General features: G+C 43.6%; 10 protein-coding genes and 1 long non-coding RNA gene across 21 annotated transcripts; 5 read left to right on the forward strand and 6 right to left on the reverse strand.

Annotated features, from left to right (window-relative positions):
* Nucleotides 1–1,751: 1,751 nt before the first annotated feature.
* On the reverse strand, nt 1,752–64,724 carry LOC118287936 (ras-related protein Rab-26). Of its 6 annotated transcripts, none has more exons than XM_035613590.2 (10): nt 63,630–64,724; nt 60,580–60,771; nt 59,057–59,167; nt 35,862–35,903; nt 34,189–34,255; nt 26,894–26,946; nt 8,105–8,170; nt 7,079–7,135; nt 6,479–6,555; nt 1,752–3,692 (listed from the first exon to the last, which is right to left on the reverse strand). In XM_035613590.2, the coding sequence occupies exons 2-10, from the start codon at nt 60,757–60,759 to the stop codon at nt 3,590–3,592; spliced, it is 756 nt and encodes a 251-aa protein (XP_035469483.1). In that variant the 5' UTR covers nt 60,760–60,771; nt 63,630–64,724; the 3' UTR covers nt 1,752–3,589. The 6 variants fall into 6 exon arrangements, 4 of the variants coding, with proteins under 4 accessions (XP_035469483.1, XP_047183674.1, XP_035469479.2 ...); XM_047327718.1 differs by lacking the exon at nt 63,630–64,724 and having other exon boundaries at nt 1,752–3,208; nt 3,585–3,692; nt 60,580–61,179; XM_035613589.2 differs by lacking the exon at nt 63,630–64,724 and adding an exon at nt 4,014–4,087 and having other exon boundaries at nt 3,569–3,692; nt 60,580–61,252.
* On the forward strand, nt 13,460–17,174 carry LOC118287934 (putative protein TPRXL). Its single transcript, XM_035613585.2, has 3 exons — nt 13,460–13,597; nt 14,467–15,566; nt 16,535–17,174. Exons 2-3 carry the CDS (start codon nt 14,486–14,488, stop codon nt 16,588–16,590), a joined length of 1,137 nt encoding a protein of 378 aa, XP_035469478.2. The 5' UTR covers nt 13,460–13,597; nt 14,467–14,485; the 3' UTR covers nt 16,591–17,174.
* Nucleotides 64,725–64,863: 139 nt separating the features above from the next.
* Nucleotides 64,864–83,503, reverse strand: lmf1 (lipase maturation factor 1). Its single transcript, XM_035613580.2, has 11 exons — nt 83,252–83,503; nt 81,885–82,194; nt 81,143–81,153; nt 79,534–79,682; nt 73,224–73,289; nt 70,035–70,202; nt 69,444–69,624; nt 67,217–67,370; nt 66,788–66,971; nt 66,283–66,395; nt 64,864–65,732 (listed from the first exon to the last, which is right to left on the reverse strand). Exons 1-11 carry the CDS (start codon nt 83,466–83,468, stop codon nt 65,546–65,548), a joined length of 1,740 nt encoding a protein of 579 aa, XP_035469473.1. The 5' UTR covers nt 83,469–83,503; the 3' UTR covers nt 64,864–65,545.
* Nucleotides 83,504–84,421: 918 nt separating this feature from the next.
* Nucleotides 84,422–87,927, forward strand: sox8a (SRY-box transcription factor 8a). The gene is made up of 3 exons (XM_035613581.2): nt 84,422–85,032; nt 86,005–86,255; nt 86,336–87,927. Exons 1-3 carry the CDS (start codon nt 84,629–84,631, stop codon nt 87,124–87,126), a joined length of 1,446 nt encoding a protein of 481 aa, XP_035469474.1. The 5' UTR covers nt 84,422–84,628; the 3' UTR covers nt 87,127–87,927.
* A 2,243-nt stretch (nt 87,928–90,170) lies between these two features.
* On the reverse strand, nt 90,171–112,602 carry LOC118287933 (arf-GAP with dual PH domain-containing protein 1). Of its 4 annotated transcripts, none has more exons than XM_035613582.2 (11): nt 112,316–112,601; nt 103,672–103,799; nt 100,224–100,315; nt 98,931–99,013; nt 95,169–95,290; nt 94,907–95,053; nt 93,113–93,196; nt 92,836–92,898; nt 91,930–92,001; nt 91,609–91,837; nt 90,171–91,152 (listed from the first exon to the last, which is right to left on the reverse strand). In XM_035613582.2, exons 1-11 carry the CDS (start codon nt 112,404–112,406, stop codon nt 91,124–91,126), a joined length of 1,140 nt encoding a protein of 379 aa, XP_035469475.1. In that variant the 5' UTR covers nt 112,407–112,601; the 3' UTR covers nt 90,171–91,123. The 4 variants fall into 4 exon arrangements, with proteins under 4 accessions (XP_035469475.1, XP_035469476.1, XP_035469477.1 ...); XM_035613583.2 differs by having other exon boundaries at nt 95,178–95,290; nt 112,316–112,600; XM_035613584.2 differs by lacking the exon at nt 103,672–103,799 and having other exon boundaries at nt 112,316–112,602.
* An 854-nt stretch (nt 112,603–113,456) lies between these two features.
* LOC118287937 (cytochrome c oxidase assembly protein COX19) lies at nt 113,457–114,887 on the forward strand. Its single transcript, XM_035613591.2, has 3 exons — nt 113,457–113,608; nt 114,249–114,360; nt 114,519–114,887. Exons 1-3 carry the CDS (start codon nt 113,527–113,529, stop codon nt 114,610–114,612), a joined length of 288 nt encoding a protein of 95 aa, XP_035469484.2. The 5' UTR covers nt 113,457–113,526; the 3' UTR covers nt 114,613–114,887.
* Nucleotides 114,888–116,096: 1,209 nt separating this feature from the next.
* LOC118287938 (RNA-binding protein with serine-rich domain 1-like) lies at nt 116,097–119,265 on the reverse strand. 2 transcript variants are annotated; one of them, XM_047327720.1, is made up of 7 exons: nt 119,134–119,265; nt 118,076–118,222; nt 117,800–117,979; nt 117,508–117,610; nt 117,188–117,341; nt 116,903–117,044; nt 116,097–116,802 (listed from the first exon to the last, which is right to left on the reverse strand). In XM_047327720.1, coding segments are annotated over exons 1-7 (828 nt in total). In that variant the 5' UTR covers nt 119,136–119,265; the 3' UTR covers nt 116,097–116,702. The 2 variants fall into 2 exon arrangements, with proteins under 2 accessions (XP_047183676.1, XP_047183675.1); XM_047327719.1 differs by lacking the exon at nt 119,134–119,265 and adding an exon at nt 118,854–119,011.
* Nucleotides 119,198–123,283, forward strand: LOC118287930 (solute carrier family 2, facilitated glucose transporter member 11-like). Of its 2 annotated transcripts, none has more exons than XM_035613578.2 (2): nt 119,198–119,263; nt 119,600–123,283. In XM_035613578.2, the coding sequence occupies exon 2, from the start codon at nt 119,694–119,696 to the stop codon at nt 121,350–121,352; it is 1,659 nt and encodes a 552-aa protein (XP_035469471.1). In that variant the 5' UTR covers nt 119,198–119,263; nt 119,600–119,693; the 3' UTR covers nt 121,353–123,283. The 2 variants fall into 2 exon arrangements, with proteins under 2 accessions (XP_035469471.1, XP_035469472.1); XM_035613579.2 differs by lacking the exon at nt 119,198–119,263 and adding an exon at nt 119,392–119,522.
* A 21,269-nt stretch (nt 123,284–144,552) lies between these two features.
* Nucleotides 144,553–148,066, reverse strand: LOC118288070 (transmembrane protein 100-like). Its single transcript, XM_035613851.2, has 2 exons — nt 147,974–148,066; nt 144,553–147,768 (listed from the first exon to the last, which is right to left on the reverse strand). Exon 2 carries the CDS (start codon nt 147,581–147,583, stop codon nt 147,125–147,127), a length of 459 nt encoding a protein of 152 aa, XP_035469744.1. The 5' UTR covers nt 147,584–147,768; nt 147,974–148,066; the 3' UTR covers nt 144,553–147,124.
* Nucleotides 148,067–250,405: 102,339 nt separating this feature from the next.
* On the forward strand, nt 250,406–251,751 carry LOC118287821. The gene is made up of 2 exons (XR_004785731.2): nt 250,406–250,554; nt 251,274–251,751. It is a non-coding gene; the product is annotated as an uncharacterized LOC118287821 (long non-coding RNA).
* Nucleotides 251,752–269,199: 17,448 nt separating this feature from the next.
* Nucleotides 269,200–273,217, reverse strand: LOC118287819 (transcription factor Sox-9-A). The gene is made up of 3 exons (XM_035613389.2): nt 272,371–273,217; nt 271,914–272,164; nt 269,200–271,679 (listed from the first exon to the last, which is right to left on the reverse strand). Exons 1-3 carry the CDS (start codon nt 272,805–272,807, stop codon nt 270,868–270,870), a joined length of 1,500 nt encoding a protein of 499 aa, XP_035469282.1. The 5' UTR covers nt 272,808–273,217; the 3' UTR covers nt 269,200–270,867.
* Nucleotides 273,218–288,358: the final 15,141 nt, after the last annotated feature.

Raw genomic sequence — 288,358 nt, forward strand, 5'->3', positions numbered from 1 at the left:
TGTCCCCCGCCCACACGCCCACACACACACACACACGCCCACACACACACACACACACACACACACACACACACACACACACACACACACACACACACACACACACACACACACACACACACACACACACACACACACACACACACACACACACACACACACACACACCAGTCTTGCAGGTTAATCCGGCCTGGATATAGTAATGGAAAATTGATGCGGCTGAATCGGGAACAAGGAGATCGTGGACGTCTTCAGCAGAAGTACTTATTACGTGAGGAGATTTCTGGTTGGTTGCACAGATCAACGAGTGGTCAGTGCATGCTGCCCACCTGCGGTCACCGTGGGTGTATCTAGCTCTCTCAGATTAATGTCGCCATCGCACAGACAGAATGGCTCCATAGCATCTCCACAGCAATCCTCTGGCTCAAGACGTCTTTCCAACTGCTGTACAGGATGAAGTAAGACTTAAACGGCAAAAGACTGAATAGTTACCCCGGGGCCCTCTGTTTAGTCTTTGTTTTTTGTACCTGCAGGAGTCGTCCTCCGTTTGATTTTATATTTGAAAATGTTCTACTCGCAAAATGAAGCACATCTTTTCACGAGCCGTTGCGATATTTACTCCTTTCTTTTTTACCAGGAGGTGAAAACCATCATATCATGGCGCAAACCCAAAAGAGCGATTACTTCTCTGCGAAGACCGGCACCCACGGATGTAGAGGAAGGTTTATTACGGTACTTTGATGTTGCAAAAGACCGGGCTGCTAAAACTAGTTCAGGAAAAAAAACATGGATGGTCTCATTTGTTTCTGTTTTGAATGAAATATACTGATCCGTCGTCAGTGTAGGGGCCTATGTTTAGCTGGAGGATGGCTTTCCAGGATATAATGGAAACCTTAAGACTATGACAGAAGTAAAACCTCACTGTAAAAGCTTCACATCGCATTTACAGTGTGTTGTGGAAAAGAGGTTGTTGAGTGTTTTTAAGCGTGTTGTACCTTTCTGCTAATTAACCCTTGACCCCCAAGAGCCCTGAGCCATTTTTGGCTGTTATTGAATGTGCTTTTGTATACCACCTTAAAATGTTTTGGTATCTTTTTTCAACAATTTCCTATATGACCAGACTTTGACACGGTATATAAACAGAAATTGGACCCCAAAACACACATCATGCAGGGCCCAAATGCAGGCGAAGGGGCGCGGCAGGTAGAGAATGAATAGGAATAGGAAGGCTTACCGTCTTTGTCAGCAGGGAGGCGGGCAGGAGTAGTGAAAAAAATCCAAACTTGACTCAAAATAGGCAAAAAACACAAAACTAAAAAAAGCAGGTACACAAGTTACAAAAATGAGGAACAAAAACCCGAAACACTGGGAGAACAAGTCAGCAGCACAAGACCAAGGACGAGAACAGACAAACTGACAGAGACACAGGTAAACGCAATTGGACATAGGTGTGACACATTAGGGAAGGTGCAGGCAATCACAGGAGCGGGAAACTGGACAAAGACAGGAAGTCAAGTGGTGAAATGACACGAGGGAATCTGACAGATCAGGTGAGAGCAGTAAAAAGCAGTGATGGTGTGCGAGCTCCGTTTTGCCCAGGGATCTTTAGAGAGATGAAGCCTTACCAGATAATTCAATTGTGTTGAATGGCGAAAGTTCACGTTGTAATAGCGAGTGACAGCCACACGGTGGTGCTGCAGGTCCACGCCTGCGCTTCACGACTTGTTCATCCAGAGGCACGGACGACCTCATTCGTCGCTAATTCTTTAATGAGAACACTTGAGATTCATACAATACAAACAGCTTCCATTAAGATACAGATTACAAGTCAACAGGAAATTAATGACATCAGAATTTTGAATCGGATGTGAGCATTCCGAACGTGTATTTACAGCATTTTGAAACAGAATGTATAGCATTTTTGAACACTCGCATAACCAGCTTTGACAGAACAGCTGACAAAAATCAATATGTTGGCATTCCTGCCACATGAATCCTCCATCTTTACACACTGGCAACTTTAAAATGAGCTTTCCCCCTCGAACCCTCGTCTTGCGGATGGATATAAGCCAAAACGGGAACTTTACCACCTCAGGGGAAGGAAACAAGTTACACTCAACCAAACCTTCTTCCAGGTAAAACAAATTCTCGACGCGTCTTCTACATGTTGTGATCTCGGTTGGAAACCACAAGAATTTCAGACTGAATATCTGCTGTGCTCATGTTTGCTCAAACAATAGTGTATTTTTTTGTGTTGTTTCTAAGATATGCACAAAAACAAAACCTGTCAAAACGGTGGGAAAAAAGTCAAGAGGTTCGGTGCACCTGATTGAAATATTTACACACATTCCACTGAGAAGTTTAAAATTCACTGCAATACTTACAAAAAGTGGAGATACATCACTAATTTCTCTCTAGACAAAAAAGTATCTTAACTCAACGTCCCTTTACTGATCTTATCCGGAGCTTTCCACCACATCTCATGGGCCTCGTCAGTGGATGGAGGAGTTGCACATGGAGTTGACCCATTGAATATTAAATGGATGAATGTTGCTGATATCGTTGTAGAAGACCACGATTACGAGATGTAATGGAAAGATCCAGCGAGAGACCTTGAGTTAAAGCGTTTGTTTTTTGTTCAATTTAGTTTTTGGAAACTGATAATTCCATGGGTCAAAAATCCCAAACTCAATTTCCAAGTGTGTACTTACTTCAGAAGAATCATGTTGCTTTGTCAAAAAAACGTTTGTTTGTCTATCTGCCTCTTGCACTCAACATTCTGGAACTGACGAGCATCCTTTTCCTTTTATTTTCCACAATACAACAGAACTGATGTCTCCTAAAATAAGTAAAATAAAAATCATATTAAATCATATTTCACCTTAGTATGATGATAGTCACGATCACCGGGACAGTATTAAAATCAACAACCATATTTCATCCTGATCATAAACAGCACACAGTGCCATTCGTCAGCTCACGCGTCAGGCGCAGAACTGTATCCGTAGAAATGTGGTCATCAGATCTATATCTATTACATTAAGAAGATTGATTGATACAATATTTAACATATTTGTGTCTATATACTTGAGTTTCAACAAAGACAAAGATTTCAGAAGACTTCCATTACAATTACGTTTGAAATATGTACATCACACTTATGAAAAACTGCACAGGATGGATTCAACATTGCTCTGTGTGTGTGTGTGTGTGTGTGTGTGTGTGTGTGTGTGTGTGTGTGTGTGTGTGTGCGCGCGCGCGTGTAGATAGGAATTATATTACATTCACAGTTGCAGAGGAGAGGTGGGTTGGGAGAGAGAAGATATTGGCCGCATAACCACATAAAGAAATATTACACACGCTGAGATTATCCCCAGACACACCAACACAGGCTGATTACATACTCCAACAGAACGTACCTGATCTCTCTCTCTCAGTCACACACACTCTCTCTCTCACACACACACACACACACACACACACACACACACACACACACACACACACACACACACACACACACACACACACACACACACACACACACACACACACACACACACACACACACACACAGATAGGATGTGGTCTACGAGCGGCAGCAGCCGGCAGTCCTTATTTCTTTGTCGACAAACTCCTGAAGCTGAAACTTTGGCTGGTCGGGCTCCTTCATGGTCCTGTGCTTCAGTTCTCTGAGACAGAGACAGAGAGACGGTAACGTGAGGCTAGGTGGCAACATTCAAAACTGCACCGCTTACAGTTTGGCATCTTTTCTAGCATCTTTAAATCTGTAAAAATCCAATTTATTTTGATGTAATCTTTCATAGGGCCCCATTTTTTTATATTTTAAAAATGTGACCAATCAATAATGTTATATCTATATGGGTTCCTCCTCTCAAGTGAGCCCTCGTATTGCACAGCCTTATATTCTTTCGCAATTTGCGTCACTTGGTTTGCGGTGAATGCCATTGTCATTGTTTCTATGTGAATCATGTTCTTTGTGTTGCTTTTACCTTCTGCATTTGTATGATTTGCGCGAATGAAGCACTACAGCAAAGAAATGAACTGAAACATGGGCGGAAGTAGGCTGGAAGAGATGAGAATATGACAAGATGTCAGTGATGACAGAGATGAAAAAACAGACAGTAGAAAGCAAGAGATGTAAAAAAAAAGAAAGAAGAAGAAAGGAAAGAATATTTTGTGTAATACACTGTATCTGCTGGTTGTTATGTGCCAGACTGTCATGCTATTTCTTGGCAACACCCAAGCAGCCTGTTACCATCGGATATAAATGTGAAACAGCTCCCACACAGACTGTCCAACACTCAACATTTGATTAAAATAGTACTCTCATTTTTATTTGTATTGTTTAAGACAAATAAGACATGACATTTGTGGGTTTGCTGGTGGTGTATTGTCCTGTAATTTGTGTCCCTGTGAATTTTAATGTTTGACATTTTCTATCATCATTGCCATGGCTTGCAGGGAACAAATGCAAGTCTACATCATGTCAAAAAAGGACTTTAAATAATGCTGCTCTCCCCCAACATTACCAGACTGCTGAGCACTGGCAGTCCTCCTCTCTGCTTGTTCATACACTGGCCGCCTTCACCTGTCCTTCATTCAGAACAAGATTTGTAATTTGTCTCAGGATTAGATAGATACCGCAGCAGCAGTTCAAGTGACTGTGCAACACAATCTGGGACCACCACCGAAGAGATTCCTCTAAACATGCCACAGTACACACTGCTGATATCTGACATGGAATCTTATGGCCCTGTCTTTATTGCACCTTGATAAAAAAAAAAAAAAAGATCTTACTTCAGCTTATCATTCCACTGTTCCTTTAAAATCAGCTTTCTTTTAGCTGTGAGTCACAATGGCTGTGTGAGTCTCGTTCTATGGCAAGACTGAAAGTAGCTCCTGGAAAAACTGCAACACATTAAATCAACACACGAGGTCTGCACAAATAACCTTTATCTTCCCATACAAAACTGTCAGAATTAACCATGCATCATTTCAAACTACTCTACGATTTTCACCTATTCCTCTGACAGGTTTTCACACACTCATTTTTAAACCATGATAATAATAATAATAATAATAATAATAATGATAATAATAATAAAAACAAGTTTGATTTATATAGCACTTCTAACAATGCTCTGTAGAGAAGTACTGATAAGACTGAAGCAAATGACAAAAGGAAGACTGAAGGTGAATATGCATATTTATGTGTGAAAAAAAAATTCAAGACTAAAATCCATTTAAGGTGACATATTATGCAATAATCACTTTACACATAAATGTGTGCATCTGTGGAGCCTGCCGGCCCACGAACTTTGAAAAAAGGCCACCCTGTTGTTGTTTTGTGAGCTGGCTAAACCCCACTGTGATGTCACAGTTTTGGGGTAATCCTGCCTGCAATCTGAGAGTCACCACTTCTCTGGGGCGAAGGGGGTGTGACATTTCCGACACATTTTTAAATCAGTTGACCAGTCACAACAGACTGGCCCACCTGGCCAATCAGAGCAGACTGGGGTTTATCGGGAGGCGGGGCTAGAATAAATCCAGGGGTGAGGTCGAATTGTCCTCCGAATTTCCGAAGATGAACTACAAAAAACGCAGCGGCTCCATCGGCATGTTTCCAGTGTGTTTTACCACCGTGTGACATCAGATGTAAGTGATTCATATGTAACAGTGACTGACATGATGACGTGCGTCTCTTCTGGGTCATATTCAGACTCTACTACTTCTTCTTCTTCTTCGGATTGAATTCTAACGTCCGTGCATGGCACGTCACGTCAAATATATTGCTGCCGCAATGAATTGTGGGGCGTCTATATATCTCCTTACTCTCACAAAGGACGCTCCAGTGCACCCTGTGCTAAAGGAGATCATGGCTGCCGATCAAATACTTCCGGGTCACGTCAAGGTTTGGGCAACTTCCTAAGCCAGTTGGACAATTCGACCTCGCCCCCTCAGTGTCATTATATACACCTGTGCTTATTTGGCTCTGACAGGTAGAAACGTCCCATTCAGTGACTTGACAGCATGAGGGGCGCACGAGCAGGAAGCAACAGACAGTTGTACCTGTGTGATGGCTAAACAAAACCAACAATCAGTCAGTAACGTTGGTTTTTGATGTCCAACATGAAGACGGAAGACATGGCAGCTGTCAAGTGTGAAGCCAAAACACATTGATCGCCCCCCGGTGGCAGGCTGCGGTGAGAACAATAAACCCCGCCTCCTCCATGTTAGCAGATGGGACCAAACTAAGTTAAAGCACAATTTTCTGTAATTTTTCAATTTGATGTCCCAGTTCTGATCACTTTACAGGCACAGCACGCGGTCTCTCAGCATCTCTCCGAGCTCCTTCACAGTAAAGTTTTCTTTTCTTTTAGAGGACACGCGGACCTTTGCCGTGCTCTCCTTCGTACGCCGCTGTTCCCCGTGTGCTCGTGGGTGTGTGACTCACTTGGCTACAGCAGTGAAGGCCAGCTCCACATTCAGTCCAGTTTTGGCGCTCGTCTCCATGAAGGGCACTCCGAACTCCTGCACGGAGAAACAGGGGAACATCTGTTGTCATTACGTGTGTGGACCGTTCCTTACGAGATGAACTTGCCTTGACGCGGATAGAAAGATTAGGCTCATGGGGGATTCGCGATTACCGTTGCACTTTGGGTTCACAGCTATGCTTTCAAGTACGTATAGAGGCGTGAGAGCAGTGCCGATTTATAACAATAATTCAAAAATAGTTCTTGGTGCATGACATTTCTCTTTGTTTTGATTCATAAGGAAGAGAGAGCACAGCATGTGGCCGACGGAAGATGCTCGCGGGCATCAGATGATGTTAGTAACCCCTTCGAATAATATATTCCAAACAACAATAGCATTATGTGTGCATGAATACATAATTACACAGACTAATTGAGACACAGGTGCTGCACGGGGGGGGGGGGGGGGGGGGGGGGGGGGGGTTAGGCCCACGTGAATGTGTGGGCAGATTAAGTACAGTACATCTTTTACCCTGGATACACGTGACAAATTGCATGTGTGTGTGTGTCATGACGCTCACCTTTGCCAGTTTCTCTCCCTCCTCTCGCTTCACCAGCCTGTCATGTGTGGAGTCGGCCTGTGACACAATGGACACACAGAGTAAACCCGAGTTCTGTCACACAGCGCTCTGGACAGTGGTCAAGGCTGCGGCGGTCCATGTGTGACCCGTCCATGTACGTCTTTATCAAAACGGTCCTCTTTTATGTCACATGTTTCATTACGTGTGAGTTGTTTTTCATACGTTAACCAGCTGCTTAGACAGTATTTGTAATGCTTTAATTTCAAGTTAAGTAAAGAAGATTTGAAAAAAAAACCTGTCACAGATATAAGGCGTTTCTCCAAGATGTCTTGTCATGAAACAAATTGTGACACTAAAGCTGCAATACCTGCTTTTTAGTAGCTCTAGAAGAATCTCCAAAGCTGCTTTGGCCAATATGTTAATAAAAGACTTGGACATGGAGTGACACTAGCATTAATCTGGTGTGTAAGAGCAACATTGAGACTTCTTTTAGCTCTGTTTTGGTCTGCACCAACCCCAGCGAACAAATTGTAGCTTTCGACTTCCTTGACCAGCCTGTGGCTTCTGTCTGGCTGTCATTTGATGCCAGGCAAGTAGAGCATCCACCCCCCCCCCCCCCCCCCCCGACTAAAAACAGCTGCCTGCTTCAACAGAGTGGATGAGAACGGCAAGAGTGAACTAAAAAAATTAAAGTTGTAAGCGAAACGATGCGGAACGGCTTGATAGACCTGAACAGATCTGCAGAGATGGGTCGTGATTCTCTGTGGATCCTTGAAGACTGAATGTTCATCTACACATTTAATATAAAATGCCTGTTACTTTCCCAACAGTCTTTTACCATTCAGGTGATCTAAAATGTGACATTTGAAAATGCTATAATGGAGAGTTTCTCTCTCCCTGCTTCCTGGCACATCCATCCATCCGACCGTACACTCTGGCTCCCAGCAGACCTCCCTCCACGTCCCTCCCGCTATGGGTCCATCTGTGCATCCATCTCCCAGGGTTTGTGGAGTTGCAAAGTCTCACCTTGTTGCCCAGCAGCATGATGACCACATCCTGCTGAGCGTACTCATGGATCTCTGTCAGCCACGCCTGGACACCGCAGCAGAGAGCAACAGAGGGGTTGTAGAATCGAAGAGGGGAGTGGGGAGAGAAAGATGAGGAGAGAGTAGAGAGAAGGTGGATTGCAGATAAAGAGTGGCAGCAGAGGAGATGGATGAATCCGCGCAGAAGGAGAGAGGGAGAACGACAAAAGATTAATTCATTGGTCATTGGCTCAGTACAATCTTGCCTTCCCCTTCTCCATCATCTTCCAATCACAAGACGACTGCTGCTGATGTTCTGATTCCACGATGCATCAGCTAGGCCAGGTTCAGGCCCAGTGCCAGGCTTGTTGGTGAAGAGTGAATGCTGGACATACTTTGTAGGATTTTTATTATGGCTGATTTAATGAAATACATAATGAAACACATATTTCTAACAATATTTCAAGGATCCCCTGCAATACCAACACCAACCCGTGGGGAAAACCTTAAAAAATTGGATGATGCTATGAAGGGTTGAACAAAACAAGAAGGTCGTCTTTCAGTGAGACAGGTAGTGTTCTTTTTTTTAATGTGTTTGGCTCCAACCCCTAATAATATATGTATGTGGCCGAGCAGTGTGCTTGTGCATTGAGAGTAAAGTAGGACTTTTAATAAAGGCTAAAATAATTCACATTTTCGTCTGAGCAGCTGCACTACATTCGTGTTTCTAATTATGGAAATAATATCAGCTCTGCTAATCACCGCCCCCTTAACATTCGCTGAGCAGATACTGTACAGTACGTGCGTGTGATTAAATCTAAGTCCAGTCTTACCTTGAACCACCCTGAGAAGTTGCAATTCATTTTTTTTTTGTAGCAAAATGAATTTTGAGACAGTAAAGACACAAAGTAATGAGCCACAGAGGATGGCGAGATTTGTATTAAATTTCCAGCCTGCTTCATTTTTCTGTTCCCAGGATTTCGTGAAGGACGGGTGGATATTTTGATCGGCGATTAAGCATGGATGTGAATGAGAAGAAGATGGCGGTATAGGTGGAATGGGACCGAGAGCTTATGCAACAGCAAGTCAGCGTTTGAGAGCGGTTCAAGGAGGACAGGAAGATTAGGGCTGTCATGACGTAAGAGGAGAATAGACATTTCATCAGTACAAAGGCGAAAGATAAGCTGTCCTCCACCAAAACGTCTACAGATTAAAAGTACATATATACTGTACATATGACATCATTCTGTGTTAACCTGTATATGCTTCCCTTACACAAGGACACATCTGACACACAATCGAAGTGAAGTGGTCAATGTCCTGAACTGTTATCGTTCTTAAATTTGGATTTCATTCATAACAGTATTAGACATTCATTTTTTTAATATAACTTATTTGTGACAAATACAATCATAAAGAAATGTAATTGCAGCCAGATTTTGTTAGACTTAGCGAAATATGTAATTTCAAGGAGGCAGGGCTGCAGTATTAGCATTATCGCCCCCAGATTTACCTAATGTATTATTAGATGTTCATTTAAAATGTGAAAATGATTGAATACATTTGATGTAATAATTCCAACAAGTATAAAATGTTACAATGCAATGTTTATCATGCTGATACCAGTTAGAAACCGTTGTATTCTATAGGAATATAGAAGCAATGGACATCTCAACTATTTGGTAAAAATATATTTGTATCGTCACAAAGTATTAATTGAACATTTTCTGCCCAATAAGTCCAGATTGAAAGACTATCGCCAACCAGTCAAGCTGCAGGAAATATTGTCAAAATCTCCTTCCTGTGTATCCTGTGATAAATAATGGCCAGAAAACTAATCGCACAACATTATAATGTCACAGTGAAGTTGACCTTTGACATTTTACCATCATTGGTTCATCTTGTGTTCCAATTATACAGTGTTAAAATGTGTCATTAGTAGCCCCTTTGTTCTTGAGTTATGGCCAATGCGACGTGTCTTTTGTGACATCACAGTGACCTCGACCTTTGACGGGCGAAATGGCATCACTTTGTCTTTGGGTGCTCATGAATATTTGAGGCACATTGTCTTCAAGGCGTTCCTGAGGCGTCGCATCCACACTGAGGTCACACTGACCATGACCACGGCTGTCGCCGACGTGGAGCAGCGACAAAAGACAAAGAAAGGCCAGCGATAAATGCTAAGAGCGATTACTGCAGTGCACCATGGGAAAAACCTGAGGGGATCGGCCTTCAAATCTCTCTATTTTGAGCCTTCCTGTGCTCAAGTATCCTGAGAAATCGCTCCGCCGACTTCAGACAAAGAAAATAAGGAAACACTATGAAATATTCCTCCTGCTCTTTAGGACATTATGCTCACTCCTGATTTCAGAATGTTTTTCGCATCCATTCCCTGCAGCTTCAAACCACAGCACTATTTCAAACTTTGTCGGGGGGAAAAAGAAGAGGTAACTTTGTCAGATTTTTAAAATGGAACATTGTGTGGTACACAAAAGAAATATATAGTAGAGACGTCCAGCGGAGCAGAGGGCTGGTGTTGACCACGTCTGACGGGCAGGCTGCCGAGGCAAAAATATTTCATTGCAATCTGATTAAAAACGGCGAGAGCAAGGTCAGGTCTCTCACACACACACACACACACACATAACTCACTGTACAGCAGTACACACACACACATTTCCTTCTCCTGCAACTCATCCCAAATTTCCCCTCTCTCTGTATCATCTGACGAAAACCACAGATCAGAGCTGATCCGTCCCCCTCGTGTGCAGGTTTACAGTATTCGGCACTGCCTCCCCGGGGGTTTACATCGCTTCATTACACAGAGATTAATGTACCGAGCCTTCACCTTGCAGCCCCCCCCCCCCCACAACATGCAAACCTGCCAATTACTCACACAGCCTAGAAAGATCTCTGCGGTCTGTGGGTGGATTAGGAGGGAGTGAGAGAAGCAGCGCAGCTTCTGAGCTGATCAAACTTCAAAGGGCCCGCTGTCAGCGCCGAGCGTTGGAGTTCATACAGTGTGTCACGAGCATGGGAGGGGGTGTCGGTCTACATGTGATGGCCTGTGACACGCTGTCGAATTTACTGCCTTGGTTTTAGCTCGTGTACAGCCGCTGCAGGGTCTACACTGAGGCCACCGCAAATGATGCAAAGATGCAAACCTTAAAATGTGACTTAAGTTTATCCAATTAGAGACAATGTTTTGCCACAGCCACCAGATGATGTCAAATCCTGACTTGCGTGTTGCTACAGCTTCCTGAACTCTGTGGATCTCTTTGGAAATAGACAAGCAAATCACTAATTACAAATCACTAATATCAGTTTATATCTAAATTCTCTTGGAGTCGGAACGCTGACATTGCTCTTACTGGTTGAAATCGCTTGCCAGATTTATCGCTGAAGAAATATTGTCAACAGACATGCTTATGGCTCTATTTTACCATGTGTGCTAAAGCACAGCGTGCAAAATAATTCAGCTTGTGTCCAGATTCACATTTGATAGTTTAATAGCAGGAAAAAAGGTCAGAAGAGTCGTACTTAGTCTCTTGATTAATCTTTGGTGTGATTTGGGCGTAACATGCAATTAGCCAATCAGGGCGCCATCACCCATTCCCTTTAAAAGCCAAATGCCTGGTGGATGGCTGTTATCGCAGCAGATTTGCGAGTGCAGAGAGAGAGAACATATCTCTGAAGCGGGATCTGCTCATGTGGTTTCACTTCTGTGTGAACCAAGCAGACGCGTGCACCTGCCTGTGTACAGTAGGCACATGCCATCTTGATAACGTGCCCTTAAAATAACAGTGAAACTCTGCGGGTCTGACCACAGCTGATTTATGACAAACACGCCCATGTGGGCCCAGTTGCAGGACGTTAAAAATGCAAACTGCATCAGTCTGAAAACATTTGGGAACATAAACGATCGTGTCGCCCTAAATGCCACTTTGCGATGGGTGAGAGATTTTCAAAAACCTATTTGGTTTGGATTTTTGGTATATTTTTGACAAGTAATCCAAAAGTACATCATGTAGAATTCTGATGTTTTATTTCATCTTTCACATCATCATATATATTTATAGGATATCCCACACATGGGGGCTTTAAGGCCCTAAATCTTTGAGCACAAATAATAGTCATGCACATTTCCAGATTGAAAATGCTTTTAAATGACATGAAATGACATTAATTTTGCTGACGCTTTTCACCAAAGCCATTTACAATCATTGAGGCCTGTAGTATTAAGGGCGGTGCTTAAGGGACCACACTGGGGTGACCCGGGATCGGACACCAACGTTCTGTACCAAAGTCAGCCGTGTAACCCGCTAAGCTGCTCCAGCTGCAATTCAACAGGTTTCTGTGTCGTCATGAGACTTACAGTCTGTAGGCACAGTTTTGCTGTGCACTTGATGTTACCAGTAGCATCCAAAAATGCTCTCAATGACAATCCGGGAGCCGTGAATGTCCGTGCAAACCGCTTTTCTGGCACTTATAGTTCCAGGCTGGAACACAGAGCTGCACTCGCTGGCTAAAAATGTTCTTTCCTGCCGCTGCAGCCGAGATTGTGGAGCAGAAAGTGGTTAATTGTGATGCCTGAATACAAACGCCAGCTAATGGTCAATGTCCGTCAGTGAATGAGGAGCACTGGATGTGAAGCACCATGCAGAGACAGGCAATCTCAATGCAAAGCATCAGAATTGCAACCCAAACCATGACACTCGATGCGATCCAGGAAATATAAAAGCAATGAACTCAAGGCGTCAACAAGTTACTTTTTAGAGGTTCAGACTTCAAATTGTTCCAGGAAATGATATACTGTATATGCACACAGCTTTTGAAAATAGTTTGTTCCTGTATCTTTAATTGTATTTTTGCTACCCTGTGTGATACTGTGCTGCTGTGATAAGTGAATTTCCCCTAAGCGGGATGAATAAAGTTTTCTTTTCTATTCTATTCTGTTCTATGTTCTGGTTACTCCGACATCATCGGGACAGTTTCTTCTAGTAATAGTTATCTTCGATTCAAAAACGGGGCAATGAAACAGAATATGTTCTTTCATGATTTGGATTAACAGACCCTTTGATATCGCGTTTTATCACGATAGGAAAAGAAAAACGTGCATGTACTTAAATGGAGGAAGCTGTGGGTTATTGCATAAAATAGTGAAATGGTAGGTGAGTCATGGTTGGTGTGAAATGTGTTTAATATTGACTTTCTCACACTGTTCTTCTTCAAGCTATTATGAAAACAGATGTTGAGCAACCCTGACTGGTTCGGTGTGTTCGGTGTGTTCGGGGTGTGTGTGTGTGCGTGTGTGTGTGTGCGTGTGCGTGTGCGTGTGTGTGTGTGTGTGCGTGTACTGGGCGTTGAGGAAGCTGTGGCCACTTTCAGGGAGGGCAGCTGGGTGCATGGTATTAAGAAAGAGGGGAACAGAAGTAAGAAGTTAGCGACTAATCTAACTTTGGAGAGGACTGAGATCAACACAGCAGCACTACAGGTAAACCATTTTATTTTACAGTCACATACACAAAGTAAACACACCAATGTTCATTACCAAGGTTTGGGGTTTAAAGGTGTGAGTTTGTGTGTTTTTAAGTGATACATTTTATTCTCTGAAATGTTTTAGGGGAGTTTTATGTTTAATAATATATGGTTGTATTGTTTACCCAAACCAACTACTTTATTTCACATAATATATACTCATTATATGAAGCAGATTTAAAGAAACTTTTAAGAGGAGAAATAACACAATCTTCCTCCAACAGGTTGAACTCATAAGTAGAAAATTCCATACACTCACCTGTGAGAGCATTATTCATCTGGTGTGTTCCGCTTTTGTTGGCTATTGCTGACTGTTGTTAACAAAATTTAAGGCTATTTTATTGCTTCATAAAGGAGAGGCCTACTACTTGAGTCAGACCCTTACCATAGCTTAGCACTGTAGCTAAATGCTAAACAGTAGTTAAACATTCATCTGGGTATATATATACTATATAAATGTCCAAAATTGCCTTATCAAATGAAAACGTGCCGTTATTAGTTTTACCCACACATCTGGGCATCTGGCGTCGTTGCGAAATGGCACCGGTTGCAAAAACATGTAAGTGTATTTGAGAAATCTAGATGGGTGTTTCTTCTTCCTCTTTTCAAAATGTACACACACACACACACACACACACACACACACACACACACACACACACACACACACACACACACACACACACACACACACACACACACACACACACACACACACACACACACACACACACACACACACACACACACACACACACACACACACACACACACACACACACACACACACACCCCCTCACTTTCTCTCCATGTTTCTCTACACAGGGTTCCTGTACCAGACAAGATGAATAAAGGCTCTACTGTTTCTAATGGCGCTGTTAGCCCGGCGCGTGTCAGTGGCAGCCATGCTGCGTGTGGCCAGATGAGCGAGGAAGTGTCTAATGCGAATCATGCGAGCCACAGAACAGAGAACGGAGACTGCGAGGCCACACAAAGGCCGAGACCAGCCATAAGACACAGCAGCCAGGAGACCAGAGAGGGCCCTTCGTCACCGGTCTCCATCTCCAGTGTGACCCCCAGTGCTCCTCAGCGACGGTGGTCAGCGGACTTCAGTAAGTCAGGGACCCCGCCTGTCATCATTGTGAGGAAGAAGAAGAAGGAGCCACAGCCTCCTCAGCGGGGAGTGTCTCTTCTCGCACCTCACACAGCATCCGAAAGGTCATTCAAACGTTACTCCTGCCCCCCCGTCGGAATCTTTAGCTCACCGAGCCGGTCCTCATCGTCGTCCTCCTCCTCCTCCACCTCCTCCTCCTGCTCCTCTCCTCCTACCATGCAGACTTCTGTAATCACCGGCCGTGACCCTCTTGGCTGGAGGTTGCGCCCCAAGTCCCGCTCCACCTCGCCCTGGGCTCGAACCAACAGGCTGTCTCTGCAGATTCCACTCCCTGTCGTCTTTCCCGACCCCAAATCCGGTCCTGGCTCGACCTCTAAATCAGATAACACTTTCAATCAAGACCCTTGCCCTAAAACCAAACCCCCTGTCAGACCCAAACCATCCCGTCGGCACTCAGACTCCTCAGCCTTCCTCGGGTCTCTGGTGAGCCCTCTGCCCGCGATGACACTCCAGGAGCTCTGTGCCGTGAATCTCCGCCCAGCTACCGGGTCAGACGAATCCGATGACGTCTTCGGTGAGGCGAACGGAGAACAGGCGGAGGTCGCCGCACAGAGAAGCAAAAATCGACCACCACCCGTTCCAGAAAAAACCTCCATGGCCCGAGCGATTGCACAACTGATTGCTCACTCACCTCAACGCTGTACGTCTGTCACCACTAAATCTACAGAAGGCGACACTAGCACCAGAGTGATGAAGCCGAAACATTCACATCAGGCCGAGGACTACAGCGACCAGCGTGCTCCAAAATCGAGTAGGTCAAATACATCAACATAACATTTTCACACAAAGGCTCTGCCCTCCAGTGATACTGTCCTGGACCAAAACACAAACACGTCGTGTGAGGGAATGTGGTTTAGAGGCAAAGGTGAACATGCAGACGGGACTTATGGGTGATTTCAATTGAGGAAACCCATTAGGGTTGAACGCAAACAATGGAAAATAATTTGATTATATCAGTATATAGGGGAAATGTAATTTGTACAAACAAATGACAAGTATAAGACAAACCACCAGGGGTTCTAATAAACTGAATGTATCAATTTGTTCTCCAACGATAATTACAATGAAGAATAAAGATATTTGTCCTCCACTGATGGAGAGCGGACGTGAGGAAGAAAAAACAACCTTCGAGAGACAGATTTTTAAAAAAGAATGATTCCTATCCTCCTGTCGGTGGAACTACAGTAACTCATGGGGTCAAATCTCTTCATTTACCTTGCTATTCATATACCAATCCATTAAAATATGATACCAATATGATACTTGACGAAGCGGAAGCTGTGATATCCTCACCTATAGTCCCTAGGATGAGTCAAGCAACAAATACACTGGATCCTACATTTCCCATGATGCAACTTCATTGCATCTTTAGTTAAGACCCTCCCTGACATGCTGACATGCTGACATGCTTCAAACATCCTTGATTAAATGTCAGAAAATATGGCGACAGATAACATTTCTATTACTTTTTTATATATGTTTTAACAACCTGGTCGTAAAATAAAAAATAATTGCTTGGTCTTCCCCTTTACACAAATGGCTTGAACTAGTTTGTTGTACGTGAAGAAGATGCACAACACTGCAGATCTAATTGCAGGCGCCCGAGAGCCTTTCGCCCTGATTGGCTTTTGATCGATTCCCTACTGCGCGCTGCGCTGAGAGGAGGGGGAGGGGCTCTACAGTGTCAGTCAATGGTAACAGCGTTTTCTTGCGTTCCAGCGGGGCTGCGTCTGGATACCAGGACCTCTCCGCGCTTCCCCCGCCGAGAAATCTGAGAGAGGGTTTCTCAGATCCTTCGGCCTCCAACACTGGCAGGCTGTGTGGGGGATATCACAGATGCCGTGCATGTTCATCCCTGAGGATGGGACGCCAGGGACCACCACCCCCCCCACCAAGCAAAAGAGTGTTGTTGAGTGTTTTGGTGTTGTGTTGTTTCCACGCTGTAAATGTGTGCCGACTCCTCCCTGTTGTGCAAATGTGACTTAGCTCTTCCTGTCCATCACAAACAAGAAGTGCAGCTGTAAGTGGACGTGGGCTACAAAACCCCACAGGTGGAGTAATTCCCGCTGACTGCTGATGGAGCACGAAATCATGAAACACGAAATTTCCCTTTAAGTTACTGGCACATATTTTGCCCGCAGCGTGTATGAAATGTGCCTCGTTTGTCTTGACGACAGCCCGTTACTTACTGTAGAAGACATGGTATTTTTTGTAGAAAAATATAAATAGGAGCTATCATTCAAGAAATGTGAACCTATTAAGTAAATTTATAGTTGATAAGTTATCAACCGGAAATAAACTAGTGATCACTCTTTTTTGGGGGGTTCATTATTAAATAAATACAAAATTATTGGAGCCATGTAAGTGTTGGAATATGTTTCTTACTACAAAATTCTGGCTCTTTTGTTTTTGTTTTTTTGTGTTGTCTCAGCCTCCAGACAACGTCCAGTTCAGGCCTTTGTGATATACACACCTCACACATGCTTGGGTACATTCGGTGTGTTTGCCCGACGCGTGCACGCTCTCACGACGTGCCGCAGCAACATCTAACTTGCTCGTGGCTGCAGTGCGACTTGAATAGCGCATAGGTGCAAGGGGCTGAGAATCTTTTTACATCTCCAGACCCTTGAAGTACCAGAAAAATGGGATTGGACGGCAAAATGTGCAGGGACAGCTGCTTTCTGGAGCTATGGAAAAAAAGAAAAAAAGGATAACAGTGTCGTCAGCGTGTATTCGCAATCACTGGCCTTAAAGGTGACGAGTGATTCTCAGAGTGTTCTCATGTTATTATTAGATATTATATTATATAAGAGCAGAAACACTTTTTTTTAAATAATGGTGGTAAAAGAGGATCATAAAGAAGGTGGGAGTGGTTCACCCTCTGTTACCGCTGTATTCACTTTATCGTCTTGCGACACGCTTGGCAGGGAGTGCTCAGACAGAAATCAAAGTGTTGAGGCAGAATTAACCAATCGGCGGGACTCCGATTTTGATTAGCGCCGTGTAATTTGGTCCTTATACAGGCAAGACCCTGAGGGGTGGTTAAAAGCTGGGTGGACCCCGGGTGAGACTGTTTTGTCTCTATTTATTCATTTATTGATTGTTCTTTCTAGCCTGAAAAAAAAAAATGGGGTTGTGATTGCGTGTACTGTCCCAGAACTGGCATATCAAAGATGTTGATTCCAGCCAGATTCACTTCTGCCTCAAAAGTAAAAAAAAGAAAAAGTGCTACAAGCTGACAACACCTACATCTGTCTAAATGTCCCGAGGGATCTGTCTCTTTATCATGTGATCGATGCCAAGCTTAAAAGTAATTTTCTTTCCTCTGAACACTTCTGATTAATGCAACCCAATTATACCTCACCTGCCATCTATAGTAACCCAGTAGGAAATATATTTTACGGAGAAATATTTCATCAGAATAGAGTGTCAAAAAAACATTTTAGCATACAAATGTAAGCTAGAGGTAAAAAAAGAAAGATGAAGAAAGAGAAGTTTGGAGGGAGCGCGCTTTGTGAGTCTGGCTTTGGTCTGCTGAGACGAGCTGCTGGGTGTCGAGCAGAGCGGAGGGAGATCTGCAGTGGAGGCTGGAAGCAACGCTGCAGGCAGGTGAGCGGTGGGACTACAGACTGTCACGCGCACGCGCGCACGCACGCACGCACGCACTCTGTTTCACACTATGTTCATGCAAAACGAGAACATTTGAGACACTTATAAAATCCATTCCATCTAGTACTGTACCGCTTGACTGGCTGGAGGCAATCGCAGCTGACATTGAGCGGGAGGCGAGACTTCACCCTGGACAGGTCTCCAACAACCAATCACTCTCACGTTCCCACCTAAGGTCAATTTAGAGTCTCCAATCCACTTGACCCCACTCTGCATGTCTTTGGACCGTGGGAGGAAGTGGGAGTACCTGAACAGAACCCACCAGCCACACCAGGATTTGAACTAAGAACCTTCTTGCTGTGGGGCGACACAATGCAAGAACAATGATGAAACCAACTGGTGGGATATGATTTAATCTATAAGACTCCAGTGGTTATATTATAGATAACACTCTGCACTGATATTGACCTCATTAAATGCAACAACACAATTTGATGAACTTAGAAAGTCGAAAAGTCAGTCAGGAAGTGATGTCACTCCCTATTGTTACTTGACACGTGATTGAACGAGCCCAAGGAGTCGTTTCACACAGCCAGTTTTCCTGGGTTATATCAAAATTGGTCTTAGTGGTTACCTGAGTTCAAATGACCTTGTTCTTGTTCGGTATAAATTAAAAAAGAGCTGAAGGATCAAGCTGAGGGGTTTGCAAAAAAAGATGCTCCAATCACGCTCGGTGCGAACGAAGCCGCGAGATGTAAGTTTTCACCCAAACTGAGAGTGACTGCTGAGTGAAACTTCAAGGGTAAAAAGAAACAAAAGTCTCAGGAGTCTAAATGGGGAAGATGGATAGAGTCCACTTCTGAGGAGGAACGAGAGGAGAGAGATGAAAAGGCTCAGAGCGAGGAGAGCAGCAGACGCAGCACAACGAGTGTGTGTGTGTGTGTGTGTGTGTGTGTGTGTGTGTGGTCAGGTTGTACGTGTGTGTGTCTGAGTGTGTGTGTGTGTGTGTGGTCAGGTTGTACGTGTGTGTGTCTGTGTGTGTGTGTGTGGTCAGGTTGTACGTGTGTGTGTGTCTGAGTGTGTGTGTGTGTGTGTGTGTGTGTGTGTGTGTGTGGTCAGGTTGTACGTGTGTGTGTCTGTGTGTGTGTGTGTGGTCAGGTTGTACGTGTGTGTGTGTCTGAGTGTGTGTGTGTGTGTGTGTGTGTGTGTGTGTGTGTGTGTGTGTGTGTGTGTGTGTGTGGTCAGGTTGTACGTGTGTGTCTGAGTGTGTGTGTGATTGTGTGTCCTTCAGTGTCAAAAGTACCACAGCAATAAAGAGGAAATTCAACACAAAAAAATAGTCAGCTGAGGTTCATCAGCAACCGGGACACACAGAGCTCACTTTGTCTTCCAGACTGCAATTGATTATCATTTCAGATCTAGTGCTCAACATATTCTTTATCTTATTATCGTCGTGTATTCGTCTCTGTTTCAGTCCATCATAGTGAAACCCGAAAGGCCCATTACACTTAGAACAAGAGCTGCTTCTCTTTGTTTTCATCCATCCATCCATCTCAGTTCCCCCCCCTGCCCTCAAGGACAAAGTTGGTTTTATATAGTCGTCTAATAACACAGGGCTAGTCAAACAGAAAAAACAAATCTAGCAATCCTGTGTAAATCACTATATTATCATTGCATTATTAAGTCTATTCATACAATGTGTTACATCTCTAGGGGAGCCCTTTATTCCCTAAAGTGTGACTGATGTCTCACCGTTTCAGGAGAATATTGACTCTTCTGAAGTCCAAATTCACTTTAGCTGAACTTGATGTCATTTAGCGTGAGGACTGGGGGTTTTGCCCCTGATCTTTTACGGCGCAGTCACGCGAAAGAGGGGGTCACTTCACGTGATCATGGTGAAAACAACAAGCTATCCTTTACAGCAAGAACATAACATCGAGTGGTAACCGCAACAGATTGCGCGAAAAGAAAGAAAGACACGCTCCCCTTCGTGGCGTTCTTGCGAACGCTCCTGTAATCCTGCTGCCCCGCGCTCTGCTCCGCGTCTCCCTGAACATGTCTCTGGCTGCGTGCCAGCTGACACCGCGTGGACGTCATTGATTTTTACTTTACCGCTGTGGGAATCTTTTTGAACAACAACGCCTCGCCGCTGCGAGGAGGCTTTCAGGGATTTAATGATTAAATGGGTTTTTTCTTCGAGGCTTCTGTGCACCTGCATGCTGATCAATACCAATAAAATCAGACTGTGTGCGCGTGCTTGTGTATATTCATATTTGTGTGTGTATGTGCGTGTGTGTGTGTGTTTAGCGAGTGGGTGGGAATCGGCAACCGTGCAGAGTGTTTTCAGACTCCACCGCAAAGCCCTGATAAGAGGCTGGAGAGGATTCAGTTGTTTAAAGGCATCGGGCTCCTGAAAGGCCACAACCCTATTTACATGCATAAAATGATGTTAATATGTTATATAATAACATTAGTACGCCAGAAGATGTTTCAACATTTAACAGGTAGTGCGGACAGGTCGTGATTTAATTTTTTACTAGTGTCAGAATGTGATTTTTTACATTATTATTTCACATGTTGAAATTTATTTCAAGTAGAAAATATTTGTTTTAGAGATATATCTTCAATTTACTGGGTGAATTAATTAATTTTTCACTTGTAATAATTCAGATTACATATATCTACAATCTGAATTTGCCCATGTTTAAAAAGGACTGTGACTTGTGAAGAACTAATTTCCCCATTTCCGATATCAACAAGGGCAATTTCCAATATATTTGACAAATCTGCCAAAATGTGGATGTGTCGCCCTAATTTGAATATTCTTTGACATGCAAAAATCATATTTTGACACGTGAAAATTACAAACCATCTTGGATGTCGCCAAATACAGATTAGGATTCGTCACCCTAATTTGCGTATTTTTGACTTACTGTAGATACAGCATTCAGACGCACAGGCGACCTCAGTCTTCTCTGTTATGACAGGACCACATCAAACCGTCACATGAAAAGGGGGCAGAGACGACGACCTTGTCACACAAAGACCTTTGTGTATCGCAGATATGGCCCAGTGTCAGCTGCACAGAGCGTCATGAAGGTTGGTTCTCTTCACTCGTAGCAACTGTGCAAATTGTGCAGGATGTAATTGGAGCAGCGGGAGAGAGGGGGCGAAGACAGAGCAGCGGGATGAGGAGGAGAAAAACATGAAGGACAGTCGGAATGGAATAGAATAGATCTCTATTGTCAATTGTATTAAGCCAACGAAACAACAGTTGAGTTGAGTTGCAGCGTGTGGCTCATTCAGAGATACGCCTTTCTGAGAAATAGCATTTTTTCACAATTGTGAAAATTTCAGTATTTAATCCGAGGTCAATAAATGCACCTTGCTTTTAAAATCCCCCAAATGCAGCTTTACTTGGTAAAAACACAATTATAATCATGTGGATAACATTTAGTAGCTGACACTGCAAGGGGTAGCAGTTGGAAAATAATGATATCAAGGCAAAGATTAAACGAGATTTCTATTTTATCGTACGGAAAGATGCATCAGTGGTGGATTTTAAAACTGAAGCCTCAATTCATGATCATTGTGAGAAATAGACCCTTGGACACACTATGCTGGCTCCTCCTCTGCCCGGAGAAAACTGAGATTTTGCAACACATTCCCATAGGCTCCCCAGCGTGGGTCGGGGTCTGTGAGGATCAGGACAACATTAATTTGCCGCTAACTTCCCTTGTAATTTTTAAACTGTCAATATAACTTAATACGCAACACTCCACTGTTTTAAGTTAACCTGGATTCATGTGCGACTCCGTCAGACGACATCCTGGTTCTGAGGTGGCGATTCTATCCCCCCACAGCGCAGCAGCTTGGAAACGACTGCTGATGAACAGCGTGTAGTTATGGGCTGAAATTTATATGATTATTTCATAGCAATTCAGCTGTCTGATGACAGAAAGAGAAAAAATCATACATAAAGTTGTAAATTAAGCATTCTGCGATTAGGGAGACTGTAGGTCTTATCAGCGTTAGACTTAAACTTTGATGCATTTAAAACAGAAATGTTACTTGCTCCGACCTTGTTGGTTACGTGCCTGAGTAAATACGACGAGCAGCTTATTCAGACATTGGACTGAGTAATTAAACTGCATTAGTAACATAATGAGGTGAGCGTCTGAGAGTGGCTTAAGAGGGCCAAATGTAAAAACACAATGATTTTTTTGTTTGCTTCTTTATTTTTTACGAGGACGATGACGCTCAATCACCACAAATGTGAAGGGGGAAAAGAACTAATGTTGTGGCAAATGGAAAACTAAATTCAGAACCTCACACCACTGAAATGGAAAGAGAGAGGAAACTACAAGACGTATGGACTCATGTTTACAGATGGGGAGAGGAATAGAGGAGTGAAAGCCCAAAGAAAGTCAGAATAACAGAGGCTGAGAGATGGAGAGCGCGAGTCTCTGTCTCTTTGTGGTCCCGATGCTCTGCAGCCTTCACCCTGAGGCCCTGCTACTAATGGATCCGCACTATTGTTGTGTGCTGATACAGTGGGCAGCAGTGGCCTTGGATGTTCATGGATGTGGTCACAGTGAGCCGCCACCTGAGCGAAATCCGACTACGAATCCGTAGCCTTTTATATATACAGTTTATATATGTATATAAATATATGCTTTTGCTTTTTCACTGCCTTCTGTGTATTTAAATGCTCCTGCTGGTTGAAGACACATAGAATCAGCCACGGAAGAAGAACAAACTGTTGTTTGTGTACCAGTATAAAAAAATGCTTCATAAATTTTGCTTTCAAATTTGTACTTAATTAAAAGTACCAAAGTATTAACAGGAAAAGCCATAAAAGTATAAGTAAACATAGAGTTGTGTTTAGCGCAGAGCAGATTTAGAATTCCAAATTTCTGCTCTGTTGGGTACAGTACAGTAGGGGAATAGTTTGACATTCTTGGGAAATAGACTTATAAGCTTCCTGCTAAAAGATGGATTCGATGACCAATACTACTCTTAAGTTTTTACGCTAAATATGAAGCTGCCATGAGCACCATTAGAAAACTGTAAAGTCACAAATTCACATTTTGGTTTGAAAACAGCGAGCTCTAGAGGCTTTGTTAATATCTGACAGACAGGTAGATTCTGCCTCACAGTCTTTGTGCTAAGCTAGACTAAGCAGCAGTGACAGCTCCCTATCTACCGTACACACATACTGTACGAGTGGCATCTATCATCTCAATTCACTGCCGTTAAGAAAGTGAAGGAGTGTGTTTTGGCAAACTTTTTTACACATAAATGCACAGCGGAGGCCTTTAGCAACCCAGGGTCGTATTACATTATATTATGAAGGCATACAGAAAGTATGAAATGCATAATGCAAATACACACAGGAGTGACAAAAAGGGCAAACATGGCCGGGCCAGAGTTTCAATGCGCCGCTGCACTGCCAGCGACACTGTAATTCTCTACGGCACCGAGTGTTACTTGAATATATCAAACAGGTGAGAGTGGAGAAAACCACAGCCCAGGAAAATCACCACTTCACTGGGGTGTGTGGGTGTGTGTGACCAAATTAGGCCTGCACAATCTGTACTTAAAGTGCTGTAGTTAGAATTGATGTGTGTGTGTGTGTGTGTGTGTGTGTGTGTGTGTGTGTCAGGATGAAGTTCTGTTCTGAGCTGAACAGGTGTGCCCCTTCATCTCTCCGCAGGGATTACAGCCCATAGAGCATATTCTCCAGCTCCCCACGACACACCCACACACACTGTCCACTAACCTCCCACTGCGTTTGCATCTAGGAGCATTAGAGCTGTTGTTGTGCTTGCATGCATGTCATGGCATTTAACTTGTAGCACAAACTGACTAACACCGTCCCACGTGGTGACGTCTCTGTAGGATAGCTGCTCCATACATGTCAAAGGTGTGACATGTGGTGACGTATTTGCGCGGCTCCTTCTGGCGTGAGGTGATCGTTCAGATGATACGCAGCGGGCAACTCATTCATAATTTCAATTCAAGCTGAACATAAATCCAGTCCAGGCGATCACATGTGAAAGCATTGTACCAACTTTGTATACACCCCATCTAATAGTACAGTCCACATTTTCTATTTTGACAAAAACGCCTTCTGATTTCAAATACCTCTTCGTACTCTCTTCCTGTTCTTCTAACAGAATAGGATCAGTCAAGGCGGAGCCGTGACACGAAGTATGTTTTTTCGTTGATAATGTTTTTAGTGTAACAATGATTGATAAAATGATGTCACTGGCATATTCCGCTGCAACAGAAAAGAAAAGCCACACTATAATATTGTCGCCACGAGAGAACGCACTTCTCTTGACACACTTGACAAACACTGACAGTAATTACACTGTACGCACGTCAATGTTCTCGACAATGCAGCTTTAACACATGAGTGGAGTGTTTAGCTTTTTTTCCTCATCGAGTAATCAAATATTTATGTTTGAAATTTAAGCAATAAAGTAGGATGGCACAGCAGCCATGCTATGTCCCTTTTATGTCGATGAGAACAAAGTGATTTCCAATCGTAACCTGGCTCCCTGCCACTATCTGTGGCCAACTCAATCTCGTGGGATGAGAGCAAGAGAGGAAGGAGTAACAATAGTCCTGTCGACTGGTAACAGGAACAACATGATTCTTTTCCTAAAGCAGAATATGTAGCTACACCCTGACAGTTATTCTGTCAGAATAATAACCTAAATGTGTGTGGAGTCTAAAAGAAAGGAGAGCAGATTAACAGAAAGTGGCATGCACTTTACTAACTTACAATTTGGAATTTTTGAGATCAGTTTTCTTTCCCCGGTCTGTCCTCTATTTCCCATCTGAGGCTTCCGAAACCAGATGATTAGTGATTTAATAGAAACTGTTACAAGCATACAGATGCTAACCAGTAACACCCTAACAACGCCACCAACACACAAAGGCGGACTCCAGATGTAAATGCATCAGGACTGCCAGATGGCTCCGCAGCCATTCCCCTCCTTCATGTGAAAGACACAAACTTTAATGACACAATATTCTGCTCTTATCTCCGCGCAGTGTTGATCAAAGTACTGCACCTACGGGGCCGAGGGCAGTGGGCCTGAATTAGGACGGGCGATGGCTGGATAATCACAGAGGGAGCGGAGTTCAGGTGACAGACAGGCTGCCACTACAAAGAGACAGGTCCATTTGGGGGCGGGGGGTAGTCAGTTCTAATAGGCACCCCCGATGTGTTTCAGTTCCATCAGCTCCTTTCATTTGTTGCCACTGTAATCAGCATCGTTCACTGTCCCTGTCGTTCATTATCTGATCCATGCTGTGAGCATGGGCCAGTGTGTGCACCTTACTTAAAAAAACTTTTGCATTCAGCTGCACACTTTCTGTAAAGCACTGTACTAACTAATGTGGAACCCATATTATATATCTGATATGTTTACAATGAGGTTCAGCAAATACAGGATTTGACATTACACACACACACACTGTCAGGGTGTTGAAGAGAGTATGTCAGCCATACAGACTACCAGACAGACTACGGAATCTACAGAACCGTCAAACACGCAACACTACTCACAAACCACCTCATCTAAATGTTCAAGAGTTGAATGTTACCTCCGTGATATCGCCAAGATCAGACCCTCACTCGCCCCACCCCGCCACTGAACGACTCATCCACGCCTTCATTTCCTCCCGTCTCGACTACTGCAACTCAAGCCTCTATGGCGTCAGCTCCGGCTCCATCATTAAACTCCAACTGGTCCCGAACGCAGCCGCCAGACTCATCACTCACACCACATCCTGGCAACACATTACCCTAGTTCTAAAAGAACTCCACTGGCTTCCTGTCTCCTAACGGATCACCTTCAAGGTCCTGGTCCTCACCTTCAAAGCCCTCCACCATCTTGCTCCCCCATATCTCACTGATCTCCTCTCCCCCTACCAAGCCCCCAAAGTCCCTCAGGTCCACCACTGCCGGTCTCCTGCACCCACAAAACCAACCTCCACAGTTCTGGGACAGAGCCTTCTCCAGGGCAGCTCCCAGGCTCTGGAACTCCCTCCCCCAAGAGATCCGCGACTATGACTCCCTCACCACCTTCCAGTCGCGCCTCAAAACCCATCTCCTCTCCTCTGCCTATCCCCCTGAAGTTCCTCTGAACAACTGAGCCGTGTCTCTACGGCTGAGTCCAGTCAACATTTGGAGGGATTCCATTGCTGTTTGTACCGGTGAGCTCCACCCAAAGCTAATGATCGTAACTTAGGGTTCGAAAATAGGTCGACACTTCACTAGTCCATTAGCCTCAACCCAAGACACTTGGTAATGGAGACACCAAGATGCTTGGACTGCTTTTCTCACCTGCAACCTGGAGGAATTCATTCATGTCCCAGAACAATTATTAAAAACCGAGCTGCATTGAGTCATATAAGTCAGAGATGTGAAGAAAGAAGTGCGGTTGTTCTTACCCGGATGTTGTCAAAGGATGCTTTGTTCGTGACATCATACAGAAGGAGAAGAGCTGAAGAGAGAGAGAAGAAAACAAGACACATTTGGAACTTGACTGCATTTGTGTGGGAGACATAAAGGAAACAGACAACCAACTAAAGAGAATGCAGTGGGAATGAACTGGTGATTATCAAGCCATAGTTTTCAATGATACAACATATTTCAGCACAAGACCCGTAACCATCCACTAATGAGGTGGTACCACAGAGTTGCTGCAACCGGCAACTTACTAAATCAGCTCCACACATGACCAGCAGGTTCAGAAAAAGGCAGGGGGCTGTGGGCAATGATGTACAGCTTTAAAAACAGTGATTGGAAGGTGGGATATGTGTGCAATATGAGGTCATCACGGGTCAAGTTGGTCAGAGCAGTGTCACAGTCCAGGAACTCCGACATGACTGGTCGACCAATCAAATTTACAGATTGCAGTACCCAGGAGCATCCTTTTTTGCAAAGTATAGTTTCCCGCAAGTGAAATCTAATTACCTCCGAGTGCACCGTGCTGCCGTACAGGAGAGCATCACCTCAGGTATTTTGCATCACAAACTGGAGGGGGTGCATAATAAAGCTGCGTCAGACAGAAGAAAGACTCATTACACGTTTGAGCGCAACTGTAGCTCATTTTCTCAGCCGGATCAACCTTCACGTGGAACAATCAGCCAAAGCTAATTACCCCCAGAGCACCTCTCCTCCCACTATACTGCATCTGGTCCCTCCAGCCATCTTCTCCTTTACTTACATCTCACTCCATCCTCATTCCAACAGTGTTCCATCACTCAGCCACGGCCGCCTTGTCACCAATCTACTTTAGATTAGCTCCTCTGTTTATTTATTCCAGCCAGACAAGTCCGTGAAGAGTGTTTAATGACTTGTAATCACTGTGCGCGTGGTCTGTCTCTGTCAAACCGAGAAAACACAGAGAGGGGGGGGAGACAAAAATGAGAAGGAGGCAACCTGCCGATTCACCAAAGCGCCACAGTTTCTTTCCCTTCACCCTCCCTTGATCCAATTACATCTTGCCTGGGGCACAGAACAAACGAAGCTAGAGAACTTTCTCACAGCAGCAGAGGAGCTTTTGTCACATGCATATACGCTGGGGCTGCAAAGTAGAAGGCATGAGACAGAAATAACAACTTTGAAAGACGGGGGAGGCTAAAGGGTACGGGAAGTGTGCAATAGTGAGAAAAGACTGACAAGAATTACAGACAGTCAAAGACAAAAGGTGAGACAATTTTTTTTTTTTTTAAATCGAAGATATGCTCAGGTAAACAGAAGACAGACGCAGGTATGTTTACGGGGAGAGAAGCTGTCAGAGTATTAAGTGCTTTCCTGTTGCCTTTAATTATAGTAGAAAAATTATGGGAAAAAAAAAAGATCAAATATTTCAATCAAATCTATTTATTTCTACAAGCCTGGCAAGGACGTACTAAAACTGCACTGTCTGACACACAGCAACCAAGAAAAATTGACAGAAGTGTTAATTTGTGTCCATTTTCTGACAGACAGCACAATTTTCAACCACAGCAGGTGGCTGTTTGCAGAGAAAAAAGAGGAGAAGACCAAAAATGGAGCTAAAATGAGAGTAAATACTGGACTTACATTTAACTGGTGGCCAGAGGCGTGACACCAAATAAATGATACCGGGGCTCTGCAACTGATGGTTATGGACAAAGGCAAAAAACACGATTTCCATCTGTAAAATTTACTACATCTCGGTACAGATAAATAAAAGAAAATGCTCAGATGAATAGTTTTGGTATAGTTCATATTATTTCTGGAAGCTGATGAGGTTTTGGTTTTTTTTTTTGATTTTCAATTAAAAAGAAACCAATTAGCTTTTAAATATGCGATTCCCATTAAATGTGAAAACTGCAAGCTCACCAATATCACATACCATATGACCTTTTAACTGATTTGACTTCATGAGACAGTGTCAGTCTTGACTACCGTAGTTCCTGCCGGACAGCCTGAGCAGGAAGAGATGGAGTTTGATGGAGTGAAGTGATCCATAAAGAGCAAAGCAATCCATCACCTCTTGGATGATAATCTTGCGTCAATAATCGCTGGCTGACCTTGGCTGCTCTCCTTCCCCTCAAAGTATATTACATAAACAATTGACGCACACTGAAATTTGCATACAAATGCAAATAGAGATAAGCCTGCAATTCACCGAGGGGTTTCATTAATGTTGAATTGTAGGCTTCGCACAATAATGATGAAAAAAAACCCAACATATTTTCCAAAGGTACTTGACTACAGTCCGCAACATTAACTAGTGGCTGCAAGAGGCATAGACATATACAGCACATTGCTAAAAAACACCTTAAACAGTATGTATGGCATATTTTTTCAGAGGTTTTCTTTCATGGTATTTTTGGCCTTAATTTGATTGCATGCGATTTCGGTTTCTGAGAGGGTTGTGGTTCCAACAGACAGTACTTCCTTTGTGCCCTGCGCCACTTGATGACCACGATGACCCAGCGCCTTTTAAAAAGCAGCACTGCAGGCAAAGAAATTTATGTCATCTAAACAACAGATTCTACATTTTGTCAAGTTAAATGTTATTTCCAGTTTATATACCAATTACACTTGTACAACAACTACAATTCAGGGGGAAAGTACTGTTCTCTCTACTCAATTTATTTGAGAGCTCCGGCAGTAGCTGTTATTATAAGGAATAAACACTCACAAGAGGCCATTCTTCACAAGTACTTTTATATTTGATAGTTTTTCCATTAAGGAATAGGAGAGGAATTGTTTATATTTTGTGGAAATATGCTTGCTTGCTTTACTGCAAAAAAAATGAGATGAGCAGACTGATAGTCCTCTCATGACTGTACATTGGATATGACAGGCCAGTACTTGTACTTGTTTTTACATATGTTATGCTTATGTGATAGTATTTCCTACTGAAGTAAAGCATCTAAAAGCTTCTTCTGCCACTGGGTATAAATGAGTATTTCAGAGGTATGACAGGCATCAAGTTAGAAATGTGGTTTCAGAAGTGACTTTTATAGACTGAACTGATTTACGTGCACACTAAGAGCACTGCCAGGATATATCCATCAGCTTGCAAATTGCGACAATTCTGCTGCCAAGAGTATCTCTTCTGGTCCGTGACTGACTTGAAAATTAAAAGCGCACCGACGATCACTGCCCACTGAGGACACCTGAAAAAAGAATTGTGTTTTATCTGACTGATGAGTTTCCCTAGGTCCCTTCAAGAAAGTTGCTGCCCCAGCACTAATGTTACGGTTTGAACAAATGAGAGAGCGCGTGTGAAATTGCTACCAGCGTCCCCTCCTTCCCTCGCCTTCGTTAGTCCACCGACGGTTACAGTAGCAGTTGTCATTTCTAGCTCATTTCTCCTGTCTAAGCACAGCACGGGGGGGGGGGGGGATTCCTTTCCACGCCATCCATTTTAGAAAGGGGTGGACATCTAAAGTCTCCAGGCGCACAGTTTGGCTGAACTCGTTCGCATTTCAGGCGGCCTTTTCAGGTAAATGTTAAATAGGAAAGGAACAGGTGAAGTATGACATCTCGAAGAAACTAAAGTCCGCAAAGAGGTATTACAGTGTATAGACAAGTTCAGTGGAGAGAATAAGCACGCACGCACGCACGCACACGCACACGCACACACACACACACACACACACACACACACACACACACACACACACACACACACACACACACACTCCATTTGAGCTCCATTTCAACTCACTTCACACAGATGCCAAAGAATAAAGTCTGAGAAATGGCTTTGAATTTGACCTTGCAGGGCTGTTTTAAAATACAAGAAGCTGGTGTGTGTGTGTGTGTGCGTGTGCGTGTGCGTGTGTGTGTGTGTGAGCGTGTGTGTGTGAGCGTGTCAAAGAGAAATCTTGATGATGGATCGTACAGCTCACGGCTTTTCCCTATGATGGAGCAATATCCTCAGTATTTTGTTTCCAATTGCTCTTTCCCTCTTCTTCATCCACTCCCCTCTCTTTTTCTCCTCTCTTCTCTCTTTTTCCATCGATTTTACTTTTCCTTTCTCATACTTTGTACGCATCAAACTCTTGATGGTCGTTGATTGACGTTCCCTCCCGCCGTCCATCGTCTTGTCTTCATTGCGATGTGCCTCGTCCCCTCATGCCACAGTCGCTCATTAGCGATGAAAGTAGTAACTCAAGGAGATGGAATAAGAGGGAATAAAAGATGATGCAGGCAGGATGGAATGAGGCAGAGCAGGGCAAAGACATAATGAGGTAATGACACTGATGTATCACTGCATCCATTTCGTTGTGGGTTTTTTTTTTTCTTCTAGCAACGACAGAAAGTAAAAGACACTACAACAGGTTTGGGAGAGTCCAGCCCATTGGATGTGAAACTATTGAATAGCTCCTGGTCATACTAGACAAATTAAAGCTGCAAAACAACTAAGTGTATTAAACCAAGCAAGAGCGTGTTCTATTTCCTATGAATCCAACTTCTCATTTGTTATTTCTTAAAATGTCACATGGGGTCACTCTAAAGTCTTGTAATTGCCTCTGTGAGCTGCGTGTTACTGCCTCTGCTGCAGCTTAAACTATTGATGCTGCTGGTGAGCAGGCCAGATTAAAAAAAAAACAACTATTTGAGCAAATACGGTAGTGAAGTTTGGCGAGCAGCCATTGCTTAAGGAAAGCTGTGTGTGTGTGAGTGCGTGTGTGTTCTATTTACAATCTATTTCACAGCCGTAACCCCCTCCTCAACCCACTAATAATTCTTAGTTCTGTCATTTCACTTCTACATTCAGTACTGTACATGTCTGCACATTATTAAAGGGGCTGGAGTGAAACCACTCACTTGTCTTCCGCTGCCTGAGCACTCCAGACAACCTTGGGCTCCATTCTTCTTTAATTCCTCTGCGCTCACTTTCCTGTGCAGCCACTTCTTTACAGGGCGCGCTTCTATTGAAAAGGTCTACAATGAGTCCACTTGTACTTTTAATTCACCCTCCACTCCCTCTGCATTAGTTGATTTGTGTCAGTTGCCTTTATTGTGCGCAGTGGTTTCCTGCCTCAGCAAACCTGGAGGGTCTGACTTCTCTCTTCTCGGGAACCTACTGCTTTCCTTTAGTGATTTAATGAATTCATGTCTCTTACCTGACCTTCTTTCCATCTTTCACCTCCTCCCTGCCATGCTTGCGTCAGCTTTGAATCTCTTCCTTAACATCTCTGCCCCTCCCTGTCCTGTCTACCCCACTCCGAGCCTGACTTTCTCTCCCCGTGGTTTCGCTCCATGCTGTGGGGATGACAAACTGTCCCTCTACCTCTGGTTTCTGGACCCAGCTGGACTTTTCGCGGCTGGGCCAGATGGGCCTGGCAGATTGCACAGAGCGCACAGCAACCATCAGTTCATTTTCACTGAGTGTCTGGATCTTCTCGCTTTCTCATTGATTACTTAAAAACAGTCCAGATCGAGGGCCAAAGCTGAATAAAACAAACTGACATTGGCAATGTCAGTCTCTCTGTCCGCGCTCTCTGTCCAGACTGAATCATGCAGTAAAAAGTGGTGAAATATTTCCATGCTCTCCAACAAATGTAACCTACAGACTTGGTTGATACCCTGATTCTTCATCAAGTGTCATCTGCAGGTCATAGTTTTAACTTATTCAGTGTAAATGTCAAACGTAATTGACAGATTGCCACAAAAATTTGGTACAAACATTGATGATTCTCAGACAATAAACCCCAATGACTTTGGCGGTCACCGAATTTCCCCCATGGCACAATTGTGAGGTAGATTGATTTATGGCTTCGTGTAAGCAGACACATACAGTATATGCATCGCTGTAGAAAGACATGGCCAGCAGAAGCAGTGGGTATGGACACACACACACACACACACGTGCAAACCACAGCCCTGCTGTTCAGTGAGGTTGCCGTCAAGTACAGGGGAAGGTTGCAGTGTGGACGAGGCGGTTATGATATCAATATAATCACCAAAATAATTGAAAAGGTCAAGCAACACAGTGATGTGACATCGCCGTGTCCCAATTCAAGGGCCGCCTCCTTCAGAGGATACATTTGAGGACCGATTGCGTTACAGTGGGGCGACTTGGCTTCCAGGACTCCTTCAAATGCGACCGACAAATGCATCCTTACATCCGGAGCAACAAAGGATCCAACTGGCGGATCCTTCCCGGCCCAACTGGACTTCTTTACAGTGATGTCACTGTCCTTAGACAAAATATAGATAGACTTCTCACCCTCTTCCCTGCAATACATGTAACTGAGAGGGCAGAGAATATGTGCCCAGTAAATGATTCATGTTTCATGTGGTGATGAATAAGAAACACTAGAAATATAAATGTAAGTGTACGTAATTCATCAGCTTTATGAATGCTCAGTGTAAACTGATGGATTTCTGAATTTCTGGCAACGTTTTTCCTCCAAACTGGATGTGCCATGCTTTGAATTATAAATAAAAAGTGGAGGCACTATAATTGACGAGTCTTTTTATAGACTTAGGACATATTCCATCCTACCCAGCAACGAGGCAGAGACCCCTTAACCGTTCTATCTTTACATTTCAAAGCATGACTCACGAAAAAACTGCCCATTAGTTTCCACGAAATCGACAGCTTTCATGACAGCTGCGTTCGGGCTGCACCCTCTCCCCTGATCCTGCGTGTCAGACTGAATGAGCTTTGTTTAAAAGTCAGTAGCATGTAGACTCCCTGGACGTCTTGTTAAAGATCAGCGAAGGTTAACTGTTACACTGACGGAGCAGAATACCACTGGGCAGCTGGCCAACCCTACACACACACGCACACACACTCACATTTAATGATACAGAAAGGAAAAGCACAGTGGTAGTTTCAGATAGCAAGAACACGTGCAATTCCACACAACCATTAGGAACACGTTTTCACACTTCACAAACTTGTACAGTACTCATTAATATACAATAAAAACACATACAGTTTCACAACAACCATCAATTAAGATGCTATTTTGTATGTCGCTGAACACATTTGTGGTCAAGATAACTCCTGTGTGTGTTCCCCAATGACTGCTCGTTCAGGTCGTTCACGCACGCACACACACACACACGTCTATAAAATCAGCTGCAACCATGCAGTGTTTTTTACTATCCCAACAGAAGAGCGCGAGCAATAGCGACACTGCTGGTGTCAATCGTCCATTTGAAGACAACAAAGGCATGAGACATCAGATGACGGTCACGCTCGAACCGATTCATATGAACGAACACCGAAGCATCTTACCGTGAGCGTCGCGGTAGTAAGCATGTGTGACACTCCGGAAACGCTCCTGACCAGCGGTGTCCCAAATCTAAAAAGGAAAAACAAGAGGACATTTCCGTCATCATCATCCCCAACTGATAACAAAATGTTGAGTAACTCTCTGTGAACCCACTTTCATTTGATTTTTTTTCTTTAGAATTTACAGAGCCGGGACTGGACAGAGTGTAGCAGACCGTGAGGAAATATTCGCAGATTTTTAACAAAAAGTGCATTGGATTAAAAATCGCTTACTGCCACCGTAGACATTTACAAAGGAATGGTGAGGGTTATGTCGTTGGGTGCAATATGTAATATCACCACAAAATGCAAATAAATCCCACACATTGGACCTTTAAGACCAACAAGCTTAATTGGCAAGCTAGCCAGTTGCAGTTGATAAAAATCGGGCAATGACTAGCTAGAAATGAGAAACCGCATATCTTAAAAAATGATTACAAATTGTAATGGTACATTTGCCAATGTTATCACTGTGAGCTGCATACAGTAGGTGTCATTGGAGAACAGAAAGGTTGAACGGCCCTTAGCACAGAAAACAAAAGAGACAACAGGCCACTGATAAGCCACATTTTGATATGTGACCCAGAGTCAGTTCAACCTGCAACAGACGTGTTCACCTGTGCTTTGTATTGCAGGATATTACTGTGGCCGAGTCTTTAGAATGATAATGACAGAGACAATGGTGAGTCTGGATGTTATAAAGGGCATTTACATATTAATCTTACCCCATGTTATTCCAATTGCTGCTATACGCTGACGTAACTTTTGTTAATTTCTCCAGCACAATGTTCTTCAGTGAATCCCCAGCACGTGCTTCCCTGCTCCTGCTCCCATTTGCACAACCCTCATGATTTCTAAAATGATCCTGCCGATGCTGACAATGACAATGCTCGATCCTGAGAGTGTACCTGGAAGCATGTGGAGCAAGTAAAAAATTGCCTCCCATGAAAGTTCATCCCTACTGGGGTCGGCAAACAGTGAGGAGGTTTTTTATATCTTTATAAACCACTTCTGTAGCTGCATATGTATCTGTAAGTATGCTCAGTCAGTCGCCAGAGGTATGAAAAAAGCTGAAAGTACTATGATAAAATCCACAACGACATCATGACACATCCAACTTTAATATCCCGACCCTTCTGTGCTACCTTTTTGAAGTTAAACTTTCTAATTGCCTGCAAGTTTCATTAAAGTTGTTACCGTGATATCACCGGAAATATCACATTTCACAGATAAAACTGACGGATAAGCGCAGAGCCATTAAAATGGTTGGGGGGCGGGGGGGCTGAGCCGACAATTCACGAGGTGGAAAACTCATCAGCCATTGTTTAATGCTGTTTTTGTACAACAAGGGTTCAGCAGCATCTCTGCCTGTCTCTTGATGATAACTTCCATCATCAAGAGACAATAATCTGATGGCAAGTCAGCTATTCCCTCTCGTGTCTTCAGTCAGGCAGAGCAGCAGGCTAATTGACTGATTTAACCGAGGCCTCATTAAGTCATCATTTGAGCTCCGTCACACTCCCACAGTAAACAACGAAGATGTATGGGAGGTATTTACACACAGGAGACGGTTGCTGGTGATAATTCGTTATTTAAAACAGAAAACACACATTCATAGAGATACATCTTGTTCTTACCTGCAGTTTGACCTTCACAGCATCAATGCTCATAACTTTATTCTGAAAGACATAAGAAGAAAAAACAAAAATATTGTCAATGTAATTGAAAATCTGCAGAGAGAGAGAAAGAAATGCCACAGGAACAGAGGACAAAACTCAAAAAGTGATGAAGACACTTTCACACAGTCAGTGAAAACAGCAATTCCAACGATACGGAGGCATGCATGAGGGGAAGGCTCCTTTGTAGAAAGAAATAGAGTGTGGAAAGTAAAGTGAGTGGTTTATGGCCACGCTGATGTATTACAGTTAGCTTTTTGTTACCACAGTTGGTGTAATAAGGTCTTGGCTTCTGCCAAGGCTCTCTTTTATCACTGCGATGTTGAAAGGGCGCTGTACTATATATGGTTCTATACACATACACACACACCTTTTGTTTCAGGGAGTTGCATCATTTACCAATAACGTGACTGCTAGGTAGTTTAGCATATTGCAACACACACACACACACACACACACACACACACACACACACACACACACACACACACACACACACACACACAGACACAGACAGAGATATATCAAAGCACGTGGAAACTAAATGGATTCAGGCATCTTTTCAAATTGACACTTATGGTTAATGGTCACCAGTTGCAGCAGCAGCTCCTGAATGATTTTCAACTATTCCACTAGATTGTGAGCAGATCTACCTCTGTCATCTGTCATTACACAGGGAATGTAATTATACTGGCAAACAAGACGGATGAGCACGCTGCCTTGGTCGGGACCCAGTGGGAATATCTGCAACTCCATCTAACATGTTTCACAGGGGTATGGGCAAATATGTGTCTCGGAGGCAGGACTCCAACTGCGCGAGTGCAAAATAATGTTGTTTTTCTCCAAAGGATTTTTAATATGACTTGTTAACCCTTTAACACACGATGATCCTAAGGGCAATGCACCAATCCCAACATCCTGCCTTCAGAGACAGAGGGGAACATGGTGGTGGTATTCCTGCATGCAAATGCGGAAAGGAAGCGCACACTCCAATGTTCCTTTGTTGATGAGACCGCAGAATTAGGTATTCAGCCGTGTGTTTGAGGTCTCCTTGGGGCGAAAGATGAAGACCTTGGGGGATCTCACCGACTGCATAAGCAGATTCAGTTGCTGCCTTGAGAACTGGGAGAAGAAAACTCAGAAATTTCACAATTAATGCTGAAACTTAAAAAAGTTTTTTTTTTTTTAAACCAACAAGATTTTTTGGAGTGGTAAATTGGCCACCACTGTCTCTTGCCCCCTTTTCCACCAGCATAGATCAGGTGCTGTTTGGAGCATTTCGACCAACAATATATTGGTTCAGAACCAGAAAAGTCAACCACGACGACCGACCATGCAAGAGAGTATGCTGCATGTCCTCTCGGGGACTGCAAACATAATGGTTCGTCAGAAAGCTGCACCACAATCTTACATGAAGACCGAAACGACAGATCATTCAAGTCAAGAGAAACAGGAAAGGAGTTGGCGGCAGAAAACATCTGATCTACTGCTCCAGTCTAAACAGTAGAGAACAGGAAGACAAAGTTATGACTGCTTTTCACTTGCAGATCAAAGAAAACCCTCTTTTTAATTGAGGCGGCTACCCAAAAGGAGACCTCACCTGCATCGAAAGTTCTTTTTACATTCACATTTTTCTGCTTTGGTGTTGGCAGCTTTGAAGCCCCATGCAATTGGCCCATTCACCAACAGCACAATTTCCCTCATTCTCAATGCATTTCATCCATATTGCATGGGGATATTGTGGGTTATTGTTAATTCACCTTACAAATGGCGAGCACTTAACTGCTCGTAAGGCTCATTCCGACTGCAATACACTGCATTAATGTCCAGAAAGAGTAACTGCTCAGGGGGAGCCTCTGGAAACAAAGAGGTTTTGCAGTGCAGAGGAGTTTTAGCCAACAGAACCATGGGAGAAGTCTCCTAAGAATGACTTCTGCTGGCAGAGAGTTACAGATTGCAACTTAAATTGGCAATCTAACAAGCCCTCAATGTTTGCTCACTTATCCCTGAAGAGCAGCACAGTGATTTTTTTTCTTTTCTTTTGCCAGCAAAGCAGTAACAATCAGTCGCTGCTGGTTTCAGCAATGTAAAAGGCTGCTGTTGCTTTTCCATTTCCAAAGGACAGTATTTTAACCCAAACCTAACAAAGTCAATATTGTGGCTTCGCCTAACCAAACCTTAAACTGAGTGTTGTCCAGTAATTCTTATTCAAAGCCACTGGAGATTTGCTGCAAAATGCAGCTTAGTTGGTCATTCCATGCAACAACCACAGCTGAGTGACTCTGTTAATGTCTCATGGCTTGCAGCGCTAACATGGATTGAAGCCAGAGTGTTACAGTGTAACAGTGCTACTAATGTTTTACTTTACACCTGCGCAATGGTGTTAGCAGCACTGTGTGTAGGCAGGGTGTTTACATAACTGTGAGTCCACAACATCATCCTGCAGAATGTTGCTGCTCTGACGTGAAATCTATCAGCTATCAGTGGTGAGCAGATGGAGACGAGTGAAGCAGTTTCCTTGGAGAAATTAAAGAATGGTGGAAAATTCACAATATTCGAAATGTAGTTTTGTACTTTGCTCATCAGCAGTTTTTGTCCAAGTGACAATAGCATTTCCAGTGGTATGAATGATGACGTTGCTGTAGCACAGACCAGATCGCAAAATGGCTACTGCTCTTAGCCTGGTCTACGGTCCAAAGCAAGAAACAACTTTAAAAATTCCAATTTGAATTAGAAACCCTGTTGTCAGAGATGTGATAAAGTCACTGCAGCATCATGAAGTTGTGATTTCGTGACACTGCAGAGGGCTATTAATTTGAACATGATAGATACGGGAAGTGGAGATGAGTGGCACCCAATCTAGGCAATAGAGAGTGAGTCAAAGAAGAGGAAAAAGAAGAGAGGAAGGTAGATTTCACAAACATTACATTTGATAGATTATTTTTACCTCTTTACCTCTGCCGTAGTACATGCGTGCATCACCTGGGTACGACGAAAGCCTCTCTGTATTGTTAGACAGGCAGAGTGAAACACCTGGTTGCATTCATGACTAGGCAGGTTGTTACTTACTGACCTAGTAGAAATAATGCCAACTGAATGTTGGTCTTGAACCTTTTCAAGTCCTGCAGCTCTCTCTATCGTCGGACTGGCCAACGGGATTACCGAGACAAATCCTGGTGGGACACCGCATTGGTGGGCCGGGGGACCCTTAAAAAAAATGAAAATTTCGGTCTTTATGTACCTGCCATTCTAGGAGAGTTGCTTCCACTGTCTGTAAAAAAAACAAAAAGGGCAATGCTCCATCTGCTTTGGTTGTGCTGTGGCAGATGCATGTCATCTCTGCCGTAAATTGAGTCTTAATTTTTCGGCAAAGTTTGTGCCCGGTGGCAGACAGAATTGCATAGTGAAGGCAAAACATAGAGTTAACCAGTCTAAACAGCAATAGTGTTAGCCAGTATGTTGCGCAATCCTCATTCACTTCATAATGAGAAGTTAAGGCAAAGGATTTGTCTTTTGCCACTTTCAACAATCTTTTACATCATGTCTATTGTAAGAATCATATAATTATAATTGATTTGAATTCACCTCGTCAAGACATCATCATTCCATAAGACAGTTTGCACTGAACAATGAGGCTGATGGGAATGTCTTGTGCTTTGCACTAAAAGTTTGACTCGATGATGAAGTGCCAGATGGAAAGTTAGGGGAACATTAAAGTAATTACGATTCATCCCAAGGGTACTCTGAATGTCCGTAACAAATGTCACGGCAATCAATCAAAAAGCTGTTCTGACGTTTCACTAGAAAACCAAAAAACAACAACCTGAAAGTCAAAGAATCATCAAAGTCTGTCTGAAGCATCCTCGAGGGATAACGGATATCTGTACAGATTTCTCTGGTAATCCATCCAGAGCTTGCTGAGGTAGTTCAGTCCGGATCAAAGTGGTAGAACTTAAAGTTCAATATTACCATTCCTGAAGGCTAAAATAATAATAATCTGTAGCTTCATTTCATCCACATGCATCTGAGGTCTCACCGACTGAGACCTGACCTCGAAAAACAAACAGAAACTGGGCATCTGTTTTTCCGACACACACATACAGAAACACGCACGCACGCACACACGCGCACACACACACACACACACACACACACACACACACACACACACAAGCACATGTGAATCACACACCTGTACTCATGTAGACACAATCCCCTACTCGCACACAAAACAAGGACTTTGTCCCACCTCTGGAATTGTTATTGCTTTTTAAAAAAAAAGATCACTTTTGCCAAGAAACATTGAGAAGTTTCTCAGATCTTGTTTTGATCACAACAACATTATGAATGCACATACAGCAGAGTTAAAGTTAGGGTTGGTCCAGATATAATTCCACACAAACACCACATGTGCCGAGTGTGCTACAAACACTAAATGTTGCTAGTGTTGCTTCTCTAGTATCATATCTCTGCCAGCACAAACACTAAACCAATAAAATAAGGTTTTAAGTATATTTTAACATAATAAGTGTATGAATTTTAGAATTATATGGCCAAAAATGTTCCCTGAGGTCAGTGACCTTGAGCTTTGACAACCAAAATCTAACCAGTGTAACAAGTGAATGTTGAGCCAAATCGAAGAGATGAACTCGAGGCGACCTACAGATATCATGTTCACGAGTGGGACGCACTGTTCAATCCAAAAACAGTAAACCTTCTACCGTGGCCGTCACCGGCACAGGGGCACAGAAATGCCCACACTCTGAAGATGTAAAGGTCCAACTGAAAGTATGACACACACACACACACACACACACACACACACACACACACACACACACACACACACACACACACACACACACACACACACACACACACACACACACACACACACACACACTCCCCCACCCCCACCCCCCCACTTACACATAAGCAATAATCTGCATGGCCACCCTCATAATTATTTTTCAATAACCAGAGGCTCTGATTCCATCTCGTCTAAACCTCTCATTCTGTCATTGTCCCCGTCGACCTCTTCACACTCTCTCTCTCTCTCTCTCTCTCTCTCACTGTCTTCTTTCCCCATTCTCTTGTTTGGATCCCCTCATATTGTGATGAGGTTCCCCGGAGCTGCTCAATAAGCAAAATGATGGGATTAGAGACCGGGGGAGCAAAAGGAAGTCCGGGAAACTGAAAAGGAGTTAGAATCATTTCCAAAAAGGTGAAATACGAGTTCAGGGGATCTATATTGTCAGACTCCTGCTCCTTCACAGCCATCTGTTCCACTAGAAGACTACAGTCTCCGAGGGTCATTTTTTGGAGGAACATCCACGTACAACTCGACGAGAACGGAAAGTCTTCCTGTCAGATAGGAAAAACTTAAATATGTTAAATGAGAGCTGATGGGTGACTGTAGCCCAGTATATGCAGTGCATATACTGTAGACACCTGGAATTCATTATCCACTAAAATAAAACAAAAACTTTACAACTGTATCCAATCAGGACAGTGAGGGCGTAACTGATGGGAGATAATTTTTCGTCTAGTGCTTCATCCCTAAAATTAACGAAGCAAGTTCACTTGGGACCTTTGGACTCGTTAAAAGTAACCCCACAAAAAAAGTAATGTTTCTAAAGGTGTGTGCGTGTGTTAGTTGATAAGCATGGCAGCACTGACGTAGAAGATTTTGAAATGGGCTTCGGCAGACTGACAACTTTTTAGTGTGCTGTTCACTGTACACACATGCGTGTGTGCGCGTGCACATGCATACAAACACACAAATAGTAAGGACGACTAAAACATTCATAACAGACGACAGCTGGACCAAACATCTATTAAAACACAAAAACTATTAAAGTCACAATAAGGGTTACACACACACACACACACACACACACACACACACACACACACACACACACACACACACACACACACACACACACACACACACACACACACACACACACACACACACACACACACACACACACACACACACACACACACACACACGTTAAACACAAATACCGGCACACAATGCTGGGCTATTGACAAATGACCATTAATATTCAACGGCAGCCATATGAATCAGACAGCTCTAAGCTATCTGCCAATCAACCAAATGAGTCATCATGACTCACAAGAAGTGCTCCAACTGAAATAAGAAAAAAGAATAACTCTGAAAACCACCAACAGACTGATGGGTAGGAGCATGGTACAAATAGACATAAATAAAGTACGCTGCGTGACTTGGTTGTGTTTCTACTATGAATGGAAGGTAAGAGGAAGGAAATACTCAAAAGACGGAGGTGTGGATGGGTGGAGGACGGAGACAGTATGGCCTGTCAAGACACAACAGTTACAGTATACTGTAAAATACTTCAATAATATTAAAACACCACAGTCCATAACAGATCTTTCGACAGCTGCCATGTGAGAAATTGGACTGTCCATTTATGAGTTTTCCTCCACTTACGCAGCATCATGCCTTGTAAACTGAAGCAGCACTCACAGCCCAAGTTAATAAGAACTGTTACTATGAATTTTTCTGGGGATTATTTTTTTATTTGTATATTAGATAGTGCTCATTACCCAGAACATAATTTGACCTCGTCACTAAAAGCATAACAGCATCTTCACATTTGAGAAGCTGGAACCAATAACATATTTTCCTTCTTGCATGATTAACAGATTGTTGCTGTCGTTTGATTTCCTGCTGATTAACTTACAGGTTAATCGACTAATCCTTTTTAGCTCCAGCGGTCACAGTGTGGACAGCTGTACTGATTCACACTGAGGCATATTTGTTTGGTCTCATGTGCATGAGATGGATGAAAGCACACGCACACACGCACACACACGCACACACACGCGCACACACACGCACACACGCACACACGCACACACGCACACACGCACACACGCACACACACACACACACACACACACACACACACACACACACACACACACACACACACACACACACACACACACACACACACACACACACACACACACACACACAACGAGGCAGACCAACGAGAAGACAAACTGTACTCATGTTGAAACACATGAGGGAGAAGAAGGTCGTCGAAGGTGAGGGAGGATCTGAAATAAGACAAGGTGACTTTTCCAAAATAAAACAAGAAATAATGACTGAAAAAAGTCAGAATAAACAATCATGACCTCAGACAGCAGGACAGGATGTGATATATGGTTTCCTTTTTTTTCTCTTCTAAATTTAACCTAGGGGGCTTTGCAGACAATCTGCATTTTCAGGTTTCTGCAACGTCAGTGTGCTTCAACATCTCAGCAAATTACTTATGATGTCTTTGGAACTAATGGAGAGGGTTGTGCAAAAGTAAGACCTAATATGGATTTAATCAGAATTTAAGATTAACCAGTCGAAAAACCAGTCAGGTGCTTTCTCCCGCGGTGGGAGACGAGACAATCTCGACACGCAAACAAAACAACCATCATTTCCGAAATGAAGTTAATTTGCTCTTGCTGGGCCGAGGTTCATATAAAGCACTGTTGCATGAACATCCATTTGGCTTCCCTGTCCAAGAAAACTGGTCCAGAAAAAAAATGAGAGGCAAAAAATAATCAACAAGTATCTAGTAGCTCACACTATGATGAGCATAATATGCCCCATTAACTTTGTTTGAAAACAGATCTTCCATAAAGGGTCTTTTTTTTTCCCTCTTTGTGGCATCAGTGTTCATAAAAGTATAATCTTACTGATGCGGCAGATGGTTTGTTACAAGCATCCGGGATTGTCTCCGTTGGAAAATGTTTGGACAGGGACAGGCGCATTCAAAAAAAAATACTTGGAACGTGATCGAAAAAATATAGTTTCAGGAAAACTGTATATCAGGAAAAGATTTCACACTATCATGACTGACTGGGACATCAAAAATGTAAAGAGCAATCATTAATATTATCAGTATCACATATCCTCTGTGGAAAAAGCCCAATTTATAAAGAGTCAACGGTAGAAAGGAGTATGAGTTGATCAAATGTTTCATCCTCCCTGTCTGAATACATTATTTTACTACACCGTTGCTCTTTCGTCTATCCGACTGTACTTCCTCACCGTGTACGACTGGCCAAACACACACACATACACACACATCTGATGTGAACTCGTCAAACAGAAGGAGCACCCGGCCATGTTGGCTTAGCAGCCTGGAGGAAATGGACATTTGATCTAGATAAAAAGCCAACACGGTCAGAGATTAAATGACGAGGCACATTCAGACCAAAGGCACCACGTGAAAGACAAAGCTCTACAGGCATTTAAACGGAGACGCATGTTTATTTGTTTCCTGGTTTATCATTAACTTCAAGATTGGATATGGCAGTACAACAAAAGGGCAGGGATTTAAAGGAGTTTTTTTTTCCATTCTGCTGGCACTTTTGATGCTTTGCTGCTCTGATGGGATCATCCCAGAGATCACCCGTCTATAAAACACCCTGCTTTTCCCTTGGACTGTGAGTCTGTGGGTGGTATTTCATGCTTTATCCCTCTACCCAAAGTGAACGTCACTGCTCATGCTGAACATTCACTTCTTTCCATGTGAAATTAGTTTTTAGCTGTGCAAGACACAAGGTTGTATGATGGGAAAAGTTGTTTGGTTGGTCGTTCGGTCCAGACTAAAGATGTTGAATAGATAGAAGACCCTTCTGGTGAACCTAGGCCCAGCAAGAGGACCCTGCAAGTCCGAAGTTGCAACTCGAACGGCTTCTCAAGTCGGAATTCCGACTAAGGGGGTCGGAGGAACCCCACCAACACCGACTCTGCACTTCTGAGCTTCAAGTTCCGAGATGTAACGGAACGCCATCCTCTTGTTCCTATCAAGTTTGAATGGCTTTAGTCACCTTGGACGAGCGTGTCTTACAGTAGTTGAATGAACAAATTCAAATGGAAAACCTGGGCCTTTTGCCTTGGGTTTGTTGAAGCCACGCCAGGTAAATTCACATATAGCTCAGCAAGTGTTTCTTAATTGGTTCATTCTCTCTCATCCTCTCCTCTCCCCCTCGTGCGGATTGCCATAGAATGGTTCACACCCATAACTGGCAATACGACGAGCTAATCCTGGATTTGTCACCCTCTGTGACTCTCTTTCTCTCCCACTTCCTCTGCATGTGCCTTTTGACTTCTCCCATTATAAAAGTACCTCACGGCCAGCTTCCCTTTCAGACCTTCATCTCTTCCTCCCTCTCCCACGCTCCTCAGATTCTTGTTCCCCCGTGTCGTGCTCCGGCCTGACCTCTGTGATTACTGTGCAACGTCTCTCCCCTTCTTTGCCCTGTCACAATTTTTTTGTAAAGATTTAGATTTGGGAGCAGACAGCCACAGTAAGTTTTGACTTGTCCACTTGGGAACTTGTCGGTTCCACTTGTCTTCTCTTTCCATCTCAGGAGAAAGCTCGGGCCCCCCACCCCATCCCCCGAAACCTGTACTATTACACAAGCTCCTAGGGGAAATCACTTGACGCTGCGGTGAAAGAATCTGAATGGAGATTCATATCTGAATATTCCTTTCCATGCTAATTTTAATGAGGGCGCAGTTGCGTTCAATGGTACTCCATTGCAATTATGGTAAATCGCAAAAAAAAAGTATTCTTTCTTTTACTTGTTTTTGTTCTCCCTTGCCCTAATCCATGCAGTGTGTCTTGAGCATTTAGTCGCAAAGGGAGGTTTTGTTTTCCATGAATACAGATATAATCACAGAGCATTACCATTATCCTGATGATTACACTCTTCTACATATTATTCTCTGTACTGGAAGCAAGACCTTCCACTGTAGCAGCTTTCATGCACATTTGGACACTTAAAGGCAGTGCAACAAGCTTTATGCACAACAATGCCATGCCATTACCTTATTAAAGTTGATATGGCAAACATGTCAGCAAAATTTTTGACACAGCAATGTTAGCATTCATTTAGAGACAGAGTATATAAATATGGATGTAGTCACAGGGTCTGGTAACTTAAGCCAATGCGGGAGTGCCTGAAACCTCTATTCTCACAAATGACCAGCAGAGGGCGACTCCACTGGTTGCAAATAGAAGTCGGTTTTAATAGAAGTCTATTCGAAAAGGACTACACTTTTCAATGGATTTACAATGTCAGTAAACATTTTCCTGAGGAGTTTATTGTCTTCAAATGTCTGGAGCAACATTTGCGGAAGTCCTCACACGCAGCTCTTCTGCAAACGTTTAGGAAAATCTGAGAACTTTAGCGCATGTCAGAAAGCAGCTTTACACTCATCTCATCAGAGCATTCTTGCTTAAAGCAGCTGCCTGCTGTGATCGGAAACCAGACTGATCCAAAGCAGTGAAGCTGCGGGCCCTTGGCTGAAAGATAATGCAATCTTTGGGAGAGTACGGGAAGGTATCGATGATTTTAATCTTTTTTTTAAATTTCTTATCCTATTTTTTCTTTTGTGAATATGAAAATATTGATTAATGCAACTTTAATTCTATGGTGTACTCGGACAAACACAGCTGAATGAGGGTGTTGTTCAAACCGTATGCTGTACTTGTCCTCAGAGGAGAACAATATCGAGCATATTTTCCTTTACAAGTTAAGATAAAGTGCTCACTGCCTCTGTCTGGGCATTGGAATAGACTCAGCAGACCTCTTTGTTTTAAGCATGCAGCCTGTAATGCCCGGATAAACCACTCAATCCTTGCCCAGACAAGATAGTATTATCCAAACAAAAGGCTGGAAATCCTATTAGGGCATGTCGCTTTCCCCCAATAAGTCATACAGGGCTTCAAAACTTCTGCTTAAGCCCAAAGTGTTATCGCTCTGTATTTAAAAGGAGACTCTCTTTTAGGGAGAGTACTCAAGGAGCACTCTGTGATACTGCAGCATTTTCTTGTGGTAAGTAAAGAAAGCTGAAAGGCTGAAAGCTTGATGAATAGTCACTGTACTGTATATCTTTGGTTTTGACGAAGACGAGGGAACTTACTAAAGGCTGCTGTTTCACAGATGCAGTCCCGTAATGATAGCAATCAAAAGCTGGAGAGTAAATTAATTTCACATCTTGTTGCCGTACTTCATGCTCACCAACTTAATTCTCTCTAGAAACTAGAGTTTGATTATTATTATTACTGAGCGGTGCTGACATTTGTTATTGCAATTTTGGCGGATGGAACAAGGGAGAGTGAGAGGATGGGGGAAAGTAAAGATAGATAGATGGATGTGTGTGTGTGTGTGTGTGTGTGTGTGTGTGTGTGTATGTGCGTGCGTGCGTTTGTAGAAGCAAAACGTGGTCCTGAGCAGTTTTGTGAGTGCAGTCATGCAGTCCATTGCTTTCTTGGGTGCATATATGGCAAGTTTCTATGTGTGTGTGTGTGTGTGTGTGTGTGTGTGTGTGTGTGTAAGGCAATCCCCCCCCACACACACACACACCCCTCTGCAAATCCTTCAGTCTCCCGGGGTAAGTAGTGAGAGGCAGTGGTATGCTGAGATAAAGGAGGAGCCAGAAAAGAATTACATACAACGCCTGTGCTCGTGCATGTTTCCTGAATTCAGGGCAGCATTATTACACATATGACGTTGCTACAGGCAGAGAGAGCACAGAAACCCGGGGTTCTCAGAGCACCGGGAGAACTGCGTGTTGTTTTGGCCTTGAAATAGCTACAACACAAAGCAAACTATTTCCAGCTATTGTTGACGCGCATGACAGATGCTTTCACCTCCATTCCTCATTATTCAATTCAAATACTCTCATTTATTTATTTCACATGTCCTTGACTTCCACTCATCCACAGCAGTGAAAATTCCCTTGCCTTCGTTGCCATGTGGGGTTTGTAAATCATTGTTTTACAAGGGGCTGCGCAGGCATATTATCAAAAAGATTTAAGGTCACTGTTGTCACTTTCTTTTCCCCCCCTGACAATATCATAGTTGATATTGTCAGGGGGAGTGCTGTGGGAGTCTGGTTCGATCATGACATGGAATAACTAGTGTTTACAGACTGCAGGATGTCTTACTGTATGACAGAGGAAGAGGCAATAATGTTAAAACATTGAATTATCTTGTTGTCCTTCTGCCTTGTTGGTGTTCTCGTCAGTAATAAATGTAAACTACTCTTCAAAGAGTCTGTGAGAGGCCATTTCTTGCTACCTGATCCATTTGTTTCACAGTCTTAGAGGACGTCACGTCCTGACGTGGAGGTCTTAGAGGTAATAAAAAACTAATTCACTTGGTGGGCAGCAGCTTCAAATTCAATCAAAAGCTGAAAGTCATAAACAGAGAGTCAGTTTCAACAGAATGCTACAACAACAGTGTTAAACCTGCTGTTTACTCAGTGTATGAAAACAGAGACAATAGAACGGCAGTGGACACGTTGTGTCTTTCTTGTCTACTTCAGTAAAAGAAATAGAAATAACATGCACAGACTCAAGGGTGTGAACACATATAGCAAATTCTAAGAAGTGCAATCCAAACACACCGTTAGATAAGTGAAAACTATCAGAAAAAATATCACCATACATGTCTAAGGGCTTTCAAAAGAGTACTAAATATGATGAAGGGTGTGAGGTTTTCATCTACAATAAAAAGAACAAAAAATGCTAATATAAAAAAAACAAATGGACTTATGTCATTACAATTTCAATGCATTTTAATTCAACAACATCCAAAAATGTCTCTTTTGTGTCATCCTTTAATTTTCTTGCTTCTCACAGGTGTAAACGTAGCATGAAGCTTCAGAATGCTTGAAAGACGGAATGACTTGTAACTTGATTAAAATAACTTCGCTTTTTTTGTCTGATTAAATCTCAAATGCGAATAGTGAATGAATTCATTATGAATTTTGTATTTGTGTGGTTGTGTCCAAGGGTATGCACTCTTTCCTGAATTTCTTGGAAAGAAATTGAAAATCGATTCTGTGCCAACTTCAGAATTACCCTTGCATTAAAAAAAAAGAATCACAACCCTGCTGTCATCTTCAGCAGTGCTTACACACAGCTATTATTTGTGAATCTGATTATTATGGATATAGAATTGATTCATACCGTTGGGACAACCAAGCGGAGAGGGGAACCCCAGTACATTATTTCCACAGAAGACACCTGGCGGGTACATTAATGGATCACCAAGGTACCGCCTTTCCCTTCCAGCACTTTTAAGATAAGGATTAAATATGGGGGGGGGGGGGGGACGACTGAGTAAGACATCACAAATGCTCACTTGTTTTTACACTGTATTTAAGTTTGTGTTTATTTAGTGTGTCCTGGTAGGCCAGCGCCTTATATTTTTTTGCATAATTAAATCAATGGGTCCTCTGAATGTGTAACAGTGCAGGAATGCAGAAAGAAAAAAGTCCAAGCAGGAGTTGAGTTGATCGATGATACAGCAAATGTCTTTTTAAAGCATGCAACATCTGCCTTCGCAAGTCTATGAATATGCATGATTGGCATCTGCGTGTTGTAGGCACTTTACAGCATTACTTGAATTAATTTAGGTCTGGAGACGTGTTCTCCAAAGAAGTGTTCCCTCTGAATTTGCTCCCTGGAGGTACCTTGTTCCATTACGCCATCGGGCCAATGGCTATGTGAATGATATGCTCTGTGACTCTTGTAATTGTTTGTGGACTGTGATTAACTTAGTTTTTCCTATTTAAGGCCAGTAGGGTTGTTTCTCTCAGCTCTGTATGCATACATCGGCAAAGTGGATGAATACTTAGTGGGGTTGGGGTATTTTTCTCTTCTAATTTGCAACTAAGGCTTGCAACAGGGTTGCATTAAAAAAAATTGCCTCTAGCAGCAATTACGGTGCAGAGAAACAAAGAACCTTTGCCCAACAAGTGCTGCAAAATGCTCAACATGCAGCACTGGCACAATCACCTTGACTTGCCTTTTCACAAGCGGAACGTTTCTGCACAATATGGGCTTGTAACTAAAGTATCCACTATTCCGTATTCATTTCTATTCCGGTCTATTTCATAGGACAAGGTTGAAACATTCAGAAATGTGCCCAAATCAAAGAGTACAGTCGATACTTGAATAGAATGTTAGATAGTAACTAGCGTTGAAAGTTGTTGTGTACTTCTACTCTTTGGTCATATTTTTTTAGTAGTTTCCCTTTCGAGTATTTTTAACTCACATATTTTGTCAAAATCATTACAGAGCACAAAACAACAGTCACATGATGAAGTTATGATCAACTGTGTGAGAGCGCCAAAAAAATCAAAGAGTCAAAGCTGCAGCGGAGGAGCTGCTTGATTTGTTGCACAACCCCCAGCGACCACGTCAAGTGTCCCAAATCAATGACACCCGCCAATGGTGCGTGACCAACAGGTGCACGCCGAGTCTGGAGAAAAACACCAAATGCCAAAGTACTGATGGCGGGTCCTTCGGCTGGGATTTCTGTGTCTCACTTTGAACCGTCGGCGAGTGCGACCGCAGAGCTTTTTCTGCTCAGTGGGACGAGAGAGGCTGAGTGGGAGGGAGAGTGAGAGTGAACGAGCAGAGAAGTTGGACCTGCAGACCGTGGACGACTTCACGGTGCCCAGGACTCACAGGGTGACGTCCGGACAGGCGTGTGCAGCGAATGACTGATTGCTGTTCGCTCACTGGACAGAGGAGAGCATCGACATGTCGCCTATACGTTTGCCGACTGCAGCCGCTGTGGAGTTGCGTCTCCGCATTTGCCCCTCCTTTATTCTGCTGTGTATTTCTGTTCAGGCTGATTTATGTGGCCTGATCTTGCTACATAAATTCCACGGGCAACTGCAGTGGTGTCCGGTTATCAGCTGTATGCACAGGGTGCAGAGCGTCTGATTGAAATTCACTGGTTGCTTTTGGTTCAGTTCTCGGCTGGAACAGTGTGTATGCATTGAAATACCAACGCATGTAGGTCTGGCCATGTGTTCTTCAATTCAATAGTTTTATCTGGCATCATTATTACAATCACAATATAGCGTTGTACCCCTCCACCTCCTCCTATTAAATGTAATGTTATAACGTTTACTCAGAGTACGTTTACTTCTATTTGAGTATGTTAGTTAAAAGTAACTTTTCCAGTATTCTTTCCACTCTTGAATTGCAAAAATATATATAACAGCTAACAAACTTAATAAACAATTCCTGATTTACTCTTTGCCCTGAATCTGCTGCACGTGTTATATCACTGAACTGTTCCAATGTTATGTATAGTTGAGATTTCCATTCCTCTAAATAAGGTGGTGCATATGCAGAGAGATACATCAACTTACATTCCCATTGCTCACTACGGCATACCTGTAAAGAAGTAGGAGCAACCCTGATTGGCAGTAATGTGAGAAGAAAATTAAAAGCATTTTGTTAGAGCAGTGTGTGTGTGTGTGTGTGTGTGTCTTTGATAAAATAATCTGATGTCTCCATGATGCTTGCATAAAAAGCCATCAAGTTACTTACTGAGTGAAATTGCCTCCAATCCCATTTAAAAGATAAGTGAACGCCTTCCCTTCCAGACAAACGTTAGGGATTTCTTTGTTTGGATGAGAGGAAAATATGAACATATGATAAAATTTGCCTCTCGTGATCCTAAAAGTCTGTAGGTGTATTCAGTTTGCTGGGATCAAATCAAAGTAGTGTAGAGGCAAATGCCTCTGTGGTGTGATTTCTCATAACGGTGACGGACAGAGACCAGTGTTGTCCTCGCACTGTTTTGAAATTTTGAAATGGGGGGAGTTCTGTCCATCCATCTTGCACCAACACGCGCGCGCGCGCACACGCACGCACGCGCGCACGGCTTTCACTTTTCAAATTCCTCCCACAGTAACATCATCTGTCAGTTTTGAGCAGAGCAAGAGCCAGATAACGCTGCACAATGACACTTTTAAACTAAAAAGCAATTCATTTGATTTATTTCATGACAGTAGCTCTGTACTGGAAAATAAAACAAGCATCTAACTATAAACCCCATCTTCAGCAGGGACGACAATAACCTGCGGGTTAAGCAGCAGACCTTTGATCTATTTATAAAAAAGACATTTGAACAACTTGATTGATCAAAGATGGTACGAAGCCAGTACAAACATAAACTCACGGAGGGGGTGGGTAAAACAAACGCCAGCCGCCTTTGCAGAGCCCTGGAGAAAAGGTGAATGCAGAAAGGGAACAGTGCTACTTGTACTTGGTTTCAACATATACTATATACATATACACATACTGTCATCTGCTCCAGCTGAGACTAGGAAAGTGTCATTTAACTGGGCAGCCATCGGACGTGCATTTTTTAAAAACTCGGATACAGGCAGAAAATCCTGTCCGGTTGTTAAAATCCTTACATTTTTAGCAGCATTGCTGAGAATACTGTGCCAACACTTATATTGCGTTACACGTGGGCAGCATTTAGCTCCTCGCGGAAAGAAATCAGGCCTCCGCGCAAATTCTTGTGTGGTGTCCAGATCAAAAATGTAAAAATCGACTTGCTCCAGTGGAGCTCTTCAGCAGGCCGTCAGCGGAGGACTGTGATTGAACTGGAAAGTTTCCAAAATCGGAGCGCACTGAGCTGGAGAGTGGGAAGCAAGGCGTTTTTTTTGTTTTTTTTTATGCCAGCCCAGAATGAATATCGTCCACAAACCCATCTGTAAATGTGTCACCACATGCAGATATTGGTCACGGCTCAAAGTGCGACCGCGACAGCAACAACGAATAAAAGCCCGCCCCCTCCTCCAGCTGATGACCTCGGTCAACCCTGAAGCTCGACGAAGCCTGAAATCCATCCTCCCGCCGAACAAGCGGGAGTCAGTGGAAGCATTTTCCGCACGTTCGTTGCCTTGCTTCGGGTTGTCACGGTTACTGGTCCATGACAACAGTCTCCTGGGAACCCAACGAGCACTTGAGGAGTCATGTGACGCAAAGGGAAAAAAAAGGTGAGACCGGGCAGACCGGCAGGTCTTTGTCAAATATGGACCCGTCTGCATGTTCACCGGACCACTTCACTATGTGGTCATGTTATATAACAACAGTAGTTTACCGGACTGAAAAAATAGGAGCAGAGTTAATTCTAATGAAAACCTAGGGCAGAGACGATTAAGAACTAAAGGACAAGGAGTAGAGACGATGGGTTATGTAAGAGAGCAGAACATGCGGCCTTGACTTTCTACTGTTCCTGGTGTTGTTTTCATCCCGTGGCGGCTTATTAACATGAATGCGCTTCATCGTTTTGCTTATTCATGAACACTGACGCGCATCTGCATGAGTTTTATTTACAGCCGACACTGCAGGAGAAGAAGATCCCTGATGATCCATTCTGTAATTGTTGTTGTTGTTGGTTGGCTGGTTGTTAAGTTGGGCTTGATTGTAATTTGATCTTATTTTCTGCTTATATTATGGTTTGTGCAAAGTTTGAGGTTTTTAATCGCAAAACTCAACTGACCACTCAAATCCGAATTGAATCCACAACCAAGAATCTGTGAATTGCTTTTCAAAGTTTGTCCGTCCACCACAATTAATGGCAATGTGTTCATCACATTGACCCGCTGAGTGTAAGTGCCTGAAAACAACCACACAAACTGCACATTAAACAATGTACGTTGTGCGCATGTCATGCAGTCACATCCAAAAATGGCTGTACAAATATAAGGTGGAACATCTGTGTTTCATGTTCAACAGCACGCTGGTGTACGTGTGACAGATGTGCTCACGGCGTTAGTTTACTCTGAAAGCAGGGGTCACACCTGGTTGTCTACTTCACAATATCTTCATACAGAAAAGTGCTGTTGGTTGCTTTTCAAAATATATATATATATATATATATATATATATATATATATATATATATATATATATATATATATAAAATCTTGCATAACCTTTCAATAATGTGCAGGCGGAGTGTCTTACCCACAGCCAAGAAGTGATGCGAGTCTACACGGTGTGACGTAAACTTACAACGTCATCGCGTCTGGATGCTTGTGAGGAGAGACTGTGGATGAATCCAGTCATAATGCCTGAGATACTGTGTACACATAATAAACCATGGATGTAGAGTGAGGCCCTACAGATATGAATGATTCCCCAACAATAAAGAGCTGATGAGACTGTGTGCGCGTCTGTGCGTGTGTGCGTGTGTGTGTGTGTGCGCGTAAAATTACGATTGAATGTGTGTGAATCATCTGTGAATCGGTTCCCGCAAATGTGCGTGTCTGTGTGCCAGTGCATGCATAATGCACACCAACCTTTCACCCCCTCCACATTGTGGACAGAAATTTGCCTTTGGTGTACCTGTGCATTGTTACCATGACGACCAATGTTGTCCAGTATGTCCAGTGGCGCATTTCAAAGCAGACGGATTTTTTATGTATTTCATAAAATCATAAGGTTCGCCTGCAGTCTGAGGTCCGCCGCAGTCTAATTAAGATTCAGTGCGCCGAAAAATAGAAATCTCAGGATCGATGGACGACGTCTGGGGAGCCTGAAGAGCCACTGAGGGACCACAATCATCATCAGTCTTCGGCTGACTGATTATAGTCTGTCCATCTGTATGCCAAGTTAGAAAAGGCTCATACAGCACAGGAGCCTTTATACTTGTATGCAGTCTTGCATTCATGGAAATGGACACACGCATGCAGGTACGGAGCTGAAAATGAAACAAACTGATTTAATTGCCATGGACAAGGGGAAGTAGCGTCTATGTCACACCTACAGCATGGCCATATCTAAACTTAACACATTTCCCACGGACGCGGTTTCTTCCCACCCTTACGAAGCAAGTGAGAACCTCACGAGCTCGACATTCACTGGAACATTATTGAATTCAAACACGCTGACAGAGACTCCTGGCGCCAGCAGCCAGACTGATCCAGGGAGGTACGGAGAGCAACGAGTGAGCAAACCTCATCAGTCTCGTGATGAACGGAGGTTCTGCTGTAAACCTTTGAATTTAAAAAAAAAACGGTTCAGTGGGAGAGTTGAAAAGACACGTGACATTTCCTGATCGCTTTCCAGAGAAGCCTGTAACCAACAGCGTGTCTTTTACCGAGGGCGATTTCTCCAATATCCTTTCACAACTTCCGCCAGTACGTGGTTAGCCTGAGCCACACATGCTGCTTCTCTGAGTTTCCTCTTTATCTTTAATGCATAGCAGTGTTCCCCATTCATTGATTTATTTGTGGCAGCTCACCAAAATATCAACATTGATTTTTTTTTAAGAGGACAAAGTTATTAGAAGTGATTTCTCCAGTGTCCCGTCACTCCATCCACCAGCTGCCATCACCGCAAATTCTCAAAAACAGATTCCTCTCCAAAGACTCTCGCCTTGCCTCAGATTATTCAGAGAAAAGGAAAAAAATCTGAAATAGTTCCAGAACCGCCCAGTGACCAGACACAAAGAGATTGTTTGTCCAAACATTTACATACTGCTTTCTCTATCAAGTTAAGAGTGCTCTCTTTGTCTTTGAGTGAAGAGAATGAAGATATTGAAAAGGATTTCTCCAGTGTTCACAGATTCCTTCCAGCATCTGCCATCAACACACACTCTGCTATCTATTTTGTTGGTTGTTCTGGGGGTAAAAGTGACCTCTTTGAGTTCTTGCCATAAAGCAAGTCAGCAGCATTTGTCTTTAAATCTAGCCCTGTGTCCCGCAAAGTAAAAATCCTCATCAGAGGCTGATTATCATGACGCATATTTTTCAAAAATACAATTTGGGGAAATGTGACCATGCCAGAGGAGCCGCCATGTTTGCAGTTTGATGGGCGGCGTGCTAAAAAGCCCAGAGCCCAACCAACAATGCATGTTTGTGCAGTCAGACACAAGAAGTCTCGTATTGTTTCTCTGGAGCAAAGTCAACAGTTTTCTCATTGTCTTTAAGTGAAGAAGAGAAAGATTTCGGAAATGATTTCTCCGGCTTCCTTTCACTTCATCCACCATCTGCCACCAATTCTCAAATGATGTATTTGCTCTGGAGGAATAGCGACCTCTTCGAGACATTACCGGAGCAGCGGCCACATTCTCAGTTTAATGATCCACATGAATACACCCAGGGTCCAGCTGACCGTGCACATTTGTGCCAGGCATCAGGAACAAGAGGGTTTCATATTGCTTCTCGAACAGTGGAGTTGCCGCACCACCCGCTACCACGTATCTTAAGGTGTCGACGGGGGATGTGTTCGCATTGTTGTGTGGTGCGGTCCGCACCATTTTTCTGTTTTCATTTAACAGAGCCTCCGGGTTTTCGGCCCACACACAAAAGCCACAGCTAACGGACGGTGGGGAAATATGAGCCATTTTATTGAAGGCATAGAAAAACAATAAAAACTTCCATAAATCACCAGTAAACGTTGGCTGGTTCAATTTGTAAAAAAAATTAAGTGAACATGTTGCTAGACGGGGCTCAAGCCAGCTGTTTCCTACAGCTGTTCCTCCACGACATAGAGTGGTTGCTGGTACAAACTATAACAATCACATATGCAAAGCATGTCACATGGCAAGTCGCTGTAAAGGGCACGAGTGTGGTCAACATTATTCTTCCTTTCATCCTCTGGCAGGCTGTTGCTCCTTCTGACACACACACACACACACACACACTGTTGCTCCTTCTGACACACACACACACACACACACACACACACACACACACACACACACACACACACACACACACACACACACACACACACACACACACACACACACACACACACACACACACACACACACACACACACACACACACACACAATTGGGAAGAAGCACAAACACATTGATAGTCCTCCACAACCGAAACAGAAATATCTCATCAACGTCTTTACTATTGTGTCCCAGGAAGAAAAAAAACAGAAAGGAGGAGAGACAAGAGCAGTGTTTGAAGTTCAATATGTGACGCATCCTATTATTCTTCCGAAAGAAATATAAATAGATGAGAAGGCAAGAAAGAATTAAGTAAAGGCCTCTTCTGAGAAGCACGGGGTTCTATTCCACAGTATCTTGCATGTAGAAGGTCACAGTGTTGCACATTCTGTGCTGGAAATTGGAAACTATGGTTTCAAAAACTTTGAACCAAAGAGCACTTTAACCCAAACTTATTTACAACATTCCTGTCCTAATATGTTCTCCAGTTGCCTGATCAAAATGTTTTCCCACAGAGCTGAATGACAGCGTGATTTGGACAATTTGTGAGATGACTAAGCTTGTTTTGCTGCACTAATGATATGATTTAGCTTGTCGCTGTGCTGAAACGAAAAAAGAAAAAAAAGAAAAAAGAAAACGGTCAGGAAACGAAAAAAAATCTACCAACTAAGTAACTCAACAAAGTCCGCAAAAGACAAATACAAATTGTAATGTAATTCTATTGTTTTAATGGTGTTGATCCAAAATAACCAATACATCCGTACGCACTGTCAGCCTTCAGCACCAGGGAAGACAGTTTGCATGGTACAGAAGTGATAATGAGGGCAGAAGCAGACAAAGCATCTGTTCCAATAGAATGCAGTAAATCGAAATAAGCCACAGGTTGATGTCGCAGAGATCTTTTAGCACGGTTGTGTCAATCAAACCGTGACGCATCTTAGATCCAGGAGCTGCTTTTGGATGTGAACATTCTCTATTCTGTTTATTTATGGGAGTGATAACAACCATTTTTATTCCTGCAGCAAAGACTTTCTTTCATGAACGGTAATAAAAGATGATCATCTATTTTTATACCTTTAAAGTCTCTGTTCAAATACGGCTCTGTTTTCTGTCTTCCCCGAAAAAAAGAAGAAGCTATTGCGCTCTGTGATGCTGTATTCCACACCAGTGTCCTATTTGTCAGCGTTATTGCCGGAAGGAAATCAGTTCTTGCTGCTTCCTTGCTTGGCACATCCTGCTGATTGTAATGTACCTTTACCTCTTCTGCTGGTTGATATGTTTCCCAAGAGACTGGCAACCCAGGTGAAAAAAATCAGGTAAAATAACAGCCACCTAAATGCAATTATGCTCAAGGCGTAATCTGGAGTGTGTAACTGTTAACGCACCACACAGCGGCACCTCCTATTTGTGCCAGGAGTAACAATCGACACATCCCAGGACGTCCGGCTGCGCTGTATCAACGGTGTGTTTTTCAACTCAGCACTTCCTTCCTTCTGCAGTTACACTAGCTCCGTAAGTTTCTCTGGATGACAGCATCGAGGCTGAGAACACCTCCTAGGGGAAGGTTCTACCCAAACAGCTGTGTCAGATTCTGCAGTTATAGGGATCTATGCCCGGGGGGGGGGCAGCAAGATGGTGAAAGACTGAAACAGGTCACTGCTTCCAGTTCTGCGGCCAGGACACATCAAGTGTGGCTGTTCTTTACTGGCACTCGAACCTTTGTTTGCAATTTCCCCCCCCGGGGGTCCAATGAGCAGAAAATGGGTTAGCCATTAGCAGATAAAAAAAAAAGAAAAAAAGTAATAGCCCATCAATAAATAACCTCACTTTAAATTACTTTTTTAATCTAGCTTAATTGAGTTTAAATGTGTTGTTCCCTTAGGGATTCACTGGGTTTAAACAAGTTACATCCTCATATAGAGGAGCGACAACAGAACCAGAACATTGACTATTTAAGTGTGGTTGTGACATTTTCACATAAGGAAAGTACAATCTTTTAATCAAAAAATCCAGTTTGCTCCAGTTCCATTTTGCTGAATTCCTGGTGTCCTTCATGGTCAATTCTCTACTAAAAGGCGTTGTTCAAATTTAAGGAGGTTTTACACATACAGTTGAAATAACCCCTCATATGAAGTATTACTCAGCGTGTGGAGACATTTGAATAAAGTCTTTTGTGGCCCTGGAGGTAGCTTCAGAGTCTGAAGGTAGCTTCAGAGCCACCCCGATGATGTCATCCTTGTCTTTTCATCAGAGTGGGTGTTGCAGATGGTTTAAGCCATGTTGATTTTGAAATCTTTTGGACATGCCCCTATATGGCAGTTAGCACGAGTGACTGATGACAAAATTCTGGTAGCAAGACCAAGGTTGAGAAATACTGGAATTTACTTTTACACTCTCTCCTGAGAAGCAGTGACTGAACACTTTGTCCAGAAGCTTCTTTCAGTACGGAATGTCATAAACTATGAATACTGTGTTGAGTTATCTGAAATATGACAGGAATTTCCTCCGTTACCTAAGCCCAGAGTGAATTTTCAAATGGACACTTTTACTTGTGACTGTTTTGCACTCACCCTGAAGTCGATGCCCACAGTTGAGATGAAGCTCCCGGCAAGAAAGGCTCCATCTTTGAAGCGAACCAGCAGGCAGGTCTTCCCCACACCTGAATCCCCCACCAGCATCACCTGAGACACACACAAACACACACACATAGAGGAAGTTGATGGTGGATAAAAATTAAAGTCAAAGCCGTGTGTGTGCGTGTGTGTGTCCCATATATGCAAATCCCATATACAAATACACAGAACTTAAGTCAATGCAAGACAATGACACACATAAATACACCCCTCCAACGACTATCTACCGGGGAATTTATGAAAAATGATTAACATTATTAATATTTGTACTCACTCAAATGGCAGAAAGCAAATTATACAGACTGGGGAGAAGAGAAAGAAGCGGTGGGACCCAGAGGTTGTTTCTTTCTCTCTTTCTCATCAGATGATTGAAAACTCTGATATGTTGGCGTGTCCTACTAGTGACCCATGCGCTGTATTAAATCTTTAAAAGCTTCAAACATCAGATTAGAAAAGTGAAGCTATGTATCAGCGATTCGGGCAGTGATACACGCCAATATAAAAGGTCACTTGCATTGGATTTGCTGTGATTAGATGTGGTATTTGAGAGTTACATCAGAGAGCATTAAACAAAGGCAGAGTTGAGCTGCGATGTTGGCAGGGAGGCAGGAAAGGGTGGTGTGTGTGTTTGTGTGTGTGTGTTGTTATTCCTGCTGCTCACCACCAACCCCTCAACCCCCCTTTTTTCATGTATAGCTCATAATGGTCATTATACATTATGAACCATGCATGATGATGATAAAAAAAACAACTAAATACTCATGGTAAGTCAAACTTATGAGATACTAGGTCAAAATGTATCTTTCTGAACTTTCAAAATTAAATACAAATTACAAAATCAAAGCTAACATAATGAGTCCAAATTGTGACTTGCCAAATTGTGTGCCATGCAGAATTACATTATTCCAAGTCAAATGTTAGACTCACAAGGTCAAAGTGTTGACATACCAAGTCAAATCTTGATGTACCACATCCAAAGTATGAGATTGGCTCATGATATGGCACTGTGTTGATAATGGAACACTCGGTCAAATTCTAACTTTCTTAATCAAAAGAAAAATAAAAAAATCTAAATCATAAAATAGGCAAACTCTTATTCGAAAAAACAGTATTTGACTTTAGGTCTAATGTATGAGATAGCATGTCAAGTTTTAACTCGCATGCTCATCTTACATACATATATTACATACATACTTACATGTGTAAGATAATACGCCAAACTTTGTTTCTGCAAAAATGGATTTCCATTCAGACTTTCATCGCAAGTCACTTGACAACGTGTCTGCATCCTTAACTTTATGCACCCACAGGTAGACAAATGCAGCTTCGCTGCGTTTTAGGTGCTTAAGCAGCAGCCATCGCACCTGTGGCGCTTTACCGGCTGCTCCATTGAAAACACGCTCCCAACCTCCATTGGCGCGTCTTCACGCAGTAACGTGGAGCCTGACCACCCAGCTCACCTTGAAGGCGATGTCGTAAAACTCCCCGCTGTTGCTGATGGACGGTCTGCTGGGATACACCAGTCCGGAGGACGGGGCGGCCGCGGCGGCCAGACCTCTGCCCGTCCTCGCGCTGCTGCTCGGCGACGCCTTGGGGCTCTTGGAGCCCCCTTTGCCTTTCACTGCCTTCTTCCTGGACATGGCTCCGATTGCCTGTTTACCTCCGGGCGGTGAAGAGAGAGGAGGGAGAGGAGGAGGAGGACAAGTAGATGAGATGGCTCTCCTGACAGTCTTCGATACTTTTCCGCGTTGATTTGCGCGACAGGGCGAAGGAAGTTCACCTGTGCGTAAAAACCATGATTGTGCGTGAAAGCGTAAATCTGTCACGGTTTCGCAAGAGGAGGAAAAAAAGTGACTATGGGAGCGAGACAGCTGTTGTCCCGGTGGTGCAGCTGGATGAATGTGAGGTCTACTGGTTTCACGATGTAAACAGCTCCTCTCCTCCCTCGCTCGTGTTGTGGTGTCGGGCGCGCGCGGAGGCAGAGGCATGGTCGTTACGGCGCGTTTATACGCAAATTCCACCCTAAAACAGAAATGACATTTGACTTGCCCAGTGGCCCCTCTAAAAAACAAAAGCCGCCTCACAAAGCTGGAAACTACAGTTGGTATAGTGGCATGTTTCGACAATGATCAAAAAAGATTGGACTTCAGTTAGTTTTGAATACACCATCCAAATGAAATAGGCTACAAACATGTCAGATTGGAATCGATGTCCATCGCCAAATCAGCTCTCATTCTCAACATGATGCACAACTAATCCATCGGCCCATTACATAATGTAAATCTCGTTAGATTTACGCTGTAGAAATAACATTTAAATTCCTATTTTAGGAGGTTTTTTTCCCGTGTAAAGGTGCAGCTTGGGTGGCACTGGCTCATATTCAGACGCGTGTGACTGCTTGTGATGGGAAACATTTTCTCCACAGACACCTTCACATTCGAGGTTGCATCAACTATGCCAACACTGAACTCCCCCAAATATTATCACGCACCTCCTTCTGGTCTGGGACATGTATGGCAGCAGGCAGAGCTGTAGAATGTGGCACTTTAATGTGACCCGCAGGTGCATGATTTACATAAAGGGATTTTGGATAATGTGATTTTATATGTGTTTCTTCCCGATGCTTTTTAATATTTTATGTAAAGCACTTTGAATTGCCTTGATGTTGAAATGTGCTATACAAATAAACTTGCCTTGTCTAAGCGGTGCTACAGGAACTGTTGGAGAGGGAAGAGGAAGGTGGGACAGGGGCCATTAAAATAACACATTTTAAGTGTCACACGTGACGTGCTTGGGTTTTTTCGTTGGCACAGTCGTGTCCATGTGTAGCCCGGACAGTAGCCTAACTGCTAAAAAAGGTTTCAGTCCATAAGTTTATTAGTTATCCTGCTGACAGACAGACAAACCGAACCGACCACATAACCTCCTTGGTGGAGGTAAAAAGGTAGGGAAAGGCCCCATTTTGTATTTTGTATAGACATTTTAATAATGGTTATTGTATTTCCTCCACTGTGATGATACATAGTCTGTAAAGCATGTGACATAACCATGATCTGTCCACTGTTACTCACTTGCTGGGATGTAAACTGCGTATGTCCTATTGTAGGCTGTGTCCTCTGGGGAAGATTCACTAAACCTATTTTTTTCTGTCCACGTTAATCTATAATCTCCCTTAAATAGAAACGTTCACAACCGAGAGGTGCCCAGTACAACCAGCACGTGCCAGACATCTAAGTAACCCCTTCCATTGATGCATCTCTGGATGTGATTCACTCACTCTTCTCTGCCCAGACTTCCTCAGCAGGGAATTGTACCAACAACCCATATCCCTTTTGGTCAAAGACCATCACTGCCACCCCCCCAGTTTAATATTATATCACAGGACGACCGGGGGGGAAATGCCAAGAGCCAAACCGGAGCTGTGGAGATGAGAGCAAAACACGTCTCTGCTGGCCGTTACACAATCAAGTACACAAGAAAAAAAAGAAAGAAGATGCATCATGCAATCTCTATGTTAACAGTCACACTGCATGAAAGGCAGGGAAAACGTTTCTGCTGGGAGATTTATTTGTCGGTCCAGAGGAAGCGACATGGATGTAGATGCGTTTGATGAGGAGACCATTAAAAACAGCCATGCTGTGCGAGTGGTGCATTGTCAAAACCAATGAGCTGCGAACAACGGGAGCACAAACACCATCCAGCAGTACAGTAATAATACAGTTCCTATCTACAGCCACACTGACGGGTCTTTTCTTTATCCTCCGCCTACAGTCCACACCAGAATGTGTTTGGACAGTTTTACAATTTCTTTTTTTGGGGTTTCTTCAGTCTTTGTGCAGCAAAGCACATTTGACTCAGGATAAAGTCATGGAAAACACGTTGCAGTGCCACATCTTTAATGTGTTGATGATATAACTCTTTTACCATCACACTGACAAAAGTTTAAAAGGTTCTCAGTTTGATTGAGAATATTGGGTTGGGTGGATAAACATCCAGCAAATTGTTGGGAAGTATATAGCCAGTGTGGAATGTTTATGCAGTGACAGAGCCACAAACAGGGCGAGGGTCATTGTGGGTGATGAGCAGCATCAACTCGCCTCCTCATTTCCAAACAAAAAAACAAAAGAATGTCCTTTATCCCACAAGCTGTGAAAAAAAAAGGATGTCCAGCAGGGTTGGACAAAATGTCTATACCTGTCATTCTACAACCTATTCAAGGTGCAATGTAAATGTCGGTTATGTCTGTAGATGTGTTTGTTATGTTGGTTTGTGGAAAATGCAAACCAAAGTATCTATCCATCTATCAATATTCCACCACTTTAACCGGAAAAAGCTCTTTGGTTTCTTCGGCCGTACTGTATGTTTGGGATTGTCGTCCTGCTGAATGATGAAATGTCACCGTTGACTTCTGATGCATTTAGGCTGAATCTGAACACACAGAAGGCTCATGTTGCTTCTTTCAACTGAAGCGCAAAATCATCAGTAAGTGCCAGAGTGCCGTGTTCTGTACCTGTGTAGATTGTGTAGAGTCATTATCAGCAGCAGGGTCGGCAGGAGGCAGTCGGTGTAGTGGACGGAGGGATCACGAAGTGCATGACAGTGCTGGAGTTCACCTCTAAAATAAAGCTAGAGGAATGACATGTGGATATTGTACACCAGGACTGGATATTTTGGCGGAAAATTACATATCTTCAACATGTTAAAAAAAAAAGCTTTTTGTACGATATGCATTTGCTTTCGCGTTTTAGTTGTATAGAGATTAGATTTTTTTGTGATACTGCATCACTTCAAACTATATTTTGGCTTTATTCTGGGGAGAAGGACATGCCAGGGAGGAAGAGTATAAGATGCAAGCAAGGTGGAAATACATTTGTCAGCATGTCTTCACAAATATGGCGTTGCACAAACAGAAACAAATCACTTTAGTCTTCTTTTTATCAACAGAGGCAGATGGTTTGTTGTGCTCAACGCTCACGTGGCGGCTGCTGGATCTTCAAAAGATCACAGTCTCACATGGATAGGTTCATAACTGTCTCGCTCGCTTTGTAGTATATGAGCCATCAAAAAGGAGACGGGGAAGCAAACCCGGGATGAATGTATGCTTGAGATGCACGACGCGTTCTGAATGAGGAAGTGTTTCATGCAGCTCTTTTGACAAATGTCTTCATCAGATGTGGGTGAATCCAAGAACAGCCTCAGTCAATCAAATCCAACGACATACACAAGTCAGAGAAGATTTTGATCAATTAAGTAGAAAATCAGGAGTCGAAATTCATTTTGCAGCCACATTATTGTGGAAAAAAAAGTCCAACTGTGACATAAGGGAGAGAGAGAAATCTGAACCAGTTGTTCAGAGCCCGGCTGATGGGTTTAGCCAGGCTGGCTCCACAGATACACACACTTAGGTGCGCAAACACTGAAAAGGGGATTTCTGTATAATATGTCACCTTTAAATCCAGATGGCATCTATTAACTGATGAACAGCTCCCCATACTGACAGCTCTCTGTTATTACAACTCTTAGGGACACCAAGAAACACAAGCTCGTGCTCAGCTACTGGCCGCTGCCTCTTTCGCATCACGGGGCACTTTTGTCTCTCCTAACACAATCATAATCTTATGGTTATGGTCTAGCCCACTGGGATATTTACCAAACTGCCACATGGTCTTGACACATTTAGTGTATGGAATGTGTATGTGTTTTCTGTTGCTGAATGTGGAATATTGGTTAAAAAAAGAGACCTATTTGGATCTGGAGCAGGCATTTATTAATCTTGTAAGAGGAGGGCTGTATGTGAGGCTAAAAAAAAGTGATTTCACAGGCCAGTGATGCAGTATTAATTCAGCCGTGATAAATCTGTTGCTGAGGCTGTTCATATGTCCCATATGTCCTTTCTCCTTACACTTTGCAGCTTTAAACAGAATAATAAACGGGGTCAATATTTACAGGCATCATTTAGTAAATACGGGGGAAAATATCTCTATTCAACAGTCCGGCTTTCCACTTTTTTCATCTTGGGTTAGGGTTAACCAGTTTAACTCAGTTTATTTATTTTTTTTAATCCACCTGATTCAGTCGCCTGCCTGTGCTCGTTCTGACAACAGTCAAATCCCAGATATCAAATTCCAGCGCCATCTACTCTTTGATTATCACGTAACTGACAGTCATGATTATATTAATAATGATCACTAGATTCAATCTTAAAAAATCATCACGTTGTTTGAGGGGGGAAATGTCAGGATGTTTTAATTTCAGAAAACATTTTATTGAGCAGTTCTCAATGACAAACTCAAAAATCGTCCTTGGATTTTCCCTGGTAACAGTTATTGATCTCCAGCAGAGTTGTGCTGAAACTGACCTCTTTCAGACACCAGCTGGTGTCGTCCTCGGATTCCCTTTAAGGTGCCGTTGGGATAGGTTGTGTCTTTAACTCCTGTATGGTGGTATATGTGGGTGTGGCCAGTTCCTGGACTGGAAGTAGCCCCTGAGTCCTTCCAGGTCCAGTGGAGGGAAGTAGGCTCCGATGCGTCTCCTCAGCCACCACTTCCCCTGCGCTGCGCTGTCGCTGCCTGGCTGGGTGAACTTGTACCTGAAATGTTCCCCTCGCACCCACCTTATAGGGAGGAGGATACACAATGAGAAAACATACTTAATCTGTCACTTTTCATATCGGCATGTATAGTTATACCATAGTGACAGTGTCTGCTGAACCTGCTCAACCTTTTGGCAGCAATAAATACCAGTAAACCTTGGGCTTGCACAAAAAAATCAGTAGGGGTAAATCACATGTTTCAAAATGTTCCTCTATGTGTTAAAAGTCAAATCTGCCAAGGTTTTGGTTAAGAGAAAGACAATACTTTCTCTTTGCTTCACTAGAGGGCGCTACAGGACAGACAATAATTTATTAATTAATAATTTGATTGATCCATGCCTTCTACTTCACTGACAGACTGAGCAGTAAGAGATAAATTATGTGTTATTTCAGGAAACAACAGCGGAGTTAGGGGGGTATTCTTCACGATAAGAGCGTTTTAAAGTAGGAAGTGTCGAGGCTGCAACAGAAAATGCTTCATGCTGATAAAAGCCCTGAGATCAAAGCAGAGGATAGAGATCACAAGGTGGAAAGTGTGTGCTCTGAACATTGCTGCGCTCTCTGTGGTCACCTGGGGGGGTCTCTGTCTTGGAAGGGGTTGTGGTCGAGTAGGGAGAGGAGGGTGCTGTCGTTGGAGAGCAGACGTCCTGCTATGTGAATCACCCACTCACTCTGCTCATAGGTCTGCACAAAGAGAGAAGCACGATTGGAAAGAGGGAGAGGTATGACAAGGCAAACAGACCTACATACAGTGAACAGAAACACGCACACAAAGAGCTGAAAAGATGAACAGATGGAGGCTGAAATAGAGACAGACTATACTCAGTGTCATACTGAGATGAGATGAGATGAGTAAGCACATGGAACTACAGCTCCTTAGTGTCTACACACAGTGGGTGAACACTTGAGGCAGCATGCTGAAGCTGTTCCACTAATACGATTAAATTCAGGTGGAAATACTTGAATTTATTACATTCTGAACTGCAAATATCAAATGCTAACATGCTAGTAACACGTTTGGTCTTTACCCCCCCCCCCCCCCCCCACACACACACACAAAGTTAAGGTGTACGTGCCTGGAAGGCAGCAAACCACATGAGCCAGTCCAGTCGGTAATGATACGGTGATAGGAGACATGGTCGGCGATAAACGTCCCCTGGCTTACACAGGAACTGGTATTCCTCCCAAACCGCATCCGGGTCCTTGGGATCAGGACTCAGGGTGCCCTGGAAAATCACCTCGGTACGTTCCTTTGTGATGCTGGGAGTGGGTAGATTATAGTGGGTACAAAGGGTTTGGAAAACAAGACTAAATAGTTATTAAAACTGTAAGAAAATAAATAACTGTGAACATTTTTCTAAATTCTAATTATTATATTATATTATAATATTATAATAAACAAAACTTGCACCAATGACTTCAGACAAGGTATTTTTGGTCATTCACACAACTGCTTTCAACTGCTTCAAGAAAGCGATTGCGACCCCAGTGATCCCTGACTGTACCTGCCAAAGGCCCCGTAGGTGTTGACGATGCGCAGTGGGTCAAAGGACGTGTTCATCACCTGCCTGGAGCTCAACAGGTTCATCACCACTGGGACGCTCAGGCAGCCAATCAGGATGCCCAAACAAATGTTCACCACCCGTCGAATCAACATGCCTGAGAGAGAAGCCACGCAGAATGAAAAACAGCAGGGAAAATTTGCTTCATCAGGCTCCATTACATCTTAATATTCTGACCGGAGGGACATTGGACACACTTTTTGGGTTTGTTTGTGTTTTTACAGATCAGCTCCAGACTGTCTTTCCATCCATTACACACATTATCTACGATGCTCTTAGGACAAATTTGAGAAAATTGCAGGGAAGCATGGCAATGCTCCCTTTCAGCATTAAGGAGGCTGCTACAGCAGCAAGTTTTACCTGCTAAATTCTGTTGTCTTTTAGAGAAACAACTCATCTCACAGCGGAGCTGTATATTCTTGGATTTCGAAATGAAACTGAGGGGCTCAATGGAAAAATGTAATTGGAGTTTGAATCAAGGTATACTGGTTGCTAGTGTTAGTGCTACTAATAATGTCCCCTTCAGTATTCACTTTTTAAAATAGCAAATGCAGTTTGGCTCATCTGAGCACCCATGGGTGTGTTGAGGTCAAGTGGCAAGCAGTATGTGAACTTCCGTTTTGAAGCCTTTAGTTTCACATTTTGACCAGCGCCATCTTATTTTTCTTCAACCGGGTGTAGGAGTGGGGGGCGGGTCAGACTGCGAGCTCATTCACTGTGTGCCCACCTACATGCATCCTGATTGGAGCTGTCAATCATGCCGTGTCCGCACTCCAATGTATACAGTACTTTATCATCTATTTGACTCTAAATGGGACCATCATTTACTAAATGAACATCATAAGATCTAGAGATTGAGGCCATATACTCCTCAGGAAAATGTTAACTGACATTATAGATCAAGAGAGCTGAGTCATTTTCTCACAGACTTCTGTAGAAACTGACTTCTTATTGCAACCAGTGAGTCGCCCTTTGCTGGTGATTCCAGAGAATACAGGCTTCAGGCACTTCCAGATTGGCTTCATTATCCGAACCCGGTGACTACGTCCATTTATATATACAGTCTATGGTTGAGGTGTGGTCAGACACATTGTTGGTGCATTGTAATCTTGAGAAAGTGGGAAGCAACAAACTAACTCACTAACTAACAGTCTGCAGTATTTCACTGTCATTTTAGGGGCACATTATCAAGATATTACTATTGTGCTTACATAAATAGGTGCAAAATGTGCGTATACTCTGTAACACAAATGATCAGCACAAACACTTTCACTCTCACATGATCAGATCTGCTTCCTCTGAAGAGAGGTGATCTTACATCCTGGTAAATCTGACAATATAATAGCAATCCACTAAGTAGCAAAGTGAATGGAAGATGGGATTCTGATTGGTCTATTCACAGCAATTATTAATCTAGAGACTACGCACGACCCTTTTGAAACATGCATCAGGCACAGCGGCATTTTTGTCCGCCCTTAAACTAGAAAAGTAGATTTGGACACGGACTAAATGCACGTACGCCATGCACTTTAAACCATGCACTAAGATCGTTAAAATAAAGCTCTGTGTGTGTGTGTGTGTGTGTGTGTGTGTGTGTGTGTGTGTGTGTGTGTGTGTGTGTGTGTGTGTGTGTGTGTGTGTGTGTGACCACTATAACACTTCCTCAGTGGAAAGTTGGGCCTGTTAGATCATGGGGCGGCTGGTATTGACAAACGCAGGCCGAGTCTGCGTCAGTTCCGTCCTACCTGTGCCTGCCTGCTTCTCCCGTGCATGGTAAAGACATCAAGCACAGTCCACTTCAAACTTTTTACACAGAGACAGACTTTCTGGGTCTGTTCAAATGATTAAAACATGCTCACACTAAAAAGGTACAAGCCTATTTTATACTCAGCATCCTCCAACAAATTAAAGACATTAATGGGTCCAATGAGACCAATTACTGAGGGGCCACTCTCACTCTTTTACGACATTTTAAACAGCCTGTACTGTAAAAGATGTAAACTACATCACATTAAATTCCAATAAACTATATGTCATACTTTTCCCAGCTACTCAACTGTCCAAGTGCTAATCCCTTTTCTTCCCATAATTCCCTCTCCAACATGACTGGATCCTCTACCTACTCAGACTATTGAAAGTAATACCAATGTTATATCTGTAATTGAAATACCTTTGGTGGGGTTGGAGGTACGTCCAGCTGCCTCCTCATTCTGTATCTCCAGCACAGCCTTCTTGGCTCCGCCTCCAGAGCGAAACAAGAAGCCGAGGGATGCGTCGTCAAAACAGGCCAGACTGGGAACGATGGTGAGCCAGTTGAGGAAACTGAGGTTCCCACTCACTATCAGTACCACCTGAAGCAATGAGAGAAGACACACAGTTGGTACAGTTAGTAGAGTGAGGAACCTACATAATAAGTAGTGGAATGAGGGTGTTGATTTATTTCAGTATGACAAGGCATCCTCAGGAATCATGAGTAATGTGCAAAGACTGAATATAAAGATGGACAACATCACGGCTCCCAAAAGTGAAGCCAAATCATCTTTATCGCCGTCTGGAGGTTGGCTGCAGCATAGGTCGTAAACCCCGCCTCCTCCATGTTAGCAGATGACACATGGACCAAACTAAAAAGTACACGATAAAGGGCTCTTTACTATACAGAATGATATTAAACTCCAGCTATTCGCACATTGCTGTTTTGACTGAGTTAGAATGACACTGAGTTTTTGAATAATAAATCTTGTGGGTCGGTGAATGGCATTACCTGGAACAGGATCTGGATTGCTCCGTTGACCATGCACATCCGCCTGCCCAGGAAGGCGAAGAGGGGGACGACGAGCTCGATGAAGTGGTTGGACAGTGTCTCGAAGCGATGGACCCACCATGGGGAGTGGTGCATGTAGTAGGACATGGGGTTGGGAACTGGCTGGGTCTGGAAAGAAGTACAGGGGCAGAGGTTGAGGAGGAAAACGGGTGGAGCTGAATCTTTTGAAGTCAGTGTTATGTTGCAGGACATGTGCTAGAGGAATTCAAGAAATTTAATGAATGGGTTTTTCCAGATTTTCTGCACAGAGAAAAACTATATCGTATCAAGTTAGATTATGGGCCCTTAGGCAAGGCCCTTAATGCTACCTGCCTCAATGATTTTAAGTCACTTTGGACAAAAACGTCAGCAAAATGAATAATGTAATTATGTCCAGTCTCTCCTCTATTCTAGCACTTTTAGCAAAGCATAGTTTCTGCTGCTCAGGTTGAATGTTTCCTCTGCTTTGCTTTGGCACTAAACTCTTGTCTCAGCCCAGGGCGGAGAGCAATTTATGATGCCACACCTTCCATGTGTAAATAAAGAAGTAACTTTATTTAAATGAAAGCAAGCAACCCCCCCCCCCCCCCCCCCCCCCCCCCCCCACACACACACACACAGGTTCTATACAGAGCTGTGCAGTGTTTGTATGTGTGTATGTTTAAGTGTGTATGTGGCACGCAAACCATGTAATGGCTGAACGTGCAAACAGCATCAGGTGAGGTGGTGGAAAATAAATATAGCACAGAAATAGGTGAGATAAAAAAAAGGAAGAGCCTGTTGGCACGCCAATCTGTAGTCTCATTATTTTTATGGAATGGAAGAAGGAAAAAACGCAGGTGGGTGAATGACCTATAGCTAACCAAATCACCCCTGGAAATCCAATGGCAATGAGCCTGCAACCTCAGACAACCAAACAACCCCACCTGGCCTGCAAATTAGCTGCGTTACAACAAACAAACCAAAGCAAACAGAACGCCAACTGCCGAAACACACCTACTCAGCCCCCTGAGAGCAGTCAGGTGATCTGCAGTTTCTCTGCAGGTATGAAAGGCAGCAGTGTGTCAGAGGGGGTTAACATGGCCTCACCTGGCGCCAGAGGCTTTCTGTGTGTGTGTGTGTGTGTGCGTGCGTGCGCAACCCATAACGCCGTTGACAGTTGATATTGGAGCAGGTCAACCGACCCAGCATGGAAAACAGTTCATTAAGTACAGTTTGTCGGGTGGCAGCACGGTTTCTGATACACTCCATTCAATTACATATTAAACAGGACAAAAAAGCTGTCACCACGTATGTGTCCCATTTCAAAGTTGAATTCAGATTTAATAAAAAAACGAAACAATATGCCAGTACTGGAGACCAAGCTAGTGCTCAATCGAAAGCAAACCGGTCCTCTCCTCACACCCCTCCCTAAGGCTTGGCCCTGCCCGTGGAGGTGGCAAGCCTTTGAGTTGTCCTGCAGCGTATAGCTTGAATTCTCGGTGCAAGAGGAGCAGCAGACCAGAAGCACGATGACTGACCCCCACGAGCTCTGACTTAGACCTCCTGAGAGCGGTTAAATGGACGGGACTCTCTCAGAAACTTTAGAAGGGCACCTCTCCACATTAAAATATGTTGGATATGAGATATGGAGCTTATTTAACAAAAAAATATGTCAATGAGACCTTCTTGCTTCCGTCCCTGTGGCTCAGCAGCTAACTCCAGGAAAAACGAAACGGGAAATGTCGTGAAACAGTCGCACAGTAGAGAAGAATCATGAAGTCTGTGAACACAGTAACGTCACAGGACAAAATCGGTTGGGAACATTTGACATTAGCCTGCGTGTATTGGATTCTACAAGGATGCCTTTTATTATGAAACCCTTTAATTCAGCGTATTCATAGCGTTATCTTTCTTCAGACTCTCAACACAGCAGGTCTCATAAATTCTTAACTGTGGCCCATGTTGAACATATTTTTCCGACCAAAATGGAAGTGCTAAGACCTTCAATTCATATTCAAGGTATATTATTCCTCATTTACCTCCATATATCCCAACCATTATATTCCCAAACTTCAACAGCTATCCAGTCCAACAGGAGCCAGTGTATTACAGTGTGTAAGGCATTCCCATTATATTTCCGACTGTTAGATTATCTATATTTTATTCTTGATGTGTGTCAGTGCCTGTCATCCAGTTCCATAGGAGGCGGTGTATTCCTGTCTGTGTTAATTACGGATGATGGCCCTCCTCCCTCTGCGGCTGGCCAACACAGAGCAGTTTGGGTCAGAGCAGTTGAGCGGCCCACAGGGGAAAAACAAACACTGGATTTGCACAACCTCACGCTCTGTGCAAGAGGCTGATTTATTGAAACCCCTCCACAGCGGTTACTGTAATGTGCTGCCCCGGTGTGGTTAGGCTGATGGGAGTTCATTGCTGTCTTGTCATGAGTAAGCAGGCAAAGCAAGGTTTTCGCATATCTGGATCAGTGTCGGATGTTCAGAATGTGAAGGAAAGCGGGCCTTTGGGAAATTTAGAAACCAGTATTTCAGAGAATTTGTCTTTATTTTTGCTGGTTACGCAGCCTCAGGAATAAACTACAATAATACAGTACTGCAACAAGTGTCATGTGAACCTGTGATTTGGAAGCTTTGCTGAAATCTCTGCTTCTCAAGAGTTCATTGATGTGGCGCGGCGGCTCTTCCCAGAAGTCAGCAAACAGCTTCGGGATATTATGTTGAGAAAACCTGAGTCTCTCTTCTTTACTTTTCTTTGTGACGGTGTATGATCACCAACACACTTGCCCTTCACTTTAGTTGCATCTGGAAAAACAACATAATTTCTTGTGCACTAGAAGGTTTTTCCCAAGAAAGAAGATTCACGTACCAAATGTTTTGCACAGACAAAGCATTAATCATTATTCGTCTGTCTCAATATGTGAATAGTGCCGCTCACAGTGACAGACACAGAAAATTATGGCCTAACTGGGTCAACGGAGTTTATTAGTGACTTTAAGCTCATCATTTTGGATTTGTAGGCTAAAAACTTGACTGTTTGGTCTCATCAGTGTGACTATGCACTGTAACATGTTACCTCAATAGCATGACAGGGAGAAGAGAAACCCATAAGTGGAAAGATTCACATAGACACACAGACATAAGACGCACGCACCTCGTAGTGGTAGTCCATGCAGGTGAGGTCTCCCCAGCATTTGTCCCCTCTGATTTTAATGAGACCCTGGAAAAGACAACAGAAAACATATACACATCTTTGAATGCAGGCACTACCTTTAGACATTACAGCAGCAACCATTTGTCCTACGAATCATGTAAAAATAAGCAACCATCAACAGTCCGTTAGAAAATCAGACTACATACTGCAGTCCTTTCAATCACATGCTAACTGATTGTCAAAGCAGTTGCCGATTTCTTTTCTTTCAATTGCCCTAATGGATTAATTGTTGCAGCTCAAAACAAATGCTAACTTGTTGCTGTGCAATAAACAGCAGACACATTAAGACACCTCTTTGTTCACTCGTGAACAATGTTGAATGAGTTTTCTGCAAGAATAAAAACAGGCAACAAAGATAAGGTTGTAGATAATAATAATTAAAGTATCAGATTGGGTCATCATTATCTTTGTGTGTGTGCGTGTAGTTGTCAGACTGCACAGCTGTGCTGAGATGAGCATGTTACAAAGCACATTACAAAGTGTAGAGACACACTTTCAGTATCAAATGTGGAAGAACAAATCCAATTAGCTTGCCGTCTGAACACATCATTAGCTTTTCTGACCTTCAGCGCTCTCAGTAACAGCTAACAGATGTGTGGCTCTGTCTCTCTCTAACACGTAAGCGCCGATGATCACTAATAAATCTAACTATGCAGGCTGTTGCCAACTGGACAGGAGCATTAAACCCTAACAATAAAATAAAAAATCCACAGGAAGATAGATAGAATTAGGATCGAGTGATACAACTATAATGTTTATACAAGCAGATTGAAAGTGAATGCACAAAAAGATAAATGAAATACTTATGTCCGAGTGTGTGTTCTCTTTATGGAAAAGAAAAATTTAAATACCAGAAAAATACAAGAATTAAAAGTAATGTGTCCACAGCCCTGTGCCTGTTTTTAACCCAGGAACATCCAAGACACGAGAATGTCAATACTGACACTTCAGCCCGTCATGTGGTTGGCATGGAATGTGGAATAAATCTGCCGCTAACCTCCCTAACCAGATTTTGAAAAACCAGGACATTTCATGCCGATTATTGGCTGCTGGCCGTTGAGATGCTGCGGCGGCAGAAGATGTTGCGGATAATCCAATTCAATCACGAGAACCCTGAAATGTCATCAATTCCAACCTGATATTCAGACCCCTGATATAAACGAGTGTGTCCAGGGTGCTGGGGAAATGATTTGTGAATTCAACAGGCTTTTCTTGATGAACACCACTTAGATTAAACTGAGAGTTGAGGCATATACAGCCTCTACACAATTATCTCTCAAAACTTAAATAACTTGTGTATGAAAAAATGTATGATATAAATGTAAGTTGTAATTTGTGGGCACCTTTCTACTCGTTTAAATGAAATAAACTAGAAAACTGGTGATTTCACCATCAATTTCATCACCAAAAAAAATACCATGACAATTTGGCATGTTATACAACCTTTTTTTTTTAAACGTTTTTCACAAACAGCTGAGGTTAAAGAAAGACCACAAGTCCTTTTCCCAGGTACACCAAGACTTTGACGAAAATGCATGTGACATGAGGTAAACCCCATCATTTCGAGTGCGAGGGATTGGCATGCAAAGGTTTACCCTGGATCCCAACAGTGAAAAGAGGGCTTTAAAAAAAGAAAGCAACAGGAACCATAGCAGCACCACCAGGGCGTCATTTATATAAGTGTTCCTGGGTTCAGTACTTTGAGAAATAAGGTTATGGATTTTTTTTCTGCATATATTTCTCACAAAAAGAAGCCAAATAAACATACCTGATGGATAAAGCATGTAAAGTAAATGGACAGTTTGGTGTCCTTCTCTAAAGACACAGCTGACAACACATTCTAATAACACTAGAAAGCCATGGTTCCCATTTTCCGGCCTGGCACTGAATTTACTGCATATTTTACACTTTGAATGTGACAATTAACTCAGCGACATATAATGTGTGCTACTCTTTAAACATGTGCCTCAGCATTTAATCAAACATAGTGCAAAGAGAGAGAACTTTCTATTTATACTTTATATATACTCTATACTCTTATTCATTTGGACCATTTCATAAAGCAGGCACAAAGTTTAGGGAGCCAAGTTCATTTTTTGCGCTTCAAAATAGAGAGGGAAAGATACCAAGAAGGGGAGTTAAGGGTTATTGGATAATAAGAGGTTTTGAAGTGTTTCAGAGGAATAAGTTTCAAAATACAGACGCAAATTGGCAAAAAAAAAAAGTGAAAGTGAAAAAAATCCAAACGCTCTCCCTACTTAGCCTGCCTCTCACACAGAGACAAGTCTCATGTTCAAACTAGCATTAGTGTTATCGTATGGTACAGTAAATAGTATTATGACTTCTGCTATTAACATAACAAATTAGTAGATAAAAAACATTTTTGCCAAATCTGAAGGGATTCTCTCAAAGCCTTGTTGTGTTCATGAGATCGTGAGAAGAACGGCCAGAGAGACAGACACCACAAAAACATAAAAATTAATACCAATTCGTTCATGTGGTTAGCAGTGTAGAAACTAACATGGACAAATTACAAGTTATAAGCGTACATGCAAACAAAATAGTGCAGCTGTTGTCAGGTGTGGTTTTCCATTTATGACCGTGTAAGGGCAACGGTGCCAAGTTAAAATAACATTAAACAAATTCTGGACCCATGATGAACGAAGATTCAGATAATATTTTAACATTTTGTTTAAATGTTTTATATAGGCAGGGTTTTTTTTTTTGCTCCTGGTGCGGCAAATGGTATTTAAACAGTAAACGGCTATCTTGTAAAGATCAGTGATCGGTCCATGTAAATGAGGTAGTACATCTCATCTCATCTCATCTTCAACCGCTTATCCGTGGTCGGGTCGCGGGGGCAGCAGCTTCAGTAGGGGGCCCCAAACTTCCCTTTCCCGGGCCACATTAACCAGGTCTGACTGGGGGATCCCGAGGCGTTCCCAGGCCAGTGTGGAGATATAATCTCTCCACCTAGTCCTGGGTCTACCCCGAGGTCTCTTCCCAGCTGAGGTAGTACAGGTTAAGAAAAAAAAAAAAAGACGTCATCATTAATATTTTGTTTGGGTCTTGCTGGAAAGAGCTAATGAGAATGAGCCATCGGAAGATGCAGGGCAAATTTGAACTTGGGAGAGAAGCCAACACCCTTGAAAATGATGGCAAACCATAGTGACATGGACAGATGGTGAAATACTGAGACACATGAACAAATCCTCTGGAATTTATCGCTCTGACTAGTCATCAAATGGCGAGATCACACCATTCGCCCTTAGAGGGCTGTGACTGAACTGATGTCGTCAGTAACCTCAGCACAACTGATTTGTCAAATGAGGAATAGGGGCTGGAAGGCTGCAAATCAAATCAGCAGGAAAAAGGGCAGCTTTTTTGTGCTGCGCTCATGTGAACATGACCAATTGTAGTCAAGAGTATTCATTGTTTATGAGGCATTAATATCAAATCAGTTGTGGTGTCGCCTGATTAACCCTCTCGCAGTCAGCTGCTAAAGCAAACAAGCTGCTGCAGCACCAATTTAAAAAGCCATCTGAGCATTTTATTGTCCCACCACAATGTGTATATCCAGATATTATATCGGGACACAAATAACAGCAATTAGTGTATTATTAAGCAGATATTTATATGTCGACACACTTGAGTGAAAGTGATCATAATGTGCGTCTTAGCAGAAGTTCTGTTGTTGGAGGCCACAAAAGTATGGACATTTACTCCCCACTACAGCAACAGCTAGTTAAACATAAAGAGGGAAGATGCAACATGAGTAGCAATCATATTAAATCATAACAGCACATTCCAAGTACGTAAGTCCTCACTGTCAACCGGTATGGGAAACTATTGCTTGCGCTCCCAGGACTACCAACTGTCCCCAAAGTCAGTTTTAATCTGCGGAAAAGGGCATTTAAGTACGCTGCTCCGGTGACTTGGACTAACTTACAAAAGGACCTAAAGCTCCAAGATCTGGTCTCATTGGAAACATTTAAAGTGATCTTGAATGATTTGGAAGCAGGCACTTATGGCTGTAGATGCTTTGAGTGTTGATTAATGTTGTTTCTCTGTTTAAATTGTTATATGTTTTTGTATTTGTCTGCAACAGTGCTGCTGCATGTCTTTGCCAGGACACTCTTGAAAAAAAGATTTTTAATCTCAAAGATGGCTGGACTCGTACACCTCCCCCTTACCACCTCATTTCCTATGACAGATTTGTCCTTTGAAATGCGCGCCAAGCTGCCTTGTCTTCACAGGCAGGAACTGTGTCGTGGCCACAGAGCCATGGTGAACCGCAGGCTGTCAGACAGATAAACGGAGGTGACCAGGGCGGATCAAACATCGAACTGAGGGACCGCGCCAGGGGCTGGACTTTACTCAGTGCTGGTGGAGTCTTTGCTCTGCTCCAACACTGCCCTATCAAACAATAAGAGCTATGTCACCATAATCTCATGTAAACTCTAATGATGCTCAGTACATATGCCACTTAAGCATTTGACAAAAACAAAAAGAATCTTAGTAGAGCTCAGAACTTAGCCAATTCATAATACTTCTTCCATTTACCAAGTGAAAGCCTATGTGACAGTTTGTTTCCTTTGTTTATTGTTCAGCATCTGGATGTGATTTCCTGACAAAATAGCATGTGAATTCTGTTTGGAAATCAACTTTTAAGTTCTGGATGTCTAACATTCTTGCCAGCGCTTAAATGCAGCATTGTTATAAATTACATAAAAATGAGAATCTCATTGTGAAAATCCCAGGTCTGGATCATCACCAAAATCTAATCAGATGCTCCCATTGTACCGTAGGCGAACTGTATTCAGGTATGTTTGTAACATTGAAATTGTTTGAACGCGGTCAGACAGGACAACACCACGACATTGTGCTAATGTCCTCGGAGGATACGGACCAACACAAAAACAAAGAACTCAAGGATTATCACAGAAGAAGCTGGAAGCACCAGACTTGTTTTTGCTTGATCGTGACTTAGCAATGAAACAATTATTCAGTTAGTTGCAGATGGATTTTTCTGTGTATCAGTTGAGGGAGCATAATTAAAAAGCAAATAGAGAAATAACCAAAATATTTCTAGTAACTTTTAATGTCTAAGGTTGTAATTACACAGAATCACCCGGCACAGTAAGTGCCTTAATACGTTTACTAATATTCTGTTTTCAAAATTGGATGAATATTCCTGATAACTTATTTGACTATGTTTTTTATTATGTCACGGGCCAATTTACTTCAATATTCAGCTCCAATAATTCTGTAACACGAAGTGCGTGCACTTCAAGCAGGGGACATTTCCAGCAGAACACTCCACATACTGTATCAGGGAATCATGTCAGTTGTTTTCAGTCGCGAACCCTTTTAGAGTGGACTAGAGCTGAGGTGCTGCCCTGTGTCGCAGCTCTCTTCATGGTCTTAATAGGAAAAACCCCACTGGGTTTGTGGTAGCTGCAGTGATTGTCAGATAAAACCCAGTCGGTGGTCTGAAATTCACCATGGAAACTGTCAAACAACCAGACATGTTGTTTAGCCGACCATATATTTAGGTTGGATTTCCAAATACTGGCAGGGTTTTATAGCAAAGCACAGCTCCAAGAGGAACGGTCTAAAATCAGGAGGACAAACACTGGAATATCCCTGGGAATTACTGTTGATAAATGGTTTAATTTCTTCACACTGGCATGCTGGAAATATTCAGGTGTGTCCGTGTGTGTGTGTGTGAGTGTGAGAGTGTGTGTGTGTGTGTGTGTATATCGAACGCGCCTTTCTGCTTGAATTTACAGTATCTGCTTCCTCCTGGACAGAAATATCCATGCTTGTGCAGGGTCTCCCCACAGAGAATGTGTTAGTCAAGGTGCTGCTGGCAGGACAGGGGTTTTTAGGAATGGTTGAGCCCCAGAGTTAATTCCTTTTCATTTGTTTTTAATAGTGTTTGACATGTTAAATAACGTCTACAAGAAGTTTGATGCAGCTGGAGAGCCAGCGGAAAGGGATCTGTTTGCAAAAGTATGAAGGAAAAGATTATCGAGCATTTAAAGTATTTTGTAATATTGGATAACAGAAGCTATGAAGCATTCAATCATATTTCTATGTTGTCAAACATTGGCTTGACATTTTTGGGGTTTCGCCAAAAATGATCTAACCACTCATTTGTGTTTTCTGAAAAGACAGTTGTGTCCTTCAAGTGCTCCACAGTGAGTTGAAGGATACATTATATATATTTGCAAAATGTTTTACTCACAGCTCCTAGCATGATGCGGACAATGAGCCATCTGAAGGTCCAGATGCAGATGAGGGAGGGGGGACAGTGGCGGGGGACCTGGGACAGAGTCCAAACCGGACACAGGAAAATGGCCAGAAAGCCCGTCTCCAACAGCTGGCTCTCCCAACCTGGAACATTAACTGTTAAGTTCTTCTTCTATTTTTAAGGTGCTGCTCGGGAATAAACAATGCTTTATGCTACAGGCTACACTCAGGTACAAAAGTGGTGCTTGAGAAGAAAACTTAGGGGATGAAAGATGGAAGATCCACAAGAACCTGGCTACGTCCAGCTTTCTTTCAATCAACGCTAACGCTTATAAGCAGTTGAGAACTGGAATTTTGATTACTCAAAGCTGCTTCCACTGAATCATGTAATATTAACGGTATACCTTGTTAGTTGATGACAGCATCAACTGAAAAGTCATTGAATCACCAAGATTAATGCATTCCTCCCGACGGGGAAATTGAGGTCTCATGGACATCTGTTCAATAGTTGTTGAGATATTTTAGTCTGGACCAAAGAAGTGGACCGACTGAACCACACACTAGCATTGCAATTCCTAGAACCACGCTAGCATGACCAAAAACAAATACAACATAATTTGATAATATTCAAGTAAGGTTGGTAAATGCAATATTGTAGCTTTGAATTCTTTAAAGAGGTTCAAGTGAGTGAACAGTGTCTGCCACTAATGCCCCAAGCAGCACAACCCCCGACCACCCCAGATTCTGGTTTGTAGTGTAGACTTGAGAACGACTGGAGGAGCTTAGTCTGCAGACTTGAAGCTGCACTGTCAGCCATATTGTGATAATAGGTCCAAATGTAAAGTGGGACTGAGGGAGAAAAACAAACAAAAAATGTTTTTTAAAAAGAGAAACGGGAGCCACAGCTCCTAACCACAGACATCAGCTTGGCGTCTCTGACTACAAAGTCTCATTAACCAGTCAGAGAGCTGCCACTGACCTCGCCACTAATCTGGGCCGGAGCCCTAACCTCCTATTTATACTTCCTTATTTTTTTTCCTCTCTGTCCTCCCTCTTCATTGTTGAATTCATGACAGTCGCCTGTGTTCACCAAGTTGGGAGGTAATGTACTGTATGTCAATAAACCATAATTCTGCCAGTGACAGTGGGTTTTAATCCAATAACTTGCTGTAAACAATCATGAGAAGGCCGGTGGTGAGATTTAGAAGCATAAGCATAGAGGTAATTGATGTGCAGTGCAATGCGTTATGCTTCAAGGATAAAACCAATGTGATTTTGTATTTATCTTTTCTTCTTTGGGATCAATTCCCAATGGTATCAAACCGAGTGGCCACCTCAACTTCCCTTGGATTTAATAATAGGACTGGATAGACATGTCCTTCTTTAAAAAATATGTTAATTTCTGCTTCAAAACGTCAGCTTGAAGTTTCTAAATGCATCAGACGTGTCAAAAAAGCTCAGTGTACAGTCAAGCTTAATTTGAGGGACTTTACCACGTGGGTTTCACCGTCCACTTCTTCTGTTTGACGAGAAGAATCATCCTGGATTCTGTTTCAAGATTGTAAACTACGAGTCATTTGGTGTGGGACATGAAGTTCACTTACCGAAGGAGTACCTAGAGAGATAGAGAAAGATGCATTCTTAATAATCATAGTAAACACACAAGATAGAAATATAAAATTGGCTTTTTTATTTTTATTAATAAAGTTATTCTTGGGTCGAGCCTCTCATGAAAATGTATATTTATTTATACCACTTAAAGCAACATTTCATATGATTATGGATATCATGTGTGAAAATATGGGCAAAGAAAAATATGAATCAAAGAAAAGCTCCATTCTTTAGAGTCTCTTATACAAATAAACATTTTGATACACGGAAGTAAGGGAGTCAAAAAACATCAGCAAGAATCAACTAAATTTGACAAAACTGATTTCTTTATTCTAAACTGCTTGAAGACCCTAGGACAAACATATAGTACCCATTTACCCATCCATCAGACGCATAATTATTAGCATTAATTTGCAGTTGTGTTTCTGTCTAAGAGAAGAATCTGAGTCCAATATTTACTCTGCTTTTAGCTCTGTTTTGGTCTCCACCTGCTCCTCAGATAAATGTCTGGCACTTAAGATAGTAAATGCTCAAAAGAGCTAATGGTCACTGAAGAGTCAGGTGGTAATTCACATTGTTAATCTATAACATATTTATGAGAGCACCTTAAAAAAAAGAGGCCTCATTTACATATGATCTCAGTTGTATTGTGAGCCTGTGTGTGTGTGTGTGTGTGTGTGTGTGTGTGTGTGTGTGTGTGTGTGTGTGTGCGTGCATGTGCCCTCCGGGACTCACCACAGCTGTCCCACGTTGACCAGCGAATGGTAAAGCACCCACAGCGTAACCATGACCACCATGTTGGCCATTCCCGTCACCAGCACAAATGCCGACAGGGCCATTCCCACCAGGGCGATGCCGTCCAGGTTGGCATCCATGTCGCCCCAGTCAAAGAACCAGAGGATGGACGGCGTGTACGCCAGGGCGGCCATGCCTATCTTCCCCCCCACGTAGCGCTTCACACTGTTGAGGTAGCCCTTGCAGGGCATCAGTCCGTGCTCACCAATCAGCTGCTTGTTCTGGTTGTGGGCGACGCTGAATGCCACCACTATCCAAGAAAAGAGCCAAAACAAGGCGTGATGGAGATTTACAACTGACAACAACTTACATTCATTTAATTTTGCAGACGCTTTTGTCCAAAGCAATTTACAATCATCGAGGCAGGTAGCATTAAGGGCCTTGCCTTAGGGCCAAAACTGGGATGACCTGGAATCGAACCCCGACTTTCTGTACTCAGTCAGCGGTGTAACCCACTAAGCTGTACCAGCTACTACAGACATTTCTCACAGCGGCCATTTTGAACTTGTAACAGCAGGTAAACACAGGTGTTACTAATACCACCGGCGACGGGATTAGTTACACCTGTGTTTACCCGCTGTTTAATGTTCAAAATGGCCGCTGTCACTGTCATACACGAATGGGCGAATGTATGAACATACACTGTCCACGTTTAAATCATTGCTAAAGACTCACTTCTTCTCACTGGCTTTCAATTCGACTTGATTTACATATGCTATTGTGCAATATTTGAATTCTCAGATATTTGATGATATCAGTCGGCTCCTAAACACATCGGCCGATACCGATACGTCTGCAGAAAGGCTAATATCGGCCGATATTATCGGCCAACCCATAAGTCGGTCGGGCTCTAGTTTTGAACGTGTTGTACGAACTAACTTTGACCTCACATTTTTTATTTAAATTATAAGCGTTACAATGGTGTCTTTATCACTCTTTATTTTGAACAAGTAAGGAGAATCTTAATGACTTAGCAGTTTATGAGAATTCAACAAAGTGAGAGGCTGTGTGTGTGTGTGTGTGTGTGTGTGTGTGTGTGTGTTTGTCTGTGTGTGTGTGTGTGTGTGTGTGTGTGTGTGTGTGTGTGTGTGGGTGTGTGTGTGGGTGTGTGTGTGTGTGTGCAGCTCCCACACTGGTGAACTTGTGTCATTTTAAACAGACGTGACTTCATTTAGGAAAACAATATCATCCGAGGACAATATATAAGTTGAAAGGAATGTTCCACACAACGCCCGCGTCTCCACATGTAGTGTCAGTGACTTGTGGGGCAAAGTGGTTTTCCCGTTCCACGAGCTCCGCACACTTACAGTAAATAAAGGCGACGGAGCGCAGCAGCACGACGCGGCTGAGCCAGTAGGTCCCGGTCTGCAGCGACTCGAGTCCGGCTTGTGTGTCCGAGGCTCCGCCCGCAGTGTCGGCTCCATGTTCCCCGCCGCTGTCAGAGGACTCTGTCTCCGGCTGTCTCCTGCCGTCGAGACGTCTCCTCCTCACGCGGCTCTCCGGACTCTCACCGCGAGCCGCCATGTTCACGGTGCTTCCGGGTCATGTGACCAAATGGACGCGGAAGTGAATCAGTCTAATATAACGAATAATGTAAAACTGAGGATTATGATTATTCCTATAACTATTGCTATGTTGCTGTTGTTGACAGTATTATTTGTATTGCTATTGTTTTGTTATTATCATCAGCCATGTTTCACATAAAGAATATTTACAAGGAAATGATGTGAATAAAAAGGATGATGCAGTATCAAAACGTTTGCTCAGTACTTGAACTAATGGGGACTCGGTTAAAATAAAGAATAAAGTAATAATCTATTTGAAAAATATGTATGGATTCCTATACTATTGGGGGGTTTAGGAATGCAAAAATAATGATAATATTAATAATAATTCATTGGATTAATATCAATGCATTAGCAACATTTTAATATTCTAATTACCATACAATAACTTATGTATATAGGTAGGCAGTTTAATGTATTTGTGTATTTATTCAAAAGTCAAATCCAGCCAATAGTTGTATTGAGCAGATCCAAAGCATTACTTCATTTTTTCTTTTCGTTTTTTTTTCCTTTTATCTATTGGGGAAGCAAGACAAAAGAAAAAGACATAAGAACTTACTGTGTGACATCGAACATGATACAGACATGCAGATAGACCACAGTGGGACAGAATAAGTGACAGACTTCTTTATTGTGACTTTATAGATTGACTGATTGGAAGAAAATGAAAACAAGATAAGATAAAATAAAATACTGGTTTGGGTGTAAAGTTGATATATCTTTTAATGGGGCATGGCAGAAGGCGTTAAGTTGTTTTTTATGTTGTTTTTCTCAACTCAATATTGACTATAACTCGTTTCTGCCTCCTCCTGCTTATTGCCAAACTGGGAGGAACTCTGCTGGTGAAAAGTTTGCAAAAGCCAATGGGACAGCGGGAGGGGTGGAGAGCTGCAAGTGCTTAAGAGTGTTAAAGAGCAAAATTAAGAAAATAGGGGATGTCGAACTCTGCTCTTGTTGGGTTAAACAGCATGGGAAAGTTCAGGACAAGAAACGTAGGATTTTACTTGACTTCAGCGTGAGATAGTCTTCCTCCTTAGCCGTGCGCCTTTACGCGCGGAGAAGGCTGCAGGAACGTGGGTCGCCCACTAATCCGAATTCTTACAGAGTTTTGGGGCAAACATGACAGACGCGACCAAGTCGTTGACGGACCATGCATTCAGTCCAGCGGGCAGCGACAGCTCCACGACCCTGCACGGTTCGGATTCAGAGTCTCTGGCCTCTCCTGCGGGGTCCGAGGCACGAGGGACTGCGTCCAGAAAAGCGCACAAGCCGGGGAGCCGCGCGGAGGACGAGCGCTTCCCCGCCTGCATTCGCGACGCGGTGTCGCAGGTGCTGAAAGGTTACGACTGGTCGCTGATGCCGTTGCCCAGCCAAGGGGAGCGAGGGCTCAAGAACAAACCTCACGTGAAGCGGCCGATGAACGCGTTCATGGTTTGGGCGCAGGCGGCGCGGAGGAAGCTGGCGGATCAGTATCCTCACCTGCACAACGCGGAGCTCAGCAAGACGCTGGGAAAACTGTGGCGGTGAGTCCTGGAAGTCAGACAGAGGGTCTCAACTTCAGCCAAAGAGCCGCTAGTTACCACAGTTCAGTCAAAATCCGGGTTTGTCCGCAGTCGACTTCACTCCAGAGTGAGAATCTCACTTTAAAAACACTATCACCCAAGTTATCGAGCACACAGCTGCATCAAGTGATTTGCTGAGAGATTTTCTTCAAGTCAAAATAATTGGTTGCAAAATGTTTTCCCCTGTGCAATACAACACACAGCCTTCAAACTAAAAGTGATTTCACTTATGGCTCCACAACTGCTCAGTTTCTAACAATACAATGTAGAAAGACTGAAATGATTTACGCACGACAGCTGATTCGATTTAACATGCAGCCAGTGATGGAGTTAGTTTTTTCTGATTTTGTGCATAGTAGTACTGAAATACTCCATCATAAGTGAAAGTCCTGTATAGGAAATGTAATTTAAGTACAGAGTTAAGTATTATGTAAATCATAAGTAAAATAACGTAAGAATACTACAGAGTTATATTGTTGAAAATATTAGTAATCTTACTACTTGATGATTATTACAGATACATTCGAAGGGTAAATGAATCTTGCATTTTATCAAAGTGGAGATAATATAAACCCTTTACATACTAGATGGTTTAATTTACAACTGTGCATTATATATTTTTCATGTAAAATCTTAATTTTTTTTTTATGTGCCACGGACATACTCAAAGTATTGGTTCTTCACCATAAAAGCTAAATCATAGTCTCACAATGATATTGCTACCAAAATATTACTCAGCGAAGCAACAAAAATAATTCCTATTTTTGATGTTCCTGGAAATTTAGATTAAGCAAATGCCATTTAGTTTTTGTTTTTTTCCCACCCTAAGAATAAAGGGGAACTAAAAAGCTAACATTTTGTTAAGCTAAAGTGTCTTGCTGGCATCTAGAAGAACTCATTTAATCCAAGAACTCGCCCCTCTCCTCCATATAGGCTTCTCTCTGAAACAGAGAAGCGGCCTTTCATCGAGGAGGCAGAGAGGCTGAGGCTGCAGCATAAGAAAGACTACCCAGACTACAAGTACCAGCCTCGAAGACGCAAAAGCACCAAACCGGGTCTGGGGGACTGTAGACCAGGACTGGTCCAGCAGCAGCAGCAGCAGGACTTGTTTAAGACAGAACCTGGGATGGCCAGACTGGCTGGGACAGGGGAAACACATCACCATTACCATCCCGACAGGACAGGTGAGAGACTGCTCCCCTCCAGATACATTTAGTGCACTTTTTCATTGTATTGCAATTAATGTCTTTTGCCATTTTTCCAGGTCAGTCTCATGGACCTCCAACACCTCCCACTACCCCTAAAACCGACCTTCACGCGGGAAGCAAACAGGACGCCCACCGGCTTGTGGACGGCAGTGGCGGCTCTGCTCCTCCTCCCGGCCGTCAGAACATTGACTTCAGCAACGTGGACATCTCAGAGCTCAGCACTGACGTCATCGGCACCATTGACGGATTTGACGTCCACGAGTTTGACCAGTACCTGCCTCCCAACAGCCACAGCTCTGCTGTTCTAGCCCTGCAAGATACAAGCCACGCACATAACAACCCCACGGAATCGTTCGTCCTACCCGGCATCCACTCTCACTCCCACAGTAGTCCCACATGGACACCCAAAACTTCTGGCGGGACTCCCACTGGAATGCCCCCGTCCTCTTCTAGCAGTGACACACATGGGCCCCACGAGGACGCCCGCCACAGACCTCAGATAAAAACAGAGCAGATGAGCCCAGGTCACTACAGCAGCTCGTCCTCCTCCACTCCTCCGCCACCACAGTCAGAGTACACCGCCGTCAGTTCAGGCACCTGCCCTTCCTCCACCTCCTCCTCGTCGTCTTCTTCCGCCAACCTAATTGAGTACAATGACCTTCAGAGCTCCAGTTTCTACAGTGCCTTCTCTGGGTACCCTTCTAGTCTGTATCAGTATCCGTACTTCCACTCCTCCAGAAGTCCTTACGCCACACCGCTTATCAACAGCCTGGCCTTGGCGCCGTCTCCGCACAGTCCTCCCTCTGGCTGGGAGCCGCCGATCTACACAACACTCACCAGGCCTTGAAGAGAAGGATGCAATAAAAATAGGTCATATAGAAAAAAAAACTGACCACAGCGTGTTAAATATGAAGGATTATTTAGACGATTTTCAGAGACATTTTGACTTACTGAAATTTATTCTCGAAGGTTTTGATGAGTTTGGAATTCCGAGGGACAGTGCTCGCATCTGTTGACTGAGGGGCTCATATTGTGCATCAATGTATTGAAAAAAAAAATCGGATTAACAACGAGTGATTGTTTTGTCTCCTTACCAAGTAAAAAGGTGTGTGAAAAGCCAATTACTGTAAACCGTCACGGTAGACTTCCATTAAAACTCACTAATGAAATGTTCATGTGTGAGTGGCTCATTAGGTCATTGGTTTTTATGCTTTTGTACAGATTGAACAATTTAAGACACAGCATATTTATTAGTGAGCTTTAGAGGTTCTGGCTGGCAAGATATTTTTTTCATACTTCTGGACAGAGCCATGCTAGCAGGTTCCAGTCTTTATGGTAGCCATTTCCCAAAATGCCAAAATATTCAATTTGATTTTTGAAAAGTGTCACTGCAAACTACATAATTGCACAAATCAGAATAAACTGGAAATCGAGTAGGCCAAAACGCTTGCATTGTGATTTAGTGCTTATTCCTCTATATCCAAGAAAAATTGCTTCAAACGTCACGTTATTATGCGTGTACTTCCTCTATTCCGGTGATAATAACATTTTTCTTTCTCACACATTTAGGGTGACACTATGTGCAGGGTCAAAGGAAAAGAATGTTAGGGTCATAGTCACAGCAACAGGAAGACACAATAAATCAAATCCAATATCACTGAGGTATTTCTTCTCCCGTGGCTGGACTTCTTGCTCTCACTTACCGACCTGCGCCTAACTGCTACTTCATTTTCAGTTTGTTTCCAGTCCAACAGCTGCTCCTGCTGGGCTTCCTGGGAGGACATTAGCTAATTTCACAGTCCCGGCTCTGGTTGGATTGTTGCCTGCAGGGCCTGATGGACAGGACAGCTGGACTGGGCTTCAGGCACTGTAAACGCTTCAACTTATTAATCATGCCTTGTGTTTTTCAGCTTATCTAAAGGGTTAAAAAGGGACAAGTTAAACAGGGAAATTCCCAGGAATTTCTAAACACATCATAAAATTGGGATATAAAGAAACAACCAAAAACAGAATTAGAGTCATTCTTTCAACAATTACCTAAAAAAATACATAAGTACTGAAGAAGAAGTTTTACCATCATATACTGAATGCTTGCTGCTCGTGCCAGCGCCTCATTGGACATATTATTGGACAAACAACGTGGCCCCAGAGTCCCACCCGCTTCTCAAGGCTTCCTGTGCGGGTTCAACCTGGCCGCTGCAGCTCAGTGGCTCACTGTCTCGCGAGTTTACCATGACAACCTGGTTGCCAACGACAACTACACGGCCAGACAGAGGAAACATTGATTTACCCATGATTCCGTGGAGCGCTGGAGCCGGCCTATGTGGAGGTTTGTGTGAGAGTGGCGAGATCATCAGGTGACATTCATACCGGCAGACCCTCAGTCCACACTTTGTCCTCCTGTGAGTGTGCGAGAGCACCATCTTCTCTAATATGGAACAAGTGAACAGCCTTAGACCTTTGCAAATAGGAAAATATTGGGGGTACTGCGTCCTCTGTAATGACCGTCTTAATAGAGTTCCATAACAGAATCTTTTTAAGAAAGGTTTGTAGTGTTTCTTAGTAAGGTGTAACATCATGGTTTAGACCAAGGCTCGGAAGAAGAAAGGAGGAAACAAAGTCTGTTATTGCCTTGATACGTGTTTCCCCGCACCCTGAATTACCTCGTCTCTTAACCGGATCAGGTTAAGAAATCGAACATTACTCCAGCCTCCAGAACGGCTGCGAATCTTTTTGGCATAGACTTTTAAAACCTGTCCTCTGGAGCACATCTGAAAAAACATCACCTCATTTGATGTATTGATGACTGAAATGGAAAGGACGGCATATAAATCCTGTGTCTCTGAAGGCCATAGCGTATGATTCACACGAATATGTTCAGACTCCTCAAGAAGTGCAATAGTGTTCATAGTGAGTTATGGTACACCTTCACACTTCAGGCTCAATAATTAACACACACATCCAGTTTGTGAAATCAATACAAACGCAGACTGAAGACAACAAGTTGTAGTTCTACTTTGGCAAAGAACAAGGGCTACGGCTGGATGACATCTCTAATTCTGCTACATCAACTTTGATTTTGTCCTTATTGAGTGTAATGCTTTGAAGCTATCATGCCAAATGAGTGGAATGATCTCTTACTGCAAAGACATGGGAGTGGTATCAACCTCCCACCTAACCTTGGGCAAAGAAGTGAATGAGTGTATTCCCAAAGTGACAAATCTCTGAACTCTGATTTGAATGCCTTCATTCTCGTTCAGGGGTGACACTTTCCTCCGTAGGTCGACGGGATTTCACCATTTCCTCATGGTCATTACACCCCGTGATAATTCCACAGTGACAATATATGCGATCGCCCCTTTAAAGTGACAGAAGAGCTCCATCTGCTGGATAACAGGACCTTCACCCACGCTTACGATGTAGAGTTCTCTGTGTATTAGACAGTCTGAAAAGAAATCCATCCATCCATCCATTATCTGTTCCGCGCAATCCTTTAAGGGTCGCGGGGGGCTGGCGCCAATATGTGGAATTTTTCCTTAGGTCGTCATGAACATCTGATGCATAGAGAAATACCTCACTTTAAGGGTCTTAGTTTTAAAGCTTTGGCTGTCATGTCTGTCAGTTCTGACAACTCACCTAAGCATTCGCCAACTTCGGCAAGAAACGCAAGGCTAACGTACAGGTTTGTTTTAAATCTGTTTATTGTCCCGTCTGATTTAGCCACATTTCCAAATCTCAGCAGGTTACTCGTTTTATGGTTGTTTCGCACTGTTTTGTGTGTATTTTTGTTGCAGGGTTTTGTGTATTTGGCAAATCTACTTTGGGTACTGAAGACATAGAAGACTGAATTGTCTTCAACGTCGGTTTGAACACAAATCAGACACTTGTCCCTTGATTTCAGACTCATCTGTATTGATGTTAAGATGTTCTTATCATGAAACAAACACTGGGCTCTGGGGATCAACACAGCACGTGTGTCCTTAAAACAAGATGCAAAAAGGTACATACAACAGCTGTAGAAGTGTTATATAAATTACAATCCTGACACATTACAATCTTTTGAAGCAGCAGCAACTGTCTACGATGACTCGGTATGTTCAACAGTACAAATAAATACGAGAACAGCTGTCAGAATGAGGTTTTCAAAGAACCCTGTCTGGGAGCAGATCAGTCACCTCCGGCTACGTTAACAGCGACGGTGTTCACTGAGAGTTGTTGTGTTTTTATGCATATTTGTTGTTAACAGCACTTTGTAGATTCAGGTTGAACAGGGTGTCGGTGCCAGAGGGTTCGACCTCACAGCGTCCTCAACGAACACGTCACGATTCCACACACGCACGGTAAGCCACTGTCATCAAAACTGTACATTCAATAAATTAACAATGCACTGTCTCTGTTAAGCAACCAGTGAAATGACTCTAGATTACATAATTACATTAGATTACAGGTAGAATGCACCGTTCACAAGACGAAATTCGGGGGGGAGGGGGTTGGCATGGTAATGTACAGCACAAGTTCGGCAGGCGCAATAGGGATGACATCACCTACCCTTCCGCCTCAGACCATCAGCGTTTCACCCCACGAGGGGCCACGAGTCCCTTCAGAGTTTAAGTTTTTCCTGCACAAAAATCGACTGGAGTACCACTTTGGCCTCCTTTTCTTTTTCTGTCTCTTCTTATTCTTCATCGACTTTCCCCATCTTGGCCCGTCCCAAAATGCCCGCACGTCCCCCAACCCAACCCCACCTCGTCCCGCCATGGTCTGTGGTCGCACGCAGGGGTTGCCTCTGATCTGACTGAGACTGGATTTTGGATCTTTTTCGGAGTCGTGGCTTCCTGCAGGCTTCAGGGCTTGTGTTTGAAGTGGGCCTCCACTGCACAGACAGACACATGAAATGAGGAAATGCAGCAATGAAGGTCAAAGAATATGAGCAGCAACAATGATGCTTTTGCATTACACAGAGAGAATATATTTGCCCCTTGTGATTTTCCAAACAAGACATTTCAAAAATAATACTAATATGACATTATCACTATTTGTGTAACACATTTAACATTAATAAATAGCATTTACTGTGAATGTGATGGTAGAAGCCATTTATTCCGGGTGGCTTCCCTTCAGTTTATTAGTGACAGAAAAAAAAACGCCTCATTGAATGTAAGTAACTTCTATGTTATCACAGTTACCTTTTTAAATAATAATCTTAAGTAATGTTTGAAACACTGTGTGGTCAGTTAAAACATGTTTTAGCTGTAAGTGGAACGAAAGCACAAAAATTACTTTACTTAAACATTGTGATTAATGACTTAGTCTATTCTATTCCCTGTACCTGCATATTCCTGTGGCCTCATTGGCCGATTGATGACCCTCTGGAAGGCCGCTATCCAATCCCGCTGCTCGGCCTCTGTCTCACAGGCAAACAGGAACTTCCGGTCCGGCGTGACGATGGTGATGCCGTGGTTCCAGCGGCAGCCCTGCGTAGACGGGGGCAGGCCGGACAAGACGGTGTAGCTGTTCTCCTTACTGCCGATGAACACCTCGCCACGGGCATAAGCATCCTGGGAGAGGAGGGCACACAGGGTGAGTAGGTAGGACCTGCGAACGCTCGGTAACCGGTCAGAGCCGAGCAAAAAACCAGCTCTCTTCTTACCAGAGGGTCTTTGAAATACATGAGTCTCCTGTCGTCCATAGTGAACCACCTCTTCTTGAAGCCCTCTGTGTGCTGTGGCAAAGTGGAGGAAACAGCAGAGGGAGTCGGTTCATTGTGACTCGGTACAACAGCCCCGCGGGACGTCAACAGTCTGAAGCTTTGCACTATGGTGCAGCCATTTACACGAGGGGGGAAAATCTTTGTGCCCGACTCAAACGTTTAAAGGTTGTCTTAAAATCATATCCAGCTTTTCGAGAGCTTAAATATACTACACTTAGTATCCACATGGGAAACCTCTCAACAAGCTGAATCTGAGAGGTTGTGGGATTACCAACCAGGCAAACAGGGTCCCCGAAAGCTCCGGGCTTACTCAGTGTGTACCTGTTTGTGCTAATTTGACTACTAACTACCAGCCAACTACCGAAGAAGGAACTCAACTGACATGAGAGCCTTAAGATGACTCGTGCTTTATGGTCTTATCTTGAGGCCCATAGGGACAACACCTACATTATTTTCACTTGGTTTTTTTTCTGTTTACATGTTACATTTTACTGAATTCATTCGTGTTTTGTCAAATTATTACACTGAAAACAAGGGTTTTCCCTGACTTATCTCCTTGCATAGCTTTTTAATTTTTTTTATTCAGCAAAAACATATACTTTTACCCTTTCAGGCTTTAAAAATGACATGATCCTCAGTGGTACTGCTAACAGCTCACTGACAAACAATAACGTGTTGCTGGTAAACAAGGCTTCATTTTACGGGGTTCATAAGGTGAACTGACGCGCAGAAAAAGTCTGGTCAGATTTGTGTGAACATAACAGTGAAACTGGGATGTGATCCATACAACTCATCTTTCAATATTTCAATCTAAAGACCTGGTAGGATCCAGTGAGAGGAACAAACCTTTGGGCCTGTTTTCTCCATAAAGCCTTCCTTCATGAAGTTTCTGGTCAGTTTGGGCACCAGCTGGAAGACGAAAGAGACACAAGAACACGCACAAGATATTAAATAATATTGCTTGTTCTGACATGAGTATAATTATTATTATTATTATTATTAAGCATTGTTTTAAGTGACATACATGATTCCAAAGTGAACCACGGGGAAGTCATTCATCTTACAGGAACAGAATGATTCACTAACAGTAAGACATCTTTGTGATCAAAACGGCCATCCTCACCTCCTCGTCACTCGCTCCGGGAAACGCCACCTGTAGATAGTGGAACCTGGCTGCTCTGATGGCGTTGAACCAGTCGACCATCTCCTGCAAAATAAAATGAATAACCGCCCTCATGTTGCCACACGTCCTGCTGCAATTCACTGTCAATCCAATTCAAATCTCTATTTTATTCAGGACGCAGAAAGAAACGGTCTATAGCACAATACAAAACATAGCAAAAGACAGACAGATACAAGACAAAAACACATACAATAAGAAATGACTACAACAGTCAGAGTTCCACAATACACAAAAAGAGTGTTCAGATATTAGCATACAGACTAAAACGCCAATAGTTCCACAATCTCGAAGTGAACCTAACCGCACTCATTGCAGGGTTCACTAGTGTTGCAATTATGCTGTTGAATGACTCACAGTCACAGTCCAAGTATGTATTTTGGGTTGTGGGTGAAGAATGTAGACTCTCTCTGATGTCAGCGATGGCAACTTTTTTCGACGCAGTAAGGCGTCGTCAAGGGCGACGGTGCTGTGCGGATGCTGCAGCCCCGTCGATAACTCCACCAGGGAAAGAGAGTGACGGTGACACTGAATGAACCCGATGAACTCTTCCAATCGCAGCCTTCTGCCAGCAGAGGGCGCGGCGCCTCCTCTACCTCCCTCTGACTCTCCTTTCACTCCCCTGCATGCACATTAACATCCGTCTTTTCTTCTCTCTCATCTCGTTTTCAATTACATATGCACCCCATCCCAACCCCCGGCCCTAACCACCAACCCCACCCTGAAGCCCCTCCACCTCTGCCTCTGTCTCTCTCTACTTTACTCACACAGTAAATCCCGGAGATGTAAACGTAGTGTGAAACAATGATTTGTGTACTCGTCACCTTAAAACCCCTCAGTGAGAGACATGGTGCGCGCGCGCACACACACACACACACACACACACACACACACACACAGAGTGGTGTTAAGAGGGTTGAGGTTTAACGATGTTCTCGTTGCAGTCCTTAAATTCCAGAGAAAGCGAACGATTTGTAATATTTCTTAGGAAGGTTCCTGGAAAGGATCAAGTCATTTGGTGCAACTCATTGCTCATAAATTACCCCAAACAGTTGGTGGTGTAATCTTGAATAACGGCTAGCAGAATCGACACCACTCTGCACTTATGATATCAATTCCTTCTTCTTTCTTAAAAAAACGCGAATAAATGAGTGGATTCTTTCCGTTAGTCGCACAGAACATCCGTCTCCATTTACCATCATTAGCGGCAAATAACACGGTTCTCTCCGCAACACTACCTCGAACAAATTCTACAACCCTTACCATAACGCACCGTCACATATTTCATAAATCTGTACACCCGTCGAATCCCTAAACCACTGTTTAACTGTGGATGTAAAGCTAAAACATACAGTCGGACGCTTCCTACACTATTCACACATGTACTGTAACAGTTTGACCTCATCGTCTTCGTCTCGGAGCCGATACGACACACAAAACGTGCCACTGTCCAAATACTTTGTGACTGCACTGTAGCTACTCACGCCACCGGTTCCATGTTAGGAAAAAGCCAAAAGGAGATTAAATATTAAGAGACATTTCTAACTCTGAGTGCATTTAGTAAAAGAGACAGCATGCATATTAGACTACTAACGCTGTATTTCTGTCATCTGAGACTTGGTATGGGGCCTAGTGGAAGCAAAACAAATGAGGAAGAAGGGTGTACGATCATTGTACCGAAGTGTGTGTGTGTGTGTGTGTGTGTGTGTGAGGGTAAACGACAGTGTGAGAGTGTACCTTAGCATCACTGTGGTAGACAAAGATGTTCCTTGTGCTGTTGTCTTTCAGGTAGGTGATCTGCAGGCCGCACGGGTTGCCGATCTTGGCCGGCTGGAAGGTGGCATTGAGGGTCTCGATTTTCATCACCGCCTTGGGATCCCTGGCCTAGAATGGAGGCAGACACAAGTGACAAATAGCACATTGCAAGAAAGAATTTCTTGGCTTTTTGCCTAAATGAAATTTTGCCAACGTAAACAGAACTTCAAGTCGGCTGCATCACCGTGCATACATCCTGCTTGTTGAAGTATTTCAGCGCCCCCTCCCGCTCCGACAGGATGAACTTTCGGCTGAGAAACTGACCGTTGTCTCTTCCTCGTTTCCATAGAAACCCCTCTCGGTACCCTGGGCAGAGAGTGGGGGGGGGGGGAAAAAAACCTGCCGTTGGGAAGATGGTTTCAAAAGCCCATCAGAGAGGACGAGGTAAAACGTAAGACACATTTCTAACAGCGAGATGATGCGCCTGCTTGGTGTGAAATGAAACCCTAGTTAAACAATAAATTCGAGTCTCATCGGGAAGATGGGGTCGAGAGTGTGAGAGGGAGAAATCGCAGCACAACAGCCAAGACACAAACAAGACAATAGGGGGAACGTGGCAGGCAGTGCAGCATGAGGCAGCACATCGAGAAAGATTTTATTGTCCCCCAACCGAAGAACATCCTTTTCCATGTTAATGATACGCTGTTCCATTTATAACACTCGGCCTGCGTCTCTTTCTTTCCTCTTCTATTTCTGTCTCGTTTTCTTTCTCATCTGGATCTCTTTCTGTTGCTCGATGCACATCGGCGATCGGGTGGCATCCCGAAGAAGTGACTCATTTACATTCTAGCGCATGAGGCTTGACGCTGAGTGTTTTGTGAGCGCTCAAAGTCGAATACACCGAAGATGTGGCCTGGAATCTTATGTAGGAGTGCAAAAGTAAAAGACAGAGACGGGAAGAATCCTCTCATGTATGTATCAGAGGACGAGATTATTTCTTGTAAGAGGGTCTATATCTGCATTTTTTATATCAAAAGACGCAGGAAGGTTTTAAGATTTCAGCGGAGGTGGAAGGCATTTGGTTTGTGTGCTCAAAGTGTTGAAAAAATCAACAGCAACATTTTCTTTTTTAACAGAAACAACGGAATTCACGGTCAATAGTTTTCTTGCAGACGATCACTTCAGGTGAAAGTAGTTGCACTTAAAACAGCTCGCTGCAAGGTCTGCGCACGCATACGCACGCACACGCACACACACGCACACACACGCACACACTCCCTGTAACGGACAGTTCAACATTCACTCTGACGTCCCACCAACACTGTGAACAAGTGCAACACGATGAATGTCTTCCGGGAGAACACGTAGCAGTGAGTAGAATGAGAGAACCAGGGAAAACAATGGGCAAAATTATTCTGCACATAATAGAAGATGATGAAATGCTGCGCGGAGCTGAGAGGTGGAAGTAATTCTCTGTGGGTGTGTCTCCACGTCTCACGACTCCTTTATCGATCATGGTGTGTGCAGCGTGCAGACTATTCATATTCACGTTCTCATGTTGACCCACAGATTCCTTGCTTTACCGGCTCTCCTTTCCATTCACTGCCATAGATGACCTTTCTGTCGTTTTGTCCTCAGCAGTCCATCTTGTGTGTGTGCGCACAAATGCACTTTGTGGCTGTGACTTTCTGACATGAAACATTCCCCTACAGCGGCATTACCTCATCGATCAATAGCCCTGCTTGTCCCCGCCCTCGCCTCCTTCCCTCGCACTCTTTTGCCTTCCTCTTATCCTTTGCATTCCGGATCAATGTTCACACTGACCACTGTGGAGGCCAGGTCACTGCCAATACTCAGTCTCAGCCCGCCCACACACACACACACACACACACACACACACACACACACACACACACACACACACACACACACACACACACACTGTATGCACATACTGTACGCAGATGTCATGCAACTCACAATGAGTGGTGACGAGAGCATAAATGTACAGACAGATACGACAGAATGACTCATGTCATTACACTCTGTTTGTGTGTGTGTGTGTGTTTCTGTGCATGTGTGTCTGTGTGTCCACTGTAACAATAAACGGTGAGGTCACCGCAAGCCAATCAGCATTCTCCATCTTCAACAAGATGTGAAATGTATACTAGAAGATACACACATTGCTGGACCCAACACACACAAATACACTCGAACAAATACGCCTGACACACACTCACGCTCGCTCACACACACACACACACACACACACACACACACACACACACGCAATTCGATTTTATGTCAGTGACAATCTCATTGCACTGCTTAAATATGCCTGAATGCTTTTAAACGCAAACATGAACACAACCACTTATGAGAGAAAATAAATGTATACAAGTCATCAATGGATGTTTGACGGTAATTGAATTCCTGCTACTGGCGTCCACTGGGACATTTTGGCCCAAGGAGTGTTCAAGGTTCTGCTTATCGAACAACGGAAGCCTGACATGAAAATTAAAACAGATGCTTTTGCCTTATTAAATGGAAAAATGCGAGTGCGCTTGTGCATGCATGAATCTACTGTATTTGTGTTCTTTCAACTGAATACTGCTATGAGGGTGATCATATCGGCTATAAAAAAAAAAAATTCTATGTATGATGAGGAAGTCAGTTGTTTCCCTTTGCAGCTTGAGATATAATAAGACGGTGAGTGTCGCAACAACACTACCTTTATTTGGTGTCTTTCACAGCATGAAACCTAATAATAGTTATGACACCGTATTAATGGGATAATTATAGAAAACTGTGAAATGAAAGCGCTGCCTCGCTCTTGCAAGGGTTGTAGCTCAAAAGTTGCCCACACAATAGTTGAAGTTGCCGGAGTGATGCAAGATGAGACAAAAACGAGAAACTCGAAAAAGGGGGACATTTTGTTGGCCTTGAGGTTTTGCCCTGATTGTTGCAGAGCTGTTTTGTTTTTCACATCGCCGAGTCCAAGTCAATGCGATGCATAATGGCATCATTAAAAATATTCTAGCCGTTCGGCCTTGCTGGGCCTGCTTTGATGCTGCCTAAATATTCTGCCTTCGGAGGTGCAAGTGGAAACCCAGAAGGGTTTGGTTTGCTGGCCAGAGCCATCTTGTTTTGAAAAAACCCACAAGTAAGCATATTGTGGGCCGCTGTGGCTCAGGAGGCAGAGTCGTTCGATCCCAGCTCCCTTGGGCAAGACACTTAACCCTATATTGCCTCTGGTGGCTCTTCCGGCAGTGTATGAATGTGTATGAATGGGTGAATGTGACTTTCCCGTGAAGCGCTTTGAGTGGTCTATATGACTAGAAAATTGCTATTTAAATACAGTCCATTTACCATAGTAAGAGGACATACACCGAACATAATGCTGTTGACTTGAAACTAGCGATTGAGACGAGACACTCCTCAGGAATCCTTCTCTCATGACTTCTTTTTGCAACCAGTGGAGTCGCCCTCTGCTGGTCATTCAAGAGAATAAATGTTGCAGCCACTTCCGCATTGGCTTCACTTCCCACCCGCAGTGACTACACCCATTGCTATGTACAGTCTATGCTGAGGGCTCACCAAGTCAAAAAAAAAAAGTCTGTGAGGATTAGCTTGGCAGGAATTTCAAATTCCAACCAGACATACATATGGGTGTCAAAAGTATATTTCCATCTAAAGGAAGGCGAAATAATTTACCAGAACAGCTTCAAATCTTACAATGCTCTCTCACACAGGAGTAAATAGCGATTGTGTTGCATCACGACAATGTCGCTGTGACTGACTCAAGGGGGCAACAAATGGCCAGATTTCATAGTAATCAGTTCTGAGTGACAATGAAATGCTTTGGCGGGGGAACAAGACACATCACATTTGGACAATGCTCTGTTTAGGGACATTATCCGGTTGGACGTTGTCCGTGCTGGGGAACTGTGACGGGGGTCTTCACAAAGTTTAATGAATCAAACTTTGTGTGTCAGTGTGCACAAACCTGCAGAGTAAGGCTCCTGTTTCTCGATGAACTCGAACTCGTTCCTTTCGTACTTGGCTCGGATCCACTGCTCCCTCAACAGCCTGGAGACGTGATGCAAAACACACAGTTAGCTTTCATGTCACTTCCACACCTGCATGGAGATAATAGGCCAGCAAGCAGGTGAAACATCATCCCCCAATGTCACTTTAGGTTTGTTACTTAACGGTAATTAAGCAGAATAATGAAATAGCTCTTTCACAACACTCACAGATTTTCTTCAGCGTCAGTTGCTTTCTACAGTTTTACACCACGGCGGCATATTAAGGCAGCAATCTCAATTTTAGACATTCTCCCTCTTCAGTGTGCGGAGAAACAAGTGGCAAACGTCTGCACATCACCATGCCAACAGTCTCTCTCTCTCCATCACCACTCCGCTGCCTCTTCCAACCTCCCAGTCTCCCCTTCAGGCTCCACACTGCTTCCATCCTCTCTCTCCCTCTCTCGACGCACATTCTGTATTTTTATTGGCTTCTCTTAGAAAATAAAACTGCCTTTCTTGTTCTGTCTGCACCGAGGGTGTAAAGTGTTTTTTACTCTTGGCAGGTATTTGTTTGAATTGCACCTTCTAGTGACACTGAAACTGTTTAACACTGAACTATCTGGTTCTCAGGGGAGTAGAGTGTGCGAACGCAACCTGGCACCATCATCTTTGCAGCAACGTGTCATTTTCTGTAGAAAAAACTTAAATAATCCACTGGGATTAAAACTGTTGTGTCAGTAAAGGATGAAATAGTCAACAGAGTGGTGTGAATATTGTTTCTACGAATCTATTTGTTGGCCTTTTAAATGCACAAAGGGGAAGAGCAAGACATTTTTTATCCACTTAAAAAAACCCTCCTGTATCCTTCCTGCCCAGCAACAAGCTGCAGGCAGACACAGTAAGCCTTTAGCTAGGGAACATAGTGAAGCATTTAGCAGCTAAAGAGACAAATATTTCCCTCAGGAGTTGGTAGAGACCAAAACAGAGCTCAAATGAAACACCTTTTTGTGATTTATAGAAGAGAAAACATTTAGCAAAACCTAAACGATTAAGTCCCCTTTTTAAAATGAAGGTTTCATTGCCCATTGACACACAAGGTGAATGTGTAGCTGATGCTGGTACCATGAGGGAAGTTCAGATAAGAAGTGACTGACTCAATATGTAATAACCATGGGAAAAGGGGGGGAAGTTGTACAAAGGATAATGTCATATGATATATCTGTTGAATGTATCTGTAACTATATTCATCTGTACCTCTTGTGTGTGCTTACTTGCAATCGGTGTGCGTTGGTCTGTAGTAGAAAGCAGGGACCTTCTGCTCATATTTGGCCCTGGCTGCGTCGTTTCCCATCGCTGCCATTAACTGAAACAGACAGAACAACACAATCTGGTAATCTAAACACTGTCCACAGTCAAATTTGTTATTTTTGTTTGGGGGTTTTTCTAAAGAAAGACATGGCAGCTCATTACACTTCATTGCAAATGTCCAGGCCTCCAGGGTAAATTGGAAGCCCGAGAATTCTTGTAGTGTATAACAGCTGATTTAACCAGTTGCTAAACCAGCCACAGATTTTCAGCATTTTATATTCTGAAAAATGTATATTATGTCAGGTAAAATGATGTATGAATTTTCTATGAGTGGGAATTTTAAGAACTTGTCATGTCAAGATTAAACCTTTAAAACATTGGAACAATAATTACTTTACATTTTCAATAAATCAGAAAGTGTGCAAATTCTGTTAATGCAGAACATTTCTCCTCGTGTCAAAATAAGAGCAGCTGAGGATGTTGTAAAAATCTAAATGAAATCCCATTAGCTAACATTCAGTTACAGCATTAGTTACAGCAGATCAACACAATAGAAGCCGTGACATTTCTAGGAATTACAAAAAAACAAAAAAAACAAAGATACAAATGGTAAAACCTGGGTACGACAGAAAGCATTCTGTTGCCAATAAGACCAATGCTTTTCTATGGGACTAATTGTGAAAATCGCTCCACTGTATCGGGACGCGTCTGCCTCCTGCCTCCGTGTGTTTCATCTCCAGATAATCCCTGAGCCCAATCCAGCTGGCTGAAGACCTCAACGCGCCACTCTCTCCTCCTCCCAGGGGCTCTGGAAGGGATGCCGCGCTGTGTTTTTTTTATTTATTGTGAAGGTCAAAAAGCAGCGGAAAAATAAAACAAAAAACAGAAAACTCTCTTAAAGAAGTCACAGAAATTAGGAGGTGTGACGCAGACATCACAGATGTGATGCACCTGACACCTCAGATGTGCTTCTTTGCGCATTACATCGATATCATCGAAGCAAAACAATCAGGAACTATTTCGGTGCCGTTCAGCGCAACCTCCTCTGCCCGGCAACCAAATTTAATTTGGTTCTCCTCCCATTTATGTAAAGTGCTCACGACTTTAGACTGAATCTCACAAGAGCATAAAATTCAGTCAATAAAATATTATGAAATAAAATGGAACATTGGTGGCAATAACAAATGAGACCACCTGATTTTTCCTCTCATAGAGCTGGGGGCCTCATTTATCAAAAACATGCGTACTCCCACCTACACACAAAAAAACAAGGACAGCGCTCACTTGTTTCACACGTGCACAACTGGATGTCATTTATGGATTGTGTGAATGCCGAGTGATGCAATAAAGGAGAAACCGCACAAAATAGAAACATCTTTTCGAAATAAAGTTTGGGGCTCGTGTTCTCTGTCATTTAGGAATTTGTCTGGGGTTTTTATTATGTATTCAGATTTGATACTGACATTGGCTCCTCGCGTCACTTTGGTAAAGTTGGAACTTATCTCCAAATTGCTCTCCTTCGCCTCATACTGAAGATGATGTTCTCCTATCTGTCTGTCTATGTGTTTTCGGAAAAGACGTCCTCCAGATCAGTTCCAGCGACATGACTTTACGTCAGTCAAAAAACACCAGACCCCTTTGGTGTGAGCGCGGTGGGAAATACACGCAGCGAATCAGCGACGACATTAGTGTGAGTCAACCTGAAGGAGAAAAGATTGTAATATGTTATTAAACTCGCGACAGCCCTATTGGTTTGGCTAATAAAGTGAATATTATTGTGACTGTGTGAAAAAATTGGCTCATTTGACTGCGGATGATTTATCGGAATGGGACTACAACAGCTGCAAAAATTCTGCCATCTCTAAATCAACCCCTTAAACTCCCCCAATATTACTCGATTCGATCCATCGCCTCATCAAATTCTCTGGCTTCCATTTGGTTTTTTTAAATCTCCAAATACCAAACACTCCATTGTATCATTCTCGCATTTTTCTTCGCGCCACCTTCCCACTCTCCTCTGAAGTCAAATCCCCGTTACATCCCAATGATTGTCCTCCCACGTCTCCAACATCCAAGTTGTCCACATGACTCACATCAGCATCGCATCCCCAAAAAGCAAGAGCTCCCCTTTGTCCCCCCCGCGGTGGTGCTTTAACGCTGACATGATACATTCAAAGGACAACTTCACACTTCTCCTCCAGAGCCAGAGATGGTAATCAGCCTCACCTACGCCAAAATATGCATTCCTGTGTTTACAATGTTGCACAGAGCTCCTGTTTCTTGCCGACACATTTCAGCGGGCTTGCAACGCACGGAACAGCTCCGCTTCTTTTTGCACCCAGGAGAAAAAGTGTTAAACAGTCTCACTAATGGAATTATGTTCTACTGATCCGCGTGAGGAACTTCTCTCTCTTTCCTAAAGGGAGGTCAGAGGTCAGGGTCGGCTGGAGATCAATGTTCTCGAGGCTGAATCCATTGACTTCAAAGACTAGAGAAGTCATGAGGTGCTGGCATCACAGCCAGCCAAGGCATTATTACAGTATGTCAGCAAGCAGGGCTGCTTCAGGTTTATAAAATCCATCACTCTATTTCATTAACATGCTTTAGGCTATTCATATATTCATAGTGACATATGAATGGGTGGTTTCCATAGAAACAACAACTATAATGGTTTATAATGAGACGTAACATAATGTATATTAATTTACATTTACATACCAAACATTTGCACAAAATTTGATTTAGTTTAATTTTATGCTCACTGGAGCCAGATTTATGCAGAATTGTAACTCATTAAAATGTAACAGTTCAATATTTTAGGAGACCCACTTCTTTGCTTTCTTGCCCAGAGTCAGATGAGAGGAGCACGCGTCAGCTGAACCGCGCGTATCCGTTGATCCGTGCACGTGCATTTAGCAATCTGTTTGTGATGTGTGCATTTGTGAAACAGTTGTACGCCTGGACAAATGGCTTGGTATTTGTGTGTGTATTTGAACACACATTTGGGACCATTTTGAGTCAAACGTGATGCTCTGAAGTGTGAAAGATTCTGCGTTTTACTCTTGTGTGTGGCATTTTTGTGAGTAAAATTTGCCCACAGAGCTCACAGCCTTTCAAAGAAATGTGGTGGCCCTGATTATGATCAAGTTTCATGATGTTGAACATGCAGTTCACATCAAGTTTGGTGCAGCTAAAAGAGCTTGGTGAATCAGACGAGTGGCGATAAGAACATTTCAATGTATTTGCATTCACATCCATTCAATTGTTAGAGTTTGAAGGTTAACATAATACCAGTCAGATGTCAAATGTCAGCAGTCCACTGAGAGATGGGGGAAGTGTTGTTCACATGTTATCTATACACATTAAGTTGGGCCTGTGCAGTATGGTGTCTGTTTGCCACTGCTGCCCTACCTCCACCTCGCTGGCATCCCACGTCTCCTGGACAGACTTGACCCGGGTGATGTGGGGGATGCTTCGGTGAAGGAGCGAGCAGGCCTGGCAAACGAACACGCCTAAAGTCAGCGACCCCCAGTCCGGCTCTGCAGGTGAGAGAGGAGAGAGAAGGGGGGGGATCAAAAGATACTGAAGGAAATGAATTGATTGGGCAAAGCGCTACAGGAGGATGATAGACAGCGACAAAGTGGAGCGATAAAAGAGGAAGTACGAGAAAAGTCTTCTCATAAATGCGCCGCAACGAGGAGAATGGCAGCTCAAGGTTCAGGCTATAAATACTGAAAGTGCTGTGAGGTAATAGGGGTAAAGTAAATGAAGCAAATATTACGGGGGGAGGGGGGGGGGAGACTCTGGTTGAGTGTGTCCCTGCTCATTAAGGAGAGCAGGACGGCAACCAATGTGTTTTGGGGGAAATCCTGTTCAGCTCACTGACAGGAAACAGAGCGCCCGAGATCTGATCGGAAGTCAGCCGAGATAGTTATTAGGTTAGTTACATCACCAGACTCCTAAATACACTGTGATAACATCATCACACATATGCACACGCACACAAAAGAAAAACAGAGCAAACTCAACATGCTCACACTCACATTTGTATGCACATAGAGTATGTTATACTGTTAAGAGGCTCATTTTAAAGAACACACACTGCTACAGTATGGAATCACTTCAAAACAGACCCTATCCTGCTTATTGCCAATATGAGCATGGGACTAAACACACACTTTGGAGTACAGCTCTGCAACGCAAACAGGCTCGTCAGAGAATGTGTGAAAATAGAGAGGAAGGGGTTCTCGGCAGCGTGACACAGACGCAGCCCCGGTGGTGGGTGTCAGTGCGAATGAAGTCGTCAAAGTCAGAGACACAGTGGGTCAGCGACGGTGACACAGAGAGAGAGAGACATGATGCAGTGACAAGTAAGAGAGAGTCGCGCACAGATGTAGTCGGCAGGTTAGACACGAGGTATGACCAAAGACATTTTTTGGGAGTAAGATGCATTAAACTGGCCAAAATAAATGACATTAAATCCTTGTAGATATCGCGTTTCAATATCCTCCGGCTCCTTCGGATGCAGCTGAGAAATGAGTCCTTCCGTTCCCGGACAGCATCCGAATGGGTGGATCCTTCTAGGGGCCAATGTATCCCTGGATTCATTGCACACCGGTGACAGAGAGCTCAACGTAGTCAAGGATGCAGCAGTCAGGCTGGGACAAGCTGGAGATCCTTCAGAGTCCAGAAGTTGGGTTCAGCATTGGTCGACCGAGTCCTCCAAAGGAGGCGGCCCCTGAGACACAGCTTTTGTTTTTTGTGTGCTAATAAACAGTTGTTGGCATGCTTACACACTGATACCTGCTAGACATCAGCATGTCAGCTCTGTATGTTCAAAGTACAGCTTCCTCCCTGATAGCACAACTGTAGACTGTTGTGGCTAAATAAATTGCAAGCAATTAATTCACTATCAGAACTGTCGCTAATTAATTTTCCTCCGACTGACTTGAGTTATTGCTTGGGCCCGGATGACCGCCAAAAGCCTTTATACTGATATTCACAGTTAATTCTTTTTTTTTTGGATTCCACTTATTGAACATTCCTATCTAATGTACACATATTCACTAAGACTCCCTCTCGATGTGGTCGTTTACGCATTGCGACCGCACGTACCGGGTCACGGCCGAGAGTGAAACCAGGCCTCAAAATGTGCCTCGCAAATGCACGGACACGAGCCACTGAGGGGAACCATGTCCTCGTCAGGCAACGCTCACGAGTCACCACAATCTTCCCTCCATCCCGTGCTCCCATTTCTCACGGGAGCCGTGTGGGTGCGCACGCGTACACACTGAGCGCGTAACACCCGAGGGGGTCGTACGAGAGCTACAGTAGAGAGAGAAGGGTAGACGAGGGCAAAAAAACCATACTATTCTTGCAGTTCTCTGTCCTCCTGAGGCCGGAGAAAGCCACGGAGCCTGACTGGGGATCAGCAGGGGGGGTTGAGAGGTGAGGAAGCCTCGGAGGAGGAAGAGGAGGTAGGAGGGATACAGCAGGAGACATGGACGGGGGAGAGAGGGAGGACGAGTGTGCATGGGTTCTTTATCGCGCAGAGAGATGTGGTGAGCTCACAGGATCTTTAAGGGTGTTTTCGCGACGTCTGCAATAATCTCCCTTTCCATTTGTCTCTTTTAAATACCCACTGGGGATCAAAACCACAGGTTGGTAATATTTCCATGAATGTCAACTCGTCCTTTTAATCACTCGGGAATGTGATCAAGCACAAAGCTCCTGAGATGGAGCTTTGATGCGATAATGTCTCCGATCCCCCCAAAACAAACGCGAGCGCCTCGCACACACACGCACACACACACACACGCGCACGCACACACACGTGTGCACGCACACAGAGACCCCGGTGACACCAAAACGCACAACCAGCCATTCGGCGGTGAGGTCATCGCTGTATGAGTCAGGCCTAACCGAGACGCAGACAGCACTCATGGAGATTACAGTGGCCGCACGACTGACTAACCACACACACACACACGCACGCACACACACACACGCACACACACAGAGGGCTTCCTCCTCTAAATGGACTGTTCGTAGAAGATGTTTCTCCACGGGATTACTGTGAACAACAGACGCACAGTGGTAGCGAACAGGAGGTGGAAAACTCCTGATCCTGTAGTGTGACTGCTGTTCTTTTCTCTCTCTCTCTCTCTCTCTCTCTCTCTCTCGCTCTCTCTCTCTCCTCGGTGCATATGCTGTTTGTTAAAGAGCCTCCATCCCCGAGGAATTGTTTAGGAAAAAAGTTGAAGTTACTGGGCCCGTCGGGTGGACAGACGACGGCGCTGTTGATTCAAGGGGGGGGGGGAGAAAGAAGCGCCTGTGGCGTTACTGCAGGGGCAGATGCAGGATAAATGAATGATGGGGTATTTATACAATAGCGGGCCCTGTGCCCGTGCGCATTTGCAGACACTTTATTCCTGTATCTGCATGAGTTCACTTGTATGCCCGGACATAAACACACATCAGTCTGTCGGTGGCTGTGTCGTGTTTCGAGGTTAATGACTAAACAGCGGGGAGAGCTGAGGTTGTGACCCTCTCATGTCTCAGCGAACCCCCCCCCCAGGCAACAGCAGGCTTTGACTTGTACAGCAGGAGTTACACTGCAGATTCGACTGAGCTTGACCATGGCTCTGCAAAATACAAAAAAAAATCCTTTCATTAGAAGTTCATTTAGGCTTTTCGTTATTTGTAAAAAGGAAGATTCTCAGATGGATTTTTAAATGTATGAAGCATTTCATATCCATGTATTTCCACGAGAAGTGCAAATTCATCCGCATTAAACAAACATTTATACTTATATTATATATTTATACCACCCATCATCTGACTGCACAATATATTGATTGCATATACAAACATGAATCACTATAAATGTCCCAGATTAAACCCAATAATGGATTTTCAGATCATGCTTAAAGAGTCCACATAAAGCATAGGGATTTTATCTATGGCAATGTTCACGCTTAAACAATATATATTCAGAAAATGCCGAAACTACTCTTTTAGAGACTATTTGTGTGGGACAGATTACCGCAATGTTTTTCGAACACATCACCTGCGAACCGATGTATATTCTGTTATCTCATTTCCTCGTTAATTATCTTACAAATCTTACATATGGGGGGTTCCTCTCAAAAGGTGTTCATGTCTGTCGCAGCTATGATCAAGTTGCGTGATTGCGTAGCCCGTTACTGCAAACAGCATGTTTGCCGGCCGAGTGTAATTCCTAAATAATGACTAGAATGTTTCGAATACAATTTTTTCATTCATACCGCACCATCACTGGCTCATCCATGAGCTGCTCGGCTACTTCTGTCACTTGTCACCGACTACTCTTGTCAAGACCATTGGGCCAATACTGTTTGCGCACCTTCCTCCAACACCCCCGAGGTATTATTCAAACCAAGATTTGAGGCGGATGTTTGTGTTTGTTAAAGGGGCGATTTTGTTCACTCATCAGCATCCTCGTTCCTGCTCCTCCTCTCTGCGGTCGAAGGTACAGTTATGGTCACATTATCCTCTCTGAAGGCGTGATAGGTTGCGTCCCCTGCATTGTTTGATTCTCCAAAACGCCCGCAGGAAAAGCTGCTTTCGGACACGAACTTCGGAAAATGTCTGGAAAATCTGGTCCGGACATTTTCCGGAGTTCGCAATTCACATATGAAGAACGCGGCAGGAGGTTGTCCGGAGTCAGACGCCATCACGTAAGCAGGGACATTTCCGGGGAACGTTCGGACGAGGGGTGACGCAAAGGTAGCGCGCGCCCCCACGCACACCCGCCGTGAATCTTCGCGGAGATTTTCCTGCCGAGTTCTCTCATGCACTCACCCTCGGATTTCACAACAGGAAAAAGCGTCGGAAAAAAGGTCTGAACTTCAGTGCACGTCTGACAGCAGCTTGGCAGGGCACAGATTCAGTGGGGATAACCTGAATTTGCAACGGGAAAGGCAAACAAATTGGTTATTTTCTTGGCATGAAATAGTCAGGGTAAAAATGAGCGAGCGGCCATAATAGCCCGAACCTCCTCCTATCTCGTCGGTGTTCCGGTTCTTTTTTTTTTTGCTGCTCAACAAACACCTTCCTCACAGCTCAGAGGTGCTGAGGCTGCTCTCTGGAGGGAATTGCTGGCTTGCGTGTCCTCAGCGAAGGGCAGGGGCCTGCCACGCTGCTGAGCCACAGAGAAAACCCTGCCCAAGGAGCCCCCAGCTCAGCCTCTCATCTGAGCACACCGGCAGAGAGGAGATAGAGGAAAAAGAAGAAGGAAGGGCAGAGGGAGAATGACCAAGCAGAAAGTGCACACGCGGCGTTGCCGCTTTGTGGGTGTTTTCCGAACAAATTACAGCGGCCTGTCCGTCTGGTTAATGGATGTCGTGTCTGTGAAGATCAAACCGGGGCTGAGGGAGGACGTCCGGGTCGCCGCTGCTGATGGGAGAGTCTGTCTTCACCTGCACACTCGCAGACAATAAAGGGATTTCATGGGATGCAATGTGGCAGCTGTGTCGGAGGTCACCGGCTCTCCATTGCTTTTATGACTACACATTTGATCGCTGGTGCACGGCGTTCCGACGGAATTTGCGCCTCAATCGTGTCATCTCGTCAGCTGCAGCGCTGTCTCTTCGTTATCATGTTTGGCTTTTGTGTGTAACTGAATCTCCAGCAGCCACAGTATGAGTACTGCGCTGCATTAAGCCAGCTGAACGGTGCCCGTGTCAGGCCTCCATCCGGACTGAAACAGTGTCCTTCTTGCACCACAACAAAGGTGTTTTTCCAAAACGGGCTCAAGAGTGCATGGATTTTAAAACCACTGGCTTGCTGTCTTAGTGTGTACAAGGAAAACTGAGCTTTTACAAAAAAGTGACGTAAGATAGACAGGTGATGGTCGGGGGGCTGTGTGACAAAAAAAACAAATCAGCTAGATTGCCATTAACCTGTGTTCATGTCAATAAATTTCATATGTTGCAATTTTATTTTTCTGTTTCTGTTGTCAGAAAATATGTCAATGGGAAAAACTAAATTGTGAATTTCGGTTATTTAACATAACAAGGTCTAGGTGACCTTGCAGGGCAAGAGGACACTGAACGGGAGTGGTGGGCTGATGACCTTCTACACCTGCAGCCATGCATCTATTGGACGGTATAGCTGTCGATCAGGCCGTATCCACGCCCCGATGCATACGCCTTCGGTGCTGGTAGTCGAGCCTTGACTGTTAAGAAACCGTCCAAACCGTTTGATAGGGAGACCTTCGTACAAAGAGACAGATATTTACATCTACAATCATTTGCATGTATTTGGTATTACAACTATTATACTGTATTATATAATATAATAATGTAAAATGCTAAAAAAAAAAGACACCCATTACTTGTCTGTCATATATCCGTCTCCACAGTCTCCTCACATCCTCCAGAGTCGCCTTATCTCACACCCACACCAGTGCAATATGTTTGTCTGTTTACTTTGCTGCATTGAGATGATTTGCGGCGACTGGGGCTGTAATCAAACTGTGTGATGTTTTTTGCGAAACAGCCAGCGAGATAAGAGATCCCGTCGCCCGTCTGGGATGGAGCCGCCGCACCGGCATCAATAATTCATGTCTTGACCATTATGTGATATGAATTATGAGCCTGGGAATTCCTGATTTTTGGTAGCGGCTGGGGCGACGGTTTGGTTGAAATGAAAGGAGCTCAGTGAGGAAGGCAGTTGTTGAATTCCAACTAAAGGCACCTCACCAGTTAAGATCTGAATCAGTCATCGTTTGTCCCAGATAACACGGAACATCTGTCCCACCTTTGCTCCACAGAGGCAAAATTTGATGGTGTATTGATTGCAAGTGTAAAAATCTGGTATGTGCGGTCCAATATCACACACTTGGGGCGGCATTGTGCTTTGCTTCCAAACTATGTTGTCCAGATTATAAGATCACACGGGCTGACGACGACACAGCCTGTCACAGATCGCATTCTACTTTGTGGCAGACGAGACACGTGGTGGAGCGCATTACTGCTTCCCACTGGTGTAGTCACGTCATTGACACTTTAGATCTGTGAGGGCTTCGTCTCACGTGCTGTGGGTGAGAGGAACCACTCTGGCTTGCTTGTATTTCTTTAAACCAATCACAATCATCTTGGGCGGCGCTAAGCCCAGGATGCGGTGACGGTGCCCCTGCTACATACAGAGATGTGGTCGAGGCCGTGTTCTTGGGCCACAAGCAGCTAAGACATCCCAACGTGATTGGTTGTTCACTCTTCTTGGTCGTTTTTTAATGGTGGTTGGCAACCAGCGTAACAGGCGCATCGTCGGAACCTTCTGCTCCGGAGTTTTCCCTTTCCTCTGACAGTGGCAGATGTTAAAACGTGGCGTAAAAAGAGAAAGAGGAGCAGTAGATGTAGTTCGTTTGATATTAAATGTAGTGTACAACGACAACGAACCCTTACCCTAACCCTAACCTCAACCCTTACCCTAACCATAACCAAATTAAACTCCACATTTAAAATCACAGAAAATATGTGAGATTGTACATATTCCAGGGGACGTGACAACACGCATGCGCAAGCAGCGGACCAAAGTACGAGCTCGTTCTTATCTGGTTCTTGGTACCGTGTTCTCGGTCGCAGACACACCTGCAAAATAGTATCGACATTGCTGGAACAATTGCTCATGGGGCTGGTTAAGAACTGCTGTTACAATAGTTGTTTCAGTAAAAAGACACAGACATTTGAGAACTATAGGAATACAGGATGCAGGGGAGGAGAATGACTCATGGGATATGTGGCAATTGGCAGGCTTATACCCAGAGTCCATCTACTAGTGAGATATCTACACATCAGCATGGTATAGTCAACATGCGGCATATACTGACCGATACCCATTATTCAATGGGCATCGATCTTTGTGCTGCTTTTACCCAGACAGGACTCGGAGTCTTCAGCCATGCCAACCGCACCGTGAGGCTGTACCAGCTGACACTTCTATCACTAGACCTGCTGCAAAGCATGGCTAAAAATCCATGTCTGGAGTGTTTACAACAGCTTATGTAAAAGCTTTTCTCGACTGGCTATAGGCTGAACTGAACTGTACAAGTTGGTGGTACATAGGGCCACGCTTCAAAGCTGCAACAGACAACATACACACACACATACAACAACAACCCGAGACGTGGGATACACGTCTCTGCTTATTTCTGAATAAGGAAAACACCCTGCGCTCAAGACTAAATCCCTCTTCCAAGGGGCCAAAGACAAAGCTATCTCATTTTTGGGAAAAGCGATGCTGGCCCCAAAAGCTGCTCCGCTACAGCCGGTCCTCAGAGGATCCGTAACCAGGGCCAAGGAACAGGCATCCTGGGCGGGCTCGGCTCCAAGCACTGGGCGTACGGCCCGTACCGGAGCCTCGGTGGCCACTCACTGGTTCATTGCCATTTCAGTGAGGAGAAAGGAAGATTAGGGAGGGAGGGAGGGAGGAAGAGAAGGGACAAAAGGGGGGAATTGGAAGAGGATGGAGAGAAGTAGAGCAGGGAGTATAAAGACAGATATGGTTGAGCTCTCTCTGCGGGAATAACATAACCGAGGTGAAAGCAGTGTCCTGTGTGCTATGTGGATGTATGCGAACAAACATGCAAAGCACAAAAAAAATAATAATATGAATAAACAAACTAACAAACAAACACACCAATAATTACTGTGCAAGCTCTAGGGAGGGTTGCTGACATTGAAGAACATGATGACACCAGACCACAACACCGGCAGCACAAACACACAAACACACACACACACACACACACACACACAGTGAGTGTTTTATGTGTCTATGGCTCAGACGAAGTCCAGAGTCCAGTCTGATTGTCTCAGGCCTCAGTCCACGTGCAAGAATAAAGCTCTCGGGACTCGTCGCGGTTCTGCGGCTTGCCTCGCCTTCCGCCGCCTTTGTGCACAGCAGTGCGCAGCGCCGTGCGCAACGGCGCAGCCTGCGCGCACGGCGCTGCGTGCGGCCAGACGCCCGGAGGGGGCCGCCGCCGTGGTGTCGCGCTGGACCGCCTGCCTACCTGGATTGCCGCAGTCCGCGCACGTCCCGTCCCCCGGCCTCGCCAGCACGTCCTGCAGGAGCCGGTTGTTCCCCTCCGGTTCCAGCGCCATGCCCAGTCGATCCGTCCAGCCTCACCGCGGTGGGAAGACGCCCGAAGCCGAGGACATCCGCTGAGCATCCACGGACAGACGGACTGGCCCGACCACCTGCCGCCACCAACCTGACCTGGAGGAAGAGGAAGAGTCTCTCTCTCTCTCTCTCTCTCTCTCCCTCTCTCTCCCTCTCTCTCTGTGATAGCTCTATTACCTAGTCTCGCTGACTGCATAAGAATCAAGTCTATATGCCCCCCCCCCCCCCCCCCCACCTCCATCCAGTCTCCTATGATAGTGTGACATCCAGCGGTGGATTCAATGAACAAACTTTACTCACGGATTATTCAGCATCTCTCTGTCTCTCTCTCTCTCTCTCTCTCTGTAAAGACACAATACTTACACACCAAGCAAAACAATTGGAAGCTAATTCACAAGATGAAAAACAATATATTATAGTAGATTTGGATTTGGATACAAGGAATAATGGACCGGATACACTCGATGTATCCACTATTGAGACCTTTGATTTTGTTCTTGGCCGTCTGGCAAGTTTTATTGCTGGACAGTCACACATAGGAATCAGGGAATATAAGATTAGAAGGATTACAAAACAATGAAATGGGAAAAAAAACCAAACCATGAAGTTTTGTCTTAATCCATATATGATGTATGGCTGGTTTCTTCATCTGTCCAGTAAAATAATGTCCACCACTGTTTACGTTTGTTACTCGTTTATAAATGTCAAATGTTGATTAGTTAAGATGGGGCCCTGTTAAGGTTCATGATCACTGAGTGTGTTTGTGTTATTATAGTGCCATTTTATAGCGTTTGATGGGATTTAGCATTTCCGTTTATTCCTTATGGCCTCAGAATGATATTTCCATTGATATATTGTCCTAGTGTTTGCTGCATCGCTTCATTTAATTTCACTTTAAAATAGTTAGCAGGATAATTGGTTTAATTGATATGTGCTTATCAGTTCGTCGTGTTCAGTGTAGAACACCGAGTAGGTTTTTCCTTTTTTCGGATCAATCGATTAAATCCACTCCATTAGTAATGTCTTACTGTACAGCGCTACGTCATATTGAGGCGACCGCTTCCCGGATACTAGTAGGGTCAGTGGAAACTCAAATTAAACATGTCCACTGCTATGAACTTCGGCTCCAAGGCTTTCAAACCTCGGGCTCCGGATAAAGGCTCTTTCCCCCTGGATCATCTTGGTGAGTGACGACGCACAATGACACCGGAAGCACCGACGAGCTGGAGGAGAGAGAGAACAGACCACAGAGCTGTTAGACGGGAGCGACAGACTGCAGTCTGCGGAGGCATCTCACGGAGACACATTCATAACCTGTCTCTGTCGGAGATCTCCAGCCCCGCACGGTGCCACCGAGGCTGCGTTTTTACGCGCGGAGCAACGTCTACGTGTGGGTTTGGGGCTGTGTGACACGGACGTTTGGGGCTTAGGAGGAGGAGGTGGGATGTTTTAACTTGTTAAAAAGAAGAAAACTAACTCAACCAGCCTCCTGTTTGTGACCCTCCATGTCCTTCAATACATGCACTTCAGTCCCTTTGGTAACTGCTCAAAATCCTAAGTGTGACCAAAGTCAAACTCACTTTACAACCAGTGTCACAGACGGTGTCTTCTTCATTATATATCAGTGGAACAGTGCTTCAGGCCCCAAGTTCTCACGTCATCATGAACATTGGTCTGAAACAGATCTGGGTGCGTTACATTCAATCCCGACTCGAGACACTGGTACATCACAAGACTCCTCAGAACAGAACATGCCAGCAGTTACAAATACACTGAGTAATATTCCAAAGGTCTTGGAATAATGCGCAACTTTTTTCTTTCAGGGGAGTGTAAAGGCTTCAAGGAGAAGTTCATGAAATGTCTGCGAGACAACAACCACGACAACTCCCTGTGTCGGCTGCAGTCCAAAGACTACCTGGAGTGTCGGATGGACAAGTAAGAGCCGCCGCCCAGAGCGCTGCCTCCTCTGTGCACAGTCCTCCACTCAATCACGTGTAACCCACTGCAGCCATCGCGCTTTCCAGCCCAAAAGTGTCTGTTTTTTAAAAATCGGAGCTGGGTCACATCCTTATTATTCCTTGGTTTTTTTTCAGTCAGCTAATGGCCAAGGAGCCAATGGAGAAACTGGGATTCAGGGACCTGGTGGATGCTCCTCCTGGCCAAGCGGACAAAGACGCTGAACCCTGACCTGAAAGACAACAATGGTGTTTTTCCCGATCTGAACATCTCCATCATTTCGTTGGGGGGGATGAGATGACAACACACACAAAAAAGTGTTTTAAATTTAAAGACCGCTGCGAGTGTGAAGCTGAGAATTATGACTGCAAGAGGGAACTGTGGTTCATATTGTTGCCTGAGTTTGATACATAACTGTGTCAATCACTTGTGTAAATAAGATAAGATGTGTAATATATAGTGATGTTGTTTTGAAATGTCAATAAATCCTTTGTATTTAAACTAAACTGCTGGAGGCTCAACCGTGGTTTGTCCCTTCACTTGTTATGAAGCGTTCGATACCACGTATATGGCGACACCTGCTGGTTAATTGTTGATGTTGCATTTGTATGGAGACCCCCCCCCCTTTTTTCTAGTCTCATCTACCACTCGTAGAACTTTACAGTACAAGTCACATTTATACAGCGCTGCTATTCTCTGCATTTTCTGTCACATTCATGCACTGCTGTATGAATAACTTCCTGAATTGAATGTGACTTAAGAACTAAGGCAGTCAAATATTCTCTATATTACAAAAACTCTTTTCTATTCAGTCTTTGGGTCTTCATGTCAGGTTTCACCTCACCACAGTGAACTTGGTGCTGTTCCATGAACTTTTTGTCAAAGGTGTATTTGGCCTCTCCGCCCCTCACATCAACTCTGGTTCGTCTCCTCGTGATCAGCGTTGCATGAAACTCGCACCACAAAACAAACACAGGCAGCAAATGAGGCTTGTGTTGTGATTGAATACTGTTACTGACATGCATGGATGTTTATTACAATGAGGAAAAAATGTCTCTTGCTCAGTGCAGATGCCTAAGTGGCGTCATGCATGAGGAGGGAAGGACTTTGGGATCAATCAAAGCTCCCATCAGAAGCATATCCTGCAATATTGAACTAACAGGATTATTGACTGTCACACTCAGTTGAGTAGATCAGCCTTAGCAACAGCCAGGTTAAACCCATACAAACCAGTTCACCATTAAACGAGAAAGGCATGCTGGGATCAGAGACTGACGTAGATACAGTGTCTGCAGAGAAGATGCCAACATGACCTGAACAGAGGTCACTGAGGAGAAATGGCAAATCTCAGAGTAGTTTGAATCTCTGACGTACAAAAGTTTCGGTTGTTTTCTTTAAAAGTTCAAACCATCACCTTTATTGTCAAGCTTAACCACACACACACACACACACACACACACACACACACACACACACACACACACACACACACACACACACACACACACACACACACACACACACACACACACACACACACACACACACACACACACACACACACACACACACACACACACAGCTTCACTCCACCACTGGGGAAATGATTTAACACTCCCATAACTAAAATCGCAGACAACTGGATCGGAAATGACGCGTAAAAATAAATAAATAAACAATACAGTAATGGAGGAAAACATAACAGAAATTCCTGGTATTGGAAACTCGTGTTTTATGTGTAGCTGCCTCTGTAATCATGATTTACTGTCACAGATTCTGCTGATTCAACAATAGTATGAGAAGTTTCAAAATGGCAACTTCAGCAGCAGGATTTCAGGGAAGTGCACGGTATCATTAAATCATTAGTCAGTTTACTGGTTCAGTGATGAGAGCACAGACACAAGAATCAATCATGTAGTCCTGGCATATGATTTGCAACGTCCTAACAAGAATTCAGCATGTGTTGGTAGAGAATTTTTAAAACATCCAAGTGTTTCGATCCATCCATCATCTGTATTTTCTGTGTCTATTTAGATAAAATCCATATATAATTTTTTAAAATTATTGTAAATCAATATCTCCACCACCACTGACAAATTATTTGACTGTACTTACCAGTTAGCTTTAAAGCTCCTAAAAGAAATCCTATCATATAGTGCTTTCTTCTTCTCTTGTATTGCAGTGCACTATCTTAAACACTGGCTCAAACTTTCTACCAAGTGACACATTACAGAATTCTAATGTCCACGCTCTCATCACTGATCAAAAGGACAGAGTAGGAGGAACAGATCCAGATGGGAAGAGGAGGAAATTGCAAATCATTAGCGCGAGGAGTTGGAGCTGGAGCGCGAGCGGTGACGCCGGCGGCCGGGGGACCGAGACCTGCGCCTAACCGGAGAGCGTCGCCGTGGAGACCGGGACCTAGTAGAGAAAGAAAGCGAGACAGAGTAAGAAAAGGTATCAGCTGTGGTAACATCCATATCATTTGCACATGCAACAGATAGGGCACACGCTGCTTTACCTTCTCCTCATTCGAGGCGGAGTGCGACGCCACATTGGGGGCGGAGGAGGCATCCTGCGGGGAGGGGACAGCCTGCGAGGTGGGGGGCGCACCGTGGGAGTCAGCACGGCTGTGACGGTGATCTCCTGACCGTCGATCTGACCTGAAAGAAACGAAAACAAACAAAATCTACACATGAATCTCTCAACATACATAAGTGCCTCTCTGATGTCATCTACACTGTATTAAAATGTCTCATAAACAATAAGTTCAGTGCCAAGTCTCTGTTCCCCCACATGCTTTTACCTCCGTCCATGTGTTTCAGGGCCTTCTCTGCCTCGTCGGGCGTCTCGTACTCCACGTACGCATAACCTTTAGACAGGTGAGGGTGGATGCGGTTCACGGGCATGTCAATCATCTTGATCTTGCCATAGGTGGAGAAAATCTCCTGGATGTGATCCTTCAAAGACAGAAAGAGAAACAGAAAGCGTTTGCCCCCACCATCGACATCTGGATACATTTATACATTTGAAATAATCAGCAGTATGCTGAATTTATTTTTCCTAGTCACGGCATACTAGGGTGTCTGGTCAGTCAGGTCAGTAGTGTGTTATTACTGTATTCACCTTGATGACGTTTCTTGTCAGCCGGCCCAGGTAGACCTTGGTGGGTTTGGGTGTGGGGCTTCTACGTCGTCGATCCCTGTCGTCCTTCTTTGCTGATTTCGACCTACAGTGATGTTTACAATTCATTTATTTTCACAGTGGTGAAAGATGTACACAGAACTTAAGCGCAACAGGGGCAATACCACTGTTTCAAATAAAATGCAAACATTCATTCAAGTTTCACTATAAGTAAAAGTGCAAGAATATTTGCAGTCAAATATTCCCTGAAGTAACCAAAAGTATTAATTATTACTTTGAGCGTGAGCGTCGTCTGTTGTTGTGGCGCTGACGGCTGGGGCTCGGCGAGGTGGATGATGATGAGGAGGATGAGGAGCGAGAGCTGGACGAGCCCGAGTGGCTGGAGGCGGAGGAGCTGGAGCCGCTTGAGGAGCCGGAGCTGGAGCCCGAGCTGCTGCTGGAGCTGGAGCTGGACCTAGACGACAGCAGGTTTTAGGACGGGAAGAAGTGGCGAATGCGTTAGAATTTTTGCAACTGCACCCAGTTTTATATTGTAGAATGAGCCTCTGACCTGCTGCTCCCACTGGAAGCACTGCGGCGTGTGCGGTTCTTCTCACGTCCGCGGTCTTTGTCTGCCCCTTCTTTCGTGGCTCCCGACTTCTCCTTGCCTCGCTGTTTACCCTTGTCGTCCTCCTTCCTCTTGGTTGGTGACGGCGCCCTGCGGGAAGAGAAGAAAACAAGCTAGAGTCGAGGCAATGGAGGTCACTTAGCTGACATGAAATCGGAACCAGCAATAACTATAGTATCTGTTGTTGGCAAACAGAAACAAATCAAAGGTGTACATCTACGCCTCGCCTATCAGTAATATTGCAAAAAATGTCAGCACTTTTGAAAACACCGATCAACAAATATGATGCCAGATTGTTGAGATTTGGTATAAAGCCTTTTGGCTGCTCAAATAACACGGGTTGGATTGGGGGAAATGAGAGTAAGAAGACTGCCACTGAACACAACCAATCCTTAATGATAAACGTGTGTAATAGACTTGCCACTACACGTGTTGTGATTTGTCAAGTTGACAACAAAATGAATATATGCATCCAATTTGCGGATCCATCTGATAATTGACGAGCGGATCAATTGTTTCACGCGAGAATCTGTGAATTAATGTAAAATAGTTTGTCTCAGCACATCGCTTGATGTACTAAGAATAGCAGTTATTTCAGCAGGATGCATACGTACAAGAAATATGGTTGAAATGATTTGAGTTCATTTGATTTTATTCTACAAAATTAATATTACCATTACATTATATTACTTCGACAGCACAAATGTATCTTTACTCTCACTTGTTTCGCTTGAGGTGCTTGTCGTGCACACGCTCCATCGACTGCTATCAGCCCACTAAACGGATTTATGGATTTAATACGTTTTTGGCCGAACAGCCAACGTGTTAGCAATAGCTAGCGTGCTAATATCGGTATTGTTGTTATTCTGCCGGTGTTCGGGAGTGTGTTTTTGAAACCCAAACGCGGCGCATCTTCTCCCTTGTCGTTTACGTGTTGCTGTCTATTGGTCTAACATACACGTGAGGAAGAAATACTCATTGGAATGGTGGCGTTTACTTACATCTTTCCGGCTGCTTTCAACCGCTTCGGTCGCACGCAGATGACGACATGCGTTCGCTTCCTGTAAACCAATCACAACACCGTACGTGCGCACGCACGCTGAGAAAGCGGAACGCGAGGTGAATTGTACCGTAAGTTTGGGCTGTCAGGCTTTTTTCGTCATCGTTGATACGAGTTATATACATCCCCGGTTGTCTCTGCTCGGAAGTTTAATAATGATTTCAGAGCGCAGAGACGCCGCAACAGTGTTACACTTTGATCCATGTCACGCAGATGTTGCGTGGGTGATTGCCAGGAAGTCGCCTGACAGGTCACACCGCCAGCACAGCTGTCATGACTGAAACTAGACCGGCGAAATCTAATATTAACTCGGCCGAATCGAACTTCGAGGTCCGCTTGGTGCATGTCATATTCTATTTTACAGTTGAGTTATATATTAAGCCAAATCTATTACCAATTAACTACAGGTCGTTTAAGGGACTGCATGCTGAGCGACACACAGAGAGAGAGGAGGACCTTCACCATCACGCTTGTGTCTGCTCGGGGACAGCTGGTCCGAGGATGAACTCTGAAACAGAGCCGGAGGAAACCAGCACGCCGCCGGCCAGTGGCAGGATCCTTGCGTTGACAGTGTGTTCTGCGGCCATTGGAGGCACCTTCCAGTATGGCTACAACATCTCCATCATCAACGCTCCTACTGCCTACGTCCAGGGCTTCATCAACGACACCTACGTGGGCCGTTGGGGCAGTGGCTTGGACACCTCTCGGGTGACCCTCGTGTGGACTCTGATCGTGTCCGCCTTCTCTCTGGGTGGTTGGCTGGGTGCGCTGCTAGCGGGGCCCATGGCAGTCCACTTTGGCAGGAAGAAGTCGCTGCTCCTGAACAATCTCTCCCTGTTTGCTGGCACTGTGCTGGTGCTGACGTGCAGGGTGGCAAAGTCCTTCGAGATGGTCGTCCTCGCTCGATTTCTGGTGGGGATCAACTCGGGCGTGAGCATGAACATCCAGCCTATGTATTTTGGCGAGAGCGCCCCCAAACACCTCAGAGGCGCCGTGGCTTTTTCCTCCGCCGTTTTCACCGCATTTGGGATCTTCTCGGGCCAGGTTGTGGGACTCACCGAGCTGCTGGGCACGGAGCCTCTTTGGCCCTACCTGCTCGCAAGTAACGCTCTGCCTGGGTTGATCCAGCTGCTCACCCTGCCCTGGTTTCCGGAAAGCCCCAGATACCTGCTGATTGACCGAGGGGACAGAGAGGCGTGTCTCCAGGCTCTCGGAAGACTCCGCGGTGGGGAGGCTCCTGTCCTGGAGATGGAGGAGCTGCTTCAGGAGCAGCAGCAGCATCAGCAACAGTCAACGGCCTTAAAATCCGGATCGCCCGCTTCTGCCAAGACGCCCTGGGCCCTGTTCAAGGACCGTGGCCTGCGGCGCCAGCTCAGGACAGTCATGGCCGCCAGTAGTGCCATGATGCTCTGCGGCAATGACTCCATCTACTTCTACGCCTCCTACATCTTTCTCGCAGCGGGTGTCCCTTCAGAGAAGGTCCAGTATATCACCATTGGCACAGGGGCGTCTGAGCTAACTGCTTCTATACTGAGTAACCTTCTGATTGAACGCGTGGGCCGCAGGTACCTTCTTGTTGGAGGGTACGGTCTAATGTCTTGCTGGAGTGTAGTCTTCACTGTGGCTCTCACCCTGCAGGGCCGCGGGGTGGCCGGGATGCCCTACCTCAGCATGGCTTGTGTTTTTGCCTACATCCTCAGCTTCGGCTTAGGCCCCGCAGGGGTGACGGGGATCCTACCAGCTGAGATCTTCGACCAGGCGGCTCGTCCGGCAGCGTACATGGTCGCTGGCTCATTTATGTGGATCAGCCTGTTCTTGGTGGGAATGCTGTTCCCCTTCATCGTCAGCGGCCTGGGGAACTTCTGCTTCCTGCCTTTCCTGGTCGTGTGTTTGGTGTCCGCTGTGTTTTTGGGGCTCACCTTACCAGAGACTAAAGGCAAGACGCTAGCTGAGATTACTGCAGCGTTTGAGGGGAAAAACGAAACCAGCAGAGGGAAGTCAAAGAGGCAGGTGGACGAGCCCATTGTGAATCACTACCAGCTGGGTACAGCCTGCTCCTTCACTAACCTCACGCAAGAGCCCGACCTGAACAAAACGAATGGGGACATAAGTTTGACATGTTCCACTGAGAATGAGATGAATCACACTGAGCCTTCATAGTCACTTGATGCACTTTCAGAGTCGGATAATTTACTATGGGTCCTATTTATTTATTTAAAGATGATCTCTATCTTATAGCTGATCGTTTAATTTGAGTATGGTTTCGTTAGCCGAGGCCTGCTGCGAGTACACACAACACAAACAAAAAGGCAAAAGCGCCGCTAATACACACCAAACAACCAAATGCTGCGAGTCGCACATACGGCAACAGCAGTGTTTCCAGGGTACACAGAGAAGTGATGAGCCCCCGGCTGTGAAGAGCTTGTTGTGCTCATTTTTCAAACACCACTGAGGAGTAGCTGATTTCAATATCTACAAAGCAGTTCACATCGAGTGTCGCACAACCGGGTTCATCACTTGTTTTTGTGTCCTCTGGAATCGTTCCCATCTGTGCTACTTGCAGCACGACTTGTATTTGGTTGTGTGTATTTGTATCTCATGCGTTGTCCCATTTTGCTTGTGTTGTGTCCATTTGCATGTGTTTCCTTGCGTCGCTGTGCGATGAGTTCTCTCTGCCATAAAGAATCAATCAGGTGTCCTTTCTTTCTGTCATGATTCTAGTTTATGTTTTCCCTCATTTACATGACTATAGTTTTTGAATCACTGTACTTTCATTTGAAGCCAGTATAAAGAAAGAAGGAAATTCACCTGGCAGCATGCAAAGAAACGGAGTGAACTGTTTGCAAACAGATGCATGTGCTTTATTTATTGTCCTGTGCCCTTGAACTAAGTAATTGTCTTGACTTGTAATGTGTTTCTGATGTCGAGGAAGCAGTCAAGACAATACTATATCTCAAATGTAGCATCATAACCAACATTCATACCACAGATATCTCAAGCTCTGATAGGGGGATTTGCAGTCGAGTGGGAAGTCGTTTAAATCACATGTATTAATGGCTTACAGCACTGCACTTATAACGTTGCTTGTTTGTTGTGCAATCTGATTATATTCTCTGTTTTGTCGACATGTCTGTCCAGCACAGGGATCCACGCCCACTGTGCATTTTTGATTGCAGTGGAAATATTCACACCACACTGTGGCAGCTTTAATGTGAGGACATCAATCATCTACCATTTGTGCTGTTTTTGTAATTCATGCGTCAACTGTGCTGTGTATTTGAACTATATTAGTTATACTCGCATTTATTTGCATCACATCCATCATGACATTTATTTATTTACTGAAGTGACATCCCCCCGAAAAAACTATGACGCTACTAACAGCATGCACAACAACAACAACAACAACAACAACAACAACAACAGCTTCACCACAGTTTGAAAACCTTTTCTTTGAACTCAAGTTATGAACGTAGTCCTCATAATCGTCCAGTAGGTGTCAGTATTGTGACAGCTCTTGACTTGCTCTCCTTTGCACTCAAATCTAAAGCTGTATGATGTCAAAATGAATCACAGATGTTAGCACGCAGGCGAAAATGACACTTTTGAATTCAACAGCTGTCGGCTCACAACCCCTCCCAGCCTTCTGTTGACCATCTGTCTTAGCGTCTGTATGTCCCCTTTATCAAATCGACCATGTCACTTAGTCAAATCTTAGAATCGCAGATATTTATTGTTTGACAGCTTCTAGATGAAGATAACATAAAATGCAAATATGCCAAATATTTATGTATATTACAAGTAATACAAATCACCTTTTTATTATGGGAAAATTCTCCTTACCTGCTAGATGTCTTTTTTTTTTTACACTGCTGAAGCATTAAGTGAATGGCAATGTATTAATTGAATGACACTGTAGTCTATCCAAAGCATGTCATGACTGTAAGGATTTGATCAAGATCACACTGTGTAATGGCTGTATTATGTTGTTGAAAAATGTATTGTTCTATGACTGAATTCTATTTATTCAATGCAAAAAACCCTTTTGGGGGTACAATAATAAAACATGCCCGACTGTTTTTTTAATTACACTTAATCGCATTACATTGACTCCTGTTTGCTCCTCGGCACTTTAATCCACCTGCTGCTGCCCGCTCCCAATAAACCTGTTAGCGTAATAATGTTTACTTACGGAAACGAGTCCTGTGTGAGAACATCTTCCTCTCAAGTGAGGTTCAATTGAGCTTTTTCATCGGACTACGTCGCACCATTTCAGCATAATTGAAACGGGCCTCCTGGCTGTTAAATTGAAACTAGGATGACAGGAAAATAACATTTTATTGCGTGCCCAGACATGTTTGAGTGTATGAGAAAATAGCTGGAAAACACAGGACAATTTGTAGAGGTTTAGTGTACCAAATATTCTGCTAGCACGAGCAGTCAATGTTACACTGCAGAGTTACAGTAAGTCCTTGGGCGCTGGTTAATGATCTCAGGGACGCTGTGTGTTCATCAGAGCCTACAGTGAATGGTTTCATATACACTAATGAATTAATGAAATTTAGTATTCAAGCTCATTGTCCAGTCGTACTTTCTTTCGAGTCTGGGAGAATCCAGTGTCTGGAGTTCAAGACGTCATTTGACATTTTTGGGAAGTTTTTAATGTCAACTGTGAGGTCGTGAATTTGATGACCTTTAGATTAGCCTAGGATAAAGGCTGAAGGCGCTACAGCTAGCAACAATCCAACTTCAAGCTACACACAAAATGAAATGTGCTATCTCTTTCGTGAAACGTGCAATTCATTTTAAAAGCACACAGTTTGTCACAAAACCAGCCTGACCACCATTCAATTGCTATCAGTCTGTCTGCCGGCTACCACACCAATAAACCACGTCAGGTTCTGTGGCTTCGCTCAATCTATTTCGGTAGAGCGAGATGGCTAAACTGGACAGCGGTGCGGTAAATGGCCGATGTGTTTTCCCCCTTTGGCTTTTTGTGTGTGCTCACCGCTGTGAAAATTCAGAACTACAAACCCGCACGCTCAACTTGACTCAGCCGCTACTAATACCAGCTCTCACTGCGCTCGGACACGCTTTCCCGATTAATGTGTGTGGCAGACTCAGGCGGAAGACGCAGTGGCTGCGTGTGTGCATCAACACAATCATCGTCGAAAAAGCCAGTTATCCGCTCAATGTAGCCAACGGCTGAGCGTTTTTGGGAGGATGATGACGCCGTTTTACTTCTACGTCATACCGACATTTCACAGGGAGCCCCGCAACCCCTTGAATACCTTCCGAGGTCCAGACCCGGTGTATAACAAGTGGAATTAACAGTCGGAAATTCCCCACACCAGCTGGCCACAGTAGCAGCCCAGAATGGCACCAGACTACTGGGATGTGACCCCCCCCCCCCCCCCCCCCCCCCCTCTTTCACCGCTCCACCAAACAAAGGAAAAAGTCCTTCATTGACTGTCACTTCCTTTGAGTGAACGCTAGAGGAAACCGACGCACAGCGCGGTAGCCAAAGTCCCCAAGGGTTGGAAGTGTCGTGTTCAAGATGACATGTCAGCAGGACACTGGCACATTCGGTGCCAATTTTACCAACAGTTTTGTCGTCAACGATTTCAGTCACATTGACGTGCCGGTTGAAAGAGGTGCACCTGTTCATTTTCGTTCAATTTGAGTGATGGGTGATTGCTTAAAGCAACCGATGAGGGAGAGGGCGAGTTTGAAGAGTGCAGGTTACCTCGAGCAACCAGAGGTGGAGTGCAGGAACTGTGGGGGCGGGGGTTGACAGCCTTACCTTTAATTGCACTTGTTAGTTTCTATTGTGACGGTCTCTCTCTTTATGCATATCTCTCTCAACCTTTCTGTCCCGTCTTCCAGAGACCTTGTTAAGAGCCCGTCAGAGCTGGTTTGCTTACACCTCGACAGGGAGTGGCGACGGAGTATAACATGGCTTCCGACCCAGGAGTTCGCTTTCTGCTGCCGAGCCATCCGCACGTGTTATTTCATTATTTGAACATCAATCCACACTCGTGCGGTGCACCACTGCTGCTTACACCTTGCATACTTATGAGGAGGTGTTCTAAGTCTGTTCGGTTGGATAGATAAATACACCTTTTGCACCTTCTGTTAGTGTGTGGACTCTCTCCTTTGCTGCAAACCTTGAGCCAGGCTTGTAAACACTATGAAGACACGAGAAGATGATACCAGTCACGAGAGAGCAACAGGCCTCGAAAGCTGAGATGTAACATCATATCTTTTGGCCCCAAAAAATGTGAAAATAAAAAAAAGATGATATCCCGTGGTCATGTTGGGGACTTTTTCTACACGCATATGGCACAGACAAGAATAGCGCGTTTCATAAAAGCTATCTAAAAGGTGCAGTCTCCCTGTGGCCCTTCCCAACAACGAAAAAAAAAAGGCTGATGATGCCATCATGAAGCAGACAGAAGGTCACAGGGAACCTGCCAGAGCCTCACCATCTTCTCCATTGTTTTCAACAAAGGCCGACCTGTACCTCTGATATGAGCAGCTAGCATGGAGAAATTGAGTCCTTGTTAACTTTTGACCTTTTTCTGGCACGTGCATGCTGTAAATTGTCCATTGTGTTGTTCTGCCATTTTTTTTCAAGTCTAGTAAATTGTGGAAATGCGATGTGTGAAGTCGCTCGGGTGAGCATGTGTCGAGAACGGGTGAGCATGTGTCGAGAACAAAATTAAAGAAATAAAGACAGACAGAGATTCCTCCATTTATGGTTAGATATTATACAACTCGTTGCAATACATGTGTTCAAAAAAGAATGTGTGCATTGTGTGGGCCTGAATGTGTTTTGCGAAGGGATTCAAAGAATGAGGGAAAGGAAAGGCAGGAATCGGAGGATTAAAGGAAAGAGAAGGGACGAGAGGCCCAAAAAGCAGTTTGGCTATTTAATCCGTGTCTGTGTGAGGTGAACAGGAATCAGTGAATTACCTTGTTTGTATACACCACAGTGTCATCTCTGAGAACGGGAATCAAAGAATTGATGAGGGAATTATTGGCTTGAAGCTTTTCCCTTTTTTACCAAATTGGAACAAAGTCAAAATGAACCCAGCTGTCAGAATCCCACTTCAAGACTGATGAATGAGAACTGGTCCACGCTGTGGCCTCCAACCAAGGAAAAAACAAAGCCCTGACCTGTGTGTCTGACAGTGGCAATGTCACCACACATTACCCTGGGACTTTACGGAGAAAATAATCTCATTTAACCAGAGCATTGGTTTCCTGGTGGCCTTATTCACCTCTGATAAGAACAAGCTATAAACAGATAAATAGAGGAAGAGAAGAAGAAGAAGAAAGGAAAATTAAGATGGAAAAGGAACGATAGTACACAAATATAGAAAAAGACTGCCCTTGAGGTAATTGGCCATTTGCTCCTGCTCTCAACATGACTGCAGTCCAAGGGCAGGCATGTCGCTCCAAAGGCAGCCCCCCTGCAGATTCCCCCTGGATATCGTGACATGGCTTGATCACGGAGAAATAGAACCCAATCTCTTTCCTCATCACCGCGCAATGAGACGGGCGGCATTTAGCAGTGAATGAGAGCCGCTGCGAACATAATGAAGCACCTGACAAGCAAATCCAACAGCAGATTTGCCTCCACACTGGCCGCAGCTGTCATCAGCTCAACGCAATGGAAAGTCGTCCCATCTGCGATATCGGTGCAATGTATCAGCGCACGACTGCAAAAAAAGTCAAATATGACCTACAACGGTAAATAGTGTGGAACAGTTAAAAGTAAAAAAAAAGGTAATGGCACAGTTAGAAGTACTGAAGGTTCGGGAACTATGGGGGCGGGGCTGCAGTGCTGAAGAATTGCGATCGGTCGGGTACTCGACGGATTTTGTTTTCAACCCCGCCGTGTTTAAAAGCCGGTGTGCAGCTGCAAGCTCGCCGCTGTTTCGATTTTTCACCGCGCTCACGATAGATGGGCCGACGACGAGGTCCCGGCACCGCTGAGCATTTTCCGCCGAGGATGATAACCCGCGGGAGGATGTTGTTCAGCTTCGTCGTTGGCTGTGCAGCGTACGGGGGCGAGCGGTCAGCCATCAATTGCTCAGTCGTGGCTGACGGTCGGACCGTACAGTGTGAGCACTGACGATTTACTCGGACGGTGTGCGTCGGAGCTCAACAACAGCATTTTTCTAAAATCCCGCAGTGTATGCCCGGCTTTTGCGACGGCTATTTCAGCAAACTGATGGCCGAGGGGGCTAAAAATGAAAAGCCTGTTTCTGCCAGGGCAAGGAACTATTCAAAATGATTATGAATGTTGGCGAAGCAACAGTAACGGTGGGGTTAAGTCTCATATTGGCACATTTGGAGGATGTTGAATTTGTTTGCTTAGTTTGTCACTGGGATGAGGAAAAATTACTTTGAAGAGCATCATAGCACAGCAGCAATATGGGAGATTTAGTCAGAGATGAAGCTTGGAATTAATGACCCTAGCTCATTAATGACAATCTGCTTTCTGGTGGCAGGAAGAGCCAATCCCATCGGAAATAGAACCATTATCATCGAAGACACAATCATTTTTCACCAGCATCTTTCCTTAACGGAAAATGATTCAAGTTGCGCAATAAAATGGGATTGATAGAGTTCATTTATAATTCCAGTCAGAGCATCGGGACTACTCAACTGTGGCACAGAGACAAGTTTCTACTATTGTGACAGCACTGCAAAGAATACATGACTAACATATAGCTGTATTTTTAAAAGGCTTTGATACACAACCTAACAACAATTCAGCGAGTGCTGGGGTGGTAACGTTGGCGTAATGATGAAAAGAAAATGCAACAGAGAGCAATGGAAACCGAATAAATAATGATGTACGTTTCCACTGCAGAAGTTAAAACATCAAATTTGTGGTGCTCGACGACGAGACGTCCCTCAATTGATAAATGAAAAGAACGTAAATGTTAATTTCCATTGTGTTTTCGACATCGTTTTCAATTGTTGAAGTTTGACTGTCCCTATTTAATTTCGTCATCTTGTTGCGTCTTATTCCTCTGCAATGGTTTCATGGCACCTACTGGAGAATTGATGCCACCAGCATCACTGTTTATCTCGATATGCCCGTGTCATAATATTAACATAATTGGATGCAGTGAACAAGGGTTGCGAATCCATGACTAAAGCCATAACTGTAGCCCAATGCCATATCATTGTATTACTGCATGCAGCTATAAATGTCTCGTATGCTGTTTATGACATAATCAAACCTGAACACAGAACATCTAACAGGAAAGAAAAGGAAGACAGTAGAGCATGAAATATCATAAATCACTGCTCATTTAGGTTGACAGAAATTGATTCTTTTTGTGGGGCATTTGTTTTTTATTAAATACTGGACACCGAAAAAATTGGAAGAAAAATCTTGCTGCTCTGGCTCACTGCTCAGCCCCTCTTGATTTTCATTAACGGGATAATATGCAGAGGAGAGGTCTGGTGGCTTGTTAAAAGTTACAGTGGGTGACAAACTTTTATTACATGTTAAAAACTTCCACTGAGGTAATGATGGTAGATACAGAAGCTGTCAGCACTCACTGTGTTTGGGTGTCTTTTGGGGGGGGGGGGGGCATCGTGCTTCACCCTTATATCTGCCTGCCTGCCTGGCTTTCTGTGAGGGGGACAGGCCAGCCGTTCATGCATGCATAATAGAGGCAGGAAACACACAAGCCCGGACACTGTTTTCGTCTGCGGTGATTCCTCTGATTTTATATTCAAACCCACTGTGGGTATCACAACACACTCCAACCTGAGATTGTTTGAAACAGTCCTTATTTCAACCATTTCATCAATTCAGATCTGTTTCTCAAGGGAGACCTGGTCGCAACTATTTGTGTACTTCTACATTTAATTCATTGATTTATTCATACATTTTATTCATTTATGTATTTTTACATCTATTTATTTATTCATACATTTATTCATTCATTTATTTAGGAATGTCTACATTTATTCATCCTTCCTTCTACAATAATTTAACCTTTTACTGTATTTCAACATTGCTACATTAACACAGGACATAAAAAAAAAAACAATTTCTGGGGAACTGGGGGAATAGTTAACCTGGTTCTGACCAAAGGAAAATAATGTAAAAATAATAAGTTGTTGTTTACGAGGGTTTTATTTGCCGGGCCATTTTTTTTTATCCTTGTGCAGTGACAGGTGTGTGCACAAATTTCACAGAGTAATCCATCCACCCCCTACCTCCTCCTCCTCCTCCTGTTTTTTTTGGCATATGTCGTTTGTGGGTATTGACGTTTTGTTTTCTTCAAATCTAACCCTCAGCACGAAAGAGAAAGTGTAGTCCCCACAACAAAAAAACTGTTGCAGCAGAAAGCTTTGGTTAGTATACTAGTAGTAGTATAAATATATCAAATAACATCTACACTTAGATGGCTTTAGTGTGGTACACTCCAATCTATTCATTAATTTCAAACATTAAATTGAGGAAATTATCAAATATATATTTATATTCCTCTTGTCTTGTATTTTTCATTTATATACATAAATACATATATACATTTTTATATGATATATACATGTAGAATATAAACAATACATTTGTTTTTCGTGTGTCACTGATGTAAATACAGTCAACAGGTTTAGACAGGTTTAGACATAAGAGATAGTAAAAAGAAAAACAACATATGGTATTTGATATATTGACACTTAAATAAATAGTCTAACTAGGACATAAGCTTTTAAAAGATAAATACCTGCAGTATGACTGTAGAAAGTTTTCACTGCATTATGTGTCACCTACATTAACTTTTTTTAGAAACCAAGCTGTTTTTTTGTTTTGTTCATTCATAACCCATGTTGCTCTGTCCTCCCTCTCTGCCCTCAGCGACTGCAGCAAAAGCAAGGGCGTCTCCTGCCTCCCTGCAAGGCTGTTTGCCCTTGTGTTGTCCTCCCAGCCCAGACACCGGCCACCTGGCCACACCACTACTGGTATTCATTTACAGTGACCTGCAGGAGCAACCCGTGCTGGGTCATTCTGCACCCTGTGAAAGCATTAATCCCGGGTTGACAGACCACAACAGGTTTGGGGAGAAGATGGTAGAATGAACAAGGGATTTTTTTGAGTAGGAGGCTGGGGAGAGGACAGAGGGAGGGAGGGGGGGGGGGGGGGGGGGGGGGTGATGGGGAGATAACGTAATGACTAGGGGAGGACTGGGGATGAGAAATGATCCTGCTCTTCAGGGCATCGATGTAGAAACAAGGGAGAAGATGAGACAGTTGAGGGAGCAGAAAACTCCCAGATGAGTCACCAGAAAGCCCTTCACTACAATCAATCTTCGATGCCATCCTTTAGCAGTGTTGTAGATGCAGTTAGAAATTTGATTGAAGAAAGATTAAGTTAGAAATAGGAATACATTTGACATGAAAAATCACAGCTGCCAGGACACAAACAGAAGGATGCAGGGAATAAAATGCAATCGCTGCATGGGAAGGGACTTCAGTTATAAAGACTGTTACAAAGGTGTGGCGATTTAGGTTCAATGAGCACTTACTGTAGAGACATTTGTCAGATGAATCAGAAACCCATCAAGGATTGACCAGTCATAGCAAATCTTTACGCGGTTACGCTGGGCAGCAAAAGAGGGAGCTGTTGCAGAGTCTAGAGCAGCAGCAGAAGCTCCGCTGAGAGAACTGATCCACTCAATAACAGCCATACAGACATGTTAAATCTTAGCAAAGTCACCACGACCAGAAATGTAGCAATGTGAGGTGGATAGCAAAGATAAGGTACGATAAGATAATCCTTTATTATATTATAATATGTTTAGCCATGCTACAGGAACAAAGGAGATATGAGAAATAGAAGAAACATCTGCAAAAAAAAACATGTAATATATTCGCGGTTAAATTTGAAGAATAGAAATAATATGCATAATGTAAGCAGAATATATACAGTGCAACAGTAGAGAGAGTCAAAAATACAGACTGTTGACACATTAATAAATCAATAACATTTACAAGGGTTTTAGATCTGGCCCTTCAGCATCTCATTTATGGATTTTGAATGAACTGAGTTGATCAGATTAACACATTATATACAATACATTGATATTAATTGTGTGGTACTGAAGCAGTATTGGTGTTTCACAGAATGACATTCTCTGTTGCCTCCCTTTGAAGAGCGCCATTGTATTGAAGCAAGGGTCACTCTCCAGCTTTCGAGCTGTGCACAGACGGGAAAAAAAGAAATGCACTTTGGGAAAATGCACAGTCCCTTGGTCAGACCACCATGGTGGCTGCTTTTATCTGAGCCACAGCGCAAATGACATTTCCAGGATGTCTTTGTGGGGGGACAGCCTTTGACTACAAAGGTTGCAGTTTCATTAATTTTTCAGCAAATGCATTTCTCTTGCTTTTAATTCTTTTCCTTTTTTTCAAACAAAGGACTTTCTTCACATCTGCCATGCATGAAGACTCTTTGTCAATTGCTACTATCGACGTTCATCTCTTCCAGACTCTCTGTCCACTGTGATGAAGAACGAAGGATGGCGCTGTTTAGAGGTTTTCCAGCCGCAAAAGATGAACACAAACAAGATGAGGCAGTGGAATCAGTCAGCGTTCACCTGCAGGCATTTAACTTAGAGGGAAGCGCCTGCCTGTATGAAAGCAGAGGGATGCTCCTCATCATGCACCCTGTGCGCACACACATATATGCTTACACACGCCATGTCACAATGACTCTCCAATGCCATGGCTGATTGCATACTTTTTTCAAACACACTGTGTTGTGAAGGAGGAGATGAACCAATGAAATGCAGCAATTTCTCTTCTCAAACGTCATGTCTCTCCTTCATCCACACAACACACGTTCAACTGAATTATTCACGACATCTGGAAAGTGACGCGCAGCAAAAAAAGAGAAAAAAACATCCCATTTGTCTTTAAGCTGGCTCCATGTGTGAGTCATCGATCTCCAGGCATCCAATTGCGGGAACTCTCTACGTAGCACACGCACGCACGCACGCGCACACACACACACACACACACACACACACGCACACAAATCACAGAGATTGTGTGATTTTTTTTTAATTTGCTTTCTCTCTCAGGGAGAAATCTATTCCCAAAGCCAATTCTTGCAAGACAAAAATGAGGAAGTTAATAATAGCGAGAAGCAGGCCCCAGCTTCTCTCTGTGTGAGAAATATGAGGAAAACCCATTGATGTCAGCTCCTTTTGCCGTAGTTTTCTCCCTTCGTATTAGACCGAGTAGTTTCAAATTTGCGGGGGGAAAAAACATTCAGCTTGAATATAACTCATGAGGTTTGATTTTATACAGTTGCACATATTAAATACAATGTCCTTCTGTGCTCACATATGAATGTCTTGAGTGACTGATGCAATAGAGTGAGGTACCCTCAGGCAAACGACAAGATTCAAGCACTGTAGGGAACTAGCAACTAGAACATTTTCAGTTTTTCTTGAGTTGGCCTGGAGGCCGCAACAATCATCACGTTTCCAAACCGCAGCTGAGTTCATTGAAAAAGCTCGGATAAACACAAACAGACAAAATTATAAGTTACAAATAGAGACCAAAGAGAATCATTTTTCACTTCCATTTGCCAGTTGGCCAGAAATAGAAGAATTAGATAAATGTAGGTAATGTTATGTATCAAACACCAATTGATGGGGCACATCCACCAGAAAACTTTTACACTGTCGCTTATGTTTGGACATTTGGAAATAAAGCCACGGCTAGGAAACCTGTGACATGACCTGTAAACGAATGAATTTGTATGCGACATTCCATTGCATACCTTTCTATTTCCACCACACTTAGCCTTTGATACACATCTGTCCACTCCGTCAGCTAACATTATACATGTTGGGCGGCTGTGGCTCAGGAGGTCGAGCGGCTCGTCCACTAATCAGAAGGTCTGTGGTTTCATCACAGGCTCCTCAAGTCCGCATGTTGAAGTTTCCTAGGATCAGACAATGAACTCCAAATTGGCCAGTGAGAGAAAAGGATGTGTAATAGAGAATACAATATATAGATGCGCTGAGCGGCTAGAATAGTGCTATATAGATAAAGTCCTGGCTCATTAACTGACACCGGCAGGTTCAACTGCAGCCGTGAGCACTGTCTTGTAATCAGGCAGAGTTGGCTCCTGACAGATTGTATCAGTACAGGACGTCATCAGTATCACTGATCAGCCACAGGGGATCATGAAGAGATACCGGTTTAATCTTCTGCTCAGGAAGATCCTATGCATTACAGCATGATGGATCGCCCATCCAAAGACACCAGTCTGCTCCGTTATCAAAGAATGTAAGGAGCAGAGCCTCAGTAATATTCTTCAAACACACAGTATCAGTGTGAGCTGTCTGACCTTAAAACTAGCGATTTTCCTGCTGTTTCAGTGTAAGAACCATCCACAGCTCCGACCAGATCACTGGGACGATTTTCTCCTCACCGCTCGAGTGCTAACGTGTCACAAGGCCTTGACGACAGAGTCAAGAGTCTTCAGCAGAGTTCAGAACCTCTGCATTCAGCCAGGGTGTCAGGTTGGTGCGGTGACATCAGCCACACACTTGCTAATGTAGACGGATGACGGATGACGTGAGGTCCACATCTCCATCGCTTGTTGCTGCCTCTCTGGAGTTCTCCCAGTTGGTACATTCCCAACAGTCCTGGGGCATGGGGGGGTGTGTGTGAGTGTGTGTGGGTTTACTGGACTACTGGCAGAGGGCGGTGTGCAGGGACCAGGTGGTGACAGGGAATGGCCCCCATCTGTTTGTGTACATGCAATCGAATGTGCTTGTTCCTTGGCGTTGGCAGTGGTGACATGCTGGTGATGCCTTGGTAAATTGTTTATCAGATTGGCATGTGTGAAGTCCCCTGCTGCTTGTTTTGAAGTGAGCAGATGTTAACATGATGCTGCCTGAGTCATTTGCGTTTGCACTCAAAGGGATGCAAATAGTGATGACGGACACTGCTGTGAGCAATTAATGCGGCCCGTATTTTATTGCCACCCGCTTTTAAGAGTAACAAACCGGAACTGAGTCAGACCCATTGCTTTTAAGCCCGCTTTTCATCAATCAATGAATGGAACTTCATCTGCATTGCCCATATTCACAGATCGCAATTTGTCTTAACAATCAGTACGTGATGCAACATCCTCTGTCCTGAACCCTCGACTCGACTGAGGAAAAACAACCCAAAATAACTCACAGGGGCAGGGGGGAAAAAAGCCTGATAATGGCGACAGATTGATTGAATCTTGTATCTTGAAGAAAATCACAGCCGTTCCTCATCTCCTGATTAACGCTCAGGCTCACTAATCAGATCCATTTTGTTACCGAGTGTAGTGTTTGCCAGAAAGAGCGATAAAATATCTGGCCTGTATGTGCTAGCATTTAGCTTGGATAACAGGCTGGTCTGCTTATCCCCCTTCTGCCTCCGTGCTCATCACTCTCACCACTGGTCTGCTAGGCCAGGCTACTGCCGCATTCTCAGGACCTTTAGATGCTGCACTGTAACTTTTTTGGCCTTTTTGCACTGGTTGCGTTCTCTGCACAGTAAAAAAGAAAAGAACTTAACACTAAACTTTACACGACAGCTGGGAGATGGAAAAGCCGCCACACTGCTTCAGGCCACCACCTTGCACGATAAAACTGTATTGGCCTTTTTTTTCTAATTCATTATTGTTGTTGAAAGAAACTGAACGTCTTTTAATTTATATTCTGCCAAAGTTCCCTTGGAGTTGTCATCCAGTGGCCATGACAAATACAGTTATTCAAATCTGTGCGTGACTCCCCGTAAGTGAGAGCCTGGGAGGATGACTACCTGCTGAGTGAACGCGGGTCATGCCACTAATGGATGAAACATGAGGGTCAGGTGGAGAGCGATAGAGAGAGCCTCAGACGACATAGGGGCGGAGATGATGGAGAGAGAAGAAGAATCCTGAACAGGCTGAGCCTGGCTGCATATACATCCATCTTACAGGACAGGAGGCGTGATTACCAGGGCCACCTGCTTTCTCTCTGTCTGTCTCTCTCTCTCTCTCTGTTCCCCCCTCAGCTGGAACACCAGAGGGACTATTTGGTTTCAGTGCCTTTGTGGGTGTTACTTAGAATTAAACCTGAAGAACAGCCTAAACCTTGATGGACTGATGCATCAGCGTTTCCATTTACACTTCACAATCAGTGGCTCATAAAGCAGCTGATACTGTCATTCATTCCTGCCAATCATTCTCAAGATCCCGCCTTTTATATTTTGACACATTGCTAACACACTCTCGCCCCTGCTCCTCCGCAGGTATCTCCCAGCGATTTTCTTTTGAGATCTCCTTCAGAGACTTTTCCACCAAATCAGCTTCAAAATGAACATATATAATCGTGTCGTGGCAGTCAATAACCATCTATAGAAGGGACTTGCTTTAATCGAGCCAGCATTAGCAGGCAGATGCAGCTCGTAGTGAACTGACAAAAGAGTCTACATGTTCATAAGCCTTGTGCCAATATTGAAAATCTAGTTTGCCAGTTTCTTCTGCTACTTTCTGGGTACGTGTCTGTTATGTCAATGTTCTTGTGTCTAAGCTAATAGGTGATTCAGCATCCCAATCTTGGTAAAGATCAGCGCATAATGCACTATTCCGAAGGCCGCTTGCTTGAAGTAAATAGAAATGGAGGTGATTAGAAAGATATAATTGTGATGGTGTATATGGAGTCTGGGAGCAAAGGTGGATTCTGGCTCCAAGCACTCTTGGTTACGTCTTACAAATATCATACACTGGGGCGCTCTGTATAATAATGGCCATTAGATTATTCAGTGAAGACAGCCGAAGACTGTAAGTGAGATATCTTTCATCAATTAATGAAATGAAACCATAAAGGTTTCGATGTTTACCCGACTCCCATGGGTTTCCTCCCACACACCCTTTTACCATTTAGAGGATACTGCACTGCCTTGCAGTGTTTCTGAGAGCCACTTAAGGTATCGCAAAGGACAGAGGGAGTAGGCGGGGAGGATGCTGGTATGTTAGAGAGAGATGCTAGCTGGAAACCACTTGTTAGTGGAAGATTACAAAAGGCTAGCTTAATGTTTGAAAAAGCGCATGTGCACACAGAACACTGGTCCTCGAATAAATACAGGTAATGTCTTTAGTTCAATTTGCTGATTTTTACAAAACGTGTATCCTAAATGTTGAAGTGACCCAGGTGTATATGATCAGCAGCCATGTTAAGAGCTGTTCGGATTCTCTAATTGCATAGGAAAATAGTTTCAATGCTTCCTTTCCTATCACCTTTTGCGTAGGGTCTGAAACAGAAGTAGAAGAAGTAGAAGAGTATGATATGACCCAGAAGAGACGCACGTCATCATGTTACCGTTGCATATGAATCATTTACATCTGATGTCAGACGGTAGGAAAAAACGGTAGGAAAAAACACTAACCCTAACCCTTTTCTAAGTCCAGAACCTTCTCTTTCACCTTTCCTTGACCTCATGACGTTTTCCACTGAGGTCAAGGAATAGTACATAGGAATAGTAGATAGGAATAGTAGATAGGAATAGTAGATAGGAAGGACAATTCGACGGCACCCCTTTAAAAGCACTATATGTAATTATGTCTCCTTTAAAACAACCCCTTCGGCAACCTGTGGATGATGTTGCAGGCACTATTAGGTCTTTCTACAGTTTATGGTTTGATTTTTATTTTCATTTGGAGCTGAGAACTTTCATCTTTCTTGGTGACACATGATGGCTCCTAAAAGGGAATTCCATATGGACATATTTTACATGTGTCAGGCTTCATTGCATTGACTCTGTAATGCAGCCTTACTCACAGTCAGTATATAAAAAAAACACACAAATAACAAACAAAATAAAAGATTAGGGTTTCTTGGAATTGTCTCATAAATCTCTCCTGTCACCAAAATCTGTAAACATCGGTGAATAACCAGTTACCAAAGAGCTCAACAATTTAACTTTTCAAACACTTCATCACTGTCACACCAGAATGAGATGACCAGCATGTTGCTCACACTCTGCATATGGATGCACCATCTGACACATATGTTGGCCAGGGAGAATACGACCAGAGTGGAAATGACTGTTGATGTAAACTCACACCTTACCCTCGGCGGCTGTGGGTGGACCAGAGAAGAAGCTGAGGAGCGCTGGAGGACAATGAGGGGAGGCATTCCCTCTACAGCATAAGATGATGCAGAGAGTTTAGGTGCAAAAAGGAATAGGGAACTTCACATCAGACAAAGAAGGGATGGAGGTGATTAGTTATACTTGAGGTGTTTTTTTTCTTTTTTCTCATTACACGACTCACACAGCACCTTCCTCCGCACATGCCCTCACATGAAATGGAGCCTACACAAACTATGTTGTGTTAATAAGCAACAGTGGCTTTTATTTTGCTCGGAAGCCAATGACCTGTACAATTTTCTTCTGGGTTTAACTTTGTAAATACATCAAATTTCATCTTTCAAGATCAACATACGGTAGGATACAAGTGGTTGTGCATGCGTGAACTAAAGCTAACTGATATTCTCATGAATTTCAGACCAATAAAGCAAGGTTACTGACTTATCTTCTTTATTTCCTGCAATGCTAAGGTCAGACATATCCATTTTCCACCATGAGACTTCAATTTCCCACCTGAGACAGAAAGTGAAAAAAGACAGCGAGCCATGTGGGTATGCCAATGTCCCTCGCACAGAAGCTTATGGGAGACACTTGAGATTATTAAAAAGAAGCTTCCAAAAGCAAATTGGATATACATACAGTGCAACAAATCAGGTTAAGCGTTTCACACACACACATATACACAATGGATGCACAAAGACACGCACAAGATCACACCTCAGGACGTGCAGACTACGCCAACACCCACGCTTGCACATGCCCCTTTGCAAATGAGTGAGTCATGCAATATACGATAGCGTAAAGGGAGGATCAATGTCAACCACAGCACTGCTTCCTCCTCTCCATTTTTCTTTTGGTCCCCTGTGACATTTTCCAAGACAATTCAGGGATGCACATCTAACCCACCCACACAAAGAGTGTGTGAGGGAATCCACAGCGAAACAGAAGTACAATTAAAGTAATAAAGTGTGACATTTTGGTAGAAATGTCTCTTTTGCTTCTTTTTGTCACATGAGCCAGCATTAGACATGCAGCATCAGGGGGCTGTTCTGAAAAACTGGCCATATTGAAACCAGATAGAAAACCCCCTGAACGCTCTGAACATTGAAATGGATGGATATATCTCTGTGAGTGATACAAAGCAGTAACATCTGTTTGAGAAAAAAGAGCTTCCATCCACTGTAATTAACATCACCCTCAAAACGTGGATCTGAAAGACAGATTTTGCAAAACTATATTTTGGGTTTTTGTATGTTTCTGCTCATCTTGTCATAAAAGAATAAAAAAAGGGGAACTTGTCGTGTCGATGCTGGCAAACCTACAGGGGCTAATGTGGAACAGGATGCATCATCTGCCTGAGAAAAATGTATCACCAATGGTGCAGCGGAGTTCAACTGAAATTTGATTTCATCTCACTTTGTTTAAGAAAATATAGTAAAAATGTCAATGTGTTGACAATGTTTCCATGTCAATGGATTTCGATGCAGCCCCCCCCCCGATACTGATACTATCTTCAGCCTGTGAAGGATCCATGGCAACCTTACCACTTCAGCCTTCTGAACAGCTCTTCAACAGACAGGCAGCAGATGGTCTGAACACGACTAGTTGGACAAACAGGCAGTTATATTTCTGAGTTGCTTCTGACAGTGTGAAATTACATCACCTTCATCACCATCATTGACGTCATCGGGGTAGGCTCATGGCTTGGACGGTGCTTATTTAAATGCATTGCTGTAGAAATTTATTGACCAACCGACGTATAGAGCATTAATAGAAATCTTAGACTTGGTAATATGCTTCTCAATTTCAGAGTAACTGAAGTGATTCATTAAACCACTGATTTAGTTTTATAAACATTTTGAACGTTTTGATTTAATATGTCATGTTTCTGCCCCCATGAACTCTGTGGACTCTGGAAAAATATTTTTCTTTCGAGACTATAATTGATGCTTTAATTACATCTTCTGGAATTTTGCTTTCCTTGTGCATCTCTGTTAAAGTGCCTTTGTTATTCCCTTGTGTTGGTTTCTCGAGTTAGTTTTTTCCTGTTTTATTTTGAAGTCACGTTCCTCGTGTCTCCGCGCTTCCTGTTTCCCTGTCTCTTGTGTGTGCACTTCACTTGTCCTGTGTCTCCTGCCCTCGTGATTGTCTGCGCCTGATCCTAAGCTGTCTCACCTGTGATTCCTGCCCTGTGAACTTTGCCCCAACATGTTTCCTGTGATTTCCCCCCCAGTCTGTTCCTGTTCCTGATGACTCCTGTGCCTTGTTCGGTTAGTTTTTCCCCCTCCATTGTTTTTTGCAAGTTCAACGTGAAAGCCTGTTATGTCTCTTTTTGTTTTCGTAAATTAAAAATAGATTTTCTTTGCGCCTTGCAGTTGGATCCTGCTCCTTCTCAAACCTTAACAGTACAAACTGACCAGACTGAACCCAGCAGGTGCTGCATTGTACTTGGAGCGTTTTAAATTGATTTATACTTTGATTAATATTCATTGAGAATTGAAAAGAGACATTGGGGTGGAATACAATGAGGCTGCTCTGCTCATGGCACGCTGGGAAGTTTCCCATCGCGCCTGGCCCGATGCATTGGGACTGGCCGACCCCTGTTCCCCGTCTCCAGTCAGCGGGCAGATCAACACGTCCTCCGTTGGTAAAAAATTCAATAGCAACCATATCAGTGACATTTTGGTTTAATATTCATATTTGAAGGTATGCACCTTAAATAGCACTTTCAATAGCTCAGTCATTTATGAATTTATTGACATCAATCCACCTCCTATATGTCGGTGACATGCTCTCACAGCTGTAACAGCTGTTAGTTTGCAGGATGGAGGTAATTGGTGTCAGAGAGCCCTGTGTATCTTTCTATCTATCTCTGTCTTATCTTTTTTTAGTGCAGGTTTCTTCAGTGAAAGTTACCAGGAAATGAAACAGTTGTACTTTCAATGCACAGTGACTTAACTGTTGACTGCGTTTGATGTGTCCTGTATCGTGATTTGAATGGACACAGGTCCATCATGAACAAGCATTTTCTGTGGCCACAGAATAAAGTGAAAAGCTCTCAAAAGCAATCTTGAAAGAGAAAAATGCAGCCTGAAACTGTCTCTTTTTTTAAAGAGCTTGTTAAAAAAAAAAAAAAAAAAAATGCCGAGAAGAAGCTAATTTTCCCAATCTACAGCGTTACAGGCTGTCTGCACATGATTACCGGCTGAATAGTTTTTTGGACGACTTGAGGTACTCCGTGAGGGAGAGAGGACGGCGACGCTGAAGCTGTCATCAGTGCTCCCTTGGGAGCTGCGCTTTGCTCAAAGTTGTATTTAACTGAACTCTAACCCGGTTTCCCGCTGACCTATCAGAGCTTTTCCAGCCCTTTCCATTCAGATAATTATGCTTCCTTCTGTCCTCCACCCCGTGACCGTGGGTGTATTCTGTGTGAGTTTCCAGACTGAGTATTTGCTTTAATGAGATCACACATGAACACAAACACATCAACTCTACTTACAATATAAGTAAATAATACGGTGTTAAGGGCCGTCATTTTTATAAAAAATGTGAACATTCATTCAAATATGGGGGGAGAAGTTCAAATTGCAACTGCAATGAGCTTTACGAATACAGACTAGAAACGCATCGGACTGACTGAAGTTTGCTTCGTGATCCAGCAGAGGGCGCTCACTATCAGCTTGACCCCTCAGTGAAGTTGTTGTTTTGCCACGACAATAGAGGACAATATCGATCACAACCACGACACGAAAGCATCTGAGAAGTGTTGATGTATTTTGAGTTTTACACTGTTGACAGGGAAGTAACGAACAAAGATAAGGCTGTATGTATCATGTTTTGTTCATATGCACGTGTATACATTCATAAGAATTGCGTGTCATGCGAAATTCGTCTGAGGTTTTTTGGGAAAATGTGAAAGCCCTAATGGTTAACTGACTTTGTGACTGGGTGTGAATATGTGCCTGTGTTTAAGCTCGTCTCCCAAAGCTCGTATTTATTCTTTGTCCTTACTCACTTTACAGACAGACTCATCAGAAATAACTCAAGACTCGTGAAACAGGCACCCACACACACGGGGCTGAGCTCGCTCACCGAGTTGAGCTTGTGCCAAGTCGGTTGTCTTTGGTTCTGCGCGTGTTATTTGACTTTCTTTGTTGCAGAATATGAGGCAGTGCTCGTCTTCTATAGTGATAACATCTGCTCAGTTCCATTTAGTAGCTGCAATGAAAGCAGTAGAAGAAACCGGGGGCTGGATGGCAGAGGGGATGAAAGATTCGTGCAGACAGAACACGCGAGGCGACTTCACTCTGTGATACTTGGCCACCTCTGACACCGGACCTGTCACCAACGGGTTGCAAGCAGGCAGACGGAACCCATGGCAGGCTAATTAACGGAACCCCCTAATGAGATGATTTGTCCATGAGACACTGGGCTAAAAGGGGAAGGGCAAGGGAGACAGAAGAGGCAAGAAACACGGAGAGCGATATTCGAAGGTGATTAGAACCACTTTATAGAAGCTTGGCGAGGGTTGTCTGCTCCAAGGCGGGCGGAACTCGTATGGAAACAGTTGAAAAAACGCTGAATAAACAGACAGGCTTTCCGTCTCATTCGGACATTTTTTCAGTGGCTATCAAAACTATCTGCTCTTAATTTATTTGTTAACTAGAATGGCACATGTTTGTTTAGTTCTTATAGTAGAAATAAGAAATAAGGTCATTTTTTTTTTTGTTATGAAACACAGTAAAAGAAAGTGATCTCATGGATCCATTTAACGGGTGCTTCCCAGGCCCCGTCCTTCCACCCATCTTAAACCACCTGGCCTTGGAAAGGCTAGTCTAGCTTTCTCTGCAGCAAAAAAAACAAAAAAACAACACCTCTAAAAGCTCTGTCTTCTTTTTTGAACCTATATATAAATGTGAAAAATGACTATTTGTGATTCCAGGAGATGCTTGATTTGTATTGATATGTCCTGATGAACTGCAGATAGGCAGACTGTCCACCGCTTACTGTAGTCTTGAAACTAGGGGTGGACCGATATGGCTTTTTCCGGGCCGATACCGAGATTTGTCCGCGGTAGAGAAGTGTCTGGAAATTTAGAATAACACAAACTCTTGACACAAAACTTTGTTGAAATGCTTTAAAGCATATGTTTGGTTCACAGAACCTTTCAGCATTGACCTAAACACACAAAGTGCAGGGAGCTGTCAGCAGCATTATTATGGAATTGAACAAACAAACATGGACGTGACATTGCTAAAGTCCATGAAATATGATCCTCATTTATCTGCAGAATTTTCCATTTAACTTTGGTGTTGGGTAGGTGTGCGTAGTGATGTTTCACTGAAAATAACCGAGATGAAGAGCAGTGAGGGGGAAAATTAGAAAATGATCGGAAAATTGTCCGAAAATCAAACATTGAGATGAAACACACTTGAAGGCTATGTAGTATTGAGTGGAACTGGGCTGACCCAGGGATTGTGGGCTGACCCAACACTGGGAGCAACGCCTTTGGAAAAAACAAACATGCAGTCCTATGATCCAATGTTAATATGAAAAGATTGATTACAGCCGTTTTGAGATTTACCAAGCAATCTGTGTTCCCCAGAAACCACATTTATTTGTAACTAGTCATTTCCTTGACCTTGCAGTTTGACGTGACTGTGTGACAATTATCAGCTGCTTCTTCCCTTGGTTGACATATTTTCTCTGTCCATGGACTGGCAATTAACTCCAGTGGAAATCGTGAGGTGCAGTGAAACCGCTCCACCCACTTTCACCCTTACACATTCTTCTCACAACCAGCAGCCCACCCCTCTCGCTGTCTGTTCCCTTTGCATTTGACATCAGCCAAGGTTATTTTTAGCTCCGTCCAAGGGGAGAGGGAGAGGGAGTGAAAATGACACAGTCCTTGTAGATGGGTGGATGAGAAGAGGAGGAGGTGGAGGAGGAGGAGGAAGAGGAGGAGGACGCGGGGATGCATTCAGGATGGGTGCCTATTTGAATATTCATAAAGACAGCTGTGTTCACAAAGGTGTCGAGGTGCTGAAAATCAATAGAGGCCTCCTCCATTCAGAGTAGTGGATGTTATGCCTGATTAATACTAATAATGTGTTGTTTCAGACAGCTGGTCTTTTCATCGATGGTACATCTCATTTTGTTTCAAATAAGATCAGCCTGTTTATTTTGAGTATTTGTTGGCTCTTCGTACGAATCAAACCAGATCTGTTGAATCAATCTTTTGTATGAGTGATTTCTGTTTCTATTTGTTATGGTCATCAAAGAAAGCAGACCAATCCATTTGAGGAACCAGGCAAAGTGATTCCAGATCCCCTGAGGATGAAGCCCAATGACTTTGGTTATGCCCTTACATTTCACTACACAGCCACCAGGACCTGGTTTGTTTTCGCTAATTCGGTGGCATATCTGAACATTTACTGGCTAGCTTGGCACATTTCGGCTTCCGTGTTTCCCAGAGGATTCATCTCAATGTCTTTGTCGATTCCCTGATCTTTCACCTCCTCGGTCCACCATGAGGTTGAAATTCGGGGTTCTGAGTGAAATGTCTTTGGCACAAAGATTTGTGTCCCCTCAGGAGGATTTGTGATAAAAAGTTGTATGACTTTTCACCTATAATGTCATCACCATTTTAAAAATTTGCTCTGGTTTATCACCAAATATCTTAGAGGTCATTGTTGCTTAGGCGTAAAAAACAGCGTCATTTTTGGACAAATGCTGAAAATCTGCTCCTGTTTTTACACAAGGTTGTTTCTTATGAGAGGAAAGTCTCCTAATTAGATAAACTCAGACTTTCATCATTCAAAATCGAAATGAATTGTCTCTTTTCAGAATTATAATTACAGCCCCCTTTTTACAAAATACAAACTACTGTATGCTGTAGTAATTATGTTCAAAAATATTGAGTATTGTCACTTGAGATTTTGATGTTTCAATTCCTCCACAATATCCAGCTAAAAAAGGAATTGAATTCATCATCGATTCATCAATCTGTGCAGTAGCTAACCTAATGTATAAGGCCTGTTATTTGTACTGTGTAAAAATGTCAGTGGAGGGAATTATGTTTGTAATAGACTTGCTGCTGTCTGAACGCTTTGTATGAGCAACTTCCCAAATGGCACTAAATTGCTTTTTAACAGGGCTTTCCCAGCATGGTGAAAAGAAATAATGACCATAGAACTTTTTCCAAAACATTTGCATTTAATTCAGCTCTTCGTCTGATACCTGTAAACAACAACAACAAATGTAAAATCTCACACACATTTAAAAAGAGACAAAAATAAGCTTCTTGATATATATATTTGGTATTTCTGTGTTTTTACTAAAGGAATTGTGACTAAAACTCACGTCGTGTACACTGAAACATTCACACTGAAACACAGGAAATATTTCTGCCTCTCTATAGCTGCGCTGTCACTAGCCTGCTGTACGCCTGCACAGCTTACATTAACTGCACCTTACAGAGAAATATTGATGTCGCAAGTAAAAGGCACTCAGAGAAAAGCCGGGCCATGCCAATAAAACTCAAGCGAATCACTGAAGCAAACTGAAGAGTTTCATTCCAAAACTAAGGATATTTGTCAAGTCTTGTATAGATATTAAAAAATAGTATTTAAAAAATAGCTTTAATTAGGAGCTTTAATTTTGGAATGAAACAATTACAATTGAAACCCACTGTAACACACTTTCAAATCATCACAACCAAAGAGCTATTGAAACAAATAGAAAACCATAGTGACGGCAACATGCCTCAAATTGGTACAGAGTGGACTGCATGTCTGAATTTACTCTGTCGACTCAAAATAGAAGATACATAAATAATCGTTACAGTCTGTACAGGGATGTTCGTAAGACACTCACTGTTGGAGGTACATTCAGAAATGTGGCTACACTCGTAGTTAAACACAGTACCTACAGTATTTGCGATATGTGACTTATAAGAATACTCAGTATAGTAATAATTCAGTCGGATGTGGGGGAAACCAAAGAAAAAAGGAAAAAATGTTGCGTCGCTCTGGTGTGTACAGTGCACATGCACACAAACACACTTCGACAGTTGCTGCGCCGCATGGTAACTGATGTAGTTCCATGCAAAAAAATGGACCACTTATCATCAGTCTACAAGTATTATAAATCTTGTATACAAGATCAGCTGACAAAGAAGCTCCTGGGTCTTCCTCAAAAACCACACCACCGGCTGCTAAGGACCAACCACTATTATAGCTAAGGTGGCTGTCCTTACTGCTACATTTTTCGCTCCTCAAATAAGAGGGAGAAAAAGAACCCCCTTGATTTTACAAGGAACGACAGGTTAAATCTGGTTGAGCCTCTTGCGCCCGGGGAAGAGTTCATTTAACATCCATTTCTCACATCCAGGCACCTCTATGAACAACATTGTAAACCCCTTCCCGCGCAGAGCTGGAGACAGCTTGGTACAAAGAAAGGCAGAATTGATTTTTTTGTTTTCCCTCACCGCTCGCACATAAATGTCAAACGGTGTCGCCTGTGTTCGCCTCAGCAGGAGGGCGAGGATCAGAGGAATCAGGCGGGTATGGGTACAATTTCTCTTTGTTGGTCCGTGCCCACCGTGGTGTGTTAGTAACGGGATTTTCTTGTCGTATTGATGCTCAAGTGACGAGTCCAAATTGCTGGGGGAGAGCAGTTTTGTCTGCAGGGACTCAAAATGTATCCCATTACCGCTAAAGTGTAATACCTCTCGGAGTAGCGCGTTCTATTGATCGAGCACAGCTGGATCGTGGTTATCCATCGCACAGCTTGATGGCAGGAGACACAAGTGTCGACCTTTGTGTTTCGATCACGCTCAATTGGACTGTAGACGGAAACACGCGGGACATGAGAGAGGGAGGCCGCATGTGTACAGAATCCTGTGAAAACTTCCTCAGCACGGCAGCTCTTTCTGCAGGATTTTGCCTGATTCACAACTTCCTTTTCAGGAGCGACCTCTCACTTTGCGCCGCCCTGTCTGCCGCTTGCCGCCTGATGAGCAGCTGCACTGGAGCAGTTGGAGGCAAAGTGCTGTGCGTGCAAAAGGGCACCACCACCGTGGTTTTGTCAGGGAGGGCAAATTATGTTTCCGTCACTGCGAGCTAAGCCGAGGTTTCACACTTGCGCTTGTGAGTTTCTCTTCCATTGGCGGGACGTATTGTCTCTCTACAAACCAACAGCACGCGGCTGCGATCACTTTGATGATAAGCTGGTGCAGATGTTCCGGGCAGGCAGACGTGTTTGTAACACCTCCCGTCTCACACAAGGAGATTGTGCAGTGTCAAGCTGCAGACAGAGGTTCAGGAGTTGTCAAATAACTGTTCCCGAGATGCCTATTTCTCATACATTTCCCCTCACACAAGGAGCCCAGCCTCGGAGCGCTCTATAACGTGCACTGGGCTCCACCGGATCCTCAGGTAAATCCATAAAAGGAATCAACAGAAGAGGTGAGGGGTAATTTTAGAGTGAAGCATGCTCATCCATTTGCATTTGCTCAGGATGGTGAAGATCCCTTTGCTAAAGTGGCATTTTCCCAATAGCTAATCACTGTCGCAAAGTTTCCGCGGTACAATAATATTTTCAACATAATCCAACTCCTCTGCCGTCTTCGCCCTCTGCCCTGGTGCCGAGGGGAAACGCTCAGATGTCCCTACATCTCCTTCTCCTTATTGAGCTTGTCCTTCTCATTCATGAAGCTCCTACTCGAAGTGCTCTGTCGGGACTAACACGGATCAGTCCGCCCTCCATCACAAAGTGCCCTGATCAACGGTGAAGTATCCACCTTCCTTCTTTTTCCTCCTCCGCAGTCTGTGGGCCCTCCAGCAAACGGCGGCCACGATCAGCATCACTACGCCAACACAGAGCAGTGCCAGCGACACCACTTTGGTCTGGAGCAGCGTGTTGAAGGTAAATGTCACCCCAGTGCCGGCCATGCCAATCACTAGGGAAATCACACCAAACGGAAACACACAGCGATACCAGGACTTCTCCGTCCCGCCTGTAGCCTGGGCCAGCCGCTCCAGCGTGTGGAGAGTCTCCGGAGGTTTGGCAGGGTCCCTTCCAATGCTCCTCTCCCCTTCCCCGAGGCCATTCAGACCTTGATTCTGATTCTCAGAGTCCTGGGGCAAGCTGTTGGCCTCGCTGTTGTTGCTGCAGTCCAGGTCCGGGTGAAGGGCCGGGGGCTGGCGACCGGAAGAACAGCCCATCTTAGACCTGCTGTCCTGGGATAACGATGCGAGAAATGCTGGCGGCAGTGGCGCTCGCAGCGTGTGTGTGATGACTGCTGCTGGTGCTTTTGACGCGACAAGGGTTTACTCTGAAGCTGTGTCTGGTGTTGTCAATGCCAGGGTGGCTGCCGCTGCTGTTGCTCTCAACACTTCCCAGCAGTTGCCTGCCATTGGAGAGAAGGAAAGAGAAGAGCAAGATAAAAATAGAGCAAGGCGTAAAAGATTTTTTTAAAAACTACTCTGCCAACATTTCAGCTGGACTGCACTCATTCACAAAGAAATAGGCAAAATGAAAAAGGTTAGAGAGAAGAGGAGCAGAAACAGAAATATGCTTGTTACACAGACTAGCTGCAAAGAGGATGCACTCACCATGTACTGTCAGTATCCATGAATGGGTGAAAGTCTCCCGAGCTGCATGCAGCAGCAGGAGCACGATGTGTGCATGTGTCTGTTGTGATGCTGATGTCCTCAGACTATATAATCGCAGAGAGGAGGAGGAGGGGCCTGTGGCAGTGGTAGACAGGATGCGAGGCTCTGATTGGCTCCTACAACAGAGGGATTTCAGGCAGGAGGGGTGGGAGTGAGGTTAACCGTTCAGCCGTCTCATTCAGGGATATTAAATTAATTATTTAGTGTGACGAGGAATTTGAGATGACCCAAAGGTAATGCCTTGTTCCTGCTGTGCGAGCGCTGCAGCTTCAAAGTGCATTTGTTCATCTCTCAGTAGCAGAAATAATACAACATCATTGCAGTTTTTAATATGACATGATTTTACTAGTGCTTTGCTGTCCTTACTGGTTTGACTGGACATGCAAACTATGTACGTGCAGCACATGCTGCATGTCCATCTGTCTCCATATTTCACATGTGCTGTCACACAAATTGTTGCTATTAGAAAAGCTCTAATATTTCAATTTTAATTTTTATAAGGCTGAGCAGGATTTCCACCTTAGGGGCGATGAAGGAATATCCTTATTTCTAGAGTGTCTCCTGTTTAACATGAAAACCAGGCTTGTCATTCTTGCTACGTTTCATCAGCCCGAGGACTGGCAAATAAACCAAGCACATGGAGAAGCCTGACATGTAATGAGTGAATATTAGGAAAAAGCATCCAAATTAGAATTAAGGGGTTTTCCCATAGCAACGATCATACCTAAGTGAGGACTTCTCTCATCAACATCCATATGAGTTAAAAACATGGCTCTCTCTCTTTCTTCCCATTGTCCCACGTCGTGTGCATCTCCTGTGAGCCTTGTCGTGGCTACTGTCCTCATCAAATTCCCCCCATGTATGTCCCCCTGTTGATCACACTCACAAACATTCACAGTGAGAAACGTGAGCCAAATGCATCCCAGGGGACGGCTCATATCACCAGTAATAAGGCATGCAGTGTATCGTGTGCGTGTGTGTGTGTGTGTGTGGGCATAAAATTCCCCATGATTTTCTTTCAGGGAGTGAAATTGCCCAATACACTGGATCTGCTGTAATTATCCAATGTCCAATTCTGGCTATCTCAGAGGCACAGCTCCTCAGGAGGCAGCATTCATCTCATTGGTTGAGTTAAACCTCAATTGGTGGAGCCACACTTTTCCGACTGAAGCCCAGTGAAAATGGCAACGGCAAAGAGAAGCTAATATTCAAACAATACCAGCTGAAAACATTATCCTTCTAACGGGAAGCTCCTCCAATGACAACTAATATCTAGCCCGCAAAAAACGAATCTACTGACAGCTGCATTAACCACTACACAGAAGGTTGTAATCATATGTTATAGAGGTAGACACAAAATAGTGTGTGCTATAATTTGTATATGAAACTTGTCACATTTTTTTTACGGCAAGCCACAGTTGTTTGACATTCAGTGTCACCTAATCACCACCATGACAATGATGACCACCACAAAGGGCTGGGAAATACCACCTGTTCCATTGAATGGGAGCTATTTATTTTCCCAGCCATCCACTTTCCATGGCCTCAGTTAGAAGGTCCAAATGCGATTTGTGAAGTGGCTTTTCCGTTCCTCATTAAAAAGGAACAATGGGATAAGAATCACCACCACCACCTAAAATCCCCTTACATTACCTACAGAAATAAATCCTGTCCAAGCTGAAGTTGTTGCAAATATTTAATATACATTAACAGTAATAATAAAAGATAGTTTCTTTGCTCAGCGCGCAGTATTTCTTTTTTTTTGGGACCGTTAGAATGTATTCGCTTAATGGCGTCATGCTTAATGTGGATAGTCAGGTGTGTCGTGATTGGCCGCTGATGTGCCAAGGCATCATCATCATTGATGCCATTAGCTTCTCCTGTGCTTTTCCTGCTATGACGAGTTGAAGAGGGTCTGTGATTCAAATTCTGACCAGATTCTTCCCCTGATATCCAATGACGGCATCTGCCAGGTGTTGCTGCTGGTGACTTAATGGGTCAGTGCTCCAGTGCTAATTAGCAAAATGCAGCTAGCGGAGTGGAAAGCACACTGTGTCCTCGCTGTGTAACACAGGAGCCGCGACGACGACCGATCCCATCTCGTATTGACGTGGAACTAACGGACACGTTGTAAGGCCATGCAAATATCCCTTGTAGTTGGATGAAAAGCATCCAAGGCCAACTGAAGATAAGATGGTACTTTACCTATTTTTACTTTTTCCCTTTTTCATTTTTCTTTTTTTTTTGTCAGACGAGTAGTATATGAGCCATTTAAGCATTTAAGAGCCGTTTTCAACAGTCATTCCTTCCCCTGGCTATTAAGTGCAAGCTAATGTCGTCACACATTCTGAGGATGCCTGGCTCTGCTGTAAAAATGCTAGGCAGGTTTTTTTTATTTTTTTTATGGGCCTTTTCTGCTACATGTTTAATTTGTTTCACCGCCTGTAACACCATAGTAAATGTCCCAAAATGCCCTACTGCCCTTATTCACACAACTGTTTACATACTTTTGTGCCAAGTCATACTTGAACGTCCTCTGGCACTGCTGGAATGCTTTTGTGGCGTCACAGCCACAAAGAAGTCTGTAAATAAAGCAAAAGGATGAGATAACCCTCCTAATCTGTAGACATAATCACTTGTGAAAGCACCGGCAGTGATTGTGACATTGTGCTTTTACCTTGGCGTAGCATTGATCCTCTTTCTCATGGTGCAGGTTGTTGGTGTGTGTGTGTGTGTGTGTGTGTGTGTGTGTGTGTGTGTGTGTGTGTGTGTGTGTGTGTGTGTGTGTGTGTGTGTGTGTGTGTGTGTGTGTGTGTGTGTGTGTGTGTGTGTGTGTGTGTGTGTGTGTGTGTGTGTGTGTGTGTGTGTGTCTCCATTTGTGGTAGAAGGTCATTCGAATAACAGATAGCAGCCTTCAATAATGGATAGTGTGAGTGTTTCAATACACAGTGGGGGGAAAAAGCGTAGAGGGACAGTGGAGGAGGAGTTGGAGGAGGAATAGATGAGAGCTATAGAAAGATCTAACACGCTACTCTCCACTGTGCTGCCGTCACCCGTTCATACTGGGTAACAATGAGGATCTTTGTGCTGAAGACACACACACACACACACACACAAAACCACCCACTGAACACACTATGATGCATAAACACAGATTCATTGTCGGTCAGTGGAGCTGCTGATTGTTTATCTGGAGGTGAGGTGAACAAAGTGAGACTATATCAGTGCTGGAAGTTGGTGCGTGCGTGCGTGCGTGCGAGCTATTCATAGTCAACAGCCACAATGAGACAGTATTATTATAGATTCTTCAAAAATATGCATTTTTTGTCATTTCTATTTAATTTGGTGTCAGAAAAAAGAACTCAAGTTATATACTTTACTGTGTCAACAGCAGGGACAATCAAAATGTATTTTATAAGAATCAGTTACAGGAGAACAGTAGTTGTAAAAAATAGAAGAAGCTTTTATAAAATGCTAATTTCGACACAAAGCAATCTTAAACAAAAAAAAGGAAGCAAAAAAGGATGGCAATTACATTCCTCCTGAATCAGCATGTTTACATGTACAAAGTCAACCCAGTTACACTTGATTGAGGTATTGCTTCAAATGACATGCTTACATAGTAGAATAAGTTTTCATGAGGCACAAAAGACGGTGCCTTTCAAATTTCTCTCTGGAAGAATCTGAGGTAGCCTTCAGGGTAATGAGGAATAAGGGGCACAGGAGGACGTTAGCTTGTTTTCTCCAGCATTAGAGCCATTAAGCCGTCAACCCATGAAACAAATTTTAGTCTTAGCCAACGGCGAACTGTTCTCAACTGTGACCTTTTTTGCTGTGTGCTCAGACTAAACTGTAGCCTCTGTATAGGATTAGTTGTTAGAAAGCTGGACGAGCAGGGATATTAGTAGTGGCATTTTGATTATCAACCTATCCTTAGTTCACCATTAGTGGGAATGTTAATGTTTGAGTGGGGATTTGCTGTTGTTGTTTATTCCATCCCCATTTCGGCGACTTGACACTAATGTGCCTTTAATGAAAGAGCATTAAAAGAAGATTAGGAGGTGAGGGAGACATTTTGTGTTTGTGTGTGTGGACACTGTTTAAACCCCTTAAATTGTTGGGACACTTGTGAGCAGACTACCTCAGCACATGTTCGTTAAAGCTTAGACTTACTCACACCTGAACTATACTTAAAGCAAACTAAATAACCCTAAGTTTTATTTTGACTTTAAAGTATGTTATACTCGAAGTTAATCTCTTCCGTTGCACTTCACATAAAGTATAACAGCATTGATATAATCTGATTATTGCCCTCGTGTTGGAGAGAAGGAAACCACTGCAGAGAATTAAAACCTCTTGAAAGCTCAACACTGAAGCAATCCTTTACAACGAGAGGCTGACTGCAATAGCGGCAATGGTGCTAAAGACAACACGTCCCATGAACCCATGATACGTTACGGCGTCACCAAACTATTTTCTCATTGAGAGATCCTTTGCAGCAAAAGAAGGAATATTGTGCAATTCAGAAAAGAGGCTTTCAGAAGATTAGGAAGTGGAGGCACATTCAGTAGGGACGTCTTAGTGTGTTTACACGGTGCACCGTGTATTTGCATGCATAGGTCCATGTGGTTGTTTAGTGGCCAAGATCATCATCACTCTCTCATTTCTGTTCCTGCACAGCAAATGTCCATGACGACATAAAATAAAATCTGTACCTGCGGCAGGGCTCCTGTTGGGGGCCTGCCTGCTGCCTTCCAGGAGAACGCCTGGTGGAAGGACGGGAAATTGGTGCATTGGTTGTGCTGCTGAGTTGGGCCTTGGCAAGTTTATTGTGGCCTTGAGGTTTACGCTGTCAAGCCCATCTGGCTACTACCGGGGCCAAATCGTGCCGTGTCGGCCTTATGTCAGGTTGCGCTGCCAGCCGCCCACTTCGTGAACACGTCCAGGCTGTAACCTCTCCACTTAACCCCGTCTTTTCTCCTCTCTGTTCACTGAACCATCTCCGGATCCATTTTATATGTCTAACCCTTACAATAGTGACGGGGCTCTTTTTTTTGAAAATAACAAGTTTCTCAGCAACTAATTGAATTGCACATGTTGTTTAGCATGTTAAAGGTCCAGTCCACCCAAATTCTTAAACACACATTTTCTAACCAATGTCTAGAGGTGCGTTGTCAGGACAACACTGAGGACACATGATGGACATTTTATAGGCTGCCTTTGACTTGTATTGAAAGCCATATTTATTGCTATTACTGATCACCTTGTAAAATATATATGATATACATTTTAGCACACTGTTTCCTGTATGCATGTTGTGTGTTTTCTCACCGGGTCAAATGAAAGCTCGATATGCACTCTCCTTTAAAATAAAATATCAGATTTGTGACCTGCTAAATTCTTCACTAACTTGAATGTGCTATTTTTGTCATTTTCTGCAGCATCAGGCAGTTGGTGTACAGTCCACCTATCGGAGCCCTTTTCTCTGGGAACAGTCGCCTGCTGTGCCAGGAATTGAGGTTGATGAGTGGAGAGAATCAATCGGAACACTCTGAGGTGAGAGTCTGGTTATAATTCTCTTTGAGGTTGACCCTTCAAGAGTCACCCTTTCACAATCCATTAAATTTCTTCTTTAAGTAAAAATATGAAAACGTGCCACTTTCGATTTGACTACTTTTAGGTCAACGACAACAATTAATGGTGAAACCTAGGATAAAGGATTTAGTATTTCTCCATCAGACATTTATTTCTGGTCGTATGATGAAGGCTATATCAGTTTGACTTTTTCAGATTGAAAAAAGTAATTTTCAGAACTCAAAAGTTACATTTAGACTGAATAAATGACTGAAAATGTCAAGGTTAGGTTGCAAGGAATATGGACTGATTGTCTCAGTGTTTTCATATTTTCAGTGTTTTTGATAACCAAAAATGTTATCCCATTCAGCTCTTTTGTGTTTGAGTCAAGGAAACAAGTTAATTTTGAGTGTTACAATACCATATCTCAAAAATCAAAATGCTATATCACTAAACACAGAACCATGTTAGAGTACTGATCGACATTTACATAATCATACAAAATAATCTTTCAAAATGTAAGATGCCACCTACAAATACCCTCTGGATTATCCCCTTAAACTTAGATCCTTCTCCTTTTGCCATCCACTGGCTCCCCAGCCCCAGATGTGCAATGGTTTTAATAAATTTCCCCTCCCTCCACCTGTAAAGTTGGGATTTTCTTTATGAAGAAGAACCACCTTCAATAACTCAAACCCAATGCTTCACTTCTAAGACAAAAAAATACTAAAAAAGGAAGAAGTGGATCTGTAACAGGGAGGTGAAGAAAATCTTGGAGTCTCATAAAACATCCACAATAAATGATTAATAATAAAAGAAGTTGGCGCAGATAGAAAGTTACAACACTGACCCCGTAGAAGAGTGAGATTTTAAATGAAAATAGACCTGACATTAAATAGCCCTGATGCAGGGAAGATGAATATTGGCAGGGAGGCTGTTATTAGTAAGAGTGTATTCAGTTTTCAATATGTTTCTGCTGAGAGACGACAACCTTGTGTGGGAGTGTATGGGTGTTGTCTTACTAATGGGGGAAAAAAGGTTTTGATGTAAAAAAATCTTTACATACGTTCATATCTACAGCTGCTGAGAGTTTCAACAGCAGTCACGGTGGAACGTGTTTCATCAAGACAACAGTCATGTTTGTGTGTGTAAGTGCCAACAGTAGCACATTTTGGTTTGATATCTATATCTACATAAATATATACATATATATTGACAGCTATTTGGAGGATCACTTTAGTTGGACTAAATCTACTTCATCTATTTCTATCTAGTACAAAACCCTGAACTCTGAGTTGGTCAACTCTGAGCTTTTGGTTCCAGAACAGCTCTTCTGAGTCAGTTAGATCAACTCTGACTATGTTCACTCACCGCTATAGTGGCCGCCCACTGTAAAAAGCCATCGTCAATGGAGCTCCGATGATACGAGTCACCATGGCAACCGCGACAAACACAAAGGTCCGTCACCTAATATTTTGAGGAAAAAAAAACAGAATTTCTGACATTAGAGCTGTTAATTTACGAGAATACAAACTCTGATATTCTCTGAGATCATAATGGTAAATTGACTTGATAAAAGTAGCAAATCTATCTGTGGTTCTCGTAGATTAGAGGTTTTTTTCCCGTGGGTCTACCACTTTGATCTCTGACAGTGTTTTTGACTTTCTCCAATGACGTAGGGAGAGTCTAAAGACCGTTGATGGGGGATTAAAGCCAGCAGGTGTTTGATGGAAACTCTCAGTTCAATGTCCTGTAATGTTCTTTAGGTCATGGTGGTGATGGGGAGGTGGCGGCGAGCATAACAGTAGGTCTTATAAAGACGGACAGGACTGCAGTGATGTTTAAATAAGGGCATGCGGGGGCTGATGGGACAGCAGAAGCCTTAACTGGTCATATGTGGTGACAGCAGCACGGTGAATGTAGGCACAGAAAAGATTTGACTGGATAGAAATAGGAGCAATTCGGCCGAACACGAGAGAGAGGATTTCCTTGTCGTCTTTGTCCTAATGCAGAAACATTTCCTAGCTTTTGAATGCAAACTGTAGGTCTAGGGGAAAGTGGTGCAATCCCCACGCTGGAGCTTTGCGGCATCACCTGTTAATTTAAACGCAACCAGCCCACACAGACTGCAAGATCGCGGGATCTGCTTCGCCCTGTTGGGATCTCGGGCTGCACGTTCTGACCAGCACTGCAGCGTCATCACTGACTGAACTTATGACCATCGCGTTACCGTGACAAGGATTATGATGTCCGTTCATTCATCAGCTGTGCCGCATATCCTTTTGAGGGTTCCAGCTCAAATTGAGTGAGAGGCAGGGTAAACCACGGACAAGTCGCCAGTCAGTCACAGGAATGGCAGGTTCCAGACGTTTTCCTCAATCATTCCAGTATGTGAGAATGCATTTCCAGCCCCTCAGATACATTTTAAAGGGAGAACATGCAAACTCCACACAGAAAGTCCCCAGGTAGCTGGGATACTAAGTTATTTATTCCCATCTCACTAGAGTGAACCCTTGTCAGTGGTGTAAGTCTACAAGCTGGTGGGATAGTGGCACACACTTTCAAGGTCTCTCCCCGTTGCTCCTTTGGACAAATGAAGTGGCTGCATGAAAATAGAGGAACAGATCTTGAGACTTCCACCTCTGTACAGTGACTAATCACTTCATGAGGTGGATGTGTTTATTTGAATTGTCAATTTCAGAAAATGTTTCAGGAGCAGGTTAACAATTTTGATAGCTGAAGAATGAAGGGGAGAATGTTTTAGACACTGTTTGGAAATCGATTTGGAAACTATATATACCTTTTTTTGTATTGGACTGCATGACGGAGATCCAAAATTACATATATTTCAATTCATTCCTTGTTACTATCGGACAAAAAAAAGAGGAGAAATCGGACCGCGAGCTACACTCTTACAGTGACATTTTGAAATGTATGAATTGTCAGGCCCTTTAGAAACCCTTGTCAAATGTGTGTTACCACTTCCATTGTGTAAAAGGTCAGTCCTCTTTGGACAGTGCTATTCAGAGTGGACGGCTTTCTGCGTCGGAGGCAAATTACTGTATGGACCGGTTCTGCTTTCTCTACTAGATTAAAAGCTTCATCTGTTGGTCCATCATCTTCTGGACTTGCGATTTGTTCATCGTTGACGTAAATGAGACTCAAGTAAAATAAAAAAAAACACACTTTACACACACTTGCACGGACCCAGTACAATTTGAAGTAAGGCTGCTCATTTTTGTTTCTCTCTCGTCACTCACACACTCTCTTACACACATACACACGCTCCCTATGACTCATGCAATACTCTAAATTGTCAGCGGATAAGATGATCATGACTTACATGAAGAGGAGCTGGGGGTGTAAGAGCAGTCTGCTGCCGGCGGGGACACGCATTCACAAAAAGGCAGCACACACACACGCACACACACACACAGACACACACACACACACACAGAGAGAGAGGTATCACAACGCCTGCGAGCTAATTATATTAAGGCCATCGGTGTCTGGATGCTGCAGCTTGTGCTGTGTACTAATTGGCAGGGTTTTCTGTCTTTTCCTTTTCTGTTTCATGCCTTTAAGCTAACAATTTTAGACAGTGGATTGGCTGAGTAAGCGTCGTTATCTTAATCACAAACATCATAAAGAGCACATGGGAGTGTCAGAGTCTTAGAAACCTACCTATCGACTTTTCTCTTAGAAAAACAGAAATCCAAGCTACTTAGGAGCTGAGTTTGCTCTGTCAAGTGGTTAAAATATCCTTTACGTGTGGCTTATTTTATTTTTGTTAACGTGTGTACGTCCTCTCAACATGCCTGATGATTAGGGGAATTAGCCTCAATTTAACTAAACTATATAAAAAAGAAAACTGCAGCGCTCCCGCAAAAAAACCGTACACATCCATGTTTATCAAGCTAAACTTGATGTGGCTTTAAATAAGCTGTCCTGGCCACTTGGAGAGGAGACGCATACTGAACATTCAGACATTCAGAGGTTCTTAACATGTTTCTCTTCCCGTCGTTTCTTTTTTTCTTTCTTTCAATTATAGAGCTAAAAACCACAAGTGAGAACACTTGTGTTTCCAACATGGTCGTATTTAGCATGGATGTGAAATACTGTACAGTTAGAGGCACAGAAAATCACAAAGTGCAACTTAACTTGAAAATGGCACCACTTGCTGGTTGTGAAATCATCTTAAGCTGGAGTGTGAGTGTGTGTGTGCGCATGGAGATGCGGTTGGTGGGTGTTTGGTCCAAAGGTTATCAGCTAGAAAAATGTGGATGAGGAGTGTGTCCCTATCCTTCTCCACATGTTGTACTGTAGTGCCCTTGAGCAATAAAACTCTAAACCTGCAGGCCAATAGCAAGGGACTGTGTGTACAGGATGCAAGGAGCTAGCACATGAGAATCAGAAACACTTTCAGATGAAAAAGGAGATAAGTTTAAGACGATAAAGTGACACTTTCGAGAAGCTACACAAAGAACTAGCCTGGGGGTTTTTATTCTTTATTTGTTGGAATTATTTTATCCAGGCGATGATCTGATGAATACTCCTTGCCACTAAAAGTGCACAGATTTAAATCATTGTTCAAATCTCAAACAAAATTTAAAATTTGCCAGCTGTGGTGACTCGTGGCTGTCCCGGTTATGGCCTTTCAGTGACAGATCCAGTGATTTTTTTTTTTGCTTATTGTGCAGATGCCGTAGCACGTTCTCTTTGTTGGATCATAGGACGCGGCATACTGTATTGTCGTTTTCGCTTTCTGTATATGTCGTTTAAGCTTTAAATAGGTGAGGAGCCACAACCCAAATCTTAACTCACAGGTTAGAATCAGTCCCTGATTTCAAGACATTGATATAATAAATGAGTCACCCAAAACAATAATATGAGCAATAACCCCTTCTCAAGCCCTAGACCAATACAGCAAGTGTGTTTTTGTCACAATAGTAAAATGGATATTACCTGTGTGACAGTAAAGAAAAGAAAAGAGCTATAAGGGTGTTTGAGTGAACGAGTTGCCTATACCCACACATTTTTGTTCATGGATATTCCAATACGCTTTCACACACGTTTCCTTTTGAACTGCCGGTAATTTGTTCCACCCCAACCAGAGGAAGGTGAGCTCGACGGGTCCGTCAACACAAATCAGCCCCCTTCACAACACAACGGCTGAAAAACAGGGGTGACGGCAGGTTGAACTAACTGACAATGATCTGGAGGAGCTCGAGAGTGAGGGGGCTGCAGGTCGGAGGATGAGTCACACCACTCGCATAGAGCAGTTCATTACAGACGGTGTGAGCAACACACGCTGTCACACAGTTATTAAAATACCTAACAGGATTGATAAAAAAAATAATCACAATAGACCCTAATGAGATGGTTTCCAAACAGGCCATCAATCTGCTCCTCTTCATAGCTCTGAATAATGACAGCATTTTTTTTATGGTGGTTCAGTACATATGATAAAAATAGATGTAGATGGAAATGCAATATTTATAATATTTACTTAAGTGATATCAAATCTAATTACAGTAGGTGTCAGTGCAGGGTTCTGCTGAATAATTAAAGTAATACATTCTACTTACCATTCAGGACAGGAGTGTGTGAAATGCAATGGTTAAAATAATATAAAGTAGACCATTTGGTAAAAGGGCCCATTACACGAATAATGCCGCCTCTTCCATTAAAGGATCAGGTGTTGCTGTGGTCCGAACGCCTTACCTCAAATGCTCTGCAACCCCAGGCTCGCTTGTCTTGCTGCTGGTTTTCCTCTGGAAATGGAAAACCAATGAAATATGACGCCATCCATTTACCGGCTCTTTCTTAATTCAGAATCAATCAAGGATGCAGTGTATGAACTGGTTGAACCCTGGACTGATAGCTACAGTATGCATAGTCCAAAGTCCAGCTGTGAAACGGCTCAAGAGTGTAGTGTGGAAACGTATCTTTGTGAAGTGTATTTGCCGGTTTTCAATGAAATGCATATACACTTTTATATAGCAAAACATTTTCTGCCTGCAATTTAATGTCAAAGTGAGACATCAATCCTATCACTGTCAAATCATCTATGCTTTGTTTACATATACACTCCTGACAGTTCAATAGACCAAAAGAACACCAGATTCATTTTTTGTTTTTATTTTTTGCCATTGTGCACATGGAATGCTTGGAGGTCATAAATCGGGTATTTCAACAGGGACATTCTGCCCTCCGACTTTGGAACGCAGCATTAGTTTACTGAAAAGGTCCTCGGCCATACCAAACGTCAAGCTTATAGTGAAGTTTTTGTGCGCTCCCTGCTGGATCACAGGGCAAACAACGTCACAGCTTCTGTTGAGTTTATTCAGTATACTGTAAGAATTTGAAAAGGTCAGTACAGCTCAGAAACAAACTCCCCCTAACCCGACTCTGCAGTAGGAACAAATATTCAAAATTCAAAATTAAGAATGTGAGACCTCTACTAAGTTCACATATACACTCAACATCATCTGTGTGTATCCGTCATCTCACCATTTATTTTTAATTTCCCCTTAGAAGCAGGACTCATTGTTCTATTGGGCTTAATATCTGGCTGTAGCATTGACTACTCTGACACATCTTGGATTCAGCTTTCATATAGTCTTCATCATCACTTACTTTGTGTTCTAGATGATTAGCATGCTGTGCAAATTTGGAGGGATGATTAGTAGTTTGCTGCAATGTGTTTCTCTAGGTCATCCTCGATTACAAGGTGCAAAGTGTGTGTGTGTGTGTGTGTGTGTGTGTGTGTGTGTGTGTGTGTGTGTGTGTGTGTGTGTGTGCGTGCGTGCGTGCGTGCGTGCGTGCGTGCGTGCGTGCGTGCGTGCGTGTAATTACTCTGTCAGTGCAAAGCACTGTCTACATTATCAACACCGCTGCTTTTTGCTAATGAAGCTTTAAGACAACATTAACTTGGTACAAGGGATCATTTACCTTTCTTCAGTGGGATTCTCTTGCTTTTCCTTCACAATGATTTTAAAGCTCAGAGCAGCAGTTGAGAAACAAACGAGCGCCTCCAAACTCATACCACAGATTATGTCGTTTGGGGTAAAAATTTCCAATCGTTTCATGAAATAGCGCCCTCTACCGTTGACAAGAGGTATGCCACAAATCCTCTTTTTTCTCCTCAGAGCATCGTGGGGCCTATATTTTTATAGGTCCACCACTGACCTCTTGCAGCCGTGTACATAACTACCGTGAGAGGTCTGCGGTCTTTAAAACCAGATGAGTCCTAACACGTTGCTTCAAAACTGACTCTGGACGGCTCTGACAGTGGCACATCACCAACTTTCAAAGTCCTCTTTATTAATGGCAAAAGGAACAAGAATGAGTGCTAGAAATAACCTTTGCCGTCAGTTAGTCACTAGATGGCAGCAACACATAGTCATTTTCATGTGTTTACGTAACCTCACACATAATGACAATTTGTCGCCATACTGTAAAGGCAACCTTTACAAGATGTCATTACCTCTGCCAAGGAGGTTATACTGTCATGTTTGTTTGTCAGCAGGATTACTCAAACTGCTGAACCAATTCCCATGAGGGATAGAGCATGACCAAAGTAAGAACCCATTAAATGTTGGAGCGGATGCAGATAAAAAGGCGGATCTGGGACTTTCTGCTTTCTTTCAGATAGGGCATTTGGGTTTGGCTTTCTGAGCACCCCCAAGGGGTTTGGGTTAGAGAGTGTTCAGTTATCTCGCGACTTCCCCTGCCTCGTCCGTCGACTTGGCAGTTGAAATGGGGAGCCAAAGGTAATGCAGACGTCAGTCAATATCTCTCCATTCCCATATGACAGTCATAGCAAATCCCCTTCCCCTGACTTTAAATCTCTCAGATTTGATCCAGAGATAACTGTCCAACATTGTGATCTCTGTTTTATGGTTTTTAGTCTAAGCTCTGATTCATATTGCTGTATGTGGAGTGTAGTACCAGTTCTGCGTTTAGACTCTGACGTAAAGCCTGTTTTTGTGTAGGTTGAGATCATGTTTAGTTTTGGTCCAGAATAAGCTGTCCAATTGTGTTATTGCCGTTAGGGGTCAGGGTCAGGGTTGGGATCTCTGGGCGCCCATATTTCCAAATGTTAACAGAAGGCAACTTATAAAGACAATAAAGGTACAATATAATTAAATCCAATATAACCCCACCACATCAGCCTCAAGAGCCCTACAGGTTCACACCGTGGTAGTCTGTTCTCAACTTTTGAAGACATTTGCTGTACATACGTAAAAAGTTATTCTCATGATTTGTAATCCAATGTGAGTACAGTCGTAACCATCAGAAATGACAAGTCAGTGAAATCCACGTTACGGGAATGTGTTCATGTGCAGTCACTGCTGAATCCCACAAGGACAATGTGTTTCATATGATAATGATAACATTATTTCTCACTTGGGAAAAATGAAATGTAGACTGAAGACCGTTGCTGCGGGTGGGTTTTTCATCTCCAGACAATCCTTCAGCAAAAATGACCCGATGTCTACCATGCTCTTATTAATTTGGCTCCAGCTGCCCCTGCACTTCCGCTCTAACACAACACGGTGGCAGCAATGCTCCACTAAGACTGCTGTGTTTGGTCGCTGTTGTCTGCTCCATAACCCACGTTGAGCTGATATAGCGGAGCTTTCGGCTCCCCACAAAACAAGCTAAGGTGCTTAATTTGCCTTCAGGGTGCAAGATCATACCGTGGCACCTCTCTTCCCCTCGCTCTCAGGTTTCTGATGGGAAACTCTCGACCTCTTGTCTACTCAGAAAGCTCCGGTGTTCCTCTTCCGAGACGTTTTATTCCGTCATTCAGAAGTGCCTCTCTCGTCGTTAATGAAAAGGTAGTTTTCCCTGATCTGTTGCTACGGACAGCTTCATTAACCACAAATGAAGTGTGCCCTCAGCAATAATCTGTCTCTGGTGAACCCCCCCCCCCCCCCCCCCCCCCCCGGACATGTTGCCACAGTGCTGTTTTGCTGCTGGGCAGAATAATGGCTTTAGCTGACAGATGACTGGCTGCCCGAGATATCTGAGATATCTTTATTCAATTAGTGTTGACAAAAGCCAAACCAAACTCGTCTTCAAACTTTCCTGCTGTCATCCCACGCAGGAATTTGCAGAGCAAAGCCAAGGTCCTTTTCTCTAGGCATCTGGGCAGCTCCACTGAAGTCGCTGGAAGCTGCGTGCTTTTTGCTCGAGGGGCCAAACGGTGCTGTCGACATTGCAAGTCTGTCGGAACACAGAGGCATATTCGCATTACAGAAGAAAAACAAAGGTCTGACACTGTGCTCAGTGCAGATTAGTATTGAACCTGAAACTTATGTCATGGCACCAAATTGAATGGCACCATCCTGTATAGCTCATGTTAGAAGCAAGTCGACCGCTGTGTCGCGGCATCTCTGAGTCGCCGTAACACCGACCCCGCTGGATGCAAAAAGAAGCCTATGAGAAAAGGACTATACTCATCCCTTGATTCATAACGTCGGTAAACCTTTTGCTGAGCAGTTTGTGGTCTCAATCTCTAGTCTCGGGTCATCTTCAATGCAGCATGACGTTCATTTGGTAAATTGTGGTCTCATTTAGAGGAAGATAAACGACAAGACCACCATATGCATTGGGGCGCGGGTGCAGCGGGACTGACGGGTAGTACCGTCCAGTAGGTGCATGGTTGCAGGTGGAGGTGGACGTGCAGTGGACGAGCTCTCAGTCAGACCCGGCACACGATTCAGCAAAATTGGTTACTTCTGACCTCAAAAAAAAAAAAAGGTGAACCGTATTTAGACAACAGCACTGCATGAAAATGGTTGCCTTGCAAAAAGTTGACCCAGGTCCAACTTTTGCTGCACAATACCATGTCATGTACTACCGTGATGGCCAATCAGATTGACATCACCACAGTATATTTACTGTTCACCCAGCTACTGGTGCAACCAAAGCCCGTCTCACAGTATTTGAAACTGCAGTGTTAAACAACTTTGGATTGCTCCAGATGAGTGGATTTATTACCGAAACTCGACTTTCAGCATCTCACTCCTGTTGTCATCAGTACTTGCCTCAGTCTCACCCAAACATATGACGACTTGACCGGTTTTTGGATAACTGCTCATGGTTACACAGTACCTTCGATGGTCGGCTCATGCACAGTCAAATGTAAAATTCATGTAAGACTACAAAGTGCAAGGCTAAGACTGGGAAGATTTTACTGGCCAAGAATATTCGTGCCTCTTTCACTTCTCGCCTGATAAAATTTGTTTGTATTCATCACTTATCTCTTCAGTTGTTTTTTACTTTGCCTCTCTGGTCTTTGCAATGTTAGTCCTTTGAAGAAAAAAATTGAATCTCCAATCATTTCTCTCCTCTTCTACTCTCCTCTCCTGGGGGTATCTCGTCCTCTTTTCATTCATCCAGAACGTTCGCTGGCCTTTGCCCAGTACCCTGCAGCTGGTCCCCATTGAGACTCCATGGGACTTTTAACCCCCTCATCTCCTTTCCATTCCCTTTTCCCCCTCTTCCTCACCATTATTCAACACTCTAAAAGGGAACTTTTCTTTAGTCTCTGCCTATTGTAAACAATTAACAAAACTGGGGCTTCTTTTTGTTTTCCCTTTGAAAGTAAAGATCCCATTAGGAACATCCGTGCTGTCCATTTGGATGTATCTTTCAAATTTGGTCAGGGAGGAAACCCCCAAAACAGATTGTTTCGTAGGAAAACAATTTTTCCCCCTTTTCTTTCAAGTGTGGAACCCCATCTGGAGCCGGTGTTTTTTAGAGTGTAGCACGAAGAAGAAGCTTACGGAGTCAGAGAGGGGGGAGGTGGAAAGATGTTTCCGATTGAAGAATGTAAGTAATTAACCCCTCTTCCTCTCAAAACAAAAACACTCTCCTGGAGCATGTGTTGGGGGGATTGATCTGGGTGCGTGTGTGTGAGAGAGAGAGAGAGAGAATACTAGCACACGTGGTTCGGCACATTGATACACTCAGTGCCATATATACTGTAAATGCTGCACAAGGCTTTAGTACAGACATTTGTCACATGTAAACGTGCACACTCACACACACACACACACACACACACACACACACAGCCGTTCTAAGCGTTCCCACACCACAACAGACTGCTACACCTCCTAATTGGGATGGATGGATTTCATTATGTCGCATCAAGAGAGGGAGAGAACAGAGGAGGAGAGAAAAAAAGCACCATGTGCTACAATAACAAACATTACGGAGCCTCAGTCCTCAGCTCCCTGCTCACCCCACACACACTGACACTGCACAAGTCCCTTGTATGATGAACATATGTTTTACAGCGTGGCCTTTAGTCGCCGAACGCTGCCTCCGTCTCACGTTATCATCTCCCATGCAATTTCTAACATCGGGCCCCCCCCCCCCCGGGGGCGGACGCATGACTCGACAGTAACCCACTCCCCCTGTGAAACCCTCCTGACCTTCTATCACGCATGTGGTCGTCCCCTCCAGTGTCACCTCGCGGCTGGCGCCACCTCCCCACGCCACAAATTCCCCGTCGCCGATGTTGCCTTCACGTTGACTCGGCGCGCTAATGACACCGGCGAAGCTGTGAAAGCGATGATCAAGGGCACAGAGGACGGTCTGCTGGTGTGCTGCCATTCAGTCTGCATCTACGTGGTTTGTGTAGACTCTTTTCTTTGGTGAAACAATATCAAGCTGTTTGCCATAGCCTTTCTTAATAACGTTCCTCTCTGTTGCTTGTGGTTTAGCCTGGAAGATCCCTTCACATATATCCCACCGAAGCAATCTCACTTTTTTTTTTTAGTGTAAGTGTTTAGTGTACCGCCAGGATTGTTATGTTATTGATGTCACAGGTCCCTTAAATGTACTTCCCACCCTCTACAAGTATATGTCAATGTCTCTCTTTTTTAATCCAATCAGGAGAGACTTATTGAGAAAAGAATGAGAATAAGTAAATTAGGATAACATTAGTTTTGTTGTGAGCAGGGGGAATAGACTTTTTGCTCTTAGACCCCAGCAGGAAGTAGAACACCATGGAAGCTGTCCTATGAATTAAGTGCTTCAGATAGGAAGAACAACCTCTCCCCCGGAGGCCAGACACTGGTGGTGGTGATGATGAGGAATGGAACATGAAGTCGGGACGTCTCATGACTTCTGGTTGACGGGAGATGACCAGGCCTCCGCTGTTGAGCTGGTGCAGGGTTGGAGGCGGCTCATGCAGCGATCACGGTGTTGAAATGACAGGACAGAGAGCTGTGCTTGTGAATTAGAAGGCAGGTGCAGAAGACCGACTTTCTGACTGAACAATTTCTAAAGCTTCATTTTTGGTCGCAACAGACATAAAATAACTGGTGAACATTGTGGAACATTTAGCGGCGAAGGAGCCAGAGATTTCCCCCGTTGTCATCATTTATTGGAATTTCCAACTTTTGTTTAATTGTGGCAAAAAATAGGAAATATTCAAACTGCAATATGTTTGGAATCACAATTTACAGCCTTTAAGAACAAAGGGCTGTCTGAAATAGCATTGTGGTCTTACAATCCACTTTGAGCGTGCATGACTCAGTGACCTTAATTTTGCTAGTAAATAAAAAAAACGGGGGAGGACAAACAGTCAAGTGTCCAAGAAGCGTGTGTGGAAGAATTTTAGATGTAGGAAACAGCTTTTTGCTGACCTCTGAGCCCCTTGCTCTTGGTGAAAATAACACTGGAGCTAAAAGGAGTGTAAATATTGATACATATTCATCAGTTGGACAGGAACGTGGCCGCAAATCAATGCTGGCGGTGCAATGCAGGACGTGCCAATAAGCAACTGTTTGCCCTTATCCTTTTTCCCACTATTAGCTTTAAACGCTGATGAAATGTCAGTCTTGGGTTCACGAGGACGTGGTTTATCTTTGATAAAAATGTCATATTTTCCTCTACTTTATGGTGCTGTTATTGCAAGGATTGATGCAGTGAAATAACTACTTAATGTTGTCAAACACACTGTTTAGTTGTATCTACTGAACATGTGCGTAATGCCGGTGAAGTTATTCATAGTGTGTTGTAAAAGTACAGTTTGTGTAGATTTGTAAGACCTGTGGCAATGTGTGTGTTTAGAGGCACAGTTAATTACACACATTTTGGTATTAGAGCAAGAGCAGTAAGAGATTTAAGTCTCCCCACACACAGTAGAATTAAGCTCCATGGCATAAGAGTCTAATGCAACCGAGGCGGTTGGATCCGGCTCGGGTTCGTTCCCTGCATTGTTAGCCGCCGGAGCGCAATAAGTGAGAGTTTGGAGCGCTCACAGTGGGACGGTCCTCTGTCGCTTCATGCCCTCAGCTGTGGATTAACTCTCTCCTGCGGCCTGAGCCCCACATCCAAAACATCACTTCTCTGGCTGTTTAGGGAAAGGCACGAGAAGTGGGGCTCTGCCTTAATTGCTCATAAAATTTGATCCGATCTTCACAGAAGTCCCAAGTAGAGACAAACACATTGCGCCTGAGCAAATAGCGTGAGAACAGTTATGATCTTTTGTGTGTTTTGTGCATGGAACACCATCGTCCGTTAACCGTTGACAGTGCTGGCGGAAAACGTTAAGTAATTCGTTGGACTGAAGAAGTTGTCCAACCTCGTTTGGAAGCAGGCAACCTCAAACAAGAGGTTCTCTATAGCTGTGGATCCGACCTGCACCTACAGGAGGCATTTTGGTCCACTCAGTGCCCTTTGCACCCCTTTTGTTATGTTGCAGTCTTATGCTAAAAACAAACAATACATTTATCCTTTTACAACCCCATAATAACAAAATGAAAACTGTATTTTCAGCTCAGGCCTTTCCTGGAGTCCACCCCTGGTAAATGCAATTGACTGCACATGAACTGGAACGGCACGCGCCTGTCTGCAGGAAAGCTGTCTGGTGCCTCATTCATAAAATGCTATTACATTTGTTTCTTATTTTTTTACTGGTATAAGTTTCACCTAAAAAGCCCTTACAGGATTTTATGTCAGTTTCAGCAGGTGGGTTGAATCAAGAACAACTACCTGTCTGTTCATACTCCAAAATATTTTTCATTTAATATATAAAAGGTGTCATTTCGTAATACAAGAGGAAGTACAAAATGAACTGGAAAGGAAGGTAACCATCTGCTGCAGTGGCATTTTCGTTTCGCCAGAAGTAACAAGTCAGTGAGGAGGTTTAGGTCATATCTCACCATGGAGGTTCCTTTCTCTTTCCTCTGAAACGAGACGCATCTCTCTGTGATCTCCGTGTACCTTGGCAGGACCCTCAAAGCTTCTCCTGGCACGTAGGGGCTATCTCTTCTATTCCGGGGATGAAAAGGAAAAAAACAAAACTCTCACCCAGCGAGCATCCTGGAAAGCTCTGGAAATGCTCCTCCTCTTCATTCTAGCCTTTGAAGTGCTTACTTCCTGTCGGCAGTGAACAGAGGGTTGGAGAGGCACAGAATTGATATAAGATCATGTGAAGATGTTGAAACGCTGGTCAGTGAGCTCTTTCCCTGGTGGCATAATATACACTACAGCATGTGCTCGTGGAATCAGAGCTCATCCATCATTTTTAAGGTGTTTAAATATGAACAACGGCCGGAATAACTGCGATGTGAAAGTGGTCAGTCATGCTGATGGATCCACAAAGAATTACAGATCAATTTAGATGCTCGCCTCAGATCTACAGAGCTTCAGAGAATCTGAAAGGAAAAGTTCATCATTTTAATTTGGGTTATTACATGAAGAGGTTTACATGCTCTAATGTTTAGTAAACGCATCAGTTTCTTCAGACTGTCCATCCCTGCACCTCCTCTTTCCAGCCTCTGTCTGAAACACTTGGCTTTAGCTCCTGTCTCTTTAAGGCCCCTTCGTCCCAACGAAGCCCAGTCCGCTCTGATTGGCCAGTTGGCCCACTCTGTTGTGATTGGCCAATGGCTTCCAGCATGTGTAGGGGAGTGTTGTCCTCCACTCTCGCTGTACCTGGCTTTGTTGGGGGCGCGTCAGACTATCCACTAGATGTGCCTTATGCCCTTCCATACCATCATGTCACCTTAAATCACTTACAGTAAGTACGGAAGCATCGGCCGCACTACTGGCGAGGCGTTTCAGGAGCAGGGTTTTCCGTCGGGGAAAGGAGCTCCCTTTACCGCAGACTTTGTTAAATAGTTTTCTGTAAAAGGTCTGCAAAGTTAAAAAGCCCATAGAGGAAAGGGAAAAAATCTGTAAAAGCATAATGTCTCCTTTAACCGACATTTACACTCCTGGTGGACACTGTTGTTCCTGCACCTGTGATCTTGTGAATATTTCCTGCAGTGTATTCAGTTTCACGTTGCAGTATAATTTCTATGCAACGTTAATTTTGACTGTTGTCAAACAGCCTACATTCTATCAAAAAGCAATTTTTCTTATTTTTTTTCTGTTCAACGTTAATCTTTTTTTTTCTACAGAAAAAATTCATGATGTCACGTTAATTCAGCAGTGATGTTAGGGTACGGGATATTAAAAGTGGATAACGCCATCACTTGGCAAAAGAAGCCAGAGAATCAGAGGACACTAAAATTGATTTTGCTCCTTGAAAACTGTGACCCAGTGTGTCGTCCCACTTTACGATGTAACTTGTGTCCAGTTGAGGTCATACTGTCCTATATGTGACTTCTACTAAAATGTTTCTCAGCCCTAAAAAGTTGGATCCGCTGCATTTCAGAGGGAAAAACGGGGCGACCATGCACTGTGTTCGGGGAAATGAGCGTATAGCACATAGAGGTAAAAACGTAAGCAGCATGAAAATAAGGGTGGGTTTTATTGTGTAATAGACTGACTGTGGCCAAAGTGGTGCAAAAATAGGAACATAATGTGATCCACTGGTGTTACACAACTGGTTATGGGTAGTGGACTCTTGACATGTGTTATTAAGTTTTGAAAGGCTGCTGTTGAGTTTGACGTCAGAGGGAGAAGAAGGGAGCTGGAGGGTAGAGTAGAGAAAATCACAAGACCGCGAGCTTCACATGAAACCTGTTCCAATAGAGAAAACAACGCATGCAATAATGTTGAGTATGTGTATGTGATTGCATACAAATGTCATAGTGTTTTTGACTGTGTGTGTGTGTACCCTACGTGGTTCTCATGAATCAAATCATGCTTACAGTAATATTAAAGCTGCAGGAATCAATATTGTATCACGAACAAATGGCTAAATGGCTTTGTGTAGAGGGAACCGTGTCATTCTCATGACAAAACCACAGATCTATGCAGCATATTAGTGTCTTTCAGCTGATTGTTTTGGTTTGACTGTTTTTGCTGCCTCGCACTGTTCTCATCAGCTTTGTTTCCAGTACAGCAGCATGCAGCAGTTTGGCATCTAAAGAGCCAAATATTACCCACAGAAGTTGAGCTGAGACCCAAATGTAGCTAATGCTGCTCTCCATGTGCTTGGTTTGTGGAAAGGCGGCTCTTTGCCAGCAAACTCTTAAAATGAGAATATTTTTATCTCATATATATAGTTGGCCGTGTTGCCCCAATTCATTTGGTTCCATAGGCCTCTATGGTTGTGTCACAAATCTACAAGCAACAATGGCTTTTTAGCAGAGTATACATAACAAATATCAGGCCCAAATGCCAAATTACCAGTGTGAAAGTGACTCAATAGTGTGTGTGTGTTTGTGTGTGTGTGTATGTGTGTGTGCACTGGTTTTTCTAAAGTTGTGAAAGACAATTTTGGCCAATACTCACAACTTCAGCTCTGTTTGAAGGTTAACACTTGGTTTACAAGGTTACATAACGGAAAGAATAACTCTCTAAAGGATTTATAATGCACTATTTTTTTTTCGTATACATGTTTGTGCAAGTACTAAATCTAAGTTTACATACGTATACATGTATATGTTAACATATTTGGAAATACATGATTTAATAGAGCCTAGTTTCGAGATCATTTGAATGGTAAAATCAATAAAAAAATAATAGGTTTGAATAAAAGATGAATAAATAAAAGTTCAATTGTTGTGTGCAAATATCGCAAACGTGGACACAAACACATCTAGTTTGAGGTATTAAACTCCCCTCCTGCAGATAGTTGTCAAGGACATTAGCTGCAGTCAGACAGCTATTCTTCTGTCACTGACCACGCACAGCAGTAGCTCCGCTTATACAATAGCTTGTATTGTTGCAGCACATGATACCAGACAGATGCGACCACCACGTCTACATGCAATAATAAAAACTATAACAATAACAACGAAATGTATAGAAAGATGACACTTTTATTAGCATTGCTGTGTTTTTACAGTCAAAATAAGAACAGAAAAAGACAAAAGTGTTGGTTGTGTGAATAAAATGACACATGAATTGATGTAAGATCAACTCTGCTGATGTGGACATGGTAATCAAGCTTGGTAAAATTAGACATATGGATGTTTACATGGTAGCGAGCAGGTGTAACAGTGCGGAAAAAAATCAAAAGAACATTTGTGCCTCTGTCTTCTTTCCAAGCCTTTTAAACTCTCTTTGCCCTCCCCGGACCTCACTGTCTGCTGCATGTGCATGTGCATGAACACCGGCGCAGAGTCACTCCTAATCCTTCCATCATTTACTTCAGCCCTGCATGAGCTGCAGAAACAGCGAGTTCCTAGCCCGTGAAGTCACATGGACATTGAGATCGCAGGCCCCCATAGGCTAATAGCTAATATCAGTCACAGCTTGAATTGAGGATTGGACTTCTTCACTCTCAAATAATAATAAGGGGGGTGGCTGCATATAGAGATGCCACAGATTGGTTGTATGTAAAACAAACAAACTAAAATAGCCATCACTGTGGCTTCACCATATTGGCCGAAGCCATCCAATGCATCTCCTTCACTCTGTGTATATTACTGTTGGCCTAAGACAAACATGTAACAATCAGTTTTACTTGCGCTTCAAGACTGTGAACTGAGATGGAGGTTTTAATTTACCCCCGTTGTCTGCCCTTGGCCTCCTCTCGCTCAGCCCAAAGCCATTATGGTTAGATGAAAATGTGCTTATTACACAACCCCCCCCCCCACACACACACACACCCTGCAACAAGACATATTTGTCCATCATAAAAAGCTCCACTAATAACCCATCACATGTAACTTTCCCAATGCTGTCTATTTATCTTAGCCTTTGCCGAGCGTGTAAGCAAAACAAACGCCTCTGCGGTGGATCAGGCGGCGCGACAGATTGGAAGATGCCGACCCCGGGGTATGTTCGATATGCCATGAGCGGTTTGTTTGGAGCTGCAGGATTGGAGCGGTGGAATGTAGTGCAGGAATTACAGTCTGCTAGAGTGTCTTGATGGATTCCTTCACTTTTTCTGGTTGTTCCCAAAGATATTGAGAATATGAGGTTGTTGCTTTAATGAAATATCGAAACAACTTTGCTGTATGTACAGGAAGGAAAGTAAGTAAAATCCAAGGCTAGATTATTTTTCCATGGCAACGCTGGTGTTACTGATGTAAAGGCTCAATGAGTCTAATGGGAGGCTTGGAGTTTCAGAAAGAGAGGTTTATTCAGATTATGATGAGGCCAAATTATTTAAATCCTTCAGGCATTGCTGGGAATCAAATTATTTTTCTAACTTTCATCATACACATCTATGAAAGAGCAGCGACATGACCATTTGCATTGATGACAAATCACACTTTTCCATCATTACAGAACAGTCAGATTCCGGATATCTGATATATAACATAATTGTGACATCTTGTATGGTTGACTCTACATGGTGTGATGAATCACGGTCGTCATCTGAGAGATGCTCTTAAATGCCACTCCTGGAAGTAGGAGTAAGTCACTTGATGGATCCCACCTTATTGCCTACGCTCGGCGAATCCATGCATGGTGTGCTCTCAAGCTGCATTTTCAGAAAGTGTTTCTTCGAAGTTTGAAAATACAAGCACTGGGATTAATCTTCTATTCAACTTTACGTGTACACTTAGATAGAGGTTGCCGAGCTGATAAAAAGTCCTTGGAGATGAAAAGAGATCGTCATCTGTCTTTGTGGCAGAGAGGAGACTGTGTGGTCCAGGTTCGACCTCTTTTGGCAGCGACTGGACGGTCCTTTTTCCATATACTCTGAATATGTTTGGATTCAGAACTGTATTCCCATTGCTAATCCCGCCACTGTGGCCCTTTCCATGGTCTCTCCCCTATTTTTCTCTCTGCGAAAAGCTCCTTTGAAGCTCCTTTTTTAATTGGGCTCGGGCTGTACTTGACCGTGGCTTGCGTCCTTAGAGCAAAATGGATATTATCAATGTGAATCAAAGAATGTTTGTTGTATGGCCAGTCATTTATTTATCCATTCATTTCATTTTTATATATGGTGGCTCGTCTCTCATTGCAATAAAATGACCACTGATCCAGGGATTTAAACAGGCAACCTTCTGGTGACAAGCATCTCTCTCTCTCTCTTTCTCCAATGTCTCCAGCATGCCATTGCCTCATATTTCATTTAGTGGGTGATAGTCCACCAACGCTGTGGTACTAGGAGCCTGGAATACTAACGTATCATTACTGGCCCATTGGGAGAGACTTGAAAAGATTAATGATCGTTTCAGTCAATATAGGGAGTTATGGCTGCTGGCGTTGTCGTGGTAACAAGCTACAGTTGAGCGTAGGTGGGTAAACATTGTGGTTAGTGTTTTGGATATGCGCAACAAGGATCCCATGGTGTGTGTGTGTGTGTGTGTGTGTGTGTGTGTGTGTGTGAATGTGTGTGTCTGTTTATGTTTCCAGTTAGTTTGGATGTGTTGAGTGCATGAACATGGCAGAATGACTAAGCACATTTGTTTGTTGTTTTGTGCATGTACCGAAGTATATTTATGTATGTGCGTCCAATATACATTTTGTAACTCGTGTGTGTGTGTGTGTGTGTGTGTGTGTGTGTGTGTGTGTGTGTGTGTGTGTGTGTGTGTGTGTGTGTGTGTGTGTGTGTGTGCGTGCTCCTGGTTTTCCTCTCCATTCAGACCCTCCAGTTCTGGTCAGATAACAGTTTTCCCACAATTCCCCAACACCCTTGGAATCTGGCTTATCTTCATGTTACTATGCAGCAAAATACACTTTACCTGGTAAAGCGTCTCCCACATAGGATACAGGAATTGAAAACATCAAGTTGCATAGTTCATAACATGACTCATTAAGTTGCGACATATTGCAACTTTCAAATATTTTTAACACAAAGGCAGAAATGAACTACATAGCTGTGTGAAAACTGAGGTTAACGGCGCTGTGATGGTGTAAGATACTTTAGTAAATGCAGCATTTTGCTGAAATTGTCACATCATTGTTGTGTAGTGAGTTGCAGAGTTTTTGGGACTGTATTGTGATTATGACATTTGGAATTAGAGCCAGCTGTCAAAGTTACATGATCCATGTTTGCTCATTGTTGGATTTGTTGTCTTTTTATTTGTACTATTTGTCCGACTGCACATGAATGCAGTGCTCTTTAGCAGCCAGCCCGTCCTTGAATGCACCAGTAAAGGAGGGTTTTAATATAACAGCAGGCTTGCCACTGAATAAAACACAAAGTTAAAGGCTGCTTATTTTTCACTGTGATGGATGACTTTTAATCGCTACACGTTGGACTCTCCTTTTAATGCCTGTTGTGGAATGAATTGAAAACAGCGGCCAAACATAATACACACTCCCGAATAGAATCGGTGGGGTGATTTATTCCCATTTGACCTGAACAGAAATAAACAAACTAAAATGTGTCATCTAGCAGCGTGACTGACGAGTGAAGCAACTAATTGGTGAAGAGCTACAGGAGTTTGTGCCCGTTTGGAGCTTGCCACTTTAACGGCTCCCTGCCTGTGATATGACATAGTCAGAGCTATAATACGATTACTTTTTGTTTTGTTTTGGGACACTGGATGTGGCCCTAGATACCCTGACTTTTTCCAAGATAAGGCTGAAGGGTTAGGGTTATATATAGATATAATACATAATACATAATGATGTCCATCAGGGGGGATTTTTCTCAAACTTCTGAGACATGTGGCTTTCATGTGGCTCTGGCAAAGCTCCCTCGCAGCCACATAAGACTGGTAACTGTTGTATAACTATTATATGACAGCTGTAGGGTGTCATGTAACAGTTGTACAGGCTCATTCAAACGATATTTCACACATTTACTATCAATCAAAGTCCTTTAGGTATAAGCTGCAACTGGCCATAAGCTGGGAAAATATTTACCAGTTTTGTGCTTTAAGGCCCCCACCTGTTACACACTGCACCATCCTAAATCCTCCTAAATAGAGGAAACTTATGTTGTTTTTTTCCCCCTTGAGGGATGAAAAATGTCCTTGAAAAAACACCAAAATCCAAATTTGAGTCCAAGTTAAATCCAGGTTGAGTCCCTCATTTGTTGTTGGAAATACCGCTAATAGGCTTGGAGCACACACGTACAAACCCCAAGAAGAGCCAAAATGCACTGGAAAATATAATCAGCTTGTTGATAGATGAAGCCATTATGTATTTCTTAACATTTTTGATTGGTACAATATGAAAAGGTCACACATTTTGCTTCATGCCCTCATAGCAACAGGTCTGTCTGCATGTACGCACACCGCTTTACACCATAGCGAGAAAACGGACGTAAATAACAAGGAGAGAAAAGTAGAAACTGATGGGATCAAGAAATCAGACGTAGGTGCTAAAAGATGTTGAAAGTACAGTAAAGGGTAAGGAAGGGAGGGAAAGATGACAAAATGGAGAATAGAAATGATCAAAATAAGAGGTGATTGATAAAATACATGTTAGACGTTCTCTTTCTATCTCTCAGTATCTTGCTCTTTCTTTTGCCCCCGTCTGGTTCCCTCCCTTTCTCTGTCCGGTGCCATCATAAACAGTGCTAACGCTAACGGAGTAGCCCTGGAGCTTGCCTACAGGGTCTGTCCCCATGGCAACAAGGCCAAACACAGAAAACCACTAATACATAGAGGACGAGGTTTTTCATCTGCCAGGCTGTAGTGCATGCACGGGCGCAACAAATACACACACAGGCGCACTCATTCTCTCACACACGCACACATGAAACTAACACACACTTTTGTGCAAGCAGACAATAGGGTGACGCAGGAAGAGGGCAAGTGACAGAATATAATGATGGAATGCTGCATGTGAGTTTGTGTGTGTGAAACTAAAGGAAAGACAGGGGTGTGTGCGCGCAAGAGAGAGAGAGAGAGAGAAAGAGAGGGATCACATCTGCATTTTAACACATGTACCCGTACACGTGTTGCGCTTGTACACAGTTTGTTTCAAAACTTGCAGAGAGAAAGCGCCTGTGCATGTTCTTTCTTGTGCTCAATGTGTCCATATGTGCATCTGTGTGTGTGCGTGTGTGTGTGTGTGTGCGCGCGCTTGCCCATGTGGTTCTATTTAACCCTTTCCTTTGAGTGTGACACCATTTAACCTATGGGCCGCTGCAGTGAGACTCTAGTTAACACCACATTTCCTGTTCGCTCAGCTGCATCTGGATGCAAATGGAAACACACACACATATGTACTAATAGGCGCAGGCACACACACACACACACGCAAGCACTTACCTAACAATTCTCTGTAAAATGCATCATCGTCTATTCTTCTATTTTTATAGTGTGTTCATTTCCTTCATCAACTTACGATACTAACGTCATGCACAGGAGGAATGTTTGCGCTGTCACCGATCCATCAGCACAGTATCAGGAAGGGCTTGCCAAGTTTTCACCTAAGCCCTTCCCCCGTCGTCCTCTTCTCCATTTAATCACACCTCCATCCCTCCTCAACAGGTGCAAAACATTTCAGTTGGTGGCTCTTTGTACCGATCTGTCACCATGTTAGTTGTTTCATCACTGTATTAGTCCAGGGGCTGACCTTGATCAACAGCTTGCTGCTGATGATAGAGAATTGGCAAACCCCTTGTCAAATACTGCTGAAGATCCCCTTATCGCGTGACTCTTAATCGCTAGATGACAGTTGTTTGTAGTATTGCAACAACTGGCATATGGATCAAAGTTTTGATTTCAGTTGTCTCTCATTGTGGCCAGACCTTCAAACTCAAATGTCCGTGAGTGAGGGGGTCAATTGGTAACAGAGTTGCCTCGTTGGTCAGCTGGCTGATTATTGGACTTGTCCCACTCTTTCAGAATGATTGGCACGACATGTCACTGTAACGTCATCAGGGATTGCGACTCGTTTCTGACGGTCACTCTGATACTTTCAGCTGTGGTGTTTGCCGAGCTCTGTCTGCCTGCAGAGAACTGCACGCATATCGCACAACTGTGTCACATTTAAAGCGGAAACTACTCGTGTAACAGGGACTGACAATGTTGTCAGCAGCCTGGCAGGAGAGACATTCTACGGTCTACAGGATCTCATAACTGAGCTAAAAAAAAGGGACGAACAGTCGAATTTGCGCGACCATACAAGGGCCATATTCAAGGTTAGTACCTGGTCTTGCACAGTGAAAAGCCTGATTCTGATGATTCTGAATTGAGTCTCAAGAGGCCAACCATCCCGCTGTAACTGGTATGGAAGCTCATCAAAGTGGAGCCAATGGTATTACTTAGGCTTTTTCCCAATCTACAACAAGTGCTGTTCACCAACTCCCCCAATGTTCCGACCGCTGCTCTCCATTATAAAGAGTTTGTTAAGGCGCCTTTGCAGCATCACTTGCGTGTACTCATTGATCAATACTGTGAACCAGGCCTTGGAGATGGACAGAGTAACAGCTCATAAAGTTATGTTGTTTGGGTCTGTTTGGCTCAGAGATTATTACCGCTGGGTTGGCTTAATGGTTGACTGGGAATATTAATTGGGACAGTGCAGATGGAGAGGAAGAAGGGATAGAAAAGCAGGGGTGTCTGAGGCAGACTTATGTTGTGTTCGCACCAAATGCATTGTGTTACTCTTATGGGTACGAGTAAGTATTGAACAAATTAGGATTTTGACCTGATAATTGTGCAAGATGAAAAGTAAAGGCAATTTCTCCAATAGCATTTCACCCCAAACCACACATTTGAACCACATGTAATCACAGCCTTTTAAAAATGTTGTTTATGTATATCTTAAAGCAAAATAAAAAAAACACAAATAGAAAGACACCTATGTTATACAGTAGAAATCAAAGTAGAAATGAAACCTAATAGGATCATCCACAGCAAACTACTGAATTAATTGTACTTCCATATCAATCAGGTTGACAAGGAAAGGATACACCGTTGTTCATCAGCCAATTCAGGTTCAGGGAAAGGGGAGGAGAAACTCAGGGTTTGTTAAAGAAAATCTGCCAGCGAGCTGGTTAGGGTCACAGAGTCAGTTACCATGGTAAGTCCACTCTCTTTTGGAACGGAAAACCCAGAGTATGCCTCTTCTTGGAGTTTTAACAAAACCCGCTTTCTGGAATAAACCACTGTTCAGCCATTTATTATTTTGCTGAAAACACCTACAATTTCAACCTTGTGGAAGCAGTTGAGGAAAAGCCAGAGGATGACCAAAGTCAACAAGATTAATCCTCCGTGGACAATGAACGGTTATGCAGAAAATCACAGCGATCAAATTACCTAAGGAACTGACACACACCACAGGATACAAAAAACGAAACAATAAAAGGGCTGTAATTAAAATTGTAATGACTTATTGCATCATATATTACATCATTTCTTTATTACCATCTTTCACTGATAGTTCTACCATATGGTTGATATCTTTTAGCTGGGTGAACTGCCTGCTATGGTTCTGAACTTGTTCTATTGGAAGATTTCTGGCGTTTTTAATCATGCTGTGATATGAAGGGCATTCCAAGGCCATGCTGTAATATATGACTGGTTCGGGGAGCAGCAGGGTTTGAAGTGTGGGACCTCATTAACATACCAAATGGAGGTGGCATGGGTGCATACAAGGTCAGTGCAGAGAGATGTAAGAGGTGGCAATGAGATGCACATCTGCTTTAGTTGAGCTAATGTTTCAGTGATAGGATTTCAAGAAAGTAAATTAAAGGTTGATGGCTCCAATCCCAGACTCCGGGGGGAAACTTGTTAGTACTTTGAGTTTACCTGGTGCCATGATTTTTTTCCCTCAAGTTTAATGTTCGTGTTCAAGAGCATTAACTGTAATCTCGCACTGTGGCCTTTAAATCAGCTTGAGCTCACGTGGTAATGGATCACGTTTCTGTCCTGTGCTGTAAATGTTGAACACTGAAAAATCCTAACGCTGCAGGTAAGGTAACGCTGCATCTGCAAATGTGCATTTGGCGAGGGGCAAAAGCAGTGAAGATTTTCTGAAGTCACTGTGCATGATGATTTGCAGAGGTTCGTCTTTGCACTGAGTGAGACATTGAGGCAATAAAAGTCACAGAGCTTGAAAAAGTTCAGGGATTTGCTCTGAAATAACTGCCGCCCCCTTTTGCATTTCCAACTGTTTTTTATGGCCTTCATTAACTCCAGGTATAAAAAAAGAAAGCCGAAAGGAAACTGCATTTTAAGAATCAAATCTTTCGACACCCCCGAATAACTCACACCAGCTAAACTTCGAGTGCAATTCTTGTTGACGTCAGCTGTAATTCTGTTATTGCTGTGATGGAGTATTTTGGCGGACAACTTCTCTAAGAAAACAACAGGGAGTTGGTGAGTAGTTCTCAGAGGAAAGAGAATGAGAGTTTTACTGAAGGCCCTCCAAGAAATGTCTCCCCATTCAAGCTGCAGAAAAAGATGCCCATCAATGTCTGTTTCTGCCTGTTTTTCCCCCTCATAATTCAATTCCCATCGAATTTACATTCTACTCTATTCAGCATCTCTATCTTGAATATTTTTCCCTTTGATTTTTGCCAGTCTTGCATATTTTATTTCAATCTTAAAGTGGGTTGATAATATAGTACTATATGTGTGTGTTTATGGGCTAAATAAGTGTCTCAACACTCGTCTGCATGCTTTCACGACAGGCAGACAGCTCGTCGGCACAGGTCAAAACTGAAGCCAAACTCCTCTCTGCTACCCCGAGCTGCCTGCAAGTGTCTAGGGGAAAATGCGATTCCTAAAATTCCTAGGGTAGAGTATAGGATGTTTGTGTTAGCAATATTGTTGTTGAGTGATCTTGACATGTGCTTCCTATAAAAAATCAAACAGCAGGTTTTGCTGCTGTGCTCAACAGCAGACATGGTAGAGGAGATCACAGCAAACTGAAAAGACTCTTTTATGAGACCTTCCGCTTGAGAAAATACCTGAATGATGTCTGCATGTATTGGCATGTCCATATACATTTTATATTCCATACTTAAGATTTAGTTGCTGACTGCATGATATTTAATTTTATTTTGTCCGTGGTAAGCACTAAGCTTAACAGATTATGATGTGAAATTGTCCTCACGTGTCCAAGACCCTTATAAGTATTATTATTTCCATATCTGTGTGGATTTTCAGTGTTTAATGGTATAACTGTAGTGTCTGTCCTGCCAAGATAGTCTTGAAAAAAAAAATCACATGAAAATGTTAGAAAATAGCGTGACACTTTGGCATAAACATTTTTGGATATGGAATATCAGCAAAAATACTCCTCATTGGAAACCAATTCAATAACGCCAGTGTCAGTCTCTGCCTTCAATAATTCATATTCTTTGAAACTTCACAGATGCAGGACAAATATGTAAAGGGTGACTAAAATGGCTGCTGCTGGACATGATGGTGCATTTGCGGCCTGTATGTGAACTTGAGCTGGCCAAACAATGGGCGTAAACCATAATTAGTAACGTATTAACTCGTATGTGAATGCGTGTCTGGATTGTTTCGGGACCACGCTTGAGTTTCAAGTTAAAAATTTCAATGACAGAATAATGACTGAGGGGGAAGCCAGCGTGACTCATATCCACCGCTCTGCATCACACAGTAATTATTCTCTCTACTGCTGAGGAATCTCCCCGTGCACTAGTTCACGCTGCACCACCAGCGGAGTTTCTATTGGTTCGTTACATGAACAAAAAGCTGCTACATTTGGCAATAATAACTATTCTGTTTAAATCTATTGACGTAAGTAGCTTCCTCGGGCTATTACTGATATTTTTATGTTAATGTATAAAAATAATACCGTGCAATCAATGACATAGTAAAAGGGGTTGTTCATAGTGATGGAATTGAAGTAAATTATCAGATATTACCATGACATATTAAGAGTCTTGTGATCATTACAAGAGTATTCATCATCAGCTCCTGAGGGACATTTTTTCCGTTTGTTGTCCCGTGCTTCAGGAATGTTTCCTGTTCCAGAGCACATACCCAGCACCGTCTGATGGAGAAGCCTGGGGGATCAGTGGAGATTTACAGCGCAGCTCTGAGGACGAAGAGACATTATTTCAGCCGGAGCGCATGATGCTGCACGCGGCTTCACAGCTGACTGACTTGCAGTGTCAGCAGGATGAGGCCATCGCCTACATCATGGGCTGCCCCTGCAGTGATGACGACAGCAGCCAGTCAGACGGTGAGTCCAGTGATGACGACCGCGGTTTTGATAGCAAGGGGTCGTGTGAGCTGCCGACTTGATCAAGAAGGTGTTGTCAAAGGTCGGACTAAATATGCAGACCGTGGCCAAGAAAAGAGCTATGTGCAAAGATGTTGTGGGCTGGCAGGCAGGTGAGCAGGCAGGTGAGGAGAAAAGGCCGACTGTGCATTTGGAGTTTAAATTAGATTAAGTGTGCTCCACAATAAAAGTTGTCTCAGAAGTTCTGACTGATTGTGTGCCAAGTGAACTCGCGAAGCTAACAACATGTTACAAATAGGAAAACCAATAAAGGGAATTGGACAATAACGTAAAATGTATAATTAATGCTCCCCAATTTCAGATTTCAAATTTTCCTTCAGAATTACCATAATTAAGTTTACAAGTATCAGGTAAAAATATTCCTTTCATAGTAGCACACTTAGCAACTATTTCATGTTAGGCAAAAAATTAATTGGTGTGGTGTGTATTAAAGCAGTCCCACAAACTGAACCCTTATCCCTTCCATTACAAGTTCATTTAGATGATTAGAAATTGCAGCATTCATTTATTGTGAGTCCTGCTGTTCCAATCTCATTATTAGGATGCGACTTTAGTAAACTCATTGCGACTATTTCATGCTCACCTGGCGGTATTGAAGTTCATATTCCAGCAAATAGAACATATCAATCACTCTCTAGTTGGCCACTTGTGCTGCCACCCAAAAGATTGGGTGGTATATTTTGAATATACCAAGGCTTCTGTTTCGGAACCTAAATGTAATTCGGTCCCTCATGGAGGGGGGGGTTCAAGATGGGGTGGGATAGGGAAAATTATGTCAGTAGATTTTTATAACTTCATGTATCTGTATTGTATCCTGTAAATACTTTGTCTGTATTTTATTGCGCCATCTACCTGCCCAGGGACTACGGACGGAAAACAGCAGTTTGCTACAACCTGGCACAAGACATCTATTAATGTTTTTATTTGTGCACTGTCCCTGTTCAAATAAATAAATTACAATTACAATTACAATCAATAGTTAATAATAGTTATAAAACCTGCAGACAAGGGATCCACAATAGTTCTTAAATATATCACAATATCTCATAGAGGCACATGGACAACTAAACAACTCTACTCACTGTAGGCCTCTGACACACTTGTTACTATTGGAGACCCTGAGGAAAATACAAGAAATTGTGGTCGAAATGTATTACAAAAAAAATCCATCTCGTGCAAACGAATATTATCCATTTTGTCCAGATCCTCGCCCATGAAAATTCCATTTTATCTCAATTCCACAAGGACCCGAGCATGTGGACAGTCCAAAATTTTAGATCGATCAAATATTAACAAGTTAACGGATTTGGGGGGCTCCTCTCTGGCAAACCCAGTGCACTTAATAGAGTGCAAAATTTGCAATGATCTGTGCATGGGACAGACCAAGAAGAAATTATTACAATGTTTAAAACAACATGTATACTATATTGTATTGGAAAGCCTGGTGATTACAGGCCTTGAGTCTGGAACAGGTTGTTCAACAGCCTAGACTGGCAGCAGAAAGATATTGAATCAAAAGTATCCAACAGATTAAATGAAGTACAATACATGTGCTTGAAAAAAAAAATGGGATAAGAACAGACAAAGATAATAATCTGTTGGTCTTTGTATTGTGAAAGCCCACCAGTACTTAGTTTTAAGTTTTTATTTTGTGTGAATGTATGTCAATTTCTTCATATATTGCATGAACTCATTGTGTTTCACCACTTATTTGTGATAAGGCCAGGTGGGCTTGGACCACTCGACCAAAGATTATATTCTGGACCGCTGCACTACTGTTTTTAGAAAGAAGGGATTTCTTAAAATAAGACTTGTGTGCCTATGCATTTGCTTGTCTGAGGACGGCGTGGGAAAAAAAAACTTTGCCAAACCCAATGCCCCTAAACCCAACCCTATACAAATTGTGGTTTGTTGTTTGTGAGGTCCGAGTCTGTTTTATAGTCAATCAGCTAGTCATCTTAGGTCTGCTGCTTTAGATTTGTGCTAATGAACTCTCTGCTAAATTGTATCGATGACATTAAGCAGTGGCTATCACAATTTCTTTTTTGAATGAAAATAAGACTGAATGTTTTTTGAATGAATTTGGTTCTCTGGCCTCATACTTTAAACCAGCTGTAAAGAATCTGGGGGTGACAGCAGCATGAAATTTGACAAACCGATATAATGTTGTTAAAACGAGCTTCTTCCAACTTCGTCTCCTGGCTAAAGTCAAGCTCTTTCTTGATAGGCCTGATTAAGAGAAGACAATTCACGCCTTCAATTGTTCAAGGTTGGATTATTGTCAAGCACTTTATTTTGGCCTTAATCAGTCCTCGCTCTCGCACCTCCAACTTTTTTAACAAACACTCCCAGACGTGAACTCATTACACCCATTATATATACTCTCCCCGCTGGCTCCCGGTTCAATTCAGAAATCGATTTTAATGTTTGTTTTTAAAGCCATTAATGGTCTGGCCCCAGCTTATTTGTCAGAGATTTTAACTCCCTGCAAGTCCAACAGGGCGTTGCGGTCTTCCGGCCAACTCGTTTTAGAGGCCCCGAGGTCGAGGTATAAAAAGTGGGGTGATGGTGCCTTCGCAGTCGCTGCTCCAAAGCTCTGGAACAAATTACCATCTGACACTTTTTTAAATCCAACCTTAAAACATATTTATTTAGAAAGGGCTTTTGATACTTAGCGATGTGACATTTTCCTTCTGCTTTTTATGATGATGAAATGATTGCACCAGGCGAAACACATTAGGGCGGGGACTAAATAATAATAGTTTCTGTCACGCTAAACTGAAGAAGGTAAATATTACATCATTGCATCCGTTAGTCATTTAGTTTCATTGTCACAACAGAGGGATGTTGAGCGGGAATGCTCAGGTACGCGCGCTCACAGTATGACTACACAAACAGTGCAGGGAGTGGCAGGGCAATGTGGTACCAGTGAATCATGTCTGCCGCCCTGATGATCTGCTGGTGCCCGGTGCTGATTGCTTTATGTGCTGGATGAATGGTGTGCATCCACTGTGACCGTACTGTTGGCTTTCACACGTGAACCCGGTACCTTGCTGCTGGCCGACACTTTTTACGAGTGCATGATGTCCTCGACTATGCACATCAGGATTAAATGTGGTCATAATGCAAATATGATTGAGGGTAATTGGCTGTGTTATAGAAGGATAAGGGCAAACAGGGTAAACTGGCTGTTTTCTAAACCACTAGAGCCCTAGACTAGCAAATCAGCCAACCCTTTTTGGGTGCCAAGCATGACATTTGGTTTATTGCCTGGGTGGTACATTATAATTGTGTGATATGAGTCCGTCAAAGGAGTAAATGTAAGTGTTCAGGTTTTCATTTAGCTAGTTTTAACTTCACTGTTTTGCTTCGCCCTTAAGTGTAACATGTCCAGTCAGCATCAAATGGCACGCTGACAAATTTAGTGTCGGCCAGGTGAAAGTATGGGAGGATTTAGCAACTAAATATTCAAATATAACATCTGTTTGGTTACCACGTTTACCATATGAACTTTATGCCGCTGTGTTGGCAGCTCGTTTTGCTGACCCCGAATCTCATGAGCAGCAGGGATCTGTAGTTGTTGACTTGCGGAGCTCTTTGAAATATTTTTTTTCTCTTCGTTGACTTTTGAGAGCATTTAGGTTAAATATGATTTCATTGATATTGGTTGTATTTGGGTCCTGCATTGCTAACCATAACAATGAATGCCCCCCCCCCCCCCCCCCCCAAAAAAAGGGGAAAAAAATGAATCATAATAATTGTCCGGTATTAGACAGCAGTTGTCCTACAGTGGAAGGTTGAACTTATAGCTGCCACTAAGCTAAATAAATATCCTAGGATAGAGTGGATTTTATCCTATTACTATTGCTATTTTCAGATAATAACACTTCTTAGCCAGAAACAGAAATTGTATTTAGTGACGCAAGTCAGTAAATCTGTGTCTGTGTGCATGAGTATGTGTGTTTTTAAGAGTATAAGTGCCTGTAAGTGTATGTGAGCACAGATTTGTGTCTGTGTGTGTGTGTGTGTGTGTATGTGACTTGTTCCCTAACAACTGCCAAGATGAGAAGACACACTGGAGAGCCATAAGGACACGATTGCCTGTTATTGCTTACCGGAACCATACAGAATATAAAATGGAGGCAAAGAGAAAGCTGCAAGAAAGACAACATGATCCAGAGAGTCCGTCTGATCGAATGAATAAATCAAGCTCACGGTGGAAATACATGCCAAAGCCCAAAGCACATGGCAAGGAAAAGCCTAACTCCTTTTTCCCCTCCTAAATAGTGGACTTAACTGTGTTAATGATGAATATAAAGGTATTTGGACAACCTTAGTATGTGTGTGCACTTTTGGGCATCATGAGTGTTGATGCACACATGTTGTGCTTTTGCTGGTATGTGTTGTCTGCAATGCATGCGTTTGTGTTTGAGTTTATTTGAATGTGTGTTTGTCTATAAGGATCATGTGTTTTTGTGACTTTAGTGTGTGTGTGTGTGTGTGTGTGTGTGTGTAGGCAATAGTTATGCCAGGCCGAGTCACCTGTCACTTCTGTGTATGTTTGACTGTGCCAGTGGAAAAAGCCCTCACTATTTTAATGCTGCTTATTTCCCAGCACCTCACACTGGTCTTTTCCTTTCCCTGCTTTGGCATGAGACTGAGGAAAACCCTTGGTGTGTGTGTGTGTGTCTGTGTGTGTGTCTGTGTGTGTACGCCCTCGCACCTCGTCACCTCTGATGCTGCAGCGGGAAGCCGTCATTGCCAGGAGAACCCCAGACTGGCAGGCATACTGAACGCCTACACACACACACACACATGCCTGTACACACTCACACATGCTTTTATTCACACACGTGAGCTGTGCATAAGCACACTGCAACCGTGTGCAGACATACACACACAAGCATTTAAACACAGTATGTATGACACACATGCCTCTCCCTTTCCACACACTTGTGTTAAAAAACCCTTTTTCCATTATTTTACTGCCTGCTTCTATAACAGTGGCAGTGAAGCCCACGTTGCAGCGGCCACACTCCAATGTAAACAGTAGGACCTGCATGTGACACCCAACTCCAGACCTGGGAGTCGTGCACTGTAGCAATCAGAGGACGAGGTGGTGAATCACACACCAGCTGACAAAATCCCCAAAAGGCAGGATTACTGTTTCTAACAATAGTTTGCCTTACCACTCCGCTTGTTAAATATTGCCAATTTCACACGTTGGAACTTATTCATCAGTATTTCCCAAAGTGAAGAACATTGGAAAATGCGCAGATGCCAGACCAGATCACGCACCCAACATTTCAGCAATGAAAAGCTGCATGCCTGTTTGGTTTTTCCTATAACCTTTGTTTATCTGGGGAAAGTTGACTGTGCCTATTGGATCGCTCTCTGTCGTGCCCTGCTTGTGGGATTCAGTCACAGAGATTCAGACTGTGTGACTTCTGGTCACAAGCCTTCCGTTTTGTGTGAAAGCAACACTTTTAAAGACTTCGTCCCAGATGTATACATCAAAGTCAGAGCAGTTTTCTCCTAAAACGTGCATACACTGCATGTACGTTCATAGGAGTGAGTCCAACGGTTTTCACACCTGCAAGGTGCGTCATTTGGTCCGAAACCGAAACAACAAACGTAAACTCAATACTTCCCTATGTTTTCTACATGGTCTTTGGTTGCTGACGGATTGACTGAAGCCCCATCATTTCAAAATCTGGTGAAATGGACGGGACAAGATAAGTTGGCATGTAAGATGCCAAGATGCGTCTTAAGGCGTCTTGAGACATGTAACCCAGTTTTAGTTTAGCATTAGGTAATATGTGACCCAACCAGCAGGTATAAAACATTGCTACTTCTTGTCTCATTTGCTCAGTCATGTACTTGAATGTGTTTTGCGAGTCCATCTGCAGATGCTGAATTAAATTCCCAGACAAGCAAATTGTCACCAGGAGTGTAGCGCCACTAACTCCTTATCATTACAACCCCAACTCCTGATATAAATGAGTGGCACTGAAACAAACATTTAAATGCATCTTACGGGGATTTTCTGAAAATTCCGATAATATTTGATCTAAAATTGAATCGAAATGTTTTCCACAAACCTAATCAGAAGGACAGCAACACTGGCAAGATATCTACTGTTGAGTTTGACGAAAATAGTTAACTCTTAAAACAGCAGTAAGGAATGGTTTCTACAACATTTTGTTTGGGCACATGATGAGCATCTAGATTCTCCATTATCAATTTAGTTTGGTGTTGTATTGTTGTGTTACATAAATAATCCCTTTGGACATGCAGCAATCCCATTTTTTTCTTTTGTTTGCATTTACCGTCTACGTTTCGACTCTTTCTGTGACACATTGCAATGCTCAAGTGATGTGGTTTCCTGACATTTCTAACATGCTATGCTCATGTTTTGCCCGTGTATCTACCAAATCCGGAATAAGACATCAGGATCATATATCACATACATGGGAGGGAAAAAATATTGGCGGTCAGAGGGTGTGACTTGGATGAGAGTCAGCCGTGGCTGTGTTTTTTCCAGTTGTGCACATGCGTGTGTGGATGGTTTACGTCGGGACGTGCATGTGTGTGAGTGCATGCCAGCCCAACAATAAGGTATCGCTGGCAAGGGGAAGGTGGGATTAAGTTTCTCCAGTGAAATGTCAGCTGAATATTGTTACCGCCAGGGGATCAGAGAGCAGTCGGGCACCAGTGAACCGTTTCGGGATGGAAATCACTTCTGCTGGATTTCTCCCCGGCAGCCCAGCCTCTCTCTTTCCACGCCACCCCTATAGATTCCTCGCTGCTTGGTGGGGTTTCCCAGAATGTGTTGTGTTGTGTTGTGTGGTGTTGTTTTTGTGTGTGTGTGCGTGCGTGTGCGCCACATCTGGACAGATGCTGACACAACATATAGCAGTGAGATAATGCAACAGAGTACTTTGCATGTATTAGCAGGTGGTGACAGGAGTTTGGGTTGTTATGAGCTGAAGCAGTGTTATGTATGAGCTCTGAAACACAGACACACACACGGCTTGGTAATTGGAACAGTGATGTGCTATGCAAATTCCTGCATCATGAACAAAGTGTTGCTGTGTGTGTGCGTGTGCGTCTGTGTGTGTGTGTGTGTGTGTGTGTGAGAGAGAGGAGGAAAGCTAAGCAGGTGGTGCCCAGTCTTGTGTCTCGCCCAGGGTGGTCCTTTGAGAAGGGCTGAAATTAATCCTCATTACATTAATCAGGCTCACATACATACACATGCACAGTGAGCCAACTTAATCACAAAGCACGTGTGTTGCAATACGCTTCACATTCCCTGGTCTAACAGGAGACATTGGGATTTCAGCTTGTTTGCTGTATATACATCCTGTATATAAAAATATATATTCCGTAAAGTAGTGGAGTTTGTAAACATCACTCCCCAACACGTTAAGAGATGTGCTAGCGAATAGCTGCTCTAGTGGTTGGCACGTCGGTCTCCCATACCAGAGGCTGTGGGTCCGCGACCCGGCCAGAGCAGCGAATTCATCAATAACAACCAAAAGAGAGAGACAAGCTTTCTCCAAAATTGTTTACTGCTACTGGGGTTAATTTATTAGATGGCTTTTGACTTCAGCTCTGCCCAACTTTAAAGGGCATGCAACTATCATTCAGACAACACATGAGTAGATGTTGAATGTCTTTTTAAATGGGAAAATGCAAGACATGTGTAAATGCAGATGCATCAACTCACATGAACTCAGTAAATTTACATCCTCAATGAGTAGAGACTGTTATAGTAAACGCTACTTGTCTGCAGAAAAAATAAATGTGATTTTCCCCCAGGTTTGATGTTTGCAGATGTTAAATCCAACATGCCCTACAGCAAATACAGTACCTAATCAGTGGCGGAGCCTCACAAGTTACAGGGTTTTATGATGGTGGGAGACCACGGGATTAGAACGGGCAGGACCAGGCCTTAGGCCTTTGGTATAAAACTAATTTAGTTTACTTTAATTCGATTGAGTATGGGTCAGGTCTAGTTGAGTTTTATAGGCCCCAGAGGGAATCATAAAAACCCTCACAGTCAGAAAAAACCCCCACATCAGAGCCACAAAGTACTATATATTGACACGAAAGGCATCAAAACCAAATTATTAATATAATGCATCAGTAACAAATGAGGCAACCAAATCTACCATGACCTTATTCTTGAGTGCTGGAGCCATGCTGTCCTCGACGCTTTTAATATCTACACGAATAAGCATAACATTGCACACACCCAGTATGTATTGGCGTGGTAAAAGGTTATATTGAAAGACATTTTGGAGACTTTGTGAAATCAGGACATAAATCTTTATGTCATTTGGTCGAAAAAGAGAGAATACCCAGACTCTATTGGTGTCTGAGAGTCCTAAGACACATTTACAGAAAGCTGTGTGAGGGACTGGATTCTGAACGATTGTTTTTTCAGTAAACAAGGTTTATACATATACATATTTAACAAACATCACCTGTTTATCTCACATTATGTTGTTCTGTTTGCCAGTCCACTCTTTAGATCCACTGTTCCTGTGTCCAGTAGGTTTGTGATGTTGTTACATGTGGTTTACTTAATCACCCTTGTGCATTTCTTATGTGTGTGCATGCCATTGCATGTGCCAGTGTCGATGCACTAATTGTGTGTTTGTGTGTGTGTGTAGGCTTATGTGCAGGCATGTGTGTGTGTGTGTGTGTGTGTGTGTGTGTGCACATATTTCCAGCGGCTCTCCCTCCAGGAATGCAGCATGGTTCTTCAGAAGGGGATATTAGTGGTGACCGCAGGGCCTCTTTCCCCTCTCCGCTTCCATCTGGTGTCGCATTAAATATTAAACTTTTTAATTTGATTCAATTCCCGACGACAAACACCCATGATTGGATCCAGATGCCAGCAACCATTGGGCCCACCCCCAAGGCCCGGTCTGGGCCTGGGGTTTGGATACTCTGGACCTCAGAACAGGAGCTGGAACTGAGACGCGGATTAGGGCTGGAACTGGGAGTCGGGATGTGGACGGTGCATTGCTTTGGAGTTTGGAGCTCTGGGGGGGTGGGGGTGTACTTTCGGTAGAAGAGGAGGTGGAGCCCCAAAGCAACTGGGGATGGAAACTCAGTTGGCAGTAGGGTTAAAACTGGTATTAATCCTGGGACTCCATCTAATTGCAGAGCACAGCGAGGTCCTGGGAAGAACGTTTTAGCTGTTGATGGGAATGCGTCAACATCAAGTTACTAACGTAACTCCAGTACTTTGTGCCTGTGACACAGGTCTGGAATTGCTCGGCCTTCCTCAAACAGCAATGGTGGTGGTCTGCAGCCCTCTCAGGTCTAAATTCTGCTCCTTTGATTACACTTGAACAGATGAAGGATAGAAAAAGAAAATGGGATATTGATGGACAGACCTGAATGATGGAGGGAGTAATAAAGAAATGAGAGCTCTGCCTCAGACAAGAGAGGGCGAGTTAACCAGGTGTAAGCAAGAGTTACCGGTGATCCTAAATCTGGTTTTGGTAGGTGTTTACCCAGATCACTTGTTTGATTTGAATAGTCAAGTGCAGATTGACTCACTTTAGCTGTTCATTGTCTCCTGACATGGATGAAAATAGGACTATGTCTTCTTGTGCTGAATGTGTCTCCTCAGTCTTCACAACACTAGAGGGATACTCAGGATCTGGACTGTGCGCGTGTAGACATCAGAAACGGCCACAGATCTCGACTTACAGGCTTGAGGTGATATGTCGAAACAGTGTTTGGATGTTGGATGGAGTTGCATTGTATCAAGTGCCTGTTGTGATTTGGTAACCCTTCAAGCTCTTGATGACTTTTCTGTTTTCCCTCTCTGTCTTCCACACTCTCTCTCCTTCCCTCCCCCCTCTCATGTTGAAGAAGATCATGGCCAAGTGCAAACTGAGGCCTGGGGATTGAGGTTTGGACGACGATCTTGCGCTCCATCTGCTTGGGTCTCCGGGCTGTTTGAGTGTGGGTGCTTGTACAGTGCTTGATATCCATCGGGGTCACAGTCTTCACATCTTATGCGTCTTAAAACAATAAAAAACAAGTAATTTTCCATATAAGTGAAACAAAACTGCAAGTGGGGTGAGATAATTTAATTTGTTTCCAATGTATGTCAGTCTGTTTTAAGAATTTCCCTGTCTTGGTGCCACTGTGTCTTGATTCTGTTGGATGCCTTCATCATCTCTTGCTGTGACACGTTTGCTTGAAAATTCTTGAAATAATAATTTGGTGATAACTTACTACCTTGTCAATGCACAATGTCATGTAAAAGCACACATTTAACATTGTATCTGTTTTTTGCTGTTACAACTCTGACACCCCATGTGTTTTCCCCAGTTGTATGAAATCACTGTATCTCTAAATTGGTGTATTATCCAATATACTGTAGATAATGGAGCTCAGAGGGGACCAGAGCAGTCCAGAGGACCCGGGGCTAAATGTGACATCCCTTGCCTGACAGCAGGCTTAGGTCCATGGGTCTGTGTCCCCACCCGCCGTCCCATCTGCCGCCTTGATCCAGATGTCTCGGCAAGGATGAATCATAACTACTTCAGCTTGTTGCCATTTGATTCTGGGTTTGTGTTTTTCCCAAAATCATATCCTTTAACAGTTAAGACAGCAGAGAAACGCAGAGCAAAAGGGAGAAAAAAGAGAGAGAGAAAGAGGGCTTGGCAGACTAGAAGAGAATTCTTGTCCCTATCTCTGTTGCTAATTGACCATGCGGTAAACCTCTCCTCCAAATAGCAACCGTCCAATCACAGGTTAGCATGACAGGCCTCTCAGCTGTGGACTTCGTAGGTAGTGGTGCACTTGGGGCTGTAAAAAGAGACGTGGCATTTATAGAGTCTGGTGGTATCTTTCATTTATTTTCTCATTTTTGCCTCTTTAAAACTAAAAACACAAGCGTAAACAGCTTGAATGTATAACAAATTCCTAGCTATAGTAGTAAAACTCATCCGAATTTTATTCCGAGACCAAGTAACACATCAATATAAAAACTTGAAATTGGTTGGCCAGCTATGATTTTTAAATTTAAAAAAATTATCCCTGGCAAATTATTATTTCATTTGGAATATACTGGCTAAATCCCTCGGATCCCCTTGAGCAGATAGACCAGAATTCTTAGTACATGGAGCTAAACATTTTAATATTATATTTATGAAAAAATAATGAATTGGTACAACTGTAGATGATTATTTAAACAATTTAAGAGATTAAGTTGGTGTGGGCTGAGGGTTCACATTCACGACCAACACATCCACTGTGTAATATGTGTTCAATGTGTTTCTTGTTGTGCTGCCCTCCCCAGCCACGGATGCTAGAGTTTTGACTTCCATTGGCAGTTTTGTCCTGGCTTTTATTGGACTTGGGGAAATTTGCAAGTCTCTTTTGGTGTGGCTCGAAAACGTGCGGAAGAAGATGAAATATGACAGATCACAAAATGAGAGTGAGAAGTGAGAAAACCATGATCGGAAGAGAGCAAACTGAGAGCAAAAAGCAGATAGAGGAAGGGAAAGTGAGTGAGTTTTTTATCATTTAGTTATTCAGCGTCATCCCCCCCCCCCCCATCAGTTCATACTGGATTCCCGCCTCTCACCAGATTCGGCACATCTGTGGACCCGTCCAGGCCTCAGTGGTCACGGAGAGACTGGGTGTGAGAGAACCTTGCAGGATCTCAAATTAACCTCTCTGCCGATCTTATGTAACACAATATCGCATTATCTTGGAGCTCACAGCTTGTAGAGTGCGTACCTTTTCACAGATCGGCTGCACTGATTGCATGAGTGTCTCTGCTCGAGTTACACTCAAATCAAAAGCATCAAATGTGCATTATTCAATAAGTCCCCATTCATGCATTTACTTAGCATCCCTCTTTCATAACTACTGCAGGAGGTTCTTTTCTGAATCTCACACAGCTGAGCAGATTAGTATATTGTTACATAAAACGTCGCTGTGTTTCAACCAACCAGAGCGTTTCTTGTAACTTCTGCCAGCTCGAGAAAGAGCAAAACTCCGAACCTTTTCCAAACAATTCCCGGCATGGGGTTTTTAGATTAGATTAGATGAAACTTTAATCATCTCCGTTGAGAAATATGGTTATTGCTGCAGCAATAAGTAATAGGATACATCAAAGGAAAACAGGATATAAATCTGAACAGAGTAAATGGGGGTTATATAAACACATGCAACCAACAGTAATTTACAATGACTACATCTGTGCAATTTAATTCATGGCAAATCTTCAACACCTAATGTGAATTATGGGCCATATGTGCTCCATGCATGTTAACGAGTGGGGAAGGATAATATAGACTGTACAGGATGAATTCCTGGAATCTCTTGTTTTCTTGTATCGTTCACAGAAAAAATATGCCACGGGATTTGTTTGTACGACGTAAGAACAATTTATGTACGAGTGTGTCTCGCCACATGTTTATGCACTGCTGTATTGTACGTGTGTGTGTGTGTGTGTGTGTGTGTGTGTGTGTGTGTGTGTGTGTGTGTGTGTGTGTGTGTGTGTGTGTGTGTGTGTGTGTGTGTGTGTGTGTGTGTGTGTGTGTGTGTGTGTGTGTGTGTGTGTGTGTGTGGCTGGCATGGCTGATAAACAGGCAGTGGGATGGGAGATGGAAGGAGTCCACCGCCTCAGATTATTGACACAATCCTGGCAGAACGCTGCAGCGGGCGCTCCAAGAAATCTGGCCGGCGGGTCTCAGCGCTGCAATCCGATCCCCTCCGTCCACCGTACAGCGCCAAACACACACTGAAACAAGCCGCGAGCTCTATCTATCCTTATACCTCTCCTTCCGACTTTTCCTTCCTTCTGCGTAACAATCGGCTGTCTGTCTTATTGTCTTTGGGTTTCGCTCACTCAGACTGCCCGTGTCCCAGATAACATGTTTAGGCCACTAGCAGGCCTTAAGGTTTATGGTCTGGGGCTTGAGGTTTGGACCGCAGTCTCAGCGTGTTGTTTGCTGAGTTTCTTTGTTTTAGTTTTTTGCATATTTCCAGCTGCCTGTGAACATGGAGTTGGTAGTAGATGTGGAGCGTAATGCCAAGAGCAACCGTTGGTGACCCAGCTAAGCCAGAAGTGTAGAGTTATGCTCTCAGTCAATGGCCGAAAAGGTCACAGGATAATTTTCTCTGTTGCAGACCTGTCACTTTCACCCATTGGCTCACATGTACGCTGCGCAACGTGTTGCTCTCACATGAAAGTCCCCTTTCAGAAGGATCGCGCTGCATTCATGCGCATGGGGTTTATTCTACTATTGATTGCACTTCCATGAACTGAAGTCTGTCCTCTGTGATGTTATCATCAAAGCTTCTCATCGGTGAGTCACAGGCTCCACGAATATGCATGTTAAAGCGCTGTTGTTGTTCTCTGAAAGTGATAAGTCAGTACATGCGAGGGGAAAAAACAAACACATACAAGGAAGTTTGGCCACAGTTTTCTGCGAGAGAAGTGTTGTGCACTGTTACGCTTCGTGATGTGGGCTTCCTCCAATCTTATGCAAAACTGAGTCGACACTTAATCAGCTATGATCAATACTTGTTTTAATTGCAGTGTATGTGTAGCTCATAATGATGAACCTACAGAGGATTATCACCTGAATCTGCAGCTCCCGTCAGCTTCAATGAGGTTCACGGCGAGTTTCGGCTCATTGATTAGCTGTCCGGACCACAGCTCTACTATTTAGGTTCACTCTAACCACTGCCATGGCAGCAAAACCAGCAAGTTTTTCAGGGGAAAAAACTACTCCAGAAACTTTCAAAAAGTGAAAAAAAAAAAAATCTCTGCACGCTATCCTGCTCAGCAGCAAAGGGCAGACAGACACAGTAGGAGACTCGCAGGTGAAGAGCAGCTAAAGATTTTCCCCCCGGAGTGGGTGGAGTTGATGATGATGACATGTCAATGTTTTCATCACAACTAGTTTCCTTCCAAATTATAGAAATCATCTTATCTGAGCTGTAACCTCCAAGGATTTACGCAGTGGCTATGAGATTCATTCTCTCTTTGAAAATAAGTGATTTCTTCATTTTTTTTTTATCATGCTGGCAGCATGAATCCTGACTTTTGAAAATCCTCTAACTTTTCCTCTGGCATCATCATCAGGCTGACATTTTTGCACTGGAATTTTGTAAAGGTGTCCAGCAGTTTAATGCCAATGACATCTAGCGCTATCATATCATATCATATCCTTCGAGGGTCGCGAGGGAGCTGAAGCCAATCCCAGCTGACATTGGGCGAGAGGCCGTGCACACCCTGGCCAGTCCATCACAGAGCTAAGCAGTGACAAACACCATCCACTCTCACTATCACACCTATGGGCAATTTAGGGTCTCCAGTTAACCCAGCTGCATGACTTTGGACTGGGAACTCTGGGGAGAACGTGCAAAAGCCTTGGTCAGCCGTTGGGTTAGAACCCAGAACCGTCATGCTCATAGGTGACAGGGCTAGCTGCTGCACCGCTGCATCATTGGGCAGATTTTAAGTCTAAAGCCAAATATTTTGTTTACAATCAAATACCTTCTAAACTAATGTCATTCCCATCAGCTTCAGTTGCTACTTGGTGAACTTGCTAAAATATGTCAAAACATGTAAAGCACGTTAGCACCGTCAGAAGTTTTCTTCCATAAGGAGTAATTTCATCTCCATATGAGATACTACATGTATCCCAGAGGTTGCTGCTTGTTTTTTTCATCGTCACATTGCACAGATTTTCACCACCTGGATTGTGGCCACATCAGACATATTTGATAATATTTGTGTTTTTTTGGTGTTCAATGTTCAAGGGGAAAGATGGTATGTCTCATTTTGTTCTATCTAGTCAATGCAGAGCGTGCTTATATTGAGCAGGTGATTTTTTTTCTTTCATTTTCTGAAAGTAAGAAGCATGATAATTCGACATTTCTACCATTACTTTCGAATTCCACCAGGTAAAAAGGCAGTAAATCAATATTTCTCTGGACGATTTCCCTGTGAGATTGGCGCAAAAGTGCATTGGTTCAGCAAATCTTAAAGTGAAAGTGGGTTCTCTTTCTAAAGACTGTGACAACATACACTCCTGCTGCCATTAGATCATGGCAATGGCCTCAACCTTGATTGATGCATCGGGAAACATGCCGTGTTTTGAATTAGAGATCATTTTTATGCATATCAATTAAATTATCAACAGTTTTCTCAAAGCCAATACTCAAAATCATTCAAGCATTCACATTCCCAACTCCAGTGGAGTCAAGCATTTTATGCTGCTCAAGAAATATTTGACACGACTATCTGTGATCTGGCAGCATACTTCTGATTCACTCAAATCAGATTTCAATAGTTTGATTGATTAAAGGTCAACGTCTTCAGCCTGCATCTCAACTCAAACAACCTTTGTAAAGAAACCAGCAGAAATGAAGTGTGCTGACACGAAGGACCCTAGTCATCGAGCCATCCGCTATTGTTTGCTGCTGCAAGTATATGCTGCGTTACAGTGTCGGACCTGAGTAAGGGTTAAGAACATAAGCACTGCCATGTGTTTTGCTAGGCAGAGAGGGTCTGTTTTGCCAGGCCAATCATCTACTGTTGGCTGTTTAAACTATGGAGCTGGGACTTTCTCCTGCCAGCCTCCGCTGCCAGTGGACCAGTAGACTTGGCTGAGTGTGACTCTCTCCCTCCATGGCACTTAGCGCAGCGGTACTCAGCCAATAGACTATCATCTTTTGCAGAAATGAGCTGGAAACGAACTGCAGAGGGCTGCAGGCCGGGTTATAATCTTCAACAGTATGCCCAATACTCTTGGCTTATCCTGAGCCGCTCTCAAATACCCTCTAATTCTACTAATGCAAGGCCTTGGCTCTGTGATCTGTGCAGGCAAACTATTGGCCAGTTTGCTAGTTTTTATTATCATTATTAAATCTTTATTTATTCTTTATCAACGGCACTAAATCAATTGTGATCCTGATAAGCTACTGTGTATTCTCACAAATGGAAACTATGATACATGTACTGTATCCCATAGTCAAGTCTTTTAGGAGGTTTACACAAGTCAATGCACAAAGACCGGCCCGAACTCTGCCAGGGTTGGAGGTTTGATTCCCACATGGACAGAGTTTTAAAAGAGTCTGCACTCAAAGTGTTGCAAGGCCCTTAAATAAATCGTTCTCCAAATGATGTGTTATACCACATTATAACTCCAAAAAGGATTAATGGTTCTGTGTTTCAGAACCAATGCTTTAAAATAACTCTGAGCTGTCCAAGAGGGCTGTATGAGTATGTTACACTCTTTAATACATTTTCGAAGCAGCAGATATGTGTATGTTTGGAACATACATCTTGACCATTAGCACAGGGATATACTTTTCTAAAAAAGTCAGCTGAAGCGGAAATGGCTCAAGCATAATATAACATAACCATCAGCAAAACATCAAACACAATTTAGTTTGTGCTCGCCAGTTGGCAAACCATTCAAACAATCATTTGATTTTTGACAGTGATCGCAGAAAAAGAAGAGGAACAACGTGTTTCCTCTTTTTTTTTTTTGACCTGCTAGGAAGTGGTGTGGTTTTGGAGCAGCAGCTCATTGGCTCCTTGTTTCCTGGTTTACAGTAGAAGCTAAGTGTATAATGAGAGCCCTGTAAACCTTTGGTACTGCGGTCAGAGAACGCTCCATCACTGTAACATAATTAAATACCACTGTAGCGCCACATGTAGCACTTTTTCACACCGCTGGCCTGAGCTGAGGCGACCTCTGGTGAGGGAACAAGGTCAAGTTTAGGAACTCTGAATCGGATTTTATACTTTTTAAAGACACCCGTACAGTTCATTAAATGCAAAGGGTTGTGGAAGCTAAAGCTGGTCCCCACAGAAAAAAAAACAAAGGCATACTTTCTTAATGGTGATTTAAGAAGGAGAAAGAGGACTTGTTGGCGAACTCGTGTCCAGTTTGGGAAATAATACATTTTTACAACAGTTCAACAAAATATAAATAACAAAATGTTTGTTATGAAACGCATGCTCTGGTAAATGAATGAAAGGGAAATTTAGAAAGACCACATTTTTTGCAATTTGTACGGAACATTTTTGGCGTTCATGGTGTACTGGCGTTCATTCTGCTTTCATTTTGCACCTATAGATTCCCCTCAGACATGCAGAGTACAGATCTGAGCGGTCACTCCCGAAAGTGGTTCAGCACATTGATATTAAATCTTAAAAAGGTGGTGCTGATGGGCTCGTTGCTTGACTACATAGGACCTAGCAACCAGACCTACCTGCAGGTCTGGTTGCTCAACTTCTTTTTCTATGCACTGAAAAAGACTTTTTGCATTTAAAGGCGGGATAAAAGGGTCTTTAACGTGACTGAAAAGAGGCAATTCACACTGTTACAGAGGAGGGTTAGGTAAAAGCTATGAGGCTATGATAGGTTCCTTGGTTTTGGACTCTCTGGCTCTTCTGTCCCTCGAAGGTCAGCACGGTCTGTCGGTCAGTGCCTTAACATTTTTGCCACAGAACTTTGGCAGAACTGAGGTACATGTGTGCTAAAAGTCTATTTTCCAACAAACCTCCACTTCCTGCACCGCTGGAGTTGCACAGGAAGAGAGATACAGCAAGGAGGAGAGTCCAAATGACCGGATAACCTGCCTCACCCCGAGCCAAAGAATTTGATTGTGTATTTGATCACAGATTGTTTCACATAACTGAGTTTACAAAGAAAGAGGCACAGGGGGAAAACAGGTTTTTTTGAGGCCAGAGTATCAGGCCAAAGCTACATTAAAGGTCTTCTATTATGAAGGTGATGACAAGCACTTGGTCTTTGCAGAGGTAGCCAGATGGTTAGATTAGAGGAAACGTCTGAGACGTTTTGACAGGCCAAGCCAAATGACTGCTTTGTGATACTGTAGCAGGAGAATTCTTTGAATTTGTGTGTTTGTACGTGGGATAGTAAACTTTGCTTTAAGTGTATGTTTGTCCATGTGTGGCACTTTGGATTTTTCCTGGCAGCTACTGCACACGCCACAAATCCCCCCAGTAAGTGACTGATCAAGCCCATTGACTACGACAGTGACTGATAATTAAGGAAAGCCCACCACATTAACTCTCTCACTGTCTCTCGTTCCCACACACACTAACACACTCTCTCGGCTACTTCAATTTGGCATATCATCCTCTGGCTGGGGTTAGGTTTTGCCAGGGGTTCTGTTTTTTACTGGGAATGTTATCTAACTTGCATGGCTGCAGATGGTCTGTTTTGCCCCTGGGAAGAAGAAAAAAAATGAAATAACTGACGATCTTTAGGAGGAGTGTGATCCAAACACGGGGCCTTTTGCAACCCCGTTTAGAGTTTGTTTCTGGTTTGTTGTGATTGGGGCTTGGCTCGGAGGCGGGAGGTGTTGGAGGTTCTGGAGGCATTTTTTTACGGCGCACATGCACGCACACCCACACGCACACGTGTATGTTCACCCTCTCCCGAGGCTGCTGGTTTGGATAGGAGATGGTGGTTGTGGTCTTTCCTCAGACACTGCTGGGGGTGGTGGAGACGCCTGCCCGCTTAACCAGCAGCCGGGTGAGCCATCAGCCAAAAAGTGCACTATGTGTACAGCTGGACTTTATGTCTGTGTGTGTGTGTGTGTGCGCACGCATAATTTCATTTGCCTGTGTGTACATAATCTTTCCTTTTATCGACTTATAAGTGGTACATATAATAAAAAAAAACTTTGTTTAAAGTGTTGTAATCATGTTTAACAGATAAATCCCTTATCAATCAGCCTGCATCTTGTTCCAGTAGTAATACTATATTCGCTGCTTTAGCAACACTGAAGATCAGTGGTGGATAGATTTATTCAAGTACTTGCACTTTACTTGAGGATTCCCCAAATATGCTGCATCATATTTCCTCTCCTCTACAATTCAGAGGGACATCAATAGCTACTGTACAGAATATGATTTGGAGATATGGTAAGCTTTTAAGATACAAATGTACAGAAAAATACATAATCGTTAGCCCCTGACATCTGTTAGCGGCACATATTACATAATTTAAAACTGTGCGACTGGATGTTTCTTTTGCAAATGCATGTGAATAACGCAGCTTCCCCCGAACAAATCTGGCTTGTTGCGATACAAAAGTAAACGTGCACACAGAGGTCTATATATTCTGCAAGTCCAGTTTAGTCGATGCCTGCCCAATACGCTTCTTAATTCATCCATACAGGGAAGAAATACCCATCTGTATCTGAAATGTGTTATATTTGTGTCACAAAATCAAACAATCAATAAATCAACATGCCCAAAACAGTACTGGGTTGCTTTGCTCTATATATGTGTTATCGATTAACCAGACAATACATACATACATCATCAATGACATCGAGAGTCAGAATCAGATATGCAACATTAAACTATTTTATTGTGCTCTCAGTCCACTACCTTCCAGTGGAACACGAGCGGTTCTACCACTAGAGATCGGCTTATACCGCGGCATATGCCACTGAACCACGAGTCGCATACCGTTGAATCAAATGGTGAAAACGGCAACAACATTGTTAACAGAACGTGACGTGATATTGTTGCTGTTTCCACTATTTGATCCTGTCATGGTCAGTGACTGCATACCAGGGCTGCAAGACCCCCAAAACCTATCCGTTCGTGTTCTTGTGGAAATGTTGCGATTAGACACCAAAACAGCCAATCAGGATTGACCTTCCCCGATAAGTTGATTTTGTGACACTCATATAACGCTGTGCCAGGTTGAATGTGTGTGTGTGTGTGTGTGTGTGTGTGTGTGTGTGCATGCAAAGTTGAGCGCGCACAGAGTGTAGAAGCTGACAATGTGAGCGAGTGTGCTGTGTGAGTATGAGGGGTTATTGTTGCATTTTAATATAGATTATGGTAAAACATTTGTTGAGCACAGAATATATTTTTATTTGCTCAAACAAAATAAATTGTTGCTTGCATATCATTTGTCTTTCAAATCTACTTTATGCTTGCAAAAAATATTTTTTGGGGCTCAGTTTCTTAAGTTGCCCGCAAAACATATTTTCCTGAGATCCGTTTCTCAGGCTGCTCACTCGGCAAAGGGACACACATACAACCCCATAGATTTTTGAACTTCTTTGAATCCATAATCTGACAGTGAGTGTGGAGCATTTAGTTGGCTACCCATTTGACCACATGGGGCAGGAAATCCCATATTTAGTCACCAGATTGGCTGTTCATGGACCTGTTTTTATGGGATGTTCTTTGCCCACTTTGTCATGCTGTGTGGTTCCTTGTGTTTGCAATAATCGCTTCTTGCACATCCTCCTCTTTTTTCATATTTTTCACGAGTTTTTTTCTTATGTAAAGCCTTTGGGAAAGCACTTTCTAAAATCTGGTTTATATTACAAACCATCATGTCATTTTGACCACTTTATTACATCCAGCTGATCCCCGCAGAATCACTCCAGTCCTTGTACAGTAAATAGATGAAGAAATTGAAGAAAACACTTGGTCTGACCGTGTTTTACCTCATGTTGTTTGTTCTCCCTGCTTTTCCTAAAAGGCTACAAGTTTGAAAAAAAACCTCGCTGGGGATTCCTGAGGTCAAGTATCCCCCCAGTTCTCTCTTTGCACTTCTTCTGGTGCTAGATGAGCTGGTTTGGTTTGCTCTCTTACCATCTGGTGGATGTTTTACCATCATTTACTGTAATAATGATAATTATTTCCAATATTGGAACATCAATGGTACATGATCTGACACAAACATATAAGTAAATATCCGATACACTGCACATCAAATCTGACTTGATTTGATAAAAGCTCATAAAATTGGAGGAAATTTCAAATGCTTGTGATAGGGTTAAAACTGACACAGATGGATATCAGCAAAATCTTTGATTCTGGTTTTCAATATTTTTATGACGTGCATTGCTTATAGCATATTTGCTGGCTAACCCATTTCTTTTCATTTGCTGGCCGGATTTGTAATGCATTAGCACATGCTTGTTTTCTACCAAGATACAGCTCATCAAAAGATAGCTCTACTAGGGGGCAAAGACTGCCTTTTCAAAAGAAAATATATACATTTTCATGACAACACTTTATGAAATGACCGCGTGAGAGAGGCTGATTGTAGTGATGAACACACAGAGATCTGCTGTTCCCCTTTGTCCCCCCTGTGGGGGAACATTGTTTTGGTTGCATTGGTTCCAGCCCCGTTAGGCAGTTTTCTTCAGCAAAAAAAACCTTGGAAAAACCATTGGTGCACCAATCAGCAGATAGACACAGGTAGTGGCAAAGTGATGAACACACTGACCAGCTAAACAGCTAGATATTTCCCTCAGGAGTTTGTCGAGACCCAAAACGGCGCTAAAAGAGTGTGAATACTGACTCAAAACACAACTTGAGGAGGAAACACAAGATTTCTGTTTTTGTTTTCCATGTTATACAATCTTACTTGCTTCCTTTGTGAAAAACACAAGAACACATAGCTTTCTGAATATTACTCAAGAGCTCCAATGTGTCTGGGCAATTAAATGGACAACAGCTCAATCAACTTCCGAGAAGTTCAAGTTAGTGGTTGTGCTCAGATTTGACAAATTATACTGAGCTTCTAACAGTGCGGGGCCTACAGGATAAGGAGAACCAGAGGCCAGTGCTCTCAACAGAGATTTCCACTGTACGGCATGCAGTTGTAGTACGGAGTTGAGATGTGACCTGCAGCATCCAAACTCCACAGTAACAACATTTGCAAATGACTCATCTGTTCTCATTGTATTTGTTGAGTCATACAATACATCTCATGTTTCTCTTACATTTGTCGCCATGTCCTCATGCGTCATATTTTGTTAGAAACGCTCAAATGGTAATTTCTTAAGTAGCGCTATCACCCATCTAAGAGTTCATGGGCCTTAAAAACTGTGTCAAATTTTGGAAACAGATAGCAAGTTGCATGCCAAGTGTGTTCCTCAAGGTTCAAAGAAGCCAAATAAGATAGTTGTCCTTGACTGAATGACATAATATTTAAGTTTTGATCATATAGGATGTTTTAAGTATTGGCCTGTTGAATAGGTTGCATAGAAAAACAGAAGATTTGTTTGATAACAATACTTAAAGTAGCATTCAAGTACCTGGGTTGTAAGTACAGTATGGTAGATGGAGAATAGCAGTAGAAAGGAGGACTTGCAGACCAGCTGCCTTGTAACACGGCACTGCCTTTGCAGCACAATGTGTTGGTCTGTAGTTTGATAAAGATCTCGGTTCCATTCCACTCTGGGTCTACCGTTTCTAACAGGACGGCTTATAGACATTTCAGTCTTGGATTCTGCTTCCTGACGCTTACATTTACAGACATTGGGGTTTTGGATCATCCACACTCACCGCTGCTGTCCAACTCCTCCATCCCCAGCAACCTCCCTCTATCCCCCTATTACAGCAGGACCCAGTGTCCATAAAGCTCCCTGGCTGTGCTGCGGCCCTGGCAGGCAGCTTGTATTTCTGCTGGGCTCCACTCGGCTCTGCTTTATCTGCGCTTGTTGGTGGCTCTGGATGTGAATCCTGGCCCGAGGTGACCCACATGTGCCCCCCCCCCACGTGCCCATATGGTGGCAGCCATTGAAGAAGTGCCCTCCTGTTTACATTAATCCTTATGGCATACATAAAGTGAGCCATAATTCTACCCCCATTTTTTGATTACACGCTTTTGTATCTCCTCACTTACCCACTTTACCGATGTCAGTCTTTTTTCTTTCTTTTTTTTAGATATAACAGGTAACAGGTTTTGTTAAAGGGATACTCCAGCAATTTGGGATTGGATTTCCATGTAGTTGGGGGAATTGAAAAATTGAAGCACTGGAGGTTGAGGTATGCCCTTTTTTTAGTCTCTAGTATTAGTTAAACTCCAAAAACACCTTATTTTTTACCAAAATGCAACTGAAAGCCTTACGCTTTTTCTCTTTCTTTTAATCAGCTGTAACTTTTTGAATCAAAATTAGCTGACGACAGCACATTTACTAAGCACATCTGAAAATTCTCACCACCACAATGTGGACAGTATCACTACTTGCGGTCCATGAAAGTTGTATGATGTTAGTGTGATGTTGGTTGAAAAGCTGGTGGCAAAGCGTTAAAAGGAATATTCCATGTCCATTCTGCATTCAGGAGTTACATTCAAGATGGACTGTGCTGTTAAAAGCCTTCAGGGATTTGTTGGACTGGAACTACTGGTCAATTTTGGATAACTGGATTGGTTATCCAATTGGCGCCATCCATTTAGCACACAGACGTCATTAAAGCACTAAAAGCGTGAACGCCAATAAGCACCGACTTCTGTAAATCAGGCTGCACTCCCCGACTGTTACTCTTATCCATGCTGAATTCGTTTTTTTTTTGTCTCTTGTGCAACTCATTTACCTCAAATGGTCCGTGTAAACAGCCATGATTGTCAGGAGTGATGAAAGAAAGCAGGAATGGTGGGATGAGCGCTCTCACTGGTCAGCCGACTGAAATTTAAATCTCGGTCTGGCTTGAAATAAAAGGTGCAACCATTTTTTTTTTCAATTCTTTGCCTAGCCAGCATATTGACATAAAGGCCATGGATGCGTTATGTTGTGCAGAGCCAATGAAGACATTGAAATACGATGAAGGATGAATTCAAAGCAGCGAAAAAGCAAGGTGAAAGAATAACAGGTAAGTTGGATGGAAAGAAGGGAGAGGTCGTGATTGGTCAAGTGGTTGGAAACAGTGCTGTGTTGAGGCGCTGACAGGCCTCTGTGTGTGCGCCTGTCTTCACCCGCAGTCCGCCTCTCTTTCATGTGTCACTGGTCAGGTCAGCGCCACCTCAGCCTGACATGCCAATCACACTGCCAAAGGGGGAAAAATATCAAGATGGGCAACTGCTGATGACGTCATGCCATCGGCTGCTAGGTGGTGGTGGAGTGATGGCCTGCGTGTGTATATGTGTTCATGTGGGATTTCGAAGGTGTAGTGGACGCTGTGCAAGTAAAAGAGCTACTGTGACCCCACTTCTGCCTCATTACTCCCAATTTACCACTAAACATCCACACAAGTGTGTGTGAAGTTACTTATGGGGTGATAGTAAGATGTCAATGGGTTTTCACCCACAGGACACTGAGCTGAAAACATTCAATGGAACATTCAAACCCACTAATGGCTTCTAATGGTGAATGACATCAGAGCTGTCATGTTTCTTGTTATTTTTCACTTTTTCTCTTTCATTTCAGTCTCTAACTCTCTGTCAGGCTTTAACTCTCTCTGAGGTGAAGTCCATGGTTCTACATGTGGACTCTGGTGAAGTCCTCAGCCTTCTCTTGGCCTGTGCGTTGATAGATTTAGTAGGATGGAGAGGGTGTGACGAATGGAGCTGTACCTGACTTTCTTCTCTGGGTGGAAGATGATTGGAAACTGTTTCAGAAGAAGAAAAGACAGAGACCGAGGAGAAGGAAAAGTAGGACACTTGCCTTGATGCCAAAGTTGCTTCTCATATCTCTCTCTTTGGAACTTTCTTCATAACGTCAACTGATGCCAACCCGAAGCCAATGTGAACAGCAATTTTAAAAGAAAAATACGTAAAGAGGTCACATCTGTTTTGATTTCAGTCACATTTCAGTTACTGGACTTTGTTGAGGTTACTACTGGAATGAGGCGTTTTCCCCTAAGTTCCTGTGTTGTCAGTGATTTGGACCTCTTTCAATTGTTGTTTTGTTGTTGTCCATGCAAAAGCTTCCACACCTATGACGGTTGTCTCAGATGAATGACTTCAGACTACTTGTTGCAATGGAAATGTTGGTATATGCTGACTTGAGTGAGTACAAGCAGAATGTCACTTCATTGGGCTAAGATCTGAGCCCTTTGGTCTCATAAGGTATGTGACCAGCGATTTTACTACAATTCAACAGGAAACATCTTTTGTAGGAAACAGAAATATGACTAGATTAGAAATACTCAAAATCTTAGCAAAATTTTGACAGAAAACCTATTTGTTTTCCACCAAAGTATCCGATCATGCAGTACGATATTCATTTGCTGTGACAACAGCGCAATCAAACTTTTGTATAGTTGTGTTTAGGCCCTCATAGCACTCAAGGTGAGTGCAGTTTAGTGTTGCAAGTGCTACCAGACAATTACATTAAATCCTCTCATGATCTATTGAAGAGGTATTAAGGTATTAATTAAAGGCTGTAGGTTTAGCATGCCAAGGTCAACATCCCTAATCTTAAACTACTTCATCTGGCTCAGCCACACTTTGTCAGCCTTAGCTGTACTTGATAAGACAGAAACACTCTTAAAATGGTGGAATATCAACCCTAACCCTCCTACCCATTTAAGCATTAGTGTGTTTCAAACATTGAGCTTGTCGGAGGCTCAAACAGTCTCTCAAATCTTCGGCTACTAACGTCATTCTGATGTTAAAGTTAGAGGGCTTGCTTCCAAAACTTTTTTGCAACTTTCCAAAACCCACAATCTGACATGCACGCACATATGACGTAGAGACATGTCAATAGCGCATAGGGGATGAAGTGCGACAGATTTTTTCATGGAATCAGATGATGTTCTGTATGGATAAGCCGGTGCAACAGGTTTCCAGCATACCCTGGTCTCATTGGAATAATACCTGTAATGTCCAGAGTTCATGCTGTTGCAGAAGGCTTGGGGTGCAGTGCAGCTTTTTGTTCAAAGGTTACTTATTGCATGTGCTCTTGAGAGTTTTTCCACAAAGTTGTGAACAAGAAGAATACGTAACAGAGAAAAGCCAAGTAACTTCACCAATTTTTCAGCTTGTTCACAACAGCTTTGACCAATCAGCTGAAACCACCCGGTGTACGATACCACATGCTGTATGCTGGCACACACAACCTACAGCGGAGTCTCCATTGAAACAAACAGAATAAGAGGAAGACGGAGAGAGAAGATGACTCAGGATCTCCTCCCTACTCATCCATCCGTCTATCCTTCCATCTGGTTTGCGTTTGTGTGGATGTCTCTCATCCTGCAGCTCCTGCCCCAACTAACCCCAGTTCCCTTAGTACCCCTCCCCGTATGCTGCATGTGCCAGATCAGGACGGAGACAGCTGAGGCTCCTTGGACACGATGTAGAAACATGTTGCTCCCTGCTGGCCCAGGAGCTGAGCATCACTGAGATACACTGGACCAGATCGAGGGTTGGCATACATCTGGAAGGAACAGGACATGTTGTTCTGTATGGGACGAGTGGTCTGATTACTGGGGTGATAAAGAGAGCTAAATTAGACAGGCCTGGCTTTGGGGACGAAAGACACAAGGCTTTGGTTTCTATGTGGCCTGGTTTGGGATAGCGGCTGATGCTTCATGGCTGGAGATGGGATTAGAGCAGGAGGGAAATGTACCACCCTCTAACTTGGGCTCAGATCCTCTATTCTGGGGGAAGAAAAAATCTGGCTTGATGACTGATGCATCACATTGTCTTTGGACGTCGGTGGGCTTGGCACGAGGCGCACGGTGACAGTTCTGACGGAGCACGCTCTGGGGAATGACGCAGTAGCTCATCGATCATCCTCGCTTCCAAACGGTGTCGATAGGCCTCTGTGTGAAGGACAGAAGCCCAGACTAAGTCGAGACACACTGAAGCCTCTTCGCTTAACACCCGAAAACAAGCGTCACTGAGTGTGATGGAGTGTGTCCGAAATGACGGATGGTGGCATTTTCTGTGAGAAATGCTTGGGTTGAGCAAAGGCAGTGGTCTGGAATTGTCTTACTTTTACAGCTTAACCACTTTCAGCTTGACACTTATTTGATGCCTTTTGTCTGTTATAGAATCTCCTCCTCTGAAGGTGCATTCAGACAGAAAATGGAGTAGATTTCCACGTGACTTCAACCACTGGACCATCGCCCACAACAGCAATTTACTGTGCTGTAAGCTGTAAGCTAGCTATCTACGGACACACCCCTTCATGGATTGGGAGTTTACTGGAGCTCTGCTCTGCATATGACTGATCTCAGAATTTACCAGATCATTTTGTTATATCCCACAAGTATCATTTTTCCTCTTGCCCGTTAGTTTATGACGCAGATTCATGAAATCTTGTAAATCTTTTTCTTCTCATGCTGAAACATTTTCCACTCACATCCGTTTGCACCATGTCAGGCAAATTCTGACACTGTCTCTAAATTTCACATTCAATCTAAAGTCAGTCAAACCCAAACTCACAGACATAATTATACTTTTGTAATCAGCAACATTTTTTTCGTTTCAGTAATATCTGATGTCGATTGAGGGTAAGTGTACATGCATTATTTTCAAAACTGTCTTAAAATGTTCTTCATACGCCCTCTGTGTAAATAATTGGATGTATTTGTAACTCTATAACAGTCATTAGAGTGCAAATACAATCCAGTACAGGCTAAAAGGGAGGACATTAATCACTGACTGGATGCCAAAACAAATACATACATATCATGTCCTGTCATATGTGTTTGTTACAACACTGACCTTTCCTGTATGTGGAAAACCTATCCACATGCTGTAGAGGCAACAGCTCTTTCAAACGTCGTAAAGAGAGTCTCCTGCAACATATATGACATCACTTTGAAGGCTAATAATGGCATTTTGGAGTAGCCCAACTTGTGAAATTAACATTATGTGACATGCATACTGTTATATATACGCATGACACATATGTGTTGAAACATGTTGTCTTACACTACCAAGGTGTTCATGTCCACGGTTGCAGCTCATGGTACTATTATGACATTTAAAGAAAAATAAGACATCCACCATTCTGTGTGACTTCGTGGCGCACAGGCACGCACCGGCACTGCTCACTCAGCACAGCATGGTAAAACATGATTACCCTCTTGCAGCGGGCTGGAGTTAAAGTGCAAGCGTTACCAGAAGTTATGTAACAGGTCTGCATTTCTCATTCCCGTGCAGTGTCATTTACTGTAATGTGCTGGCAATACTGTAGCGATTTATTCCCACAGTTTGAAAGCCCTGCTGAAGGCATGTTGATGCAAATATCACCTCACAAACACGAATCATAACATTTGGCTTCTGTTATATAATAATAATAACTGGCCACTCGTCATTTGTCAGTGTTAAACATGCGTGCAGTTTAGTCCGCCTGCAGGAAGGTGCATGCCTCAAACTAAGCCTGTTTGAAGCTGTTACTCCATTAGTTTGTTTCATTTGGCTCGGCAAGAAGGATCTGAAGTGTCTGTGATGACTGCAAAGTGTGGGTTTTACTCCACTCTGCCACGCAAACTGCGGCACCTTTCATTACAATCGAAATCCGGAACCAACAACAGAAAACAAACCTCAAATCACAGGACTTCATTGTTGTGCGGGTCGTGATGTTGACAGCAGCTTCTCAAGCTCAGGGAAAGCAGTCTGGATGTTTGCCAGTATTCACCTCCATATTTTCCTTCCCTGGTCCAAGGATGAAAGTGTGACTGATGAAGTCGCTGTCTGAGTCCATGTGAGTTTGAGGCAAACTGAAGGTGTCGTCCCACCCTGAGAACAGAGCGGCCTCGGGGCCTCTTTTTTTTTGCCATGTGCTTCAAGATATCACAACTGACAAAAGTTTTATTCCCTCTGACTGTGGGTCAAGGCACTTCCTATGCGGTGCACCGCAGAGTAGGATTTCATTCAAATCTGCCTTTTATTGCAGGGGGAACAGCCATTGTGCTGATGATGTGGGCTTGGCGTGGTGCGGAGACGCAGTGTGTGAACGCATTGTGTGTCTGGTTCTGGGCGGGGTTGCTGCATGGACATGTGTCCGCGGGGAGGGGGAGCTGAGCTCGGTTTGATGACATCTTCATTGTGAGTGTGACTAGCACCCCCTGCCCCCGAAATCCTCCCCCCTCCGCCTCCTAAACAAGGATAGAGTGATTTTTCTCGAATGCCACCCATGTGGGGGAGAAACATGAAAAATGTCTCCCGTCTCCCACCCAAGCTGAGACTTGAGAAATCCGACTTTTTTTTTTTTTTAAAAGAGCAACGTTGTTTGACATAGATGTGTCCAATCAGGTTGCGCCCTCCTGACATCATATCCCCATGTTGTCGCTCTTTCTTTTTGGGAGTCTGGGTTACCTCAGCAACCTCGCGCATAAGCAGGACTGAGTCATTGGTTTGTTGGGCCCCCTGAAGTTTGACAAGCCTCCGCGTTTTTTGGGCTAAACAAACATCTTGATTAGCATGCGGGGACACGGGGAAAATGGTCTGGCATCGAGCTGCCATATCAGTGAACGGCTCCGACTTCACATGTGTCACTTTTGAAGTTTTAATCAGCCGGGGTATGACAGCACTCCTGAGCATAAGCACACAGCCGGAGCAGTCACAACGCACGTGCACACACACACACTCACACACACACACACACACACACACACACACACACACACACACACACACACACACACACACAAACACTCTACACGGCAGACACCTCTTCCCTCCCTCTCCTCGGATGAGCCAAAGTTTGCTCTTCCCATGGTGCTTTGTGCTCGGGCGATATCCCAGCCGCGCCGCTTCCCTCTGAACTACCACAACTTCATCAAAGAAGAGTGAGCGGAGCAAGGAGGGGCGGGGGGGGGGGGACTGTACAAAAAAAAAATCAAAAATGAGAAGAGGGAAAGAAAGAGCTGTTTTCCTAATCACATCCCCATGGGGTTTCAGCTGCGGAGGTGAGGGCGAAGTAAACAATTTCGTTGATCGTGTTTTTGTTGTGTTGTTCTTTCATTCCGTGGCCTCTTTTGTTTCAGGCTTTTCATTTTTTTTCTTTTGCCGAGGAACAGAGGGATGATTAATGCAGATCCTCTCTCCATTACACCCCGCTCTCCCCTGTTTTGGGAAGATTCCTCCCGGTAATTAATTCACAGCATAATTAATTAGAGAGAGGGCGAGGAGGGGGGTATGCAAAGATATTTAGAGAGAGAGAGAGAGAGGGGAGGACAATAAAGAAAAAGTGATGATGAGAGAGGTCGGGGGGAAAGGGGGGAGGCAAGGAAGAGCAAGAACATTTTGCACTGTTCCCTCTTCTCACTGGGCACAGACCTCCTCCTCCTCGTCGTCCTCCTGCTCACGACCTGTGTCCAACAGGGCTGACAGAAATTAAGAGTCCAAATTAGGTTTGCCTTGAGCCCGGTGGCACTCTGCTGAGCCCCACTGCAGAACGAGACGGGGGCGATGAGGACAAAGATAAGAGATTTCGAGATTTTTTGATAGATGGAGTCGCTGACTAATGGAAGAAGTATGGACACATGGACGACGTCTGAAAGATGAGAGCAGGGAATGATTGGATGAATGGGGGGGGGGCAGGGGGACCGCTGGAGAAAGCGTGAAGGATGGGGAGGAATAGGGACGAGTTGGTGCTCCGTTTTTCGCTTAAATTTAATTGGTCTCCTTCGGCTGCTGCGTAATCCTGACTGGTCTCCAAGAGCAAAGTGAAAAGGAGTCTGACATCCAAGTGTTGTACCGCGACCAACACAAAGACAGAAGTATTCCTATTCCTAATTCTTTAAGAACTGTTCCTTTCTAAACTCAATCAAGCACTTTTCCATTTTGATTCCGCGCGGCATGCCAGCGCTTTTTGAGTGTGGATGACTTGATTGAGGCCGTGACGAATCCCTGGAGCTGGCATGGGCTACCCTCTTGGCTAATTGGCTAACCGTATTAAGAGGAATTGCAATGTGGTTATTCATTCTCAGGTACAGTCTCCATCTCATTTTCAGCAACTGGCCAGTGCCTCTTTTCCTCCCTCCCTCCCTCTTGCCACTATCTCACCTCTGTTTCCTATACCCTCCTCCTCTTCCTCCTCCGTGGCCATATACTCCAATTCCCTGTTTTTACTTGCACAAATCTCTGGTTTTTTCCACCCTCTCACTTATGCGCTCTGTTTCACCCTATTTCTTCCATTGTGTTCATTACTTGAACCGCTGAATCCCTGCACCACTTAGGCGCTGTCCCCATGGAGAAGGGCGTCTTCTCCTTTCTCCTCAGTAGCTTCTGCTGTTGAACAGGTCCGGGAGTCAGTTGATTGAGAGTTGTTCACGGTACCCAGGTCTTGTTTTTAGACCTGAAAATACAGTAACGGCTAAAAAAACATTTTAATGGTACACAAACGTATAATAGGGCGAATGGCATGTCATTGCACACACCTGGTACACCTGGAACTTGTAACTCTGGTGTCCCATGTGACATGCTTCACGGAATATGTCACAAATCTATGGCTTCCAGCGGCAAATACGGGCAGCGGCTTTTGAGGGCGATATTTCTGTGTGAGGCAGCTCTTAGGTAGTGATAGCGGGAATTTAAGGAGTGCCTTTTCAGACGGGTGACAAGGGTCTCCTGCAGCTGGTGGAGACGGTGAACTCCACTGGACTGGCTCAGACACTGATTGAACTAGCGGCACCCACCCTCCAGGTAACTGAGTGCAAATATGGCTCGCTTGGCTGGGAATATGCCCCATTACATTTACCGAGCTCTTCGGAAACACCCGCGCCCTACACTCTTTTCATCTAAATACTATCCCACGGTCCGGTTGATGTCGTTGTTTGAGTACAAAACTACAGTAGGACCGAGTAAGAAGATGAGAGACTTCGTTGCTTGATCCCCACTCGTTTTAATTAATTGAGACGGACTGTGGCATTTAGCCCTACCCTCCATCACTACCTGTACTTATTACCTCATAACTTGTATGATGGAACAGAACATCCACAGACATAGTCGGTCATGTTTAGAGAGACATTTTTTTTAAAAAGGAGCATAAAAACTCAATTTAAAAATCTGAATAAAGACATTAGACATTTGTGAGTGAATCAGAAACACCACAGGCGTTATTTAATTTGAGTATTCGAGTTTGACAGGAGCCCAGCTCATCAGCTTTCTGGAGCCTGTGCGGGTGTGGCTCCAGCCGATTTGATTGCTGATCGACGTTATTGATGGAATGTTATTGTGAATGTTTTTTATATTGTGCGACCCAGATTTCTATTAATAATGCACAAATATGTATCTGTCGCAGCTGGTAGTTGTTGACTTAAGGGGTGATGGGTTTTGAGTCGTGAGTGACTACACATGTCATAACTGTCGTGGGGTAAAAAGGGATATTATTTAACACTGAACTGTTGGAAAAGTTTCAACTTAAACGATTGTGCTCGACTAAATGTCCTCAGCTACTGTCCATTCCCCCCACTCGTCTGCATTACAAACGCTGAACAGAGGCATCTCTGCATCGGGTACCATCTCTGGGAAATGCACACTACCTGCTCCCATTGATATCCTCCAGATGTGTCCAGTCTCTCGCTCTGAGACACCCGGCTGGCCTGGCCTTCGTCAGTAGGTTTCACATTCATTTGATAGAAGGGGGGGTGGGGTGGGGTGGTACGTCCTGGTCAGCACCAGTAAATCCCCTCTCACAGCTGCTTCTCGGTTAATACTCCCCTAATACTCTTTGCCAGGTATGATCGTAGTCGAATAACAGATAGAACAAGCCGGTAGGTAGCTGAACTTATTCAGATAAGTTGCAAACTCCACCTCCAGTCAACTCCTTTCCCTTCACCTCTCCCCATATGTTTTTCTTTCTTTCTTTCTCCACAGCCCTGAGCAACTTCAGCTTAATGGAACTACAGCATGTGTCTCTGCTCACCCTCCACTGTCTGGTTACGTCTGATGGAGCGATGCCTCGATAGTTTATATTAGATTGGGGAGAGGTTTGCTGGGGCGATTGCGCCTTGAACATGGGCCTGTTTCTGGGCACACTGACGTCTCCTCAGTCTTAAGGGAGGAAACATTTGGAAAGGGTTTAGAGGATGCTGCCCCTCTTCTTCTCCGTCCACCCTCTGTGTTCGATCCTTTACATCGCAAGCAGCCTCGATCTGTGTCTTCAGTTTCCAAAGCCTCCATCGAACCCCCCGCTGTGTTCCCCATCTCCTAACCTTTACATTGTGTTCACGTCGCAGCCGTGCAAACATGGCACCAATCAGTATACGTGTTTGCGTGGCCTGTGTGTGTGTGTGTGTGTGTGTGTGTGTGTGTGTATGTGTGTGTGCTCAGATAGCGTGGGTGTACAGCGATAAGACTAAGTGAATGATTCCCTCCAGTAAACAGAGGGGGAGCAGGAGACGGAGCAGAGGGCAGGCCAGCTGCCATGGGAATCTGGATAATCCATTCTGCTCACTTTATTAACATCATCATGGAGGAAACAGACAGGGTGGGGGGGGGGGGGGGGGGGGGGGGGGCTTGCTGCTGCAGTAGAGGAATGAAAGGTAGAAGGAATGACAAGACAGCTATGGGAATTGTGGGCTGAGAGAGAGAGAGCTGAAATTGATTTCAGTCAGAAAATGAAAACAAATGCATGATCAGACGATAGCGAGAAAGGCACATGCGGGCTAACCCAAGCCTCCGACGTGGTATCGATCCTCCTCTAAACCAGTTTTACAGAGCTACGCAACCTACATTGAAATTTGCCAGTCATGCCTGTCAGGGTGCTTTCTCTGTCTGTTGCATAACGTGTGCTGGGATAAACTCCAGCCTCCCGCGGCCCAGCAGAGCCAACGGGTGTTGAAGAAAGATGATGGATGGTGAATCACCATGCGTCGTGGAAGTCGCCAATTGCCTCATGTATGATGTTTCGCAGTTGTGACACATCATCATACCCTGGTTTTGTGTGTTAATCTTACAGTACAGTAAGATAGAAAATAAGCAGTGAGATACATATTCCTCTGTACACCTATATACGGCTGGTCTAAAGCGCTAAAAGTGAAAAGTGACCGTTGCAACCTCAACTGCAGGTTCATTGTTGATACCATGACGATGACGGCCTGGTCTGCTGGTCAAGTTGGTCAACTTGTTGGATACATATCTATAGATACACGCACTTAAGCTATAGTTCTTAATTTATAGCTCAATGTTGGATTTCATGTGTTGATTGCAGTCACCACAACAGATGCACATATTGATCAATTCCTTTTTAATGATTGTGATTGAAACAAACAGTGGAGTTTTATTCTCTCATTACTGAATAGGGGGAACGGGAGCGTAGGTTCATTCATTTATTTAGTGATAGAGAGCTGCGATTGGAGAGTCCGCAATGTAAAAGGTTTGTTCGATGTGTGTTAATGAAAATCAGAGGGGTCCTTCCCCCTCCTGGGGGTCCCTGTTTCTCCCAAAGAGCTGTTAGGCGGCCATTAGCAGTAGACTGTGGTTAAACTTGCATGCAACCCCCCCGACTGTGAGCGTAACTGCCTGAACGTGAAGCCGAGCGTTTCTCTAAATGACGCTGCACGCCGGGTCCTCCATGGGTAAATAGCTGTTGTAGAAAAGCAAATACTAAGAGAAGAGAAGAGGTCATTTACAGAAGAAAAAATAATGTTTTCATTTTGTGGGTAAATCAATCAATGGCAAAAGAAGTAAATTTGTTTGCAGGCCAAAGCCGCTCTCAAGTCGGGGTCATGCAGATTATAGCTTTGGACTACAGTGTTTCATTATGTTATCAATTCTGTCCTCCAAATCCTCAAGGGCTTTAGATTTTTTCTTTTGTCACTGGCACACAGGCAAGTCTTTGGTCTCTTTGCTTGCCAGCTCTTCTTTTAAATGTTTTTTTTTTTACTTACAAAGTTTGTCTTTGAGTTGATTTAATTAATCCGCTCATCCTCTGTTTATTGTCAATTATGTCAAACTTATTGCCTCTCCTGGCGCAAGTGGGCAGGCCGAGCACGTTGAGAAGAGAAAATAGGACAGCAAGGGAAGTTTCCAAATGACAAGAGGTGCCATGCACAAGATTTAGCATTAGGAGTGTCACACAAACGGCTTTCTCATTGTGGAAAAAGTCATGAGCTCAATTCTGACTCCTCTCACATCAAAAGCCACTTTCTTGGGGTCGCGCGGGTTTTGAGGTTTTCTTAGCCGGCGATGGCTTTCATTAATGTGGGGACATGGCAGTTGAACACACACACAAACACACACACACACACACACACACACACACACACACACAACACATACACACACTTTACACTCAAGCTAAAAAAACAGTACAACTTTGAGACACGCCCTTACACACACCTCCAGCCAGACTTCTGGACAAGCCTCATTTAGCCTGGTGTGTAACTGTCTCTGTGTAACGAATGGCTTGTGTTCTACAGTCGTGAGTCCAGCCAGACCAACATCATTACAACCTCCTCTACACTGACCAGACACACACACACACACACACACAGACACACACACACACACTCTCTCTCTCTCTCTACACTACCCAGATATCCTGCCTCCAGCTCCATCTATCCCCTCCACGTCCACGCTGCGCTTCATATCAGGGGCTACCTCAGTCCCTTCAGTCCCAGACCTGCACTGTCTCGAGCCACAGCGGTGCCACCGCCCCACCCGGCCCCACCCCCCAACTTTGGTTTGGAGCTGCCCTGTTTAAGATGCCCCCTCATGTCCCCAGCCACCGCCACCACTTTCTCATTCTGTCCGCACCTACCGGCAGTGGGGAAATTATGACAAATGGCCCTGGTTTTTCTTGCTGTTTCTCAGTTTGTTCTTTGTGTTGAGAAAAAAAATAAAAATAAATATATATATATATATGTATATATATAAAAAATTTGAGAAAAAAATAATGAAAGATTAAAACTTTCCACTTTTGGTGACTCAGCACAGCACAGCGTTTTGTGGTCTGACCTTTAATGAAGCGTGCGTTTGTACAAATGTGTACAGTTTGGGTGTTTCTAGTGTATGCACATGAAAAGGGAATACGCAGCCTCCAAACACACACTCACGCCTATGGGTGCGTGCAGAGGACAAACAGAAGGAGGATGTGAGACTCAGAGGAAATCCAGCAGCGTTCTGAATGTTTTTGTCTCCTAGTTACTTGTGACGAGTTGCAGTTCACCCTGTTCTCTCTCTCTCTCGCCTATGGTGAAGGTGAAACGCGGCGGATGGCAAATGGCAACCGGAGGAAACTGTTTGACCGCAGAACCCACAGGTCCCGGAAGGTGACATCAGCAATGGGTGGCACAGTGACTCTGTGGTCAGCGCTGTCGCCTCACGGCAAACAAGGTCCTGGGTGTTTCTCTGAATCCAGCGCTCGGTGTTGAGCTGGCCGTCGCAGACTGTTATGACTGAGATGTATCAGCATTTCTCAGAAGTCTTTCTAAAGTCACGTCTGTGTACCTGAAAAATTACCATGACAACCTGCAACCAGAAGCTGTCATGATATTGGCTGCATAACAAAACAGCATTTGACAGTCGTTGCTTTTTTTTTCCTGTTTGGATGTATTTGAAAAAAAAAGCACAAGATTTAGTCAGTGTTAACTCTACTTAAATTGTTAAACATTATTAAAATGTATATATAAAACAAGAAGACATTCGTTAGAATTTAATAAGAAATGTTGTAACACTGTGGCGCCTTTGGCCATGGCACCTGCTGCTTTACAAGACAGAGGCAAAACATGAGATTATAATGCACAAAATATCTTTGGCTTGGCTTTGGTTTTCCCACCCGAACGTCCGAGCTGAGGCACGTGCCTTTGTTACATTGTTTCAATTTGATCCCGTTAGATTTGTTTTCACATTGCTATTTAGAGAGCACACTAAAGAAAAATCATTTTTCCCACTTGAAAGTCCGGACCAAGGTCTGGTCTCATGTTTTTGTTACATTGTATAGATTTAATCAGGTTAGTTTTGCTTCCACATTGTAATCTTGCGAGCACACCAATGAACTTTACATTACATACCTACAGTACGTCCTGTCGTTATCACCTACATGGGCTGCATTTCCCCTATCCGTGACTTTAATTGGTTTGTAGACGGGCGTGCGTCTTACGTCGGTGCGTTGTCAATTCAGCAGGTAGCCTTTTTTTTCTGGTTCTTTTTCTTCTCAAACATCCAGAAACATTTTTTTTCGGACTAAATTTTGGTCGATTGGTCCATTGCGACTTTGGTTCCTACCAAACTGAAAAGTCAGAAGGTCCGGACCAAACAAGGAAGGTGTGAAAGTGCTTATTTCACTGATAATGCAGGGACATCAACAAATCATGTTTTTGCAACCAAAACTACTTTCCCCTCATTTTATCCATCTCCTTCAGCTCTGCTCCCCGTCTCCCCACAGGAGGAGAACAAACAGGTTTATATCTCTTTTACGGGTACGCTCGTAGTTAACAGGTCATCACAGACAGCTCTGGGATTCGACTGAGCTTCTTATCACCCGTGTGAAAACAGAGTGCGACCGATCCGGCCTGACAAATATTGACCCATTGTGACTTCCCACCAGATCCACAGATTAGAAGCAGGCTGCAGGGGCATGGGTGAACACGGAGGCAGGTGTGTGTAAACAGCACAGACCTTGAGAGAGGTTTCACACCTCTTCCTGGTCATGTCATATGTTGCTGGCCCACAGACTTTTATTGGTGACATCCAACTCCCCCATGTGACTTTTAAGTCACATGCTTTTTATGTGTCACATTTGGTTCGATGCTGCTATCAACGTTGAGCTTTTGTCGCTCTTTCCCCAGAGTTTGTGAATGTAAAACTACTAACTGCTTCTTTTGAAGCTTGTGTCTGCTGCAGACTTTACTTCAACCATGATTGTTGTATGTCCCCATGTGAACAACCCAGGGCTTGTTAATTTCAAGTTTTTCACTGCAAGCTGTCAGTTTTTTTTAGGTCTATGTATTCCAATGAGGACTTTTCTTAGTTTTATTTTAAATATAACTACAAATGTCACCACAATATTATGAAATATTCCGATAATTATCCATGATATCTTTCTCATCGGTGATGATGTTGACTTTATCCAACCATGTCTTTTTATAGTTTGTCCAACACAGTTTGTAATCCAGCAAATTCTCGCGTCATGATAATTGTATATTGTGTATTGTGTATACTCTACTCTACTACCTGCACTAGAAAAAACAATAACTTTGTCCTCCATTGCTCAAGGAGTCGGACACGGACGGCAGTGACATCAGGAGAATCTCAACACTGATTGGCATTCACGACATTGCGCCACGCAAATCTTTGATTCGAGAACAAATATTTCAAGTCAAGCAGGTGAAGCGAATGACTTTGCTGCACTGTCTATGTCTTATAATTTGAAAAAATTTGCTTCGCGTTTGGTCTGACCGTACCTTCACACACTGACCCTGGTCTTTAGGAAAAAAGCGAATCAACAGGTGTGGAGAGCAGGATTATTTGACAGTAATCCGTCTTTAAATTATCATCAAAACAAAGGAAGGAACTAAGGAAGGTACAACAAGATGTTAGTAATGCAAGGCGAAAGACGTAACAAGGGGAACACCCTGGTATCTCTAAGAATCACGTCCAAAGAGAACAAATAATGTCTAATTCCAATGTGCAACTGCCTGCAAATTCATCCATTGGCAGTAATAAACTTGTGTTTTTGGTGAAGATGAGGACTAACTAGTTAGTTTAGTAAAAGCATGTCTGGTTAACCAACTCATCTCTGTGGAAGATCAGAGTGCAGCCACTGAGCTTTTATTTAAAAAAGCACCCATTGCCGACGTTCCCTTTGCAGCAACTGTAAAAGGGTCAATGACTCAAGTATATGCTGAATGTCAACATACACCAAAATCCGGGATGCTTCGAAAGGAGACGAAGAAAGTGAAGGACTAGTTGTAAGTAGCAGTAAAACGAGCAGTAGTCCACTGAGTGATGACCCAAAAGTTAACGTTAGCTACCAGAGGCATTATGGGGCATTTCAGTATCTGTGATGGGAGGTGCCATCACTCACTGCCTTCTTCCTCATCCTCTGTTGGCACTCAGCCCAAACAACTGAGGGAATACAGGAGAATGTCAAGTTTGGTGCGTTAGTAAATGTCTCAGTGACTCGGCCTGGTCTTTTAGAAACACCTTGAATTAAAAAGTTTGTTAGACGATTAAACCACATCATCCATCATTTTCTCCATAGCAATCAGACTGACACCAGAGGGTCAGCCTCAGGTGTCAGCACACTGCGGTTGGAAGGACTCCCAGGTAAAAACCAACATCCTTGGCCCGTTCTGCACACAGACAGAGGCGCCTGTGAAAGTTTGGCCTGTCACAACAGTGCCAGTGATTTCATTATATATCACGAGACACAGAACTTGGGAGATGCCTGGTCTGGAGTCTGTGGCAAAGTGTTTCTCTGTTAATTTAAGGGCACATCATCAAGTAAGTGATATGTGCCTCTGCTTGTTACACACACAGATTATCTGTGATTGTTGTAAGTGTTTTCTCTGCGGCAAGGCATTCTCTCTCAACCCGTTGCAGATCCTCCTGTATGGCCGCAATCCACCACTGTGCCAGTGCACTTGGCTTGTAAAGGGAATGGGAGATGACACTGTGATCGGTTTATTGCATGTTACCCGTCAAAACACCCCCATGGTCAATTAAGACCACGCGAGAGGATAAACAGTAAAGATCAAGTCGTTACATTTGCTTGATCTATTTGCAGGGGGAACAATTCGACGAAATTCATTATAATAAATGAGCCGTTTGCTTGCAGTAGAAGTCTTTGTCTGTTTGGTATTGAGTAATATACAAATATATAAAAGCAACACCATTAACTTATCCACCCGGGTTCAGATTTGACAGGTCTTTGTCGGTTTCTAACTGTTGACACATGAGAAAGATGAGTCCTCTCTGTACCACACACACGCACGCATGCACGCACGCACGTACACACACACACACACACACACACACACACACACACACACACACACACAGTTTCTGTTTGTAATAAAGAAGAAACAGGGATTTCTAATTACCTTCCAAGTTGAGGGGGCTACGATTGACCAGCTGAACCAAGCCAAAGGGGCTCCATCACAAATTCAGACCCGAAACCGCAGAGACTGCGGCATCTTTCTGCTGCTGCAACCTGACCCGGGAGGACGTGAGGAGCTCATTAGAAACGGGAGATAAAGATCAACAGGATTATGAAAAGAAAAAAGAAATAGAGCATGTTACATCCTCCTCAGACCGGTTTTTCAGTTGTTTCCACTGTGCCTTCCTTCTTCTCTTAAGCTTGATCAAATTATCATTATGTCCCGGGCCAAATGAAATCAGTCATGCATTTTTGGTAACTTTGTAAGGTAAACAGGCAGCTTGCGGGAACAGTATTGCAACACTGGGCCTGATATATACTTACACCTTATTGGTACCCCTTTGTTCACCTTGACTTCCTTTTCCTATACAATTCAATTCATCTTAATTTATCTGTTTCAAGTTCAGAATCCTCAACCTCAATCTCTGACCCGACCAAAACATCAACGCCACAGAAAATATGAATGGATTGTGTTTATATGTAAAAGTTTCATTTTAAGAATTGTAAGAATAAAAAAATGGGCACCGGTACCTTTTCGTTTCAAGGAATGTGTCCATGTTTCCATGCGTTCCACTGGGTTTAAAGTTCATTATTTATGGAGAAAATTAAAGAGAGGATGTAACAAAAAAGACATAAATTGAAAAAGACATAAACAAGCGTGCAACCTTGTGGAGGCAGATCATGTTTCAGATGGTGAAACAGGAACAAGAGCCTGATGTTGGCGGGGGGGGGGGGGGGGGGGGGTAGAGCAAAAACAAAGACGTGTGAGGTAAAATATCTCAGGGGGCTGCACAGGGATCAGCGGGCAATGTTGGGGATCACAGTTCACCTGGACCCTCCAGAGTGTGTGTCTATGTGTGCCCCACCATACTTTGGTCGTCTTGTGGACGCCTGTGCACAGCAATGTTTGTAAGCGTGTGTCAGGAGGAACATTAATACGAGACTTGACCCGGGGAGGTTGACCTTTCCTCTGGGGGTCACCCAGAGGTCAACCAGCTGTGGGCAAGAGTGATGGGAGCTGTCCGGCGGGGTTGAGATGTCGGACTTGTTTTTTACTGCGGCCCCTGTGAAATACAGCTGCCTGCTCGCTCACACGCTCACTAGTTACTGTATGTGGAGGAGCGCTCTGCTGCCTCGCTCAGTCTGGAGGCTAATCATTGTCTCCCCCTCGTCCTAATACAATGCAATGAATTACATCATTAGTTAATGTGTGCAGTACAAAGCTGCGACTAGATCCCAGTTCCCAATAACTGTCTGACTGCTACTCACTCACAGGAGAGCTGTTATGATCTTGAAGGCTTTTACTTTTTTAAGTCATCCATTTGTTTTCCTCCATCGGAGCTGCCACGGGTTTAAAAACAAAAGCAAGAAAAGTTCCTACCCCTCTTCCTCCTTCATGAGCCACATTGAACATCCTGGATATCAATTATGCAATCGGTTCCCAGGTCACATTAGGACAGATGACAGAGATATATAGTAAGAGCTTATCCTCATATGTCACTCATCTTCCTTGTTTTTGTGCCAGTTCCAAGTTCACCACCAGAACATCTAAGTCCATTACACGTTGATCACCTGATCTGCTGTCGTGGCATTTATCTGCACCCTGTGAGGAAATGTGTCAGTGTCCTTGAATGCCACACAGCTATGTGCGACAAGGAAATGTAGCTGTAATAAACACATTGGTGACATATTTTATTCGTAAACAGCTGTCTTTGAAACAGTGGTCCTGTCATTTCAGACAGAGCCAGACAAACATAGGATGCTCTTTTTTACATATATGTTTATTCTCATTTAGAGGAACGGCTTTTACCGACTAATATTTACTTATTTACTTTTTGTGACCAAACCTATGTGTTTAGCCGAAGATGAAAATTTTTGACCGACAGTCCAGCAAAGACCAGGAGTTTCTAGGATCTTGGCTATTTGGATTTTTTTATGTAACATATAACCCCAGAAATAATGAGGAATCCTCTGGTTTAGTAAGGGGTTGGGGGTTTTCTGGTAATACTTTGAGTGAAGTCCTTCTGTCCATCGGTTTGACGCAAAATGTATTTCTATAAATGTCACTATTTTGGCCTCATAGCTAACTGCAAATGTTGTTTTTCAAAGTTTCTTCAAACACCTAACCCTAACATATTCAAGAGTAGGGATAATAGGGAAGGATGCGAAGATGTTGCTTATCCCAACAGCTGGCACAGCCGAATCATTGTGAGAAGTATAGGTGCGATTAGATCATGTTCTTGGCTGAAAGTACCTGCTAACATTTAGTTTTATTTCAGGCTTAATTCTTCATTAAAATCCCCAAAATTTATCTCGGTCTGTTGTTGCACAATGCACTCACCAACATTCACCTTAAAGTATTTTTTCTATTTAGCACTCCTACTGTTTTAATACTGATGTGCACATTTGTATGTGTGTGTGTTCTCTCCTTAGCTACAGATGTTCCTTTGTAAATGTTATTTAACACTTTCTCTTTGTCCATAACCCTCAAAGTTCTAACCCTGTAATACTGACTGCTCAACATCAGACATTCGATCCCGCTGTGACCTTCTATTCTCATGCCAGCATGACAACAAACACACCTCCTTACCTCAAATGCAAATCGACCTCTACACTCTCAGACCATGATGTCATCAGTAGGCATCCACACAGGAAACAGTTACTTATGAGGCTTCATCTGAACAGCAAACACTATAAAAAAAAGCCCACATGGTAACAAAGCCTGGTGAATGATCACAAACATGTTAATTTATGATGTATTGCCAATGACATCATTTGACCCGGTCAGTCAACCCACACCGCCGCTTCCTTTGTAGTTCCTGGTGACGGGGATGGGCTGCAGGGGACATACAGTATGAGTCACCGTGCCCACATGGAGAGATGTTAGATAAAGATAAACGAGTCAGCAGTGGATTTGGTTTGTTGACGATGACACAATTAGGAAAAAAGCATAAAATACACATCATGTGGTACACCTTTTTACCAAAGTTCCTTTGTGGGTTATTTTATTTTTATTGGGTTGTGTTTGAATCCCGACGCAGGCAGTATACTAACACTAAAATCTGCACGCTCCCAATGAGCATTGCCTGAAATGAAAGCTGAAGAGTCTAACGGAGTGACTGAGATAAAACGTAATGGTTAAGGATAATGGGTAATGTTGTTAAGGTAGGAAAATTAAAAATAAATTTAATAAAGGGACCATAAAAAATTTGGTAATTCAAAATTGGCTGCAAATGAAATCCCCATGTGCAGTGAAAAGTTCAGCTTTACTAAGCATCACAACATGTTTCACCATCTACTTTATGTTTATGTAGCTAACCGTCTCATTAAAAAAAAAGACTGGACTTGATTATGATGGCCACCATTGATATCCATGCTAAATTACAATCGATGGCAGCATGAAAGAAAGTCAGATCATGTGACATCGCTGGCTTACAACCGTTTTTTTCATATATGCAGCGGGTATTCCCAAAGAAGTGAAACATCCCTAAAAACATGTGATTATTCCCATGTTCTCTTAAATAATAGTCTAATTTACATGAAAGGTGAAGGTTCAGATTTGTAATCATAACTCTAGTGCTTTTGTCCCACATCCCCAACAACACACACACACTTGCATTAAATGCTTTTCCCCTTTGTTCACACGCTTGGTGCGGCGTGTGCCACCGTTTCCCACTTGTAACTGAACTGTGTGCAGTGTGTGTTGGGTGTGGTGCCAGGGCTGTGTTTTCCCATGCTTCGTAAAACTGCCCTCAGCGCATGACGGTGGCCGCGGGGTGCCCCGTAAAGAGACCCGGGGGTTGTGAGCGGTGGGCCGGAGCATTTTGTGGTACGTGGGGGCACAGTTGGACTATTAAACACATGTTGCCCTGCAGACTGAATGTGCGCAATGTTGTGTGGTACAACATTGCTTAAGGCCAACCGTGTGTTTTGTGTGGCGGAGGGGGAAAACGTACAGGTTTGCTTGTGCTTGGCATTCCCCAGTTCTGAACTTGTAAAGCAATGGCATTAAGCAATGGCTTGGTTCTCTATGAGCCTCTTTCTCTGGGCGCATGTCTGTGTGTTTGTGTGTGTGTGTGTGTGTGTGTTAATGTGGAGATGAAAGTGACTGAGCAACTAATCTTAGATTGATGCAAATGCACACAAACATGCACATCCAGCCCCGGGAGAGAGAGAGCTTCATGAAACACCAGGCAGCTTCATAACTAGCAGCAGTGCTAATAAGCACACTTTTGCACACCATTGCACAAGCGCACACGCAGGTGGGCCAATCGGGTCATCTGGGTTCAGTTAATGCTCTCCAGGATCAGTCCTGCACCGCTGCTGCCGTTTAACTCTCTGCCATCTGGCCCGGGACCAGCGCACAGGGGAGACAATCGGCCCCCTCGGCGAGACAGACGGACGCAGGAAGGGATCGCAGAGACCTGTAACTTGAACGGGAGCGAATAGTGAGAGTTTGGGCTTGGGGGGGGGGGTAGCTCATGTAAGGATTTAATCAGAGGGAGAGAACATTCATACAAGGACTCAGGTGGCCACCCTCCACTAGCGTAAGTCGAGATAACGATGGCGGACACGGTGAAATGGTAAATGCCGTGTTTACGTTGGCATGATGACGGTGGCATCTACATAAACGGAGGAAAATATGTACTGATAAACTAAGCTCAGGCAGAGCAGGTAGCATAACAGCTTATTTGCAATCAGTGAACATATGGAATGGCATCGTGCAATGGAAATGTACATTTTTGATGTATGTAACTACATAGATTCTTCCATCCAAAGCAACTCACGGCTGGTATGATACGGGTTCTACTCATTCAGCCGTGGTAGATGGAATATTTTGTAATCGATCCTGCGTGCACTGGAGCTTTTTTCAGTTATAACTGAGGTTTGTTGCCCACATGCCTTGAATTGCAAACGTGCGAATATCCGTCCAGGTCCTTTCTCACCTGGCCATCAATCCATCTCTCTTGAGCAGTGTGGACATACCGGGCCAAGAAAGCAATGGGCCCATCTGTCTGTCCATGTGTCTCTTGGCTCCCTCCTCACTCCACTGGTTCTTTTGTAGGGAAACAAGGAGTGAAACGCTTTGACTCAGCCTCGTTTCAGGCTTCTGAAAGGAACTCGCACAAACCCTGTATCTTTCAGTGAATCAGAGAATCTGCTGTTGCGCTCGTTGATGGCTCTTTCCCCAGGTGGGACAGAGGCCTTAGCCAATCGGCGCGTGGTGGAAGGTTGGTCATGCAGCCAAGTATTCTGGGAACGTTATGACTCCATACCTCATGATCTACATCGAATATCAGTGTTCAGTACCAATGCAGGGAGTTGAGGCATAAAGTAGGGCGTGGAGGTCAGGGAGGTGGACGGGGATGTAGCCAGTCAGACTTTCTTTCATGCTGCAATTAAACTTTCACCTTCCCTAACATTAACTATACCTAGCTGCTATGCACAGATATTTTGAAGCCTGATAATATTGATGTTGGAATATGGCTTATGATATGACACAGATAAAAAGGCGGGGTTATGGAATCCCCTCCCAGGTTGATGTCTGGATGGGGTCATTCTCCATCTCTCTTTTTCTCCCTCTTACTGTTGTTTGCTGTCATTTCCTCTAATTGCAACCATCTAGTAAAGGCATAAAATAAATGATAGAACATTTCTTTCATCCATGTGCTTTCATAATGACTGAAAATGATGCTGAGTAGACAGAATTCTCAGTCACTGCTGATCATTTCAGGTAAACGATTTCTACATCCACAGTATGAGTAAAGAAATCAGAAATGCAACGCGGCAGCAATACTGGTTGGATCCCTTTCGCACAACAGGTAATTGCTCTCACTATGTCTTTCTATACGAAATTTCCAAAAAGCACTCCCCGGAGAATATAGAAAGTGACAAATTGAAGTAAAATTATATTACAGTATGAAAAGCACAGGTGTTACCCAATGACATTAACTGTGAGAGTGTGGCAGTGAGTCAGCGTGCACAATACCACGACCCCGAAACCAAAGCAGCGAAATGGCATTCAGCCATCATTAATCATTATCCTACGTGTCAAAAAGTTTTCCGTGAGAAATGTCGCCCTGTGAGTGTTTAGACTTTTTGGCGAGAGCAAGTTTCACCTGCACCAAAACAAAGTGCTGAATCATTGTGGCGTGGCACTGAAAGTTCGGCAGTTGATTCATACAGCATTTCATTTCATTGCTACGAATTGAAAAGCTGTTACATCCCGACGCTTGTGTTGACCACTTGACCTTTCCTCTGTTGCTCCCATTGAAACAAAATCGCTACTAATCATGCTTCTATTTACGTTCACGCGCCAAAGGCAATAAATCACCACGTGACCTCGGTGATATTTGTCGCCCTCATTACAAACTGTGTAATAAACAATGAAGTTAATGGGATCGCATGAAACCTATTGGATTGGTTGACTGGGAGGTCACAGGGTCAGGTCTTGACATGCTGCAAAAGTATGTTCATTAGTAAAAACATTTGAAATTGTAGAGAATGACAGAAATCTGGAATTTTAAAAAAAATGTATGCGACAAACACATGTGTATCAATCCGCAATCGCCAGGTACACTGTAATAAAGTACCGACTGAAGTGTGAAGTGTGACTGAAGTTAATTTCTTTTCATGACATCTACAAATATTCTGCAATGTGTTAAGGAGGAGGGACATTTTAGCAAAGAACGTACAGGCAAGTCCAGAAGGAAGGCCAAGCGTACCCTAATGATTTTAATTAATTACAGGAACATCTATTGTCCTGTTTGGTCTCCAGAGGAGGACCACGGCCATGTACTTTAGATGAAACAGAAACAGTTGTACCGTGAACAACAGGCAAATATTTTGTCCAGCATTGATTGTTGTGGTGGAAAAGATGAGAGAGCAGAGTTTGGTTTGGCATCATATTCCGAAATGTAACCTCATTAGCTGTTTGTCTATGTGATGGCCGACTGGTTTCTTTTTCGTCAGCACCAGCGAGCTGTGCGTGTCTAATGACCAGCGAGCTTCTGGCCAAGCAGCTGGCACAAACCTGCAAGCAGTAATATCTGCGGCCAGTAATTCACTGGCACTGCTGTCCCACTGTCGTCATCCTCTTTATGAAGTACGGAGGGCCGTTGCATCGCAGCGGACAAACAGACCGACCGACGCGGAGCCGTCACTCACATTAACGAGCCAGTAAAATCCCGCCCTCGCTGTTGCAGGGGCGGGACCCTGGGCAGGGGGCTGTTGCCCCGTTAAAAGTTAATGAGCGCTCATATCTTTTACTGGCAAATTTTCACCTGCATGGCAAGGGGGCTTGCACACCAGAGTTGGTCTCCTTTCCAAGCGCTACTGCCGCTGCGTTTCGACAATACGGGGCATGACGCAAGTGTGTTGTGTATGGGGGAGGGAGGTGCGAACAGGCGGTTGTTTTTACAATTCCTCAGTCCCCATGGTGTCACTACTTCTGTGCAATGATGCAAGCGACTTCTTTTATATCCGAGGGGGGGGGAAAACACATTTTCCTCCAGTGCTGAGATGATTAAACCAGCAGGCTTAACATATGTGACACGAGCGGTTGTCCAGTGACAGCCCCGACTGATTTGTGCTCAGAACTTGTGTTACTGCAAACAGTTACCTTGCAAGTGTTGAGCACTTTCACGCAAATGATGATTAACGCCAGTTGGGTCGGGGACACTGTGAAATTAAGCGTTCTCACCCCACTATGGACCATTATCATTACAATGTGACACAGGCTGATGTTTTTCACATTACACTCAGACATTAGCAAGGTCACTGATGAAGTGAGCGTTGAAGTACTGCAGTAATCCTTCACACACGTGTGAGTGGAATAACACTGGTTGTACAAGACCGCTAGTGAATGGATCGTACTGCAATTTTCTCATGCTCCCATAATCTGACAATGCAACAGTCGGACGTCTGCACACAGCTCACTGTCCTAGTAGCCACTCGTCAGCTGACTGAGTTACTGTAGTGAGTCGATTCCTCTCTAACTCTCAATTCTTTCAAAGAATAGTTTTTCTCTGACAATTTTCTTTTTGAGCTCATCATCTGTGACCGTTGTAATTCTTGGCTGTTTGACAGATTTTCTCCCTGGTGAATTTCTGCATTGAAGACGGCTGTCATGTCCCACTGCTAGTCAAGTTCTTGATTATTATTATTATTTTTGTCATCTTTTGCACTTCCTGTTTCGTTATCCCCTGATTGTCTATGTTCTTAAACCCCTTGTGCTTCAGTTCTTGTTGCCAGTTCGTTGTGTGTGTTCTCTAGTGTCACCTCTGTCCAGCCTTGATTTCCTGTAAGTCCATGAGTGAATGACCGTAGCCTGCCTTTTGACCATTGCCTTTTGCCTGCTCCTTGATTGTTTTGTTTGCCTACGGATTGATTCCTCGTGTACCGACTTGGACTGGTTAAAGCCCTGCTATGTCGATCTGCCCTTGTGTCTGAAACTGCATTTTTGAGTCCTCTGCCTTGTTCAGTTCTGATAATGTCGGGAGACTCTGACAAAAAGTGTTATTATCTCGTCTTTTGACAGCAGAACATTAGTTACAGCAGCCTTCAGGAACTCCTGCAGGTTAAACTGGACTAACCAAACACTTGTAAGGCTTATTAATTCTGAAAGAATCACTATAGATGGATTCGAAGACATTCACTGGCCTAGCAACATTAGGACAACAAACAACCCATCATTCGACCCTCTGTAAAAGCCAGTAGTTACACTGGTATTGTCTCAATTGAAAAACGATATCTGTAAGGGTTAGGGCTAACCCTAACACTTTTAAAATTAACACATAATTGTCTAGTCCTGAAATATAAGCAAAACATTTAATGTAAAAATGACTGTACAGCATCCACTGTTCATGTTCTACTTCTTACTTCCATGGCAATACATGTATCTTATACTCACATGACTAGTTTTTATTTCGAACATCACTTTGATGGATCTGCATGACGGTACGGTCACATGAGCCTTCATTGCCAAACTGCCTCGCACTCAGTCCAAGAAAAGGATGTGAAATTGTAAAATTGTAAACAGCCTATGAGAGCAAAGCTGCACTTTGTCAGCGCGATGATGACACATCCCTGTGATAATGACTTCCCGATTCTCTGGCACAGTGCATCAATGTTTGTGTTGGCCCACTGAGCGAATTCGCAAAAAACTAAGTTAAACAAAGGTGAACTCTGACATGCAAGTTTGCCAGAGACAAAAGTCAAGCCGGAATTTTTCAGCTGAAGAAGCTTCGACTGAAGTGGAGGGTGACACATGACTGAGCCCCAATTTGCCGGATTCATGCTTGTTGAGAGCGCTCCGCACTTCCCTGTAGCCACTTTTACCTGTATATCAGCCTAATCTTGTGCTCTACCATTATCTGTGGAAAAGTATTTAAAGGGTCATCAAACATTGATTTTCCATCCGCCATGGGATCAGCTTAGCTGAGGTTTCTGAGCCGTTTATGTACTAATGCACCAGATTCATACCATGTCATTTTGCAGTTGAATGTGGGACAAGACAAATAGTTGTCATCTTTACGGGGGAAAGAGAGGATGAAATCTGTGGTTTGATTTTGCTTGGCTGTGGCAGTTGCTATGACATTCAGGCCATGTTTTCATTGTGGTTTTTCATCTTTGTCGCTCGAGAGTGTGTGTGTGTGTGTGTGTATATACAGTATGTGCGTTTACACTGTTGTGTGGGTGCGCACGTGTTTTGGTGCGAGGTGTGTACATGCTTGCCCATTTTCCAGGTAAGGGCACCGCTCCAACTGAACAAATCGGAGTTGTGTGATGGAACTTCCACATGTAAACCTGATCCTCTGTTTGCAGGAGAAGCCAAACAGGCTGTGTCAACCAGCTACTCAGATGTTATCTGATCTCGATCTGTGGTGGTGATGTGTGAGGGGTGGGGCGCTGTTCAGCTTCAATGAGATTTCTTAGCCACACACGATGAGGACTTGACGTCTGAAAACAAAATGGAAATGCCAGCTCAAGTATGTTATACTCTTTACATTGTCATATATTTGAATTGAAGGGTGACATAACACATTGGGTACAGTAACATGGAAATCGGATTCACTGGATGAGATCTGGGAGAAATTGTGTGGAAATTACATTTAGAGAGAGAAAACATTACAAGCTTGCCAAGATCAGTAAAAACTTTGAGTGATTTATGCAATCAAACTAAATTCAGTGTGAACTTTCTTTTTAGGGATTTCTGTCCACCACTTTTGTTTGGACTTCATCTTAAATTTTTTTTTGAGGGTTTGCCATGTAATGTACAGACATCTTTGGGCCTTGGGGAATTATTCCTAATGACTGGTGATCCCTTGACTTTTTCATCTACAAGATCAAAAGTTTTACTTAGTCATTAAAATACCTCAGCTTCCACTTAAAATCATAAGAGCTTACACATATGTTCCACTCGTGGTTCCCAGATGATGAACCAAAAAGACTTTGGTCACTTTATCACCATGAGGTCGACCTAGTTTTAAGGTCTTTGGATGGATTACAATACATTTTGTCATGTTAATATGGACTTTTTGGATGAACTGTAACGACATTGTTGATCACCACTTTTCATCTAGCATTGCATAGGAGTCACATGTTTCTTAATATATCTGCAAAATATATAACATTCTCATCAGCTTCAGTTGCACTTATTTGCCATTTATAATTCTTCCACTTCCACAGTTATGAAGCCTGATATGGTGCCATTGGAGGTTAGTTAGCCATTTGTACATATACAAAATCAGAACACATGTGTAAGCAGGTGTTTGACAGTGCAGTAACTAAAAAAAAACAACAGAGGAAAAGCCACAGAGGAGGTTTCAGGGCACGCCGCAGACTCAGGTAGTGACGGTTTATAGGGGGAGCAGAATGCATGTTTGTTTAAGGCTGTCGGCTGTGAAGCATGACCAAACAGACTCTTAACCACATTCCTTTCTCTTTCTCTGTCTTCTTACCTCTCCCTCTCTCCTGCCTGCTCACAATCTCAGCTGGTCTCTGTCTGCCTGGCAATTGGCTACATCGCAGGACTTCACACTCACAAGTGAACTGCTGCACATAACTGAATAGTGGCTATTCTGTCTTACTAATATCTGAAATAACAACCGCTGTGATTTTGAAAATCATTCCTCATGGTTTTGTTTTTTTGTTCCCTTTTTTTTTTTCAGTTGGACAAGAGACAAAGCAGAAAGTGAAGTCTGACAACCCAAACAAAAAGGCATACCCCAAGCACAAAGTGCCACAAAATACTGTTCTGCTACCAGATTGTGGTACATGTCAATATCAAGTCTCTCTTTTATGTCTCCTTGTCAGTCATGCTAATGCAGTCAAAACTGCAGTGATATGTCTTATATGACAATTGACAAATAAATCATAATTCATGCACCATTTTGCCATTAACAAACAGAATAACATTAGAAACTGGATTTTCTACATTGTTTGCATACTTTCCGCTTTTGCTTATGATAATTGTACTAATTTTAACTATATGATGCAATATGCTATTCTAGCATGTTCCAAAAAGACACTTACTGTCAACTGACTTTAATTTTATTGTGTACAAAATACACAAGTTTTCCAATGATATCCAACTAATCTTCATTCATGTGGCTGAAAAAAAATGTATTGATGGCCCTTTCTGACTGTGCACTTTAACAGGTTGGCACATGACTTACTGCAGTGTTAAAAACACCAGTGTCATGTATGTTTCACTACTGTTTTTTGAAGCATTGGTGCTGTTGCCACAGCTGATCCTCTGTTTCTGAACCCTGTGTAATACTATGCGTGTATATTATATCTTTATACGCTCTCTGCCGTTCAGCGGTTGCACTTGAATCACTTGTTTTCCACCATGCGCCATGCCAGCGCTATGGTTACCAGCAGAGCGCTCTCAAGGGGCATGACTCTCTTTGGTTTTGGACCCGGGCAGCCTTACTTCCATTTAATGAGGCTCGCCTTTAAAAAATGAAAGACAGAGTGAGAGAAACATATCCTTCGCTCTGTTCTGTCTGAACAGCTGCATCAGTGGTTTTCTCCTCTGATGGCGCTGTGGTTTTGGAAGTCGTGCCCTTTAGACAATCTACCCCTGCTCCGATGTTTGGTGGCAGTTCATTGGAGACAGAGAGAGAGAGAGGGAGAGAGAATGAGATACACACCACTGGCAAAAAGCAACATGTTCTCTCGCAGTATGATTGATAGCACATAATTAAAAAACAAAATTGCACTTATTAGGTAACTTACTGTAAGTCTTTGGTTGAAAAATTGGCAAACACTTGTGCATACCAAATCATCAATAATCAAGAAATATGGCAAGAGAAACTTTATGTAATAATTCAACCCCCAGAATGGCCATTTGAACATTTTGAAATATAACTGCTCAGGTACTAAATGGTAACAGGCTTCGCCACAGCATCCAAAACACCATGCAACATTTTTCATCCAGCACTGCCTTTCCAAGAGAGTCTCGGAGGAGGACCGATACCCAAGACTCGACACATGCAGGAGAGTGGCATGGAGAAATAATCATCAGAGAAAAAAGAAGAGGCAATTGGAGATGATGAGAGAAGCAATAAAACTGAAGTCTGGTGTTGCAGCCAGGGGCTGTGGTTAAGCTTAGGCATGGGCACTGAAAATACACTTAGTGAGCACATTTTGTGAGTGTGAGGCTCAACGTAGCATCCGCCGTAGGGTCCTGATCCTGATGATAAGACAGGAGCACGCTGAGCCGTCATGATAGCATTTTGCTCATCCTACTTGTTATCTCTCTTGCATGGTCCAACTGCTCAACATAAACATTTACATAGAATCAGTAAGTGCCACAAACTTCAACAACAGCCAGTGCTATTACACCATTTTGTGGTTCATGGCAAGTGTGACACTTTGACGGTTTTTTGGTACAATACCTAGTGGTAGGGTATGATTTTAAATGGTACTTTGTGGTTCATTTTGGTACTCAGTGTGGTACTTGTGGTAGCAAGCACATCCCTCTCTCACTTTCTGGTTATGGGTTTTTCATCAGAGGTTGCGTTTCCACTGGACAGGTGTATTAAAAGGGCCCCATTCACTTATCTGTGATACCATGCTTGGGTACGTGTCTACTCTATAACCTGCCTCCTCAATTAACTCTTCTCACTTTGTGATAAAAGTCAGTCTTCCAAGATCCTGCTCACAGCTGGTAGACAAGGCAGGAACATGCAGACAAAAATATAACATGAGGAAAACAACAGATAAAGGAGAGAAAGAAGTCAAGTCAGTGAGGAGGAGTGTGGGTGGGAGGGAGGTCTGAATCAAGTCAAGGACACACAGAGGGAGGAGAAGAAACACTTCTAGTCAGGAGAAGGGAGTTGAGTAACTTTGGCATGTGATCTTATCCAGGGCAGAAGTCAACCCTCCTTAGGGATTAACTGCTGTAATTTACTCAGCCCAACAGTGTTGAAATCAGTCCAACTTAACCAACTACAATAGTATGCGTAACACGTACACGTAATAGTAATCCAATAAAATAATATTCACAGGGAGCTGAATTATAAGTATCCCACTTTTACTTCTGTTACTTTAAGTGCATTGTGCTATGTAAGTACTGCAACATTCCTTAATTAAAAAACACTTCTTCCAGTGCTGATCAACACACTGCTCGCATAGTGCTGTTGCATGAAGTAGTTATCCAACGTTATCTTCCTCTCATCATCATCATGTGTTTCGAAATGTCACGGGTATAAGCGTTGAGGGTTTTTACCCACAGGTTATGGAACATCAGCAGTGATTTGCTCTGCGGGTTCCTCCGTCAGGCAGAGCTTCTCCACAGGCCTGGTGAAGACGAACAGTGTGTTGCCTGTGGGGGGGCACTGCCTCAAACGTCTCTTGTTTGCAGGAAACACTGTAACATGATTGTCTGTAGTTTACAAGTTGTGCACTGGTGTATGTCTGTTGCTAATTTAGGTATACATTTAATCATCCTGCCCATATATACACCACTTCACCTGTGGTCACATCAGCTTTTAAAGGAGGCGGTAAGAAATGCTAAAGCAATACCCGAGATCGCAGGTTCCAATACCCAAGATCGCCCATACCCAAGATCGCGGGTTCGCAGCCCAGTCAGAGCAGTAAAATCACAGCAACGAAAAAGAGAGAGAAAAGGTTCGCTTACTGCTTCGCTTACCCTTAAAAGGGTGAAAATTCACAGTGATAAGTTTAACATCAAATTTAACTTTGGTGACACACAAAAATGCACCATCAGCCACTGGCAGTCTGTCTTGACCATCCTGACCTTCGGGGCTATGGAGAAAGCTATCATAATTTATTACAATGCATAACCGTACAAGCAGGGTATTGTTTTCACCCCTGTTTGTGTGTATGCACAAAATAACACAACAGCAAATGGACCGATTTCCACCAAACTTGATGGGAAAATTACTTGGGAGGGTATCTCCAGAGGATTATTTTTTTGGAGATGATTGTTCAAGGTCAAATGTAACAAAAATATGATCGAGGAAAAAACACTTTTTCTGCAAATAGAGGTAATCTGAAGCTTATTTGATCAGGAAATGAAGCCCCATCATATGATATCATAGGGTTAGTGATGTCGTGAAGATGTGACAACGTGAAAACTGCTACACAAGAAAGGCATTGTTTGAAGTTATGATAGAAGAGTCTTTTAAATATACTGTGAACTTTTATGTCCCATTGGTCATGGAGAAAGCAAGAATGAGTTAGTGTGACAGACATACTGTTGCTAACTTGACTTCAAAAAGGTTTACCACATCACCAAGCTTCTATAGCAAAAGGACACATGGATTGCAAATAATATTTTTTTCTTCCAATGAAAACACCTATAGTGCAGTAAATTTAGTAGCTTAACAGATATACTCCTGGGATTCAAAATCGAAAGTGGCTCCCTGCAAGGTTGGGGAATTGCGAAAGGAAATGTGTGGAAACCAATTAATTGTGGTTGCACTCTGCACCATTCAAGACAGAATTTCCCACAGTATTAATACAAGACCAATGTAGGTGTTTTGGGAAAATCCTTTTATTTCTGGTTATATCAAAGCACGGAAAATATGGTCATTTCTCACCATTAAATGTATATGCCATCATATATTTTTGAGTGATCTCTCCCACGTCATTAACACCGGAAACATAATGCAGTTCTCTGGGAGGTTGGCAGGATAACGAGTGAGCAGCAAGCCCCGTTGGGAGCCCTGGGTTAACCACTAACAACCAGAGGCTTTCCATTGCAGACCATGCTGCGCTTTAAGCAGCCACTTCGCCAGCAGAGTGATGGATGTGTGGTGCCAGCCAGGAGGGCCGCATTAGCTGGGCAGCCACCAATATTCATTGTTCACACATATGAAAGGCCATAGGGACTGGACAGCTCCAAGAACATCTATTATGGTGTGGTATTAAAGAAAACACTGTTGGAAAATACTCAAGGACAAGCGAAAAACACCCTTTTTCCATTACATCTGTCTCTGAGAGCCTCTTTTTTTCCTTTATCTCTCCACACAATGAGGCTGGGAACACAGTGGAGTAAAAAGAAAAGAGAGAAAAGTGAAACCATGTCTCAGTAAGACTACAAGTTCATTATCAGCCAGATCAACCTTATGCTTACTGACGGTGTGTTCCACTGAGAGTTGCGCTCCCAGCCGGGGATGTGTGGGTGAGTTTGAGCCAGCCCGACAATAAAAACCATTGTTTGGTTTGTTTAGACAGTCCATCCAAGTCTGACCCTCCCCTTTGGAGCAAATGCCCTGGTTTGTCGGCCCAATAATGGCACCTAATTTGTACGGAAGTCAAGAGAAATCATTGTAAAGAAAGATCTGAAAAACAGCCACCCTATTTCTGCAGGCTTGCATCCTGTTGTCTAATTTTAAAGTGGGTTCTTTTTTTGTCCTTGGACCCTGGGTCTTGTGGTGATTTAAGTGTTGCTGAGAGAGAGTGACATGTGGGAGCTGTTGTTTGCCAGGGAAGTGTCGGAGCTACTTCAATTTGGTTTGTGTGTCTATGTCGAAAGCATTGAGGGAAGAGGGATGCAATTAGAGAAGGTGAGAAAGATCCAGAGGTGGGAGATTATATCCAATCACAGTCACCGGTGGACTAAACCATTTCCACTCCTTCACCCACATCCTTCCCACTCTCTTTGCCTTACCAGCTCACTGGATCCCATTTTCCCTCACTCTGTCATCCATCCATATGGCCATGCCAGCTATAAGAAACTGACAGGGCAGCAAGTGAAGTGGGATTTTCCCAGAAACCTGAGCCTCTCAAAGGACAAGGTGAGATTGGCAGGCGGGATGACTATCTGTCTAACTGTCTGTCTGTTTTAGTCTCGCTGTCAGTCCTGCGCCACTTGGCTTCAAACCTCCATGTAGCTCCACAACAAATTCATATTCGTCAGTATGATACATGAGACCTTGCTCCACAACAGTCTGAAAGAAGAAGATAAATAGGATGAGGATGAAAAAGACTCTCTCTCAAAAAAGAAACTTTCCGTTTGTTTTCCATTCAGTCTCTCACTTATTCCTCTTTCCCACCCTATGAACAATGGCACTGAGTCACAGCCTGTCGTGACCCATCTCTCCCAGTCCACGGGTATAACTCTAAGGGTTCAAAAAGGTGGGTGGAAAAATGACTGCTCAGACAATTTCCCATTTCAGTCAAATCACAGATCACAGAAATGTCCCTCAACTGTTCACCTTTACATGACAAGTTGAAAGTTATTTTTGCGTCAAAGTAGGTGGTTTTGGATACGTTTGATGTTAAATGTGCCAGAAACATAAAAACAAAGGTCACAGTTCCAAAAAAACAAATCACTAATGTCTGAGGCTTTTGTCAAATTTGTAGTGTCTCATTCTCTGGCCATGCATAACAAATAGAAATGTGCGGCCTCTTCCACAAATTGGGTCAATGTTCATTATTGCCACACTTGAATTATCACGAGTAGTTGGAAATGGTTGGAAGGACCATTGGATGGACCACAGGGATCCAGTGTCCCATTCAGGTGCATACGTATACTCGAAAGAAAGCTGTAGTATATACTATACTATAGTGCTATTAAAACTTGTACAATGAATGAATGAAAAGCATCAGAGGAGTGATGCATACCCTGCGCTGTATAATCCCTAATCAGATTTTGATCTATATAAGCTTTAGGTCGTGTGTATAGTCCTATAGGATGTAATGATACCTCAAAAATGCATTTTTGAACTGTGCATGATGTCAAATTTCTGACCTCATGTGACTTTTTTAGATTACTTATCATCAAAGAACTAAGTGTTGTTAAAGCAATGTAAGGTACACCACAAGACAGAACATAGAGCTACCATGGGAAAAAGCCATCACAATTTGACTAGAAACTAGCTCGAGTCCAACTGCTGAAGAACTCCCTGGCAGACACCATCCAGCATGTAACAGTTCTGTGGACCTGCGGATGAGAGAAGTCAGAGGACAATGGCCAAACTGGTTGGAGCTGACAGGAAGGCTGACGGGTATCTCAGAATGAACATGTCGAACCATGAGGTGGATAGACTGCAACAGCTGAAGACCAAGTTGGGTTCCACACCTTTCAGGAGAAAAGGAGTGCTCGCTCATATTATAGACTGTGTAAATGTACAGTTTTTATTATCTTATTCAGCAGCATGTATTCTTTTTTTTTTCATTTTTCAGATTTGTAAAATGTATTAATTTGAGTTAAAATAACTTATTCAAATCAAATATTATATATTACAGATATACAGATTCTAAATAAGGTATCTGGTAACTAAAAAAATGGAGTTAAAATGACATTTAGAATAAACTCAGATGGTTTTATAGTGCTAACTTCAGCACACCTGTCAACAGTACAAAATGTGGCTGAACTCCATTGTAGAATAATTTCCTTTGTAATGTCAACTAATGAGTTTGCTTTGTTATATACTGTAATGTCTGCAATTACTTTACTCCCACGCTGGTTATAACCTATGACAATAATGGAGCATATCAGTGATCTCATTTAAGCTCAATTGTTTTTCTCACATCTCAGTGTACAAACATCCTCTTGAGTCACTTTTGCCTGTCATGACCCATCCTCCCTGATCCCAGTGTTTAAGTCCCTGAGCTCAGCAACCTGATAGAGCGGACTGCTACAACAAATATCCCCCTGTTCTGGTTTAATCATGGATGAAGGAAAGCGTTCCGTCACCTTCCTGGTTTAACATAGCACAGTCAACATCAGCTGAATCTTAAGAACCTTCAAAGTAGGTTAATCAGTAAACCTTTGGGCCCTTTAGAGGCTCTGGATTTATATCATTAATATAGGCTTCCAATGGTTTCTAAATGTGGGTTACTGTGACACAGGGAAATTGTTGTGTCATTGCAACAACCCTAACACCAGACAAGAATGCCCATACTGGTTTCTACAGTTAATACTTTTAGGTAAAGGAGGGAGTGAATCAAGTCTTTTTTTCCCTTCCAAACACCTCATCTAAGAGTACCTGCAGGTTACCCTGTTAGGGCCCCGTGAGAAAGCAGTTTAAAATGTTTAATACAAAAAGTAATGTAAAAAACAGTAACATAGAATTTGCATTGCCCTGATACAAAAGGGGTACATCAGTTCCTGTACTGGAACTCAACATTGGTATGGGACGGAAATCTTTAGTTGTCTACTGATCCAGCATGGGCATAATTGCTAGTGATACTGGGCTTCCGATAAACTGCTCTTCAAAGGTGCATTTGGACAAGGCATGACACTTTGCGTAGTCCAGAATCAGTCACCCCTATCAGCACATCGACTGTCAGTTGATTCTGAAATCAATACAAATTGCAGTTGAAAAGTAAATGACTTTAATGATGTTACAATGCCATGCTTACGGTTTGGTTAGTTTTCGTTTTGTAACGAAACGGTTTGAAACGGTAAATGAGAAGTGAACCCCTGTGTGGCCTCATATTGACTTGAGGGATACGGCAACATCTCTGTAATACCCTCAAATGACCCTTTGTTGCATTCGTTATAATAAGGCTTCTACACTAGAGACTTTTGTTTCTTGAAAGTAAACATGTCGGTTTGATATTTCACAACTCTGTACATTTTACATCACCAAAAAAACTCAATCCTTTAAAATAAATCTTTGAATGATGAAACTAGAAAGGCAAACACTCAGGGGAACTAATGCAATTGTTAAAGTAGTGTATGTCAAGTTTCTACATTATGTCATTAAAGTTTTCCCAGCATTCAGGGTACAATTATTTACCACTTGACTGGAGTTCAGTGACCCGAAAAGTGCAGTGGAAAATGTTTGATAGGCCTTGGCCTTGTTTTGTTCTGGTGCCACCCGGTCCGATTTTAAACAGCAGCACTGACCGCAAACTTATGGCTACGGGATGTGGGTACGGGCTAATACCCATCATGCTAACTATACCCTTGATGGGGAAGTGGCTGAGAAAGAGGGAGACGGGGTGACTGTGACATTTGATTTGTTCTGCCACGTTGATACCCCCGCAATCTCATGGTTTACTAAATTACAGCCTTGTCCGCTCTCTCTGCTTCATTATCCTTCTCCCTCTGACACACACACACACACACACACACACACACAGATGAGTGATGTAAGAGTTTAGAGGGAGAAAAGAAACCGTGGGTCTTGGGTACGTTAATTGCATTCTTCTAGACACATTAACAACACATCGCTATGGCGTCCTGTTTAATTCAAAGTTGTTGAAATGTCTGATGAAACAACTCAATCAGTATAAATTTGTGAAAGCTGCTGTATACTAATCCGGGTCCTGTCTGGGAATAACTGAGCTGTGGTAATCACATGGCTCTCCAGTCAAGCTGCCCAATGACTGCACAAATGCCACTAAGACCAGTCAGCCAGCCAGCCAGCCACCAAGCAGGCTCCTACACACACACACACACACACACACACACACACGGAGACTCAGCGCACGTAACATGCTCCTGAAGCAAAGGTACATTCTGCTCCTGTGGCGACTTCACAAATAGACTTGTTTTCTTCGCACTGGAAAATATGACATCGAGCCAAGCAACACTCACCACCTTTGGGCTTTTTCAACCACACCCACCCACCCACCCAATGAGACGTTTAAGGCATAAGATAGAGGCAATTCTGTAGGGGCGGGGCTGGAGCGTGCTGCCTGTTTTTGGGGGTGTCAAAAGAGGAAGCTAATAAACACCTCAGTGTCTCTCACCACAACGTGGATTTAGTGGAGAACATCACGCGTTTTAACGCATCCCGTCGGGTCCAGCAGTGACTCCGAAGCCCATTTTTGGAGAGCATCGCCTACGTGGAGCCTTGTTGTGTGACACCTCCAAGGTTCCTCCACTGACTTTTCCCTCTCAGAGTGGACAGGACACTGCGTTCTGTTCCAGGACTATAAGGAGAACAGTTTCCATCAGCAGTCGCACGTCGAAATGCTTTTTATGAGGGCACTTGCTGTGGATTGGTCATCGTTGTTATTGCAAGGATATTGGGTCCTGCCATGAGGCATTGGAAAGCTTGATGTGTGTGTGTGTGTGTGTGTGTGTGTGTGTGTGTGTGTATATAGCTACCATGGCCAATAACAGTCCCTTGCAAAATAGAAGCCTTTTCTAGCATTATGTTTTCAAAGTGGTAATCTGCCACTGCTGCACACTCGGTTGTTGAAATTACGAACCGAGTTCGAAAAACTTATCTATTCACTATTTATGCACAAATCCTCAAAAAAGGATTACGGTTGAACTGCTTTTGTGCATTGTGTTTTCGTTTCCACTGAATGAAAAAGAGCAGCAGAGATGTTGGGCCCCATGCAAGAACTAATTATGAACAGATGAATACTTATGTAGTGCACATGAGTCATTTCAAAGAGATATCAGACCATATCAGTGGGTTGTGCAACCTAGTTTAAGTGTTTTCTCTTGCACCTGTGACCACGCCAAGCAGGGATGTCACAGGGTCCTGGCGTGCACATCACTGCAGCGAGGTGAGCTTAATTACGCACGGTTTTCAAAAAACGACACTGAATTTTAGATCTTTCAGTTTAATGTGTGAATATTCTGCGAGGAAAATCTTCGGGCTGCTTGAAAGTTTCTCACGCTCACACAGATTATTAGAAGTGATGATTAGAAGTAAGTCCCTCTTGGATCTCTGTGACCATCACGCCCTCTTAGAAAATCTCATACATCAGCCCACATTGGATCACTTTGTCTTTGAGGATTTTCTTTTCTCTTTCACAGTACAATACTTTTCGTCTTTGTTGCCCTCCAAATCGGACACGTCCAACCAAATTTGTAACGTTTTCATTTGCTGATTTCCGACAGACAGACCTGACGGTACAGGGAGTTCCTGATTGGAATGTTTGGTGGCATTTTTATGAATGAAATTGTTGAACATTTTTTTTGAAGACCAGATCTCGTGAACATGTGGCATTCATCAAGTTGTGATGTTGGATTTACAAGTTTTTGTTTAGAGAGAAATTTGAATCTAACGAGGAGCATGCAACAGACAAAATACAAGAATGTAATTATCATAAGAGCCCTTTAAAGAATAAAATAACTGTATGTACATATTCATCTATTCTTCATTATTAAAACAATGTGTGGCAGCACGCTACTTTATAGTTACATGGTCACATATTCACTCAGCCATATGTCAGCCTAATTACTCTATGCGGCTGTGATGCTCAGGTCTGGATCAGACCCGACTAAAGAGGCCAGAGCCCCTCAAGTGAATCGCTGCTTAACTGGGCCGAGCCTAAAACCTGATCCAAAACCGCCAGCGCTTCGGAGGTAAAATGAGATCAACATGTAAGAGCGAGGACTGGCTCAACTGTCCCATATGCTGTCTCAGCTCTAAGTGGTATCCAGCTCGTGTCTATTAATCCACAGATATGACGAAGGAACATATGTGGCCATTTAATGGTCCCTCGTCTGCAGTACACGCAGGCCTGCTGAGCTCGCTGCTCCATCCTCAGGAGCATTGTCTGTCAAAAACGATTGTGTTCCTCTTGCAGGGGGTGGAGGGATAGTGATGAATGAGAGGGTGCATGAAGCCAAACCTTCTGCAGTGACAACCGCTGGGCAAAAACATGACAAGAAGGACACGCACACACACAATTTTGACACCATTTATTTGACCTCAGCACACAATTTAGTTTGCGCCGCAGCTTCCTGCCCTTTGGTTCCTTGTGCAAACAGCGAGGCACGGCCCAGAGCAACCCCGTGTGACAGGAGCGGCTGTGGAGGAGGAGGAGGAGGAGGAAGACACAAACAAATAGGAGGAGAGGGAGAGGGGCCGTGACTCTTGACAAAATGTCCACCAGATGTTGGGTCTTCTTCCATCTCCATGTCTGATGGCCTCATCTGTGAGCACACGTCCAATGGGGGGAGGTCGGGGGTTGGTGGTTGAATGTTTGGGGCGCTTTCATCGCCACAATCTTTATTAGAATTGGTTTGGTTTAGTTTTTGGGGGGTGGCAGGTAATTAAATATTAATCTGGAACCAAAGACGACGTGTGGTAAGAACAACAGGGTGCGGGATCGCTGGTTGTTACTGTATGAAACAATCCTGCGTCAGTTTTGGAATAGTTGGCATTTTGTTGTCTCCTATTGCCAAAATGTCTCATCTCACAGGACGACAGGTGACAAAACTCTGTCTAACAAACAAGTTACTTGTGATCTTTGCTTACATGTCCTGCTGGTAACACAGAGTAACCAAGGAAGTGGACGCTACGTGGGTGTACACTTCACCTGCAATTCAAAAAGTTTTCTGTTTGAAAGTGCAGCACGTGGCATGTTGGTGTGGCTCGCGGGGTGACCTAATGTGACGGAAGGCGTTCGGCGAGAGCCGTCCGCTCCGAATCTGACTTTGATCCCGTCGTCTTACCGAGCCCTCCCCCTCCTCCGTCCTCTTGCCTTCTCTCCTCCTCTGCTTCGCAGGCACCTCATCATCGAGGCCGCTTGCTATGGCGCGGCTTCAGTACGCTTGTGGCAGCCAGACGCGCGTGACACGCTGCAGCTGCGCGTCGAAAAACACACTCTTTTTTATGCTCTTCACTTTTCATCCCGTGCGCCGTTAGATTCGGGACAAGATGATATTTCAGGGCGAGCTTTCTGCAAAGCATATCAAAGCTTCTTTTCCTGATCTTCCACAGGACACTATATCCTCTGCTTTTTTCCACCATTTTCCACCTCTGGTATTTTACTATATTTCCTCCTTCAGACTCTCCCTCCATAAGCTATTTTCCTGTCTTCTCATCCCCCAAGGCTCTTCTTCTTCTTTCCCCTCTCCCATGGGGTCTCATCTTCTCTGTTGTAGCAGTCATTCATTATATACCACGCTGCTCAGATAATGCCGCCTTCGCTGCGTCTGCTTAATGATCATAAGATGCCTCCCTGTGCTCAGCATCTCCGATGTAGCTGCTGTAAGAATGCTCAGTCGTTAACCATCCTTGCCGTCCTTCTCCGTCCTCCAGAGAATGTTTGGGAAAATGGAGTTGATAGTATTAGTTATCATTGGACGTGACAAGGAAGATGTTTGGGAGCGCTCATGCAAGACGCACGAAGCATAGGCTCCCAAATATATATATATATATATATATATATCGCAACACCTTCCAAAAGATCCCTCGGCGTGTTGCTCAGAGCGGAGACAACTTAGTTTCGAAAAAGAGGCAATTAGAAAAATGAAAAAGCCGTTGGCGAACCAAGAGGTTTCCCGTAATTAAAATTAGATATTGGCTCTCGCCGAGGCCCATGTGAACGCTATTATTGGCAGCGCGTTGTTCACCACAGATTGGAGCTCGGAAACTCGATCATCCGTTGGACTGTGAAACAATATTTCAGAAGAGAGAGAGAGTCAGTCATTGAAGCGGATAATATCCATGCGGACACACACTGAGTCTCTGGTGGACACACTAACACTCACCATTCAATACGATTCTTTTCCTCTCCTGTTTTATTTTGTAGAATTACGGTGATGTCCGACCAATTTTCATCATATTTTATCAGTAAGAGAATCTTAATTGTCTGAGGTTGCCCTGACTTATTTCCCTGCTTGTGTGCGCCTCAGGGGAGAGTCTTGTTTTCCCTCTCAGCGTGACCCTGCGCTCTCCGCCAGCGCCTTGCACAAAGCACGAAAAGTCGAAGGGGGTTTATTCGGGGATCATAAAGCGCTCTGACTGGATTGATTGCGCGCGGCGGCGACTGTCCAGCTCGTGCCAAATGTACAGAGAGTGAGTACGTTTTAGGATTTCTCAGATTATTACACTTTGAGATTGGGAGAAACCATTGACTGAAATCAGGTGCTGTGATTATTAAAGACTCATACATTTGTCCATTTTAAAGTCATAATCCTCAATGCTGCACTGATGGACATGTTTACTCTAACACAGAAACAATTAATGATATGATGTTGATAATGAAAACTTGTTTTCTGATGAACCCCAAAACAAGTAATCATCCGTCCTTGTGCTTCCTGTAAGACCTATGGTGCTGTAGCATACCTCAGCTCACCGTTGTAACAGCTAGAATGATACTTTACAGTTGAAATTGTTCCTCCTGTATCTCACCACGCCACCTTCAGCAGCTCTAACGCTCTGTAACCCTGGGCCAGCGTTCGTAACGGAAGACGCAGCAGCGGAGGAAAGAAAGTATTAGAGACTTTTCAATTTCAATTTGGAGTATAGCCAGGCAGTTGTCCACCAATAGCAATTAGTTTCTCCTCTCTCTCTCTGTCCCCTCTCTCTCTCTCTCTCTCTCTCTCTCTCTCTCTCTCTCTCTCTCTCTCTCTGCTAAAAGGGTGTTTCTGGCCTCCAACACTTTGCCTGGGTAAAAAGACACACACGAGTCAGGTTGGGATGAATACACAGGAAGCTAGAGGTGTTATACACAGTTGTGCAGCCAGGAGGTGTGTGTGTGTGTGTGTGCGTGTGTGTGTGTGTGTGCGTGTGCGTGTGCGTGCGCGGCCGTGTTTTGATTGCAAAAAAGTCAACTAGACCTGGTGGGGGGATACAGCAGAAGAGGATTGTGGGGGATGTGTTTCCACTCATGTTTCACTTGACCGAAGATTTGGGGGAAAGGTTGGATGAGTTTTGCGGGGTGCGGGGTCACTTTAAAGTATCTCTTTTGGCTTTGTGGTTCGCACAGTTCCGCGATGGTGCAACCACGGCTTGAGTAACCCACGACTGCGGTTTTTCGAGGAGCACGTTTGCTCCATTGTAATGAACGGAAAAGAGATGATAGCCAAACTAATATTTTCTTGAAACACAGACCGGAGGGGGGTTATTTAATACCCCCCAACACAACAAACGCTGTGATTAAGTGCAACCATGGTGAGCACGTGTGGATCTGCTCGGTTGGATATTATTACCCAAGGCCTGACCACAACATTCGAGGGGCCTGCATCCCGAACAGTTTCTCGTGAACCGGTGGCTACGACAGACTCAGGCTTTAAAATATGTTTCTTGTTGGTGATAAGCCATGTGTGATCATGGTTTATTCTACTAAATGGCATCTGTAACTCTAACCTCTAACCTAAAAAAGAGGGTAAAAAGGAAAAAGAGAGGAATGGGAGACATGGAATAGGAAGAGGAGGAAGCCGTACAGTTGTCAGGGTTCATGGTTAGGGTCAGCAGGTTGAACAGTAATCAGGTTTTCATGTGAACACGTCTCTGCAGCTGACTGAGGGGGAGCTTCATTTACCACACACACACACACACATGCAAACTCACAATGGGTACACAATTTACAGGGTGCTTACCGTAATCAGCATCCCACCACAATCACCAATCACTATCAGTGGCCTTGCAATCACTGCGGGCGGCGCTCCGGCCAGTCAAATGATGGATGAGCAGTGATGTCACCAGGATGTTATCATCTGGTTGGCTAATGACAGGAAGTTTTTGCGGAACGGAGGTCACGGCCTTCAGGAGTTTGTCTCGTTGTGCCTTAAATACCTGCACTCGCTCGCTGACGTTCCACAGTGAAAGGGACACTACAGAAAAAAATTGGTTTGAGTCCTATTTTTTTTAAACATTGTGAGTTTGTAAAGGCGAATGGAAAAAAAACATGGAAGTGGATGAAATTATGAAAAAAAAAGAATTTAATTCCTTAAAGATATAGTAAAGAATGTATAGCTTTTTCGCAAACGCAAATGGCACATAACCCCTCATGCCTCTTCTCTCCTATATCATGCCCCCATACCTAATAACTTACTTCCCCTTTTTTTATTTCACCATCATTCATATCGCAATGTTCATGTAAAGATTGAACTGATTATTAATACGTTTAAAAAAAAGAAGAGCCCCAAACGAGCTCGTCGTACCGTTCGACGTGACCATCACAACAACGCGAGCGCCATTCCTCATATCAGGCGCAAGGGGAGTCATTAATCAACGTCACGCCTCTCTCTTCTCCTCCCCTCATCTGTCCATCCCTCACTGTCTCCATCCGTCTTTCCCTGCCACTCTTCTGTCTGTTACCCTCACACGCTCCCCTTCCAGTCTCTGTTTTATCGGCCACCTTTGGGGCCGTTCAGTGTTTGCACTCTTTCCTTTGGAGGGCAGATCGCACAATACACACATGATATGTCACTTTAAGTGTACTAAGGAATGTTGTAAATACTGTTTTTACATTACACCCTGTCTAGTGTGTTGGTGTTTACCAAGCGGCTGCCGAGCTGTCGCTCTGGAGAACAAGTGAGAATAGGCAGGTGCGGGACACATGCGCGAGGAGTGGCAGCTTCAATGGCCCCTGGTGTGACGTGACATAATAAGGGGGCCCCGTCTTGGTGGGATGGAGACAGTAGGAAGGCAGTTTTGATTAATGACTGCCGCTCGAGCTGACACGTTCTGAAGCCACTTGTTGTTGCCGTATCAGTATCTGTATTCAGGGGGAAAATCTGTGAGTGTGACGGGACGTCGTGCCGTCTGACAGGCTCCCGAACTGAGGTCACGTAAGCCGGCGCACTGCACTCTCCATCTGTCTGCCCTGCATCGGGTGATTCACAGGGTGGAACTCCCTTTTGTTATTTCGGCTCTACATTGGATTCAAATAGCAACAAGTGCAACGATCCACAATCGGACTATGGATGTTTCGTTAGAATAAAGAAGAAGAAAAGATTATGAATTGCCTTGCCAACAGACTTCCTCCGGGCCTTTCACCGCGGTAAACTTTGGTGATATTCTATATTTTCCTTCTTGTTCTGCAAAGCGTGATAGGTGTTATTCCTAATGCATAAGTGTTACAAAGAAATCAGGGAGCCACATTGTTACACTGCTGCTCACACCAAACGTGGATTAATCCCTAACATTATTTCTATTCAAGGAACATATTTAGATCTTTATTTTTTTGAGATTTAGGTTTTCACTAGGAACACAGGTGTGGCGCTGATAGCAAGGTACAAACTCGAGAAGTCTGAAACTGAGAGAAAAAACTATTTCCCTATTGGGTTGAACTTTTTTTCGCAAATTTGTTGACAGGAAAATCACCGGCCTTACTGTATCTTTACAAACTTGTGGATACAGCCCACTTCCCTTATACAAATGATATTTTCCCACTGGATGTCTTTTCTGGCTGCTGATAGGACAACAGCTTCTTATACAAGAAGGTGACGAAAATAATGGTTAAGTTAAAGTAGGTGTGAACTGGACAGATGGACGCTTCCAAAACGCTCTGCGTGTATGGGGCTGTGCCTGCTGTGAATTCCAGCTATCAGATATCAGAACGTGTGCTTGGTTGCCAGGTTCAGTTTTTGAATTTATGGGTGACATTTATGGCAGGTGAGTGCACACTATCTCACGTGCATATGATTTGCTACCTTGTACCTCATATCCGGAAGGAACAAACTCCAGTTTGACCTTGAGCTTTGAACTTGTATGTAAGCCACCCATCACTTTTGCCACTTGACAGGTGCTGATCAGCTCTGGCAGTGACACACACACACACACACACACACACACACACACACAGTCAGCTGTCAATCACAATGACTAATGAGCAGTTTATTACATCACTGGCCTTTCTTATTGTGGACTGGGGATCTTGAGCTGGAGGTTTGGGGGAGAGAGAGAGAGAAACAGTGATAGAGAGGTGGAGAAAGAGAAACTGTGAGTGAGAGACAGGGAAAGAGAGAGAAAGGGAGAGACAGACACAGACATGTGGGGGGATCGTACTCGTGTTTGGGAATAAAAGGGGAGTATAATGAGCAGGATAATGAGGCATGCCAGGGACGTCCCAGCACAACATGCAGACAAGAGATGAGAGATCTAGTTTCCTTTCAAAACCGCTGGGGGTTTCCTGACTGAGGAAGGGGGGGGGGGGACTCGTCTACCTCCTTCATCCCCTCTCTGCGTGTCCTGAAGAACCAAGGGTTAGGTGTAAGGAATGCATCACACCATCACAGGTGTTCCTCTGAAAAACAACATTTCCCATGACGCTTGTTCAGAAGTTTATCTCTTCTGTTTAGAAAGAGGATAATCATGTTTGCATATATGTTTTCCATCAGCCTTTTTTCTCTTTGATTGTGTACTTTCCTAACCCTGAGTTTGAAGAACTACTGTTTGCTTACTTTCTGTACAGTGACAGAGAGAAATCCAGCAGAGTCTCTCCAAATCCAGCCCCTAATAATTATTACCTGATGTTACATTTTTACACAGTTTAAGGACACACAAGAAAAAAAAGGCAAAATTTAAAGTGCAATACGACTGACATAAGCAACTGTATGGGGATGCATTGGATTAAATGTCAGGAATATTTATCACCACCCATCACCCACTTTTTCCTCAAATGAATGTTTTGAATGAATGCTTCTAAATACTAAAGTGAAAAAGTAAATGCGCTTATTTCTTATATAACAATAACGGTATGTTTCCCTTTATTTGACAGCTAAAGACAAAGGAGAAGGAGCAAAGAGGTCACGTAGAACAAAGGTGCCAAGCTAGGAACGTTGTGTTTAATACGGTATGTAACAGATTTTACAGTCAAATAAAGATTCCTATTAGTTTTGTCCATTTCTGTCTCTTGTCCACAAACATCTTTGTGAAGTTGTTCTTTCATGCTTAAAAAAGTTTACTATTTCGTATTTTCTTTTTTCGGTTGGTACATGAACAGACTGATTAGTATACTGTACGTACAAATACCAGAATAGTTGCATGAAAAAGAAGAAAAAGAAGTGGAGCAGCAGCAGAGCCCCACGCAGCCTGAACAGCAGGATGCTATTAACCACAGTGAGATAAGATTGACTCTGTAGGAGCGAAGAGCCTCTGCTCTGCCTCCTCCCACCCAACTCCCACACATGGGGTGTTGTGCTCCTCGAGGGCAGCATCGACTCCTCAGCCCTACTGTCATTGTTCTTCCCATTTCTCCGCCTCCACGGCCACCGACTGATATGATTCTGTTTGCCTGCTAATGGTTGCGATTGGATGACAGAAGATGGGATATCTGTCTCTCTCTAGGTTGTCCATTTGTTGGAGCTGCTGCTGAGGGGGGGAGGGGGGGGGTGATAAGGCATGAACAGCTATACTGTACTCCATCATAGCTTTCAGTTTTGATTACACCCTTCTCAGGCCATACAAGATGATTTGAAATATATATTACACTGACCACAAGAGTGTCAGTTGTTGTTGAAGAATCATTGGACTGTGGATTACTACGAGACTTGGTCGGTGAGTTGAGTCAATTTTTACATTTGATAAGGAATGGAAAACATGGTGTTTCTACAAATGGACGTTAAGTGCTATGTATCGACTGCCCGCAAGACAGCGAGTGCCTTTAATGTGATGGCTGATGTCAGTTGGTAGTGGTGATGATGACTCTAAATTACAACTGGTCAAACAACTGGTTGGTTCGAACAAAAGCACTTGTTTGAACCAATCCTCACCTTTGGTATTGCCATGCATGGCTTCCAAACAAAGTAATTCCTGACTTTTATCAAACTTGGCAGTGATCCCATGCACAAAAATAATGGCTAGTTTGGTGTTATTTGAAATGTCCGTTGTTCGATCACAGACCAGAGATAAACTGGAAATGTTCCCTTAGTGTCAGCTGTGACATGCTGAAAGTTACCTGTTCCAGTTAGAGCAGCTCTACTAGGCACTACTAAACAAATTCTCCTTCTTAATGAGGTTTGCCTGCCTGCGCGACACTGTCTGAGTCAGAACGTGATCTCGTGAAAGCCGCTTGTTGGACACCAAAGCCGCACCGAGGAACGTGAACTATATCCAAGACCATTTGTCCTTACAAACCCAGTTTACGTGCATTATTTCAGCTGTAAAGACGCTGAGATTGGCAGTTTCATCACTGTCGCCGCAAAAAAAAGATAATCGTTTTCTCCATTTCCCTTGTAAAGTGCAACATTCCACATCTACTGATCTTTTCTTCACAGTTGCCATGATGCTTGTCAGCGATCACACATGTTTTATTCACCCTGACCGTGACCTGACAGGCCCACAGGCAGAAGGGACCACCCTGAAGGACATGCTACTTTGCTATTTTGATATTTTCTTTAATCCCTGAAGAAAAAAAATGCAGTTGTCAGAACTTTATTGTATTTCTAAGTCGCTTCTTTTATATTTACGAATTGTCTTGCAGGTCAGATGAAACTGTCTCAAGGGACACAAATGGCCTCCGGATGCCGGACATCCCTTTATACTGTTCTCAGCGATCAGTAGACACATGCAGGGGAAAGGGAGCATCAGCAATGAGGAGAGATGACATGAATACAGGGAAAGAAGCAGTTAACTCGAAGGCTGTTGCTGAATCTTCTTATGCCATACTGAGCTCCAGCCTAGTGATCTGTTTGGACACACTAGTCTTCCTACTGAGCTCTATTTGACTTTATTAAACATTATTTACCCAGCAAAGATTCACTCAGCAGGTGTGTTCTTTTTTACCAAGTGTTCTGCACACACACACACACACACACACACACAGACACACACACACACACACACACACACACACACACACACACACAGTTCACACATTTACACCTTGGAGCATCCCATAGGCCAACCAAAGGTATGCCTCAAAGAAAAATGCTGGCGGTGTGATAATATGGCCTCAACTTACCCGCTTACATCAGGCTTCTCCTGTGAGCTGATGTTGTAAATGTCAAGTTAGACAAGGAACTTGGTTACATTCGTCAGGGTCAAGTCAGTCCCAGCAAAGATACAATATAAAAAAATAGAAACAAATTCAATGTTAAGCAACAGCAAAATGTCGTTCCATATTTCCATAGACAACGTTAAGTATGATAATAAGCATTGTTTGCTACAAAAACCATCGTTTTGGCCATCTAATTTTGTGTGTTTTTATTTCCTTTGTGCCCATAATCACAGTAAAGAGCATCCGCTTTAAAGGCTCAGACTTGACTTTAATACTTCATCATCTCCCCTGAGCAATTTGTATCTGGCAGCAAAGTCCGAACACAATACATAATAACTCCCAACAAAACTCAGGGAGATATGTTAGACAAACTGAAACCAACAGTGGAAAGATGGATGATTGAGCAGAATGGTGGGGGCATCAGCTGGGGAGACTGCGTTTGGGAGTATTAGCACGGGATGTTTCCTCGCAGTCACGTGCCGTCAGTGGAAAAATGAATCTCATGAAGGAAGGCTTCCCGTGATTGCCATATGTATGACAACGGATTATGAAGTCGGAAAGAACGGGGGGGGGGGGGGTTACTGCTCAGCTTTCCACGTTGGGATTGAGTGATAACCTTTAACCCTTTCAACATGTGAAGGATAGCATTTTTCTTTTGTCAACACTATTAAAGCACACCAACAATATACACATACACATTCTCAGTTACGGCTATAGTCACTGTCAGTAACATTTTTTTTTAAATGAATGTGAAAATGATCCACTTACTGATCCTGCATGGTCAAAGTTAAGATTAATGTCATTTGTATTTGTGGAGCCTCGTCGAATGAGAATATCTGCCACTGCTTTGGGACAGACAACAAAGTTATCTATCTATCAATATATCTAACTATCTATCAAGAGTAAAATAGGCCATAAAGCACAGTATACATTGCAGCGTGGATACAGCGTGATTGAGAGCTGGTACCGTCCAATAGGTGCGTGGTTGCAGGTGTACCTGGGCGAGCTATGGACGAGCTCTCAGTCAGGCCCACACCTGCTCCTCTACGTCTGGTTGCAACAAAAAAAACAACAAGATGTCGCTGGCCAAAATGCTAAACTGGAGGATTCAAAAGAGCAGTTCACAAACCAATGGGTGACGTCACAGTGGGTTGCATCTTGGGCTAAATACGATACCACAATCAGCGGCCAAGTACAATGACTGGAAACGGGGTGAAACAGCCTGAGTTCCACCAAACAGCATGGGATCGCGAAAAAACATGCTCAATTTTAATCTCCTAAAAAAAAAAAAAATGTTGGGTAATGATTCCACCATATAAAAAGTGACCTTCTGGAGATTCACAAAATGTGAAAACTACTCCCTTAACAGCACTTTTGCACTATAGGAAAACATCTGATCGTCATCGCGCTCGATGTCATGAAATAGAAACGGTAGAGAGTATCCTGACAGCATTTCGGACATTTCATAGTACAGAGGCATGGAATCAGCATCATGGAAATGATTACAGAATTATAAAATTAGGATGGACTGATAGCATAGAGCATCTGGACAGCACACATTAGACATCCATCGGAATTACAAACAGAAGGGGGCAGTGGCGCAACATTCAGGAGGTGCTGTAAAACACCAGAGAAGAAGAAGAAGAAGACTCACCTGACTTCAGGAAGTCAGGATGTGCAGGCCAAAGGCCTGGTTCCCATTTGGCACCCACATGAGCACATGTTCAGTGATTCCTTCGAACCTTTGCTGGTTGGACTGCTGTGGAAATCTGATCAAAGCCCACCAATCAGGTAAGACTGACGTTTTTATCACAAAAATCATCGCAGTGTTCTGACCAAGGGATATATATTTTGCAAGTTGTTGTTTGCGTTGGCTGGCTTCAGTGTGTTTTTTATTTAAGTGGGAGCAGCAGCTGTAGCAGCAATTCACCACATCTTCTTTGGGGGAAGATTGCGACATGTTTCCAAAGCTTGAGAGCGTAATATCATGATTAACATCCCCTGCAAGTCATATTTTTTTACTTCTGCCTCAAACATAATTCCCTCGGGCCGGACTGCTATTACTATTATTTTCTTAGTGGAGCCTCGCGTTACCAATATTATGAGATGATGCAACATGATGAAAGACCACTGCGGAATGGTCTTTCAATCAGGTATGAGTGCAGCATCTGCTCGCATAAACACTTAAGTGTGTGTGTGTGTGTGTGTGTGTGTGTGTGTCCGTCCCGCCTCTCCTACTCCATGACTTCAATTTCACAGCTTCAGGGTCTTGTACATGTGTGTTAAAACAGAATACCAGACTACTGCTTTGGCGAAACATCAAATCTCTCCGTCATATTATTGTCATCCCACCTCTTCCTCTTCACCCTCTCTCTCTCCAAGTTGTTGTGTCTGACCAGCTGCATTCCCTGGCCGATCCCCGGTACATGCGCCTCGCTTCCTCCGTGCCAGAATCTCCCAGTTGCAATGTCCTATTAGTGAAAATGAGACATGGGAGTCAGGCTGCAGGAATGCTCCTTTCCCCCCAGACAGCCTATCAATTACCGTGATGGAAAGTTATGATGATACGTTTTACTGCATCTGTAGAATCTCTGCGCTAACTTTAGAAATCACACACTGTACCGTGTCCCGGTCCCCTGTCCAGATAAAAAATGTGATCAGTCGTCTGGATTGTGAATAAAATCACGTCTAGCAGCGCAAAACACAAGCTGATGGGGATGAAATGGACAACTCCTGAGAGGTTAGCCGAGGTTGTCTCTATGGGCGATCTAGTTAGTACCCTCGGATTTCCTTCACATCAAGTTCAGTGAACCCGTAATGGGGAGAACTACTCGACCTGTGAAAACGGTTATATATCATCTCCTGTTGTCTCTGCAAGGTGCTTTGCGAAGTCTTAAATCAAATGTAAGGCCCAACATGACGTCTAACTGAGACTTTGGCAGCTTAAAGGTCATTTACCAGGCAGAAAGGGTCAGACACCTAACATTACACAGTTGCATTGTGGGAAGTGTATAAGATCAAGGGGTTCTAAAGTTTGACTGTAAATTTTCAGGAGGCATAGACGACACTGATGGGAAGACACAAGTAAGGCTGAAGTGTCGGATTGAAATCTGCATTAGGTAAAGGTTTATGATGTGCGTATACGTACAACAAAAGTCTGATTATTAGAAAAATATGACTATAGGCATTTACCAAAAATGAAATATGAGGAAAATGTAAAAGAACAGTAGACTGAATCGTTGCTCGTGTTCATCAAGTCTAATTTTGGAACTGATGTCATGTTTGCCCAGCTTATAGCTGACTAAGAAGATGTCATACCATCTGTTGAGCTTCAATTTTCAAAATTCTTTGTGTAAAAACAAACACTACACTTCTCATATTCATTACATAACTATGCAATGTTTTGTCGACGGCCCTGGACCAGGGTTTACTGAGTTTTAATGGCCCAGATTAGGAGGGACACAGATCAGCAGCCAATGAGAAATTCTGTTGCCCCTGGTGATGCAAAGTACATTGACTCTAGTACTGCAATCAATTTTCAGTCTGTGTACTTCACCTTATAGTACTTTATACGAAATGTTGTATTTTTCACCCCTCTATATTTTCTTGAAAACTCTACTTCCTGTTATTTTGATTTTAAACAAATGATGATGTCATTAAATATGACCCACTATCTGAGGGTAAAGTCTGCGCACACCCACACACATGTTTTTTCACTCATGTGGCTTATTAGACCCACCGAGGCTGGAGATGTGCAAAGCTCTGCAGGGATTTACATGAGGTCACCAGTGTGGATGATAAAGTTTTATTTTGTCTGAAAAAACAGGAGAAACTCTGGAATCCTATAAAAATATGACTATTTTTGTTATACAGGATAATAACTTGCTCTATGTATTAATTCCAAACGATGGGGGCTCCATGTTTTAACACTCTGAAAGGGACGGAAAGTACTTTTACTCAAGTAGAATTTGACTTGTAACAGACAAATTTTTTAGATTTTCATTTCGGCATATTTTTAATGCTTTTTCTTAAGTAAATCGTCCAAATACATCTTTCCTCCCAACAGCAAAGTTCAAACATCACATTTACGTCATCGGAAAAGCTGTTTTCTTTTAGTTCTCGTATCCTTTTTTTTTTTATTTTTTCCACTCTTTGCAACAAACATGCCCATAGCCAAGCCATTAAACGAAACAATAACATCTGCACTATCGGGCCTTCTCAAACCGAAACAACAGCTGAAGATGATCCGGTGATGTATAAATGGTCATAGTCCATTGAACATGACTGACGCTGACACGATTGCCTTTCTCACTGTGCCCCCGCCCCCCCGTCTTTCTCCAAACCAAACCGACTGCAGGGCCAGCTATCTCCAAAATCAATTGTCTGCCACCGCAGGCCCCTGATGTCGACTTGGCAACACGCTTTATTTGTATTATCTGCATCCAAGAATGTTTTGTGCAGATGACCTGCCCCCGTTCCCAGTATTACAAGTCTCTCGAACATGTGTTCAGTCACTCGGCAAACCTGTGCGCGAGCTTCGGGAGGGCGACCGGCTGCTGTAAATCATGACTTTGTGATTAGTGATAAGCCGCTTTTTGAAGGGCTGGGGTGCGCTAAAGGTGTGTGTGTGTGTGTGTGTGTGTGTGTGTGTGTGTGTGTGTGTGTGTGTGTGTGTGTGTGTGTGTGTGTGTGTGTGTGTGTGTGTGTGTGTGTGTGTGTGTGTGTGTGTGTGTGTGTGTGTGTGTGTGTGTGTGTGTGTGTGTGTGTGTGTGTGTGTGTGTGTGTGTGTGTGTGTGTGTGTGTGTGTAAACCACTGAGCGACTGCCAGATACTGTTAATGACATCATTGAGGTTATCTCTCTAATATGACGCACACATTCTCCCTCCGTTTCCTAGCACTTCTGAAATTCAAATGTTTGATTTTCTCCAAATTGCATTAAAACAATATTTTGATGTTTTCAACGAGTCATGAATGTGATTAAGGGGGCACAAACCCACAGAGCAACATTACCCGCCTCCCGCGGCTTCTCTGGCAGCTGCTATATTGCGTTTGTGGGGGAGCACAAACATAACACCCAATGAATCCCACTGTTGGCTTTGTATCCGCTTGATTTGTAAAACCCACTGTTTTGCAAACATGTTCGCAAAAAAAGGTTTTTTTTGGGAGTTTACAGATTGCTGTCAAATTGCAGGTTTAGGAGGAATGCTCCAGCACTTTGGGAAATAAGCTTCCCTAGCTTTTCCACAATCTCGTGTCTGTGCGGCTAAGTGCAGAGCTGGAGGCGGTTCACGTTTTTGCCTGGCTTAGCATAAAGACTGCAGTGAGGGGGAGCGGCGAGCCTGGCTCCGTCCGAAGTCGGCAGGCTCCCCGCGCGGATGAATGTTGGATGTTGTTTATTGAAAGCGTGTGCAATAAACAGAAATCCAAAAGTGCCAGTTTGTGGCTTTTAAAGCGGACTTGTGTGCGCCGAACTTCACACAATAGGTTCACATTCAATCTATCTGCAGTTGTACATGTGCTTGGACTCTTCTGATTCTTCACTCCTGAAAAGAAAAGCAAATCCCAACAAACTATTCGTGTTTTCCTTAATTTGGCCAGATGCTTGTGAGGAAAGACGCAATGACCTTGATTAAGTTGACGAACGCGTGTTCCTTTTGCATGCATTTGGTTCTGCCACGAAACGCGTTCATTTGCTGGCACAGAACAGCTGGTGCTCTCACACTCCTTCCCCGCATCCCGCCTTGTGCCGCATCGTAACGGGGCCTCCTCTACATCTGGCTGCATTGTGTCGAACCTCCCACCTCGGGCCGACAGATAAGCCCCAGTGATGGATACACGGTGTCACAATCCAAAGCCCTGCCTATCTATTACAGCACAGCGGCCATTTCATGTGGTGGCCTTCTGTGTATATATATATATATGTATGTGCGTGTGCATGTGTGTGTGTGTGTGTGTGTCTTCTTTGGCAGGGAAGATGGCCCGCACATTGGGTCGGTGGGTGTGTGAGGTGAGTGGGTGTTTTGAGGAGCTGTGACTGGAAAGGGAAATCGGCAGTGGGAGTAGAAAATGTAGCAGCGGAGACGGAGGGAGATATGGAGAGAGAGAGAGAGAGACAGAGGGACAGATGGGAGGGAGACATCGAGCCCCCGAGATGAAAGTCGCGTTTAAACAGTAACCACTGTTTTGAGTTTAGCCGTTATCTCCGATGCTAGTATAATATTATTATTAATAGTTCAGAAATTCATCATACTCATTCATCAGCAGCGGAGATGAAGACAGACTTTTAAATAAACCCAATTGTCTTGGCTGTTCATCGATGAATTATATTAATATGACTCCATGTAACCTTTGGGGGGCGAACTGTTTTTTCTTCTTAAAAATGAAAAGTTGAGGATGGTAATAAGAATTGAAAGGCTCCGTGCGCTCAGTTTACAACCCTCAGGCATGTTGTTGCTACCGCTTTATTTGGTCTGGTAGCTTCATGGCCAATGTCAGCCGTCCGTCCACCGGCTTGATGAGTTTTCCTACCCGCGCTGCTGTTTTAGTGTTCGACGATGCTTCACAATTCTCGCTCCGTTCACCATGAAGTGACACTGGCTCGCTTCAGCGGAGGGTCGACTGTACAGTACATCCAGGCGTTGGCTGAGAAGACTGCTCTGTGAGTCGTGGTAGTCTGGTTCTCTTTCTGCCGAGTACATATACGCTCCGTTTAAAATGCGTTTTGTACCCAGATTGTATCTTTTTCATATGATGTCCTCCCGATTACATGTTAAAAAGTGTCCACATTAAGAAAATGGTAGTGGTATACGTGACTGATTCATGCGTACTGGCCGGTGGCTAAAGGCTGCTGCCGAGTTACCTCGTGTGATTACATACTTCTGCCCGCGTACAGTATATCAGTGCCTCTCACGCCTGTAGCTATATACAAAAAAAAAACTTACGGCGACATGCAAATAAAACTGTTGCTGCTTTCGAGTACATATTGACGGTAAATTATCGATCAGTTATTGTACGCATGGTGTGTAAAATCTCAAAAGCAAAGTTTTAAAACCTGAGTCGAAGTCTTCAGATTGCCTGTTTTGTCTGACTGACACTCCACACTCTAAAGATGTTCAATTTCACATCACATAAGACAAGCACAGGCTGATCAAGTGGAGCCAGAGAATTGAAGAGCCTCGTCATTTTTACTTTCACTTAACTTGTTCAAATAGTGTCCAACCGATTCCCTGTGAGTGAATTAATCATCTACTTGTTCTAACTCCCAACACTAGTCACCAGATCATAAACTGGCTAAAAAAAATATTGTCAGCTAGAACTGTGTTTGTTTTTGTTATGTACAAGTCAGTATCTTGCCTCTTCTTCCCATGAGCCTCATTCCTTTGCTGCAGTGCTTTCACTCCTCCATCAGTCAACTGCTCCACATGCTGTGAAGTAAGTCCCTGGGATTTGTCAGCCCCAGCCAGTTGTCAAGGGCCCGAAGAAGCTCATAAGCCTCAGCCTAATAGTAAAGTCTTCCTCCTCGAGCCACAGGCCGCTAGAAACTTTAAAGACCCCCGGCGGAACGCTCAAAACCCCCATAAAGCCCGCTGACCAGTTGGGACGTGGAGGCGGCAGGTTTGTTTGTTGTTTTGTCAAGGTGAGGTCGCTTGCTGGAATCCGGGATGGATTTAAAATCTGAGTGAACAAGATGGAATAAAAAGATGATGATAATGATGATGATGATGATGATGATGATGTCTCACCAGCTCCAGCAGAGCCAGTCGGCGAATGATAAAAAGGAAAACGGCAAGAGCACAGTCCTGGAGCAAAGGTCGAAAGTTTACAAATTCCAAAGTGCAGCAAACGGGGAACATTTTTCTTTCAGGGGCTCTAACGGAAAACTTGCTACGCAATCATTAGAAGTACATACAGGGTATGGTGTAAAATACAGTGTCTATTACCAGCAGTGGTTATGATCGCTGGCCGTTACACGGACAACATTGTGGCATGTACATTGTTAGGACGCGTTTCTTAATTCAGCTTCTGCTTGTGAGTAATCACAGGATTCGAAGCTTCTTATTTTCTAAACGTTGCTCTGGATAAGGAAGGTAAATAGAATTTAAAAAAAAAAAAAAGAGGTGACATGAAACGTGTTTGGAAAGTGAAGGATAAAAAAATTAAAAGTAAAATGGCGAGATGTTAGAATCAATGCAACAGAGTCATTTAATTATTTAATTGTGCCAGAGAAAGTAATGAGATATGCTTGATGAGCGAAACTTGGAAGAAGTAAAGCGGAGATTTAGTTTAATATCAAATTCAAAATCACATTTGATCGCATAAATGTATGCTAAACTTTTTAGGAGTCATCAAATAAATTTGATAATTTTACAGGAAGTTAAAGAAAAAAAGATTTTGATATGACAACACTCAAAGATGACTGTTGGACAAACATTTGAGATCCCGTATACCAAGATAAAACTGGAAGTTTTCTATTTTTATTAATTTCACAATGACTTTGAAACTGCTTTGTGTTTGCTTAAGAGGGATTCTGTATTGTGTATTTGTCCATAAAAAAAAATCGGACCGCTGCTACTCCAGTTCAATGTATGTGTGTATAAGGAAATGGCCACCCCTCGAGACTGTGCTGCGACAAAAGTTACTTTTACTTTTCATAACTCATGTACATTTTGCTGAGGATGCTTTTGCTGCTTTTTCTTTAATTAAGTGACACGTTTGCAGGACACAATGGCGTATTGATTAGATGATGGTTTTTCTTCTGTTACTGACAATCAATATTTCTTCCACCACTGCATCCGACCGAGTGGCGAATTAATGGGCTGCCTATGTTGGCACGAGACACGTTAATGAAATTACAGCTGACCATACTAAGTGATTGCACCAAAACAACTGCAGCTTTCCACTTGTAGATGTTTCATGATTTCACAGATGCCTGTTTCCACGGGAGACCAGGGACCCACTGCTGCGGCCTCCCGACTGTGCCGAAGTGTAGTAAAAACTTCCAGACCGGCTTTTCCACATTGATGTACAGTTTCCGCTGTGATTAGAAGTAGCTGTTTTTGGGGAGGGGCCAGGAGGTTTGTATGGAGAGGTCGGCCGCCACACGCACACACACACACACCCAAACACACACACACACACACACACACACACACACACACACACACACACACACACACACACACACACACAGGTCAGGACCGGGTCCAGAAAGGAAGGAAATGAGGAGAGCACATGCATACATATATAAACAAGGGGGTAAAAGAGGTGTATATATTTTAGTCTTTTTTTATTTATGTGTTTGTGTGTGTGTGTGTGTGTGTGTGTGTGTGTGTGTGTGTTCATAGCTTCCCATGTAGTTGTGTACTGGCATATGTTTTGATTACCTTAGGTCTGGGACAGAGTCATGCAGTGAAATAGGCCCCGCAGCACCGTAAAGCCGACTCTTACAGGACGCTTTTTTTTTTTGCCTCTCAGCTAAACTGGCAAAAAACGAAACAATGCAGCTCCGCATTGTTTCGTTTTAACGATGAGTGGATTTTTCAGAGAGTGGGGCTCACGTCGGGTGTTTTTCATTTTCCCCATGTTGCTGGATGGCAGCAGAAAATGCAATTAAAGCCCTCGTTTCATTAGGCCGCGTTGCCTGTGAGCAGGAATTAAAAGCACCACAACACAGCCACAGTACCTTGTCGGGCACACACAGCTTTTTTCGAGGTCGTCTTTTTCACGCGCGCGCGCGCACACAATTAGAATTTTAATCCCCAGCATTTAGAACCCAATCAAATTTTCCTTCTCCACATGCACGTTTTCACTGTTTACGCCTACATGCTTTGACAACTCCTCCATCTCCCAGAGATTTTAGTGGGCATATTCTACCTCTGTCTCTTTGTCTTTCTCCATCTGTCTGTTTTTAGTCCCCCCCCCTCTCCGTGTGTCTCGGTCTCGAACCCTCCTTTGGTCTTTGTGCAGTATTTTGCATTTGAAAAGACCACCCATGGGTTCACGAGGGGGCAGAGACTCGGAGAGGCATTGGTTTAGAATATTAATTGTCTTTTTTCTTCTTCTTCTTCTTCTTTTCCTCCCCTGGGAAACACTGCCCACATGAACACTGCCTGCCACGTCCATGTAAAACCCCTGCAATGACAAACTCAACACAGACTGACCAAGCGATGCAGGATTGTAATTCTTTTGGAATTCTTTTGAAGTCAGCCTTGATTTTGAAATTTCATTTATTTTCATGCAGCTTGCAAATTGATACATAAAGTCCTGATATCACTTAAACAAGGATAGTAGATGATAGAGTTCAGTGATTTTTAGCAAAGTCAAAACAATGAACTCTGTGAAAAATGCTCGGTGAAATATTCCCAGTGCGACAATGCATCATTGTAGCTGTTCCTCGCATCTCTCCACCATCCTTCCCCACGCTCTTCTCTCATACTTGACTGTCTGAAACTGTCTGCAACATCCAGCACAGCGCAGTGTGCTCACCGCTCCCTCCTCACAACGCATCCAGTCTATCCAACCGGTGTCGTTTCACCTGCGACAGTCTTACCTGTTGGGAAATTGTGAAATTAAATAGAATTCTGCGGAAAAAAAATGTATACATCAGTGCATGTTTTGACACGCGTCAACATGCTGTTGGACAAACCTCTGTTGTTGGGCCGACAGTGTGGAAACATGTTTATGAAATTGAGTGGTATTCAAATAGAAAGTAAGTTAGTGAAACACATTTGTACAATATTTTTAAAAAATATATGCGAGTGTAATTTGTAGTTGTTCATACTTCGGCAGCAATAGCAGCACAACAAGCCGTAACTTGGCCTTGACATGCAGCAGCCTATCATCAACTTATGAAGTCAACATGACTGATTTGTTAGTAATATTCAATACATACAGAGAGCAACATTAACATTAATTTTGAGCTGGATGAGAGCAGTGAGAGTGAACCACAACAGCACATTTGTGGGCCATTAAAACATGAAAATCAATATTGACATAGTCATTTTATCCAAAACCTAAATGAAAATATGGACTTCAGCAGCTTTAATGTTTGGTTTTGTTCTGTGGCGATGCTAATATGAAAGTCTTGTGTTTATAGTTTGCTCCCAGAAGTCCGCCTTTTAGGCGTGTGCCTACTAGGCATTTGTAGTTTAAATATATACAATAAATATTATTTATATATATTTAACTCCAACCTGAGAACTGATGAATAATACAAAAAAATAAAAATGAAATCTGATTTCTTCCTGTCTTACATTTAAAATGTCAAACAGAGGCAATGGTACAACAAACCAAGACAGAAGCATATTTCTATTCCATATAGTGTGGCTCCACTGGCATATTCTTTGAGGATGGAACAATGAACTCTGAAATGAAATCTTCCCAAATCGATCTAATTTGACGATTTAACCCATTTAGAGCAGACTGACATTCCTTGCTTTATCCGCAGCCATCCCGCCTGTCACTCCGCCCTGCACCACATCATGTTACTGCATCCGAAGTGACCTCAGAGACTGATGAGAGAAACATTTCTCCCCGGACCCCTCCCTGCCCTGCTCATACCGAAACCCCGGCGCTTTCCCCCAGCGGCTGTCATGCTCCGCCTTTCAAACCTCACACTACTCCAACAATGGTGTGGTCCCTAATTGTCAGCCGTATCAAGCCTCCGACCGGACTACCCGTCTGGAGGGGTATCGGATGGTAATCAGTACGGCAGGCTACAGTCAGCGCTGTCACTCGGAGCCTCTGACGTCACGGCGACATGCCTGTGTGATTAGTTCTGGTCGGGATGCAGCTGACCCGCATTGTCACCCGTGATCAGTCTCCTGCAAATGCCCATAATGGGACAAACATTGTTCATTAAGAGTTTGCAATGTTGTCAATTAGAGCTATGTGTTGTGACGCGGGGCAACAGTGGTTAGGAGCCGGAGTCTGCCGTCCCGTCTGGAGCCTGGAATCCATGATTATGTCGATTATGAATAACAGAAGTCATGATCTCTCTGTCTCTCAATATATTTTTGTATATATATATATATATATATATATAAAGAGAGAGAGAGAATATATTTCTTTCAATCAGTGAACATAGAAGTCTGTATGTGTTATAGCCTGTATTTTATGTATTGTCGATTGCCCAACCATATGTCTCCTAAAAATCACATTTATTCAGTATGAAATGGAATGTTCTTAAAAGTCATATTTGGCCATGAAGAGTCCTTAACACGAAAGATGGGACTGCTATTTAGATTTTAGAAATCATATTTTTTTAAAAAGTCATTACGATGTGTATCTTCCCAAAAACAATGTCCAGGTTACGTAGAGTTTTCTTTGTGTATTCGTTGGACCCGAACAAGTGCGTTCGCTCATCTCCTTCGGGATGCATCTTTGCTGAAGAGTGTTAAGGTACGGTCACAGTATGTTTCCTAAAACCTGTGTCCGTGTGCAGGGACTTTAGTGGACCTCACTTAAATCGTCAGGGCTCGTTCGACATCTCTATCCTGATTTTCCACCCAGCGACGAAGCACCCAGATTCAGTCGTTTGATCGGCAGTTGTTGAATTGCCATGCGTGAACTCTTCAGACACGTAATTCCAGAGGTTCACCGACATGTGGCCTGCTCCGACTAGATTTATAGCTGGCTAAATGTCTGGATGAATTGGTGACAACTACAACCAATCAGACGGGGCTTTATGCGCAGTGTGTGACCGATCACAGAACCGCAGGCCGTGTGGAGTGAACCGCACAGCGAGCCGCAACTTTAAAAGTCGTGTAGTCGGAACTTGGCTCGAGCAGAACTCGGTTCTTTAAAAAAAAAAAAAAAGGCTATTTGTGAAGCGAGTGCCAACATTACTAATAATAATTGAAAAAAAAAAAGAAAAGATGATGGCACACAATTGGAGCCCTTTCACCACATTGGCTCTCTTGATAATGGTGAGCGTGCGACGTGCGAAGAACCCTCTGTCATCGCAGTTTGTTTGGCCGAGACGCTGCTCATGCCTGTGATGTTACGTGACTCGTCTGCTTGGCTCTCTGCTGTGGAAAGCATCCATATGAAACATGTCATCCATCCTGCGCTGGTTACTACCATTTCCCCCTGCCATGCGAGAGCGCTGCGGAGGCTGATGGCTTTTTCAGATGGGACGATGTGCTACTTGCTCTCGGGGGCCGCGGTCGGCCCACTCTCCCACCTTCTTGAAGTCCTTCCATCTGTCTGTCCCTCTTGTTTACCGTCTCTCTCGTTCTCGTCCTTCGTACTTGTTTTTTTGCGCTCAGAGGGCACACGGTGGGATTCTCTTGTATGAAGGAGGTCTGCTAACCTTTGGCCTTGCTAATAATTCAGGCGCCTACATTCACCTCACTTGACCGAATGGCATCCGGCATTCTAAGATAAGCAGTAAACCAACATTGTGCCAAAAACTAAATCCTGGATCCCTGTTTTTGTCAGATCTGCCCCAAAGTATAATGGGTTCTTCCTTGAATTATTAATGGCAAATTGACTGAAAATGAATACAGCACTTTTCTAGTCTTATCGACCATCCAGTGCACTGTACAGTACAAGTCACATTCACCCATTCACACACATTTCTAAAAATGTATCTATACACATCGCTTCTTCTAACACACATCATTCGTACACTGCAGTCATGCCCCCCATCCCTCCACAATATTTCATGTAAATCAGTTCAGTAGTTTTCACAGTAATTCTGCTGACAGACAGACAGAAACAGAAACATAATCTCCTTGGCAAAGAGGAAAATGGCAGTTTTTGATAAACAAGTGTAGTCACAAGTGTAGATGCATACTATTGGCTACAAACATACGTAATAATCTGTCTATTTTTCTGATATCCTGACGCAGGTTTTGAATGAAAGGCATATGACTTTCATTTTTCCCACAGGCAGCTGTGCGATGACGTTTGCATTGGTGTTGCAGCTTTTGCATTGTGCCACTCCTGAGCCCCCCTACAAATTCAAAAGATTACACGTATGAAAATTGCACAATATGTCGTCTCACACATCTACGCTCTTGATTTTTTTTTCCCGAAATCATTGCTGCTATATTCATTGCAATGCCTCGTTGTTGCACTGAATTGCCCTTCCTTGGGGGGAAGCCAGGACGAAACGTCAGCATGAGAAGAGGCACTTGCGTTACGAGATCTGTCAGACTTTCACTAAGCATGTGCAGAGAATTACTTGTGGAGTACAGTCGAAATGGATTTTAGTCATTTGTTTGAATCTTTAATTATTTTTGTTTTGTGCCTGTTGCTTTTGTTTAGTCATTTATGTTTGACTTGGCTCCTTTAATTGGCCTTCAGTGCCATGTACCGGCATGTGTCGTACATTTGACCATGCACATATAGAGTATGATCCCGTAATCTTAACCACTGTCATAAAAGACAATACCGTTTATTTAGCTCAGAGTAGTCGGTGGACCTTTTTTCCCCCCACTCATGACAGCTCTTTGTGTTCCCGAAGGGCGCCAACTGCACGCAAGCGCGTCACATGACATTGCCGCTTTTTCCGCGTCCTTGTAGTCACTGAACTGTATCTTGTTTCTGCTCTTTTGTATGCGTGTCAAGAGCCTGTACACGGATCCAGCTGTTGGCATGAGGAAGCTTCAATTGCACAATTTCATCGTCGCCGCAAATGTCTGTAGCTCACAACTGACCAGTTGCCGAAAGCTCTGCGATAACAGAAAACCGCTCCTTCCCTTTCCAAATAAGTCATCACGACGATGCAGCCGAAAGGCCGCTGTCCATCAGCAGCCATGCGGCACAAAGTGAGTCTTGGCTCCATCTCCGTCTCACCCGATGGGCTCCGCAGCCCCCCGTAAATGGAGTGTTCGAGAGCCGCCTCCAGTGAGTATGAAAAAACACTGTGTCGCCTAACACATAATCCACATCATAGGAAAATGGTGTTTGGTCCCGGGGCAGCGTGACATCACTCAGTGTTTCCCTTCCTTGACCTTTGTCGGATGCCAGCCCCGAGGACCCGGCGGGAGGGGTTCGCTTGTTCGGAGCAGCTCGCCCCCCCCCCCCGTCAGACATTCAATATCTAATGTGTCAGTAAAACTAATGAGAAACAACTGAAAGAAGTACATGGGCTCCTCTGCGCGCTGCTCTGTTGATTAGTCGTGATAGCTGTGGTTGTGTAACCAATGCGCCGCTTGAAGCGACACCAAGAACAAACGCACAGTTCCGTAGCGAGGAAATCACAGTGTTCAAAAGTTTTCCTCACATTCAGCTCCCTGAAAGGCGAACGGCACGGTTTGTGGCTTCGCGGGACAAGTCCAAGGTCTGCAGGACTTGGTGGAAAGGCTCGATGTCTGGAGCGCTGACGCTTAGAGCAAGCCGTCAGGTCAGTCAGTGACAATTTCAAGCATTTCATTTGTGAATCTTATCCCGGTTGTGGTTTTTCCAGTAGTCAAGAGAAGTCATTTGCATTTGTATGACTTTAAAATCACGATTTTTCCAACGGAGGGCACTAAAACAGCTATAAAATTTAAAAAAAAAACGCTTTATAAATAGCCCAATGAGGACGTATGGGAAATTATCAGACAGGTAGGCATTTAAAGGGACAGTTGGACATTTTCCAAAATGGACATGATATATTGCCTTTTCTTGTTGAGAACATGTGCGGCAGCGGGGGCCGGGATCTTGTTAGCGTAGCTTAGCACGAAGACTGGAAATAGGTGGACACTGCTACTCTGGCTCTGTCTTAAGGTGTTGTCATGTTGCAACCAAGTGCCGTTTAATTTTAGTTTAATATACGAAGCAGCAACAAACCACAGTGAGTTTGCCCCGTCCCAGCTGGACCTTTATCAACACACACACAATTACACACATTCTGTACAAAGTCATAGAAAACATAAATGCGCACCATAAAATGCTACAAACCCCTTACGGTTAATCACCAGATCACTGCAAAAACAGTTTCTACTTGAACTTCAAATGATCTCATTCATAATCCACTTTGAGGTTTGTGCCAATACGCACGTGCCCGTTTCTCGGGAGGTTTTACAAAAGGGGAAGCTGATAATTCCAAAAGATGTGACCTGAGGCAGAAACCCTGGGTGGTTTCCTCATGTCCCTTAAGTTGGCATTTCTAAGTATATTGATGACAAACTGTCGCACTGAAACGAAAGATTACCATCATCGTCCATTAATCCATTCCTTTCTTTTTTTCCAATTTATCATCCACTTTATTACATATCACAATCATTTCACTGGACCCTAAGATGAGGACTGCAGATGTCTCTGTTTTGGCACGCTAACAGTTCCAGAACCAAATATATAAAATGAAAAGACATCCGCTCATTTTTTAAAAATTGATTTGATTGATTAGTTTATCTGTCAGTCAACTAAACAAATCAATCGTTCAGGCCTTCATAGAACCTTCAGAAGACTTTATTCCGTTTCTTTCACTTGAATTGGATAAACGTCTTTGGGAAGAGAGAGACGTGACCTCTGACTCAGTCAACAGTCAAAGCATCAGAAAGCTGATATTTATTGATTATACCTATTGTACTGGATTGCACTAGGTTGTGTGTTTGTGCGCACGCGCGCGTGTGTGTGTGTAATTGCATCCATATCCACCCACACTGTGTTCCAAATTTCAGCTTTCAGAAACTAATAGGAAACAGCCTGACCCGAGATTTCCATTTGACCGTTGTGCATTTTGAGTTAACACCATGGATTTTAGTTTTTTTTTTTTTTTTAACAGCCCATCATTCATGAGACCAAAGCCGGAGCTGGACGTCTGTGTTGCAGTGTAAAGTTGAGCTGTTTGGACTTGTTTGTATGAATCTCTGCCCCCCTACCAGGATTTTATCTCAGCGGGACACGTCAACCACCATTGAAATAAATTCTGATAATTTTCGGTCGTTTTACACCACTTACTATATCAAGTGGCTCCATCCAGGTCCCCTAGAGCCTCACAGCCCCCTGCTGCTACCAGCTGACGGGTGGAGAGGCAGGAAGAAAATAAAGAGGGGGAAGAAAAAAAAAACCCCAAGGCTTCTGGGAAAACAAACACTAGTCCTGCTTCTTGGCACTCTCCTCTTAACCCGTTCACTGACTCTGCATGTGGAGAACACTCTTCGGTACAATCTGTCAAAGACCGGTTCAGCTTCATGTCGTTCCAACACCGTGCTGTTGCATAACTGGCGGTCTCCGGAGGTTTATTCTCAAAGATAGATGACAAACTTTCTTGTTGCTGTTTTGGTTTTTTTAAATAGCATTTTCTTTTTTTATTGCAAATACATATACAAAAGATTCTTTGAAGAAAGTACAAATACATGGCGAGATGGAAAAAAAAAACCAACAGGAGTATTGCCATCGTCAGTCCTTTGATATTGAGAGAGAAAAAGGAAATGGAGCTTGCAGAGCAGAAAGAAAAGACGGTCCCTCTGGCGATCGCACAAACATAAAAGCCCGACAGAAAGAAAAAGAAAAAGTGTAGAAAACCTTGTAACTCCGATAGAATTTTCCAGTTCTTTCAGCCATAGATTAAAAGTCAAACTCAGAGGAAATTCACAAATAACACAAATAACTCGTACACGTTTTGTTAGATAGCCCCCACCCCGACCCCTTTAGAAAAAGACAAAAACATACTTAAAATAGACATTTAGATAAGATAAATAAACCCCCAAAAATACGATTACAGCGTGTACCTTTTTTTTCTCTAAGTACCCCCTGGGTTGAAATTATTAAAAAAGGGGGGGAAATTATATACGTCTACACTGCAAAGAGGACAATTCATTAGTTATAAGAATAGTATGCAAAATAATTACTTTGAAATAAAATTAAAGAGCTAATAAATAAATAAAGTTTTAAAACAGGACTTTGACCCTGGAGGGGGGGGGGGTCGAGGACACCAGCATGGTGGGAGACTGCAGAAGGAGACCCGAGGGGGTCAAAGGTGACTTCCTGTAGCTGTCAAACACACGCTGTTAGACGGTAAGTGTAATCTCAGCTGTGGCCATTGCACACGCACACACGCACACACGCACACACGCACACACGCACACACACACACACGCGTAGAAAAAAGTTTGAGAAAATTGTAAAAATCCAAGGCACTGAGGGCTGGGAAGGGGCTGCAGTCTCCTCCGTCAGGACAACACAGAGTTGTGAAACCAAGTCCGTCTCTCTTTTCTCCGCATTGCCTAATATCTTTTCTGATGATCGTGACACATAACTTGAGGAGAAGAACGAGAAAAAAAATCAACAGCATTAACAGCTTAGATACGAAACCGTACCTGCTGAACGGCACAGGAGAGAGTAAGCAACGGCTAAAAAACAGAAAACCCACATATGAAATCCAACAGCAAACCAGACACTGCTGAACCGGTTAAAATATAAAAGCTTTTGGTTTTTTTAATATCTACAGGTACAAATAATTACCCGAAGCCCCCCCCCCCCCCCCCCCCCATGGGTTACAAACTGCCAGCGTATGAAGGGAAAAACAAAATGAAAAGGAAAAAACATACACAGTACCTACTGAAATATCAACAATCAATAAGTCCTCACAGAGGATTTTCTTAAGTCTTTTCATCTCTCTAAAAAAAAATATATATATATATATATACATATATATATATATATATATATATATATATATATATATATATAGTTTCTATCATGATACAATAGCAAGGCACGACGTGAGCCAATCACAAGTCCAGCTCTCCTCTTCTTAGAATTCAAGTGTCTGATTTGAGGGAAGAACTCTCCCTGGAGTAAAGTGTTTTGGAGTGTGTGCATGTGTCTATATATCGGCTGGATGTGTGTGTGTGTGCGTGTGTGTGCGTTTGTGTGTGTGTGTGTGGGGGGGACTGTACATGGGTGTGCGCTGTCTCTCAGTCTGTCAGGCGGCTCAGGGTCGGGTGAGCTGGGTGTAAACCGGAGCCTGCTCCCAGTGCTGCGGGCTGCTCTGCGGGATGGAGGGCACCCCCGTGTTGTCGGCTATGGGCGTATACATGGGCCTCTGGCTGGGGCTGCTCATGTAGCTGAAAGTCGAGTAGAGCCCCGAGCCCTGCCCCGCCCCCGCGTGGCTGTAGTAGGAGGCGGTGGCGGTGCCGCCCCCCTGGTGGTCGGAGTAGTCGTACTGCTGCGCCCTGGAGATGGCCGGGTAGGCGGAGGAGGGGGGGCTGTAGTGCTGCAGGTTGAAGGGGCTGTAGGCGATGTGCTGCGGCGAGCCCTGCTGCTCGTTGTAGTGGCTCGGGCTGAGCTGCTCCGTCTTGATCTGGGTCCTGTGCTGGGCCTGAGCTGCCTCTGAGCCGCCGCTGCTCCCCAGGGTGGTCAGGGTGTGCTGCTGCTGCTGCTGCTGCTGTCCCTGCTGGGTCTTGGCCAACCAGGCCGCGGGGCCTCCCGCCTGCGGGCTGACTGGGGCGCCGCCGCTGATGCTGTAGCTGCCCGTGTAGCTGACTGGCGTGGCGTTGCCAGGCAGGCCCGGGTGGCCGTTAGGCGGCAGGTACTGGTCGAACTCGTTGACGTCGAAGGTCTCGATGTGGGAGATGACATCGCTGCTGAGCTCGCCGATGTCCACGTCGCGGAAGTCAATGTTGAGCTGGCGCCCAGCGGGGCCATCGGGCAGAGAGCGGAGGCCACCCTCGCGCTTTAGGTCCATCTTGCCTGAGCTGACATCAGTCTTTGGGGTGGTGGGAGGCGTTGGGGGCCCCTGGGAGCCTGGGGGGGAAAAAGAAATAGATTAGACTTTACTCATGTGTTATTTCAGCAAACCTATATTACTGGGCTTGTGTTCGAGAATGAATTCTCACATTTTTTTTTAAAGAATTTTTAATGTTTCTTAAAAAAGGAGGGAGGGGGGGGGGGGCATGGAAGCATCCACACGATCACTGAGTCGAAATATGTAAGCACTGAGAGGACTGGGATAAAAAGTTTTTTTTTCTCTTCGCTCACCTGAGTGCTCACCCGGGGAGTGCACCTCTCCCATGCTGGAGGCCGGGGAGTCCGCCTGCTGGAGAGCTTTGAAGATGGCGTTAGGGGAGATGTGCGTCTGCTCGCTGCCGTCCTCCGGCTCGCTCTGTCCGTTCTTCACCGACTTTCTCCGCCGCGGCTGGTACTTGTAGTCCGGGTGATCCTTCTTGTGCTGCACCCGGAGCCGCTCAGCCTCCTCCACGAACGGCCGCTTCTCGCCTTCGTTGAGAAGTCTGTGCGCAAATGGTGCCATTAGTGTCACGACTAGTTTACTCTAAGTTTACAACTCTAAAGAAGTGTGAGGCGAAATAAGGTTTTTCAAGTCAAATGACTAACACAAAAACACACACATTTAAGGAAAGCTACAGGCTGATTCGTGTATTCATTCACAAACGCTGCGTCCTGAATCGGTGCGTAAAAGCAGAGCGTCGACACTTACCTCCAGAGTTTCCCCAGAGTTTTGCTGAGCTCCGCGTTATGCAGGTGTGGGTACTGATCCGCCAGCTTTCTACGCGCAGCCTGAGCCCAAACCATGAAGGCGTTCATCGGTCTCTTAACGTGAGGCTTGTTCTTAGATGATCCGTTAACGCGCACCGGCATGGGCACCAGGGTCCAGTCGTAGCCCTTGAGCACCTGGGACACTGCTTCGCGGATGCAAGCGGGGAACTTGTCGTCGTCGTCTTTCTTGAATTCAATCAGGGTTCCGTCCGCTCTGAGCAGCCCGTTCTCCGACGGCCGGGTGTTCTCGGTGTCGGAGCCCGAGCCGGACGGGCACGGAGAGCCCGCGGAGTCCTCGGACATGCTCGGGCTCGGGGCGTCAGAGAGACACTTGTCTTGTTCCTCCGTCATTTTCAGGTAAGGGTCGAGGAGATTCATACGAAAAACGGCTCGGTACCAAAATTACGCGTGAAACGGGTGAGTTTATATAGGTGAGTTTATTGAGACGCTCTCGCGAGAGGAACAAAAAAAAAAAGCCTCTTAAAATGACTTTACCTTTCCAGGATAAGTTTTGAGAGAAGTGGACAGAAAACGGCAGCAGGTTATCTGTCTCTCTCTCAGCGCTCCGGTGCGTAAAACCGTTGTGGAGAGCGAGTGTCTTTACGCGCGAGCTTCGGGCAGACTCCCCGGACGAGTGCGTTTCTTGCAAACGGATCCGCACTTCGAAACGGCAAAAAACAAGCCAGCTGGTAAGAGTTTGCTCTCAACTCTGCAGGGTGAAACGGTAAAAGGCTCCGTTCTCGTCTCCAAGTACAATCCCCAGAACGCGCGAGTGCTTTGAACTGCGAACGCTGTGCATGCGGGTTTATAACGGCGTTACCATGCCGCACAGGAAAGCCCGAACCCGATTGGATGGCAAAGTGTGACGCCAAAGTAAAGGAATTTGATCCACAACCCCCCCCCCCAACCAGTACAGAAAACACACAGACACTTTCTTTTACACACACACACACACACACACACACTCCAGCCAGAATATACAGTGCCTTTTTATTTTCTGCTGGATTTTCTTACATATCAACGTCGTATACGAAAAGAGTGAGAGTTTCAACATGTAACCACACAATTACATAGAAATTACAAAGTATTACGAAAAAAAAATGATATAGGAAGAATTTATATACTATTTACAATACTATTGACCACATTGTTTTGCTGACACCGAAAGATAAATCAATTCATTCCCAAAACATGTGGCAGGTAAGAGATCGTTTTTTAAGTTAAACCGTGTTATATATCACGTTTGACATCCTAAACAGCAATGGACACTTTTCTGTTCCTACTTTAAAACATTTAGTGTCTTTCTCCACACTGGTCACATACTTACAGATACATAATCTCGTCAATAGGGGGAGACAGCAGTCTGGAAACCCAGCAAGCCTCCCTCCGTCCCTCCCTCCCTGCTCTTGCTGGGAGCAGGGGGAGGAAGAGGAGGAGGAGGAGGAGGAGGAGGAGGGGGGACGACGACAGGGAGCTCCAGCAGACTGCAGCAGTGCAACAGTTGCAGTCAGACATCAGCTCCTGATTTCTGTCGCTCATCTCGTTCCCAACAACACAGCAATAACATGGTGAATGGCAGATTTGGTTCAATTTGCTGACTGCACAACTTCTGACTTCACCTTTTCACCAAATTTGTTTAATGTTCTCAACTTTTTTCCGAGTTGTGCCGGACCATTTGAACCATTTTTGGAATGTATTCATATATTTGAGTCTTTGAGAATTGGACATGAAAAACATGTTTTGAATCTATCAACAAGTGATTAAGGCAACATGAGTTTTAATTTTCTACATTTCTGCACGTCATTTTGGAAAGGATCACTTCACTTTCTGTCTTTTGGCTTTTTATTTTTTCATTTGTGAAAGAAGTATTCAGATCCTCCACTCATGTTACAGTACCAGTACGAAAATATATACATTATAGAAATACTCCAACAAGTTGTTGCCGCCCCAGCAGATCCTCATACACATATTTGATTTGGTATATATATATATAAAATCCCAGTTGCCCTTCCTCATGTAGCCTAGGTTCAGAGGAGCATGGGACGAACCACAGACCCAGAAAATCAGCAGCCAACCTGGTTGCTACCACGTTGGTATACTTAGAGTATGAAACATTTATTTTGCATCAGGGTGATCCCCTCAGCGTTATATTACTAGACATTTTAATGTTGGATTGTTATGGCCAATACGTAATGCATGCATGTGAGAAGCATTTTACTGTTGTAGCTGGTCAAGCTTGAGGCTGCACTTTACATAACATACTGCTGGAGAAAAAAAACACACATTTGATATATTGATTATAGGTATTACATATGGTATATTTCTCGGAATGTAACTAGTGGGCCTAACTATTAATGTAGTGGAGTAGAAATTATAATTTCCTTATGACATGTAGTGGATTGAAGTAAAAATTTTCAGAAAATGGAAAAACGCAAGTTAACTACATTACAGTACATGAGTAAATGTACTTGGTTACTTATCCACTGCATCCAAATGAGTGATTTTAAGTCTCCAGAAATCCTCCCTGAACACACACACGCACACACACACGCACGCACACACGCACACACGCTCCCTTTGTCCTTTCTCTCGAGGCCAACAGTGCGACTCTGCAGCCGGGGTAACATGAAGTGCTCTGCTGTGGTCACTGATGGTAACCTGCCTGCACACGCCCCCTTTGATTGTTTATTATGCTTTGTGGAGATGTGGAAATGTAAATCTCAGTTCAGGCTAATGTGGACAACATGTGCTACCTGAAGTCGCTTTTTAATAGCTCACAGATGTCAGGTAGAGCTAATTCCACCGCTGCTCGCTCAGCCCCACCGGAGCTGCACACGCAGACACCAAAAGCCACAGATATAAATCTCTTCTTTTTTTTTGCTTTTCCGCCTTTTCTTTACCCCTGTGTGTTCAGAAGGAGAATGCGACCCGGCCTCCGGGTGCTGTTGTGTTGCCGTGTTTTTTTGTTGTCCGACTGCTCAAACTGAATCACTCGGTAATTCTTTCACTCCCTGAGCAATTAGGGCCTGCGGTTCCAAAACACTACGGCCTAACATCGCAGACTCCTTCGGACCCCTGCAAGTTTATTTACACGAGACATGCTTATTTAAGACGCTCACTTTGAACACAAATAGTAGGGAGCAATTTTGGCCCTGCATGCTTGTTGCGCAAGGGCCACAGAAAAAAACGCAATCGTGTTTGCCGGTGGAGCAACACAGGCGTGAACGCGTTGACTCACAGAGCTGCGGCGCAGGGGGTGGAAAACATGCTGTCGCTGTCGACAGAGTCCAATGTGGCTAATGGAGGTTTGCAGAGGAGAGCAGGAAAATCAGGCGCGCAGCTGGAAGAGGAGAAAGGAAGAAGGATGAGGGTAATAATGAGGAAAAACAAGACAGTTGGTAAGAAAACAAAAAAGAGTGAGGGAACCCTGTCCGTGTGCATCGGCGGTGAAGAGCAGCTGCTCCGTTGACACACACGTGTACACACACACACGCTGACAGTAGATGTGACCTTCACACCCACATGGCATCTTGTCAATAAACAAAACAAAAACAAAACAAATGTATCACAAACATATGGCTGAACACACTTGTACACCGTCCTCGCCCACATGTTGCACAGTCAAGTCACGCTCTTAAGAAATCGTCGTCATGACAACTGTTGGATGGTAAATTCAATTTCGCCCGACTCTCTTGAAGGGAATATTTAATTCACAGATCTGGAACTTTTTGCAAACTTGTCTCACTTGAATTTTGACGGCCCTCAGCCAGTTTGGTCCCGACAGTTTCTGGATCCTCTGTGACGGCACAATTTGTCGGCGGCGTCACAGCGACCGCGGGGATGGCGGCGTTGTCCGCCTCTGGCCACATGGAGGGAGGCGGTGCAGAAAGGGCGAGGTCTTGGGAAACTTCTCATCTCCACCTGGAGCTACAGCGTCAAAAATCCGAGCAAACAGTGGGAGTCAACTGCTAAACTCCTGTCGGCTTTTCTTTTGGGAGTCCCCTGCTGTACGTTGCTAAGCATCATGCCTACGAGGGCGAAAGGGCGGGACTTTTTTTCGACGACCAAAGCGTTGGAGGGAATCCGAGGGAAGCATCTCATCTCTTGGGGCCTGCAGCCGTCGGATAGGTGCGATGGGCCTTTCTTAGAAACATCCAGAGCGATTAATAGTCGCCCTGAGGCCGTGTGTGTCTGTCCCACTCTGATGTGAGCGTCTGGGCACCGGGTGTCTGTTGACTGAACGTCATTCTGCTCCCCGCGCTGTTTAAACAACACTTGGGAAAGGACCCAGGAACTCCAGAGGAGGACCGCTCTCGCCGTCATCCACCACTGATCCAAACCCCGCTGCCTGACGCTTAATACCTGTGCTTCACGAAACTTTTTAACATTTTTGTATTTATTTATTTAAAGATTCAATATTTCACTTTCCCTCACTTTTTGCTTTCGGAAGCAGAAAAACTTAGGCCGAGAGTCAACCTAGATTCGCCCTTCCAAAAGTTAAGAGACTCAACACTCCCCTTCAGACTAAATCCCGTCGAAAGCAGATCTGAGCACTTTATGCCCCTGGACAGGTTTTCCCAGCATTCTGAGTTGTCGCTGATTAAAATATGTGCATTAGCCGATTCCTACCACGCCGTACGAGAGGCTGCAGAAAAGCGAGGGGGAAACCCAATCCGCTCCGGCAGAGTCGAGGAAGCCGCAGAGGAGTACCGTTTCCCTCCGAAGATATGGCTTGTGCAAACAGCCCTCGCTTTAACAATAACAATGGTCTCACCCGGCCAGGCCAAGCTAACTAATGACAGATCCACACCTTAATGCTGAGCAGTTGTTTGGGTTTAGGCGAGTGTGTGTGTGTGTGTGTGTGTGTGTGTGTGTGTGTGTGTGTGTGTGTGTGTGTGTGTGTGTGTGTGTGTGTGTGTGTGTGTGTGTGTGTGTGTGTGTGTGTGTGTGTGTGTGTGTGTGTGTGTGTGTGTGTGTGTGTGTGTGTGTGTGTGTGTGGGGGGGGGGGGGGGGGGGAATGGCAGTTGTCAGCGGGTGGCTCGTGCCACTGGAAAACTCCCTCCCCCCCTGGACGGAGAGCAGCACCCATGATCCTGGTGGAGATTTAAGGGGAGAAAAAAAAACCTCTGACGCAGTGAAACGCTACTCTGAGCAGCGGCGGGAAGACCGACTATAACACAGCACATTTTTTATGGCTTATTGAATTGTGCAGGAGGCAGGACGGGGTGGTGAGAGAGAGAAAGGGGGGAAGGGGAGGGGGGGGGGGCAAACTTCTTAAATTATTCCTCAGTGCATTTTTTGGTTTCTCTCTATTTTGTAACAGTAACAGCTTGTGATCCCGGCCAGGAGCTCAATTTCCTTTCTGGGTCCCCTCTCCGGCCTTCACAGCCGCGGTTCGTGGTAATTGGTGCCTCGCAGTGTGTAACGATTTCGATGCATTGGATGGCTCTTCGGTGTCAGGTGGAGGCCCGGGCTGATCTCAGCTGCATGTGCATGGCAAACAATGCAGCATCTCCTTCCAAGCAGATATATGCTTCCTCAAAATTAAGCACAGAGTACCTGTATTTCATTGCTTAAAAAGTGTAAAAAAAATAAAAAAAAACAACCAATACATCCTTAATATGTAGTTTTCCAATTTACCAGGTATGTACACAAATCCTGGCCGCATTAAATCATAAAAATGTCTCATTAAACTCCATTCAGATAGAATCTTATTCACAGAGCAGACCTACTGTATATGAGACAGCAGCAGCCCAGGAAGTTAGTCACAGAGCTGCAAATTGGAGCTATGGACCACATCTCATCCAGTGTCAGAGCCAGGGAGGATGGACCTGTCAGTGGTTTTCAACTACAAGTTAGCCTCATTTTAAATGTTTTGAGGCAAACGGCAAAAGCTGCAAGGTGTTTGTGGCCCAAGGTCTAAGGAGAGGGGTTACACGGACTCTCATTACAGCCATAAGCTGTTTGCATTGTGTAAAAGTTGACGTTTACTAGAAGGATATTGTTTTTAGGAATGGCTGATTAAGCCTTAGTGACTTAGTGGATGTACTTTCTAATCCTCCGTGTACACACAGTACACAAATACTGTCTTCATATATGTGGTAAAAAGCAAAAATAACAACCAAACAAAAAACTTCCGTGTCCTTCAGAAGTACTTTGTTATGTGCCATATACACCGAAACATTGAGGTAAGAAGGCAATGTGTAAGTCTAATCATTTCTTGAGCACGATCCAAAAGCTGCTTCCTCGGTCCTGTCAATCTTCCAGTTTTGTGGTCCAACAGAAAACCTTCATTCTTCCTGCACAGAAACACCGAGATCGACTTAATGAAACGTTGATGATATCTCTGTGTTTTATTTGGCTGGCTCGCTGCATTTTTTGCTCCGTCCTGCTTTGACCACAGCCATCCGGATTAAAAGGCCACTTTTAAAATTCGTCTAGAGTCTTTTGTTTTCATGTTTTACACACGCATTATATCACAAATGCTTCTTCGCTAGATCTTATTTGATGCAGTAGATTTAATTTTGTAATTATTTTTTTTTTTTATCCAAACAGATTCTTTGTTCTTTTTTTCTGAATTTTTTGATATTTATAATCATATTATATAATGTTTCAGGATTGTCATCCATACAGACTTCCTGATCTTTCAAATAATAGTGTGGGAGTTGCCACACTTGTAACAACACAAAAAGCCAACACATGTTGACAACTTGTGACAGTGGACTGACTAACATTTCTATTCCCAGAGCAACTAACATACAACATAGCTGGTAAAAAATATATATTTTGTGAATACACATACATACATTTACCTTTGAAATGGTCCTAAATTCAGTTTCAGGTTGTACGAATACATATTTATATTTCTACATGTTCTTCAGCGATAATAAGCAACTTGAGCTACGTGACTACTGTGAAACTGGTGTGTGAAATTGATGTAACAGATAAAAACAAAACAACGCAGCATTGAAGTTGATAAATACACGGCTACAAAATAAATATATATTGTGCTCATCGGGTCTTAAAATCTCATTTTGCAGCGGCATTATCAGTTATCAATGTTTATTATTTACTGGCCTTCATCACTCTTATAATTAAGTTCTAATGATTTAATCATTTTGTCAATCAATAACATTGTACACAGTGCATCTCGATGCAGTGATTTCTAGTGTGACTGTGACTGAAGTGAGCAACACATTTCAATGCTATTTTTCATAGTTTTATTGTTTGCAGGAAATATGTTTTGCGGTTAACTTGTGTAAGTCTGTTTTCCGACATTTAAGAAACATCCATTATTATCTCCACTGTGAGCTGTGAGTAGTTACAAGCTCTTCTTTATTGAAACCATAACTAACTGCTACACAGTGTAATAGCATGGCAGACTTTTATGAAACACTTGCGTTGATGATAAGAAATAATAATGCCAGCTTTAGTCTGTTATTCATTCAGCGTGATGTACGAGAAACGATCTCCACAAATCAACCCTATCATCCTCTCGTTGAACAGAACAGAGACGCTCATGAACATCGGTTTGCTCATAAAGTGCGGCGAGTGAACAGTGCAGAAGAAAACCCCACAGAGGTAATTGAAGTAATTCATTAACAATAAGAAAAATAATTCTGCTTTGTCAATATTCAATTTTTTTCCTGAAGACAAAAGTTGGGAAATCTTACCACCAATCTTTTTCCAGGCCCTTTTAACATACTTTTCCCATTTAAACCAATAAACATGTGGTGCGCTGGCAACCGCACGCTACAACAATGTGAATGTAGCATTACGTCATGTGTTAGTGTGTGTGTGTGTGTGAATGAGCACAAAGCAGGATCAGATCCGCTCCTTGCGCGCTGAGTGTTCAGTGGTACCGGGTCCACTTGAAACGGCCTGCTCGGTTTTGCGAGAGAGCTGGTGTAAAACAAGCCAGCTGTGGTACCATGTTCAGTCCTGATTCACCACATCTGGACTCATCACCTTATAAGCTTTCACATTGTCAAAGTCTTCCCCCCCGGTTTCCTGATCATTTAATTCCAAACTAAGCTTCCCTGAGCAGAGTTTATCTCACAAAGCTCTGTGTGATTGTCTCCATGAGGCACAGACCCGGTCCAAATAAGAGTCAGATGGGAGCCAGCGAATCCATTGTCAGGAATCACTTGTTACGCTCGGCTTTACCTCTGAAACCAACAATTTTACATGTGAGGTTTGATTTGAATTTCTCAAATTGTTTGTGAGGTCATGGCCGGTGGGGCTTTAAAGGGGCATTACGTAGTCAATGATGTGACCGTTACCACAAAAAAATTGCAAACCCCTACATCTGTTTTTGTCATTGAAACCAGCAGTGAAAACCCCACTTAGTTGCCCTTAAAACTTCAGCTTTGTGGTGTTTTTTTTGAAGAAGAAATGTTGCCAGTTCAATTACTGTTCTCTTACCTAGCTTAATGACCTGCCCTAGTTTTGGACTACTAGCTAAAAAAAGGCATGCACTTGACTTAGCTTCGAATGAAACAATCCAACAAGCGGTTTACGTTATGCGGCGCATGAACACGCAATAAGTCACTTTGCATTGCTCTTAAGCAGGAAATGAGATCGGTAGAAACTGCAATGCTGCGTCAAAATGACCTGTCTGAAATCTTAAGTCAAAATCACGGCCGATTGCGGCCCATTTAGGCTCAGTAATGACTTATTGCGCTGGATATCTCCCCCACAGTGTTTGCTTAGTGCCAGTGTTCTCTGCCCATACAGGTCATACATCTTTCTTTACATTGTGTAATTGCCTCTGTCCCCTCTCTGACCCGTCTCGCTTATAGTACATGTGGCCATAGGAAATTGCCCAGTCTGATTTCCTGCCGCGAAAATGTGTTGCGTTGCCTTCACAGTGCACGGGAATGGGACTGAAACGAGGACAATCTTCGAGAGGTCCTCCTTTTATCAACTAGATTATTTTATCCTAGGGAACTTTGAGTGAAAGCCAGGTGCAGAATTCATTTACTGTAAATGCCTGTTTTGGATAAATATATAAACCTACTTAAAATGTAATTTAATTTAATTTTAAAATTATTATTGTCCTGCCAGTGCATGGTGAAAGAACAAAATAGTGTAAGAGATTTACTACAGCAGTTACGCTGTTCTTGTATAATGCCTGTGACATTACATATGGGTGCGTGCTGCTACAATGTAAAAGAAATAGTTTGTACCGATGGATGTGTGGTATTTGAAGCCTTTTGCAGTTCCTGAGACTGCTGTGGTGTGTCAAGTCATTAGAACCAAAAAAATATATTGAGTGTAAACCCCATAGAGTCAGGAGTCTTTGTTCCTTAGCTGAGGAGCCAATATCTCCCAATGTGGCTCACCAGGATGTCTTTCTTACCACTGTTATAATGCCAAGGAGGTCTGGATATTGTTCATCCGCAAAAAATGAGTTAATTCTCATCATTGGCTGCTCAGTGTGACAGATACAACATAACAAAATATGAGGTGCTTACACTTCATAAGATGTAAACCAGGCTAGAGTCAAGCAAGGAAAATTAAATCTTGCTGGACTTTTTCTGGATGCTGGTTTGGTGGTAGGTTTGTATATGTATTTAAATGCTGACTTTTAAAAGGTGGAGATAAGTAAAAGGTTTCTTGTACCAAGCTTTCTCTGGACTGAGCACATGGCTTGTTGAATGCTTAAGCGGCGGATTCACATTTCGCCTTTTGGATTCAATATTTCCCATTTGCCAATTAGATTTTCAAGCCAGTGACCATACCCATAATTTAGGCAAATATGGTGAATCCACAGGGTATTAATTACAGAGGATGGCACAGTCTTTTCTCAAGCTGCCTCGATTTGTGATTTAGGCAAAAAAAGATGGATGTATTTTTGCACCAAACCCTTGCCAAGTTCTGCTTTAAGGCCTAGTCTGTAAAACTATACCGAGCCCTGGTCTGTACAGTCCTGAAAAGCAATGAGCTGAGCTGCTCATCGCACCACTGAGGCTCGTAATTAAAAAAATCTCTAGTTACTTCGACCTTACCTCTGCTGACCCCAGCCTCGTGGCTCAACCGTGCCCAGGGCCAGTGAGTCGCCTCTGGGGAACCACAGTAGGAACTTGGCCTCGGATGCTGGATGGAGACCGGACGCCGTTGGGAAGTACTGGGGATGTTGACTCAAGGGTGACGAGGGTGGGCAGACGAGACCGCTGAAGAAGAATGTGCCAGGTAAACACTGACAAGTCATGATGCCAGATTATCCTTGCTTATGATGCCAGTGTGTAGGCTGCCACGCTGTCTTATATAGTTTCTATCTTAGCTTAAAAATAGTGGAGGTTTGATTGTAATTAAAGACACAGAATGAAGCAAAAGTTGGAGGAAAAACTAAGAAAGAGAAGAAGACAGAGTTGGACAGAGACAGGAACTCGCTGAGGGCGATCATGTTTCTGTCTCTGGGGTTGTTATTAATGCGGCATCAACACCCAGGAATGCAGGAATGTCCGCTGACGTCTGTCTCATCAGGTAGAGGGAAAGGAGATGGGGTAGAGAAAGTGTCAGTTTGTTTCAGGAAGAAACCGATACCGCAGGCCCATCTGAGGATTCAAATATTGTTGCTCAGAGGAAACACCGAGAGTCAGGGGCATCGCTTTTCGTGAAGAATGAAACGATATCAACGGGCAAAATGATGATTGCAAAATCAGTCATGGCAAATGAGCCCAGGTTAAAGGTAACAGTGGCCTGCTGTCACCGGGCCCTCCTCCTTGAGTAGCGGCCCACTGTGGTGAGTGAGCAGTAGAGTAGCAGAGGGCCATACATACAGTGGGGACTCTGTCTATCTCATAGGCTCATTCAGCCGTGTGGTTTGGCTGGTCGAGCGGCGATGTAGGTGGCTGCGAGTGAAGATACGGAGACCCTCATGTGCCAAGCTTGAGTATTCCATTTACCCTCTGTCAGTAGGACATGTCAAACCTTGAGTCTGTGTGTGGAGAGGCGCAAAAGTCATGGCTTATTGCAGCTAATCCCTCACCTTTAGCCTGCACTTGGCATTGTGTGGCGCCCTTCTATTTTTCATGCAACTCAAGTTTAGGAGTCTAATAAGGAACGCTCGGCCTAAGCTTCTGCAAACAGTGCCGAAAAGCACCCGATATCAGCTGACTGGGTGAGCAGTGGGGAGGAACTTCGGACTGCTCGAGTAGCGATGGTACTGCGCACAGGCATACCTACACAGTTATTCCCAAGCGTCGGCCAAACATATATCAGCACTGTTTCATATCAAAGACCTTTATTTTGGCAATCGCTGGTGTTTGCTTGGAATTAGCACTTTTTAATAAACTCATTTGGTTCTGTACATAGTGTTAATGCACAGGAAAAACACAAGCTAAAACCTTTTGACGTCTGTCTGGGTAATACAGGCTTATCGGAAGCTTAGACAACTTCCCATAAGACAACATGGAGTCAGGCAGGGTTTTTGTAGCACAAATGCCCTTTGTGGGGACACAGAGTGGGCTCTCTTGAAGTCTTGAAGGAGAGAAAATGATCCCAGAAAGGGGGGGGGGGGGGCAAGTTGTAGCCATTGTGGAATAAGTATCGAGGAATAAGTATCAGTGCCAGCATGGACAAATACTCTGTTTCAAATAAAAACTCCTCATTTACAATTCTTCAGCCAAGTGTTGTCAGCAAAATGCACTTTAAAGAAAGATCGCACATATGAGAGCAGAAATAACCCCATCCAATTTCAAAGGAAAAGATAAATTCGCAAGCAACTAGAAGGACCTTCATGAGAGTGTTTCTCCACCAAGGCCAAACAATCCCTACACGATTCTTATTGTAGAAATATAAAAGAAAAACCTCACTTGTTCTGGTACGACCAATTGCTAATTGTGGCTAATGGTAACAAAGTTAAGATAGATAATGCTGTGTAACTGACATTACTTCAGTTTGTTTGAGGACTTACTGCCACTACTTCCCCTTCCCCTACTGTTAAAGTTTAGCAAGATGAAAATCTCAGTGGTTTTATTACACAAATCAAGCAAGAGACAAACAACTGTAGCGGGGGACATTTTCGTACTGTTGTGCTCCCGTTCCGCTTAATCTCTTTTGGCCACGATGGCTTTGGTTCAGCAAAAAATTTAAATCTTGTTTAAATGATCAAAAGTAAAAGTACCCATCATGCCTCTTGTTACACCTGCTCATATTATTGTATTGTATTTTTACATTTACATTAGGCAGAATTGAATGTTTTAGCTGGTTTAGGCTGAACTAATTCATCTACTTTATGTGCTGTTGGGTGTTTGACCTGTAAAATTATAAGCTAATAATATTATCATTTATGTATGTGTATATAAAAGATTGATAGCTCTCAGATAAACAAGTTTTTTTGACTGAACTATAGTGGAGTGGACGCATACAGTACCATTAGATAGAAACGTTCAAAAAGTACTTCAATGTTCGAAAAAAAAAAAGTACTTGATGCAGATAAATGGCCATTTTGAGTCATATGTTATTATAACATCATTGATGCATTAAAACCGAAGAAGCTTGTTATTGTTGTGGGTGGTTGCCGTCGACCTAATTTTAAGATTTGAATACATGCTTGGGTAGTTTATTGGATAACAATGCATCATATTTAATACATTCATCAGGTGTTTTGTTTCTAAAATCTTAGCCTGCCAACTATAGCTGTCAAACGAATGAAGTGAAATCAATAGTACTTTATTTCCCATCAAGCCATAGAGTGTAATAAGAGTAATGTATAGGTATTAAGTGGCATTAGGAATACTTGGTAAAGGAACCTTTCAACTGCGCTCAGGCACAGTGCTTGAGTAAGTGTCCCAAAGACTCTATTTTCAGTGGAATGGCATTGCCCTGCTTTGAAGACCACGGTTTTCTGTTTGAAAGAACTATTTTAAATTGGGAATAAAGAACTATCTGGACCAGCAGTATCTCACAGATAAAGTATGAAATCTGCCTTACTGTGGCCTCTACTGTCCTCATCTGAATTTGCAGTGGCCACACGATTTTCTCAAATAAAGCTTATTTTCCATTTATTTTCAGTGTTTATCCTTTTTTTGTCCTTCTGAAAATACAGTTTGAAAGCTGTGTACGCGGTGGTTTAATAGCAGGGGTCTGACGTTACCCCAGACCCACGTGTGGCTCGCCCGCCCCCCCCTGCTGCCCGTGCACACCGAGGCGGTGCCAGAGCCACGCTGCGCTCCTCCGCGAGGTGCTCCTCCACTCTGTGCCGCGCTGTCCTGTCCTGTGCCGCGATGCCGGCTCCTCGCTAGGTGCCAAGTGATTTTTATCACTGTGAAAACAGTCTCCTTCCAATCTCAACCCTCTCAGGAGCATATGAATACACTTTACACTCACACGAAGGAAAACAGGTAACTCGAGACCGGGCTCGGGGCAAGAGCTGAGCCTGCAGGTAAAAAAAGGGCTGCAGTGTGTCAGCGTGTGTGCAGCGTGGCATCGGAGTGAGTGTGTGTTGGACTTGTTCACACTCATGGATACCTTTTTTTTAAAGAACATAGGTGTGTCTGCACAGTATTTATGAATATATATATATATACATGGTTCAGTTGTAATGCCGCACATACAGTTTGCCCTGCCTTTTTTTTTCAGAATTTGGTGAGTTACCCTGACATAAAGTAAAAGAACTTTTGGCTTATCCTCTGTGTGTCAACGGGGCAAATTTGACCTTCTCCAGTGGCGCCTTGTGTCACATTGACACATGGGAGCAGCGCAACCAGAGCTTCTGCTGTCTGCCTCTCCTCAGCGGTCACATGCAACACGTCTTGCTGACAGCAGAAGTTGCTGAAGAAAGGGCTAGTATTGACTTCATTCTCTATTTGCTATCCTGGTAAAAAAGGTTGGAAATGAGTTTGGATTCATATTCACCCCCCCGCACCATGATGTTGAATTAGCCAAAATGTAAACACATTGGCTATATGGTAACAAATACTGTAGTAACTACTTGATTGAACTAACTATAATGAGCCGACAATAGGGACCAATTGAACTGTCCATGCAGATTTAGCATTGATAAGCAAATGGCTCATAACACAAATGACCAAATGTGATTTTATTTGACTTCCTGTATATCTGATCATTTGCTTTTGAACTCGTATAATCTGGGCACTATGTGTTTAAGGGGCTGTATCTCGCCCGCAGTTCTTTCTAAATTGATGTAAACCCACAAAGTAAATCATTAATTGGAATTGAATTGAATGTGCTGAAGCACAGAGTATGGCTGCCAGAAAAAAAGTGTGTATGTGCATAACTTGGCGGGGAAGATACTTGTCTCCAAAACCGTGCAGCACAATCCAAGTACATATGTTATGGTGCATAAAATACACAAGTAAATAAATACAACTGTAAGATGGAGTAACAACATGACCCAATTAAACAATTATGAACACAGATGTTTTTGTAAATAAATGGATAAGAATTGTAGCTTCGCATTCCACTCTAATTGCATTACACGGCTTACTTGCCCCTGGAAAAGGGCCTGAAATCCACACAGACAACTCAATCACAGTTTTACGTTCAGCAACGGCGTTATCAATCCATAAGTCCAAACAACCTCAGAAGCTTTTTTCTCCCTCTCATATGTTATAGAAGCCAATGTAATCATTTTCAGGGGCGATTTCCATGTTGGTTTTAATCACATATGTGGAAAGGGAGACCTCTTGGAAGGTTGCCACGCTGCTAACATGGAAACTCTGTGTCCTGAAACATGGATCCGGAGTCATAACCACCACAGATTCGAACCTGAACAAGAATGGTCAAAGCGTGTCAAAAGCCCACTCCTCATCAACTTCTGTTTATTTCATTTAAGATTTTTCTCTCTTTTGCACACACGTGTACATGAATCAGCATTCATACGTCTCCATCCATCCTTTCGCTCCATCCTTCCCTCCTTCTTTCACCGGAGCGCTGTTTATTTTAGATTTTTTTCGGGGAGAAAAAACCTGCATTGAAATGAAAATAAAGGTAGCGTCACACTCATAATATTTGGAGTGGAGGGCAAATTATTTTCCTTTTATTAAATGCTGATTAATATGCAGTGTTGGGGAGACTAATACTGCGGGTTTCATTTCCCCAGTATCCTGTGCTGCGCCGGCTCTGCCTCAGAGGTAGACGCGGCCACAAACGAGCTAGAGATATGGAAGTCTGGTTTGAATTAAAAGAGAGAAACTCCTTTTCACTGCAGCTCTTTTCCTGTCTCCTGTTCTGTCGGCGTGCTTTTTTTCCCCCTCTTTTTTCTCCTGAGCTTGTAATTGTCAAGATGAGGTGTATTTTGGGGCTAATGTTAACGTGGATGCCGGGAATGTTCAGACCCTAATTGCTCGCCTGGATTTGGATGTATGCTTGTTTGTGTCTGTGCGTGCATTGCTTTTGAATTAACAGTGAGGATGTATCATTGTGGCAGATGAGGAAGTTTAAACCAGACGGTAACAATGCAGCCTCGGCAGCAGCACCGGGATCTCAAACCACATTCTTGGTCTATGGAACAGCAGCAACTTATTTATTTATTTCTTCGGCCACAGATCAAGATTTGTGATGGAGAAAACTGCGTATAAATGCTCTTGAAAAGTTTTAGCTCAACACTCTTGCGAGAGTTAATGGGCACAATGGCAAACTTGGACAAATTTTTTTTCTTTACATGATTAGTTAATGTAAGGAGCCAACTGGCTGCAAATACTGGCTATCTATCATCTAAAAACACCTATGTATCACAAAAGAGCAATGCCAGACACTCGAATTCTTCAATTTTACTTTGCCAATATATTGCCCAACGTTGACTTTTAAGTAAATATCCGACATGGGCCTTGTCGCTGTCGAGATCAGATCGCTTTACTGCGTCAGGATTAATTGCATTGAGAGAAAAGAAAGCTGCTCGCCCATGCACAGTCATGTGTTAAGTGGCGAATTTTACTGTCTCATGATTTGACTGTTGTTTC

This window comes from Scophthalmus maximus, chromosome 16 (assembly GCF_022379125.1).
Source record: "Scophthalmus maximus strain ysfricsl-2021 chromosome 16, ASM2237912v1, whole genome shotgun sequence".
Taxonomy (NCBI): Eukaryota; Metazoa; Chordata; class Actinopteri; order Pleuronectiformes; family Scophthalmidae; genus Scophthalmus; species Scophthalmus maximus.

Bases quoted from the DNA above. Each gene is read 5' to 3' on its own strand.
- LOC118287936 (XM_047327718.1), bottom strand. From the start codon at position 61,107: ATGCCTCTGCCTCCGCGCGCGCCCGACACCACAACACGAGCGAGGGAG. The intron at 59,168-60,579 runs GTGAGCTGGGTG...TGTGTGTCTCAG, and splicing joins TTTACGACATCGCCTTCAAG to GTGATGCTGGTGGGGGATTC. The intron at 35,904-59,056 runs GTGAGTGCAAAA...TATGTCTTTCAG, and splicing joins CTGTGGGCATCGACTTCAGG to AATAAAGTTATGAGCATTGA.
- LOC118287930 (XM_035613578.2), top strand. From the start codon at position 119,694: ATGAACTCTGAAACAGAGCCGGAGGAAACCAGCACGCCGCCGGCCAGT.
- LOC118287933 (XM_035613582.2), bottom strand. From the start codon at position 112,406: ATGGCGCTGGAACCGGAGGGGAACAACCGGCTCCTGCAGGACGTGCTG. The intron at 93,197-94,906 runs GTACACTCTCAC...TTTATTTTGCAG, and splicing joins TCTACCACAGTGATGCTAAG to GAGATGGTCGACTGGTTCAA. The intron at 92,899-93,112 runs GTGAGGATGGCC...TTCGTCTTCCAG, and splicing joins CCGGAGCGAGTGACGAGGAG to CTGGTGCCCAAACTGACCAG.
- sox8a (XM_035613581.2), top strand. From the start codon at position 84,629: ATGACAGACGCGACCAAGTCGTTGACGGACCATGCATTCAGTCCAGCG. The intron at 85,033-86,004 runs GTGAGTCCTGGA...TCCTCCATATAG, and splicing joins ACGCTGGGAAAACTGTGGCG to GCTTCTCTCTGAAACAGAGA. The intron at 86,256-86,335 runs GTGAGAGACTGC...CCATTTTTCCAG, and splicing joins TTACCATCCCGACAGGACAG to GTCAGTCTCATGGACCTCCA.
- LOC118287938 (XM_047327719.1), bottom strand. From the start codon at position 118,891: ATGGAGCGTGTGCACGACAAGCACCTCAAGCGAAACAA. The intron at 118,223-118,853 runs GTGAGAGTAAAG...CTCTTCCCGCAG, and splicing joins AAGCACCTCAAGCGAAACAA to GGCGCCGTCACCAACCAAGA. The intron at 117,045-117,187 runs GTAAAAGCATGT...CGTTTCTTTCAG, and splicing joins CCTGAAACACATGGACGGAG to GTCAGATCGACGGTCAGGAG.
- LOC118287819 (XM_035613389.2), bottom strand. From the start codon at position 272,807: ATGAATCTCCTCGACCCTTACCTGAAAATGACGGAGGAACAAGACAAG. The intron at 272,165-272,370 runs GTAAGTGTCGAC...ATTTGCGCACAG, and splicing joins ACTCTGGGGAAACTCTGGAG to ACTTCTCAACGAAGGCGAGA. The intron at 271,680-271,913 runs GTGAGCGAAGAG...TTTCCCCCCCAG, and splicing joins CTCCCCGGGTGAGCACTCAG to GCTCCCAGGGGCCCCCAACG.
- lmf1 (XM_035613580.2), bottom strand. From the start codon at position 83,468: ATGGCGGCTCGCGGTGAGAGTCCGGAGAGCCGCGTGAGGAGGAGACGT. The intron at 82,195-83,251 runs GTAAGTGTGCGG...TTTCTTGGATAG, and splicing joins CTCCGTCGCCTTTATTTACT to TGGTGGCATTCAGCGTCGCC. The intron at 70,203-73,223 runs GTGCGTGCGTCT...ACTTCTTTCCAG, and splicing joins GCATGGACTACCACTACGAG to ACCCAGCCAGTTCCCAACCC.
- LOC118288070 (XM_035613851.2), bottom strand. From the start codon at position 147,583: ATGGGCTGTTCTTCCGGTCGCCAGCCCCCGGCCCTTCACCCGGACCTG.
- LOC118287934 (XM_035613585.2), top strand. From the start codon at position 14,486: ATGAATAAAGGCTCTACTGTTTCTAATGGCGCTGTTAGCCCGGCGCGT. The intron at 15,567-16,534 runs GTAGGTCAAATA...CTTGCGTTCCAG, and splicing joins CCAGCGTGCTCCAAAATCGA to CGGGGCTGCGTCTGGATACC.
- LOC118287937 (XM_035613591.2), top strand. From the start codon at position 113,527: ATGTCCACTGCTATGAACTTCGGCTCCAAGGCTTTCAAACCTCGGGCT. The intron at 113,609-114,248 runs GTGAGTGACGAC...TTTTTCTTTCAG, and splicing joins TTTCCCCCTGGATCATCTTG to GGGAGTGTAAAGGCTTCAAG. The intron at 114,361-114,518 runs GTAAGAGCCGCC...GTTTTTTTTCAG, and splicing joins CTGGAGTGTCGGATGGACAA to TCAGCTAATGGCCAAGGAGC.